This window comes from Oncorhynchus mykiss, chromosome 3, assembly GCF_013265735.2.
Source record: "Oncorhynchus mykiss isolate Arlee chromosome 3, USDA_OmykA_1.1, whole genome shotgun sequence".
Lineage (NCBI taxonomy): Eukaryota > Metazoa > Chordata > Actinopteri > Salmoniformes > Salmonidae > Oncorhynchus > Oncorhynchus mykiss.
In genome coordinates this window covers 42219861-42450532 of record NC_048567.1, presented here as the reverse complement: position 1 = coordinate 42450532, position 230672 = coordinate 42219861, and the positions used below count along the sequence as shown (strand labels likewise).

General features: G+C 42.3%; 5 protein-coding genes across 11 annotated transcripts; all 5 read left to right on the top strand.

Moving 5' to 3' along the window:
• The first annotated feature begins 86264 nt into the window (after window positions 1-86264).
• On the top strand, window positions 86265-110623 carry LOC110519982 (collagen alpha-3(VI) chain). The gene is made up of 8 exons (XM_021596918.2): window positions 86265-86508; window positions 97299-97412; window positions 100296-100892; window positions 104990-105583; window positions 105896-106531; window positions 106669-107259; window positions 107354-108013; window positions 110004-110623. Exons 2-8 carry the CDS (start codon window positions 97325-97327, stop codon window positions 110612-110614), a joined length of 3777 nt encoding a protein of 1258 aa, XP_021452593.2. The 5' UTR covers window positions 86265-86508; window positions 97299-97324; the 3' UTR covers window positions 110615-110623.
• Window positions 110624-110878: 255 nt separating this feature from the next.
• LOC118936375 (collagen alpha-3(VI) chain-like) lies at window positions 110879-115626 on the top strand. Of its 2 annotated transcripts, XM_036974111.1 has the most exons (5): window positions 110879-111426; window positions 111564-112166; window positions 112392-112976; window positions 114176-114787; window positions 114952-115626. In XM_036974111.1, the coding sequence occupies exons 1-5, from the start codon at window positions 110904-110906 to the stop codon at window positions 115551-115553; spliced, it is 2925 nt and encodes a 974-aa protein (XP_036830006.1). In that variant the 5' UTR covers window positions 110879-110903; the 3' UTR covers window positions 115554-115626. The 2 variants fall into 2 exon arrangements, with proteins under 2 accessions (XP_036830006.1, XP_036830007.1); XM_036974112.1 differs by lacking the exons at window positions 114176-114787; window positions 114952-115626 and having other exon boundaries at window positions 112392-113053.
• A 111-nt stretch (window positions 115627-115737) lies between these two features.
• LOC110519978 (collagen alpha-3(VI) chain) lies at window positions 115738-120894 on the top strand. Its single transcript, XM_036964861.1, has 8 exons — window positions 115738-116319; window positions 116582-117181; window positions 117318-117914; window positions 118024-118635; window positions 118898-119497; window positions 119634-120230; window positions 120340-120841; window positions 120873-120894. Exons 1-8 carry the CDS (start codon window positions 115851-115853, stop codon window positions 120892-120894), a joined length of 3999 nt encoding a protein of 1332 aa, XP_036820756.1. The 5' UTR covers window positions 115738-115850.
• An 11-nt stretch (window positions 120895-120905) lies between these two features.
• col6a3 (collagen, type VI, alpha 3) lies at window positions 120906-158805 on the top strand. 2 transcript variants are annotated; one of them, XM_036974104.1, is made up of 49 exons: window positions 120906-120951; window positions 121214-121813; window positions 121950-122546; window positions 122656-123267; window positions 123574-124173; window positions 124310-124906; window positions 125016-125627; window positions 125935-126534; window positions 126671-127267; window positions 127377-127988; window positions 128297-128896; window positions 129033-129629; window positions 129739-130350; window positions 130659-131258; window positions 131395-131991; window positions 132101-132712; window positions 133021-133620; window positions 133757-134353; window positions 134463-135074; window positions 135383-135982; window positions 136119-136715; window positions 136825-137436; window positions 137745-138344; window positions 138481-139077; window positions 139187-139798; window positions 140107-140706; window positions 140843-141439; window positions 141549-142160; window positions 142469-143068; window positions 143205-143801; window positions 143911-144522; window positions 144831-145430; window positions 145567-146163; window positions 146273-146884; window positions 147193-147792; window positions 147929-148525; window positions 148635-149246; window positions 149555-150154; window positions 150291-150887; window positions 150997-151608; window positions 151917-152516; window positions 152653-153249; window positions 153359-153970; window positions 154279-154878; window positions 155015-155611; window positions 155721-156332; window positions 156641-157240; window positions 157377-157973; window positions 158083-158805. In XM_036974104.1, exons 1-49 carry the CDS (start codon window positions 120921-120923, stop codon window positions 158772-158774), a joined length of 29055 nt encoding a protein of 9684 aa, XP_036829999.1. In that variant the 5' UTR covers window positions 120906-120920; the 3' UTR covers window positions 158775-158805. The 2 variants fall into 2 exon arrangements, with proteins under 2 accessions (XP_036829999.1, XP_036830000.1); XM_036974105.1 differs by lacking the exons at window positions 122656-123267; window positions 123574-124173; window positions 124310-124906; ... (1 more) ...; window positions 125935-126534; window positions 126671-127267.
• Window positions 158806-158927: 122 nt separating this feature from the next.
• On the top strand, window positions 158928-206957 carry LOC110519979 (collagen alpha-3(VI) chain). 5 transcript variants are annotated; one of them, XM_036974107.1, is made up of 52 exons: window positions 158928-159602; window positions 159739-160335; window positions 160445-161056; window positions 161364-161963; window positions 162100-162696; window positions 162806-163417; window positions 163726-164325; window positions 164462-165058; window positions 165168-165779; window positions 166088-166687; window positions 166824-167420; window positions 167530-168141; window positions 168449-169048; window positions 169185-169781; window positions 169891-170502; window positions 170811-171410; window positions 174141-174767; window positions 174979-175578; window positions 175772-176371; window positions 176596-176930; window positions 177111-177189; window positions 177301-177446; window positions 178447-178539; window positions 178716-178769; window positions 179163-179234; window positions 179362-179388; window positions 180318-180362; window positions 180661-180714; window positions 180842-180904; window positions 181171-181236; window positions 181468-181521; window positions 184401-184436; window positions 185087-185149; window positions 185400-185462; window positions 187786-187848; window positions 188251-188313; window positions 190494-190544; window positions 190816-190851; window positions 191206-191268; window positions 191523-191585; window positions 196204-196236; window positions 196359-196395; window positions 196619-197124; window positions 197408-197516; window positions 197848-198549; window positions 198801-198909; window positions 199045-199097; window positions 199279-199545; window positions 199967-200050; window positions 205265-205318; window positions 205746-205862; window positions 206165-206957. In XM_036974107.1, the coding sequence occupies exons 1-52, from the start codon at window positions 158954-158956 to the stop codon at window positions 206203-206205; spliced, it is 15222 nt and encodes a 5073-aa protein (XP_036830002.1). In that variant the 5' UTR covers window positions 158928-158953; the 3' UTR covers window positions 206206-206957. The 5 variants fall into 5 exon arrangements, with proteins under 5 accessions (XP_036830002.1, XP_036830001.1, XP_036830004.1 ...); XM_036974106.1 differs by having other exon boundaries at window positions 205262-205318; XM_036974109.1 differs by lacking the exon at window positions 205746-205862.
• Window positions 206958-230672: the final 23715 nt, after the last annotated feature.

Sequence of the window (230672 nt, the reverse complement as noted above, 5' to 3'; positions counted from 1 at the left end):
GTTCAGGGAACTCAGTGAGGAACGCTGTATGTGGTCCAGGAGGCCTGTAAACAGTAGCTATAAAAACTGATTGAGTAGGCTGCATAGATTTCATGACCAGAAGCTTAAAGATGAAAACGCAGTCTTTTTTTTTTGTAAATTGAAATTTGGTATTGTAAATGTTAGCAACACCTCTGCCTTTGCGGGATGCGCGGGGGAGGAGAGGTAACCAGGAGGAGAGGCCTCATTTAACACAGTAAATTCATCAGGCTTAAGCCATGTTTTAGTCAAGCCAATCACTTCAATATTATGATCAGTGATTAGTTCATTGATTATGACTGCCTTGGAAGTGAGGGATCTAACATTAAGTAGCCCTATTTTGAGATGAGAGATATCACAATCTCTTTCAATAATGACAGGAATGGAGCAGGTCTTAATTCCAGTGAGATTGCTAAAGCGAACTCCGCCATGTTGAGTTTTGCCCAACCTAGATCGAGGCACAGACACGATCTCAATGGGGATAGCTGAACTGACTACACTGACTGTGCCGACTCCACTAAGCTGGCAGGCTGGCTAACAGCCTGCTGCCTGGCCTGCACCCTGGCCTGCACCCTATCTCATTGTGGAGCTAGAGGAGTTAGAGCCCTGTCTATGTTCATAGATAAAATGAGAGCACCCCTCCAGCTAGGATGGAGTCCGTCACTCCTCAGCAGGCCAGGCTTGGTCCTGCTTGTGGGTGTCCCAGAAAGAGAGCCAATTATCTACAAATGTTATATTTTGGGAGGGGCAGAAAACAGTTATCAACCAGCGAATGAGTTGTGAGGCTCTGCTGTAGAGCTCATCACTCTGCCTAACTGGGAGGTGGCCAGAGACAATCACTCGATGCCGACACATCTTTCTAGCTGATTTACACGCTGAAGCTATGTTGCCCTTTGTGACCTCTGACTGTTTCATCCTAACAAGGTTGGGGCCAACGTGGATAACAATATCCCTATACTTGCTACACTCGCCATTTTTAGCCTTAGTCAGCACCATCTTCAGGTTGGCCTTAACGTCGGTAGCCCTGCCCCCTGGTAAACAGTGTATGATCACTGGATGATTATTTTTAAGTCTAATACTGTGGGTAATGGAGTCCTCAATGACTAGGGTTTTCAATTTGTCAGAGCTAATGGTGGGAGGGTTCGGCATCTCAGACCCCGTAACGGGTGGAGGAGAGACCAGAGAAGGCTCGGCCTCTGACTCCGACTCGTTGCTTAATGGGGAGAACTAGGTTGAAAGTTGCTGTTGGCTGAATGAGCTACACCGGTTGAGCATTCCAATGGCATTTCCTTCCAGAAGCCATGAGAAAATTGTCCGGCTGCGGGGACTGCGAGGGGATTTATACTACTATCTGTACTTATTGGTGACACCAACACTGTTTCATCCTTTCCTACACTTAAATTGCCCTTGCCTAACGATTGCGTCTGAAGCTGGGCTTGTAGCACGGCTATCCTCACTACAAGGCGATCGTTTTCTTGTATATTATTAGTACAGTGACTGCAATTAGAAGGCATAATGTTAATGTTACTACTTAGCTTCAGCTGGTGGAGGTCGTGTAGAACCATTTCCAGATAAAGCACTTAGGGTGAGTAAGTTTAATGAAAATAGTTGAGCGAGGGAAAAAATGTCAACATAAAACGGTAAAAAACGTCAACTTGGCAGGTAGCAAAGTAACATTAGCAAGAAACAGCTCAGCAGCATGTAAACAAGTCCACAAGTTGTGTCCGGAAATGACGTGGGGCAGAAAACAGTTATCAACCAGCGAATGAGTTGTGAGGCTCTGCTGTAGAGCTCATCACTCTGCCTAACTGGGAGGTGGCCAGAGACAATCACTGGCCTGATCAATCTGCTGATTGAACTCAGGTGCATCCTGTTTTCATTGATCATCCTTGAGATGTTTCTACAACATGATTGGAGTCCACCTGTGGTAAATTCAACGGGACATGTTTGGATAGGCACACACCTGTCTGTATAATGTCCTACAGTTGACAGTGCATGTCAGAGCAAAAACCAAACCATGAGGTCGAAGGAATTGTCCATTTAACATAGCCTGGTTCCTCTCTAGGTTTCTTCCTAGGTTTTGGCCTTTCTAGGGAGTTTTTCCTAGCCACCGTGCTTCTACACCTGCATTGCTTGCTGTTTGGGGTTTTAGGCTGGGTTTCTGTACAGCACTTTGAGATATCAGCTGATGTACGAAGGGCTATATAAATACATTTGATTGGATTTGATTGAGCTCCAAGAGGATTGTATTGAGGCACAGATCTGGGGAAGGCTACCAAAAAATGTCTATTGCATTGAAGGTCTCCAAGAACACAGTGGTCTCCATAATTCTTAAATGGAAGTAGTTTGGAACCACCAAGACTCTTCCTAGAGCCAAACTAAGTAATTGTGGAGAAGGGCCTTGGTCAGGGAGGAGACCACGAACCCAATGTTCACTCTGTCAGAGCTCCAGAGTTCCTGTGTGGTGATGGGAAAACCTTCCAGAAGGACAACCATCTCTGCAGCACTCCACCAATCAGGCCTTTATGGTAGAGTGGCGAGACGGAAGCCAGAAGCCACTCCTCAGTAAAAGGCACATGATAGCCCGCTTGGAGTTGCTAAAAGGCACCTAAAAGACTCTCAGACCATGAGAAACAAGATTCTCTGGTCTGATGAAACCAAGATTGAACTCTTTGGCCTGAATGCCAAGCGTCATGGCTGGAGGAGACCTGGCACCATCCATACAGTGAAGCATGGTGGTGGCAGCATCATGCTGTGGGAATGTTTTTCAATGGCAGGGACTGGGAGACTAGTCAGGATCGAGGGAAAGATGAACGGAGTGAAGAACAGAGAAAACCTTGATGAAAACCTATGCCCTCTGAACCTCAGACTGGGGTGAAGGTTCACATTCCAACAGGACAATGACCCTAAGTACACAGCCAAGACAATACAGGAGTGGCTTTGGGACAAGTCTCAATGTTCTTGATTGGCCCAGCCAGAGCCCGGACTTGAACCCAATCTAAATAAATGTAGGGCCTTCCTCTGACTTCGCCTGGTATAGAGGTCCTGGATGGCAGGAAGCTTGGCCCCAGTGATGTACTGGACCATACGCACTACCCTCTGTAGTGCCTTGCGGTCGGAGGCCGAGCAGTTGCCATACCAGGCAGTGATGCAACCCGTCAGGATGCTCTCGATGATGCAGCTGTAAAACCTTGTGAGGATCTGAGGACCCATGCCAAATATTTTCAGTGTCCTGACTTGGACCATGTTAGTTTGTTGGTGATGTTGATGCCAAGGAACCTGAAGCTCTCAACCTGCTCCACTACAGCCCCATGCTCAGTCCTCCTTTTCCTGTAGTCCACAATAATATCCTTCGTCTTGATCACGTTGAGGGAGAGGTAGTTGTCCTTGTACCCCAAGGTCAGGTCACTGACCTACTCCCTATAGGCTGTTTCATTGTTGTCAAACTTAATGATGGTGTTGGAGTAATGCCTGGCCATGCAGTCATGAGTGAACAGGGAGTACAGGAGGGGACTGAACACGCAACCTTGAGGGGCCCCCGTGTTGAGGATCAGCGTGGCGGATGTGTTTCTACCTACCCTTACCACGTCAGGAACTTCAGGAAGTCCAGGATCCAGTTGCAGAGGGAGGTGTTTAGTCCCAGGGTTCTTAGCTTCGTGATGAGCTTTGAGGGCACTATGGTGTTGAACACTGAGTCAATGAATAGCATTCTCACATAGGTGTTCCTTTTGTCCAGGTGGAAACGGCAGCATGGAGTGCAATAGAGATTGCATCATCTGTGGATCTGTTGGTGCAATATGCAAATTGGAGTGGGTCTAGGGTTTCTGGGATGATGGTGTTGATGATGTTGATGTGAGCCATGACCAACCTTTCAAAGCATTTCATGGCTACAGACGTGAGTGCTATGGGTCGGTAGTCATTTAGGCAGGTTACCTTAGTCCCTGTGTCCAAGAACACTATGGTGGTTTGCTTGAAACATGTTGGTATTACAGACTCAGATAGGGAGAGGTTGAAAATGTCAGTGAAGACACTTGCCAGTTGGTCAGTGCATGCTCGGGGTACACGTTCTGGTAATCCGTCTGACCCAGCGGCCTTGTGAATGTTATCCTGTTCAAAGGTCTTACTCACATCGGCTGTGGAGAGCATGATCACACAGTTGTCCAGAACAGCGGATTCTCTCATGCATGTTTCAGTGTTACTTGCATCGAAGCGAGCATAGAAGTTATTTAGCTCGTCTGGTAGGCTCGTGTCACTGGGCAGCTCTCGGCTGTGCCTCCCTTTGTAGTCTGTAATAGTTTGCAAGCCCTGCCCCATCTGACGAGATTAGGAGCCGATGTAGTACGATTTGATCTTAGTCCTGTATTGACGCTTTTCCTGTTTGATGGTTCGTCGGAGGGCATACTGGGATTTCGTATAAACTTCCGGGTTAGAGTCCCGCTGATTGAAACCTGCAGCTCTACCCTTTAGCTCAGTGCGAATGTTGCCTGTAATCCATGGCTTCTTGTTGGGGTATGTACGTAGTTATTGTGGGCACAATGTCCTCGATGCACTTATTGATAAAGCCAGTGACTGATGTGGTGTACTCCTCAATGCCATCGGAAGAATCCTGGAACATATTCCAGTCTGTGCTAGCAAAACAGTCCTGTTGTTTAGCATCTGCTTCACCTGACCACTTTTTTATAGACCGAGTCACTAGTACTTCCTGTTTAAATTGTTGCTTGTAAGCAGGAATCAGGAGGATAGAGTTATGGTCAGATTTGCCAAATGGAGGGCGAGGGAGAGCTTTGCATGTGTCTCTGTGTGTGGAGTAAAGGTGGTCTAGATCTTTTTTTCCCTCTGGTTGCACATTTAACATGCTGATAGAAAATGAGGTAAAACTGATTTAAGTTCCCTGCATTAAAGTCCCCGGCCACTAGATGTGCGTTTTCCTGTTTGCTTAGTGCGGAAAACAACTCATTAAGTGCGGTTTTAGTGCAGCCTTGGTCTGTAGTGGTATGTAGACAGCTACGAAACTCTCTAGGTAGATAGTGTGGTCTATAGCTTATCATGAGATAATCTACCTCAGGCGAGCAAAACCCTGAGACTTCCTTAGATATCGTGCACCAGCTATTGTTTACAAATATGCATAGGCCCCCGCCTCGCGTCTTACCAGAGGCTGCTGTTCAGTCCTGCCGATAGAGTGTATAACCTGCCAGCTGTATGTTCTTAATGTCGTTGTTCAGCCACGACTCGGTGAAACAAAATATATTACAGATTTGAATGTCCCTTTGGTAGGATATACGTGCTTTCAATTAGTCCCATTTATTTTCCTGAAAGTTAGCTAGCAGAACGGACGGCAAGGGCAGATTAGCCACTCATCTCCTGATCCTCACAGTGCATCCTGATCTCTTTCTGCGAAACCTACGTTTTCATTTGGGCCTGGTCAGGTGTCCGTAACATGTCCCTCACATCCGACTCATTGAAGAATAACTCCTCATCTAATGTGAGGTGAGTAATCCCAATTCTGATGTCCAGAAGCTCTTTTTTTCATGAGAGATGGTAGCAGCAACATTATGTACTAAAGTTACAAACAACGCAGAAAAACAAACAAAATAGCATGGTTGGCTAAGAGCCGATAAGATGGCAGCCCTAGCCTCCGGCGACATCTTCCACTTGATGACCGAAGCACGTTATGTAAATGTAATACAGTGGGGAGAACAAGTATTTAATACACTGACGATTTTGCGGGTTTTCCTACTTACAAAGCCTGTAGAGGTCTGTAATTTTTATCATAGGTACACTTCAACTGTGAGAGACGAAATCTAAAACAAAAATACAGAAAATCACATTGTATGATTTTTAAATAATTAATTTTCATTTTATTGCGTGACATAAGTATTTGATCACCTACCAACCAGTAAGAATTCCGGCTCTCACAGACCTGTTAGTTTTTCTGTAAGAAGCCCTCCTGTTCTCCACTCATTACCTGTATTAACTGCACCTGTTTGAACTCGTTACCTGGATAAAAGACACCTGTCCACACACTCAAACAGACTCCAACCTCTCCACAATGGCCAAGACCAGAGAGCTGTGTAAAGACATCAGGGATAAAATTGTAGACCTGCACAAGGCTGGGATGGGCTACAGGACAATAGGTAAGCAGCTCGGTGAGAAGGCAACAACTGTTGGCGCAATTATTTGAAAATGGAAGTAGTTCAAGATGACGGTCAATCACCCTCGGTCTGGGGCTCCATGCAAGATCTCACCTCGTGGGGCATCAATGATCATGAGGAAGGTGAGGGATCAGCCCAGAACTACACGGCAGGACCTGGTCAATTACCTGAAGAGAGCTGGGACCACGGTCTCAAAGAAAACCATTAGTAACACACTACGCCGCCATGGATTAAAATCCTGTAGCGCACGCAAGGTCCCCCTGCTCAAGCCAGCGCATGTCCAGGCCTGTCTGAAGTTTGCCAATGACCATCTGGACGATCCAGAGGAGGAATGGGAGAAGGTCACGTGGTCTGATTAGACAAAAAGAGCTTTTTGGTCTAAACTCCACTCGCCGTGTTTGGAGGAAGAAGAAGGATGAGTACAACCCCAAGAACACCATTCCAACCGTGAAGCATGGAGGTGGAAACATCATTCTTTGGGGATGCTTTTCTGCAAAGGGGATAGGACGACTGCACCATATTGAGGGGAGGATGGATGGGGCCATGTATCACGAGATCTTGGCCAACAACCTCCTTCCCTCAGTAAGAGCAATGAAGATGGGTCGTGGCTGGATCTTCCAGTGTGACAACGACCCGAAACACACAGCCAGGGCAACTAAGGAGTGGCTCCGTAAGAAGCATCTCAAGGTCCTGGAGTGGCCTAGCCAGTCTCCAGACCTGAACCCCAAATAAAATCTTTGGAGGGAGCTGCCCAGCGACAGCCCCGAAACCTGAAGGAACTGGAGAAGGTCTGTATGGAGGAGTGGGCCAAAATCCCTGCTGCAGTGTGTGCAAACCTGGTCAAGAACTACAGGAAACATATCTCTGTAATTGCAAACAAAGGTTCCTGTACCAAATATTAAGTTCTGCTTTTCTGATGTATCAAATACTTATGTCATGCAATAAAATGCTAATTACTTAAAATTCATACAATGTGATTTTCTGGATTTTTGTTTTAGATTCCGTCTCTCACAGTTGAAGTGTATCTATGATAAATTACAGACCTCTACATGCTTTGTAAGAAACACTGCCGATTTTGCAGGTTATCAAATACTTGTTCTGCCCACTGCATATCCATTTCTTATTTTTGAGAAGTTTTTGCTTTGTCATTATGGGGTATTGTGTGAAGATTGAGGGAAAAACAATTTAATACATTTTAGAATAAGGCTTTAAAGTCACAATGTGGAAAAAGTGAAGGGGTCTGAACACTTTCCGAATGCACTGTTTGTAGCAGTGTAAATATTTAAGTTTTTTATTTTAGAAATTTGCACAAAATTCTAAACCTGTTTTTGCTTTGTCATTATGGGATATTGTGTGCAGAGTGAGGGGGGAAACAATTTAATAGATTTTAGAATGAGGCTGTAACGTAACAAAATGTGGAAAAAGTGTAGGGGTCTGAACACTTTCCGAATGCACTGTAGCTGCATATTTTTTTACTGAAATGGAACACTAAAGATAATTGTGCCTTGAAAACGCATCAATCGTATCTTTGACCTTGACTGGCCGTGGACATACCTCGTAACCAGACTCTAAAACGTACCATCTGAAAAAGAAGGGTTATGGCATAAACCACAAAAAAGGCATATTTTGAGTATGATGCTGTTTAACTGCTAATGCCAAGTCAGACAGTGCTCAACCATAATAGTCAGGGAGAGGAACCAATATTAAAATAATATAGCCTCTGATGTTCAAAACAGAAATGCAATGACCAAGTTGAGCCAGACAAAAGTTTCCATTTGTTGACAATGCTAATATTTGATGGCGTCAGTATGAATTTGACTGAGCATACTTTAAGGATTAAAGACCCAGTGCAGTCAAAATGGAGTTTTCCCTGTATTTTATATCATTTTGTACAACAGCTGATGAAACTAACACTGAAAGTCTGAAAAGATTTGACCAGTGGAACGGAATTCCTCTTCAGAGGAGGAGTAGCAAGGAGCAGACCAATGTGCAGTGTGGTAAGTCCATAATGATATATTTAATAAATCAACAGAACACTGAACAAAATAACAAAAGTACAAACAAACCACCAAAACAGTCCCGTATGGTGAAAACACTAACACAGGATACAACCACCCACAAGACACAATAGAAAACAGGCTACCTAAATATGGCTCCCAATCAGTGACAACAACTGACACCTGCCTCTGAGAACCATACTTGGTCAAACACAGAAATATAACAGAACAAAACATAGAAAAACAACAGAATTCCCACCCCAACTCACGCCCTGACCAACTAAAATAAAGACAAAAAAGGAACTAAGGTCAGAACGTGACAACCAGTGTCATTTCCTAATAGTTGTTGGTTGAAAATACAATTTACACAGGACCGTTTTAATCAGCAAGTTGCATGGGCAGTACGTTCGGATTTCCATGGTTACATCACCATGCGGTAAATTGGTTAATAGACCAATAACAAAGAGAGTTCCAAACCTCTCTGCCAATAACAGCTAGTTTTCAGTTTTCACCTCCCCACTCAGACCACTCCCAACCAGACAGTCCTAGCAAAATTCTGGTATGAGAAATATTTTGTTTGCTAGAAAGTTATTTTCTCCCATTTTAATAGTAATCTATTACAGTTCCTAATTGTAACCCAGAAATGATTTGTTTATATAAAAATGGCTGCATTGGGCCTTTAAATAAAAAATTATGGCACTATCTGGATACATGAGTCAGATGTTCAACGGATACCAATTAGATACAGTGTCTCTCTGTACATTCAGAGCCAAGCCCATGGCAACGTCTTGAGGGAGCTGGGTGGGTCGTATTCGTTATGGCACATGAGCCTCTGTCAAATGAAATGCATGTGTGTTAGAAATGTATACAATGACACAAACAATGTCACTGCCTGTGTGTGAGTGTCAGTGTTTATGTACTGTATGTACTATACACATGAGTGTGTGTACTGATTATGTGTCTATGTGTATGTGTGGGTTAGAGTGTGAATCTGTCTCTTTCGAACGGTACTCTACAGCCATAGCAGACATTGACAGATGTACTTGAATCCAAGGAAAGTGCGTGTGTGCGTGCATGTGTGTGCGTGCAAAGAGAGCCTGTTCATCATTATGTTTTACTAGCATCAGTCTATATTCTATGATGTTAGAAGTGCATTCCCTCCCACACGGTCCCACCACTTTGTATCAACTCCATCTTTTCCAATGTTTGTGCTTTTATTTGTTCTCCTGTCTTCTCAAGACACTCAAGCAGTATTTCCTCCCAGGATCGTTCCAAGTTTCCAGCTGAGGGCTGCATCTTATTTCTTGCTGATTGAAAACATGGGATTTCTATTGAAAGAAAGATATGGGATTTTAATATAGAATATGGGATTTAGTTGACAGAGAACAAGCTTCTGAAGCGCCAAAGAGACTGCTGGGTTGTGTTCATTAGGGCACGCAATGTCAAATGTAAAAACTATAATTTTGCAATGGAAAATGAAAATGAGCATTTCTTATTGGAAAACTCCAGGTAGTACCTCCTTGTTTCACTCCGTTTCTTCCATTTGGTGCCTAATGAGCATGGCCCTGGTCTTCATTGTTTTTAAGCACTTGAGATAGAAACTATTTGAAGCCAGGGGCCATTTCTAGGTGAAACCTGATTTCATTGAGGCTGGAAAGGTACACATATTAATGACAATCTAAATGTGTTTTGTGAAATATTAGTTTTTACACACCACTAAAATGATCCTTGTCAGCAATAGCATTGAGACACAAAGTTATTTTCCCTATATTTTTATATTACGAGTATGATTACATTTTGTTCCTCTCCATTACAGACTGGCTCGAGGTGATGTTTGCCGTTAAGGATCTAAGATTCTTATCAGATCCGTCTTACCCCGCAATAACCGACAAACTGCATAGAAAATTATTGTTTTTGTTTCGGCAATGTTGGGGGGAGTAACTGTGTTGGAGCTGTTCTTGTTCTTGTTCAACCAGAACAAGAGTTTTCAGCTGTGCTAACATAATTGCAAAAGGGTTTTCTAATGATCAATTAGTCTTTTAAAATGATAAACTTGGATTAGCTCACGCAACGTGCCACTGGAACACAGGAGTGATGGTTGTTGATAATGGGCCTCTATATGACTATGTAGATATTCCATAAAAAATCTGCCGTATCCAGCTACAATAGTCATTTACAACATTAACAATGTCTACACTGTATTTCTGATCAATTTTATGTTATTTTAATGGACCAAAAATGTTGACCCTAAACCTTTGAACGGTAGTGTGTGTGTGCGCGCCTTTCTTGTTTCTCCTTTCCTATTGACGAAGCTTTTGTCCGGTTGAAATATTATTGATTATATATGACAAAAACATCCAGAGGATTGATTATAAACATCGTTTGGCATGTTTCTACTAACTTTTATTGTACTTTCTTTTGACTCTTCTTCTGGAATTAGTGTATGCGCCTTTTATTACTGGACAAAACTCACAAACAAAAAGGAGGTATTTGGTCATAGAGAGGCACATTATTGAACAAAACAAACATTTAATGTCTAACATGGAGACCTGGGAGTGCCACCAGATGAAGATCATCAAAGGAAAGTGATTAATTTTAATGCTATTTCTGACTTTTGTGAAACTCTCCTTGGCTAGAAAATGGCTGTATGGGTTTCTGTGGCTAGGTGCAGACCTAACATAATCGCAAAGTGTGCTTTCGCCGTAAAGCGTTTTTGAAATTTGACACAGCGGTTGCATTAAGGAGAAGTTTATGTATATTTCCATGAATAACACTTGTATCGTTTATCAATGTTTATGATGAGTATTTCTGTAATTTGATGTGGCTGTCTGCACTTTCACGGGATGTTTATTTGAGACCATGCATTTCTGACCATAACGCGCCAATGTAAACTGAGATTTTTGGATATAAATATGAACTTTATCGAACAAAACATACATGTATTGTGTAACATGAAGTCCTGTGAGTGCCATCTGATGAAGATCATCAAAGGTTAGTGATTCATTTTATCTCTATTTCTGCTTTTTGTGACTCCTCTCTTTGGCTGGAAAAATGACTGTATGGTTTTCTGTGACTATGTGCTGACATAACATAATCGCATGGTACGCTTTCGCAGTAAAGCCTTTTTGAAATCGGACACTGTGGTTGGATTTACAAACAAGAAGTTTATCTTTAAAATGGTGGATAATACTTGTATGTTTGAGGAATTTTAATTATGGGATTTCTGTTGTTTTGAATTTGGCACCCTGCAATTTCACTGGCTGTTGTCGAGGTGGGACGCTACCGCCCCACTGGTACCAGAGAGTTAAGAGCAAATCAAATGGTACTTCTGTCTGCCAGCATGAAAGTAGGGGGTAAAGTGTGAGCACATAATGTGTTTTTCAGTCTCTTTTTCTGAGTGTGTTTATGAGTGAGCTGCTTTGCTCAGTAACATTTTTTTCTACCGGTAGCTGTGCAGAGAAAGAGAGAGGGACAGACAGACAGACTGATGGACGCACATGCTCAGTGGCTGAAGCAGCTGGGCCCAAGCCCTGTCATGCCAAAGTGTGCACTTGCCAAAATATGTCCACCCCTGCTTCACAATCAGATTTGATTAGCTGTTAGTGTCTGTTGCTATATTAACAGTGTGATGAGCTAACGCTTAGAATTTTGGAGATCATTACAGCCAAAATAATGTTAATTTCATCCCGCTATGTAAACAAAGCTGATTTCAGTGACAATTTCGCTGGTAAAAAAAATAGTTATGTTTAGCTAATAAGATGAATGCATTACTTCAATCTACTTTTGATGACCTTGTTAACATTTCAACAGCAAAAAAAGAGACAAGACTAATAAGGGAAATACACAAACTAATAGTACAGGTAGATAGCAATAAAAACAGTTCTACAGAGATACAAAGTGAGTTAGAGGAATAACAAGAATAACTGGAGGAACTTATTCAATGTATTCTATTACAAAAACAAAGCAAACTGGATGGAATATGGAGAAAAATGCACCAAGTCCTTTCTGATTATCCAACACAGGAACGCTACTAAAAAGAATGTGCAGAAACTTGTCACTAAAGACAGAGTCATCTATGATTCTCAGAATCATATTTTTTTAAAGAAGCAAAACATTTTAAGCAGATGTTTTCTTTTCAGTCTCATCCTCGCCCTCTGAATGACGATTACTGTAAGGAATTATTCCCCCCACCCCCCAAATTTGTTTTGAAAATTAACAAATGCACAAAAAGATCAGTGCGAAGTCCGAATTGCAGAGGAATGCATTTTTGAGGCTATTAAATATTTTCAGTCTGGAAAAACCCCAGGGCTTGATGGCATACTGGTAGAGGTATATCAAACCTTTTTTTCATATACTCAAAGCTCCATTATTAGCATGTTTTAACTACTCCTATAGAAATGAGTGTTTGTCATGTACTCAGCAGGAAGGTCTGAGTTTGCTATTATTAATAGCGATAAAGATAAAGACAATAACGATTCTCCGTCTTACATTTGATCGTTTATTTATGTATTAGGGTACCTGAGGTTTGATTATAAACGTTGTTTGACTTGTTTGGAGAAGTTTATTGGTAACGTTTGGGATTAATTTTGTATGCATTTTGATGGAGGGAAACCGGTGGATTATTGACTGAGGCGCGCCAGCTAAACTGAGTTTTTGGGGATATAAAGAAGGACATTATCGAACAAAATGACCATTTGTGATGTACCTTTTGGAGTGCCAATAGAAGATCATCAAAGGTAAGGCATTTATTATATCGCTATTTCTGACTTTCGTGGCGCACCTGCCTGGTTGAAATATGTTTTTCATGCTTTTGTATGCGGGCGCTGTCCTCAGGTAATCGCATGGTGCGCTTTAGCCGTAAAGCCTTTTTGAAATCCGACACAGCGGCTGGATTAACAAGAAGTTAAGCTTTATTTTGATGTATAACACTTGTATTTTCACGAATGTAAAATATTTATATTTCTGTAATTCGCGTTCTGCAATTTCACTAGGATGTTATAGAGGTGTACCGCTAGCGGGACACCTGGCCATAACAGGTTTAACACTTTTTGTGGTTACTACATGATTCTATGTGTTATTTTATAGTTTTGATGTCGTCACTATAGGTAGAATTTCATCCATCTCAAGGCATCGGCGGGAAACGTTGAACTTTAACAGTTTTGTGATGAGAATCTCATGGTTAACAGTATCAAAAGCTTTCCTTAGGTCTAGAAATACACCCCCAACAACGCCCCCTTTGTCCATCTTGAAGAAAGAAGAAAGCAGTTGGCCGTTTCTGTGGAGTGTTTTGCTCTGAAGCCAAACCGCATGGAGTGTAATGTGAAGGGGCAGTTGTTGAGGTGGGCAATCAGTTGCTCTGCTACACAGTTTTCAGCAACCCTCGTCACCACAGGTAGTAAGTATACTAATGGGCCTGTAGTTACCCACGTCAGCAGGGCCACCTGATTTAAATATGGGCGTTATTATGGATTATAGATGTGTTGGTAACCTTAGTAATGGGGCCAATGAGTGACTCTTTGTAGTTTTTAAGAAAGGTAGAGTCCAGCCCAAACACATCTTTGGTTTTAGAGTTCTTTAGTGAGCTAATCACCTTATTCACCTCTGACTCAACCTTGTGACGAAGACAGGTTGAGTTTCATTCACTCAACCTAATTTTTAGAAGTGTAGTACTGTAGCTCTGCTGGTGTTGCAATTCTGTCTGTTGAGGGTATGGGCTCAGGAAAGGAGTAGAGTGGAGGGGTCAGAGAATTACATAAATCAACAGAGTGACGATGAAGAGGTAGAGAGCAGGGTGCGATATTCAGATTAAGAGCCAAAGGTCTGAGGTGACAGAGACGACCGGCAAATGACTGGCCAGGCCACCGCACACGCACCTACAGTACAGTCCTCTCCCCGCCCCCCTTCTCCTTTCTGACATGTACTCAGTCACAAACGTAACATTTAGGGAAGATCTAAGTGTCTCAGAGTAGGATTGCTGATCTAGGATTACTGATCAGGTCCCCTTTGTGCATGTAATTAGCAGATACAGCTTCTATTTCAGTACTGAGGAGGTTCCCATTATAGGAAAAGGCCCATTTCTTTATGGTTACATTGCAGTTTGCCCAATCACCGACTAGCGATAAAATCCTTGCATCCTCCATTACTCTCCTCTCTTTAACCGTTGAGTCAATAATCTATTTATCTGTTTTTTTGTATGGGCTGGTTCTCAATCCACCACATCCGACAATGGCCACAACTACGGGGGAAGGTGGCTGAGCTACAGTGGTGCTTGTCAGACCATGAGACATTCCGACAATCAGTCTTCTCATGAAAACGTATGTAGCATCCAAAAGGTTTGACCGACAAACTAATATGACCACTCTATGGAATGATGAGGCTCACAAACACGTACATGTTGTTTTGCTCTAGCACTCTCACTCACTCACTCACTCACTCACGCACAGTCTAAAAGTTTCACTAGCTGTCGAATCCTTGCTTCCTCTGTCCTTATTTCCTTCATGCCTGACCTTGTTCTCAAAGCACATTTTGGGAGAGGATTGAAGGTTCCTCCCCTCTAGCCTGCTCCTACGATGTGCTTTGAAAGAAAGGCAAGGAATGGAGGAAACAAGGACTAAGAATGCAATGATTTGACGGCTAGTGAGTGGGTGGGTAAAATGCAATATAACCATAAAGAAAGCATAGTGATACAAAAATCTGACTGCCTCTCTTTTAAATGCTCTGTGTGTGCCACTCCTATTTATCATCTGTCATTTCAAAGCACTAAATACCAACAGGGTTCAAATAGACCCTAAATAGAATTGCTGCTCCTTACTGCCATCAAGTGATATTTAAGAGGCTACTCTATGCATACAACTGAACTTAATTAAATAAGCTTTTTTCTGAAATGTTGATAAGAACCCCCAAAATCATTGTTTATAACCAAGAAAGCACATACTGTATCTGATTATCAATACTGAAGCGTTTTAGGTCTGCATAGGTGAGGGCATTATAATATTTTGTTCACTGTGGCACAAAAAAACAGGTCTCAGTCTGAATCAGGATAACAGGGTCTTTGTCCCTTGCTAGGATAGAGGGGAGAGACCTGTGCACTTGTCTCATGAAAAGATGCTGGTTGCACATCTTGTACAACATGATATACAGTCTACGTTCCATGATATTCCCTATAATAAAATGTAATACATGGACACAACAATTCAATATAAAGAGAAATAATCTCCAAAATAATGTATAATTTTTTCTTTCCTATAATGATTACTCAATCAGGGGAGCACTCCTCAGTGCTGAACACTGCTGAAATAGCAGTTGCATCTGCTGATTACATTGTCAAGTGGGACCTGATCAGTAATCCTTGATCAGCAATGCTACTCTGAGACACTGTAAATACAGACCTAAATCTTCCTTAAATCTTAGGTGTTTGAGTAAGTATGTGGCAGGCAGGGGAAAGGGGGCAGGTGAGAAGTGTATTGCAGGTGAGTGTGTGGTGGTTCAGCCTGTTATAAATTGGTAGTTCTTCATGTAGGTGTGCTGAGGGTGCCACAGCACCCCCTGACAAATCACAATGAAAAATAATTCATATAAAGAATAATAAAAACATTTTTTCCACCAAATTTGTGCACTAGGCCTTTATTACTTCTGTATGAGCAGAGAAAAATACTTGTCAGCAGAGCAGGGAGAAAAAAAAACACTCACCACAAGCTTCAGTTCCTACGAGCTTAGACAACATAACCACATGGGCAGGAAGCCGCAGTCCAGTGAAATTCGCAAATTGACCAATGATCTATACAGTGGTTATGACCCATTGAGAACAGTTTCTAGTTTTGCCAATGTCAGGGTCTGGCCATTTGTGATTAACCTATAAGCTACATCAATAATAAGGTATGATATAAAAACTTAGCTCTGTCCACAGACAGCATATGACACGCCCTTTGAAACTCTCCGATGCGCAACCGTGCATAAAGATCATGGCACGGTTTCCCAAAATCAGGGGTCCTATGGTTCTAACGATGGCCCTGGGCCTCGTTTCCCAGAGCCTTCGTAGCTTTAAGATCATCATTAGAACCCCCTTACGATGTACCTTCGTTCGTAAAGTGGCTCCTAATAACCTTTGCACATCTACAAGTGATCCAGACCACTCGTAGAGCAGCCAAAGGGCATCGTTAGGCTTATTTTCTGCCTTACCTCACAGTATGTCATTCTAAAACAATGTATAATTGTTTTGTGTGAATGGGCATGATCGTACAATGATAAATGTTTAATTTGTGTAATAATGTATAGGATCTAATGTAATATTTGAAATAAAATATGTATTTGTAACATTTTGTCAAGCTTAGTTTTATCCCAAGCTGAATCTTATCCGCCACAAATTGGAAAAACCCGGAATACTATTGATGTTGGTGTCAAATGCCCATATTCACAACAACCTGAGCCCGTTGCAGACAATGATGGGGCTGTCCTTCAGAAATACAGGGTCCCACGAGAGGAGATACTCAGACTGCTCGACCTTCAAACTCATAAAAAACACACCCTCCTCCACTTACCCTCTTCTTAAGCCCTTGGGGGAATCCCCGAGGCCATCTTGGCCGGTCCAAACAATTAGCCAAGCAAACGGAGTTGGCAACCTAAGCCCCTCAGCCCTCGTTTTTGATTGAGTTTGCGAGTGTACAATTATGTTCACTCCGGGCATGAAACGCCCCAGAATTCAATTAGTGATGAAGGTATATCCGCTAAGAAAAGTTCGGCAAAACTTAAAACCTCAACGTCAATATGGAGAAGTCAACATACAAGTGTAAGTAAAAACAAATGGAAAAAAGTTAGAAATTGTGCTACTAATACACATGACAGCACAAACAACACAAACAACTTTACGCACGTGCAGCTTCTAACAGCCTTGCGCTTTTCGTTTCCTCCAGGTCCTTGGGGATGGACACATCCTTTTTTTAAATAAAAAACCTAAATGTGTGCAGTAGAGGGTTAGTTACAGTATATATTTGTGGGCTAAAAGGAATCTGAGGCCAATAAAACATTTTTTTTATGTTTACAATGTACAATGCACAACAAAAACATAAGCTAAGTCGAAGAGCACTAAGAAAACATGTCACACCAGATTATGCTGACCCTAAGACATAAATACATACAGTAGGTGAACATCAAGACATGGAAACATTATACACAAAACATTAAAAACAAATACATCATACAGTAATAATAAAATTTCCTCAGGTTTCGATTTCCCCAAAAGCATCTCAAGGCTAAATTCATCTCTAGAAACTGTGTAGGTTCTCCAAGCCGTTTCCTAAAACCATCTTTATTAACTTTGCACTTGAAAATGCTCGTAACCTAAAGCCTGCCTCAGACCACTTGTAGAACAGCTAAGTGTGTCGTTAGATGCTTTTTCCCCTCCCATGTCACTTTATACACAGAATATCTCAGGGAAACATAGTTTATCCGTTTTTCCGTGATCACCGATAACATCAGAACAATGTTGACTACAAATACAAAATTGCCAATGTATTTGCAATTGATACAAACAAGAAATGTATAAAAAGATGCTTTAAATGAAAACTGAGATGGCTGCATTAAAATATAAAACAGTAGGCTATGCATGCCTATTTCAATCACATTGAAATACATTTCATGTTCAATCAAATGGAGTTCTACACACCGAACAAAAATATAAACCCAACATGCAACAATTTCTACAATTTTACTGAGTTAAAGTTCATATAAGGAAATAAGTTAGTTTAAATAAATGCATTAGGCCCTAATCTAGGAATTTCACATGACTGGCAATACAGAATACGCATCTGCTGGTCACAGAAACCAACAACAAAAAAGTTGGGGCGTGGATCAGAAAAATAGTCAGTATCTGGTGTGACCACCATTTGCCTCATTCAGTGCGACACATCTCCTTCGCATAGAGTTGATCAGGCTGTTGATTGTGGCCTGGGGAAGGTTGTCCCACTCCTCTTCAATGGTTGTGCGAAGTTGCTGGATACTGGCAGGAACACGCTGTTGAACACATCAATCCAGAGCATCCCAGACAGGATTCATGAGTGACATATTTTGTGAGTATGCATGCTATGAAAAAAATCGGGAAATTTTCACCTTCCAGGAATTGTATACAGGGCCTTAGGATCTCGTCACGGTATCTCTGTGCATTCAAATTGCCATAGATTAAATGCAACTGTGTTCGTAGTTTATGCCTGCCCATGCCATAAGTATGCTCTTCATCTTTGAATAGCATACTTCATTTAAAAAAACAACAACATTTTACTCATTCAGCAGACACTCTCATTCAGACCGACTTACAGTGTGAGTGTATATTTTCATATTTGTTAGTACTGATCCTCCATGGGAATCAAACCCACAACCCTGGCATTGCAAGTGCCATGCTCTACCAACTAAGCCACACTAGAACAAAGTATGCCAGTCGCCATTCTCCAGCGTGACTGTGGCCATCGAAGGTGAGCATTTGCCCAGTGAAGTCGTTTACCATGCTGAACGGCAGTCAGGTCAAGAACCTGGTGAGGATGACGAGCACGCAGATGAGTTTCCCTGAGACGTTTCTGACAGTTTGTGCAGAAATGTTTCATTTGTGCAACACCACAGTTGCATCAGTTCTCCGGGTGGCTGGTCTCAGACAATCCTGCAGGTGAAGAAGCTGGATGTGGAGGTCCTGAGCTGGCATGGTTACACATGGTCTGCGGTTGTCAGGCTGGTTGAACGTACTGCCAAATTCTCTAAATGACATTGGAGGCGGCTTATGGTAGAGAAATGTACATTAAATTATCTGGCAACAGCTCTGGTGGACATTCCTACAGTCAGCATGCCAATTGGACGCTCCCTCAAAACTTGAGACATCTGTGGCATTGAGTGGCCTTTTATTGTTCCCAGCACAAGGTGAGCCTGTGTAATGATCGTGCTGTTTATCAGCTTCTTGATATGCCATACCTTTTAGGTGGATGGAATATCTTGGCAAAGGAGAAATGCTCACTAACAGTGATGTAAACAAATTTGAGAGAAATAAGCTTTTTGTGCATCTGGAATATTTGTGGGATCTTTAATTTCAGCTCATGAAACATGGGACCAAAATCCAGAATTTTACATGTTGCATTTATATTTTTGTTCAGTATGTTCTTCTACTTGTAGGCTACTGTCTGTAATCTGCCTCAGTGCATTTCATGATGTGTAGCCTAACATGTGCGCAATGATGTGTCAAATCGGTGATTTTGCGTTCCCTCTGACAGTCAAACAAATGGGTGAGATTTTTTTATTAAAAAAAATGAAAGTAATGCAAAGTAATATAACGCGTTACTTTACAATATTACTTTGTGTGGAAAGTAACCTATTACTTTTGTTAAATGTAATTAATCCCAACACCGCAAATAGACACATCAATAGATACTGTACATACAGGTAACTGCCAAAATAAAGGAAACACTTGGGTAAATAAGAGACACAAAGTATATTGAAAGCAGGTGCTCTCCACAGGTGTGGTTCCTGAGTTAATTAAGCAATTAACATCCCATCGTACTTAGGGTCATGTATAAAAATTCCCAGTTGCCCATTATTTTGGCTACCATGGATAGAAGAGATCTCAGTGACTTTGAAAGAGGGATCTCAAAAGAGCATAGGTGGTTTAAGGGGTGAGTTTTTGTCTGTCTGTCTGTCTGTCTGTCTGTCTGTCTGTCACCAGATCTTAACCCAATTGAACACTTATGGGAGATTCTGGAGCATTTTCCACCAGCATCAACAAAACACCAAATTATGGAATTTCTCGTGGAAGAATGGCGTCGCATCCCTCCAATAGAGTTCCAGACACTTGTAGAATCTATGCCAAGGCTCATTGAAGCTGTTCTGGTGGGTTGTGGTGGCCTAATGCTCTATTAAGACGCTTTATGTTAGTGTTTCCTTTATTTTGCCAGTTACCTGTAGATACTGTAAAGTACAGTAGCCTACCATGGTTTAAATCTGAAGAATCTGGCTTTGTGCAGAGTAAAAATCAATATTTCAGTGCTTGGATCATGATTACACACAATATTATATGTGGAGTTTGTGAAATGCATCTGGCAAAGTATGTGGGAGATTTATCAGAGGGGTGGATGAAAGGGACTATCTACTTGCCTTCATACCTCAAGTAGGAATTAGGAGTAGAACTTGTACATTGGCAAGATGTAAGATATGCGTTGCATTCCCCATGCAGCAGGGGTCGCACACCTAGCAGAGCTCCTTCTTGTTATAGCAGCTTTAGGCCTTACAGGCGCACAGCTGGCATTCCAGACACTGGCGCTTGTTGTTCACTAGGAATTTAATGGGCTGCAGGCAGCAGATGCAGTGGAACTCTGTCAGGCTGGTCCCAGTGCCCAGCTGCACTCTCTTGGTGTCTTTCTTCCCTGGCTGAGTCTTTATTTCCCTGCAAAAGGATGGATTGATACATTGATTGACAGAGAAACAAACAGAAGCTGATGCATAGCTTGGCAGATTGTAGGGCAGCACGATTACTTTCATTGACACTCCATTAATACAACAAAAACTAGACTATGGTACCTCCTTCAATGAGATGCGCTAGACTCTCTGTTAATCACTCTCTACATGCAAAGAGGATGCTGACCAATCACAAGCGGGCTCTCACTCTCTGTATGACATGCACATGCTGGCCAATCACCACCGTCCCCGCTTAGAGCGAGCATTTAGACCTTAGTGAGAAGGACAGAAAGAGCTTCACGGTGTCGGAAACATGAGTGCTGCTAGTACTAACAAGAACATTGTTTTGGTGCCAATCCCACACTACAACAAACCTTTGGTCTAATAGAACTGAGCCCCTTAGTTTGAAAGTAAACCTTATGGATGATGAGTTTCAACTGAAAGGTCGGTGCTTACAGACATCATAGGCTACATCCCTGGAGATCACATGGGAGAAAACATTGCTCTGTGCTTGAGAGAAGCTTTAGCCATCTGGGGCCTGTGAGGTGCAGCAAGTGTGCATAACGATAACGCCAGAAACGTGGGAGTGGCCATCACGTTCAATGACTGGACCAGACTGTTTTGGACACACGCTGCACCTTGCAAACAGTAGGCTAAGATATTACATGTTTAAGGCACTTTGACTTAATTTCAATTACAACAATGGTAAAATAGGAAATAGGAGCTGAATGTTATTAATGAATTAGTGCTGCGTTTGTTAGTTAATATGTAGGTGTAATAATCTGATCTATTATCATATGTAGCCTATAACAATGTTGGAAGAGATTTGGTTTTGATGTGGCAGGGTAGCCTAGTGGTTAGAGCATTGGGCTAGTAATCAGAAGGTTGCAAGTTCAAATCCCCAAGCTGACAAGTTACAAATCTGTGGTTCTGCCCCTGACCAGGCTGTTCCTAGGCCGTCATTGAAAATAAGAATTGGTTCTTAACTAACTTGCCTAGTTAAATAAAATAAAAATCAGTTAGCACAGTATGTATGATCTCATTTTAGATTTTATGTTCTATACCCTGACACCTGTTAAACATGTTTGATGGAATTACCAAGTTTTCACCCAAGTCTTAAAAAAAAGCAATTTATAATTGCAATATTAGGAAGAAAAAAAAAATCACAATTAGATGTTTTGTCTAAATCGTGCAGCCCTAGCAGATAGGCTGTAGTGGATGGATGGATGGACGGACGGACATCAAGACAGAAGAATGGACATAGGAACGAACAAATGGAGGGACAAACTGATTCATGAAAGGACAGAGAGTGAATAGATAATAATTCTATACTAGTAACGGGAGTTGAAGATTATGGCCCAATTGGTATGGTAAGCCTGCAATCAGTCCCTTTCCTATCCCCTAATCTGTTCAGTGATGGATTAAGGCATGTGTATCCTTTGGCTATCCAAAGTAATGAAGGTGTGCTGGTATCTATAAAGGCTTTATATGAAGCCTGAGGGGCAGGGCGCAGAAACAAACAAAAGAATAACAAAAGCTCTCTTTCCCTGCCATTGGCTGTTTTGCTCTCACATCTGTGGTTATATGTGGTTACCCATCTTTAACATAAGCTGCAAACCTGGCCCCGGGAAACAAATGTCAATGATTTACTGTCTCCTTCTTCTAGTGTGAGCCATCTCATAGAGGAACATGACTAGCCTAAAGGCTAAAATGATATCACTTTGCAGATGAATACCGAAGCAGTATTGCTTCCTTTAATAAGGAAGACCATATGTTAGAAAAATTACCCAAACATCAAAGCCATGCCGTCTTGTAACAATAAAAGACAAACAGAAGATATTCCCCATCCATTGTATGTAATGGGAAATTACATTATGGGCTCTATTTTAAAGAGCGACTGTCCCTAAAAACCACCTAATCGATTTGAAAACGGCCTAGGTGCGACTGATATGAGTCAGGAACATTTATTCTAGTGTCAAATTGACAGCAAAAGGTAAATATGATAGTTTTGGTCATAAAGTCAGTCTTGTCTAAAACAGAGTTTGGAACCTGTGTTCATCACAACAAGTAAATTAAGGTTTGGTTTGGATGACAATTATGTCAACAATTCATGCCCCCTTTTGCCAAGCTCCACTTGTAAATCTCACTTCCCTTTATTGAGGATTACAGCCATTTGAGACTGAAAAGCCCTATATGAATTGACCATCTTCCGAGTCGACAATGTATGCTTCCAGCAGGATGCACAACCAACTAAGAGTCAGTGTTGCCGACTTAGCGACTTTGTCGCTATATTTAGCGAATATTCAGACCCTTCTAGCGACAAATGTTCAATAAAGCGACTAGCAACTTTTTCTGGTGTTATTGGAGACTTTTGGAGACTCTGACATGAAAGCACGTATCGTTCTTACTCTTCACAACGAGCAGCGGGTGCTGATGTGGGCCCCACCCCAGGCCCAAAGCACTCACAGGCGGCCCAAAGCACTCACAGGCGGCCCAGTCCTCGCACTGCAGTCAGAGCAGGAGATGTTCACCCCTCCGCATCCAAATTGCAAATGAATCGCGCATGTGGGAAGCCGCCGCTGGCTGATCCCGCCCTGGCTTAAATAAAAATATAAATAAATTAACCTGAATTAGGGCCAGACTAGTCACCAAAATGTTCTTACATTGCCATTAACAGTTTTTTCTATTAAGAAAAATAAAATAAAATAAATTTAAAAAACGAAGTAACTCTGTGTGTTTGGGTCTATTTTGGGTCACTTTTGCCAGTCCCAAGCCTGAATAAAGGAGGGTTGGAAATGTGAAATTAAAAAAACAATAATCGTCAGAAGAAAGTACATTTGTAGTTCTAAACATATTTAGGGTGTTTTTTACTAACTTTTTCTCTCTCCCACGACGTTATTCCGCTTTCCTACATCGTCCATCACAATTACATTCACATGGGCAATTATGCAAATTAGGTGCTGACGTCATTTAGTGACTTTTAGGACAGCCAATAGCTACTTTCCTTACTGAGGAGTTGGCAACACTGCTAAGAGTTTGCATACCCTACCAAAGGACCCCTAGTACCCTACCATGCGGAATAGGTGGTTGGCGTTTGTTGATCCCCAATGGTGGTAAGTGTACTAGTAACTAGACCATAGACAGCTGGTTATTTATATTTTGATAATCATTATCGTCGTTAGCTACCTAACTAGCTGGCTAATGTTAGTCTATCTTAGTATAACTCGATAACATTTCAAAATAAAGGAAATAATTCGTTGGAAAACCTTTGTCATTATTGTAATGTTGAGGGGTCCACTGTATTTTAGCTAGATAACATTAGTATTGCTACTTATTTAAAAAAAACTTTGCTAGTAAAAGTAATGGCAATGTATTGGAATAATGTATCTGCACTTTATGTTTGTTAGCTAGCCAAACAGTTTTGGAGTAATGATTCTGTAACTTTTCTAAATGAACCGCTAATACACCAACATTCCATTAAAACAATGCAGTCAACCCACAGCCATACAGTGGGTGAAATCAATTGATTATAGGATTTAGACATATTGTAAATGCAACAAGTACAGAATGCAACATGTACTGATATTGTATCATATAATAGCACTCACGGGTTTCCAATAATATATTTTAGAGGCTATTTATACAGAACATAAAATGTATTTTAGGTTGACAATAATTATATTACTGATATATCACATGCCTTACTTGTATTTTCCTGCATAAGTAAAATCAGGATTATGCCTCTAATGCCATTCATTCCAATTGGACTGGTTTGATTTCTCCCTGACCAATATGGCTGCCGTTTTCAACCCATTCTGGACCTTTGAGGGTTAATGACATAACCCCCTCTAGTAATTTCTCTAAGGTCCTAACAAGCAGCATCAAACCCAAACCAACCAAGGGCCATAGAAAAACATGTCACAGTTGGTTAAATAGTGTAATGGCGTCACCGGTCTGAATCTAATACAATCTGGAGCCAGTCAGTCTACACCTGTAAAGCATAGAATTCGCTTTCAAACAAGATTGTTATTTCTCTAGCTATTTTTATAATTTAGGGACAATGACAATCATTGACCCTGTTTTTCTGTTAGACAAAGTGCACAGTTGGGTGCCAGACTGATCTCCTGGTCATGAACTGATGCTAGGACCTACCAGAAGGAGCAAAGGTGGGTATAACATTTCATTGCATTCATTTCATGCATATCCCGTGCATATGACTAATAAAACTTTAAACTAAAGAGAAAGGGGGAATGTCCACTCACCGTTATAATGCTTGCAAATACAATGTTTATTCAACACCGTGTAAGCATCTTACAGATCCAATTTGCACTACCCACGAAATTGCATTGCATTCGAGCCATGTACATTCTCACCATAAACCGGTGAATCTTTCAAATTTCAAATTTTCCTACAATGGTTTTTAATCTAATTAAACAAAAATCAATCAATCTGTTTTAAACACTGCATGAAAAGGCACATTTACGGGTCAAACACTCCAGTGCACAGGTCCTAAAATGTACAGTTTCGGTACATAGAAATGCCCCAAAACATAGAAAAACAAACAGACTGCCCACCCAACTCACGCCCTGACCATACTAAATAAATACAAAACAACGGAAATAGAGGTCAGAACGTGACAACATGCACCTTTGATATCCCTCTCACTAATATCCTTGTTTCCATGAATAAACAGAATATTCCTAATTTAAATGAATATGCATTAAATGGAATAGTAACTGAAATCTGGACACTGACTGTAGGCCTATAACCTCTCACATGTAGAGTAATATAATATCAACCCCTGTAGAATTATGCATTTCTTGCAGTAAAATGATACAACAAATGTTAATTTTCACAGGAACAGGCGTGAAGAAATATGATTTATTTCTTTCCGCATCTCTTGAGAAAATGTGAATGTGCGTGAGTGTAACTTGTCTTTGACACTTATGTAAGCATACATTATTTCAACCACATAAATATGCACCCAAGAAGAACTGACGTGTTATCAGAAGCATATCACAGTTCTGAGCTTTTCATTTCCTTATAACCGATTAAACTGATGACATTTTCAAGGGAAGCTGAATGTAGTTGACAAACAAGTTGCCTACCGTATATTAAAAATTATAAGTAGAAATGTAACTAAATTAGGGGTGAAAATAACCTAAGCCAGTGGGCTATGTGGTCCAGTACGGAGTATCAGCGAAAATAACTTATTATGATGGATCGAACTGCACGGGTAGCCTACTTGAAGTGATTTGTTTGACAATCAGATGAAACCAACATCACAACACCCATGATATGTCTAACCCTGCACAGACCGTGAAAAACAGTAAACGGGATAAGACGTTTACATGCCACAGTAAACATTCTAAGATTGATTGATTTTTTTTTATTTCACCTTTATTTAACCAGGTAGGCTAGTTGAGAACAAGTTCTCATTTACAACTGCAACCTGGCCAAGATAAAGCAAAGCAGTGTGACACAGACAACAACACATGGAGTAAACAATAAACAAGCCAATGACACAGTAGGAAAAAAAGAAAGTCTATATACAGTGTGTGCAAAATGCATGAGGAGGTAGGCAATAAATAGGCCATAGGAACGAAGAATTATAATTTAGCAGATTAACATTGGAGTGATAAATGAGCAGATGATGATGTGCAAGTAGAGATACTGGTGTGCAAAAGAGCAGAAAAGTAAATAAAATAAAAACAGTATGGGGATGAGGTAGGTAATTGGGTGGGCTATTTACAGATGGACTATGTACAGCTGCAGCGATCGGTTAGCTGCACAGATAGCTGATGTTTAAAGTTGGTGGGGGAAATAAAAGTCTCCAACTTCAGCGATTTCTGCAATTCGTTCCAGTCACAGGCAGCAGAGAACTGGGAACTAAGATCAGCATATCCCAGGCATCTTATCCAGGTTTCTCAAAACTGATACATACAAGCTTTTTCGATGTATTGTAAAGGGGATATGAAGTTTTTTGCATCAACTCAAAAACAGAATACATTAGTATCCTAAATAATAATGGGATATTGGTGGGCATGTTAACATTGTCAGTGTCAGTAAATGACCATGCACTTGCTCAAGGTTGCACATGCTTATTTGCCCAACTGAATGCTAATGCTAGTCATTGCTAGGTTTCCTTAGTGGCTGTGACTGGTATATTAAAAACACAATTCATTATTAAATGAATGAATAAATTACTTTAAATTATTTGTATTAATATTCCAAATCAGCTTTCCTGCACAACTATAAGGTTTTTCGAGCACCTCACAACATCACAATACTAAAACATATCTTAGTTCCTTGAATAAAACACACAAATTAATTTTAGTAGAGCAGGAGAAAGTGGGTAAAGTATCTGAATTTAGACTAAGCAGGGCCTGAAACTGAAGAAAACCCCAATGGAAGCTAGCCCTGGGCTAAGCTGGGATGACTTCTGCCAGTACTCTTCTTTTGAAAACACCTACTGACATGGGTTAAAGGGGGGTGGGGGTATCCATCAGATGGAAGAATATGAACAAACCTATTAAAAATTAAAAGATCAACTAAAGTGAAAGAATACCATGCTATTGTTTGAGGAGAGTGCGCAATTATGAACTTGAAAATTAGATTTGGGTATGTCATTTTAGGCGAAAATTGAAAAAAGTGTTGGATCCTTAAGTTAAGACAGTTTATACAATTTAAAAAATATTACAATATGTTCACAGATTTCACAACATACTGTGTGCCCTCATGCCCCTACTCCACCACTACCACATATCTACAGTAATTGAATTTCGTTGCAATTAGCATGCGACCGTTAGATACATATTTGATAAAAAGTGAACTTCTAAAATACATATCATTGGTGTGGTTCATATGTACACATGTAAATACACTTCATGAGGCATTTGTAAAAAATAATGTTTTTAAATTGACACATTTACTGTAATTAAGAGCCAAAACCTTTATAAATAAAACATGATCTGAGATGCCTTCTTGTTCTCATTAACTTACATACAAAGTTAGCAAGCAGAGCTTGGCTACACTCATAAATGGGAAAATCAAAATTTTCACTCTGTAAAAACACTTAAATTATACATCAGAATGATCAGAAAACCTAAAAACAGGATATATAAGGTGACACAGAGAGTTGGCTTCTTATCACAGGGCTTCTCTTTCAACACATGAAGAAGTAGAGAGGCCTGCAGCTGTAATGTGCACAGTCCGGATATTTCCACAAAGTTGTTAATAGTCTATCACGTTTCAGGTAAAACCCAGATGCAGACAACGTCAAATTAACAACAGTTTAATAATCCAACAGGGGCAGGCTAAAGACAGGTCAGTAATCCAGATAGTTGGGGCAACGGTACAGGACAGCAGGAAAGGTAGGCAGAGGTCAGTAATCCAGATAGGTGGGGCAAAGGTACAGGACGGCAGGCAGAAAAGGTCAAAACCTGGAAAACTAGAAAACAGGAACAGAGGAAAAAATGCTTGTAGGCTTGACGAAACAAAACGAACTGGCCACAGAGAACACAGGTATAAATACACAGGGGATCATTGGGAAGTTGGGTGACACCTGGAGGGGGTGGAGACAATCACAAAGACAGGTGAAACAAATCAGGGTGTGACATAGTCAGGAATTTACTATCCCATAAATCCCTTTATCACAAGTTTTCGGGATGTGTGGGAGTGTGCAGGAATCCACTCACTCCCATGGGAAAATCCCACTAAATTTTCAAGGGAATATAGTAAATCTGATGCACTCAGAAACATTATTTCAAAATAGGATCAGGTCAGAAGCATGACATCATAAATCGCTTCTCTCGTAGCATGGCACAGTGTGCACAGGTAGGCCTAAATTGTCTTTGCGAATAGCATTTGCAAATGCAGATATGTGAATTGTAAATAATGAAAAAGAATGAGGGCAAAAACCTCAAGTATTTCGAAGCAGTCTGTAGACCATTTAAAACTTTTGGCTAATGGCCAGGATAAAAAGATGCACCTATACAATGCTGCTAAACCAGCCTTGATTAAGGGGAGGGTAGTCTACAAAGTGGAGGGAACCCAATCATTTCTTTATGTTTGTAAATATGAGATTCACAGGCACAAAAGGCACACCTCTCCTTCCATGGGCACTGTGCACCATGGCTGCACCTCAGCTCTGAAAATGTATGCCAAACCTGCCGTTAGGGCTGGAAAAGGCCAGTGTGCCAGTTTTTACACGTAAGTTTGACACTTGTGCCTCCTTAGTGCCAGCCAAAAATGGAGCCCAATGTGAAAACGAACATTTAGCTTTTATTTGTAAGCTAAATGTCAGTCTGCATTAAGGCAAATCATTCACAACTGGCTTCATGTGAGTTCTAGGTTTTGATGGAAGCATAGGTGGTTTTGTGGGTTTTCCAACCTGGGGAACGTCTGAATCCATGCCATAACTAAACCCCTACATATCAAATGTCAACCACTAACCACATATAACCATATGAGCCAGCAGGTAAGAAGAGAGAACTAGGAATACTGTATGCTGCAACAGAGGTAGACAAGGATAATGTAACAGCTTTCTTCTGTCGAAGGAGAGGAGGACCAAAATGCAGCGTAGTTCGTGTTCAACATGTTTAATAAAAGAACAATAACACTAACAAATACAAAATAACAAACGTGGCAAAACCGAAACAGTCCTATCTGGTGCAGAGAACACAAAGACAGGAAACAAACCCCAACACAAAACAAGCTACCTAAATATGGTTCCCAATCAGAGACAACACCTGCCTCTGATTGAGAAACATATCAGGCCATACATAGAAACGGACAAACTAGACACACAACATAAAATGCCCACCCAGCTCACATCCTGACCAACACTAAAACAAGGAAAACACAAAAGACCTATGGTCAGAACGTGACAGAGAAGGTTAAAAATTATATTTTGTTGTTATTTTGGAGGGCTGAATTAGAGTCATTTGAAATATGAGCCAGTTGAAACTGGTTCCCTTGTCTTTGACAGAATTATAGTGGATTGCAGAAAGTATTTACAAAAATTGCGCCCATTTTAGCTATACATGGATCTCAGGACATGAAGTGTCCTAATCCAATGGCATTTGTCAGTAATTAGGCAGAGCATGCTTATTGATACAGTACCTTACCTGAACTTGACTTTGAGTTAGTAGAGTCTGACACAACTGTGTTATGCATTATGGCATGTACTGAATTCTAACATGGGACCTGTAAGAAACTCACATTTTCCTTAATCTCAAGGACCTAATAATACACCCAGCTAGAAACCTTGCTCTTACAAGGTAATTAACCTCCACCATTATAAAACAGAGAGGCAGATCTGCTGGATCAGCTTTAATACTGCAGATTGTTGGTTCTATCAATTACATTTTGTTCAGAATTTCTAATCCTCTTATTTTTTATTTATTTTCTATCTGTATATTTCCTCCTACCCTACCATCCCTACCCTAATTGGAGTAAACTAATGGACAACAATACTTATATTGCTACTTACATCTGTAGTTAATTATTAATAATTTCCTTTCTTCATTAGCTGGATTTTCACCCAGACAATCCAACATTCATTCTGATCTTAACTCCAACCCTGCAATGTCTACAGATTAACTCATCTTTACATTTTAGTTATCTAGCAGACGTTCTTCTCCAGAGCGACATACAGGAGCAATTAGGGCACATCGACAGATTCTTCACCAAGTTGGGTCGGAGATTCAATCCAGCGACCTTTCGGTAACTGGTCCACCGCACTTAACCGCTAGGTTACCTGCCGCCCTTTCCCAGTATAATGCCATTTTGCTATGATGTTTTACGAGAGTCCTGGGCTTCTCTATTTGTTAACTGTCTACTGATATTGCCCTAAAAATAAATACTTTAAACAAAAGTACAATGATATTTCCCATTGACTGATAGTGTTTTTTCAGATCCCCTAAACAATACAGTTCGCAAGTCCATCTGAACCCTGATATTATAACATAAAAACCATTCCTGGATCTGACTCCTAGAGGCAGACTTATAACACCCCCTACCGACAACATTGGTTGACTATTGGTCTGTCATGATATTTGTCATTGACACAACTACCAATTTGTTGCACCCCCTCCACCCCTCAGAAAAAGGGTAGAAAATATAATAGAGACAGTTTTGGGCCTAGTTATAATCAAGATATAAACTAGAGACAGATGTGATGTGGTTCAACAGTGCTTAGACCCTATATTTAAATTGTAATTTAAGACAAAGATTATATCAATTATTATAAACCGGGTGGTTCGAGCCCTGAATGCTGATTGGCAGTCAGCCATGAAATATCAGACCATATACCACGGGTATGACAAAACAATTATTTTTACTGCTCTAATTACGTTGGTAACCAGTTTACAATAGCAATAAGGCACGTCAGGGGTTTGTGGTATATGCCCAATATACCACGGCTAAGGGCTGTATCCAGGCACGCCGCTTTGCATCGTACATAAGAACAGCCCAGTCCTTAGCCGTGGTACTGTATATTGGCCATATACCACACCCCCTCAGGCCTTATTGCTTAAATATACCACTCAACTTAACCATTTCAGTGAGTTATTACTTGATAAATATAAAGCTTAACAAATGCTTATTAAGGCACAAGGCGAGACCCAGATGCAGACACAGGAGGCAGATGGTTGGAGTCTTACAATGTTTAATAATCCAAAGGGGTAGGCAAGAGAATGGTCGTGGACAGGCAAAAGGTCAAAACCAGAGCAGAGTCCAGGAGATACAGAGTGGCAGACAGGCTCGTGGTCAAGGCAGGCAGAATGGTCAGGCAGTCCAGAAACAGGCAAGGATCAAAACTGGGAGGACTAGAAAAAGTAGAATGCAAAAAGCAGGAGAACGGGAAAACGCTGGTTGTCTTGGAAACACACAAGATGAACTGGCACAGAGAGACAGGAAACACAGGGATAAATACACTGGGGAAAATCAGCGACACCAAGAGGGGGTGGAGACAATCACAAGGACAGGTGAAAAAGTAACAAATAATTAAAGAGCAGCAGTAAAATAACAATAGCGAGGCTATATACAGAGGGTACCGGTACAGAGTCAATGTGCGGGGACACTGGTAATTTATGTAATATGTACATGTAGATAGTCACTTTAATAACTCTATGCATAGATAATAAACAGAGTAGCTGCAGCATAAAAGAGTGGGTCAATGCAAATAGTCTGGGTAGCCGTTTGATTAGCTTTTCAGGACTCTTATGGTTTGGGGGTAGAAGCTGATTAGAAGCCTCTTGGACCTAGTCTTGGTCCTCCGGTACCGATTGCCATGCGGTAGCAGAGAGAAGAGTCTATGACTAGGGTGGCTGGAGTCTTTCATCATTTTTAGGGCCTTCCTCTGACACCGCCTGGTATAGACATCATAGATGGCACAAAGCTTGGCCCCAGTGATGTACTGGGCCGTAAGCACTACCCTCTGTAGTGCCATGTGGTCGGAGTCCGAGCAGTTGCCATTCTAGGCAGTGATGCAACCAGTCAGGATGCTCTCGATGGTGCAGCTGTAAAACATTTTGAGGATCTGAGGACCCATGCCAAATCTTTTTAGTTTCCTGATGGGGAATAGGTTTTGTCGTGCCCTCTTCACGACTGTCTTGATGTGCTTGGACCATGTTAGTTTGTTGGTGATGTGGACACCAAGGAACTTGAATCTCTCAACCCCTCCACTTCAGCCTCGTCAATGAGAATGGGGGCATGCTCGGTCCTCCATTTCCTGTAGTCCACAATAATCTCCTTTGTCTTGATCACTTTGAGGGAGATGTTGTCCTGGCACCACACGGCCAGGTCTCTGACCTCCTCCCTATAGGCTGTCTCGCCGTTGTCGGTGATCAGGCCTACCACTGTTGTGTCATCGGCAAACCTAATGATGGTGTTGGAGTCGTGCCTGACCATGCAGTCATGTAGTCAATGAATAGCATTCTCACATAGTGTTCCTTTTGTCCAGGCTTGAAAGGGCAGTGTGGAGTGCAATAGAGATTGCATCATCTGTGGATCTGTCGGCAAATTGGAGTGGGTCTAGGGTTTCTGGGATAATGGTGTTGATGTGAGCCATGACCAGCCTTTCAAAGCACTTCATGGCTACAGACAAGAGTGTTATGGGTCAGTAGTCATTTAGGCAGGTTTCCTTAGTGTTCTTGGGCACAGGAACTATGTTGGTATTACAGACTCAAACAGGGAGAGGCTGAACATGTCAGTGAAGACACTTGCCAGTTGGTCAGAGCATGCTCGAAGTACACGTCCTGGTAATCCGTCTGGCCCTGCGGCCTTGTGAATGTTGACCTGTTTACAGAGAGTGTGATCACACAGTCGTCCGGCTGATGCGCTCATTCATGTTTCAGGTTACTTGCCTCGAAGCTGCCACATCTGATGAGCCGGTGAGGTACGACTCGATCTTTGTCCTGTATTGACGCTTTGCCTGTTTGATGGTTCATTGGAGGGAATAGCGGGTTTTCTTATAAGCTTGTGGGTTAGAGTCCCGCTCGTTGAAAGTGGCAGCTCTACCCTTTAGCTCAGTGTGGATATTGCCTGTAATCCATAACTTCTGGTTGGGGTATGTACAGTAGTTTAAATGTATTCCATTTTGAGTTTGCATCCCAATATTACACTTTATATACATCAGAGAAGACTGAAATATAACAAAACCTCTTGACATAGAAATGCAAATTTTCATTAAGGTTTTTTAAATAATGTTTTTAATTATGAAATGATAAAAAATACTAATAACATTCTGCCCATGAGGCCACTAGGTCATATGACTGCAGGATAGCGCAACCAATCTTGAGCAGATGGACAGGATATGGATTAAATCTGATTAGCTGCTACTTGGGCTGTCAACGGTCAAACCTGAGACTGATGTGTTGTTGATAAGTCGATACATTTGGTTTATAGCTAGCTAGGTACGTTTGCTAGCTATAGTAGCTACATGTCATTAGTTGATAGGCTATGCCACTGTGATCTTGTGCTGTAACTAGCTCAATACGGCAGTGGTTAGAGCGTTGGGTCAGTAAGCGAAAGGTTGCTAGCTCGAATCCCCGAGCTAGCAAAGTACAAATCTGTCGTTCTGCCCCTGAACAAGGCATTTAACCAACTGTTCCTAGGCTGTCATTGTAAATAATAATTTACAATGACTTGCCTAGTTAATTAAGTAAAGGTGAAATGAAAAAATACATAGCTTCTCCCTAATGTGTAATGTGAGAGGAAGATTTGCATAGCTAACATTGCACCTGAAGACAGGTTTTTATCCCTGCTAGCTGACGTTAGCTCATAATCAAGCAAACCTGAAAACATGTTTGGTGCATGTTGCCAGCATTCTTTCAATAATGTTTAATCTCAAACTGTCTAGCTATTGTTCTTGTTTGCCTTCTGTCATGGCCGCTAGCATTTCTTAATGAGAATTGATGAAAAACGAGGCCAAATCAGCGATAGACAGGATGAGAAATATGTGTGTTGTACAAAAGTTGGAGAAAACAAAAAGGCTAGGCAGCCATCTTTAATTCAGTGTCACCCCCCTATCCAGCCACGAACTCAGTCAAATCCAATTAAAACAGACTTGCGCTACACAGGAGAGCACACACGGTTCAAAACCCCAAACTCTCTAATACAGAATGACAGCAAGGTCCTTGGCAACTAAAATTGCAAATTTCAAACACAATAATGTCTTCTTAATAATTTCCTCCCTACTCCAGTTAGCACTAGAAAATGAGACGCAAACTGATATTGGTCTTTGCTGCAAATGTATTGAACAAAGATATAAACGAAACATGTGAAGGTCTGGTCCCATGTTTCATGAGCTGAAATAAATGATGCCCTTTCAGGTTCACCCATGGCTGTGCCCCTGCCCAGTCATGTGAAATCCATATACACTGCTCAAAAAAATAAATGGAACACTTAAACAACACAATGTAACTCCAAGTCAATCACACTTCTGTGAAATAAAACTGTCCACTTAGGAAGCAACACTGATTGACAATACATTTCACATGCTGTTGTGCAAATGGAAAAGACAACAGGTGGAAATTATAGGCATTTAACAAGACACCCCCAATAAAGGAGTGGTTCTGCAGGTGGGACCACAGACCACTTCTCAGTTCCTATGCTTCCTGGCTGATGTTTTCATCACTTTTGAATGCTGGCGGTGCTTTCACTCTAGTGGTAGCATGAGACGGAGTCTACAACCCACACAACTGGCTCAGGTAGTGGAGCTCATCCAGGATGGCACATCAATGCGAGATGTGGCAAGAAGGTTTGCTGTGTCTGTCAGTGTAGTGTCCAGAGTATGGAGGCGCTACCAGGAGACAGACCAGTACATCAGGAGATGTGGAGGAGGCCGTAGGAGGGCAACAACCCAGCAGCAGGACCGCTACCTCCGCCTTTGTGCAAGGAGGAGCAGGAGGAGCACTGCCAGAGCCCTGCAAAATGACCTCCAGCAGGCCACAAATGTGCATGTGTCTGCTCAAACGGTCAGAAACAGACTCCATGAGGGTGGTATGAGGGCCCGACATCCACAGGTGGGGGTTGTGCTTACAGCCCAACACCGTGCAGGACGTTTGGCATTTGCCAGAGAACACCAAGATTGGCAAATTCGCCACTGGCGCCATGTGCTCTTCACAGATGAAAGCAGGTTCACACTGAGCACGTGACACACGTGACAGAGTCTTTAGACGCCGTGGAGAACATTCTGCTGCCTGCAACATCCTCCAGCATGACCGGTTTGGCGGTGGGTCAGTCATGCTGTGGGGTGGCATTTCTTTGGGGAGCCACACAGCCCTCCATGTGCTCGCCAGAGGTAGCCTGACTGCCATTAGGTACCGAGATGAGATCCTCAGACCTCTTGTGAGACCATATGCTGGTGCGGTTGGCCCTGGGTTCCTCCTAATGCAAGACAATGCTAGACCTCATGTGGCTGGAGTGTGTCAGCAGTTCCTGCAAGAGGAATACATTGATGCTATGGACTGGCCCGCCCGTTCCCCAGACCTGAATCCAATTGAGCACATCTGGGACATCATGTCTCGCTCCATCCACCAACGCCACGTTGCACCACAGACTGTCCAGGAGTTGGCGGATGCTTTAGTCCAGTTCTGGGAGGAGATCCCTCAGGAGACCATCCGCCACCTCATCAGGAGCATGCCCAGGCGTTGTAGGGAGGTCACACAGGCACGTGGAGGCCACACACACTTACTGAGCTTGTTTTTTTTTACTTGTTTTAAGGACATTACATCAAAGTTGGATCAGCCTGTAGTGTGGTTTTCCACTTTCATTTTGAGTGTGACTCCAAATCCAGATTCCATGGGTTGATAAATTTGATTTCCATTGATAATTTTTGTGTGATTTTGTTGTCAGCACATTCAACTATGTAAAGAAAAAAGTATTTAATAAGAATATTTCATTCATTCAGATCTAGGATGTGTTATTTTAGTGTTCCCTTTATTTTTTTGAGCAGTGTATTAGGGCCGAATGCATTTATTTCAATTGACTGATTTCCTTATATGAACTGTAACGCAATAAAAACCTTTGATATTGTTGCATGTTGCATTTATATATTTATTCAGTGTATAACGGTGCTTATATTTGCAGAGGAAAAGTCATTGCATAGGAAAATTTCGACATCTGAGCAGATAAAGGTTGCGTACCAGACCGACTACATTGTAGACGTTATTCAATGGTTAGGTGCCACATCATGTTACGACTGTGCAGTCAGGCATCATATTGCTACAGTATTTCATAGTTGATGTCTTAAACACCTATCCAGGCATTGTGAGATCTGGCATGCATCTCTGTTGTCATCAGCCTGGAACGGGGCCAACAAGTCCAACGTGGGACATTGACATTGGACAGGGTTTGGCAAGGCCCATCTGGGGTCTATTCAGAAAGGTGCAACATTACAACAAAACTTTCAGATAGAAATACATTTTGTGGAACAGAAATTATCTTCTGTCTTCAAGAATTGGGCATCACACCAGCTGTATTCATCACATTTCTATCTGCAAGGTTCTGAATGTTTCACCTCACTGAATACACCCCGGTTAACTGACTTATCCCCTGACATGGTGTTATGCTTATCTGACTGCACTGTTCTCAGGCGTAAGGATAGGAAGGCTACTGCTTAGTAGTTATGCCCGGTCAGCAAGATTGTCCCTCAGATATACAGCCGTACAGCTGTGAGGCATTAGCGATGGGATATAAAAGTAATATCTAATAATTCTGTCCTCCTCTGAAAGCCCAAATCCCAGGGAATTGGTATATATCCTGTGCATGCCTGATTTGAATAGCAAGGATATCTGCGCCTTGGGCAAAGTCCTAGCTAGCTGCATGGTGGCGCTGGGAGCCTTGTCTCTAAAGGTTCCTTCCAAGACCTTATATAATAATATATGCCATTTAGAAGATGGCTTTATCCAAAGTGACACAGTCATACATTATACAAAAGGATGGTCCTGGGAGTCGAACCCGCAAGCCCGGAGTTGCACGCACCATGCGCTACCAACTTAGCTACAGAGGACCCTCAATGACATGCCTGGTGAGTAGTCTGCTGTTCAGTCTCTTTGAGAGGTTTCATAAAATACACTGGATTAGCCTAGGATTATATAAAACATATAGTATTCTTAAATTGATTGAAACTTCTTCAGGATTGAGCGGGACAGTTGAGCTAATGTAGGCTAATGCGATTAGCACGAGGTTGTGAGTAACAAGACAATTTCCCAGGACATAGACATATCTGATGTTGGCAGAAAGTTTAAATTCTTGTTAAGGGCTTAAACCAGAGAGTTATATGTGTAGCTGGCACTCCTTAGGAATCCTGGTACGAGAGCCAGACACCCACTTGAGCCCAGAAAGCGAGGAAGATCCAATTTAGCAGACTGTTACCATACAAGGATATCTCCTTGATTCCCATCAACACCCCTCTCTCCCCCTCCTTCCATTCCTCTTTACAGTTGATTCAAATTAATATTTGACCACTTGCCACATCCTCAATAGCCCACATAAAGTGAGAGAGAGAGAGAGAGAATAAATGGTTTCCAGAGACTGAACAGCAGACTACTAAGCATGAAAATACATTTTCATTTTCAAAAACCTCATGATTAGATACATATTTGACCAAACAGTTCTGCTAAATGGACCGTTTTCTACATTACAGTTACATAATGCAGGCCTAGCAATGTGAATGCATGTAGGAGTGTTTACCGTAAGAGCAGGGCTGTTAACATAAGTGTCCTGGTTAAATTCCTAATAGCCCCATTTCCATCATGGCCATCTAATCACCCCCCTCATTCGTAACTATCACTATCACTCCTCACCTCTCCTTTATATACATGCAATCAATTATTATTAATTTAATTTAAGGATGGGATTTGAAAAACAACTAAATGGCCGCTCGCCACTTGTTTTGGTATACAGCTGAGAGATGAGTGTAAGGGATGTCATCCTCCTCTTCTGAGGAGGAGTAGCGAGAAGGATCGGAGGACCAATGCGCAGCGTGGTAAGTGTCCATAATGTTTATTTAAATACATACACTGAACACTATGAAATACAAAAACAATAAACGTGAAATGACCGAAACCGAAACAGTACCAAACACTCACACGGAAACAAACCCCCTCCAAACCAAAAGTGAAACCCAGGCTACCTAAGTATGATTCTCAATCAGGGACAACAATTGACAGCTGCCTCTGATTGAGAACCATACTAGGCTGGAACTCAAAAACAAACATAGAAAAACAAACAGACTGCCCACCCCAACTCACGCCCTGACCATACTAAAACAAAGACAAAAACAAAGGAACTAAGGTCAGAACATGACAATGGGCCTAAGAAAATGTAACCCCTCTGAAATGCGTACATTTTGAACCTCTTTAATAGCTGTCAACATATGTTTATTGAATCTGCAAGATATTGTCTAACCCATATGCTTTGCTATGAAATTATAAAAAGTGCAAGTGACAATGGTAAACAAGCTCTATTATTAATAGTTAAACATGATATGTGGTTATTACTTACACATTAATCTTGGTTAAAGTCTAAAGTTGTGCGTAATTGGTCAGATGCTTGATTAAGTTCTGGGTCCATACGTGTTAAGAGAAGAGATGGAACGAGGATTGGAACCGGAACTAAGCGCTCCACAATTTCTCTTTGCAAGTTACGGGCAAGTCTGTGTGCCAAATGTCCCCTCCCCTTCTGAAATTCTAAAGATGCTAACACTTGCGAAATCGTAATTTGTTCAATGCACCAGAACTAATGCTGCTCGTTAACTCAAGCATCCCATTGTATCATGACAGGTCTACGGTACCATTAATGTTTACGTATTCTGTCCACGAGAGATTACTTGCACATGATGAAATTGTTGGAGGTACAATATAAAACAATGTTACAATAACTGGGCATATGGCTTGAGTTTTAATTTGAATAACCTTTTACAGTGTTCCCATCAAATATGATGTCCTAAAAAAATGTGACTGTAGCCTATCAATCATTTTGATGGCTATACTGACATAAAAACTGATTGAAACGCTATTTAGCGTGCACCACCGCTAACTAAGCTAGCCGTTTCACATCCGTTACATAAGGTTATTATAGGTCTACTCCATTTGGAATGTGTCACGCCCTGACCTTAGAGAGCCTTTTTATGTCTCTATTTGGTTTGGTCAGGGTGTGATTGGGGTTGGGGATTCTATGTTTTTGTTTTCTATGATTTTGTATTTCTATGTTTTGGCTGGGTATGGTTCTCAATCAGGGACAGCTGTCTATCATTGTCTCTGATTGGGAACCATACTTAGGTAGCCCTTTTCCCTCCTTTCAGTGTGGGAAGGTGACTTTGTTTGTGGCACATAGCCTTAAGCGGCACGGTTGGTTTTGTATTGTTTATTGGTTTGATTGCGTCATCCTAATAAAAGGAATATGTACGCTCACCATGCTGCGCTTTTGTAGCACGCTTCTGTCTATAACATGACCTGGTCAGTATGTGTAGGTAATCCTTTCTATCGTAGCTCCTGTGAAAGATATCACATTATAGAACTGCAAAGAAATTGCTCTCCACTTTCTGGAGGACTGAGTTTTGAAATCAGTGGAATGCCAGGTGGAATTAGAGAATGATAGCAAAGGAGATTGAGAAAATGCTGGCATTTTGATTGCAAATATGCAGAGGGAGTCAAAAAGAGCACAAAAAGAGTGTTGTATGAAACACCTGTCTCTGGATTACATCTTTAATAAACTAAGGGAATCCGTGACAGAGGGAGAAGTGTCCATCCGTGTTTATGGGTAAGGTAGTCTTGCTAGCTACATTTTCAGATATTACACATTTCATATTTAGTCAAAGTCGTTTTCATTTCAAGTTAAAGCACAGTTAGTCACTAACGCTCTGGATAACATAAAAACAGCCTAACCAGATCTGCTATGGCGAGTAAAATGGTCAGTGAGCTGTATCTCATTTGTGTCTTGAAGAAGCTAACAAGTTAGCCAATTTTAGCCAGTTAGCTTGGGAGCTTGACTTCTGTTGTGAGGTCATAACGCTTCGGATCAACCCTACTCCTTGGGCAGAGCATCCAGTGTGCACTTTGAATGTTCCGAGAGCGAAATGCTCTGAATGTATGGACTGACAATGCTCAGAGTTAATGAACTCCCAGAGCACACTCTGGCACTCCAGATTGAATTCACAAACACACCTGTAGCATAAACCAGACATTAGCCTTAATCTTTGGTTGTTTAGTACATGGCCTCACATGTGAATCCTTAAAGAGATGGGTGGGGTTATGTATTTTAAGATTTTAAGGTGTGAATGATGATGAATGGGTGTAGACGAGGTCTCCAGTAGGTTTACCAAAACATTCAAGAACCAATTTCTCAAAAGTGAGGAAACAAATGTAAACTTTCAAAGCAGAATTACTTCAAATCAAATTTTATTTGTCAAATTCACATGGTTAGCAGATGTTAATGCGAATGTAGCGGAATGCTTGTGCTTCTAGGTCCGACAATGCAGTAATAACCAACGAGTAATCTAACCTAACAATTCCACAACTACTACCTTATACACACAAGTGTAAAGGGATAAAGAATATGTACATAAAGGTATATGAATGAGTGATGGTACAGAACGGCATAGGCAAGATGCAGTAGATGGTATAGAGTACAGTATATACATATGAGATGAGTAATGTAAGGTATATAAACATAAAGTGGCATAGTTTAAAGTGGCTAGTGATACATGTATTACATAAAGATGGCAAGATGCAGTAGATGATATAGAGTACAGTATATACATACACATATGAGATGAGTAATGTAGGGTATGTAAACATATTAAGTGGCATTGTTTAAAGTGGCTAGTGATACATTTTTTACATCAATTTCCATCAATTTCCATTATTAAAGTGGCTGGAGTTGAGTCAGTATGTTGGCAGCAGCCACTCAATGTTAGTGGTTAACAGTCTGATGGCCTTGAGATAGAAGCTGTTTTTCAGTCTCTCGGTCCCTGCTTTGATGCACCTGCTTTGATGCACCCACACAGTCGTGGGTGAGAGGGCTCTGAGTACAGGAGAGGGCTCAGAACGCACCCTTGTGGGGCCCCAGTGTTGAGGATCAGCGGGGTGGAGATGTTGTTACCTACCCTCACCACCTGGGGGGCGACTCGTCAGGAAGTCCAGTACCCAGTTGCACAGGGCGGGGTCGAGACCCAGGGTCTCGAGCTTGATGACGAGTTTGGAGGGTATGGTGTTGAATGCTGAGCTGTAGTCGATGAACAGCATTCTCACATAGGTATTCCTCTTGTCCAGATGGGTTAGGGCATTGTGCAGTGTGGTTGTGATTGCGTCATCTGTGGACCTATTGGGGCGGGAAGCAAATTGGAGTGGGTCTAGGGTGTCAGGTAGGGTGGAGGTGATATGGCCCTTGACTAGTCTCTCAAAGCACGTCATGATGACGGAAGTGAGTGCTACGGTCCTTTAGCTCAGTTACCTTCGCTTTCTTGGGAACAGGAACGATGGTGGCCCTCTTGAAGCATGTGGGAACAGCAGACTGGGATAAGGATTGATTGAATATGTCCGTAAACACACCAGCCAGCTGGTCTGCGCATGCTCTGATGACGCGGCTGGGGATGCTTTTCTTTCATAATTATGTCAGATATACTTGGATGTGTAATGTGAGCGTTTGTTGCTGCCATGTCATGCTAAGTTTGCTAATCTTGCCAATGAAAAAATCATTAAAGTAGTTGGCAATATCAGTGGGTTTTGTGATGAACGAACCAATCGATTCAATGAGTTATGGAGCTGAATTAACCTTTTTTTCCCAAAATGTAATTTAAGGTGCTCCAAAGCATTCTTTGTCATTTATCTTTATTTCGTTGTGTAGTTTCTTTTTCTTTCAGTTTAGTCACATGATTTCTCAATTTGCAGTACGTTTGCCAATCAGTTGTGCAGCCACACTTATTTTCCATTTATTTTGCCTCATCCCTCTCAACCATACAATTGTTAAATTCTTCATCAATCCAGCGAGCTGTAACAGTTTTTACAGTAATTTTCTTAATGGGTGTATGCTTATTACTAATCGGGATAAGCAATTCCATAAATGAGGCAAGTGCAGCGTCTGATTGCTCCTCATTACACACCACAGACCAACACATATTCTTTACATCAACGACATAGGAATCACACCGAAACATATTGAATTACATCTTAGACACTATTAGGCCCAGCCTTTGATACTTTGGTTTTCCTAGATAGTGCTACTATATTGTGATCACTACAGCCGATGGATTTCGATACTGCTTTAACCTTTTCACGTGTGAGTTCCAAATATCTCTACGGTCGCGCTAGCGTGAGTTATTTTATGCACGTGATATCAGAATGCACTCACTATTACACAATGTTATTGTTATAAGCAACAAGACAGTTAACACTCATTGCCTGCTAATTATCTATAGCAGTGGTTCCCAAACTTTTTACAGTCCCGTACCCCTTCCAACATTCAATCTCCAGCTGCGTACCCCTCTAGCACCAGGGACAACCCACTCTCAAATGTTGTTTTTTTGCCATCATTGTATGCCTGCCTGCCACACACACACACACACACACACACACACACACACACACACACACACACACACACTATACAATACATTCATTAAACATACGAATGTGTGTCAAAGAGCTGTTATTGGACCAGGGCACAAATAATAATAATACATTATTTTGCTCTTTATTTAGCCATCTTACGTATAAAATGTTATTTGTTCATTGAAAAAAAAGTTTGCCGAACCGTTCAATGCCACAATTTAGGGAGGGCAGAGGGCCAGAGGTTATGAGGCATTTGTTGGCGTCAAATAGTGACCCAATCAGTTCTTTTAAATCCATCTTCAGTTCTTCTGAGCTGTCCTTCATAAGTTCATTGAATCCCACATGAACACTGCCAGACTCAGTTTCCTGATGCTGGTTTAAAATCTGCAATCTGCTCCAAACCTTTCACAATCACTCCTGTCCACTTAGCAGCATGCCGCTGCCTTCGGTTTACACGACTTGTGACATGGGACCATGGAACACCATTTTTTTCTCCCCAATTATGTCATATCCAATTACAATCCTGTCTTATCGCTTATTGAACCCAACGGGTTCGGGAGAGGCGAAAGGTCGAGTCAAGCGTCCACCGAAACATGACCCACCAAACCACGCTCCTTAACACCTGCCCGCTTAACCTTGGAAGCCAGCCACACCAATGTGTCAGAGGAAACACCGTTCAGCTGACGACCGAAGTCAGCCTGCAGGTGCCCGGCCCGCCACAAGGAGTTGCTAGAGCCTGATGAGCCAAGTAAAGCCCCGCCGGCCAAACCCTCCACTAACCCGGACGACGCTGGGCCAATTGTGCACCGCCCTATGAGACTCCCAGTCACGGCTGGTTGTGACACAGCCTGGGATCGAACCAGGATCTGTAGTGACGCCTCAAGGACTGCAATGCAGTGCTGCGCCTCTCGGGAGGCCCCGGAACATTCTTCTTGTTGTTCTCCATCTACTATTACTGTGCAGCCGTATTCATTGATCTGGCCAGGTCTTTTGACTATGTCAATCACCACATCCTCATCGGCAGACTCGACAGCCTTGGTTTCTCAGATGATTGCCTCGCCTGGTTCACCAACTACTTCTCTGATAGAGTTCAGTGTGTCAAATCGGAGGGTCTGCTGTGCGGACCTCTGGCAGTCTCTATGGGGGTGCCACAGGGTTCAATTCTTGGACCGACTCTCTTCTCTGTATACATCAATGATGTCGCTCTTGCTGCTGGTGAGTCTCTGATCCACCTCTACGCAGACGACACCATTCTGTATACTTCTGGCCCTTCTTTGGACACTGTGTTAACAACCCTCCAGGCAAGCTTCAATGCCATACAACTCTCCTTCCGTGGCCTCCAATTGCTCTTAAATACAAGTAAAACTAAATGCATGCTCTTCAACCGATCGCTGCCTGCACCTGCCCGCACCTGCCCGCCTGTCCAACATCACTACTCTGGACAGCTCTGACTTAGAATGCGTGGACAACTACAAATACCTAGGTGTCTGGTTAGACTGTAAACTCTCCTTCCAGACCCACATCAAACATCTCCAATCCAAAGTTAAATCTAGAATTGGCTTCCTATTTCGCAACAAAGCATCCTTCACTCATGCTGCCAAACATACCCTTGTAAAGCTGACCATCCTACCAATCCTCGACTTCGGCGATGTCATTTACAAAGTGGCCTCCAATACCCTACTCAGCAAATTGGGGACAATCCGTTTTGTCAACAAAGCCCCATATACTACCCACCATTGCGACCTGTACGCTCTCGTTGGCTGGCCCTCGCTTCATACTCGTCGCCAAACCCACTGTCTCCATGTCATCTACAAGACCTTGCTAGGTAAAGTCCCCCCTTATCTCAGCACGCTGGTCACCATAGCGTCACCCACCTGTAGCACGCACCTCCAGCAGGTATATCTCTCTGGTCACCCCCAAAACCAATTCTTTCTTTGGCCGACTCTCCTTCCAGTTCTCTGCTGCCAATGACTGGAACAAACTACAAAAATCTCTGAAACTGGAAACACTTATCTCCCTCACTAGCTTTAAGCACCAACTCTCAGAGCAGCTAACAGATTACTGCACCTGTACATAGCCCACCTATAATTTAGCTCAAACAACTACCTCTTTCCCTACTGTATTTTATTTATTTATTTATTTTGCTCCTTTGCACCCCATTATTTTTATTTCTACTTTGCACATTCTTCCACTGCAAATCTACCATTCCAGTGTTTTACTTGCTATATTGTATTTACTTTGCCACCATGGCCTTTTTTGCCTTTACACTCCTTATCTCACCTCATTTGCTCACATCGTATATAGACTTGTTTATGCTGTATTATTGACTGTATGTTTGTTTTACTCCATGTGTAACTCTGTGTTGTTGTATGTGTCGAACTGCTTTGCTTTATCTTGGCCAGGTCGCAATTGTAAATGAGAACTTGTTCTCAACTTGCCTACCTGGTTTAAATAAAGGTGAAATAAAAAAAATATTAAAAAAACTCCACTACAAGATGGAGGAGGAGAAGCAGATGGAGACTACTTCCTCAACAGGCAAGTTCCAGGTAGCACAGGCAATTCGGATAGGGACAGATGACAAGGTGGGGATGCAACCATCAGGCCCGAGCTGCGTCCAGCCACAGGAATTGAGAACAAAAACGTTCAAATTTGAGTTTTCCCCATAAGTTCGCGCAGAATTCAGATTTGCTTGCTAAGGAGAGCCACCTGATTTCTGTAATCCTCAGCAAGCAAACAATTGCCATATTGAAGGATTAGAGCGTAACAAACACAGCTTCTACAGCGCTGGAAAAGTCGATTAGCTATTCCAGGTGAATCGGCCTCCATTGCAACCTAGTTAGGTATCCGAGTTCTTGAGTTACGGAGTTTTCGGCATCAAGTTGGTGTCCCCCGACAGCAGCTGGCGTGGAAACACAAGAAGCACAATGAGGGGTTATACTGATCACAATTTGTAAACTCACGTACACTCACTCACACACTGGAAATAAGCACTTTCCTTTAGGTATTGTGAGCATTGTACGTTGTACTAGTTCCCTTTAGTAGTCTGGCTCGCTGTGTTTGGGGGCAGAGTTCTATGTCATGTTATCGGCAGAGAGGTTCAACAAGAAAGAGTTTTAGTCTATTGACTAGGTAGGCCAAAACTCCACCACAGCATGATGGAATTTCAGCTGGTCTTTTCAAACAGCTCTTACACTAAAATGTTCACAATTTCACTGTTTTATTCCAAACTGACAGTGTGGAAATATATATAAAACACATGAAATCACGTTTTTGACTGCACTGGGCCTTTAAGGATTCCAGCTTTAAGGACAGGAAGCAGTGGTGAATGTGCTCTATTGTTATAAGCTCCATTGTTAATAGTGAAACATTTCACATAAAGAGCATTATATCAAATCTCTCAAAAACATGTATTTCTCAGTGCTAAGAGAATAGGCCTAAAGCTGATTCAAAACCACATGAATAGATTCCAGCAGTTACTGCACTTAATCAACAACAAACATCATGACAAAAACAGCTCTCACGTTGGCAGTGAACACAAGAGAACACAGAGAAACAAATAACTGGATCAAGATGTTTGAAAAGGACTACATTTGGCTTAATGTGAAAAGCAAGAAGAGACCATGTGTTTGTGTTTCGGGAAAGAGACAGACCAGGAGACAGAGTGAAGGAGAGTGGGGAGAGATAGTATCTAATTTTTCATTCAAAGATTGTAATAGTCTGGCTAAAATTGTCCTTGACTGTGACATGGCCATTTCCTCTTTAGAAAGGGACACTTTCTTCCCCCCCCCATGTACGTTCCAGAGTCCTAAAGACACATGAGATGGAGAGCATAGACCCTCAGCAACTGTAACCAAGTATGCGTAGGCTTACTGTATAGCTGTGACTGTAGATAAAGCTTTCTAAACACACCAAACAACCACACTGAATATGTATACATGCAGATGGTCCATTGGGAGTTTTATCTGGACACAGAATGGACCGTTAGTCTTGTTTTATTGCTACTGTACATCTGTGTATTTTTATATTTCAGCCCGGATAAGCAGTTACTTTTCCCAACAAAAGACCCACTGCTTGTGTTGTGAGACAAAAAAATATTGTTTGAATGAAAACATGGGTTTTTGGTACAGCCATAGCCACTGTCCTTACAAAAAAAGATTGCAGTCAGAGTGCAGTTTGCAGCAAATACTGCATCCAAAATGACACGTTTTTTACATGTCCCCCCCACATTCTGAAATTGCATTTTTATCCTCCCCAGTTGTATGTGATACAAAACGTAGGCAACGGTGTGCTTTAGGACCATCATACATGGCTGGGCATATGAAGAGTTTATTTCCAAAATGCTATAACCATACATTTTTGTTTTTTCATCAGAAATTATTGTAAAATATTACTGTTCTCAGATTTTTTATTCAAAGATTTTAGATGTGTATGAAAGTGTGTTTTTTTTGCAAGACACTATATGTGTTTAATTTCAGGAAACTAGGCGTATGTTGCACGTCACTACTTCACAGGAGCGGTATTTGAACGTAAGCAGAAAATACCTTCTGGAACATATTAACTTTCATGAGACATAATAACAAACTTGTATTCCATCCATAAATACAAATACAATAGCTAATTTACGAGCCTAGTTGGTTTAGCCATGGAAAAAGACAGGAACCATCCATGATTGGCTGAGATAATGTATGGACTGGACATGCCAGAAGATGAGTTTGGATTGGTCTGCCATGTAGCATGCTTCTGTCTATAACATGAGCTGGTCAGTATGTGTTGAAAATCCTTTTTAAAGATATAACATTAGCCATCGAGAACTACATAAGTTTTGCTACTTTCTCAACAACATTGATGCCCTGAATTTAGCAGGTGCTATTGACAAATCAGTTGGAAAAAGTCACAGACTACTTTCTGCACACGCCACGGTCAGTGTGAACCTGATTGACATGACACAACGCTGACCAAAGAAGATGTAGCTGAAGATCTGACAATCTCTCTAGAGCTCCAAAATACATGCATATACAGTGCCTTGCGAAAGTATTCGGCCCCCTTGAACTTTGCGACCTTTTGCCACATTTCAGGCATCAAACATAAAGATATAAAACTGTATTTTTTTGTGAAGAATCAACAACAAGTGGGACACAATCATGAAGTGGAACGACATTTATTGGATATTTCAAACTTTTTAAAAAAATCAAAAACTGAAAAATTGGGCGTGCAAAATTATTCAGCCCCCTTAAGTTAATACTTTGTAGCGCCACCTTTTGCTGCGATTACAGCTGTAAGTCGCTTGGGGTATGTCTCTATCAGTTTTGCACATCGAGAGACTGACATTTTTTCCCATTCCTCCTTGCAAAACAGCTCAGTGAGGTTGGATGGAGAGCATTTGTGAACAGCAGTTTTCAGTTCTTTCCACAGATTCTCGATTGGATTCAGGTCTGGACTTTGACTTGGCCATTCTAACACCTGGATATGTTTATTTTTGAACCATTCCATTGTAGATTTTGCTTTATGTTTTGGATCATTGTCTTGTTGGAAGACAAATCTCCGTCCCAGTCTCAGGTCTTTTGCAGACTCCATCAGGTTTTCTTCCAGAATGGTCCTGTATTTGGCTCCATCCATCTTCCCATCAATTTTAACCATCTTCCCTGTCCCTGCTGAAGAAAAGCAGGCCCAAACCATGATGCTGCCACCACCATGTTTGACAGTGGGGATGGTGTGTTCAGGGTGATGAGCTGTGTTGCTTTTACGCCAAACATAACGTTTTGCATTGTTGCCAAAAAGGTTGGTTTCATCTGACCAGAGCACCTTCTTCCACATGTTTGGTGTGTCTCCCAGGTGGCTTGTGGCAAACTTTAAACAACACTTTTTATGGATATCTTTAAGAAATGGCTTTCTTCTTGCCACTCTTCCATAAAGGCCAGATTTGTGCAATATACGACTGATTGTTGTCCTATGGACAGAGTCTCCCACCTCAGCTGTAGATCTCTACAGTTCATCCAGAGTGATCATGGGCCTCTTGGCTGCATCTCTGATCAGTCTTCTCCTTGTATGAGCTGAAAGTTTAGAGGGACGGCCAGGTCTTGGTAGATTTGCAGTGGTCTGATACTCCTTCCATTTCAATATTATCGCTTGCACAGTGCTCCTTGGGATGTTTAAAGCTTGGGAAATCTTTTTGTATCCAAATCCGGCTTTAAACTTCTTCACAACAGTATCTCGGACCTGCCTGGTGTGTTCCTTGTTCTTCATGATTCTCTCTGCGCTTTTAACGGACCTCTGAGACTATCACAGTGCAGGTGCATTTATACGGAGACTTGATTACACATAGGTGGATTGTATTTATCATCATTAGTCATTTAGGTCAACATTGGATCATTCAGAGATCCTCACTGAACTTCTGGAGAGAGTTTGCTGCAATGAAAGTAAAGGGGCTGAATAATTTTGCACGCCCAATTTTTCAGTTTTTGATTTGTTAAAAAAGTTTGAAATATCCAATAAATATCGTTCCACTTCATGATTGTGTTCCACTTGTTGTTGATTCTTCACAAAAAAATACAGTTTTATATCTTTATGTTTGAAGCCTGAAATGTGGCAAAAGGTCGCAAAGTTCAAGGGGGCCGAATACTTTCGCAAGGCACTGTTCCACTTTCAGAGGTACATATTTTACAGTTAGGTGAAATGTCTGTTTTCATTCTATGGAGTCTCATTGGAGTGTAATAACATTTGTAATTAGATTCTTTCATTTTTACATTAGTAGAGGAGCAGTATCCCCTGTCGTGAACATCCGCCCATAACTCATCACTGATAGTCAGATCAAGGTCCTTTTCCCAGATTATTTTCAAAAGAGTAAAGGAGGAGCCTCCTTTCTCTGAAAGGAGTATATAGATATAGGAGATTTTGCCTTTAATGGATTGTGCTGTGACGAAGGGTTTCAACTTCATTCAGCTGAGCTCTAAACCTCATCTTGGTAGTAAATGAGGAAATTACATGTCTAATTTGAAGATATATAAAAAAATATATTAAAAAAAGTGATCTTGGCACATTGAAATCACTGCAGAGCTCTTGAAAGAATTTCAGTGTAGTGGTTTTCTGATGAAATAGGTCTGAAAAGGTCCTGATTCCTAGAGTATGCCAAAGATTAAAGTTGCCATCACTCAGGGCTTTGGCAAGTCTGGGTTGCATACTATAGGCGAGTGAGACCATATTTGGGAGGAAATGCCCAGGTATTTCTTACAGTCCCTCCACGCTAGTAGGGTGCTGTAAATCAAAGGTTTTGGCTATGTTGCCCATTTCACTAAAGTTATTAATGAATATAATTGAGCTTAGGGGCAATGAACCACAGGATTGGGCTTCTATCTGAATACACGTTGACTCTTGTCTGTTTGTGATCCACCCTGGTTAGAGCATTGGACTAGTAACGGTAAAGGTTGCAAGTTCAAACCCCCGAGCTGACAACGTACAAATCTGTCGTTCTGCCTCTGAACAGGCAATTAACCCACTGTTCCTAGGCCGTCATTGAAAATAAGAATTTGTTCTTAACTGACTTGCCTGGTTAAATAAAGGTAAAAAAAATAAAATAAATGTTAGCATGTTGTGGCTTTGGGCAGACCTGTAGTACAATTTAAGGGGGGGAGGGAAAGACCACCCTTAGATTCAGGTTTTGATAGAGTGGAGAACTTGATCCTATGTTTTTTATTGCCCCACATAAATTTGGTGATGCTTTGGTTAGTTGTTTTGAAAAAGGAAACTGGGAGATAGCATGGGAGCATCTGAAATAAATAGTTCAGTCTAGGGAGGATGTTCATACAGATTACATTCATTCTTCCTACTAAGCTAATTGGGAGGGAGAACCAAGTTTGGAGATCTTTCTTCAGTTGACCCAGGAGTGGCTATTCAGGCTATTCAGATCTGGTGTTATGAAGATCCCAAGGTATTGAAACCCCTGTGTCTTCCATTAGAATGGACATAGTGTCTTCATAGAGCTGGTGAGTGTAAGATTGAGAGGGCAGACAGTGGATTTGTTAAAATTCCTCTTATATCCTGAAAACTTGCCATACTGAGCAATTGTGTCTAAAATGGGAGGGATTTGTCAGGGTTGGATATGTAGAGCAAGACATCATCCGTGTAAAGCAAAATCTTGTTCTGCAGGCTGCCTGCAGAAACACCCATAATACTTGGATTGCTCCTTATCAACTCTGCCAGCGGCTCCGCCCCCAACAAGTAGAGCAGGGGGAACAGCGAGCACCCTTGTCTTGTGCCCCGTCCCAAAGGGAGTCTGTCAGAGTTCAGTCCGTTAGTAGTCACCATGGCATTTGAATGAGAGTATAGGGACTTAATCCATTTAATCTGGGTGGAGATCTTTGTGGGCTATACTCGGCCTTGTCTCAGAATGGTAAGATGGTGGTTGAAGTTCTCCCTCTAGTGGTGTGGGGTCTGTGCTTTGGCAAAGTGGGTGGGATTATGTCCTTCCTATTTGGCCCTGTCCGGGGGTGTCATCGGATGGGGCCACAGTGTCTCCTGACCCCTCCTGTCTCAGCCTCCAGTATTTATGCTGCAGTAGTTTATGTGTCGGGGGGCTAAGGTCAGTTTGTTATATCTGGAGTACTTCTCCTGTCCTATCCGGTGTCCTGTGTGAATTTAAGTATGCTCTCTCTTTCTCTCTTTCTTTCTCTCTCTCGGAGGACCTGAGCCCTAGGACCATGCCTCAGGACTACCTGACATGATGACTCCTTGCTGTCCCCAGTCCACCTGGCCGTGCTGCTGCTCCAGTTTCAACTGTTCTGCTTGTGATTATTATTATTTGACCATGCTGGTCATTTATGAACATTTGAACATCTTGGCCATGTTCTGTTATAATCTCCACCCGGCACAGCCAGAAGAGGACTGGCCACCCCACATAGCCTGGTTCCTCTCTAGGTTTCTTCCTAGGTTTTGGCCTTTCTAGGGAGTTTTTCCTAGCCACCGTGCTTCTACACCTGCATTGCTTGCTGTTTGGGGTTTTAGGCTGGGTTTCTGTACAGCACTTTGAGATATCAGCTGATGTACGAAGGGCTATATAAATAAATTTGATTTGATAAAGTTTGGGCCCATATGGAACTTTTCTAAGACTGAGAACAGAAAGCTCCACTCCATCCGGTCGAACGCCTTCTCAGCATCCAGTGAAGCCAGCAGGACAAGGGTCTTATGTGCGTTTACTTGATCAATCATATCAAAAAGACGTCAAATGTCATCAGAAGAGTATCTGTCTCTAATAAATCCAGTTTGGTCCCCTTTTATTATTTTGGGAAGAAGAGTGTTTAGTCTTTTGGCGAGCAATTTGATAATTATTTTGTAGTCTAAATCCAACAAGCTTATGGGCCGGAAGTACGAGCAGGATAGAGGGTCCTTGTCTTTTTTGAGCAACACTGTAATGCGAGCTGTGTGCATTGAGTCTGGGAGATCTCCGTTTTTACAGAAATCATCCAGCATTGGCATGGAAAATAGGGCTAAGCTAGGGCCAAAAAGCTTTGTAGAACTCTCTGGGGAATCCATCTGGGCCTGGGGACTTATTAGGTGGCATGGAAGTAATTGCCTCCAGGACCTCCTCAGGAGTGAAGGGGGAGTTGAGATATTCTTGGTCGGTCTCTGATAGCTTCGGTAGCGAGAATCCCTCTAGGGAGTTCTGCCTCTGTATGTTTTCTCTCAGAGGTATATAGTATGCAGTAAAAATCATGAAAAGTTATCTTTTTTTGGGTCATATATGACCTCGTCCTCTGCTGTTCGGATAGCCATGATTGTAAGCTCTGACTGCTCTTTTTTTAACTGGTAAGCAAGCAATCTGCTCGGCCTATTCCTATACTCATGCTATTTCTGTTTAGTAAATAACTTTTTTTTTTATCTCCCGAGTATAGTCCAAATTCAGTTTGGCTTTGGCTGCTTTAAGTTGACTCCAGGAGGTGCTGTCTGGGGATTGTTTATGTACTTTTTCACAGCGTTCCAGCTCCCTCTCAAGATCTAGCCTGTGTGCTTCCATTGCTTTTTTCTTAGAGGAAGCATATGCAATTAGATGACCTCTTCGTGTGGCTTTGGCAGCGTCCCACGTGGCTGGAGAAACAGGAGAATCTTTGTTGTCTTGTGTGTAGTTGTCTATCTATGTAGTTACCAATGTAAGGAACGCTTCGTTTGATAACATGGAGGCGTTGAATTTCCAGCACTTTGACCTCGGAATGTTTTTGCAGAGGTCAAAGCGGAGGTGGACAAAGACGTGATCTGAAAGCGATATAACTCTTTGGGATAAAAATGTAATCTATACGTGACATTAGAGTAGTATGTACAGTATAGTCCATAGATGAGCTATTAGTCTCTCTCTCTCTCTCTCTCTCTCTCGCTCTCTCGATATATATCAGCCCCATCTCTTTAGTAAGAGAGTTCAACATCTTTGCAGATCTAGGATTTGTGGTAGGGACTTGAGATGATTTGTCTAGGGTTGGGTTGAGGGTACAATTAAAATCTCCGGCTACCACTCCAAAGGAAACACAATGCTCATTGAACAGGGTTATCATTTTTGACAGGAAATCAGGAGTATCTGTGTTAGGGGCGTATGTGTTTAAGACAGTAATTGGTTGCCGATACAGTGACCCAGTTATCAAAATAAATCTCCCCTCCGGATCATATATATTTTTTGTCAATTATGAGTGGAACATTCTTATGGATAAGTATGGCTGTACCTCCTACTGTTTAATTTGAAAGATGAGAAATACACCTGCAAGCTCTGCGGAGTTTGGGATGTTCGGCATCACAGAGGTGTGTCTCTTGTAATAGCGCGATGTCTGCTTTTTCCTTTTTTAGAGCACATAGTATCTTTTTCCGTTTTATTGCATGACCTAGACCATGGCAGTTCCATGTCAATAGATTTAAAGTACTAGTCATCGTCATTGAACAGTAATCAAACTTTAGTGCAAGTCGTCTCTAGGTAAAGGTGGATAATAGTTATAGCTGAGTTCACATAAAAGGAAAATAAATGGTGTACATAAAATAACAATCTCTGAACACCCCAGCCGAGTTCCCAAACAACTCGACATATCCCGTTGGGTCTATTACCCCCCCCCCCCTCGCTAAGTCTCAATTCTGCGTCCCGATAAAAAACAAAAAACAGGAACAGTTAGCAACGCACAACGCACCAAAGAAATGCCTCATTCTATTCTCTCCACCCTGCATTGAGTAAATGACAAAGTAGCCCCCGTCCAGACCACATTAAAATAGGGAGAAAATAAAATCAATAGCCCAGTCTTGATACAACATTTTGAGCAGAAATGCAATGGTTCATTGGATCAGCCTACAACTTTGCACATACACTGATGCCATCTAGTGGCCAAAATCTAAATTGCACCTGGGCTGGGATAATACCTTATTGCATTTCAAAGATGATGGAACAAAAAAATACAAAAGAATAGTTTTTTCTTTGTATTATCTTTTACCAGATCTATTGTGTTATATTCTACTACATTCCTTACAAATGTCCATAAACGTCAAAGTTTTTCCTTTCAAATGGTACCAAGAATATACATATCCTTGCTTCAGGGCCTGAGCTACAGTCACTTAGATTTGGGTATGTCATTTTACGCGAATATTGAAAAAAAGGGGTAATCCTAGTAATGATGGACTGTCGTTGCTCTTTGCTTATTTGAGCTGTTCTTGCCATAATATGGACTTGGTATTTTACCAAATAGGGCTATCTTCTCTATACCACCCCTACCTTGTCACAAAGCAACTGATTGGCTCAAATGCATTAAGAAGTTATCAAATTCCACAAATGAACTTTTAAGAAGGCACACCTGTTAATTGAAATGCATTCCAGGAGACGACCTCGTGAAGCTGGTTAAGAGAATGCCAAGAGTGTGCAAAGCTGTCAAAGGCAAAGGGTGGCTATTTGAAGAATTTCAAATATAAAATATATTTTGATAGATAAATATATTTGTTTAACACTTTTTGGGTTACTACATGATTCCATAAGTGTTATTTCATAGTTTTGATGTCTTCACTAATATTCTACAATGTAGAAAATAGTAAAAATAAAGAAAAACACTTGAATGAGTAGGTGTTCTACAAGTTTTGACCTGTAGTGTACTTCCATTAGTTTTTTCAACTGGACTTTCAGACGAGTCTTGTGAGGCCTTTGGGCATCCTGGAGCAAAACACCTGACATGTTCATGAGTCTCACCTTTCCACAGAGAGGTCATATTAGTGTATAGCCCAAACTGTTCGGAAGTTACAGACAGAAGTTGGCAGATTGTCTGTACTGACTTCAGACAAGTCGCAAGACGCTTGTGGGGGTCATACATCAAAACGGAGAACACCACCATTCGGATGTGAAGAGGGTTATGTTATGATAAACTGTAAGGTCTCCTCTTCGGGAGACCTCTGTGTGTGTGTTAACACCTGTTTTGAGTGTTGTGGCCTTCAGACACTATCAGAAGATGGAAACCGTCTACAGTACGTTCATACTCCTCCTGTCTGGGCCCCAACTAGCTATCTGAGGTTCTGAGAAATACGACTGGTTTCCTGAGAACACAAGGCTACCACAGGCCTGATGAAAACAGCCACCTGTCAGAAGATGCTTGGACTTGTTCACCTTGTTATGACTATACTTGTGCTGAAAGGTCAAATTTCAGTCTAACCCACTTCTGAGCTTTTAATTGCTGAAAAGATGGTTGATGCTGTCAGGGGGAGGTTAGATTTATTAAAATGTTGTTGCCAGGGAAACTCACGCTTGGAGGACTGGGAGAGGCTATATGAGTTACAGGATGTCCTAGACATTTTGCAGAACCTGGGGAGAGCTACTATGTACTGTAATCTGTTCCAACTTCTGCCTACAATTGTATTACTAAAGGAGTATTTGGATACTTAAACAAAGAGTCTGTGTTTCCTTTCCATTGCTAATGTATGTTTGATAATTATACTGTATAGACCTGATCATTTGTTGAAGAAATGGACCAACAGATGCTACAGACGATTTTATGAAAATACCAATTTTCGGGATGTCTCAAGGTCTGACTGACAAACACCGCTTGAGCTCTGTCACCTTTCACCGCACATGCTTGTGGTAAGGACAATAAAAGGCCATTCTAAAATGTGCAGTTTTGTCACACACCATAATGCCGCAGATGTCTCAAGTTTTGAGGGAGCGTGCAATTGAAATGCAGACTGCAGGAATGTCATCCAGAGCTGATGCCAGAGTTTACCTTTTTACCTGATAATGCACAGCATCATGTCAATTCCTGGAAGCTGAAAATGTCCCAGAGTTTCCATGGCCTGCATACTCACCAGATATGTCACCCATTGACCATGTTTGGGATGCTTTGGGTCGACTTGTATGACAGCGTGTTCCAGTTCCTGCCAATATCCAGCAACTTTGCACAGCCATTGAAGAGGAGTGCGACAACATTCCACAGGCCACAATCAACAGCCTGATCAACTCCATGCGATGGAGATGTGTCACACTGCATGAGGCAAATGGTGGTCATACCAGATACTGATTGGTTTTCTGATCACTGCCCCTACCTTTTTCTAAAGGTATTTGTGACCAACAGATGCATATCTGTATTCCCATTCATGTGAAATCCATAGATTAGGGCTTAATGAATTCATTTCAATTGACTAATTTCGTTATATGAACTGTAACAAAGTAAAATATTTGAAATTGTTGCATGTTGTAGATAGCCCACCCCCACTTTATTTGTGAACTGTTTGCTAAAGCGCATGTGAGAAGACCAGAGTGGGCATATTTGCTATATAACGCAACAGTTTGTGACAAAACCACCATTATAGTTGAACATGCAATGGAAACCCATTAAATGTTTCTTTTTTTTTATTCGGTACATGGGAATGGAATGGCAAAAGTGTTTTATGTGCACTATGTCATCACACAGCCTTTTAAGTCTTGGAGTGTGAAGTTATGCGTAACAGATTTTGGAATGATGTTCCTTTCATTCAAGGTTTAGAAATGCTATCATCTAATTTTCCTATGCTTATTCAACATTGAAACTTATAGGCTGGAAGTCAATGAAGGAGTTTCTGGTCCAATTGAAGTTTAGTGTCGATTGTCTTCCTGCCTACACTACATGACCAAAAGTATGTGGACACCTGCTTGTCAAAACATCTTATTCCAAAATCACTGGCAATAATATGGAATAGGTCCCCCCTTTGCTGCTTTAACAGCCTCCACTTTTCTGGGAAGGATTTCCACTAGATGTTGGAATATTGCTGCGTGAGTTTGTTTCCATTCACCCAGAAGAGTATAAGTGAGGCTGGACACTGATGTTGGGCGATTAGGCCTGGCTCGCAATCGCTGTTCCAATTCATCCCAAATGTGTTTGATGGGGTTGAAGTCAGGGCTATGTGCAGGCCAATCAAGTTCTTCCACACTGATCGACAAACCATTTCTGTATGGACCTTGCTTTGTGCATGGGGGCATTGTCATGCTGAAACAGGAAAAGGCCTCCTTCAAACTGTTGCCACAAAGTCGATACGCTATCCCATGTTTTTCAACAGGACAATGACCCAAAACCACACTTACACACCTCCAGGCTGTGTAAGGGCTATTCGACCAAGAAGGAGAGCGATGGAGTGCTGCATTAGATGACCTGGCCTCCACAATCACCCAGACCTCAACCCAATTGAGATGGTTAGGTATGAGTTAGACCGCAGAGTGAAGGAAAAGCAGCCAACAAGTGCTCAGCATATGTGGGATCTCCTTCAAGAAAAGCATTCCAGGTGAAGCTGGTTGAGAAAATGCCAAGTGTGTGCAAAGCTGTTATCAAGGCAACGGGTGGCTATTTTGAAGAATCTCAATAATAACATATATGTTGATTTGTTTAACACTTTTTAGGTTACTACGTGATTCCATATGTGTTATTTCATAGTTTTGATGTCTTCACTATTATTCTACAGTGTAGAAAATAGTCAAATTAAAGAAAAACCTATTGTGGGGTATGCATGGGGGTCCGAGCTGTGAGCCAGTAGTTTAGATAGATAGCTCTGTGCATTCATGTCAATACCTCTCATAAATAAAAGTAGTGATGAAGTCAATCTCTCCTCTACTTTCAGCCAGGAGAGATTGACATGCATATTAGTAATATTAGCTCTCTGTGTACATCCAAGGGCCAGCCGTGCTGCCCTGTTCTGAGCCAATTGCAATTTTCCTAAATCCTTTTTTGTGGCAGCTGACCACCACACGATTATATTTGAGAGGCTTCCATTAAAGAACACCCTGTGTGTTCTGTTAGACAAGTAAATCTTTATCCACATTATAGCAGGGGGTGTAAAGCCACATACGTTTTTCCAGCAGCAGACTATGATCGATAATGTCAAAAGCTGCACTGAAGTCTAACCAGACAGCCCCCACAATCATTTTATCATCAATTTCTCTCAGCCAATTCTCAGTCATTTGTGTAAGTGCTGTGCTTTTTAAGTGTCCTTCTCTATAAGCATGCTGAAATTCTGTGTTCAATTTGTTTACTGTGAAATAGCATTGTGTCTGGTCAAACACCATTTTTTCCAGAAGTTTACTAAGGGTTGGTAACAGGCTGATTGGTCGTCTATTTGAGCCAGTAAAGGGGGCTTTACTATTCTTGGGTAGCAGAATGACTTTAACTTCCCTCCAGGCCTGAGGGCACATGCTCTCTAGTAGGCTTAAACTGAAGATGTGGCAAATAGGAGTTTCAATATCGTCTGCTATTATCCTTAGTAATTTTCCATCCAGATTGTCAGACCCAGGTGGCTTGTTATTGTTGATAGACAACAATAATTTTTTTCACCACCTCCACACTGACTTTACGGAATTCAAAAGTACAATTCTTGTCTTTCATAAATTGATCCGATATTCTTGGAAGTGTAGTGTCATCGTTTGTTGCTGGCATGACATCCCTAAGTTTGCTTATTTTGCCAATGAAAAAGTCATTGAAGTAGTTTGCAATATCAGTGGGCTTTGTGATGAATGAGCCATCTGATTCAATGAATGAAGGAACTGAGTTGGCTTTTCCCCCCCAAAATGTCATTTAAGGTGCCCCAAAGCTTTTTACCATCATTCTTTTATATAATTTATATTTTTTTCATAGTGTAGTTTTTTCAAATTTAGTTTAGTCACATGATTTCTTAATTTGCAGCATGTTTGCCAATCAGTTGGGCTGCCAGACTTAATTGCCATACCTTTTGCTTCATCCCTCTCAACCATACAATTGTTCAATTCCTCATCAATCCAAGGGGATTTAACCGTTTTTACAGTCATTTTCTTAATGGGTGCGTGCTTATAAGTAACTGGAATAAGTAGTTTCAGCGTCTGGTCAGCGTCTGGTTGCTCTTCATTACACACCACAGACCAGCAACTATTCTTTACATCATCAACATATGAATCACTACAAAACATATTGTATGACCTCTTATACATTATATTAGGCCCAGCCTTTGGAACTTTGGTTTTCCTAGATATGGCTATTACATTGTGATCAGTACATCCTTGTTTTGTTTTGAGAACGAACAAAAGATATCTCAGCTTCAAGGTCTCAGCTTAGAGACAAAGAAGCCTCATGAGGTATTGGTCTGTCACATGTTATGATCCAGTATTGGTCTGTCACATGGATGAAACAAAACGGTAATGATGAATTGATTATGCTAATTCATGCAAATATAACTTATCTGTGTATAGCCGTATATAAGACAACTGCTGGGTCTGCCCAGGCAGAGCTCCTGATTGACATGTGTACTATGGTGCATTGAGTTGGTTGGAACCTCTCCAGCACGCTGAATAAAAATGATTCATTTAAGATTGACTTGGAGTGTCCCTGTGTAAGAATTTCCACGGCAGTAAGATCTACTGTAGTGTTTTTGCTGACTGTACTATACTGTACTATTTAATGTCATGTTTTTGTTGGCATTACTGTAGTATTTAAAGATGGCGCCGAAGAACATTTTACATTCTCCCAACCAATTGTGCAATTATTATTATTTTTTGGCGCTTTGTGTAACTTATTTTTTTAACTTATTGTATACATAATGTTGCTGCTACCGTCTCTTATGACCGAAAGAACTTCTGGATATCAGAAAACGAATTACTCACCGCGGACTGGAAGAAACGTTTTCCTTTAACGAGTCTGACAAGAAGGATATCCTGCTTTCACTGGAACAGGCCCAGATTCACACCTTTTGCATGAAGAAAAGATGCCGGAAAAGGGGACGCAGATCAGGGATCCTTCTGAGAAGCCAGAGGCGAGCGAGTAAACTGTACTTTCCATTCTCCTTGCTAACGTGCAATCATTAGAAAATAAAATTGATGACCTACTATTAAGATTATCCTACCAACGTGACATTAAAAACTGTAACATTTTATGTTCACCGAGACGTGGCTGAACGAAGAAACTGACAATACAGAGATGCTTCCTCTGGTAAGACGAGGGGTGGGTGTCTTTTTGTCAATAACAGCTGGTGCGCGAAATCTAATACTAAAGAAGTCTCGAGGTATTGCTCGCACGAGGTAGAGTACATTATGATAAGCTGTCGACCACACTATCTACCAAGAGAGTTCTCATCTGTATTATCCATAGCCGTCTATTTACCACCACAAATCGAAGCTTGCAATAAGACCGCTCTCAACCGACTCTATAAGGCCATAAGCAAAGAAGAACACGCTCACCCAGAAGCAGTGCTCCTAGTGACCGGGGACTTTAATGCAGGCAAACTTTAAATCAGTTTTTCCAAATTTTTACTAGACCACCTTTACTCCACACACAGAGATGCATTCAAAGCTCTCCCCCGCCTCCATTTGGCAAATCTGACCACAATTCTATCCTCCTGATTCCTGCTTACAAGCAAAAACGAAAGCAGGAAGAACCAGTGACTCGCTCAATACGGAAGTAGTCAGACGACGCAGATGCTACACTACAGGACTGTTTTGCTAGCACAGACTGGAATATGTTCCGGATTCATCCAATGGCATTGAGGAATACACCACCTCAGTCATCGGCTTCATCAATAAGTGCATCTATGACGTCATCCCCACAGTGACTGTACGTACATATCCCAACTAGAATCCATGATGTGAGCTATAGACCCACTCCATACCGTCCCAACAAATCCACAGATGATGCAATATCAATCCCACTCCACACTGCCCTTTCTCACCTAGACAAAAGGAACACCTATGTGAGAAAGCTGTTCATCGACTACAGCCCAGCGTTCAACACCATAGTGCCCATGAAGCTCATCACTAAATACCTCCCTCTGCAACTAGATCCTGGACTAACTGACGGGCTGCCCCCAGGTCGTTCGAGTAGGCAACCACACGCTGACACGCTGATCCTTAACACTGGGGCGTTTACTTAGTCCCCTCCTGTATTCCCTGTTGACCCACGACTACGTGGCCAAACATGACTCCAACACCATCATTAAGTTTGCTGACGACACAACAGTGTAGGCCTGATCACCGACAATTATGAGATGACCTAAAGGGAGGAGGTCCGAGAACTGGCAGTGTGGTGCCAGGACAACAACCTCTCCCTCAATGTGAGCAAGACAAAGGATCTGATCGTGAACTACAGGAAAAAGCGAGCCGAACAGGCCCCCATTAACATCGACGGGGCTGTAGTGGAGCGGGACGAGAGTTTTAAGTTCCTTGATGTCCACATCACCAACAAACTATCATGGTCCAAACACACCAAGAGAGTCATGAAGCGGGCATGACAAAACCTTTTTCCCCTTCAGGAGACTGAAAAGATTTGACATGGGCCCTAAGATCCTCACCATCGAGAGCATCCTGACTGGTTGCATCACCACCTGGTATGGCAACTGCTCAGCATCTGACTGTAAGGTGCTACAGAGGGTAGTGCGAACGGCCCAGTACATCACTGGGGACAAGCTTCCTGCCATCTATGACCTATATAATAGGCGGAGTCAGGGGAAAGCCCATAAAATTGTCAGAGACTCCAGTCACCCAAGTTATAGACTGTTTCTCTGCTACCCCACGGCAAGCGGTACCGGAGTGCCAAGTCCAGGACCAAAAGGCTTCTCAACAGCTTCTAACCCCAAGCAATTAGACTGCTGAACAATTAATAAATATCAGCACTGGACAATTTATAGTGACAAATAACGTTTGATTTGATTTCCTATAGTGTTTTTATTTTATTATCTTTGACATCTTTCTCCTTCAGGAAACCTACTAGAGAAATACTAAAATATCAAATTTTCCATAACCTGTAGGTACAATTGAAGTCGGACGTTTACATACACTTAGGTTGGAGTCATTAAAACTCGATTTTCAACCACTCCACAAATTTCTTGTTAACAAACTATAGTTTTGCCAAGTCGGTTAGGACATCTACTTTGTGCATGACACAAGTAATTTTTCCAACAATTATTTACAGACAGATCATTTAACTTATAATTCACTGTATCACAATTCCAGTGGGTCAGAGGTTTACATACACTATGTTGACTGTGTTGACTGGAAAATTCCAGAAAATTATGTCATGGCTTTATAAGCTTCTGATAGGCTAATTGACATCATTTGAGTCAATTGGAGGTGTACATGTGGATGTATTTCAAGGCTTACCTTCAAACTCAGCGCCTCTTTGCTTGACATCATGGGAAAATCAAATCAAAAGAAATCAACCAAGACCTCAGAAAAACAATTGTAGACCTCCACAAGTCTGGTTCATCATTGGGAGCAATTTCCAAACGCCTGAAGGTACCACGTTCATCTGTACAAACAATAGTACGCAAGTATAAACACCATGGAACCACGCAGCCATCATATCGCTCAGGAAGGAGACGCGTTCTGTCTCCTAGAGATGAACGTACTTTGGTGCGAAAAGTGCAAATCAATCCCAGAACAACTGCAAAGGACCGTGTGAAGATGCTGGAGGAAACAGCTACAAAAGTATCTATATAAACAGTAAAACGAGTCCTATATCGACATGACCTGAAAGGCCGCTCAGCAAGGAAGAAGCCACTGCTCCAAAACCGCCATAAAAAAGCCAGATACGCTTTGCAACTGCACATGAGGACAAACATATTATTTGGAGAAATGTCCTCTGGTCTTTTGAAACAAAAATATAACTGTTTGGCCATAATGACCATCGTTATGTTCTGAGGAAAAGGGGGAAGCTTGCAAGCCGAAGAACACCATCCCAACCGTGAAGCACGGGGGTGGCAGCATCATGTTGTGGGGGTGCTTTGCTGGAGGAGGGACTGGTGCACTTCACAAAATAGATGGCGTCATGAGGAACAAAATTTATGTGGATATATCGAAGCGACATCTCAAGACATCAATCTGGAAGTTAAACCTTGGTGGCAAATGGGTCTTCCAAATGGACAATGACCCCAAGCAGACTTCCAAAGTTGTGGCAAAATGGCTTAAGATGCACCCATCCCGTCAGCGGGATAATTTTTTTTCATTGCAGCGTGCCAAATTCAAATTAAATTACTAAACATATTTAATTTTCATGAAATCACAAGTGCAATATAGCAAAACACAGCATAGCTTGTTGTTAATTAACCTCTTGGATCTACCCATCCCATCCGAGAGAATTGTCATCAACTGACACTAATTAGCATAACGCAACGGACATAAATATTCCTAGAAAATATTCATATTCATGAAATCACAAGTGAAATATATTGAAACATAGCTTAGCCTTTTGTTAATCACCCTGCCATCTCAGATTTTGAAATTATGCTTTACAGCCAAAGCAAGACAAGCATTTGTGTAAGTTTATCGATAGCCTAGCATAGCATTATGCCTAGCTAGCAGCAGGCAACCTGGTCACGAAAATCAGAAAAGCAATCAAATTAAATAGTTTACCTTTGATGAGCTTCTGATGTTTTCACTCACGAGACTCCCAGTTAGATAGCAAATGTTCCTTTTTTCAAAAAATATTATTTTTGTAGCCGAACTAACTCCGTTACTTCTTCACGTTTGGCTGAGTATTCGACCGGAAATTGCGGTCACGACAACGCCAAAAAAATCCAAATTAGCTCCATAATATCGACAGAAACATGGCAATCGTTGTTTATAATCAATCCTCAAGGTGTCAATAATATATCAACCGGCACAGGTGGCTTCTTAGTAGGAAAGAGAGAAACAATGGCCGCATTTGTCTTTTACGCACAAAACACTCTGAGAGCCTCCAGCTGACCACTGACTAAATGTTGACGTTCAGGCTCATTTTTCAAAATAAAAGCATGATAATCTCTATTGTAACACTATACACATTAGGGAAGCCATAGAAAAGGAATCTGGTTGATATCTCATTCACTGCTCAATAGGGACGCATAGGAACGCAGAGCTTTCTAAATAAGAGTCCCTTCCTGATTGGATATTTCTCAGGCTTTCACCTGCAATATCAGTTCTGTTATACTCACAGACAATATTTTGACAGTTTTGGAAACTTTAGAGTGTTTTCTATCCTAATCTGCCAATTATCTGCATATTCTAGATTCTGGTCCTGAGAAATAGGCAGTACGTGGGTACGTTTTTCATCCAAACATCCAAATACTGCCCCCTACACTCAAGAGGTTTTAAGGACAACAAAGTCAAGGTATTGGAGGGGCCATCACAAAGCACTGACCTCAAATCTACAGAAAATCTGTGGTATAACTGAAAAAGTGTATGCGAGCAAGGAGGCCTACAAACCGGACTCTGTTACACCAGCTCTGTCAGGTGGAATGGGCCAAAATTCACCCAACGTATTGTGGGAAGCTTGTGGAAGGCTACCAAAAATGTTTGACCAAAATTAAACAATTTAAAGGCAATGCAACCAAATACTAATGGAGTGTATGTAAACTTCTGACCCACTGGGAATGTGATGAAAAGAAATACAAGCTGAAAAAATCCTTCTCTCTACTATTATTCTGACATTTCACATTCTTAATGAAGTGGTGATCCTAACTGACCTAAGACAGGGAATTGTGAAAAACTGAGTTTGAATGTATTTGGCTAAGGTGTATGTAAACTTCTGACTTCAACTGTAGGTAGGACTAGGGTCTGAACGTCTAGCTCAGAGCGTCTGCTCTTTTCTATAACCTGTAGGGGACACAATATAGTTAATACTTGGTTTGTATGTTTCTCACTTATGGGTGGAACAAATTACAATTTGGGGAGTGGAATGGGCAGGGTATATGTCAATTTAATACTGTAGTTTTTACTATAGTTAAAAAAAGTGTACTTTTTTAGTTGGCATTACAGTAATATTTACTAGTGTTTTTTTCTGGATAATACTATTGCATTTACTATAGTATTCTACAGTATACCACAACATTCTATAGTAGGTACTAGAATTGATCGAGTGATACCACAGTGTGTAGTATAGTATTCTAGAGTATACTACAGTATTCTATATTGAGTACTGTAGTATTCTATAGTAACCTGTAGTATCTTTTCATGTGGGTCTGTTTGCTGTATTGCTTCATGTCCTGTTACAAAAGGAATAAGTTACTAGCAACCATTGTGACAACCAACCCCATAAGGTGTGACATCCAAATTTGCAATGGGGCTGATTGTCACAAGCGCAAGAGTGTATTTGATGGCTAATAACTACATTTTTGAATACGATATGAGGATTAAAAGGGTCCCCATTTTAAACACAGACCTTGGTATTTTTCCTAATAGTCTTGTAAGAAATACACACGAGAGTAAAAAGTGTGACAACCAACCCCGGTCTCCCTTACAGTACCCTAACATGACATAGAGAAGTACAGAGTAGAACTATAAGTCTGATTTTCAAAATGGTTCCCAGATGTACTGCAGCTGCCCCATTTAGCCAAATCATGGAAATTATAACTCCTAAAGGTAAATAGCACTCAGGAACTAGGGGTGGAAAAGACCACAGTGACTCAGCTCCAAAACATGCTGCAACACTGAAGGGTCTTTTCAAGACTACTAACACTGTTCAGTCACTGTGCGCGGGCTGCGCCAAACAAAGTCTGATGTTTCCATCTTAGTTTCATTGTGCCAGGCTTAAAATATATTTTCTGTCATGAATATGGATGACAAAGTTATTGTAGAGTCTCTATGGCTACCGGGCATGGCATTAATGATTTCCAGCTGTCAATTAAAGACAACCATTGCGATTTCAATGGCTGGCATTGTTCAGTCCGATTGGTGAGTCAGTGAAGGCTGTGCGGCTACAATTGGCAACGAGAGAGGGAGATGTGATACACCAGAAGCTAGTTACAGTACAGCAGTAACTGTTGGAAAAACTGTTGGTCCCAGGCTCTTTTTGTGCAAGAACACTAAAAGTTACTTGGACGATGGTCCTACAAAATGTAAGAAAGGTTCATGCAAATCTACAAAAAAAGGGTATTGCAAACAGGTATTCCGTAAATGGTAGGCCTACCAGGGGGTAAATGAATCAGGATAAATGAGTAAGCGAGCTAATATGATGTAAACAATCGAAAACAATGTTTTTAATGTTTCACAATACCTCCATACAACTAAGTTAGCTATTTAATACACTACAGTACTAATTTATTAAGACAGTTCACCAAACTGTTGAACATGCTTTTTGAAATACCTGGGTCATGTTCATTAGGGCATACAACATTAGATAGCCCCTCCCTGTTTCTTCCATTTGATGCCTAGTGAGGTTTAGAGTTTGCCTCCTCATCATGCAGGGGTTGTGTGTGGGGGAGGTGCGGTCATGCTCCCCATTGATGTCACACAGGAAGAGGTGTAATAGAGCCTGAGATTGGTCACGCATGGGAAAACTCAGAGGAATATTCCAGAAACTGCCTTCATACCGTAAGGATATGAAAATGTGTCGATCACATGTTTGGCTGTGTTAGTAAGCTTTTTCGTTGAAGTGGGTTTTCACCAAAGAAGCACTAAATCCAACTGAATTAATTTCAAAGAGAAATAATTGAATAATGATTCTTGGACTAAACTGGCATGTTCCCTGACATTTGTCTGTTTGTGTTTTCTAACGCATAAGTAATACTTGCATTCATATATAAAGTACATCAAAATAAACAACATCAGTTTAGACTGATTTTATATTACCCTATCCTATTTAAAGTACAATATGTGTTGTATCATTCTACTTAAAGGTTATTATGATGGTTATCACTCATGTAGATCATGCAATTATCGTATATCACGTCCATAATTCTTGATAAAGATGAGCAGAAAAGACTGTGTAAATAAATAATACTAATGCTGAGCTATATTGTAAGCTCAAATACAATCGCTCATAGAAAGATATTTCGTTTTAATAAGTAATACAACAAATCTAAAAAAGATAGGGGTCAAAACTATTGGCAGTGAGATGAACATTGCAAAATCTGGATTTTGTGGTGAATGAACCATTTCTTTATGGAGTTTGGTGTGTGCTTGGTCTTACTGTCTTGCTGGAAGATTCACTTGCGGCCAAGTGTCAGCCTCCTGGCAAAGTCAACCAGATTGAGCTCTCAAGGTAAGAATATCACTGTACTGTTTTACACCTGTTGTATCCTGTGCACATGGCTAACAACCTGTCTAAAATATCCTGGTACTTGGTAGAGTTCATGATGTCGTTGACCTTAACAAGAGCACCAGGACCAGTGGAAGCAAAACAAACCCATATGGTAAGGTCAACGGCATCATGAACTTTACCCAGTACCAGGACATGAAATGAATGTAAAATATAAATAAACATTTTTTTCTGATGTTTCTTATACACGTATAAGCAGTGAAATAAATCCATATAATATAGCTAAGTTCATATACATACAATACAAGTTAAAAGTTTGGACACAACTACTCATTCAAGGATTGTTCTTAATTTTACTATTTTCTACATTGTAGAATAATATTGAAGACATCAAAACTATGAAATAACACATGGAATCATGTAGTAACCAAAAAAGTGTTTTAAAAAATCTAAATATATTTTATATTTGAGATTCTTCAAAGTAACCACCCTTTGCCTTGATGACAACTTTGCACACTCTTAGCATTCTCTTAACCAACTTCATGAGGTACTCACCTGGAATGCATTTCAATTAACAGGTGTGCCTTGTTAAAAGTACATTTGTGGAATTTCTTTCCTTCTTAATGTGTTTGAGCCAATCAGTTGTGTTGTGACAAGGTAGTGTTGGTATACAGAAGATAGACTTATTTGGTAAAAGACGAAGTCCATATTATGGCAAGAACAGCTCAAATAAACAAAGAGAAATGACAGTCCATCATTACTTGAATTAAGACATGAAGGACAGCCAATCCGGAAAATGTCAAAAACGTTGAAAGTTTCTTCAATTGCAGTTGCAAAAACCATTAAAAATGTGATTCCATGTGTGTTATTTCATAGTTTTGAAATCTTCATTATTATTCTACAATGTAGAAAATTTTTTAAATAAAGAAGAACCCTTGTATGAGTAGGTGTACAAACTTTTGATTGGTACTGTACATACCGTAGAATTACATTGTCAGATGTTTATTTATAGGCATTTGGTACAGAGTATAATGTATGATTTGACCAAGTGACAACCTTATTCTATCCGGCTCATCAAAACAATGTGCAAGAAGTTGGGCTATTGTATTAGTAGCTAGCAAGTGTGCATCACTGATACAGGGAATAGTTGCTTTCCTTGGCTCCCTACAGAAAGCTTTAGGGCCAACTGTTATGTTGGTTGTCTATTAGCCAGCTAGTGGAGATACTTGTAATCATTACAGCTAGGTTGGTCCAGCTACTTTTTGGTGTGTTTACAATTCGCAGAGTGTGGGCTGTGCCAGAGACCGTATGGGCCGTGCACATGGAGGAAGGTGGAGATGTGAATATGTCGGTATTCTAAGGGTGTAACTGAACTAGCATTTCTGCACTAGGACAGGAATTAAGTCAAAATAGTGACAGCAACTTCCTCTGGGGTGGCCCTTTAAAGTGATTTCCAATCTTCTTAATTAATGGTTCAGCTAAGAGATTTTTGTGCTTATTCAACATTTGGAACCATGCGGGCAGCATGTTGTTGAAATGTGTATGCAAAAATGAGTGGGTGTGTCAGTTCCAGAACATACAGTAGCTAGCTACATTAGTGAATAATGGGGAAACACTAGCTAGCTTTACCACCCTGTGTTAGTATGTTTTACTAACTAAAAGCGTGACTGCTTTGAGTCTGAAATTGGGAATTGAATTTGAATGGTTTGAATATGATTCTTTGTCAAATCCATTAAAGAAAAGCCAAACAGAAAAATATTCCTCTGTCTCCTTATTTCTCCTGGTTTGCCTATTATCTGCAAAGGTTGTTACATTGTAATCACGAAATAATTAAAAAAATGTCACTTTTAAAGGTAAATAGCATTGCCACGAGTAGCACCACATATATTGAGATGAGTGAGATGCAAGACTTCGCTCTCACACAGTCACACACAGTATCTGTGCTGTTGCACCAAAACAGCGGAGAGGTTTAGCCTCACTTTTCAACGCCCTTAATCCAGATGAAAGCTATGGTCCCTTATTCATGTCATCTGTTAAGTGGTGGAAAAAGTATTCAGTTGTCATACTTGAGTAAAAGTAAAGATACCTTAACAGAAAATGACACAAGTCAAAGTGAGTGACCCAGTAAAATTCTGCTTGAGTAAAAGTCTAAAAGTATCTGATTTTAAATGTACTTAAGTACAGTGGTAGAAAAACTATTTAATTGTCATAATTGAGTAAAAGTTTGAAGTGAAAGTAAATGCTATATATCAAATTCCTTATGTTAAGCAAACCAGACGTCACGATTTTCATATTATTTTTAATTATGGACAGACGGGCACACTCCAACACTCAGACATTACCAAACACAATATTTGTGTTTCGTGAGTCCTCCAGATCAGAGGCAGTAGGGTTGACAAAGAGTTATATTCATAGGTGCCATAATTCTGTCCTGCTTGAGCATTCTAAATGTAATGAGTGCTTTTAGGTGTCAGGGAAAATGTTTGGAGTAAAAATAACATTATTTTCTTCAGGAATGTAGTGGAGTAAAAGTAAAAGTTGTAAAAAATATAAATAGTAAAGTAAAGTACAGATACCCCAAAAAACTACTTAAGTAGTACTTAAAAGTATTTCAGTAATTTACATCGTTTTCATGCTCATTAAACCATTCAGTAACTCTTCGTGCATTGTCATCTTATGGGGGCAAAGCCAAAGTAGCTAAAAAAATGGTTAAAATAGCCTGTCCAGCATTTTTATATGACCCTAAGCATGATGGGATGTAACTCAGGAACCACACCTCTGTTTAAGCACCTGCTTTCAATATACTTTGTATCCCTCATTTACTCAAGTGTTAAAAATTACATACCCAAATCTTGTATCTCAGGACCTGAAGCAAAGCATTTTCTTGATACCATTTGAATGGAAACACTTTGATGTTTGTGGAAATGTGAAAGTAATGTAGGAGAGATTATAACACATTAGATCTGGTAAAAGATAATACAAACAAAAAAATATGCATTTTGTATTATTTTTTTTTGAAATGCAAGACAAAGGCCATACTTTCAGATTGAAGTCTAGGTGTAATTTAGATTTCGGCCACCAGATGGCAGCAGTTTGTGTTCAACGTTTCAGACTGATCCAGTGAAGAATTAAATTACTGCACAATGTTTGTATCAAGTCTGCCAGGAGTTTGCCCAAATGTGCTGAATTGGTCAATTGATACATTTTCCAGTATATAACTATATAAAACATACAAAAATGCTATGGTAATAAAATATTCAAGTTTACACACTCAAAGGAATGTCATACATGATGGACCATTAACTTATACACTAACTTTCACACATCTAGATGGCTGGGCGGAGTGGGTGTGGAGCCAGAGACAGCAGTGGGGTCAAACTGTAGATCCCAGTTCCTGCATTTGAACATAAAAATTGATTTTATCCAACAAAACTATGCTACATTTTATCTCTGGGACCTTCAGGATGACAAATCAGAGCAAGATTACTGAATGTACACTACCGTTCAAAAGTTTAGGATCACTTAGAAATGTCCTTGTTTTTGAAAGAAAAGCAACTTTTTTTGTGCATTAAAATAGCATCAAATTGATCAGAAATATAGTGTAGACATTGTTAATGTTGTAAATGACTATTGTGGCTGGAAACTGCAGATTTTTTAATGGAATATCTACATAGGCGCACAGAGGCCAATTATCAGCAACCATCACTCCTGTGTTCAAATGGCACGTTTTGTTAGCCTTTTAAAATGATAAACTTGGATTAGCTAACTGATCATTAGAAAACCTTTTTGCAATTGTTAGCACAGCTGAAAAATGTTGTTTTGATTAAAAAAGCAATACAACTGGCCTTCTTTAGTCTAGTTGAGTTTCAGTAACATCAGCATTTGTGGGTTCGATTACAGGCTCAAAAACAGAGAACTTTCTTCTGAAACTCATCAGTCTATTCTTGTTTTGAGAAATGAAGGCTATTCCATGTGGGAAATTGCTAAGAAACGGAAGATCTCGGTCAACACTGTGTACTACTCCCTTCACAGAACAGTGCAAACTGGCCCTAACCAGAATAGAAAGAGGATTGGGAGGTCCCGGTGCACAACTAAGCAAGAGGACAAGTACATTAGAGTGTCTAGCTTGAGAAACAGATGCCTCACAAGTCCTCAACTGGCAGCTTCATTAAATTGTTCCCGAAAAACCCCAGTCTCAATGTCAACAGTGAAAAGGCGACTCCGGGATGCTGGCCTTCCAGGCAGAGTTTCTCTGTCCAGTGTCTGTGTTATTTTCCCCATCTTAATCTTTTCTTTTTATTGGCCAGTCTGAGATATGGATTTTCTTTGCAACTCTGCCTCGTTTCTAAGTGACCCCAAACGTTTGAACGGTAGTGTAAGTACATTCAATCCACAATGTAACTAAAATGGTTATACCTAATGTTCTCCTGTCTCCTAATTTCTACTGCTTAGCCCGTTGTCTGAAAAGGTTTTACATTGTAACAACATAGTAATTGTAAAGCTTATACCCTACTGGGTTTCACTTGACATTAAGTTGCTTGCTCCTGGGTAGGCACGTGATAATTACAAATATATCCTATGTAAATACATTGTTGTTATATTACACTTGATTCGGTATAGCCTTTGAGGTCATAACAGTAATAAACTAATTAAAAATGACCGGTAGTTTGGGCCTCCTGAGTGTCACAGCGGTCTAAGACACTGCAGTGCTTGAGGCGTCACTACAGATCCGGGTTTGATCCCGGACTGTGTCACAGCCGGCTGTGACTGGGAGACTCATGAGGCGACGCACAATTGGCCCAGCGTAGTCCGGGTTAGGGGAGGGTTTGGGCGTCCTTATCCCATCATGCTCTAGCGACTCCTGTGGCGGCCCAGGTGCATGCACGCTGACATGGTCGCCAGTTGTACAGTGTTTCCTCCGACACATGGCTTCCGGGTGTGTGTCAAGAAGCAGTGCGGCTTGGCAGGGTCTTGTTTCGGAGGACGCATGGCTCTCGACCTTCGCCTCTCCTGAGTCCATACAGGAGTTGCAGCAATGGGACAAGACTATAACTACCAATTGGACATCACGAAATTGTGGAGAAAAAATAAAAATGACTGAAGTTAATGACAGGGGGTGCCTTGTTACAATTGTTGTTACCAGGTCCTAGACTATTTATCAACCCTGGTATTACATGAGGATTTGATGGTAGATGCACCTTTTACTTTACATGCAATAAGGTCACGTTTTGGTTAGAGTTCTTTACATGGTAATTCACAGGTGACTTTCAAACATGTAACTACAAAACATTAGATACATAGTGGAACAAGAAAGTGTAATAACATTAGTAATTACACGTAGAATAACCTTCATCTAGTGGATGTGTAATTACACATTCCTTGTTCTAATTGTGTAATAACTTAAAGTGCTGCAAATGTATTACTTTGTAGTTACATAATAACTGCTGTTGTTACTACAGTTATTACTTTGTAGTTACATAGTAATAGGGGGAACTTAATGTAAAGTGTTATCCTTTGAAGGATTTGGCATTATGACCTTAAAGGGTAGTATATCTCAACATACACCAGGAGGGTTTTAATGTTCAAAATCTGAAAACATACCTGGATCATGAGTATGAAGCATGTTTTCAATTCCTGCTCTTCATATATAAAATCGGATGTCTGTAATTGGGACCAGATTGCACCCATCTGTTGTGTGCGTGCATGTGTGTGTGTGTGTGTGCATGCATATGTGTGTACGCATGTTTGTGGATGTGGGTGTGTTAGTGCGTACATGCATACAAGCTTGCACATTTGTGAGTTTATCAAAACACATTGTGATCCCCTTTGCTGGGATGATTAAATGGTGTAACTTTCAATAAAAACACATGATGATGCTTCAGGTTCATATGGCCACTAGTGACGTAACACTGTTCGAGTTGGCTCTCGGCAACTATGACTAAAGAGAGGATTTATTTTAGAAAAAGGCCTTGGATGTTTTTATTTGTGGGCCATGTAAGGTGAGGGCTGGATCTTGATTATTTTGTCTGCCACTATTGCTCCCGACTTGTACTGTTTAACCATCACAACTAAACTGAAAGTTCAATTTTGAACGGATGCCAACTGCCGGCTGGATGCAAGGCATTGCTACGAACATCTGTTATCAGTGGACCATTGGATACAGACCATGGGTGAAAGTAAGGCAGTAGGATCTGGTATGGCATCCTGGCAAAGTAAATAGTGGGGTTACACTGGTAAAACATGAACCTATCTCAATAATCAAAACAAACTGTAGGCTATTACACCATTATTTGTCATTACTGCTTGTCGGAGGCATGGACATTGAGCGAACGGACTTGAAAATGGGTGGTATAGTCTACGCTCCAACATACGCTGTGGTTCGATGAGAACACTGACATTTTGCCAAGGGAGAGATGAGTAGCCGACACCAAGACCCGCTTGGGCAAGTGAACACATACATTCTGATCAATTAACAACCGCCCAATGTCATTACGCGTACCGGGAAGAAATCTACTTTCACCCCTAATACAGAATGTAACCTAGCAGATGGTGGAAGGTATTCTTTGGACTTCTGCAGCTAAATTGCTCATGCAAACCCTTGAACTATACAGCAAAACTCTTGAAACAATACAGGTGTTACTGACAGTCGTCCAGAATCAAGCATTAGTGACATTAGTAGGGAAAAATATTGAGCCACAGTGAAATACAGTACATTCCGGTTGAGATCAACAGGTTTCACTCTTCTTTCGATGAACCCCCATAAACTGGTGATTTTCACTTGGTACTCCAGTATTGGAGAGTGTCCTGGATTCAGTTAACTTCTTAGGGCTGCAATTCCGTTAACGGGATCGACATGACAACAGCCAGTGAAAGTGCAGGGCGCCAAATTCAAAACAGAAATCTCATAATTAAAATTCCTCAAACATACATGTATCTTATACCGTTTTAAAGGTAATCTTGTTGTTAATCCCACCACAGTGTCCAATTTCAAATAGGCTTTACAGCGAAAGCACCCCAAACAATTATGTTAGGTCACCACCAAGCCAAAGAAAAACTCACTTTTCCAGCCAGAGAGGAGTCACAAAAAGCACAAATTGAGATAAAATGAAGCACTAACCTTTGATAATCTTCATCAGATGACACTCATAGGACTTCATGTTACACAATACATGTATGTTTTGTTTGATAAAGTTCATATTTATATAACAAAATCTGAGTTTACATTGGCGCGTTACGTTTACTAGTTCCAAAAACATCTGGTGATATTGCAGAGAGCCACATCATTTTACAGAAATACTCATTATAAATGTCGATGAAACTTCAAGTGTTAGACATGGAAATATAGATATACCTCTCCTTAATGCAACTGCTGTGTCAGATTTCAAAAAAACTTTACGGAAAAAGCAAACCATGCAATAATCCGAGACAGCACTCAGAAAACAAATAACATTTTCCGCCATGTTGGAGTCAACAGAAATCAGAAATTACATTATAAATATTCCCTTACCTTTGATGATCTTCAGAATGCACTCCCAGGAATCGCAGTTCCACAATAAATACTTGATTTGTTCGATAATGTCCATTATTTATGTCCAAGTTGCTACTTTTGTTAGGGCGTTAGTACACATATCCAAACGCTCGTGCAGGTCAGGCATAACTTCGGACAAAAACTGCTAAAAGTTGTATTACAGGTCTTAGAAACATTTCAAACTAAGTATAGAATCAGCCTTTAGGATGTTTTTATCATAAATCTTCAATAAAGTTCCAACCGGAGAATTCCTTTGTGTGTAGAGGAGCCATGGAACGCAGGTCGATATCATATGAAATGTGCAAGACCAGGAAATGGCCCTCTGCCAGTAACCTGACTCATTCCCCTCTCATTCAGCCCCACAACACAGTAGAAGCCTCATTCAAGTTTCTAAAGACGGTTGACATCTAGTGGAAGCCCTAGGAAGTGCAACTTCATCCATATCCCATATCCCTGGGTTGAAAATCGACCAACCTCAGATTTCTCACTTCCTGTTTGGATTTCTTCTCAGGTTTTTGCCTGCCATATGAGCTCTGTTATACTCACAGACATCATTCAAACAGTTTTAGAAACGTCAGAGTGTTTTCTATCCAATACTAATAATAATATGCATATATTAGCAACTGGGAATGAGGAGCAGGCCATTTACTCTGGGCACTTCTGGGCACCTTTCATTCAAGCTACTCAATACTGCCCCTGCAGCCATAAGACATTTTCACAAGAAATTTGTGGTGTGGTTTAAAAACGAGTTTTAATGACTCCAACCTAAGTGTATGTAAACTTCCGACTTCAACTGTACATTTCAAAACATTAACATGTGGTGTTTAGGTGTGTATCTATCAGTTACACATACATGTCAGTACATACACATAACAAGTAGATCACATGGGGGAGAGGCATTGTGCTATGAGGTGTTGCTATATATTTTTTTTGATACCAGTTTTGCTGTTCCCTTGCGCTAAATAAGATGGGAGTTCCATTCACTCATGGCTCTGTATAATACTGTACGTTTCCTTGAATTTGTTCTGGATCTGGAGACTGTGAAATTACCTCTGGTGGCATGTCTGGTGGGGTAAGTGTGTTTGTCAGTAATATGGGTAAAGTATCTTAGTGGTGCAGCGGTCTAAGGCACTGCATCACAGTGTTGCAGCGTCACTACAGCCTGGGGTTCGATCCCAGAACCTGTCACAACTGGCCGTGACTGGGAGTCCCATAGGGTGGCGCACAATTGGCCCAGCGTCGTCAGGGGTAGTTGAGGGTTTGACTGGGGGGGGGCGCTCTTTTTGGCTCATCACGCTCTAGCGACTCCTTGTGGCAGGCCGGGCGTCTGCAGGCTGAATATAGACGTTAGTTGAATGGTGTTTCCTCCGACACAATGGTGCAGCTGGCTTCCGGGTTAAGCGAACGGGTGTTAAAAAGCGTGGTTTGACGGGTTATGTTATGAAGGACGCATGACTCGACCTTCCCCTCTCCCAAGCCCTTTGGGGAGTTGCAGTGATGAGACAAGATTGTAATTGGATCTAAATAGGGAAGAAAACAGGGGTAAAATAACAATGAATACATAAATGACGCAGTCAATCTTTCACCAAATCTTAGCCAAGAGAGACTGGCATGCATAGGATTCAAATTAGTCCTATGATTACAATGAAGAGTAGGACATGCCACTCTTTTCTGGGCCAGCTGCAGCCTAACTAGGTATTTCATTGCAGCACTTGACCATGTGATTGTAAAATAATCACAATAAAATAAAACTAGAACCTGCAGGACTTGCTTTGTGGAGTGTGGTGTGATAAAAGCAGAACATCTCTTTATTATAATGTATTATTATTATTTATTAAGTGCCAACCTTATCTCAGCTTGCTGGTCACCATAGCAGCACCCACCCCAACATAGCAGCACCCACCCCCCCTGGTCACCCCCAAAACCAATTATTCCTTTGGCCTCCTCTGCTTCCAGTTCTCTGCTGCCAATGACTGGAACAAACTACAAAAATCTCTGAAACTGGAAACACTGATCTCCCTCACTAGCTTTAAGCACCAGCTGTCAGAGCAGCTCACAGATTACTGCACCTGTACATAACCCATCTATAATTTATCCCAAACAACTACCTCTCCCCTTACTGTATTTATTTATTTTACTCCTTTGCTCCCCATTATTTCTATCTCTACTTTGCACTTTCTTCCACTGCAAATCTACCATTCCAGTGTTTCACTTGCTATATTGTATTTACTTCGCCACCATGGCCTTTTTTTGCCTTTACCTCCCTTATCTCACCTCATTTGCTCACATTGTATATAGACTTATTTTTCGACTGTATGTTTGTTTTACTCCATGTGTAACTCTGTGTTGTTGTATGTGTCGAACTGCTTTGCTTTTAATCTTGGCCAGGTCGCAATTGTAAATGAGAACTTGTTCTCAACTTGCCTACCTGTTTAAATAAAGGTGAAATAAATAAAATAAAATAATGGACAGATCTCTCCCCTTCTTTACAAACATTGAATCTATATGTTTTGACCATGACGGTTTACAATCTAAGGTAACAATAAGCCATTTCGTCTCCACAACTTGTTAAACAGCCACACCATTCATTACCATATTCAGGTCTAGAATTTAGGGAATATTTTTTTTCCCAAATACAATGCTCTTAGTTTTAGACATGTTCAGGACCAGTTTATTACTAGCCACCCATTCCAAAACAGACTGCAACTCTTTGTTAAGGGTTTCAGTGACTTCATTAGCTGTGGTCAGATGATGCATGTATGGTTGAATCATCAGCATACATACTTTGTTTAAGGACAGTGGCAGGTCAATTTCATAAAAATGTCCCCCCAAAAATGTTGCTTTGTCATTATAGGGTATTGTGTGTAGATTGATGAGGAATTAAAACATTTAATCAATTTTAAGGCTGTAATGTAACAACATTTGGAAAAAGGGAAGTCACCTGGATACTTTCAATGCACTGTATGGTTGAATAATCAGTATACATGGACAAACATGTTTTGTTTAAAGGCAGTGGCAAGTCATTGGACAATTTTTTAAAGAAGGCCTAGAAAGCTGCCCTGCAGAATACCACACTACATGTTTGACATTAGAGAAGCTTCCATTTAATAAATCCTTCTATTAGATATATAGCTCTGAATCCACAATATGACAGAGGATAAAAAGCCATAACACATATGTTCTCAACAACAGGTTATGGTCAATAATATCAAAGGCTGCACTGAAATCTAACAGTACAGCTCCCACAATCTTCTTCTTCTTAATTTATTTCAACCAATCATCAGTCATTTGTGTCAGTGCAGTTCATGTAGAGTGCCCTTCTCTATAAGCATGCTGGATGTCTATTGTTAACTTGTTTATAGCTGGATGTCTATTGTTAACGTGTTATTTCATAGTTTTGATGTCTTCACTGCTATTCTACAATGTAGAACATAGTACAAATAAAGAAAAACCCTTGAATGAGTAGGTGTGTCCAAACTTTTGCCTTGTACTGTATATAATGTATATTATGTACACTACCATTCAAAAGTTTGGGGTCACTTAGAAATGTCCTTGTTTTTGAAAGAAAAGCACATTTGTCGATTAAAATAACATGAAATTAATCAGAAATACAGTGTAAACATTGTTAATGTTGTAAGTGACTTATAGCTGGAAACTGCAGATTTTTTTAATGGAATATCTACATAGGCCCATTATCAGCAACCATCACTCCTGTGTTCAGATGGGCGGGGTGGAAATATTTGAGTTGTCTCCTTAATTAAAATTAACAACATGGTCCAAAGTGCTAATTTCAGGCACCGCTGATGGGGATATATATATAAAGATATATTTAAGACCAACCAAAAGTTTAAACGAGAGATAATGAAATGAGAGATGAGTACCTCGGGGGAATACTGGTAAACCTTCTATTTAGAAGTTATCTGTAACCCAAGCCCTCCCTTAGGCGTACTATAACGAAGGCTGGTTCAACAGCAATGCATGTCTTTTTATCCTGCCGATTTTACGATATCATTACATTTTACATTCATTTTTTTGTTGTTTAAAAAAAAAAAGCAGACTGATTGTAATAAAATCAAAACAAGAAATCGTATTAGAATGATTCGTCTTCCTGGTTTTATGGTTACAATGTCCGTGGCGCGCCTGCAATGCAACTTCTGGAGATGTGTGAACGCGATCTCATCTGTAAGATGGTTCCGATTATGTTCATAAAACATAGGCCTATTTGGGAGCAGTATAACGGTGAGTGGACATTCTCCCTTTCTCTTTATATTGGATCTTTGTCCAGCTACTGTGAAAAGTTTGGATGTGCGTAAAACCCTCCATAGTCTGTGTTGTTTTAATATTATATGCCCAAGGGCAGAAATGATGGTGCCTGTAAGTGTGACAAGCCTATTTAAAACAAGTTGTTGTTTCGTTTTGTTTAGAATTTGATTATAATTATTTGTTCTCTTTTTAGGCCTCATCAATAATGAATTTAATATTGCTTATCGACAATGTTTGGCTTGTCCATGCTTGTCCCCTATATCAGTGTGAATGTTATTTTGTTTCTGTAAGCCATTTACCAAACTAAAATGGACTAACATTGGAATTGGAGCAATACATATAAAAAAGTAAATACCAAACTTGAAACAACCACATAGTTCGCCATGGAACACATTCTGATTGGCCAGTGAGGGGCCAAGCCTCGACACACCCACAACTTGTTTATACATCAAAACCCGGCCCTTTCGTGCCAACGCCAGCAAGTGCGCCTATAATTGAAATAGTGAAAATATCTCAAATATTTCTGACACACCCCTGAACCTATAACGCTGCCTCCTGCTCTTAGATTTACAGTTGCGTTAGGTATATTAAAATAGAGCCCATAGTGTAATTTGGACTTGCCCTCATTGCAACCCCTCTAAACGCATGGCATTTACCGTAAGTGCTCTTGTGTTGGGTCTGGGTGTGAGATCCATTAGCCACGTCACTCGTCTGTCCAATGCCACGGATCATCTGGAGGGCCTGGTGGTGTCTTTCCAGAATGTCAATGTTTAATCGCTTTAAAAATGAGGGGAATCAAAGGAAATGGTTCACTAAGAGATGGATTGCAGCTGTGCCTGTGCTCCCCATGTGTACAGCACATTTCAAGCTTATTCGTCCTCTTGGGCCCGAGCAGCATTTTTTCCCAGCCTTCTATTTTTTTACTTGGATGTCTGCTTCCCATTTAACCATTGTCTTTTAAACATTCCTTTATTTTGGGGGGGATCATAGAGATGAGAGGATGCCATCAAAAAGAGCGAACCAGTCAGTTTCACCGACACTAAGCTCTGTAGCATTTACTCCCCCAATCTAAGATACATTTTGGAGATTAAGAGCTCTTACTGACATCATTTTTATTTGCTTAGAGACGTCTCACGCATATGATGGACTAGCTTTGGTTTTCCTTCAGTCCAATTTACAACCGTTGGATATCTGAAGGGCTTTGAACTAAATAAGAGAGGATAAAGTGGACGGCACACGTCAAACGTTTGATTTATGACCCTATGTCTGGATGACGTGTGCATGCCCATATTTGGGCATCCTGTCAGGACATCTTAGCGGGAACTTATCACGTGCTTATGGCCATACAGTGGGGCAAAAAAGTATTTAGTCAGCCACCAATTGTGCAAGTTCTCCCACTTAAAAAGATGAGAGAGGCCTGTAATTTTCATCATAGGTACACTTCAACTATGACAGACAAAATGAGAAAAAAAATTCCAGAAAATCACATTGTAGGATTTTTTATGAATTTATTTGCAAATTATGGAGGAAAATAAGTATTTGGTCACCTACAAACAAGCAAGATTTCTGGCTCTCACAGACCTGTAACTTCTTATTTAAGAGTCTCCTCTGTCCTCCACTCCTTACCTGTATTAATGGCACCTGTTTGAACTTGTCATCAGTATAAAAGACACCTGTCCACAACCTCAAACAGTCACACTCCAAACTCCACTATGGCCAAGACCAAAGAGCTGTCAAAGGACACCAGAAACAAAATTGTAGACCTGCACCAGGCTGGGAAGACTGAATCTGCAATAGGTAAGCAGCGTGGTTTGAAGAAATCAACTGTGGGAGCAATTATTAGGAAATGGAAGACATACAAGACCACTGATAATCTCCCTCGATCTGGGGCACCATGCAAGAGCTCACCCCGTGGGGTCAAAATGATCACAAGAACAGTGAGCAAAAATCCCAGAACCACACGGGGGGACCTAGTGAATGACCTGCAGAGAGCTGGGACCAAAGTAACAAAGCCTACCATCAGTAAAACACTACGCTGCCAGGGACTCAAATCCTGCAGTGCCAGACGTGTCCCCCTGCTTAAGCCAGTACATGTCCAGGCTTGTCTGAAGTTTGCTTGAGAGCATTTGGATGATCCAGAAGAAGATTGGGAGAAAGTCATATGGTCAGATGAAACCAGAATATAACTTTTTGGTAAAAACTCAACTCGTCGTGTTTGGAGGACAAAGAATGCTGAGTTGCATCCAAAGAACACCATACCTACTGTGAAGCATGGGGGTGGAAACATCATGCTTTGGGGCTGTTTTTCTGCAAAGGGACCAGGACGACTGATCCGTGTAAAGGAAAGAATGAATGGGGCCATGTATCGTGAGATTTTGAGTGAAAACCTCCTTCCATCAGCAAGGGCATTGAAGATCAAACGTGGCTGGGTCTTTCAGCATGACAATGATCACAAACACACCGCACGGGCAACGAAGGAGTGGCTTCGTAAGAGGCATTTCAAGGTCCTGGAGTGGCCTAGCCAGTCTCCAGATCTCAACCTCATAAAAAATCTTTGGAGGGAGTTGAAAGTCCGTGTTGCCCAGCAACAGCCCCAAAACATCACTGCTCTAGAGGAGATCTGCATGTAGGAATGGGCCAAAATACCAGCAACAGTGTGTGAAAACCTTGTGAAGACTTATAGAAAACGTTTGACCTCTGTCATCGCCAACAAAGGTTATAAAAGAAAGTATTGAGATAAACTTTTGTTATTGACCAAATACTTATTTTCCACCATCATTTGCAAATAAATTCATTAAAAATCCTACAATGTGATTTTCTGGATTTTTTTCCCTCATTTTGTCTAATTGATCATTTTGCAATTATGTTAGCACAGCTGAAAACTGTTGTCCTGATTAAATAAGCAATACAACTGGCCTTCTTTAGACTAGTTGAGTGTCTGGAGCATCACCATTTATGGGTTCGATTACAGGCTCAAAATTGCCAGAAACAAAGCCCTTTCTTCTGAAACTCGTCAGTCTATTCTTGATCTGAGGAATGATGGCTATTCCATTCGAAAAATTGCCAAGAAACAAAAGATCTCGTACAACTCTGTGTACTACTCCTTTCACAGAACAGCACAAACTGGTTTTAACCAGAATAGAAAGAGGAGTGGGAGGCCTCGGTGCTCAAATGAGCAAGAGGACAACGGCTGAATGGCCCCTTTGGTTCTCTAGAACAATTCCCATTCCAGCTCACACCACCCTCATCCAGCCATCAAGATGAGAAGTGAGCTTCTTAAGCACTTTTTGGCACACTCCTAGTCCCAATAAATGACAAGATGAGAAGTGAGCTTCTTAAGCACTTTTTGGCACACCCCTAGTCCCAATAAATGACAAGATGAGAAGTGAGCTTCTTAAGCACTTTTTGGCACACTCCAATTCCCTATAAATGAAACTCCTAATCTACTGGTTTATAGAGGCAAAGGTACAAATGGAACTGAATCCTACCGCAGTGAACAATATTCATGTGGAAGCACAGCTGTCCAGATATCACAAGCCTGTCCAGATGCATTTTTGCCATTTAGTTATGAGATTTGGTGGATTTCAGAAAATGAACAGTAGCAAGGGAGGGTTTGTGATATTCCCACCTGGGCTTCAAAATAGTGTCCAAAGAATTGGGTGACATAACGTGCTGCCCCTCCTTATGTTACACATTAGAGCTGTCTATCATGTTATATTCTCTTATATGATGCAAACACATTAGTGGGATTTTCCAGCTCAATGCCGTCTTCGGTCAGTTGACTAGTGGGTTTTATGTGGACTGATATGTTTGTCTTTGGCTATACAATTACAGTGTACATTAACTATTCAGTATCTGTGATTTGTGTTCATTCAATAACTATTTTTTGTTCAATAAACATACAAATTCTAATTTGATATTGGAGTGGCATATTTTCCAGGCTGTATCACAACGTACTCCTATTGGGAGTCCCATAGGGTGGCGCACAATTGGCCCAGCGTCGTCCGGGTTTGGCCAGGGTACGCCGTAATTGTATATATGAATTTGTTCTTAACTGACTTGCCTAGTTAAATAAAGGTTAAATACATTTTTTTTTAACAATACATTCGATTAAACTTGGGTTGGTCCCCCCAAGGCTTCTCTGACTCATGGGCATTTTATCAGTTAGTGATTATGGAAACAACGAGACATGTCTTTCTAAAGTATAGAAACTGACAAGGAACAAACCACAATCCACAGAAATTAATTGATGATCATTTTACTGCTGTGCATGGGAGCGCTTAAAATTCACATTGGTGGTCTCTCCACAGCAAGGAAAACTGTGCTAATGAACACATTAGAGTTTTACCACCATAAACAACTCATCATTTGACCGGAGCGAGTCTATCACTTTTTCTTACAAAATGTTCTCTCTCTATTTGTTTCTCTCACAATCCGTGTCTCTGCATTTCTCTCTATCTCACTCCATGAATCCAAAACAAAATGTCTTTCTGCTTATCTTTCTTTCTCCTGAGAGCTTATCCTTCTCTCCTCCGAACTGCTCTGGAGAGGTTGAGGGAGGAATATATCAAATTATTTCTGAGTTCATCTGTTTTTGTTTTTAAGAGGGAGATGGGGGAAGCCAGGTTTTCAGAATGTGGCATTGAACTTGGTTTTTGAGCAGAGAGTTGAGAGCTGTTTATGTATCCCGGGAGAATCCATCTGTAGAGGCCATACTGAGCCTCGTCCCTCTGCTCCAGTTGGGGCCTCAAGGCTCAGAAGAGCCCTAAAAGCAGGGTGTGAATTATGGAGGAGCCAAGGGGCTCAGCTCCCCTCAATGAGACATTAGCTCCCCTACATGGGGGGGGTGGTCTCTGAATAATACTAATTTAACCAATCTCATTGTTTAAAATGCAGTGGTAAATGGTTTTACAGGGGTACATTTTAAAATAAAAGCTTCCAAATGAAACAAACACCCTCACCTCTCTGTCATTGTTTAAACCATTTCTTTCTATGTGGCTGCTCAAACTGTCTCCCTGTTCACTCAGTAGTGCTTCATTTTGGCCTCAGCTGAGCTCCTTTTAAATGCATATATTTTCCTTTATACTTCCATTTTTTTTGCCATGAATTCTTGATCAAAAATAGCCTTTATTCCAATGCGTTATAGATTTATCAGTTGATTTACCATTGTTTGCTTTTGTCAGTCAGCTGTTTCGAGCGCTATTTGTCTTGTTTTTCAGGTGCGTGCGGATATTGGTGTTCTCCGTGCCTTCCGTGGCCAGAAGAAGTAGACCATGTGTGTTAGGGAGACCATCCCATTTTTCCAGGAATGTGTTCAGCCCCATTTCAGGTGTCCTGACTTATCAGGCTACAAAAAATGTTTGTCAGCAAGGCGCATTGATGTCATAAATGTCATAAAGCACCGTGTTTGGTGTTTTGTAAACAGAACAGGCTATTTTCATTCATCAAATGGTCCGTGTGTATATGTACATCCAAGTATTTGGGAGTGGACGAACATACAGAGGTAGCCTACTTTTTGAAGTGATTTGTTTGACAAATGTGTTCATGCCACATTAAAATGTTGTAATGGGTCTATGTCTTTGAACTACAGCACGAACACAAGGTCTCAGGTAAGGCCAAACTTGAGGAAGATCATGGGACAGTTGTACATTTCCCTCTGAGATCAACAGCAGAGTTAAAAAACAGTCCAAGCTTTTAAGGGTCATTTTTGTTGATTCATGAGAGACTGCAGCTTGGCTCAGCAGACTGTGAAAAAACAGCAATGTCTCAATTCGACACAGCATGAAGGCACAAAGTCAACACACATCAATTAAAAGGCCATAATTACCCTTAACGTTGACATTGCATACATTGTTTTGATGTGGTGCCAGAACGACCCATAATGTACAAGCCCAGTCATATTTTGAAGGCCTTTTCTGAGTATGGCAATGTTGCTCTTTGTGGAGGAACTGTGGTTTTTAGAGGGACCACAATGCGAGAGGATGCATGTTTATTAACTACAACTATTAAATCTGAAGTGAAAAGCTTGCACAACTGCTGAGTGAAAACGTAGTTAGCCTACAGCTGTTTGAAATGTAGGGCCACTGTATCTACACAGATCAAAAATATAAACCCAACATGTAAAGTTGAGCCCCATGTCGCAAGGATTTGTACACAATTCCTGGAAGCTGAAAATGTCCCAGTTCTTCCATGGCCTGCCACTCACAAGACATGTCATCCATTGAGTATGTCTGGGATGCTCTATATCGACCTGTATGGCAGCGTTTTCTTGATTCCGCCAATATCGAACAATATTGCACAGCCATTGATTGAGGTGTGGGAAACCATTACGCAGGCCACAATCAACAGCCTGATTGTAATGAGTGCGCTGAGAGTCTGGAAGCAAGTTCAGGGACTGAGTGTTTTAATAAAAAAATGTAACATTATACAAAATAAGAAAACATGCAGAAAACTGAAGAGCTCTCCAGTAGGTGTACCAAAAGATTCAAGGGCTATTTTCTCAAAAGTGGCGTTACAATTTTGTCAACCTTCAATGATAATTACTTTCCCATTGTTCCTCAACTGTAGGTTGGTATACCATTTTCTATCTCTGGGTCTCTACTTTTATGCATTGTAAAAAAAACACTACGAGACCGAATCAAGCCGGTCGACCACATTTTCGAAAACTTTTACTTCACTACATTCCTAAAGAAAATAACGTACTTTTTACTCCATACATTTTGAATGCTTAGCAGGACAGGAAATTGGTCCAATTCACGCACTTAAGAGAACATCCCTGGTCATCCCTACTGCCTCTGATCTGATCTGGCAGACTCACTAAACAACAAATGCTTTGTTTGCAAATCATGTCTGATTGTTGGAGTGTACCCCTGGCTATCACAAACAAATAAAAACCTAGAAAATTGTTCCATCTTGTTTGCTTAATATAAGGAATTTTAAATGATTTATTATTTTTTTCTACCACTGACCACCACATGCCAGTTACTTATCTGAAACTGCTTGCAGACTTTACTCAACTGTGACATCGCGAACAAAAACAGAGTAAAGAGTGATAACTCTCACTCTGTTTATGTGTTGTTGTTTTTACCTTTTGAAACAAATATCCAGATCTCTGTTTAGCCAGATTATTCAATAAGGGTCCTTTAGAGACGGATGAAGAAGCGGAAGGAGGGAGGTGAGAAGAGAATCTCACTCCAGGTTTGTGACATCATATTCCCCACTGCTTCCATCCAGACCAAACAGGGCTGTGCATCTGGTTTTTATTTAAGACCCCCCCCCCCCCCCAATATTTCCCTTTTTCCCCTCTTTGGAGAACGTGGGAGGAGGAAAAGAGGAGTGGCAGTGCTCCAGAAGCTTGGGAGTTTGTCCCGTCTCAGCCTTAGTCAGAGCCACAGATCCTCTGCAGAGCGATCGAGAGTGTGGCAGTCTGTCTCTGAGTGCTTTGTTTCATTGTGTGCCATTGTTCCCAATAACAGATTATCCTCCCCATCTCCACCTCGCTCATCTGCCTTCCTTCGGGAGGAGCTGGAGAAGCCAGCTGCACAGAGGGGAAATACCTGCAGGATAATGACCTAAAGGCCTTTGTCATTTTGCAGAATTTGTTTTACCAAAGACTGTGGAATAAAGATAGTTCAGCTCAGGGTAAGTGTTAAACTCTCTCGGACTGTTTTAAAAGTTACTTTTCGAAAGTAGTGAAAGTTGGGAGTTGTTGTTTACTGGTGAGAGCATGTTTTTGCTAGTTTTTGCACAATGGATCAAGAACACTTGATATGTTATTTTTGTTCTCATTTCTTTGCATATTTTCAAGCATTACATTTGACTTGTGTGTGTCTGAAACTGGCCATGGTATGGCATCTCATAAATGTGAGCATGCAAGCCCATAATCATAGTTTTCTCCTGACATGTTACCTTTAAGCTCATAAATATCAGACACCAAGTATTTGAAGGCAGAGTGATACCTATACTTAGAGGGCGAGAGGAGTGGAAGAGTTAGAGGTGAGACATAGTTACAGTGGGGGGGAAGTAGGAGTGCTTTAGCGATGCAATGCCACAGGACATGTGGAGAGCAGTACAAAGAGATGACAAGGCGTGTGTCTGCTCTCTATCTTTACTGGATCAGAAAAAGCTGCACTTCTGCATCTAAAATACATGAGTGCTTGTTTTAAATGAGTTGGGGTGTGAGGGTAGTTTGCTCACTGTGGAAACTCTGCCAGCATCAAAGTGAGTTCCAAGTGGAGATAATTTATCTGACCAGAGTTGTGAACATATAAGGTACTGCATTCCACAAAGTGGTGCAGTCGCGCTCTCCTCCACAGACATGTGGTGCACAGGTTTTTATATTAATTCTGATGTAGCATTAATTTAAGGCAGGGGGGTCAAACTCATTCTATGGAGGCCCTAGTGTCTGCAGGTTTTTCTTTTCAATTAGACAAACAGGTATGGGGAGTTCCTTACTAATTAGTGACCTTAAGTAATAAATCAAGTTCAAGGGCGAAGCAAAAACCTGCAGCCGCTCGGCCCGCCGAGGAATGCGTTTGACACCTGTGATTTCATTTAAGGCTTAACCTTTTCTACAGGCACATCAAAACAGCAGCATGGACTGAAATGTGTGTTCTTCAAGAAGCTCATGTCAATGTGTCCCAGAGTCACTTGTTCCTTAATTGTTGATGTTAAAGCGCATGTTGTCTTTTTAGCATTTGGGCTTTTAGCATAACATAAGTGGCCCCCAATAGCTGTTTGTTGAAATAAATATGTTCCTGAGTGATAGAAATGGCTCGACATAGACTTATGATTCCAGCGTACTAAGTGTGTCCCTACATTGGCGTTTGAGCACCACCAATCGGTGGTGGTTGAGTGTAGCGATGTTTTCAGCTCGGTCTCAGCTATAAACCACACCCTCTGGAGCGAATGGGAGAGTGGAAAGTGTGACGAGAGAACGTTTTCCACACCCCCGGCCAGATGGACTGTGGGAGTTTGGTCCTTCAATATGAAATCCAGAGTCAGGGAAAACCGGGTGTGCATCATTAACCTTTACTCTCACCCTCAAGAGTGAAATTATACATGAGTATTTTTGTGTGTGCTCAATCTTTCCCATTTCACTCCAGAAAATGTACTCCCATCACAGTTGTACTCCCACAGCCAGGCCTTTTGGGAAGCTCTTATCATAAGACACCAGCAGAGCAGCATTAGGAAAATTCGCAGTGAAGGAGTTGTTTTGTGAATCAGCCTAGCTAAGCTTTATTGCTCTATGCTCTCCAGCAAAGTCTCTGTTTTTTAGACACTGCAGCACATAGACCTTTGGGGGGTTTTGCGGTCATTTTATAAGGCCCACCAGAAAGAGTTGTCCCCAAGGTAATTTATTTCAGAATGAACATTTGCGCCAAGTTTCACGACTTCATGATTCACCTCAACTGATGCCATTACTCTTTTGAATGATGAATGTCTAGATGAACTATATATTGTTGTGCCATTTTAAAATTGATGCAGTTCTGTACTTGAGCTGTTCTTGTCTAATTTATTTTAGATGTAACCTTTATTTATCTAGGCAAGTTAGTTAATAACAGATTCTTATTTACAGTGAAGGCCTACACCAGCCAAACCCGGACGACGCTGGGCCAATTGTGCGATGCCCTATGGACTCCCAATCACGGCCGGTTGTGATACAGCCTAGAATCGAACCAGGGTGTCTGTAGTGGCGCCTCAAGCTCTGAGATGCAGTGCCTTAGACCGCTGCACCACTGACGAGTAAAAAAAAATGAATATTATGTTCTGAATTGTGTCATGTTTTGTGTAGATCCCAGGAAAAGTAGTTGCTGCTTTTGCAACAGCTAATGGGGATCCTAATAAAATACCAATTAGATGATAACATGTATTCCAATGAAAAAATAAGTAATGTGCTGTAGAAAGGAGTTACATTGTAACATTTAATTCATAAAGCCTTGCAGTCATCACAAAATCTTGAGAGGCCATATGACAGGCCTCGTATTCACAAAAAACCTCAGAGTAAAAGTGTTGATCTAGGATGCTCTCTAAAAGGCATGACTGGTTCTAGATCAGCTCTCCTACTCTGAGACGTTTTGTGAATAAGGGCCCAGATTTTGACAATGTGCGAAGAACATCAACCTTTTTGGTGATTATCACCTACTTACAATGCAGCCAGCCTGAAGCATTAGGACTGTTCGCCTGTCTGCCTGTCCGCCTGTCCTCTTTAACCTTTATCATTGATCCTATCATATTCTTCCAGGCGGTGGGAGGGGCGTTTTGGCCAGTGTGGCCCAATATGGCCCTAAGATTGGTTAATTAAGAGGACAGACATCAGGGCTGCGTTCAGTACGTTTTTATGTTCTGGAACGTTCAATTGAATGGTAACGGTGTTCTACTGAATGACCAGTTGAAAAAACGGGGAGGGGACGGGATGAGTTATGGGTTGGGGAATGCTGTCAGCAAGGCCACTGTCCTTTAAATATGTCACTCATTGCAACAAACTACACCTTGCCATACCCACCAAACAGGTGCAAACACACCTCAGAATGTTTAAGAACATACAAGAACTTATTGGGAAAATGTGTTGTTCAGTACAAACCGTTCTGCAACGTAAAAAATGTTCAAGCCAAACTGAGCGCACCTCAAATGTTCTTAGTTGGCACAGTTGAGGGTAACGTTGAGAAATGGATACACAAGAAGACATTTCATAGGGGAAATAGCAATATCAATTCTAGACCTTCAATTTCTATCTGAAACTTTTCATCTCTTAGTTTTCTGTTGTGCAAGCAGAGTACACCTCGTGACTCATTGTAGCAGAGAGGATTGATGAAAGACAGGGCTCCCTCTTAGAGTTGTAGGTTCTATACAGTAAGATAATGTTTGGGGAGCTGCTGGTGTAGTGCTAATGTGTGAACCCTACGTTACAGCATAATTTGTGGGTATGCTATGCACACAATTGTTTGCACACTAGAAGAGAGCATGGGGTTTGTGTGTTTAATGTCTTTGTTTATTGGATCTGTTTAGTGTCGGCCAACATGATATCATTGAAAAGCGTCAATCTGATATGTTTGCAAAAATATATTATTCAAGAAATATGAAGTTCATGTGAATACATTGCATTTAATGGGGAAGATCAGTGTCACAATCTTGAAACCTACAGATAGGCATCACAGACATGATACTTAAGTTAATACATTGTATTCAAATGGGTGTCATGTTCTGACCTTTATTTCCGTTGTCTTGTCATTATTTAGTATGGTCAGGGCGTGAGTTGGGGTGGGCAGTCTATGTTTGTTTTTCTATGATTTTGGGATTTGTATGTTTCGGCCTAGTATGGTTCTCAATCAGAGGCAGGTGTCATTAGTTGTCTCTGATTGAGAATCATACTTAGGTAGCCTGGGTTTCACTGTTTGTTTGTGGGTGATTGTCTATGTTGATTGCTTGTGTCAGCACAGTTCTCATTAGCTTCACGGTTGTTATTTTGTTTATTGTTTTTTGTATAGTGTGTTTCAGTGTTCAGTGTTTCTTTATTAAATATCAAGATGAACACAAACCACGCCGCATTTTGGTCCTCCGATCCTTCTCGCCTCTCATCTTCAGTGAAGAGGAGGAAGACCGTGACAATGGGGGGGAAGATATGTGTCACAATATAAACGCCTAGAGATGACCGTCAGAGACATGATGCCTAAGTGATAACATCGCATTCAATGAGATTTAATGCATTATTTGAATATATATGGGTCAAGTAGTTCAGCTCCAGAGTTCCTCTGTGGAGATGGGAGAACCTTCCAGAAGGACAACCATCTATGCAGCACTCCACCAATCAGGCCTAATGATAAAGTGGTCAGACGGAAGTCACTCCTCAGTAAAAGGCACATGACAGTTTGACAAAAGTAACCTGAAGTACTCTCAGACTATGAGAAACAATATTCTCTGGTCTGATGAAAGATTTAACTCTTTGGCCTGAATGCCAAGCACCACATCTGGAGAAAACCTGGCACCTTCCCTATGGTGAAGCAACGTGGTGGCTGCATCATGCTTGTGGGGACTGGGAGACTAGTCAGGATCAAGGAAAGATGAACGTAGCAAAGTACAGGAAGATCCTTGATGAAAACCTGCTCCAAAGCACTCAGGACCTCAGACTGGGGTGAAGATTCACCTTCCAATAGGACAATGACCCTAAGCATACATCGAAGACCATGCAGAAGTCTCTGAATGTCCACGAGTGGCCCAGCCAGAGCCCGGACTTGAACCCAATCGGACATCTATGGAGAGACCTGAAAATAGCTGTGCAGTGACGCTTCCTATCCAACCTGAGAGAGCTTGAAAGGATCTGCAGAGAAGAATGGTGTGCCAAGACTCAAGGCTAATATCGCTGCCAAAGGTGCTTCAACAAAGTACTGAATAAAGGGTCTGAATACTTATGTAAATGTGATATTTCAGTCAAAAAAAATATCTACATTTGCAAAAAAAATCTAAAATCCTGTTTTTGCTTTGTCATTTTGGGGTATTGTGTGTAGATTGATGAGATTTAAAAAATCTGTTTTAGAATAAGGCTGTAACATAACAAAATGTGGAAAAAGTCAAGGGGTCTGAATACTGAATACGAATACGAATGCACTGTCAATCACCAATACATTTCTTTGTGGTCCAATACATTTCTTTGTGGTTCTTTGCTTCTTACAGCCATTTGGGATGCAGTGTTTCAGTTTCAATTACGCAATATTTTGGACAAAACTGGATGAATGTAACCAAGACTGGGAATGTCAAAACAATCAAACTAGCAATGGCAATTATCACAAGTCAGTCATAACGTCGCTAAGTAATAGGCTGGCTTATCTAGACGTGTAGCCACTTATTTAGCAAGCTAAAAACACAGAGGCTAATGTTAGCTAGCTAGCTTCTGGGAGGATCTTTAGCTTTTTAGCTTCTGGCTGACTTTTTCCCCCCATATTGTTTTTCTGTGGCTACAGCTAGAGATGCAGGTGTCATTTGGTTAGCTAGCAAGAAACGTGAGTCACTTCGCTTACAAGTTTTGCTGGACTAGAATGACTGTTATAGTTAGCATATCTCTTAGTTGTACAGTAAATCAAATGTACTTGGCATCGATCAAATGGGCGTGCAGGCAGGCAAGTTCCCATTCAGTTGTCAAAACGTGGGGAGGGACAAGTATTCCTTGAAAATAAAAAATAAGCTAACACGTTTGGTGTTTGCCAAAAGGCATGTGGGAGACTCCCCACACATATGGAAGAAGGTACTTTGGTCAGATGAGACTAAAATTGAGCTTTTTGGACATCAAGGAAAATGCTAGGTCTGGCTCAAACCCACCTTAACTCACCCCGAGAATACCATCCCCACATTGAAGCATGGTGGTGGCAGAATCATGCTGTGGGGATGTTTTTCATCAGCAGGGACTGGGAAACTGGTCAGAATTGAAGGAATGATGGATGGCGATAAATACAGGGAAATTCTTGAGGGAAACTTGTTTCAGTCTTCCAGAGATTTGAGACTGGGACGAAGGTTCACCTTCCAGCAGGACAATGACCCTAAGCATACTGCTAAAGCAACAATCAAGTGGTTTAAATGTCTTGGAATGGCCCAGTCAAAGCCCAGACCTCAATCCAATGAAGAATCTGTGGTATGACTTAAAGTTTGTTGTACACCAGCAGAATCCATCTAACTTGAATGAGCTGGAGCAGTTTTGCTTTGAAGAAATGGCAAAAATTCCAGCGGCTAGATGTGCCAAACTTATAGAGACATATCCCAAGAGACTTGCAGCTGTAAATGCTGCAAAAGGTGGCTCTACAAAGTGGGGGTATGCACACTCAAGTTTGCAGTTGTTTTGTCTTATGTCTTGTTTGTTTCACAATAAAAAATATTTTGCATCTCAAAATGGTAGGTATTTTATGTAAATCGAATGATACTACCCCCCCAAAATACATTTTAAGGCAACAAAATAAGAAAAATGGGGGTGAATAGTTTCGCAGTCCACTGTATATAAAGTATATGTCAAATGTTTGGACACACCTACTCATTCCAGGGTTTTTCTTTATTTTTACCATTTTCTACATTGTATAATAATAGTGAAGACATAAACACTATGAAATAATACATATGGAATCATGCAGTAACCAAAAAAGTGCTAAACAAATCAAAATGTATTTTAGATTTGAGATCCTTCAAAGTAGCCACCCTTTGCCTGGAAGACAGCTTTGCACACTCCTAGCATTCTCTCATCGAGGTTCACAAGGAATGCTTTTCCAACAGTCTTGAAGGAGTTCCCACATATGCTGAGCACTTGTTGGCTGCTTTTCCTTCACTCTGTGGTCCAACTCATCCCAAACCATCTCAATTAGTGATTGTGATTGTGGAGGCCAGCTCATCTGATGCAGCACTCCATCACTCTCCTTCTTGGTCAAATAGCCCTTACACAGCCTGGAGGTTTGTTGGGTCATTGTCCTGTTAAAAAACAAATGATAGTCCCAATGAGTGCAACCAGATTGAATGTCGCAATCGCTGCATAATGCTGTGGTAGCCATTCTGGTTAAGTGTGCCTTGAATAAAATTTAAAAAATAGGGCTCGCTGTCAACTGCTTTATAGTAAGCCTTGAGATGGTACCATCCAGGACATCTAGAAGGGAGTGTATTTTATACCGAACCCCTCCCTTGAGATGTCGTAGAGGCTTCTCAGGGTGCCTCTACATCACAATTTCAATTGGTAGAGTTTAAACGCTCAGGGCAAAAAGAGTTAGATTTACTATACCGAACAAAAATATAATTGCAACATACAACAATTTCAACAATTTTACTGAGTTATAGTTCATATAAGGAAATCAGTCAATTGAATCAGTCAATCAGGCCCAGACAATTTTTTCCCCACAAAAGGCGTTCGTTACAGACAGAAATACTCCTGAGGTTCATCATCTTTCCAGGTGGCTGGGCTGGTGTTGTTCACACGTGGTATGCAGTTGTGAGGCCGGTTTGACGTACTATCATTTTCTAAAATGACATTGGAGGCAGCTTATGGTAGAGAAATAAATATTCAATTCTCTGCCAACAATTCTGGTGGATATTACTGCAGTCAGCATGCCAATTGCACGCTCCCTTAAAACTTGAGACATCTGTGGCATTGTGTTGTTTGACAAAGCTGTACATTTTAGAATGGCCTTTTATTGCCCCCAGCACAAGGTGCACCTGTGTAATGACCATGCTGTTTAATTGGCTTCTTGATATGTCACACCTGTCAGGTGTATTATGTATGTATTATTATTAAGGAAAAAGGCTCATTAACAGGGACGTAAACAAATTTGTGCAGCACATTTTTTGGAAATAAGCTTTTTGTTCGAATGGAAAAATTCTGGGATCTTTTATTTCAGTTCATGAAACATGAGACCAACACTTTACATATTGCATTCATATTTTTGTTCAGTATATATACACTGAGACCAATAAATTAATAACATTCTCTCTTATGTAACCATACCAAACGGAACATGTCATGCAAATGTGAGTATCCCAGATTTACATTGCTGAGTTAAATAAAGGTTTAAAGAAATAATAATAATAAAAAACATTTACTATATTACATATATTCTATAAGACCAGGCTGTTGCAATGAACTGGCAAAATAAAGACCAGAATTGACGTGAAAATGAAAGTTACTCTTTAAATTACTTATCTATGTGAATAGATCTGAGGGTGAGGAAAACATGTCACATTTGAGCCCATGATACTGTACCTGAATTTTACCCATTAGTGTGTAACTTCCCAATTTTTCGTTCTTCTCCATTAACTTTCAATAGTTCTTTATATCATCACACACACTTTCCTCACCATAATCTGTGCGTCATTGAGCTGCCCTCCGCTGTGATTTGGCTGGAGTAGCTGCCAGAGCACTGTGTGAGTGCACTTAGATCGTAAAATGAACTCCCCTGGGGCTCAACTATGGGCATATGACTGTGCTCACCTTCATCATTATGTTAATAGTGGATACCTTCCCAGTCATGGGCCATGTATGCCTGCCAAAGATATTACATTTTTTTGTCCCCTTTCCTTTGGTGACAGTGTTTATTTGTCTATGCAAGAAAATTCCTCATTGCCGAACAGCTCAGTTGCCAGTTGGAATTGTAAATATGGGTTTACGGTGGGATTTTAAAGTGAAAGAGAGCTGAGGTTGGGCATTGTGTCACGCAGAAAACAGCAAAGTCAGCACATGGTGCCGTATTTAGCTATTTCTGCACAGAAATGTCCGCAGCATGACATTATCAACAGAAATTCCATAGTTTAGAATACCTATTGGGTGTGCTAAGGTTTCCACCATACAGTATCTATGCAGGCTTACTATTACATTTGAACTCTGTGTACATTAATGGGTCTACAACAGCAGCTCTGTGTAAATGGTGCTAATATGGGACCCTAACGGGGAAGTGCTCCGGCAAGTTACCCACTACTTTATGGGGATCTAGTGATGCTGCACTGGTGTGTGTGTGTGTATGTGTGTGTGTGTGTGTGTGTGTGTGTGTGTGTGTGTGTGTGTGTGTGTGTGTGTGTGTGTGTGTGTGTGTGTGTGTGTGTGTGTGTGTGTGTGTGTGTGCGTGCGCGTGCGACTTGTTTGAGACTGTGAATCTCAGCTTGGTCAGCAGCGTACAAGGCATTTGATTACTGTTTTTGTAAACATTTTCAGAGATCCAATAAATTCCTGAGCTCAGCCAATTTGGCGTATGTCCTTCAGTCATGGCATACTATATCTGTTTTCGGGGCTCTAAATTAAACATTTAATTGGTAGCACTGGTGCACCTAACTTAGAAAAGTTAGGAGCACACATAAAACGTGTATATATGTTTTTTTTATGTATAGCCTACATTTGGCCTATATGAATCATACTTATTCTCCAGAAGAAGATACCACTTTTCCTTTATTTCTGTGCCACCAAATGTTTGCATATACTGGTAAAGTTATTAGGTTGTTAGTCGGGCTGCATGATATGGACAACAAATCGTATTGTGATTTGATTTGCGATATAGGAATCATAGTATAGAATGATTATTCAAATTCTATGGTTGGCGTTGTTTGGCATGACAACAGATGAAAAAGCCAGGTAGGAGTTATGACAGGGTAGGAACCAATGTTCATGTTTTGAATTGTGGCTTGGAATATCCGATTCCATATGCTTTATGGCTGTTCAGACTGCAGGAAAAATAAGAAATTCTATTTGAGTTTGCAAAAAAATGGGATGAGTCACTTCAAACTGCCAATGTGAACAATGCTTTATTGTGTAGTCTATTTGAAACTCTCTCTGGGTTTGGCCTTAATCTTACTTTGGCAAAACAATCCACGACTGTTGCACACACTCTTTCCTATGAACATTTGATTGGAACAAAGTTTGTCTGCTTGATCTTTCTCTGGACTTTTTCATTTCCCTCGACGACACTTAACATCACAATAAGGGGAAGCTGGACTAAATATAGAACACACAAACCTCACCGTGAAACTGGACTCTCCAGTCCAACAACCTTCCTAAGAACACAACTTTTATAAGATGGAAAATATGCTCCTCGCCAACAGTAGATAATTAGCAATGTAGACTGGCTGTTTGAATAGGTGGTTTTGATCATGCCATTAGGCTCTACAAGTCCAAGTTCTAGCTCCAGTTCGAGCTCAATATCACCTACGCTGCTACTTATTTGGACAGACAGAAATGAGCCACCAATGATAGCACTCTAAGAGAGACATAAACTAACCGGAGTGTGGCTGTTGTTTTGAACCCATAACTGGAGGTGTTTGCTGGCAAGTGCCTGTTGTTGATGTGGATAAGGGAGAAATGCATTGAAAACCCCTTTCTTAGACAGCTTTGCAGGATTGGCTAGTCCAAGCTGACGTTGTGGTAGCAGTGGATCCCATATTTCTACATATAGTTCCATGTGATGGTAGTATGAGGTATTTTTTTCTCCAATGGTGTGTTGAAGAGTAAAACATAACTGTAAATATGTTGTTGACATTAGGTATTTGCTTTCACCGTGTGATGACCGTGGAACAGGGAGGCAACCAAAATCAACAACTTAATGTAGGGTTTCGCTAGGTATTCACAGAGCTTCATAATGTCCCTGTCAGAATGACGAAAACTCAGTCTTGTAAGTTTTTCTATTGTGAAATATTTGCTCATTTTACGATGTTGATGGATTATTATGTTGTATTGTACTTAAATAATTAATACTCGGATTATAAAGCATTGATGATGGTAATGTTAAAGGGAAACTGACACACTTAGGACTACTTCACAAAAATGCAACATTCAAGTCTTCTATTACTTTACCTACTATTTACCTACTATTTACCTTTACTACCTACTTTTTTTTTTCAATTATACCTGCCATAGAGACTGTTACCTGCTTTGATGCTGAAAAGAACACCAACCTTCCATGACACTTCCTGTTCTATTTCATTTGCAGGTGTTACTTTTGGTGTTGGGAAGAAGATGAGGAAACACCGGATGTTAGCGCTGTGCGCTCTTCTGGGCGTACTTTTTGCAGGACTGCTGCCCAAACTTGACGCTCAAGAGGAAGGTAAGCTTGGCTAGGTTTCTATTCTCCGTGTTGCCCTGTCTTAGGCCCCTATCACTTCACATACCCATTGATCTTAGTAGCACCTGGAAGTCTCATTTGTAACTGTGACTATTCAGGTTATGGATAAATCGGTGGATCTGTGCAAGTGCTGTTGAGGATGGTTCTTGTTATTTTCAGCACAAATTAGTCAATTGGCCAAAATGTTAGACATTTAAGAAAAAATGAGGAATGACGATGATATTTCTGAGCACTGCTTTTAAACTGGAGTTGGATTGATATGTATGGGTTGAGGTTCCCCCTTTCTTGAAACAAGAAACGTTTGGGTACAAAGTCAAAGCTTCCCTGCAGGAGGTCAAAGGTAGAGTGATTCCTGAGTAGACCTCATGTTGAGCTTTTCTCATGGTGTGAATGAGAAAAGCTCAACATGAGGTCTACTCAGGAGTCACTGCAGCCTTAGAGTCCTGTGTCATGTTTTGGATCCCTGGCCTCGCAGTTCCGTCTCATTTATGATAGCCTTCTGGTAGGTGAGGTGAGCTAAGGTGTACTGCCTTAATATTTTAGCACCAGTTCATAGCCTATTTTACATGGTACATTAACAGGGTCGTGATTGCAGTCATACCACTGGACTTGGCCTCTTTCACAGCTCGTTGAGAGTCCTCAAAACCGGGTTTCTTCTTTTGAAGATTGCGCACAAGGGCTGGCCGCCGATATCTACTTTCTAGTGGATTCGTCCTGGATCATGGGACAAGAGAACTTTCAGTACGTCCGACAGTTTCTGTAAAGTGTTGTTAAAGCTCTGCATGAGGGTGGCGGTTTGCCCTCGTCCAGTACAGTGGTTCGCCGCAAAACCGAGTTCCAGCCGATCATGTACCCATCTCCACTGGGGGCCTTGGCCCACATCCAGGCCATAGCCTACTGGGGAGGCGACACCTGCACGGGCCCGCACGGACAGACGGTCGCTCCCAAGATGCAGGTACTGTGGCTGGCCCGTGTGAAGGTGTTTGCGGTGGGGGTGCAGGACACGGTGGACTGGGAACTCAGGGAGATGGCTAGTGCACTGCAGGACACACACGTGTTCAGCGTAGACTCTTTCCTGGCCCTGCGGGGGGTAATCCAAGAGTTAGTGGTGGTGTGCTTGTGCGGCGCAGTGACCCAGGCCGGGGATGCCCCTGTGGTTGTCGAAGCCAAAGGAGTGCCTCGAGATGTGACATGTACCAACAAGTGGCTTGTGTCACTACCATACTAATGCCTACATTATCATTAAAAAAGAAAGCAGCTGCGAATGTTTGGCCATATCTGGATGGAGTCCTTTATTAACAGGATTAAGGGGTATTTAACACGATAACCCTCATTCCACCGTCCGGCACCCATTAACATCACTGTTTCTCATCACGTTTAATTTGCCGGTAATACTTTAAGATCACCACCCAGGTTTGCATGTGATTGACACTGCTAATACTTTTCAGAAGAGGGCTTTTGATGGCACTGGTGGCTGCTATACCTCTTACAAGCCAGATCAACCAATTTATAAAGCTTGTGCATGAACTGAGAACAGGCCATCTCAGTCATTTGGAATACCCAGTGCCTTTTTTATATGGTAAAGACAAATTACTGTTAGTTTGACATTTTAGTTCGCTACAACAGCATTGACTATGTAAAAGTTACAAGTAGGATCTTCAAACAATTCAACATTCGTGGTAGACTGTTACAGGCGGACAATAATCTATTCACATTATACAGTAACAGGGTATTAACTTCAATAATCTCTTTCTTTGTCGCTCTCTCTCTCTTTTTCTCTCTATCATCTAACACACATAGACATTTAGAACACCTTCAGTCCACGATCTTTTCTCTACAGAAATCACATAGCTGCTTTTGCCTCATTGAGAACAAATCTCCATATATTATGCCCTAATGGCGTATACCTTTGAAAAGGTCAAGTGAATGAAGAGCAGTGACAAATGGCCTCCCAAATCACGGAGAGCAGCTTTTAACAATGGCTGACCATCCACCCACTGCTTGTGTGTCTTGTTTTTTGTTGTTGTTGTGTGTGTTTAGGCTATGTTTTATCAGTTACTGTCTTCATAACTGTGTAAAATATGTGCATAATATTCTACACTTGGAACAGTAATGAACCTGTCCTGGACTCATCCTTGACTTGCAGCAGAGCCTAGTTTTAATCCAGTATAATATTGACAGGGCAAATTTAGTGTGATATCAACTGAGCAAGTAACATGTAACAGCTTGGCACAATGCACAATCAAATGTTATAGAATAGTTATTTATTCTCTTGATTAACGGTAGAGGCTCTTAAACATCGAGGATGGGCCACAGGGTCATGACTGGTACCCAGTATATCTGAGGTCTGTAACATGAGTCTGCATGGGGTAGCTGAACTCAATGGAGTTGAAGGAGGTCATTTTTGGTGCATTATCACAGAACCCAAGCTGATATAAGACAGATAAAAAGGAGAAACGGACCCCTTTGACAGTATTATGAAATTATGAGTATTATGAGTGTATAATGAGTACAGTGCTTCAAAGCTATTTTGTAATGTTCTGTTGATGTCGCACTGCCCTAAACATTTTGGGAAATGATCATAAACAATGTATTTTGCAAAAAAATACATTAATGGGGTATTATATAGCAAGCTAGGGGGGTCATCCTCAGACTAATTTGCAACCATTATCACTTAAGGTCAACAACTCCTTGGTTCAGCCTACATGCAGTATAAGGTGCTTTTGTGATGTTTTTTAATGATTGATTGTGTTCACCATGAATGTTACATTCAATGATGTACCAGCACATTATCCTTCTCCCTCTTTCTCTGTTTTAATGCTTTCACGTTGCATTTTTTTCCCTGTTTTATCTCTCCCTTTTAAGCACAAGAGTCAGCTGACCTTGTACTCTTAATTGACGGATCTGAGAATGTTGGAGCGGCCAACTTCCCCCGTGTGCGCGATTTGGCCATGAAAGTCATTGAGGGCCTTGATGTGGGCAGGGACACAATTCGGGTGGCCGTGGCTCTGTACAGCGCGGACCCCGAGGTTCAGTTCTTTCTAAATACCTATGAGAACAAAGCCGATGTCCTGGATGCAGTGAAGGCCATTCAGTTCACAGGCAACAATGAGGCTAACCTTGGAGCCGCCTTGGAGAAAGTCGCTGAGAGCCTGTTGAGTCCGGCATCAGGGGGCAGGGCAGAGGAGGGGGTGCCCCAAGCTCTGGTGGTTATCAGTGCTGGACCGTCCAATGACGATTTCAGTGCGGGTGACCGGGCTCTTAAGGCAGCAAGTGTTATCACGTTTGGCGTAGTGGTCGGCGGCACGGCCACCGCCGAGCTGGAGACTATCGCCACAGACAAGAGCTTTGTTCTGTCGGCCCCCGATTTCAGGGCAGTGGCAAGCATGGGTGACCAGCTGCTACCATACGTTAACGGGGTGGCCCAGGGTACCATTGTCGTTCTGAATGAATTCACAGAAGGTAGGTAACTTCCATGCAAGGTGGGAGTGGGTTGAGGGTTCATGGAACATTTTTATTTTGTGTGTGTTGTAGCTGATTGCATACTTTAGGTACTTTAAGAATAATAAATTGCTAACACTTTACATGAAATCAAATCAAAGTGCATTGGTTGCATCCTCAGCTAGTGACAGTGTCTACGGTTCAGGGCAGGGTACTGGGTGGAGGCAAGCTAGTGATGACTGTTTATCAGACGCTCGGGCCCAGCTGTGATGCATATGTACAATCTCCGCCTTCTAGATGGTAGCAGGGTGAACAGACCGTGGCTCGGGTGGCTGAGGTCCTTAATGATTATCTTGGCCTTGATATTCTTGAAGGGGGTATACGTAATGCTGTCATGACACCTTACCTGTATAAGCATTGCAATAACACTTTATTCAACATTATTCAAGAAAAATTCCCTTAGAATAGCTTTTAAGTTTGTTAATTCGTAAAATGGAAACGTGTATACGCAGTACCCAACCCCCTGACACACCACAGGGTTAGCCTTAGAGCATTAGCTACCCGTTGCTTATGCTTTGCTCAAGGCCACAAATGGCAACACAACAAATAGTAATTTAAAGACCCAATATGTAGACATTATTATAAATGCCTCACATATGAATCGTAATAAGACTATGCAATTAACCAATTAAATTAATTATCCAACTCCATAAGATAAATAGCAATTTGCAAGAACACCATAGTTAAGTTACAGTAATAGGCAATAAAGAAATGTCTGAGAGTGGAATTCTAAGTCCAAATGTATTTAATTACTTTGCAAAATGAGTGGATTCACATACGGAAGAATGTACTCTGGTCAGATGAGACCTAAATGTAGCTGTTTGGCCATCAAGGAAAATGCTATGTCTGGTGCAAACCCAACACCTCTCATCACCCCGAGAAAACCATCTCCACAGTGAAGGATGTTGGTGGCAGCATCATGCTGTGTGGATGTTTTTCATCGGCAGGGACTGGGAAACTAGTCAGAATTGAAGGAATGATGGATGGTGCTAAATACAGGGAATTTCGTGAGGGAAACCTGTTTCAGTCTTCCAGAGATTTGAGACTGGGAAGGAGGTTCACCTTCCAGCAGGACAATGACCCTAAGCATACTGCTAAAGCAACACTCGAGTGGTTTAAGGGGAAACATTTAAATGTCTTGGAATGGCCTAGTCAAAGCCCAGACCTCAATCCAATTGAGAATGTGTGGTATGATTTAAAGATCGCTGTACACCAGCGGAACCCATCCAACTTGAAGGAGCTGGAGCAGCTTTGCCTTGAAAAATGTGCATAAACCCCAGTGGCTAGATGTGCCAAGCCTATAGAGACATACCCCGAGAGACTTGTACCTGTACTTGCTGCAAAATGTGGCTCTACAAAGTATTTACTTTTTTGGGGGGGGGTGAATAGTTATGCACACTCAAGTTTTGATACAACCCCCCCTAAAATATATTTTAATTCCAGGTTGTAAGGCAACAAAATAGGAAAATTCCAAGGGTGCTGAATACTTTTGCAAGGCTCTGCACAAGGCATTATTCCAAGCATTATCAGAGAAAGAGACAAAGAGAGACAAAGAAACCATGTCTTGTGCCATGGCCAATAGTTCATTGGAGGAAAGAAAGAAAAACAAAAAGAATCGTAATTAATTTAAGAGCCTTTTACAATCATCTGAGTTGTTTGGATTCAAAATCTGAGTTGTTGACCAATAGCATTACTGTAAAGTTAATCTCCAATCAGATATCAAACCTACAGAATGTAGCTTCTCAGAGGTGAGAAAAAGGGGGTTGGTAAGATCAACACAGAGAAGGCTGAATTCCTGAGAAGACAATCAAACTTTTTGCATAGACTGTTGATAGATAAGAAGAGTAATTTTGGGGGCTGCCCTATATATGTAACTGTGAGACAGCAGGTGCTTGAAATGTGGGGTTTGAGGGTACACTCCTTATTTATCTCAATTGAATATATTAATCACATTTTTATATTGAAATAGTGGTAGATAACATTTCACAAATAGGACAATGCATTGTAATGAAATGTATGACAAAAAACAGATAGGTTAGCATCCTGATTTATTTTCTAACTTAAGCCAGATTGATAATAAAAAACAAACCTAACAAGTGCACAAGCATTACAAAACGTAGTTTTAACTGAATACTGAAATACCGCAGTTTAGCCAATTTGGCTATTTAGATCATGTGTAATCAAACTAGCTGACCTACAAAAGAGCAACATGATAACGTAGGTTTGGTATAGTTTAGTTACTGTAGCTGGTTAGATAAGCTTGCTGTCCCACTTGGATATACAGTAGATGTCCGCGTATACGGTTAACTAGATCTTTACTTTACTGACTTTATTGTCCTCATGGGGAAATGTTGTTGCAGTATCATGTACATGTTAAACGTGGTGTTAACATACTGTAGAGAACAAATTGGCAATACAAAATTCATAACAGTTACATACAGTATATTGTATACCAATGAAAGAGACTTCCCTGATGGCCTTACTGGGTGGATAGGAACATTAGCCCGAGCTCTTTAGGAGAGATATGACACCTGACAAAAATTATTGTGTAATTCTGTTTTTCCTGCTGGGGGGGGGGGGGGGGGGGCCCTATACCTACACCCAGAATGGAGTAGTTCAGTCCAGGTACAGGGGAGTTGGGTCTAAAATTATTTTGTGAGCCTTGATGGGGAGCCTGACCTCATCCAAGCCTGTCTGTTTGAATCTCAGCATATTTTTCTGTCTGACGGTGGCATTGCCAAACCAACAAACATTACAAAAAAATGGTAAATGCTCTCAATGAAGATTTGGTAAACAGAGTCATTGTAGTACAGTCAATATTAAAAAACTTTTGCGAAAGTACAGATCTACTGCAAATATTTTCACCTCTTCCTGTGAAGAAATACAATTTTATTAGTATTACACAATTACACTCTTCTCCTAAACTAGTTTCATACACTGGTGGAAAAAGTACCCAATTGTCATACTTTAGTAAAAGTTAAGATACCTTAATAGAAAATGACTCAAGTAAAAGTGAACGTCACCCAGTAAAATACTACTTGACTAAAAGTCTAAAAATATTTGGTTTTAAATATACTTAAGTTTTAAAAGTAAATGTAATTGCTAAAATGTCCTTAAGTTTCAAAAGTAAAAGTATAAATAATTTCTAATATTTTTTTATTATTGTTTTTTTATTTTTTATTATTATTATTATTATTATTATTATTATTATTATTATTATTATTATTATTATTATTTTATTTTTTACATTTACGGATAGCCAGGAGCACACTCCAACAGGGTAGCCTAGTGGTTAGAGTGTTGGACTAGTAACCGGAAGGTTGCAAGTTCAAACCCCCGAGCTGACAAGGTACAAATCTGTCATTCTGCCCCTGAACAGGCAGTTAACCACTGTTCCTAGGCCATCATTGAAAATAAGAATTTTTTCTTAACTTGCCTAGTTAAATAAAGGTAAATAAAATAAAAAACACTCAGATTTAATTTACAAACAAGCATTTTTGTTTAGTGAGTCCACCAGATCAGAGGCAGTAGGGATGACCAGGGATTTTATTTTGGTAAGTGAGGGAATTGGACAATTTTCCTGTCGTACTAACCATTTGATATTTAACGAGTACTTTTGGGTGTCAAGGAAAATGTTATTGCATAAAAAGTACATTATTTTCTTTAGGACTGTATTGAAATTAAATTTGCCAAAAATATGAATAGTAAAGTACAGATATCTCAAAAAAACGACTTCAAATAAGTTTTACTTAAGTACTTTACACCACTGGTAGCACACCATAAAATTAATCTAGAACACCTCCAAAATGGTACCATTCTGTAATTCCCAGAATGCTGTGCAGCTATGTTTACACAGATGTTTATTAATACAGTATGAATTCTACAATCCATTTTTGTGTGCCATTCATGTTAACTATGGCATTAATTAATTAATCACATCTGTACTTCGGCTACCATTATTAAGGGAGTATCATAGCTGTATTAGCTTTATTTAGCTAATAATAGTTAGCTTTTATCAGGGCTTTCTCTAACATGTGTAATTTTATTTTCTCTTTTAGCCTTGGAAGTGGGAAAAAGGGACATCATTTTTCTCATTGACAGCACTATGGGTGCCACAACCATCAACTCTCTTCGTGAGTTTATCAAAAGGTTTGTTGACACCATGCCAATCGGACCGGACCAAGTGCAAGTAGGTGTGGCCCAGTTCAGCAACGCTGCCAGACTTGAGATAGACCTGAACTCATATGGATCCAAGGAGGACCTGAATGCGGCACTGGGAAGACTCAAGCCAAGACCGGGACAAGTGGTGAACATCGGGGTGGCCCTGGACTTTGTGAGGACCAACATGCTGAGGGGTGAAAAGGGGAGTCGTATTCAGCAGGGTGTGCCCCAGCTGGTGCTGTTGATGACCAGTAAACAGTCCAGTGACAGTGTGGGGCAGGCTGCTGAGGCTCTGCAGCGCATGGGGGTTCTGACCCTGGCCGCTGGCTCTAAGACTGCCAATGAGCAGGAGCTGAAGCAGATTGCCATTGATGAGAGTTTGGTGTTCATGCTGAAGGACTTCCGCATATTGCTTCGCAACCCAAGGATGATTGTCTCTCTCCTCTCCACTCTATCTGGGGTTGTGGTGACTGAGGAACCCACAGAGCCAGGTAATGCTCCTCTCCTATTGTTACTAGGATTCATACTAGCTACTTACATAAAATGTATACCTCACATGTCCGGTGGCATTTTCTTACCCCAAGACTCCAAAAGGCACAGGTGTTAAACTCATTCCATGGAGGGCCGAGATTCTGCAGTTTTTCACTCCTCCATTGTATTTGATTGATCAATTAAGGTCACTGATTAGTTAGGAACTCCCCTCACCTAGGGCTTTATTCAAAATCATTGACATCTAATAGTTGTAACTTGAATATTAGAATAGATGTAATCATAGTTTTTTCCTCCCCTGTTTTTTTCCCCAGTGGTTGAAATTACAACAGTGCAGACCCAGCGAGTAGTCAGAGACATCGTCTTTATGGTGGATGGCTCTAGCTACATTGGGGGTGCCAATCTTCCATATGTGCGGGATTTCATTGTCGGCGTGGTAAACCTGCTGGACGTGCGGCCCGACAGGGTGCGCATTGGGCTTATGCAGTTTGCAGAGAACCCAAAGATCGAATTCTACCTGAACACACACAAAACAAAGCAAGATGTGCTGGCTAGAGTTGATCAGCTCAGGCTAATGGGAGGATCTGCTTTGAACACTGGAGCGGCTATGGATTATGCCCTTACCAACATGTTCCAGGCCTCGACTGGGTCACGTAAGAGGCAGGGTGTCCAACAGGTTCTTCTCCTGATCACTGGAGGCCCATCCCAGGATGAGGTTAAAAAGATTGCAGACAAAGTGGCTGTGGCGGGTGTACTGACCTTCACAGTCAGTGCCGGCCAGGCAGATGAGGCCTACTTGAAGACGGTCGCTTTCGTCCCAAACTTGGCTTACCATGAAAGCAGATTTTCTAGCCTACCAAGTGTTGTTGAACAGATCATGACTCCTTTGATTGCTGTGGTCGGTGACACCGACATCTCAGTAACAGACATCGAAATAACCAAGGAACCTGGTAAGCTTTATGTTGTATTTGAGCTTTTATCAGTACATTTTGGATTTAACAGTTGATATTAAATATTTAAACATTTAAAATTGTATTAAAGACATAGAACAAACTGAAAAGTAATGCCATTGACTCTTTTCTTACAGCAGTTGCTGGAGGCGAGAGGGATGTTGCATTCCTGATTGACGGCTCGGATAATGTCCGAGCAGATTTCCCCTACATCCGGGACTTTATCATCAAAGTCATTGAGCCTCTTGATATTGGACAAGATAGAGTACGGATTTCAGTTGTCCAACATAGTGAGAGGCCAGCTCCCAACTTCTACCTGAATACATATAAGGATAAGGCTGAAGTGTTAAGGGCTGTTAATGATCTAAGACTGGCCGGTGGAAGGAGTCTAAACACCGGAATGGCCTTGAAATTCATGAAGGACACTATCCTGTCTCCGGTTCATGGTAGCCGTGCGGCCCAAAATGTCCCCCAGTTTTTGATCGTTTTGACCGGAGGCAAGTCAAATGATAGTGTGAAGGAATCTGCTAGCGCTTTAAAGACCGATGGAGTGGTACCGTTTGGCGTTGGTGTCAAGGATGCAGACCCTAAGCAAATCGAGGCCATTTCTCACAACCCATCCTTTGCTTTCAATGTGAAGGAATTCAGCCAGCTCAATATGGTACAACAAAGGCTCAATAGCTATGTGAGCCTTCCCAAGGAAGAGCTGAAGGTCATTCTGGACCAAGGTAAGCAAAAGTTTTTGTCATGTTCTGTGTTGATGATGCTCTTTGTGCTGTGATGTATTTTTCTTCTAAACATGCCTTGTTTGTTGTGTCTTAGCCTCGGTTCATGCTTATGCTATCTCAGTTCATACTGATGCTGTGAAAAGAGATATTGTATTCCTGCTGGATGGTTCTGATGGCACAAGGAGTGGATTCCCAGCAGTGCGAGATTTTATTCAAAGTATAGTGGGTAAACTATCTGTGGAGGAGAACAGAGACAGAGTTTCAGTGGTTCAGTACGCTGACAAACCAGAGGCCCATTTCTATCTAAACTCTCACAAAACAAAGGATGCCATTATTAATGCCATAAGTAAAATGAGGCACAAGGGTGGAAGGAGCCTAAACACTGGGGCAGCTCTCCAGTTTGTAAGACACCGTGTCTTTACAGCCTCCTCTGGCAGTAGACGACTGGAAGGTGTGCCCCAGATTCTGATCCTTTTGACTAGCAAGAAATCCAGAGATGATGTTAAGGGTCCTGCTGTAGCTCTTAAAGATCTGGAAATTGTGTCATTGGGGGTCGGAGTTGGGGACGCCAATGTCCGTGAATTGGAAATGATTTCCTTCCAACCTGGTTTCACATACCAGGTCACCGAGTTCTCTGAGCTGCCCACAATCCAGCCACAGCTTGTTGCTGCGCTTAAAAGCCTGTCGAAAGACACCGAAGAATCAGTAGCTCCTGGGATTCCTGATGTGACACCTGGGATTCCTGATTTAGTAGGTAAGAACTTCAGCTTGGATCTGAGTATGCTAAATACAATATATATACCATATTCTTTATCTTTGGAACAATGCTGAAGTTGAAGCATTGTAAATACATAGATACCTAAGCATTTGGTAAACATAGTCTCAGTAGAGTATTTCCTGCTATGTCGATACATGTTATGCATTTTGGTGAAAGATGCTAGTATTTGGTTGCATGATTGAAAAAATAGAATTTTAAAATGTCTTCATTCAGAGTATTTTTTGGCTTTTTATTCTATTAAACCAAAACAATTTCCCCCCATTTCACTCTGTTCTCTCTCTTTATCTCTTACCTCAACCATGTATGGAGAAACTATCCCAACTTCTTTTGAAAAGATTATTCCTTGTTGTTCTGCTTGTAATGATGCCTTTCAGAACAGTGGTTTAGTGCTCCCAAAACCTGCATACACTACTCCAGATTATCATACACCCTTGCAAATATGCATGTGAATGTGTATTGAGACAGACAACCAACCACAACTGTAATTTTGCAGTAATTTCTTCTGTCAGTGATATTTTTCCACTGATATGCCTGGTGTTCAAATTCAGCTTCAAACATTCCTAACAATATTTAATTTTTTTAAACATTTACATGCCTTTTAATTTTTTTAAAACCTTTATTTAACTAGAGAAGTCCGTTAAGAACAAAATTTTACTTACAATGACGGCCTACAGGCCTTTTCTATAATATATTTCTTAGTCAATGTATTCCATTTTTATCTATCTTCACTACCTACTTGATACAGAGAACATCAAAAGGGATATAGTGTTTCTCCTTGACAGTTCAGATGACTCCAGAAATGGATTGCCTGCCATTAGAGAGTTTATACGAAGAATGGCCAATGAACTTGACATTGATGGGGACAATGTTTGAGTTCCTGTTGTGCAATACAGTGACGATGCTCTGGAATACTTCCGCCTTAAAGCTCACAAAACCAAAAGGGCTGTCATCTGTGCTGTTAGAAGCCTAAGGCATAAAGGAGGAAGACCCCGCAACACTGGAGCAGCTCTTCAGTTTGTTAAGGACAGTGTTTTCACTGCCTCGTCCGGGAGTCAGCATCTGGAAGAGGTTCCCCAGATTTTGTTTTAGTTAACTGTTGGAGAGTCTAATGATGACTTCACAGCTGCTGCATCTGATCTGAAACATCTTGGGGTTCTTTCTTTTGCCATTGGGATGAAACATGTAAGGCAAGAGGAGCTTCGATGCATTGCCTACTCTTCCAGATTTATTTTCAACCTACCCGTCTTTGGTGAACTTTTGTCCATAAAGCCGGAGATCCTTGCCTTTGTCCAATTTGTCCAATATACACCTACTCATAATTATGCAAACACAACATCAGAGATGGTGCTGGGAGGGTTTCTGTTTTGCAAAGACATTTCTATTGGCATACAAATTCCAAATCTCTGCTTTCTTGTTCCACATTCCAGAAACATCATGCTTTTCTTGATTGTTTAAAATCAGGAAACTGTGCTTTTCTGGTCCTTTCTGTTTAAGCTCTCTCTTGAACCAATTATACAGTATATCATTGTCTAGTTGATTTACACTAGTTTAGATTCTCCGCTGTCTTAAGCATACAATCTTCGTCTTCCTTCATGGAAGGAGTGTTTGATTTCACATCTTGACATATTTTTCCTAAAACTGAAAATCTCGCTCTACAAACTTTCTTAAATATTTTGTCATTTGAGACCTTTTTAAATCCCTTTAATTTCACATCCTATTTCTTTGTATTGTTGCATTGATGAACATGGTTATAAGGCTTGGCAATATTTATAGAGCTTATGTAATGACCTGAAAGTCATCGTAGTTCAAATATATATAATGGATAATATTTCTGACAATGTGTTTACTACATTCTATTGATATGCCGTCCTTGTGCATGTATATCTGCCTGGCCTGGTATCTGTCATGGTTTTATTATTAAATTATTATTAAATAGGTCATTCAATGTTCTCTTTTGTTGAATTAGATGCTGCACAGAGAGACATAGTGTTCCTTTTGGATGGATCTGATGATACTAGGAGTGGATTTCCAGCCATGCTTGGCTTTGTTCAAAGAGTAGTGGAAAACGTCAATGTTGGAGAGAACAAAGATCGAGTTTCTGTGGTCCAGTACAGCCGAAATCCAGAGGCCCATTTCTTACTGAACACACATCCAGAAAAACAAAGTGTTCTACGTTCTATTCGAAGCCTGAAGCACAAAGGGGGTAGACCACTCAACACTGGGGCAGCCCTCCAATATGTAAAGGACAACGTCTTTACTTCCTCCTCTGGAAGCAGAGGCCAAGAAGGCATCCCTCAGATACTGATACTGCTGAGTGGTGGCAGATCTCAAGATGATGTTGGAGGTGCTGCTGTTGCTTTGAAACAGAACAGAATTGTACCATTCTGTATTGGTACAAGGAATGCAGACATATTAGAGCTCCAAATAATAGCTCGTTTCCCCTCCTATGCTCTTTCTGTCCCTTGGTTCGATGACCTTGAAAGTATTGAACAGCAGCTTTTGTCACTTGTAAAAAGGGTCCCTCGTCAGCCAAAAGTTTATCAACGAACTGTAGTAGGTAAGGAGTTATTTCTCTAACTCGCTTCATTAGCCATTTAATCTGTCACATTTCAGGTTGATACCTTCTTGCTGAAAATAGCTGGATGTCTTACCCAGTACATTCATGATACTATTTTAAGCATGCCTGAATGAAAAATGTAGCTATCACTTTCTAGTCACAAATATACATTTCCATTATCTTTCTTCATCATTTTACCTGCAAATTACATTTTATTCATATGAATCTCTAGATAAAACTGAATCCAAACAACGGGATGTTGTTTTTTTACTGGATGGCTCTGATGAAACTCTAAATGGATTTGAGGCTATGCGTGACTTTGTGCAAAGACTAGTGGAGAAACTCACTGTGGAGGAGAACAAAGATCGAGTCTCTGTTGTCCAGTACAGCAGAGAACCAGAGGCCCAATTCTATCTGAATACTTACACAACAAAGGAAGATGTTGTTGACACTGTAAGAGGCCTGAGGCACAAAGGAGGGAGACCCCTCAACACTGGGGCAGCTCTCCAGTATGTCAGGGACAATGTCTTTATTGCCTCCTCCGGAAGCAGACGCCAAGAGGGCATCCCTCAAATTCTGGTTCTATTGAGTGGGGGAAGGTCCAATGATGATGTTAGAAATGCAGTTACAAACTTGAAAGAAATTGGTGTCATGGCAATAGTGGTTGGAATGAGGAATGCCGATATACTTGAGCTTCAAACTATTTCATATGAACCTAGCTATGCTTTCTCTGCTACACATTACAACGATCTCCCAAACATTCAACAGCAAGTAGTATCTGCTGTTGAGAGAGTTGAAATGACCGCTACTAACTTGCCAACAACATTAATAGGTAAGACTGCAATCATCAGTTATGCTGTAGTTGGTCAATTCAGTTAGTATAATATTGATGTATTTAATTTAAAAGTTTATTGAATTCCCTAAATGTATATGCAAAATGTTATTAACCAATTTTGTAAATGCTTATAGATGCATCAAATGATACCAGGAGGGACATTGTATTTTTACTTGATGGTTCTGATGATTCCCGAAGAAGATTTACAGATATTCAAGACTTTATTCAGAGAGTTGTGGAAAAACTCAATGTAGATGGGAACAAAGATCATGTGTCTGTGGTTCAATACAGTGACACAGCAGAGGTCAATTTCAAGTTGGGTATGCATTCAAAAAAAGATTCTGTTCTTGATGCCGTAAGAGGTCTGAGGCACAAAGGAGGAAGTCCTCTAAATACTGGAACAGCTCTCCAGTACGTGAGGGGCAATGTTTTTACTGCCTCCAATGGAAGTAGAAGCCTGCAAGGTGTTCCACAGATACTGATACTGCTGAGTGGTGGAAGATCGAGAGATGATATCAGAACCCCTGTCACAAAGCTCAAAGAAATGGGAGTAATTTCAATTTGTATTGGCACAGGAGATGCCGACACCCTTGAACTACAAACGATATCTCATGAACCTAATTACGCCCTTTCTATTACTGATTTCGAAGACCTTCCCACAATTCAGGGAGAATTGTTGTCATTGTTAACAGAAGCATCCCATCAACTAGTGCCAACTGTCCCTACCATGCATTTTGGTAAGCTGTATCCATTTCTATTTTTCTGTAGTGGCATGTGTTCTCTGTGTTCTGGTAAAGGATCTTATCTATGTTATTACATGTCCTTTGAGGAAAATATAGATGTGTGTCTAAGGTGTTTCTCCTTAAAAGAATAAGGTTATGCTAGCAATGACCTTGCTTCTGTGCCCTCTCAGAAAAGTGGATTTCCTTTCTCTCTGCAACCATTCTTTATCTTCATTTCAGAATCTGACAAAAAGGATGTTGTATTTCTCATTGACGGATCTGACGACTCTAGAACTGGCTTTGCTGGGATTCGCCGCTTTGCAGAGAAAGTAGTGGAGAGTCTTAATGTGGAGGAAAATGGCGACCGGGTGGCCCTTGTTCAGTACAGTCGGGATGCCACACCCAATTTCTATCTGAATTCATACTCTTCTAAAAATGATGTGCTTAATTCAATAAGATCCATGAGGCACAAAGTTGGAAGACTCCTCAACACTGGCACAGCACTGCAGTTTGTGAGAGACACTGTCTTTACTGCTTCAGCTGGAGGCAGACGTGCAGAGGGTGTGCCTCAATATCTATTTGTTTTCAGTGGTGGGAGATCTAGTAATGACTTAAGGGGACCTGCGCAGTCATTGAGAGGGGATGGAGTAAGAACATTTAGCTTCGGAACAAGGAATGCTGATACATTGGAGTTACAAAGCATATCTTTTACACCAGCACACTCTTTTTCTGTTGCCAATTTTAACAAGCTTGACGGGATACACTCTTCTGTGGCTGCTGTAATGAGTGGTGTTAAGGAAACACCTGATATTTCAACTGTCATTGGTAAGATTATTAAGATACTCTACCGTTCAAGTTTGGGGTAAGTTAGAAATGTCCTTGTTTTTGAAAGAAAATACAATTTTTTTCCCCATTAAAATAACATATAATTGATCAGAAATACAGTGTAGACATTGTAAAGCCCATTATAAGCAACCATCACTCCTGCACATTGTGTTAGCTAATCCAAGTGCAAACTGGCTCTATCCAGAAGAGAAAGAGGAGTGGGAGGCCCTGGGGCACAACTGAGCAAGAGGACAATTAGAGTGTCTAGTTTGAGAAGCAGATGCCTCACAAGTCCTCAACTGGCAGCTTCATTTAATAGTACCCGTAAAACACCAGTCTCAAAGTCAACAGTGACGAGGCGACCCCGGGATGCTGGCCTTCTAGACACTCTAATGTACTTGTCCTCTTGCTCAGTTGTGCCCCAGGGCCTCCCACTCCTCTTTCTATTCTGGTTATAGCCAGTTTGTGCTGTTCTGTGAAGGGAGTAGTACACAGCATTGTACCAATTGGCAATTTCTCGCATGGAATAGCCTTCATTTCTCAGAACAAGAATAGACTGATGAGTATCAGAAGAAAGGTCTTTGTTTCTAGCCATTTTGAGCCTGTACTCAAACCCACAAATGCTGATGCTCCAGATACTCAACTAGTCTAAGGAAGGCCAGTTGTATTGCTTCTTTAATCAGCAGACCAATATTCAGCTGTGCTAACATAATTGCAAAATGGTTTACTAATGATCAATTAGCCTTGTTAATATGATCAACTTGGATTAGCTATCACAATGTGCCATTGGAACACAGGAGTAAAGGTTGCTGATAATGGGCCGCTGTACGCCTATGTAGATATTCCATTTAAAAAAATCTGCCGTTTCCTGCTACAATTGTCATTTAAAACATTAACAAAGTCTACACTGTATTTCTGATCAATTTGATGTTATTTTAATGGACAAAAATTGTGCTTTTCTTTCAAAAACAAGGATATTTATAATTGACCACAAACTTTTGAACAGTAGTGTATATTTCACTGTCACTTAAGGTTTTTTAAATCAAAGATTGTAATACATTTACAGTAGTTTACTGAGAATGTATTCTAAATCACAGTATTAGAGAGCAGCATTGACATACTATTGAATACAAAACTATTTGATTTCAGAACAGATGTGCAGTTTATGTGGACCTAATTATTATTTTTGCTCATTTTAGACAATTCAACTTTGTTGACATCAGATATCCAGTTGGTGGATGGGGTTGATGTTGTATTTTTACTTGATGGATCTGATAAGATGCGAGAAAGTGTCCAATCAATACGTGATTTTCTTGGACAATTTGTTGAACATCTCGAAATTGGGCCTGACAAAACACATGTTGCTGTGATCCAGTACAGTGACAAACCCACCACTAATTTCCTATTGAACACATACTCATCTAAGAGTGATATCATGGCAAAAGTACGCAATATCAATATTGAAGGAGGAAGGTCCCTCAACACTGGGAAAGCTCTTGATTTTGTTAAAAACAATATATTTACTGCCTCCTCTGGAAGCAGACTCCAAGAGGGCATTCCTCAGATCCTGATACTGCTAAGTGGGGAGAAATCTCAGGATGATGTTCTGGTTCCATCTGAGAGTCTGAAGGCAGATGGGATTGTGCTTTTGACTGTTGGGGTCAAAGACGCAGATGGAGCGGAGATGCAGAGCATTGCGTACAGTCCTAATCAGGCATATCTTCTCAGAGAGTTTTCTGACCTCTCTCTTGTTAGACAACAGTTACTCTCAGCAATTGTCTCTCACAAAGATGCAGCAAGACCAGGCTTAGGTAAGTGAAACAGAGTACAATATCAAGCAATTTCTTTGAAAACATTTATAAAATAAGTTGTTTTTCAATCATTTTCAAAATATAGTATGTAGCTTATACTGTAGCATGAAATGTATCTTATGTACTGTGCACAATTTGCTGATTTAGGTTAATTTTCATTCTAGTTCAAGGCACCAGTGTGAAAAGAGACATTGTTTTCCTCCTTGATGGATCTGATGATGTTAGGAGCAGATTCACAGAAATACGAGAGTTTGTTGCGAAAGTGGTGGAAAAGTTTGATGTGGACCAAGGAAAAGATCAAGTTGCTGTTGTGCAGTACAGCAACAGTGCAGCAGTGAACTTTAACCTGAATGCTTACAAGACAAGAGATGATGTGCTTACAGCAGTCAGAAATCTAAGACCAAAAGGCGGGAGGCCTCAATATACTGGCACAGCCCTCCAGTTTGTGAAGGACAATGTCTTTACTAATAATGCTGGAAGTAGACGTCACGAGGGTGCTCAACAGATCCTAGTGCTACTGACTGGTGGCAGATCTAGAGATTCTCCTCGAGGTCCTTCCAGGGCACTCAAGACTTTGGGGGTTGTAACATTTGCCATTGGATCAAGGATGACTGATTTGGTTGAAATGCAATCAATATCATCTCTTCCAAATTATTCTTATTCAGTCCCTGATTTTGCAAACCTTCAAAACATCCAGAAAAATTTGGAGACACATCTTGCTCAAGTGAGACCACAAGAGGAAACTAGAGTTGGTAAGAAATATTAAACTGTACTGGTGACTTACTGTAAATGTTGAATATCTTTATTTGATTTTTGAAAAGAACAACATCAATTATTTAAATTTGAAACAGTTCATATGTTTTTTATTGAATTGTTTTGTGTATTGCATTAATTTATGGTTTATTGTACAGTGGAAACAGTGGGAAATGACGGAAATAGGAGAGATATTGTGTTTCTTCTGGATGGATCAGATAACACCAGAAAAGAATTCCCAGCAATTCGTGATTTCCTCCACAAAATCATTGATAATCTCAACGTGGAAGAAAACAATGACAGAGTGGCTATGGTACAATTTAGTAACTTGGCAGTGGCACATTTTTATTTGAATTCATTTCTGAGAAAGGATGATATGTTGAAATCTGTGCGGGGGCTCTCACATAAAGGAGGAAGACCCCTTAATACTGGAGCAGCTCTGAAGTTTGTGAAAGAAAATGTCTTTACAAGCTCCTCTGGGAGTAGATACTTGGAGGGGGTGAAACAAATACTCATTCTGATAAGTAGTGGACGGTCAAGAGACAATGTGGAGGCACCAGCCTCTGCTCTCAAGGAACATGGGGTCTTAGTGTTTGGAATTGGAACAAGGAGCTCTGATAGCAGAGAATTACAGAATATTTCCTATGACCCCAGTTATGCTCTTTCCGTGTCTGAATTTACTGACCTCCCCAACGTCCAGCAGCAGCTTCTTTCTGCTATGAGCACTGTCATTGTACAGGTCACAACCATGACACCAACAGTAAAACCAACAATTCTAGGTAAGATAAATATGGTTTTGATCAGTTCCATTTTCACTCTTACATCAGGATTTGAGTATTTGATAGCTTTGACATTTTAGGTAGATGCCTCCCGAGGCCTTTCATGTTGGATTTATTTCGTACCTCTGTAGGAATGTTCTCTACGATAGCACTCAGTCCAATGCACACATTGACACATTCTTTGAATGGTTGTTTGAGATTAGGGAAAGGGATGACTGGCATTAATAAAACTCTTTTTTTTCTGAACATTCACATTCTCTAGTTGAGAGTCAGGCTCCCAAGAGGGATGTCGTGTTCTTGCTGGATGGATCTGATGGCACTAGGAGTGGATTCCCAGCAATGCGGGACTTTGTTCAAAGAGTAGTGGAGACACTCGGTGTGGATGAGAACAAAGATCGCGTGGCTGTGGTCCAGTACAGTAGAGATCCAGCCGCCCAATTCTATCTGAACACATACACAACAAAAGGAGAGATTCTCAACACTGTAAGAGGTCTGAGACACAAAGGTGGGAGACCTCTCAACACTGGAGCAGCTCTCCAGTATGTGAGAGACAATGTCTTGACTGCCTCCTCCGGAAGTCGACGCACTGAAGGTGTTCCACAGTTACTGATTCTGCTGAGTGGTGGAAGGTCCTTTGACAATGTTGACACTCCAGCTTCTGCTCTGAAGGAGCTTGGGGTCTTGATCTTTGGAATTGGAACAAGGAGCTCTGATAGCAGAGAATTGCAGAGGATATCACATGATCCCAGTTACGCTCTGTCTGTCTCTGACTTCACTGACCTTCCAAACATCCAGCAGCAACTTCTGTCCTCGGTGGAGTCAGTTGTTATTGACGTTACGCCAGAATCGACAACAGATTTAGGTATGTGTCATCACTGTTAATTGAGAGTCAGGAAGTGTGAGTAAAATGTCAGCTGAGTCTTAGAAACAACGGTATAATTTGACCACAAGCCCCACATTTCAACTGTCTGATTGACATAATCTATTTATTTTCTCAGTTCCTCATGACACCTCCAGAAAGGATGTGGTATTCCTTGTGGATGGTTCTGATGGCACAAGGAATGGATTCCCAGCAATGCGTGATTTTGTTCAGAGAGTAGTGGGGAAACTCAATGTGGGAGGAGACAAAGACCGCGTTTCTGTTGTCCAGTACGGTAGAGATCAAGAAGTTCATTTCTATCTGAACACATACACCACAAAGGAGGACATTCTTAACACTGTGAGAAGTCTGAGGCACAGAGGAGGTAGACCCCTTAACACTGGGGCAGCCCTCCAATACGTAAGGGACAACGTCCTTACTGCCTCCTCTGGAAGCAGAAGCCAAGAGGGCGTCCCTCAGATGCTGATACTGCTGAGTGGGGGAAGGTCCAGTGATAATGTTGACATACCAGCTTCTGCCCTGAAAGACAGTGGGGTCTTGATCTTTGGCATTGGAACCAGAAATTCCAGCAGAGAGGTTCAAGGGATTGCCACTGATCCTAGTTTTTCCCAGTCTGTTTCTGAATTCACTGACCTCCCCAGCGTCCAGGAGCAGTTTTTCTCCACACTCATAACTGTACAAGTTGAGGCCACACCCAAAACCCCAACAGTCACAGGTAAGAACGGATGCGTTATCTAGGACAACTAAAACAACACACATATTTCAGTCTCAGGTTCATGGAAGCAATGTTAACATAGTTTCTGTTTTGTTTCTGAAACTCTTAGTGGACCAAAGCATTGCCAGAAAGGATGTAGTGTTCCTGCTGGATGGTTCCGATGGCACTAGGAATGGCTTTCCAGCAATGCGTGACTTTGTTCAAAGAGTGGTAGAGAAACTCACTGTGGAGGAGAACAGAGATCGAGTCTCTGTGGTCCAGTATAGCAGAGAATCAGAGGCCCACTTCTATCTGAACACTTACACATCAAAGGAAGACGTTGTGAACACCGTAAGAGGCCTGAAGCACAAAGGAGGGAGACCCCTCAACACTGGGGCAGCTCTCCAGTATGTCAGGGACAATGTCTTTATTGCCTCCTCTGGAAGTAGGCGACTTGAAGGTGTTCCACAGATTCTGATACTGCTGAATGGTGGAAGGTCCTTTGACAATGTAGATACACCAGCGACTGATCTCAAGGAGCTTGGTGTCTTGGTGTTTGGAATTGGAACAAGGAGCTCTGATAGCAGAGAATTACAGAAAATATCCTACGACCCCAGTTATGCTCTTTCCGTGTCTGAATTTACTGACCTCCCCAACGTCCAGCAGCAGCTTCTTTCTGCTATGAGCACTGTCATTGTACAGGTCACAACCATGACACCAACAGTAAAACCAACAATTCTAGGTAAGATAAATATGGTTTTGATCAGTTCCATTTTCACTCTTACATCAGGATTTGAGTATTTGATAGCTTTGACATTTTAGGTAGATGCCTCCCGAGGCCTTTCATGTTGGATTTATTTCGTACCTCTGTAGGAATGTTCTCTACGATAGCACTCAGTCCAATGCACACATTGACACATTCTTTGAATGGTTGTTTGAGATTAGGGAAAGGGATGACTGGCATTAATAAAACTCTTTTTTTTCTGAACATTCACATTCTCTAGTTGAGAGTCAGGCTCCCAAGAGGGATGTCGTGTTCTTGCTGGATGGATCTGATGGCACTAGGAGTGGATTCCCAGCAATGCGGGACTTTGTTCAAAGAGTAGTGGAGACACTCGGTGTGGATGAGAACAAAGATCGCGTGGCTGTGGTCCAGTACAGTAGAGATCCAGCCGCCCAATTCTATCTGAACACATACACAACAAAAGGAGAGATTCTCAACACTGTAAGAGGTCTGAGACACAAAGGTGGGAGACCTCTCAACACTGGAGCAGCTCTCCAGTATGTGAGAGACAATGTCTTGACTGCCTCCTCCGGAAGTCGACGCACTGAAGGTGTTCCACAGTTACTGATTCTGCTGAGTGGTGGAAGGTCCTTTGACAATGTTGACACTCCAGCTTCTGCTCTGAAGGAGCTTGGGGTCTTGATCTTTGGAATTGGAACAAGGAGCTCTGATAGCAGAGAATTGCAGAGGATATCACATGATCCCAGTTACGCTCTGTCTGTCTCTGACTTCACTGACCTTCCAAACATCCAGCAGCAACTTCTGTCCTCGGTGGAGTCAGTTGTTATTGACGTTACGCCAGAATCGACAACAGATTTAGGTATGTGTCATCACTGTTAATTGAGAGTCAGGAAGTGTGAGTAAAATGTCAGCTGAGTCTTAGAAACAACGGTATAATTTGACCACAAGCCCCACATTTCAACTGTCTGATTGACATAATCTATTTATTTTCTCAGTTCCTCATGACACCTCCAGAAAGGATGTGGTATTCCTTGTGGATGGTTCTGATGGCACAAGGAATGGATTCCCAGCAATGCGTGATTTTGTTCAGAGAGTAGTGGGGAAACTCAATGTGGGAGGAGACAAAGACCGCGTTTCTGTTGTCCAGTACGGTAGAGATCAAGAAGTTCATTTCTATCTGAACACATACACCACAAAGGAGGACATTCTTAACACTGTGAGAAGTCTGAGGCACAGAGGAGGTAGACCCCTTAACACTGGGGCAGCCCTCCAATACGTAAGGGACAACGTCCTTACTGCCTCCTCTGGAAGCAGAAGCCAAGAGGGCGTCCCTCAGATGCTGATACTGCTGAGTGGGGGAAGGTCCAGTGATAATGTTGACATACCAGCTTCTGCCCTGAAAGACAGTGGGGTCTTGATCTTTGGCATTGGAACCAGAAATTCCAGCAGAGAGGTTCAAGGGATTGCCACTGATCCTAGTTTTTCCCAGTCTGTTTCTGAATTCACTGACCTCCCCAGCGTCCAGGAGCAGTTTTTCTCCACACTCATAACTGTACAAGTTGAGGCCACACCCAAAACCCCAACAGTCACAGGTAAGAACGGATGCGTTATCTAGGACAACTAAAACAACACACATATTTCAGTCTCAGGTTCATGGAAGCAATGTTAACATAGTTTCTGTTTTGTTTCTGAAACTCTTAGTGGACCAAAGCATTGCCAGAAAGGATGTAGTGTTCCTGCTGGATGGTTCCGATGGCACTAGGAATGGCTTTCCAGCAATGCGTGACTTTGTTCAAAGAGTGGTAGAGAAACTCACTGTGGAGGAGAACAGAGATCGAGTCTCTGTGGTCCAGTATAGCAGAGAATCAGAGGCCCACTTCTATCTGAACACTTACACATCAAAGGAAGACGTTGTGAACACCGTAAGAGGCCTGAAGCACAAAGGAGGGAGACCCCTCAACACTGGGGCAGCTCTCCAGTATGTCAGGGACAATGTCTTTATTGCCTCCTCTGGAAGTAGGCGACTTGAAGGTGTTCCACAGATTCTGATACTGCTGAATGGTGGAAGGTCCTTTGACAATGTAGATACACCAGCGACTGATCTCAAGGAGCTTGGTGTCTTGGTGTTTGGAATTGGAACAAGGAACTCTGATAGCAGAGAATTACAGAAAATATCCTACGACCCCAGTTATGCTCTTTCCGTGTCTGAATTTACTGACCTCCCCAACGTCCAGCAGCAGCTTCTTTCTGCTATGAGCACTGTCATTGTACAGGTCACAACCATGACACCAACAGTAAAACCAACAATTCTAGGTAAGATAAATATGGTTTTGATCAGTTCCATTTTCACTCTTACATCAGGATTTGAGTATTTGATAGCTTTGACATTTTAGGTAGATGCCTCCCGAGGCCTTTCATGTTGGATTTATTTCGTACCTCTGTAGGAATGTTCTCTACGATAGCACTCAGTCCAATGCACACATTGACACATTCTTTGAATGGTTGTTTGAGATTAGGGAAAGGGATGACTGGCATTAATAAAACTCTTTTTTTTCTGAACATTCACATTCTCTAGTTGAGAGTCAGGCTCCCAAGAGGGATGTCGTGTTCTTGCTGGATGGATCTGATGGCACTAGGAGTGGATTCCCAGCAATGCGGGACTTTGTTCAAAGAGTAGTGGAGACACTCGGTGTGGATGAGAACAAAGATCGCGTGGCTGTGGTCCAGTACAGTAGAGATCCAGCCGCCCAATTCTATCTGAACACATACACAACAAAAGGAGAGATTCTCAACACTGTAAGAGGTCTGAGACACAAAGGTGGGAGACCTCTCAACACTGGAGCAGCTCTCCAGTATGTGAGAGACAATGTCTTGACTGCCTCCTCCGGAAGTCGACGCACTGAAGGTGTTCCACAGTTACTGATTCTGCTGAGTGGTGGAAGGTCCTTTGACAATGTTGACACTCCAGCTTCTGCTCTGAAGGAGCTTGGGGTCTTGATCTTTGGAATTGGAACAAGGAGCTCTGATAGCAGAGAATTGCAGAGGATATCACATGATCCCAGTTACGCTCTGTCTGTCTCTGACTTCACTGACCTTCCAAACATCCAGCAGCAACTTCTGTCCTCGGTGGAGTCAGTTGTTATTGACGTTACGCCAGAATCGACAACAGATTTAGGTATGTGTCATCACTGTTAATTGAGAGTCAGGAAGTGTGAGTAAAATGTCAGCTGAGTCTTAGAAACAACGGTATAATTTGACCACAAGCCCCACATTTCAACTGTCTGATTGACATAATCTATTTATTTTCTCAGTTCCTCATGACACCTCCAGAAAGGATGTGGTATTCCTTGTGGATGGTTCTGATGGCACAAGGAATGGATTCCCAGCAATGCGTGATTTTGTTCAGAGAGTAGTGGGGAAACTCAATGTGGGAGGAGACAAAGACCGCGTTTCTGTTGTCCAGTACGGTAGAGATCAAGAAGTTCATTTCTATCTGAACACATACACCACAAAGGAGGACATTCTTAACACTGTGAGAAGTCTGAGGCACAGAGGAGGTAGACCCCTTAACACTGGGGCAGCCCTCCAATACGTAAGGGACAACGTCCTTACTGCCTCCTCTGGAAGCAGAAGCCAAGAGGGCGTCCCTCAGATGCTGATACTGCTGAGTGGGGGAAGGTCCAGTGATAATGTTGACATACCAGCTTCTGCCCTGAAAGACAGTGGGGTCTTGATCTTTGGCATTGGAACCAGAAATTCCAGCAGAGAGGTTCAAGGGATTGCCACTGATCCTAGTTTTTCCCAGTCTGTTTCTGAATTCACTGACCTCCCCAGCGTCCAGGAGCAGTTTTTCTCCACACTCATAACTGTACAAGTTGAGGCCACACCCAAAACCCCAACAGTCACAGGTAAGAACGGATGCGTTATCTAGGACAACTAAAACAACACACATATTTCAGTCTCAGGTTCATGGAAGCAATGTTAACATAGTTTCTGTTTTGTTTCTGAAACTCTTAGTGGACCAAAGCATTGCCAGAAAGGATGTAGTGTTCCTGCTGGATGGTTCCGATGGCACTAGGAATGGCTTTCCAGCAATGCGTGACTTTGTTCAAAGAGTGGTAGAGAAACTCACTGTGGAGGAGAACAGAGATCGAGTCTCTGTGGTCCAGTATAGCAGAGAATCAGAGGCCCACTTCTATCTGAACACTTACACATCAAAGGAAGACGTTGTGAACACCGTAAGAGGCCTGAAGCACAAAGGAGGGAGACCCCTCAACACTGGGGCAGCTCTCCAGTATGTCAGGGACAATGTCTTTATTGCCTCCTCTGGAAGTAGGCGACTTGAAGGTGTTCCACAGATTCTGATACTGCTGAATGGTGGAAGGTCCTTTGACAATGTAGATACACCAGCGACTGATCTCAAGGAGCTTGGTGTCTTGGTGTTTGGAATTGGAACAAGGAGCTCTGATAGCAGAGAATTACAGAAAATATCCTACGACCCCAGTTATGCTCTTTCCGTGTCTGAATTTACTGACCTCCCCAACGTCCAACAGCAGCTTCTTTCTGCTATGAGCACTGTCATTGTACAGGTCACAACCATGACACCAACAGTAAAACCAACAATTCTAGGTAAGATAAATATGGTTTTGATCAGTTCCATTTTCACTCTTACATCAGGATTTGAGTATTTGATAGCTTTGACATTTTAGGTAGATGCCTCCCGAGGCCTTTCATGTTGGATTTATTTCGTACCTCTGTAGGAATGTTCTCTATGATAGCACTCAGTCCAATGCACACATTGACACTTTCTTTGAATGGTTGTTTGAGATTAGGGAAAGGGATGACTGTCATGTGAAGGAAGCAGCTTTGTCCTGTTTTTCCCTTACCTATGCATAATTTAATAAAACTCTTTTTGTGAACATTCACATTCTCTAGTTGAGAGTCAGGCTCCCAAGAGGGATGTCGTGTTCTTGCTGGATGGATCTGATGGCACTAGGAGTGGATTCCCAGCAATGCGGGACTTTGTTCAAAGAGTAGTGGAGACACTCGGTGTGGATGAGAACAAAGATCGCGTGGCTGTGGTCCAGTACAGTAGAGATCCAGCCGCCCAATTCTATCTGAACACATACACAACAAAAGGAGAGATTCTCAACACTGTAAGAGGTCTGAGACACAAAGGTGGGAGACCTCTCAACACTGGAGCAGCTCTCCAGTATGTGAGAGACAATGTCTTGACTGCCTCCTCCGGAAGTCGACGCACTGAAGGTGTTCCACAGTTACTGATTCTGCTGAGTGGTGGAAGGTCCTTTGACAATGTTGACACTCCAGCTTCTGCTCTGAAGGAGCTTGGGGTCTTGATCTTTGGAATTGGAACAAGGAGCTCTGATAGCAGAGAATTGCAGAGGATATCACATGATCCCAGTTACGCTCTGTCTGTCTCTGACTTCACTGACCTTCCAAACATCCAGCAGCAACTTCTGTCCTCGGTGGATTCAGTTGTTATTGACGTTACGCCAGAATCGACAACAGATTTAGGTATGTGTCATCACTGTTAATTGAGTGTCAGGAAGTGTTAGTAAAATGTCAGCTGAGTCTTAGAAACAACGGTATAATTTGACCACAAGCCCCACATTTCAACTGTCTGATTGACATAATCTATTTATTTTCTCAGTTCCTCATGACACCTCCAGAAAGGATGTGGTATTCCTTGTGGATGGTTCTGATGGCACAAGGAATGGATTCCCAGCAATGCGTGATTTTGTTCAGAGAGTAGTGGGGAAACTCAATGTGGGAGGAGACAAAGACCGCGTTTCTGTTGTCCAGTATGGTAGAGATCAAGAAGTTCATTTCTATCTGAACACATACACCACAAAGGAGGACATTCTTAACACTGTGAGAAGTCTGAGGCACAGAGGAGGTAGACCCCTTAACACTGGGGCAGCCCTCCAATACGTAAGGGACAACGTCCTTACTGCCTCCTCTGGAAGCAGAAGCCAAGAGGGCGTCCCTCAGATGCTGATACTGCTGAGTGGGGGAAGGTCCAGTGATAATGTTGACATACCAGCTTCTGCCCTGAAAGACAGTGGGGTCTTGATCTTTGGCATTGGAACCAGAAATTCCAGCAGAGAGGTTCAAGGGATTGCCACTGATCCTAGTTTTTCCCAGTCTGTTTCTGAATTCACTGACCTCCCCAGCGTCCAGGAGCAGTTTTTCTCCACACTCATAACTGTACAAGTTGAGGCCACACCCAAAACCCCAACAGTCATAGGTAAGAACGGATGCGTTATCTAGGACAACTAAAACAACACACATATTTCAGTCTCAGGTTCATTGAAGCAATGTTAACATATTTTCTGTTTTGTTTCTGAAACTCTTAGTGGACCAAAGCATTGCCAGAAAGGATGTAGTGTTCCTGCTGGATGGTTCCGATGGCACTAGGAATGGCTTTCCAGCAATGCGTGACTTTGTTCAAAGAGTGGTAGAGAAACTCACTGTGGAGGAGAACAGAGATCGAGTCTCTGTGGTCCAGTATAGCAGAGAATCAGAGGCCCACTTCTATCTGAACACTTACACAACAAAGGAAGATGTTGTGAACACCGTAAGAGGCCTGAAGCACAAAGGAGGGAGACCCCTCAACACTGGGGCAGCTCTCCAGTATGTCAGGGACAATGTCTTTATTGCCTCCTCTGGAAGTAGGCGACTTGAAGGTGTTCCACAGATTCTGATACTGCTGAATGGTGGAAGGTCCTTTGACAATGTAGATACACCAGCGACTGATCTCAAGGAGCTTGGTGTCTTGGTGTTTGGAATTGGAACAAGGAGCTCTGATAGCAGAGAATTACAGAAAATATCCTACGACCCCAGTTATGCTCTTTCCGTGTCTGAATTTACTGACCTCCCCAACGTCCAACAGCAGCTTCTTTCTGCTATGAGCACTGTCATTGTACAGGTCACAACCATGACACCAACAGTAAAACCAACAATTCTAGGTAAGATAAATATGGTTTTGATCAGTTCCATTTTCACTCTTACATCAGGATTTGAGTATTTGATAGCTTTGACATTTTAGGTAGATGCCTCCCGAGGCCTTTCATGTTGGATTTATTTCGTACCTCTGTAGGAATGTTCTCTATGATAGCACTCAGTCCAATGCACACATTGAAACTTTCTTTGAATGGTTGTTTGAGATTAGGGAAAGGGATGACTGTCATGTGAAGGAAGCAGCTTTGTCCTGTTTTTCCCTTACCTATGCATCATTTAATAGAACTATTTTTTCTGAACATTCACATTCTCTAGTTGAGAGTCAGGCTCCCAGGAGGGATGTCGTGTTCTTGCTGGATGGATCTGATGGCACTAGGAGTGGATTCCCAGCAATGCGGGACTTTGTTCAAAGAGTAGTGGAGACACTCGGTGTGGATGAGAACAAAGATCGCGTGGCTGTGGTCCAGTACAGTAGAGATCCAGCCGCCCAATTCTATCTGAACACATACACAACAAAAGGAGAGATTCTCAACACTGTACGAGGTCTGAGACACAAAGGTGGGAGACCTCTCAACACTGGAGCAGCTCTCCAGTACGTGAGAGACAAGGTCTTGACTGCCTCCTCCGGAAGTCGACGCACTGAAGGTGTTCCACAGTTACTGATTCTGCTGAGTGGTGGAAGGTCCTTTGACAATGTTGACACTCCAGCTTCTGCTCTGAAGGAGCTTGGGGTCTTGATCTTTGGAATTGGAACAAGGAGCTCTGATAGCAGAGAATTGCAGAGGATATCACATGATCCCAGTTACGCTCTGTCTGTCTCTGACTTCACTGACCTTCCAAACATCCAGCAGCAACTTCTGTCCTCGGTGGAGTCAGTTGTTATTGACGTTACGCCAGAATCGACAACAGATTTAGGTATGTGTCATCACTGTTAATTGAGAGTCAGGAAGTGTTAGTAAAATGTCAGCTGAGTCTTAGAAACAACGGTATAATTTGACCACAAGCCCCACATTTCAACTGTCTGATTGACATAATCTATTTATTTTCTCAGTTCCTCATGACACCTCCAGAAAGGATGTGGTATTCCTTGTGGATGGTTCTGATGGCACAAGGAATGGATTCCCAGCAATGCGTGATTTTGTTCAGAGAGTAGTGGGGAAACTCAATGTGGGAGGAGACAAAGACCGTGTTTCTGTTGTCCAGTACGGTAGAGATCAAGAAGTTCATTTCTATCTGAACACATACACTACAAAGGAGGACATTCTTAACACTGTGAGAAGTCTGAGGCACAGAGGAGGTAGACCCCTTAACACTGGGGCAGCCCTCCAATACGTAAGGGACAACGTCCTTACTGCCTCCTCTGGAAGCAGAAGCCAAGAGGGCGTCCCTCAGATGCTGATACTGCTGAGTGGGGGAAGGTCCAGTGATAATGTTGACATACCAGCTTCTGCCCTGAAAGACAGTGGGGTCTTGATCTTTGGCATTGGAACCAGAAATTCCAGCAGAGAGGTTCAAGGGATTGCCACTGATCCTAGTTTTTCCCAGTCTGTTTCTGAATTCACTGACCTCCCCAGCGTCCAGGAGAAGTTTTTCTCCACACTCATAACTGTACAAGTTGAGGCCACACCCAAAACCCCAACAGTCATAGGTAAGAACGGATGCGTTATCTAGGACAACTAAAACAACACACATATTTCAGTCTCAGGTTCATGGAAGCAATGTTAACATAGTTTCTGTTTTGTTTCTGAAACTCTTAGTGGACCAAAGCATTGCCAGAAAGGATGTAGTATTCCTGCTGGATGGTTCTGATGGTACTAGGAATGGCTTTCCAGCAATGCGTGACTTTGTTCAAAGAGTGGTAGAGAAACTCACTGTGGAGGAGAACAGAGATCGAGTCTCTGTGGTCCAGTATAGCATAGAATCAGAGGCCCACTTCTATCTGAACACTTACACAACAAAGGAAGACGTTGTGAACACCGTAAGAGGCCTGAGGCACAAAGGAGGGAGACCCCTCAACACTGGGGCTGCTCTCCAGTATGTCAGGGACAATGTCTTTACTGCCTCCTCCGGAAGTAGGCGCCTTGAAGGTGTTCCACAGATTCTGATACTGCTGAATGGTGGAAGGTCCTTTGACAATGTAGATACACCAGCGTCTGATCTCAAGGAGCTTGGTGTCTTGGTGTTTGGAATTGGAACAAGGAGCTCTGATAGCAGAGAATTACAGAAAATATCCTATGACCCCAGTTATGCTCTTTCCGTGTCTGAATTTACTGACCTCCCCAACGTCCAACAGCAGCTTCTTTCTGCTATGAGCACTGTCATTGTACAGGTCACAACCATGACACCAACAGTAAAACCAACAATTCTAGGTAAGATACATATGGTTTTGATCAGTTCCATTTTCACTCTTACATCAGGATTTGAGTATTTGATAGCTTTGACATTTTAGGTAGATGCCTCCCGAGGCCTTTCATGTTGGATTTATTTCGTACCTCTGTAGGAATGTTCTCTATGATAGCACTCAGTCCAATGCACACATTGAAACTTTCTTTGAATGGTTGTTTGAGATTAGGGAAAGGGATGACTGTCATGTGAAGGAAGCAACTTTGTTCTGTTTTTCCCTTACCTATGCATCATTTAATAAAACCATTTTTTTCTGAACATTCACATTCTCTAGTTGAGAGTCAGGCTCCCAGGAGGGATGTCGTGTTCTTGCTGGATGGATCTGATGGCACTAGGAGTGGATTCCCAGCAATGCGGGACTTTGTTCAAAGAGTAGTGGAGACACTCGGTGTGGATGAGAACAAAGATCGCGTGGCTGTGGTCCAGTACAGTAGAGATCCAGCCGCCCAATTCTATCTGAACACATACACAACAAAAGGAGAGATTCTCAACACTGTAAGAGGTCTGAGACACAAAGGTGGGAGACCTCTCAACACTGGAGCAGCTCTCCAGTACGTGAGAGACAATGTCTTGACTGCCTCCTCCGGAAGTCGACGCACTGAAGGTGTTCCACAGTTACTGATTCTGCTGAGTGGTGGAAGGTCCTTTGACAATGTTGACACTCCAGCTTCTGCTCTGAAGGAGCTTGGGGTCTTGATCTTTGGAATTGGAACAAGGAGCTCTGATAGCAGAGAATTGCAGAGGATATCACATGATCCCAGTTACGCTCTGTCTGTCTCTGACTTCACTGACCTTCCAAACATCCAGCAGCAACTTCTGTCCTCGGTGGAGTCAGTTGTTATTGACGTTACGCCAGAATCGACAACAGATTTAGGTATGTGTCATCACTGTTAATTGAGAGTCAGGAAGTGTGAGTAAAATGTCAGCTGAGTCTTAGAAACAACGGTATAATTTGACCACAAGCCCCACATTTCAACTGTCTGATTGACATAATCTATTTATTTTCTCAGTTCCTCATGACACCTCCAGAAAGGATGTGGTATTCCTTGTGGATGGTTCTGATGGCACAAGGAATGGATTCCCAGCAATGCGTGATTTTGTTCAGAGAGTAGTGGGGAAACTCAATGTGGGAGGAGACAAAGACCGCGTTTCTGTTGTCCAGTACGGTAGAGATCAAGAAGTTCATTTCTATCTGAACACATACACCACAAAGGAGGACATTCTTAACACTGTGAGAAGTCTGAGGCACAGAGGAGGTAGACCCCTTAACACTGGGGCAGCCCTCCAATACGTAAGGGACAACGTCCTTACTGCCTCCTCTGGAAGCAGAAGCCAAGAGGGCGTCCCTCAGATGCTGATACTGCTGAGTGGGGGAAGGTCCAGTGATAATGTTGACATACCAGCTTCTGCCCTGAAAGACAGTGGGGTCTTGATCTTTGGCATTGGAACCAGAAATTCCAGCAGAGAGGTTCAAGGGATTGCCACTGATCCTAGTTTTTCCCAGTCTGTTTCTGAATTCACTGACCTCCCCAGCGTCCAGGAGCAGTTTTTCTCCACACTCATAACTGTACAAGTTGAGGCCACACCCAAAACCCCAACAGTCACAGGTAAGAACGGATGCGTTATCTAGGACAACTAAAACAACACACATATTTCAGTCTCAGGTTCATGGAAGCAATGTTAACATAGTTTCTGTTTTGTTTCTGAAACTCTTAGTGGACCAAAGCATTGCCAGAAAGGATGTAGTATTCCTGCTGGATGGTTCTGATGGCACTAGGAATGGCTTTCCAGCAATGCGTGACTTTGTTCAAAGAGTGGTAGAGAAACTCACTGTGGAGGAGAACAGAGATCGAGTCTCTGTGGTCCAGTATAGCAGAGAATCAGAGGCCCACTTCTATCTGAACACTTACACAACAAAGGAAGACGTTGTGAACACCGTAAGAGGCCTGAGGCACAAAGGAGGGAGACCCCTCAACACTGGGGCAGCTCTCCAGTATGTCAGGGACAATGTCTTTACTGCCTCCTCCGGAAGTAGGCGCCTTGAAGGTGTTCCACAGATTCTGATACTGCTGAATGGTGGAAGGTCCTTTGACAATGTAGATACACCAGCGTCTGATCTCAAGGAGCTTGGTGTCTTGGTGTTTGGAATTGGAACAAGGAGCTCTGATAGCAGAGAATTACAGAAAATATCCTATGACCCCAGTTATGCTCTTTCCGTGTCTGAATTTACTGACCTCCCCAACGTCCAACAGCAGCTTCTTTCTGCTATGAGCACTGTCATTGTACAGGTCACAACCATGACACCAACAGTAAAACCAACAATTCTAGGTAAGATAAATATGGTTTTGATCAGTTCCATTTTCACTCTTACATCAGGATTTGAGTATTTGATAGCTTTGACATTTTAGGTAGATGCCTCCCGAGGCCTTTCATGTTGGATTTATTTCGTACCTCTGTAGGAATGTTCTCTATGATAGCACTCAGTCCAATGCACACATTGACACTTTCTTTGAATGGTTGTTTGAGATTAGGGAAAGGGATGACTGTCATGTGAAGGAAGCAACTTTGTTCTGTTTTTCCCTTACCTATGCATCATTTAATAAAACATTTTTTTTCTGAACATTCACATTCTCTAGTTGAGAGTCAGGCTCCCAGGAGGGATGTTGTGTTCTTGCTGGATGGATCTGATGGCACTAGGAGTGGATTCCCAGCAATGCGGGACTTTGTTCAAAGAGTAGTGGAGACACTCGGTGTGGATGAGAACAAAGATCGCGTGGCTGTGGTCCAGTACAGTGGAGATCCAGTCGCCCAATTCTATCTGAACACATACACAACAAAAGGAGAGATTCTCAACACTGTACAAGGTCTGAGACACAAAGGTGGGAGACCTCTCAACACTGGAGCAGCTCTCCAGTACGTGAGAGACAATGTCTTGACTGCCTCCTCCGGAAGTCGACGCACTGAAGGTGTTCCACAGTTACTGATTCTGCTGAGTGGTGGAAGGTCCTTTGACAATGTTGACACTCCAGCTTCTGCTCTGAAGGAGCTTGGGGTCTTGATCTTTGGAATTGGAACAAGGAGCTCTGATAGCAGAGAATTGCAGAGGATATCACATGATCCCAGTTACGCTCTGTCTGTCTCTGACTTCACTGACCTTCCAAACATCCAGCAGCAACTTCTGTCCTCGGTGGAGTCAGTTGTTATTGACGTTACGCCAGAATCGACAACAGATTTAGGTATGTGTCATCACTGTTAATTGAGAGTCAGGAAGTGTGAGTAAAATGTCAGCTGAGTCTTAGAAACAACGGTATAATTTGACCACAAGCCCCACATTTCAACTGTCTGATTGACATAATCTATTTATTTTCCCAGTTCCTCATGACACCTCCAGAAAGGATGTGGTATTCCTTGTGGATGGTTCTGATGGCACAAGGAATGGATTCCCAGCAATGCGTGATTTTGTTCAGAGAGTAGTGGGGAAACTCAATGTGGGAGGAGACAAAGACCGCGTTTCTGTTGTCCAGTACGGTAGAGATCAAGAAGTTCATTTCTATCTGAACACATACACCACAAAGGAGGACATTCTTAACACTGTGAGAAGTCTGAGGCACAGAGGAGGTAGACCCCTTAACACTGGGGCAGCCCTCCAATACGTAAGGGACAACGTCCTTACTGCCTCCTCTGGAAGCAGAAGCCAAGAGGGCGTCCCTCAGATGCTGATACTGCTGAGTGGGGGAAGGTCCAGTGATAATGTTGACATACCAGCTTCTGCCCTGAAAGACAGTGGGGTCTTGATCTTTGGCATTGGAACCAGAAATTCCAGCAGAGAGGTTCAAGGGATTGCCACTGATCCTAGTTTTTCCCAGTCTGTTTCTGAATTCACTGACCTCCCCAGCGTCCAGGAGCAGTTTTTCTCCACACTCATAACTGTACAAGTTGAGGCCACACCCAAAACCCCAACAGTCACAGGTAAGAACGGATGCGTTATCTAGGACAACTAAAACAACACACATATTTCAGTCTCAGGTTCATGGAAGCAATGTTAACATAGTTTCTGTTTTGTTTCTGAAACTCTTAGTGGACCAAAGCATTGCCAGAAAGGATGTAGTATTCCTGCTGGATGGTTCTGATGGCACTAGGAATGGCTTTCCAGCAATGCGTGACTTTGTTCAAAGAGTGGTAGAGAAACTCACTGTGGAGGAGAACAGAGATCGAGTCTCTGTGGTCCAGTATAGCAGAGAATCAGAGGCCCACTTCTATCTGAACACTTACACAACAAAGGAAGACGTTGTGAACACCGTAAGAGGCCTGAGGCACAAAGGAGGGAGACCCCTCAACACTGGGGCAGCTCTCCAGTATGTCAGGGACAATGTCTTTACTGCCTCCTCCGGAAGTAGGCGCCTTGAAGGTGTTCCACAGATTCTGATACTGCTGAATGGTGGAAGGTCCTTTGACAATGTAGATACACCAGCGTCTGATCTCAAGGAGCTTGGTGTCTTGGTGTTTGGAATTGGAACAAGGAGCTCTGATAGCAGAGAATTACAGAAAATATCCTATGACCCCAGTTATGCTCTTTCCGTGTCTGAATTTACTGACCTCCCCAACGTCCAACAGCAGCTTCTTTCTGCTATGAGCACTGTCATTGTACAGGTCACAACCATGACACCAACAGTAAAACCAACAATTCTAGGTAAGATAAATATGGTTTTGATCAGTTCCATTTTCACTCTTACATCAGGATTTGAGTATTTGATAGCTTTGACATTTTAGGTAGATGCCTCCCGAGGCCTTTCATGTTGGATTTATTTCGTACCTCTGTAGGAATGTTCTCTATGATAGCACTCAGTCCAATGCACACATTGACACTTTCTTTGAATGGTTGTTTGAGATTAGGGAAAGGGATGACTGTCATGTGAAGGAAGCAACTTTGTTCTGTTTTTCCCTTACCTATGCATCATTTAATAAAACTTTTTTTTTCTGAACATTCACATTCTCTAGTTGAGAGTCAGGCTCCCAGGAGGGATGTTGTGTTCTTGCTGGATGGATCTGATGGCACTAGGAGTGGATTCCCAGCAATGCGGGACTTTGTTCAAAGAGTAGTGGAGACACTCGGTGTGGATGAGAACAAAGATCGCGTGGCTGTGGTCCAGTACAGTAGAGATCCAGCCGCCCAATTCTATCTGAACACATACACAACAAAAGGAGAGATTCTCAACACTGTACGAGGTCTGAGACACAAAGGTGGGAGACCTCTCAACACTGGAGCAGCTCTCCAGTACGTGAGAGACAATGTCTTGACTGCCTCCTCCGGAAGTCGACGCACTGAAGGTGTTCCACAGTTACTGATTCTGCTGAGTGGTGGAAGGTCCTTTGACAATGTTGACACTCCAGCTTCTGCTCTGAAGGAGCTTGGGGTCTTGATCTTTGGAATTGGAACAAGGAGCTCTGATAGCAGAGAATTGCAGAGGATATCACATGATCCCAGTTACGCTCTGTCTGTCTCTGACTTCACTGACCTTCCAAACATCCAGCAGCAACTTCTGTCCTCGGTGGAGTCAGTTGTTATTGACGTTACGCCAGAATCGACAACAGATTTAGGTATGTGTCATCACTGTTAATTGAGAGTCAGGAAGTGTTAGTAAAATGTCAGCTGAGTCTTAGAAACAACGGTATAATTTGACCACAAGCCCCACATTTCAACTGTCTGATTGACATAATCTATTTATTTTCTCAGTTCCTCATGACACCTCCAGAAAGGATGTGGTATTCCTTGTGGATGGTTCTGATGGCACAAGGAATGGATTCCCAGCAATGCGTGATTTTGTTCAGAGAGTAGTGGGGAAACTCAATGTGGGAGGAGACAAAGACCGCGTTTCTGTTGTCCAGTACGGTAGAGATCAAGAAGTTCATTTCTATCTGAACACATACACCACAAAGGAGGACATTCTTAACACTGTGAGAAGTCTGAGGCACAGAGGAGGTAGACCCCTTAACACTGGGGCAGCCCTCCAATACGTAAGGGACAACGTCCTTACTGCCTCCTCTGGAAGCAGAAGCCAAGAGGGCGTCCCTCAGATGCTGATACTGCTGAGTGGGGGAAGGTCCAGTGATAATGTTGACATACCAGCTTCTGCCCTGAAAGACAGTGGGGTCTTGATCTTTGGCATTGGAACCAGAAATTCCAGCAGAGAGGTTCAAGGGATTGCCACTGATCCTAGTTTTTCCCAGTCTGTTTCTGAATTCACTGACCTCCCCAGCGTCCAGGAGCAGTTTTTCTCCACACTCATAACTGTACAAGTTGAGGCCACACCCAAAACCCCAACAGTCACAGGTAAGAACGGATGCGTTATCTAGGACAACTAAAACAACACACATATTTCAGTCTCAGGTTCATGGAAGCAATGTTAACATAGTTTCTGTTTTGTTTCTGAAACTCTTAGTGGACCAAAGCATTGCCAGAAAGGATGTAGTATTCCTGCTGGATGGTTCTGATGGCACTAGGAATGGCTTTCCAGCAATGCGTGACTTTGTTCAAAGAGTGGTAGAGAAACTCACTGTGGAGGAGAACAGAGATCGAGTCTCTGTGGTCCAGTATAGCAGAGAATCAGAGGCCCACTTCTATCTGAACACTTACACAACAAAGGAAGACGTTGTGAACACCGTAAGAGGCCTGAGGCACAAAGGAGGGAGACCCCTCAACACTGGGGCAGCTCTCCAGTATGTCAGGGACAATGTCTTTACTGCCTCCTCCGGAAGTAGGCGCCTTGAAGGTGTTCCACAGATTCTGATACTGCTGAATGGTGGAAGGTCCTTTGACAATGTAGATACACCAGCGTCTGATCTCAAGGAGCTTGGTGTCTTGGTGTTTGGAATTGGAACAAGGAGCTCTGATAGCAGAGAATTACAGAAAATATCCTATGACCCCAGTTATGCTCTTTCCGTGTCTGAATTTACTGACCTCCCCAACGTCCAACAGCAGCTTCTTTCTGCTATGAGCACTGTCATTGTACAGGTCACAACCATGACACCAACAGTAAAACCAACAATTCTAGGTAAGATAAATATGGTTTTGATCAGTTCCATTTTCACTCTTACATCAGGATTTGAGTATTTGATAGCTTTGACATTTTAGGTAGATGCCTCCCGAGGCCTTTCATGTTGGATTTATTTCGTACCTCTGTAGGAATGTTCTCTATGATAGCACTCAGTCCAATGCACACATTGACACTTTCTTTGAATGGTTGTTTGAGATTAGGGAAAGGGATGACTGTCATGTGAAGGAAGCAACTTTGTTCTGTTTTTCCCTTACCTATGCATCATTTAATAAAAAAAATTTTTTCTGAACATTCACATTCTCTAGTTGAGAGTCAGGCTCCCAGGAGGGATGTTGTGTTCTTGCTGGATGGATCTGATGGCACTAGGAGTGGATTCCCAGCAATGCGGGACTTTGTTCAAAGAGTAGTGGAGACACTCGGTGTGGATGAGAACAAAGATCGCGTGGCTGTGGTCCAGTACAGTAGAGATCCAGCCGCCCAATTCTATCTGAACACATACACAACAAAAGGAGAGATTCTCAACACTGTACGAGGTCTGAGACACAAAGGTGGGAGACCTCTCAACACTGGAGCAGCTCTCCAGTACGTGAGAGACAATGTCTTGACTGCCTCCTCCGGAAGTCGACGCACTGAAGGTGTTCCACAGTTACTGATTCTGCTGAGTGGTGGAAGGTCCTTTGACAATGTTGACACTCCAGCTTCTGCTCTGAAGGAGCTTGGGGTCTTGATCTTTGGAATTGGAACAAGGAGCTCTGATAGCAGAGAATTGCAGAGGATATCACATGATCCCAGTTACGCTCTGTCTGTCTCTGACTTCACTGACCTTCCAAACATCCAGCAGCAACTTCTGTCCTCGGTGGAGTCAGTTGTTATTGACGTTACGCCAGAATCGACAACAGATTTAGGTATGTGTCATCGCTGTTAATTGAGAGTCAGGAAGTGTGAGTAAAATGTCAGCTGAGTCTTAGAAACAACGGTATAATTTGACCACAAGCCCCACATTTCAACTGTCTGATTGACATAATCTATTTATTTTCTCAGTTCCTCATGACACCTCCAGAAAGGATGTGGTATTCCTTGTGGATGGTTCTGATGGCACAAGGAATGGATTCCCAGCAATGCGTGATTTTGTTCAGAGAGTAGTGGGGAAACTCAATGTGGGAGGAGACAAAGACCGCGTTTCTGTTGTCCAGTACGGTAGAGATCAAGAAGTTCATTTCTATCTGAACACATACACCACAAAGGAGGACATTCTTAACACTGTGAGAAGTCTGAGGCACAGAGGAGGTAGACCCCTTAACACTGGGGCAGCCCTCCAATACGTAAGGGACAACGTCCTTACTGCCTCCTCTGGAAGCAGAAGCCAAGAGGGCGTCCCTCAGATGCTGATACTGCTGAGTGGGGGAAGGTCCAGTGATAATGTTGACATACCAGCTTCTGCCCTGAAAGACAGTGGGGTCTTGATCTTTGGCATTGGAACCAGAAATTCCAGCAGAGAGGTTCAAGGGATTGCCACTGATCCTAGTTTTTCCCAGTCTGTTTCTGAATTCACTGACCTCCCCAGCGTCCAGGAGCAGTTTTTCTCCACACTCATAACTGTACAAGTTGAGGCCACACCCAAAACCCCAACAGTCACAGGTAAGAACGGATGCGTTATCTAGGACAACTAAAACAACACACATATTTCAGTCTCAGGTTCATGGAAGCAATGTTAACATAGTTTCTGTTTTGTTTCTGAAACTCTTAGTGGACCAAAGCATTGCCAGAAAGGATGTAGTATTCCTGCTGGATGGTTCTGATGGCACTAGGAATGGCTTTCCAGCAATGCGTGACTTTGTTCAAAGAGTGGTAGAGAAACTCACTGTGGAGGAGAACAGAGATCGAGTCTCTGTGGTCCAGTATAGCAGAGAATCAGAGGCCCACTTCTATCTGAACACTTACACAACAAAGGAAGACGTTGTGAACACCGTAAGAGGCCTGAGGCACAAAGGAGGGAGACCCCTCAACACTGGGGCAGCTCTCCAGGATGTCAGGGACAATGTCTTTACTGCCTCCTCCGGAAGTAGGCGCCTTGAAGGTGTTCCACAGATTCTGATACTGCTGAATGGTGGAAGGTCCTTTGACAATGTAGATACACCAGCGTCTGATCTCAAGGAGCTTGGTGTCTTGGTGTTTGGAATTGGAACAAGGAGCTCTGATAGCAGAGAATTACAGAAAATATCCTATGACCCCAGTTATGCTCTTTCCGTGTCTGAATTTACTGACCTCCCCAACGTCCAACAGCAGCTTCTTTCTGCTATGAGCACTGTCATTGTACAGGTCACAACCATGACACCAACAGTAAAACCAACAATTCTAGGTAAGATAAATATGGTTTTGATCAGTTCCATTTTCACTCTTACATCAGGATTTGAGTATTTGATAGCTTTGACATTTTAGGTAGATGCCTCCCGAGGCCTTTCATGTTGGATTTATTTCGTACCTCTGTAGGAATGTTCTCTATGATAGCACTCAGTCCAATGCACACATTGACACTTTCTTTGAATGGTTGTTTGAGATTAGGGAAAGGGATGACTGTCATGTGAAGGAAGCAACTTTGTTCTGTTTTTCCCTTACCTATGCATCATTTAATAAAACATTTTTTTTCTGAACATTCACATTCTCTAGTTGAGAGTCAGGCTCCCAGGAGGGATGTTGTGTTCTTGCTGGATGGATCTGATGGCACTAGGAGTGGATTCCCAGCAATGCGGGACTTTGTTCAAAGAGTAGTGGAGACACTCGGTGTGGATGAGAACAAAGATCGCGTGGCTGTGGTCCAGTACAGTAGAGATCCAGCCGCCCAATTCTATCTGAACACATACACAACAAAAGGAGAGATTCTCAACACTGTACGAGGTCTGAGACACAAAGGTGGGAGACCTCTCAACACTGGAGCAGCTCTCCAGTACGTGAGAGACAATGTCTTGACTGCCTCCTCCGGAAGTCGACGCACTGAAGGTGTTCCACAGTTACTGATTCTGCTGAGTGGTGGAAGGTCCTTTGACAATGTTGACACTCCAGCTTCTGCTCTGAAGGAGCTTGGGGTCTTGATCTTTGGAATTGGAACAAGGAGCTCTGATAGCAGAGAATTGCAGAGGATATCACATGATCCCAGTTACGCTCTGTCTGTCTCTGACTTCACTGACCTTCCAAACATCCAGCAGCAACTTCTGTCCTCGGTGGAGTCAGTTGTTATTGACGTTACGCCAGAATCGACAACAGATTTAGGTATGTGTCATCACTGTTAATTGAGAGTCAGGAAGTGTTAGTAAAATGTCAGCTGAGTCTTAGAAACAACGGTATAATTTGACCACAAGCCCCACATTTCAACTGTCTGATTGACATAATCTATTTATTTTCTCAGTTCCTCATGACACCTCCAGAAAGGATGTGGTATTCCTTGTGGATGGTTCTGATGGCACAAGGAATGGATTCCCAGCAATGCGTGATTTTGTTCAGAGAGTAGTGGGGAAACTCAATGTGGGAGGAGACAAAGACCGCGTTTCTGTTGTCCAGTACGGTAGAGATCAAGAAGTTCATTTCTATCTGAACACATACACCACAAAGGAGGACATTCTTAACACTGTGAGAAGTCTGAGGCACAGAGGAGGTAGACCCCTTAACACTGGGGCAGCCCTCCAATACGTAAGGGACAACGTCCTTACTGCCTCCTCTGGAAGCAGAAGCCAAGAGGGCGTCCCTCAGATGCTGATACTGCTGAGTGGGGGAAGGTCCAGTGATAATGTTGACATACCAGCTTCTGCCCTGAAAGACAGTGGGGTCTTGATCTTTGGCATTGGAACCAGAAATTCCAGCAGAGAGGTTCAAGGGATTGCCACTGATCCTAGTTTTTCCCAGTCTGTTTCTGAATTCACTGACCTCCCCAGCGTCCAGGAGCAGTTTTTCTCCACACTCATAACTGTACAAGTTGAGGCCACACCCAAAACCCCAACAGTCACAGGTAAGAACGGATGCGTTATCTAGGACAACTAAAACAACACACATATTTCAGTCTCAGGTTCATGGAAGCAATGTTAACATAGTTTCTGTTTTGTTTCTGAAACTCTTAGTGGACCAAAGCATTGCCAGAAAGGATGTAGTATTCCTGCTGGATGGTTCTGATGGCACTAGGAATGGCTTTCCAGCAATGCGTGACTTTGTTCAAAGAGTGGTAGAGAAACTCACTGTGGAGGAGAACAGAGATCGAGTCTCTGTGGTCCAGTATAGCAGAGAATCAGAGGCCCACTTCTATCTGAACACTTACACAACAAAGGAAGACGTTGTGAACACCGTAAGAGGCCTGAGGCACAAAGGAGGGAGACCCCTCAACACTGGGGCAGCTCTCCAGTATGTCAGGGACAATGTCTTTACTGCCTCCTCCGGAAGTAGGCGCCTTGAAGGTGTTCCACAGATTCTGATACTGCTGAATGGTGGAAGGTCCTTTGACAATGTAGATACACCAGCGTCTGATCTCAAGGAGCTTGGTGTCTTGGTGTTTGGAATTGGAACAAGGAGCTCTGATAGCAGAGAATTACAGAAAATATCCTATGACCCCAGTTATGCTCTTTCCGTGTCTGAATTTACTGACCTCCCCAACGTCCAACAGCAGCTTCTTTCTGCTATGAGCACTGTCATTGTACAGGTCACAACCATGACACCAACAGTAAAACCAACAATTCTAGGTAAGATAAATATGGTTTTGATCAGTTCCATTTTCACTCTTACATCAGGATTTGAGTATTTGATAGCTTTGACATTTTAGGTAGATGCCTCCCGAGGCCTTTCATGTTGGATTTATTTCGTACCTCTGTAGGAATGTTCTCTATGATAGCACTCAGTCCAATGCACACATTGACACTTTCTTTGAATGGTTGTTTGAGATTAGGGAAAGGGATGACTGTCATGTGAAGGAAGCAACTTTGTTCTGTTTTGCCCTTACCTATGCATCATTTAATAAAACATTTTTTTTCTGAACATTCACATTCTCTAGTTGAGAGTCAGGCTCCCAGGAGGGATGTTGTGTTCTTGCTGGATGGATCTGATGGCACTAGGAGTGGATTCCCAGCAATGCGGGACTTTGTTCAAAGAGTAGTGGAGACACTCGGTGTGGATGAGAACAAAGATCGCGTGGCTGTGGTCCAGTACAGTAGAGATCCAGCCGCCCAATTCTATCTGAACACATACACAACAAAAGGAGAGATTCTCAACACTGTACGAGGTCTGAGACACAAAGGTGGGAGACCTCTCAACACTGGAGCAGCTCTCCAGTACGTGAGAGACAATGTCTTGACTGCCTCCTCCGGAAGTCGACGCACTGAAGGTGTTCCACAGTTACTGATTCTGCTGAGTGGTGGAAGGTCCTTTGACAATGTTGACACTCCAGCTTCTGCTCTGAAGGAGCTTGGGGTCTTGATCTTTGGAATTGGAACAAGGAGCTCTGATAGCAGAGAATTGCAGAGGATATCACATGATCCCAGTTACGCTCTGTCTGTCTCTGACTTCACTGACCTTCCAAACATCCAGCAGCAACTTCTGTCCTCGGTGGAGTCAGTTGTTATTGACGTTACGCCAGAATCGACAACAGATTTAGGTATGTGTCATCACTGTTAATTGAGAGTCAGGAAGTGTTAGTAAAATGTCAGCTGAGTCTTAGAAACAACGGTATAATTTGACCACAAGCCCCACATTTCAACTGTCTGATTGACATAATCTATTTATTTTCTCAGTTCCTCATGACACCTCCAGAAAGGATGTGGTATTCCTTGTGGATGGTTCTGATGGCACAAGGAATGGATTCCCAGCAATGCGTGATTTTGTTCAGAGAGTAGTGGGGAAACTCAATGTGGGAGGAGACAAAGACCGCGTTTCTGTTGTCCAGTACGGTAGAGATCAAGAAGTTCATTTCTATCTGAACACATACACCACAAAGGAGGACATTCTTAACACTGTGAGAAGTCTGAGGCACAGAGGTGGTAGACCCCTTAACACTGGGGCAGCCCTCCAATACGTAAGGGACAACGTCCTTACTGCCTCCTCTGGAAGCAGAAGCCAAGAGGGCGTCCCTCAGATGCTGATACTGCTGAGTGGGGGAAGGTCCAGTGATAATGTTGACATACCAGCTTCTGCCCTGAAAGACAGTGGGGTCTTGATCTTTGGCATTGGAACCAGAAATTCCAGCAGAGAGGTTCAAGGGATTGCCACTGATCCTAGTTTTTCCCAGTCTGTTTCTGAATTCACTGACCTCCCCAGCGTCCAGGAGCAGTTTTTCTCCACACTCATAACTGTACAAGTTGAGGCCACACCCAAAACCCCAACAGTCACAGGTAAGAACGGATGCGTTATCTAGGACAACTAAAACAACACACATATTTCAGTCTCAGGTTCATGGAAGCAATGTTAACATAGTTTCTGTTTTGTTTCTGAAACTCTTAGTGGACCAAAGCATTGCCAGAAAGGATGTAGTATTCCTGCTGGATGGTTCTGATGGCACTAGGAATGGCTTTCCAGCAATGCGTGACTTTGTTCAAAGAGTGGTAGAGAAACTCACTGTGGAGGAGAACAGAGATCGAGTCTCTGTGGTCCAGTATAGCAGAGAATCAGAGGCCCACTTCTATCTGAACACTTACACAACAAAGGAAGACGTTGTGAACACCGTAAGAGGCCTGAGGCACAAAGGAGGGAGACCCCTCAACACTGGGGCAGCTCTCCAGTATGTCAGGGACAATGTCTTTACTGCCTCCTCCGGAAGTAGGCGCCTTGAAGGTGTTCCACAGATTCTGATACTGCTGAATGGTGGAAGGTCCTTTGACAATGTAGATACACCAGCGTCTGATCTCAAGGAGCTTGGTGTCTTGGTGTTTGGAATTGGAACAAGGAGCTCTGATAGCAGAGAATTACAGAAAATATCCTATGACCCCAGTTATGCTCTTTCCGTGTCTGAATTTACTGACCTCCCCAACGTCCAACAGCAGCTTCTTTCTGCTATGAGCACTGTCATTGTACAGGTCACAACCATGACACCAACAGTAAAACCAACAATTCTAGGTAAGATAAATATGGTTTTGATCAGTTCCATTTTCACTCTTACATCAGGATTTGAGTATTTGATAGCTTTGACATTTTAGGTAGATGCCTCCCGAGGCCTTTCATGTTGGATTTATTTCGTACCTCTGTAGGAATGTTCTCTATGATAGCACTCAGTCCAATGCACACATTGACACTTTCTTTGAATGGTTGTTTGAGATTAGGGAAAGGGATGACTGTCATGTGAAGGAAGCAACTTTGTTCTGTTTTTCCCTTACCTATGCATCATTTAATAAAACATTTTTTTTCTGAACATTCACATTCTCTAGTTGAGAGTCAGGCTCCCAGGAGGGATGTTGTGTTCTTGCTGGATGGATCTGATGGCACTAGGAGTGGATTCCCAGCAATGCGGGACTTTGTTCAAAGAGTAGTGGAGACACTCGGTGTGGATGAGAACAAAGATCGCGTGGCTGTGGTCCAGTACAGTAGAGATCCAGCCGCCCAATTCTATCTGAACACATACACAACAAAAGGAGAGATTCTCAACACTGTACGAGGTCTGAGACACAAAGGTGGGAGACCTCTCAACACTGGAGCAGCTCTCCAGTACGTGAGAGACAATGTCTTGACTGCCTCCTCCGGAAGTCGACGCACTGAAGGTGTTCCACAGTTACTGATTCTGCTGAGTGGTGGAAGGTCCTTTGACAATGTTGACACTCCAGCTTCTGCTCTGAAGGAGCTTGGGGTCTTGATCTTTGGAATTGGAACAAGGAGCTCTGATAGCAGAGAATTGCAGAGGATATCACATGATCCCAGTTACGCTCTGTCTGTCTCTGACTTCACTGACCTTCCAAACATCCAGCAGCAACTTCTGTCCTCGGTGGAGTCAGTTGTTATTGACGTTACGCCAGAATCGACAACAGATTTAGGTATGTGTCATCACTGTTAATTGAGAGTCAGGAAGTGTTAGTAAAATGTCAGCTGAGTCTTAGAAACAACGGTATAATTTGACCACAAGCCCCACATTTCAACTGTCTGATTGACATAATCTATTTATTTTCTCAGTTCCTCATGACACCTCCAGAAAGGATGTGGTATTCCTTGTGGATGGTTCTGATGGCACAAGGAATGGATTCCCAGCAATGCGTGATTTTGTTCAGAGAGTAGTGGGGAAACTCAATGTGGGAGGAGACAAAGACCGCGTTTCTGTTGTCCAGTACGGTAGAGATCAAGAAGTTCATTTCTATCTGAACACATACACCACAAAGGAGGACATTCTTAACACTGTGAGAAGTCTGAGGCACAGAGGTGGTAGACCCCTTAACACTGGGGCAGCCCTCCAATACGTAAGGGACAACGTCCTTACTGCCTCCTCTGGAAGCAGAAGCCAAGAGGGCGTCCCTCAGATGCTGATACTGCTGAGTGGGGGAAGGTCCAGTGATAATGTTGACATACCAGCTTCTGCCCTGAAAGACAGTGGGGTCTTGATCTTTGGCATTGGAACCAGAAATTCCAGCAGAGAGGTTCAAGGGATTGCCACTGATCCTAGTTTTTCCCAGTCTGTTTCTGAATTCACTGACCTCCCCAGCGTCCAGGAGCAGTTTTTCTCCACACTCATAACTGTACAAGTTGAGGCCACACCCAAAACCCCAACAGTCACAGGTAAGAACGGATGCGTTATCTAGGACAACTAAAACAACACACATATTTCAGTCTCAGGTTCATGGAAGCAATGTTAACATAGTTTCTGTTTTGTTTCTGAAACTCTTAGTGGACCAAAGCATTGCCAGAAAGGATGTAGTATTCCTGCTGGATGGTTCTGATGGCACTAGGAATGGCTTTCCAGCAATGCGTGACTTTGTTCAAAGAGTGGTAGAGAAACTCACTGTGGAGGAGAACAGAGATCGAGTCTCTGTGGTCCAGTATAGCAGAGAATCAGAGGCCCACTTCTATCTGAACACTTACACAACAAATGAAGACGTTGTGAACACCGTAAGAGGCCTGAGGCACAAAGGAGGGAGACCCCTCAACACTGGGGCAGCTCTCCAGTATGTCAGGGACAATGTCTTTACTGCCTCCTCCGGAAGTAGGCGCCTTGAAGGTGTTCCACAGATTCTGATACTGCTGAATGGTGGAAGGTCCTTTGACAATGTAGATACACCAGCGTCTGATCTCAAGGAGCTTGGTGTCTTGGTGTTTGGAATTGGAACAAGGAGCTCTGATAGCAGAGAATTACAGAAAATATCCTATGACCCCAGTTATGCTCTTTCCGTGTCTGAATTTACTGACCTCCCCAACGTCCAACAGCAGCTTCTTTCTGCTATGAGCACTGTCATTGTACAGGTCACAACCATGACACCAACAGTAAAACCAACAATTCTAGGTAAGATAAATATGGTTTTGATCAGTTCCATTTTCACTCTTACATCAGGATTTGAGTATTTGATAGCTTTGACATTTTAGGTAGATGCCTCCCGAGGCCTTTCATGTTGGATTTATTTCGTACCTCTGTAGGAATGTTCTCTATGATAGCACACAGTCCAATGCACACATTGACACTTTCTTTGAATGGTTGTTTGAGATTAGGGAAAGGGATGACTGTCATGTGAAGGAAGCAACTTTGTCCTGTTTTTCCCTTACCTATGCATCATTTAATAAAACATTTTTTTTCTGAACATTCACATTCTCTAGTTGAGAGTCAGGCTCCCAGGAGGGATGTTGTGTTCTTGCTGGATGGATCTGATGGCACTAGGAGTGGATTCCCAGCAATGCGGGACTTTGTTCAAAGAGTAGTGGAGACACTCGGTGTGGATGAGAACAAAGATCGCGTGGCTGTGGTCCAGTACAGTAGAGATCCAGCCGCCCAATTCTATCTGAACACATACACAACAAAAGGAGAGATTCTCAACACTGTACAAGGTCTGAGACACAAAGGTGGGAGACCTCTCAACACTGGAGCAGCTCTCCAGTACGTGAGAGACAATGTCTTGACTGCCTCCTCCGGAAGTCGACGCACTGAAGGTGTTCCACAGTTACTGATTCTGCTGAGTGGTGGAAGGTCCTTTGACAATGTTGACACTCCAGCTTCTGCTCTGAAGGAGCTTGGGGTCTTGATCTTTGGAATTGGAACAAGGAGCTCTGATAGCAGAGAATTGCAGAGGATATCACATGATCCCAGTTACGCTCTGTCTGTCTCTGACTTCACTGACCTTCCAAACATCCAGCAGCAACTTCTGTCCTCGGTGGAGTCAGTTGTTATTGACGTTACGCCAGAATCGACAACAGATTTAGGTATGTGTCATCACTGTTAATTGGGAGTCAGGAAGTGTTAGTAAAATGTCAGCTGAGTCTTAGAAACAACGGTATAATTTGACCACAAGCCCCACATTTCAACTGTCTGATTGACATAATCTATTTATTTTCTCAGTTCCTCATGACACCTCCAGAAAGGATGTGGTATTCCTTGTGGATGGTTCTGATGGCACAAGGAATGGATTCCCAGCAATGCGTGATTTTGTTCAGAGAGTAGTGGGGAAACTCAATGTGGGACGAGACAAAGACCGCGTTTCTGTTGTCCAGTACGGTAGAGATCAAGAAGTTCATTTCTATCTGAACACATACACCACAAAGGAGGACATTCTTAACACTGTGAGAAGTCTGAGGCACAGAGGTGGTAGACCCCTTAACACTGGGGCAGCCCTCCAATACGTAAGGGACAACGTCCTTACTGCCTCCTCTGGAAGCAGAAGCCAAGAGGGCGTCCCTCAGATGCTGATACTGCTGAGTGGGGGAAGGTCCAGTGATAATGTTGACATACCAGCTTCTGCCCTGAAAGACAGTGGGGTCTTGATCTTTGGCATTGGAACCAGAAATTCCAGCAGAGAGGTTCAAGGGATTGCCACTGATCCTAGTTTTTCCCAGTCTGTTTCTGAATTCACTGACCTCCCCAGCGTCCAGGAGCAGTTTTTCTCCACACTCATAACTGTACAAGTTGAGGCCACACCCAAAACCCCAACAGTCACAGGTAAGAACGGATGCGTTATCTAGGACAACTAAAACAACACACATATTTCAGTCTCAGGTTCATGGAAGCAATGTTAACATAGTTTCTGTTTTGTTTCTGAAACTCTTAGTGGACCAAAGCATTGCCAGAAAGGATGTAGTATTCCTGCTGGATGGTTCTGATGGCACTAGGAATGGCTTTCCAGCAATGCGTGACTTTGTTCAAAGAGTGGTAGAGAAACTCACTGTGGAGGAGAACAGAGATCGAGTCTCTGTGGTCCAGTATAGCAGAGAATCAGAGGCCCACTTCTATCTGAACACTTACACAACAAATGAAGACGTTGTGAACACCGTAAGAGGCCTGAGGCACAAAGGAGGGAGACCCCTCAACACTGGGGCAGCTCTCCAGTATGTCAGGGACAATGTCTTTACTGCCTCCTCCGGAAGTAGGCGCCTTGAAGGTGTTCCACAGATTCTGATACTGCTGAATGGTGGAAGGTCCTTTGACAATGTAGATACACCAGCGTCTGATCTCAAGGAGCTTGGTGTCTTGGTGTTTGGAATTGGAACAAGGAGCTCTGATAGCAGAGAATTACAGAAAATATCCTATGACCCCAGTTATGCTCTTTCCGTGTCTGAATTTACTGACCTCCCCAACGTCCAACAGCAGCTTCTTTCTGCTATGAGCACTGTCATTGTACAGGTCACAACCATGACACCAACAGTAAAACCAACAATTCTAGGTAAGATAAATATGGTTTTGATCAGTTCCATTTTCACTCTTACATCAGGATTTGAGTATTTGATAGCTTTGACATTTTAGGTAGATGCCTCCCGAGGCCTTTCATGTTGGATTTATTTCGTACCTCTGTAGGAATGTTCTCTATGATAGCACACAGTCCAATGCACACATTGACACTTTCTTTGAATGGTTGTTTGAGATTAGGGAAAGGGATGACTGTCATGTGAAGGAAGCAACTTTGTCCTGTTTTTCCCTTACCTATGCATCATTTAATAAAACATTTTTTTTCTGAACATTCACATTCTCTAGTTGAGAGTCAGGCTCCCAGGAGGGATGTTGTGTTCTTGCTGGATGGATCTGATGGCACTAGGAGTGGATTCCCAGCAATGCGGGACTTTGTTCAAAGAGTAGTGGAGACACTCGGTGTGGATGAGAACAAAGATCGCGTGGCTGTGGTCCAGTACAGTAGAGATCCAGCCGCCCAATTCTATCTGAACACATACACAACAAAAGGAGAGATTCTCAACACTGTACGAGGTCTGAGACACAAAGGTGGGAGACCTCTCAACACTGGAGCAGCTCTCCAGTACGTGAGAGACAATGTCTTGACTGCCTCCTCCGGAAGTCGACGCACTGAAGGTGTTCCACAGTTACTGATTCTGCTGAGTGGTGGAAGGTCCTTTGACAATGTTGACACTCCAGCTTCTGCTCTGAAGGAGCTTGGGGTCTTGATCTTTGGAATTGGAACAAGGAGCTCTGATAGCAGAGAATTGCAGAGGATATCACATGATCCCAGTTACGCTCTGTCTGTCTCTGACTTCACTGACCTTCCAAACATCCAGCAGCAACTTCTGTCCTCGGTGGAGTCAGTTGTTATTGACGTTACGCCAGAATCGACAACAGATTTAGGTATGTGTCATCACTGTTAATTGAGAGTCAGGAAGTGTTAGTAAAATGTCAGCTGAGTCTTAGAAACAACGGTATAATTTGACCACAAGCCCCACATTTCAACTGTCTGATTGACATAATCTATTTATTTTCTCAGTTCCTCATGACACCTCCAGAAAGGATGTGGTATTCCTTGTGGATGGTTCTGATGGCACAAGGAATGGATTCCCAGCAATGCGTGATTTTGTTCAGAGAGTAGTGGGGAAACTCAATGTGGGAGGAGACAAAGACCGCGTTTCTGTTGTCCAGTACGGTAGAGATCAAGAAGTTCATTTCTATCTGAACACATACACCACAAAGGAGGACATTCTTAACACTGTGAGAAGTCTGAGGCACAGAGGTGGTAGACCCCTTAACACTGGGGCAGCCCTCCAATACGTAAGGGACAACGTCCTTACTGCCTCCTCTGGAAGCAGAAGCCAAGAGGGCGTCCCTCAGATGCTGATACTGCTGAGTGGGGGAAGGTCCAGTGATAATGTTGACATACCAGCTTCTGCCCTGAAAGACAGTGGGGTCTTGATCTTTGGCATTGGAACCAGAAATTCCAGCAGAGAGGTTCAAGGGATTGCCACTGATCCTAGTTTTTCCCAGTCTGTTTCTGAATTCACTGACCTCCCCAGCGTCCAGGAGCAGTTTTTCTCCACACTCATAACTGTACAAGTTGAGGCCACACCCAAAACCCCAACAGTCACAGGTAAGAACGGATGCGTTATCTAGGACAACTAAAACAACACACATATTTCAGTCTCAGGTTCATGGAAGCAATGTTAACATAGTTTCTGTTTTGTTTCTGAAACTCTTAGTGGACCAAAGCATTGCCAGAAAGGATGTAGTATTCCTGCTGGATGGTTCTGATGGCACTAGGAATGGCTTTCCAGCAATGCGTGACTTTGTTCAAAGAGTGGTAGAGAAACTCACTGTGGAGGAGAACAGAGATCGAGTCTCTGTGGTCCAGTATAGCAGAGAATCAGAGGCCCACTTCTATCTGAACACTTACACAACAAAGGAAGACGTTGTGAACACCGTAAGAGGCCTGAGGCACAAAGGAGGGAGACCCCTCAACACTGGGGCAGCTCTCCAGTATGTCAGGGACAATGTCTTTACTGCCTCCTCCGGAAGTAGGCGCCTTGAAGGTGTTCCACAGATTCTGATACTGCTGAATGGTGGAAGGTCCTTTGACAATGTAGATACACCAGCGTCTGATCTCAAGGAGCTTGGTGTCTTGGTGTTTGGAATTGGAACAAGGAGCTCTGATAGCAGAGAATTACAGAAAATATCCTATGACCCCAGTTATGCTCTTTCCGTGTCTGAATTTACTGACCTCCCCAACGTCCAACAGCAGCTTCTTTCTGCTATGAGCACTGTCATTGTACAGGTCACAACCATGACACCAACAGTAAAACCAACAATTCTAGGTAAGATAAATATGGTTTTGATCAGTTCCATTTTCACTCTTACATCAGGATTTGAGTATTTGATAGCTTTGACATTTTAGGTAGATGCCTCCCGAGGCCTTTCATGTTGGATTTATTTCGTACCTCTGTAGGAATGTTCTCTATGATAGCACTCAGTCCAATGCACACATTGACACTTTCTTTGAATGGTTGTTTGAGATTAGGGAAAGGGATGACTGTCATGTGAAGGAAGCAACTTTGTTCTGTTTTTCCCTTACCTATGCATCATTTAATAAAACATTTTTTTTCTGAACATTCACATTCTCTAGTTGAGAGTCAGGCTCCCAGGAGGGATGTTGTGTTCTTGCTGGATGGATCTGATGGCACTAGGAGTGGATTCCCAGCAATGCGGGACTTTGTTCAAAGAGTAGTGGAGACACTCGGTGTGGATGAGAACAAAGATCGCGTGGCTGTGGTCCAGTACAGTAGAGATCCAGCCGCCCAATTCTATCTGAACACATACACAACAAAAGGAGAGATTCTCAACACTGTACGAGGTCTGAGACACAAAGGTGGGAGACCTCTCAACACTGGAGCAGCTCTCCAGTACGTGAGAGACAATGTCTTGACTGCCTCCTCCGGAAGTCGACGCACTGAAGGTGTTCCACAGTTACTGATTCTGCTGAGTGGTGGAAGGTCCTTTGACAATGTTGACACTCCAGCTTCTGCTCTGAAGGAGCTTGGGGTCTTGATCTTTGGAATTGGAACAAGGAGCTCTGATAGCAGAGAATTGCAGAGGATATCACATGATCCCAGTTACGCTCTGTCTGTCTCTGACTTCACTGACCTTCCAAACATCCAGCAGCAACTTCTGTCCTCGGTGGAGTCAGTTGTTATTGACGTTACGCCAGAATCGACAACAGATTTAGGTATGTGTCATCACTGTTAATTGAGAGTCAGGAAGTGTTAGTAAAATGTCAGCTGAGTCTTAGAAACAACGGTATAATTTGACCACAAGCCCCACATTTCAACTGTCTGATTGACATAATCTATTTATTTTCTCAGTTCCTCATGACACCTCCAGAAAGGATGTGGTATTCCTTGTGGATGGTTCTGATGGCACAAGGAATGGATTCCCAGCAATGCGTGATTTTGTTCAGAGAGTAGTGGGGAAACTCAATGTGGGAGGAGACAAAGACCGCGTTTCTGTTGTCCAGTACGGTAGAGATCAAGAAGTTCATTTCTATCTGAACACATACACCACAAAGGAGGACATTCTTAACACTGTGAGAAGTCTGAGGCACAGAGGTGGTAGACCCCTTAACACTGGGGCAGCCCTCCAATACGTAAGGGACAACGTCCTTACTGCCTCCTCTGGAAGCAGAAGCCAAGAGGGCGTCCCTCAGATGCTGATACTGCTGAGTGGGGGAAGGTCCAGTGATAATGTTGACATACCAGCTTCTGCCCTGAAAGACAGTGGGGTCTTGATCTTTGGCATTGGAACCAGAAATTCCAGCAGAGAGGTTCAAGGGATTGCCACTGATCCTAGTTTTTCCCAGTCTGTTTCTGAATTCACTGACCTCCCCAGCGTCCAGGAGCAGTTTTTCTCCACACTCATAACTGTACAAGTTGAGGCCACACCCAAAACCCCAACAGTCACAGGTAAGAACGGATGCGTTATCTAGGACAACTAAAACAACACACATATTTCAGTCTCAGGTTCATGGAAGCAATGTTAACATAGTTTCTGTTTTGTTTCTGAAACTCTTAGTGGACCAAAGCATTGCCAGAAAGGATGTAGTATTCCTGCTGGATGGTTCTGATGGCACTAGGAATGGCTTTCCAGCAATGCGTGACTTTGTTCAAAGAGTGGTAGAGAAACTCACTGTGGAGGAGAACAGAGATCGAGTCTCTGTGGTCCAGTATAGCAGAGAATCAGAGGCCCACTTCTATCTGAACACTTACACAACAAATGAAGACGTTGTGAACACCGTAAGAGGCCTGAGGCACAAAGGAGGGAGACCCCTCAACACTGGGGCAGCTCTCCAGTATGTCAGGGACAATGTCTTTACTGCCTCCTCCGGAAGTAGGCGCCTTGAAGGTGTTCCACAGATTCTGATACTGCTGAATGGTGGAAGGTCCTTTGACAATGTAGATACACCAGCGTCTGATCTCAAGGAGCTTGGTGTCTTGGTGTTTGGAATTGGAACAAGGAGCTCTGATAGCAGAGAATTACAGAAAATATCCTATGACCCCAGTTATGCTCTTTCCGTGTCTGAATTTACTGACCTCCCCAACGTCCAACAGCAGCTTCTTTCTGCTATGAGCACTGTCATTGTACAGGTCACAACCATGACACCAACAGTAAAACCAACAATTCTAGGTAAGATAAATATGGTTTTGATCAGTTCCATTTTCACTCTTACATCAGGATTTGAGTATTTGATAGCTTTGACATTTTAGGTAGATGCCTCCCGAGGCCTTTCATGTTGGATTTATTTCGTACCTCTGTAGGAATGTTCTCTATGATAGCACACAGTCCAATGCACACATTGACACTTTCTTTGAATGGTTGTTTGAGATTAGGGAAAGGGATGACTGTCATGTGAAGGAAGCAACTTTGTCCTGTTTTTCCCTTACCTATGCATCATTTAATAAAACATTTTTTTTCTGAACATTCACATTCTCTAGTTGAGAGTCAGGCTCCCAGGAGGGATGTTGTGTTCTTGCTGGATGGATCTGATGGCACTAGGAGTGGATTCCCAGCAATGCGGGACTTTGTTCAAAGAGTAGTGGAGACACTCGGTGTGGATGAGAACAAAGATCGCGTGGCTGTGGTCCAGTACAGTAGAGATCCAGCCGCCCAATTCTATCTGAACACATACACAACAAAAGGAGAGATTCTCAACACTGTACAAGGTCTGAGACACAAAGGTGGGAGACCTCTCAACACTGGAGCAGCTCTCCAGTACGTGAGAGACAATGTCTTGACTGCCTCCTCCGGAAGTCGACGCACTGAAGGTGTTCCACAGTTACTGATTCTGCTGAGTGGTGGAAGGTCCTTTGACAATGTTGACACTCCAGCTTCTGCTCTGAAGGAGCTTGGGGTCTTGATCTTTGGAATTGGAACAAGGAGCTCTGATAGCAGAGAATTGCAGAGGATATCACATGATCCCAGTTACGCTCTGTCTGTCTCTGACTTCACTGACCTTCCAAACATCCAGCAGCAACTTCTGTCCTCGGTGGAGTCAGTTGTTATTGACGTTACGCCAGAATCGACAACAGATTTAGGTATGTGTCATCACTGTTAATTGGGAGTCAGGAAGTGTTAGTAAAATGTCAGCTGAGTCTTAGAAACAACGGTATAATTTGACCACAAGCCCCACATTTCAACTGTCTGATTGACATAATCTATTTATTTTCTCAGTTCCTCATGACACCTCCAGAAAGGATGTGGTATTCCTTGTGGATGGTTCTGATGGCACAAGGAATGGATTCCCAGCAATGCGTGATTTTGTTCAGAGAGTAGTGGGGAAACTCAATGTGGGAGGAGACAAAGACCGCGTTTCTGTTGTCCAGTACGGTAGAGATCAAGAAGTTCATTTCTATCTGAACACATACACCACAAAGGAGGACATTCTTAACACTGTGAGAAGTCTGAGGCACAGAGGTGGTAGACCCCTTAACACTGGGGCAGCCCTCCAATACGTAAGGGACAACGTCCTTACTGCCTCCTCTGGAAGCAGAAGCCAAGAGGGCGTCCCTCAGATGCTGATACTGCTGAGTGGGGGAAGGTCCAGTGATAATGTTGACATACCAGCTTCTGCCCTGAAAGACAGTGGGGTCTTGATCTTTGGCATTGGAACCAGAAATTCCAGCAGAGAGGTTCAAGGGATTGCCACTGATCCTAGTTTTTCCCAGTCTGTTTCTGAATTCACTGACCTCCCCAGCGTCCAGGAGCAGTTTTTCTCCACACTCATAACTGTACAAGTTGAGGCCACACCCAAAACCCCAACAGTCACAGGTAAGAACGGATGCGTTATCTAGGACAACTAAAACAACACACATATTTCAGTCTCAGGTTCATGGAAGCAATGTTAACATAGTTTCTGTTTTGTTTCTGAAACTCTTAGTGGACCAAAGCATTGCCAGAAAGGATGTAGTATTCCTGCTGGATGGTTCTGATGGCACTAGGAATGGCTTTCCAGCAATGCGTGACTTTGTTCAAAGAGTGGTAGAGAAACTCACTGTGGAGGAGAACAGAGATCGAGTCTCTGTGGTCCAGTATAGCAGAGAATCAGAGGCCCACTTCTATCTGAACACTTACACAACAAATGAAGACGTTGTGAACACCGTAAGAGGCCTGAGGCACAAAGGAGGGAGACCCCTCAACACTGGGGCAGCTCTCCAGTATGTCAGGGACAATGTCTTTACTGCCTCCTCCGGAAGTAGGCGCCTTGAAGGTGTTCCACAGATTCTGATACTGCTGAATGGTGGAAGGTCCTTTGACAATGTAGATACACCAGCGTCTGATCTCAAGGAGCTTGGTGTCTTGGTGTTTGGAATTGGAACAAGGAGCTCTGATAGCAGAGAATTACAGAAAATATCCTATGACCCCAGTTATGCTCTTTCCGTGTCTGAATTTACTGACCTCCCCAACGTCCAACAGCAGCTTCTTTCTGCTATGAGCACTGTCATTGTACAGGTCACAACCATGACACCAACAGTAAAACCAACAATTCTAGGTAAGATAAATATGGTTTTGATCAGTTCCATTTTCACTCTTACATCAGGATTTGAGTATTTGATAGCTTTGACATTTTAGGTAGATGCCTCCCGAGGCCTTTCATGTTGGATTTATTTCGTACCTCTGTAGGAATGTTCTCTATGATAGCACACAGTCCAATGCACACATTGACACTTTCTTTGAATGGTTGTTTGAGATTAGGGAAAGGGATGACTGTCATGTGAAGGAAGCAACTTTGTCCTGTTTTTCCCTTACCTATGCATCATTTAATAAAACATTTTTTTTCTGAACATTCACATTCTCTAGTTGAGAGTCAGGCTCCCAGGAGGGATGTTGTGTTCTTGCTGGATGGATCTGATGGCACTAGGAGTGGATTCCCAGCAATGCGGGACTTTGTTCAAAGAGTAGTGGAGACACTCGGTGTGGATGAGAACAAAGATCGCGTGGCTGTGGTCCAGTACAGTAGAGATCCAGCCGCCCAATTCTATCTGAACACATACACAACAAAAGGAGAGATTCTCAACACTGTACAAGGTCTGAGACACAAAGGTGGGAGACCTCTCAACACTGGAGCAGCTCTCCAGTACGTGAGAGACAATGTCTTGACTGCCTCCTCCGGAAGTCGACGCACTGAAGGTGTTCCACAGTTACTGATTCTGCTGAGTGGTGGAAGGTCCTTTGACAATGTTGACACTCCAGCTTCTGCTCTGAAGGAGCTTGGGGTCTTGATCTTTGGAATTGGAACAAGGAGCTCTGATAGCAGAGAATTGCAGAGGATATCACATGATCCCAGTTACGCTCTGTCTGTCTCTGACTTCACTGACCTTCCAAACATCCAGCAGCAACTTCTGTCCTCGGTGGAGTCAGTTGTTATTGACGTTACGCCAGAATCGACAACAGATTTAGGTATGTGTCATCACTGTTAATTGGGAGTCAGGAAGTGTTAGTAAAATGTCAGCTGAGTCTTAGAAACAACGGTATAATTTGACCACAAGCCCCACATTTCAACTGTCTGATTGACATAATCTATTTATTTTCTCAGTTCCTCATGACACCTCCAGAAAGGATGTGGTATTCCTTGTGGATGGTTCTGATGGCACAAGGAATGGATTCCCAGCAATGCGTGATTTTGTTCAGAGAGTAGTGGGGAAACTCAATGTGGGAGGAGACAAAGACCGCGTTTCTGTTGTCCAGTACGGTAGAGATCAAGAAGTTCATTTCTATCTGAACACATACACCACAAAGGAGGACATTCTTAACACTGTGAGAAGTCTGAGGCACAGAGGAGGTAGACCCCTTAACACTGGGGCAGCCCTCCAATACGTAAGGGACAATGTCCTTACTGCCTCCTCTGGAAGCAGAAGCCAAGAGGGCGTCCCTCAGATGCTGATACTGCTGAGTGGGGGAAGGTCCAGTGATAATGTTGACATACCAGCTTCTGCCCTGAAAGACAGTGGGGTCTTGATCTTTGGCATTGGAACCAGAAATTCCAGCAGAGAGGTTCAAGGGATTGCCACTGATCCTAGTTTTTCCCAGTCTGTTTCTGAATTCACTGACCTCCCCAGCGTCCAGGGGCAGTTTTTCTCCACACTCATAACTGTACAAGTTGAGGCCACACCCAAAACCCCAACAGTCACAGGTAAGAACGGATGCGTTATCTAGGACAACTAAAACAACACACATATTTCAGTCTCAGGTTCATGGAAGCAATGTTAACATAGTTTCTGTTTTGTTTCTGAAACTCTTAGTGGACCAAAGCATTGCCAGAAAGGATGTAGTATTCCTGCTGGATGGTTCTGATGGCACTAGGAATGGCTTTCCAGCAATGCGTGACTTTGTTCAAAGAGTGGTAGAGAAACTCACTGTGGAGGAGAACAGAGATCGAGTCTCTGTGGTCCAGTATAGCAGAGAATCAGAGGCCCACTTCTATCTGAACACTTACACAACAAAGGAAGACGTTGTGAACACCGTAAGAGGCCTGAGGCACAAAGGAGGGAGACCCCTCAACACTGGGGCAGCTCTCCAGTATGTCAGGGACAATGTCTTTACTGCCTCCTCCGGAAGTAGGCGCCTTGAAGGTGTTCCACAGATTCTGATACTGCTGAATGGTGGAAGGTCCTTTGACAATGTAGATACACCAGCGTCTGATCTCAAGGAGCTTGGTGTCTTGGTGTTTGGAATTGGAACAAGGAGCTCTGATAGCAGAGAATTACAGAAAATATCCTATGACCCCAGTTATGCTCTTTCCGTGTCTGAATTTACTGACCTCCCCAACGTCCAACAGCAGCTTCTTTCTGCTATGAGCACTGTCATTGTACAGGTCACAACCATGACACCAACAGTAAAACCAACAATTCTAGGTAAGATAAATATGGTTTTGATCAGTTCCATTTTCACTCTTACATCAGGATTTGAGTATTTGATAGCTTTGACATTTTAGGTAGATGCCTCCCGAGGCCTTTCATGTTGGATTTATTTCGTACCTCTGTAGGAATGTTCTCTATGATAGCACTCAGTCCAATGCACACATTGACACTTTCTTTGAATGGTTGTTTGAGATTAGGGAAAGGGATGACTGTCATGTGAAGGAAGCAACTTTGTTCTGTTTTTCCCTTACCTATGCATCATTTAATAAAACATTTTTTTTCTGAACATTCACATTCTCTAGTTGAGAGTCAGGCTCCCAGGAGGGATGTTGTGTTCTTGCTGGATGGATCTGATGGCACTAGGAGTGGATTCCCAGCAATGCGGGACTTTGTTCAAAGAGTAGTGGAGACACTCGGTGTGGATGAGAACAAAGATCGCGTGGCTGTGGTCCAGTACAGTAGAGATCCAGCCGCCCAATTCTATCTGAACACATACACAACAAAAGGAGAGATTCTCAACACTGTACGAGGTCTGAGACACAAAGGTGGGAGACCTCTCAACACTGGAGCAGCTCTCCAGTACGTGAGAGACAATGTCTTGACTGCCTCCTCCGGAAGTCGACGCACTGAAGGTGTTCCACAGTTACTGATTCTGCTGAGTGGTGGAAGGTCCTTTGACAATGTTGACACTCCAGCTTCTGCTCTGAAGGAGCTTGGGGTCTTGATCTTTGGAATTGGAACAAGGAGCTCTGATAGCAGAGAATTGCAGAGGATATCACATGATCCCAGTTACGCTCTGTCTGTCTCTGACTTCACTGACCTTCCAAACATCCAGCAGCAACTTCTGTCCTCGGTGGAGTCAGTTGTTATTGACGTTACGCCAGAATCGACAACAGATTTAGGTATGTGTCATCACTGTTAATTGAGAGTCAGGAAGTGTTAGTAAAATGTCAGCTGAGTCTTAGAAACAACGGTATAATTTGACCACAAGCCCCACATTTCAACTGTCTGATTGACATAATCTATTTATTTTCTCAGTTCCTCATGACACCTCCAGAAAGGATGTGGTATTCCTTGTGGATGGTTCTGATGGCACAAGGAATGGATTCCCAGCAATGCGTGATTTTGTTCAGAGAGTAGTGGGGAAACTCAATGTGGGAGGAGACAAAGACCGCGTTTCTGTTGTCCAGTACGGTAGAGATCAAGAAGTTCATTTCTATCTGAACACATACACCACAAAGGAGGACATTCTTAACACTGTGAGAAGTCTGAGGCACAGAGGAGGTAGACCCCTTAACACTGGGGCAGCCCTCCAATACGTAAGGGACAACGTCCTTACTGCCTCCTCTGGAAGCAGAAGCCAAGAGGGCGTCCCTCAGATGCTGATACTGCTGAGTGGGGGAAGGTCCAGTGATAATGTTGACATACCAGCTTCTGCCCTGAAAGACAGTGGGGTCTTGATCTTTGGCATTGGAACCAGAAATTCCAGCAGAGAGGTTCAAGGGATTGCCACTGATCCTAGTTTTTCCCAGTCTGTTTCTGAATTCACTGACCTCCCCAGCGTCCAGGAGCAGTTTTTCTCCACACTCATAACTGTACAAGTTGAGGCCACACCCAAAACCCCAACAGTCACAGGTAAGAACGGATGCGTTATCTAGGACAACTAAAACAACACACATATTTCAGTCTCAGGTTCATGGAAGCAATGTTAACATAGTTTCTGTTTTGTTTCTGAAACTCTTAGTGGACCAAAGCATTGCCAGAAAGGATGTAGTATTCCTGCTGGATGGTTCTGATGGCACTAGGAATGGCTTTCCAACAATGCGTGACTTTGTTCAAAGAGTGGTAGAGAAACTCACTGTGGAGGAGAACAGAGATCGAGTCTCTGTGGTCCAGTATAGCAGAGAATCAGAGGCCCACTTCTATCTGAACACTTACACAACAAAGGAAGACGTTGTGAACACCGTAAGAGGCCTGAGGCACAAAGGAGGGAGACCCCTCAACACTGGGGCAGCTCTCCAGTATGTCAGGGACAATGTCTTTACTGCCTCCTCCGGAAGTAGGCGCCTTGAAGGTGTTCCACAGATTCTGATACTGCTGAATGGTGGAAGGTCCTTTGACAATGTAGATACACCAGCGTCTGATCTCAAGGAGCTTGGTGTCTTGGTGTTTGGAATTGGAACAAGGAGCTCTGATAGCAGAGAATTACAGAAAATATCCTATGACCCCAGTTATGCTCTTTCAGTGTCTGAATTTACTGACCTCCCCAACGTCCAACAGCAGCTTCTTTCTGCTATTAGCACTGTCATTGTACAGGTCACAACCATGACACCAACAGTAAAACCAACAATTCTAGGTAAGATAAATATGGTTTTGATCAGTTCCATTTTCACTCTTACATCAGGATTTGAGTATTTGATAGCTTTGACATTTTAGGTAGATGCCTCCCGAGGCCTTTCATGTTGGATTTATTTCGTACCTCTGTAGGAATGTTCTCTATGATAGCACTCAGTCCAATGCACACATTGACACTTTCTTTGAATGGTTGTTTGAGATTAGGGAAAGGGATGACTGTCATGTGAAGGAAGCAACTTTGTTCTGTTTTTCCCTTACCTATGCATCATTTAATAAAACATTTTTTTTCTGAACATTCACATTCTCTAGTTGAGAGTCAGGCTCCCAAGAGGGATGTTGTGTTCTTGCTGGATGGATCTGATGGCACTAGGAGTGGATTCCCAGCAATGCGGGACTTTGTTCAAAGAGTAGTGGAGACACTCGGTGTGGATGAGAACAAAGATCGCGTGGCTGTGGTCCAGTACAGTAGAGATCCAGCCGCCCAATTCTATCTGAACACATACACAACAAAAGGAGAGATTCTCAACACTGTACGAGGTCTGAGACACAAAGGTGGGAGACCTCTCAACACTGGAGCAGCTCTCCAGTACGTGAGAGACAATGTCTTGACTGCCTCCTCCGGAAGTCGACGCACTGAAGGTGTTCCACAGTTACTGATTCTGCTGAGTGGTGGAAGGTCCTTTGACAATGTTGACACTCCAGCTTCTGCTCTGAAGGAGCTTGGGGTCTTGATCTTTGGAATTGGAACAAGGAGCTCTGATAGCAGAGAATTGCAGAGGATATCACATGATCCCAGTTACGCTCTGTCTGTCTCTGACTTCACTGACCTTCCAAACATCCAGCAGCAACTTCTGTCCTCGGTGGAGTCAGTTGTTATTGACGTTACGCCAGAATCGACAACAGATTTAGGTATGTGTCATCACTGTTAATTGAGAGTCAGGAAGTGTTAGTAAAATGTCAGCTGAGTCTTAGAAACAACGGTATAATTTGACCACAAGCCCCACATTTCAACTGTCTGATTGACATAATCTATTTATTTTCTCAGTTCCTCATGACACCTCCAGAAAGGATGTGGTATTCCTTGTGGATGGTTCTGATGGCACAAGGAATGGATTCCCAGCAATGCGTGATTTTGTTCAGAGAGTAGTGGGGAAACTCAATGTGGGAGGAGACAAAGACCGTGTTTCTGTTGTCCAGTACGGTAGAGATCAAGAAGTTCATTTCTATCTGAACACATACACCACAAAGGAGGACATTCTTAACACTGTGAGAAGTCTGAGGCACAGAGGAGGTAGACCCCTTAACACTGGGGCAGCCCTCCAATACGTAAGGGACAACGTCCTTACTGCCTCCTCTGGAAGCAGAAGCCAAGAGGGCGTCCCTCAGATGCTGATACTGCTGAGTGGGGGAAGGTCCAGTGATAATGTTGACGTACCAGCTTCTGCCCTGAAAGACAGTGGGGTCTTGATCTTTGGCATTGGAACCAGAAATTCCAGCAGAGAGGTTCAAGGGATTGCCACTGATCCTAGTTTTTCCCAGTCTGTTTCTGAATTCACTGACCTCCCCAGCGTCCAGGAGCAGTTTTTCTCCACACTCATAACTGTACAAGTTGAGGCCACACCCAAAACCCCAACAGTCACAGGTAAGAACGGATGCGTTATCTAGGACAACTAAAACAACACACATATTTCAGTCTCAGGTTCATGGAAGCAATGTTAACATAGTTTCTGTTTTGTTTCTGAAACTCTTAGTGGACCAAAGCATTGCCAGAAAGGATGTAGTATTCCTGCTGGATGGTTCTGATGGCACTAGGAATGGCTTTCCAGCAATGCGTGACTTTGTTCAAAGAGTGGTAGAGAAACTCACTGTGGAGGAGAACAGAGATCGAGTCTCTGTGGTCCAGTATAGCAGAGAATCAGAGGCCCACTTCTATCTGAACACTTACACAACAATGGAAGACGTTGTGAACACCGTAAGAGGCCTGAGGCACAAAGGAGGGAGACCCCTCAACACTGGGGCAGCTCTCCAGTATGTCAGGGACAATGTCTTTACTGCCTCCTCCGGAAGTAGGCGCCTTGAAGGTGTTCCACAGATTCTGATACTGCTGAATGGTGGAAGGTCCTTTGACAATGTAGATACACCAGCGTCTGATCTCAAGGAGCTTGGTGTCTTGGTGTTTGGAATTGGAACAAGGAGCTCTGATAGCAGAGAATTACAGAAAATATCCTATGACCCCAGTTATGCTCTTTCTGTGTCTGAATTTACTGACCTCCCCAACGTCCAACAGCAGCTTCTTTCTGCTATGAGCACTGTCATTGTACAGGTCACAACCATGACACCAACAGTAAAACCAACAATTCTAGGTAAGATAAATATGGTTTTGATCAGTTCCATTTTCACTCTTACATCAGGATTTGAGTATTTGATAGCTTTGACATTTTAGGTAGATGCCTCCCGAGGCCTTTCATGTTGGATTTATTTCGTACCTCTGTAGGAATGTTCTCTATGATAGCACTCAGTCCAATGCACACATTGACACTTTCTTTGAATGGTTGTTTGAGATTAGGGAAAGGGATGACTGTCATGTGAAGGAAGCAACTTTGTTCTGTTTTTCCCTTACCTATGCATCATTTAATAAAACTATTTTTTCTGAACATTCACATTCTCTAGTTGAGAGTCAGGCTCCCAGGAGGGATGTCGTGTTCTTGCTGGATGGATCTGATGGCACTAGGAGTGGATTCCCAGCAATGCGGGACTTTGTTCAAAGAGTAGTGGAGACACTCGGTGTGGATGAGAACAAAGATCGCGTGGCTGTGGTCCAGTACAGTAGAGATCCAGCCGCCCAATTCTATCTGAACACATACACAACAAAAGGAGAGATTCTCAACACTGTACGAGGTCTGAGACACAAAGGTGGGAGACCTCTCAACACTGGAGCAGCTCTCCAGTACGTGAGAGACAATGTCTTGACTGCCTCCTCCGGAAGTCGACGCACTGAAGGTGTTCCACAGTTACTGATTCTGCTGAGTGGTGGAAGGTCCTTTGACAATGTTGACACTCCAGCTTCTGCTCTGAAGGAGCTTGGGGTCTTGATCTTTGGAATTGGAACAAGGAGCTCTGATAGCAGAGAATTGCAGAGGATATCACATGATCCCAGTTACGCTCTGTCTGTCTCTGACTTCACTGACCTTCCAAACATCCAGCAGCAACTTCTGTCCTCGGTGGAGTCAGTTGTTATTGACGTTACGCCAGAATCGACAACAGATTTAGGTATGTGTCATCACTGTTAATTGAGAGTCAGGAAGTGTTAGTAAAATGTCAGCTGAGTCTTAGAAACAACGGTATAATTTGACCACAAGCCCCACATTTCAACTGTCTGATTGACATAATCTATTTATTTTCTCAGTTCCTCATGACACCTCCAGAAAGGATGTGGTATTCCTTGTGGATGGTTCTGATGGCACAAGGAATGGATTCCCAGCAATGCGTGATTTTGTTCAGAGAGTAGTGGGGAAACTCAATGTGGGAGGAGACAAAGACCGTGTTTCTGTTGTCCAGTACGGTAGAGATCAAGAAGTTCATTTCTATCTGAACACATACACCACAAAGGAGGACATTCTTAACACTGTGAGAAGTCTGAGGCACAGAGGAGGTAGACCCCTTAACACTGGGGCAGCCCTCCAATACGTAAGGGACAACGTCCTTACTGCCTCCTCTGGAAGCAGAAGCCAAGAGGGCGTCCCTCAGATGCTGATACTGCTGAGTGGGGGAAGGTCCAGTGATAATGTTGACATACCAGCTTCTGCCCTGAAAGACAGTGGGGTCTTGATCTTTGGCATTGGAACCAGAAATTCCAGCAGAGAGGTTCAAGGGATTGCCACTGATCCTAGTTTTTCCCAGTCTGTTTCTGAATTCACTGACCTCCCCAGCGTCCAGGAGCAGTTTTTCTCCACACTCATAACTGTACAAGTTGAGGCCACACCCAAAACCCCAACAGTCACAGGTAAGAACGGATGCGTTATCTAGGACAACTAAAACAACACACATATTTCAGTCTCAGGTTCATGGAAGCAATGTTAACATAGTTTCTGTTTTGTTTCTGAAACTCTTAGTGGACCAAAGCATTGCCAGAAAGGATGTAGTATTCCTGCTGGATGGTTCTGATGGCACTAGGAATGGCTTTCCAGCAATGCGTGACTTTGTTCAAAGAGTGGTAGAGAAACTCACTGTGGAGGAGAACAGAGATCGAGTCTCTGTGGTCCAGTATAGCAGAGAATCAGAGGCCCACTTCTATCTGAACACTTACACAACAAAGGAAGACGTTGTGAACACCGTAAGAGGCCTGAGGCACAAAGGAGGGAGACCCCTCAACACTGGGGCAGCTCTCCAGTATGTCAGGGACAATGTCTTTACTGCCTCCTCCGGAAGTAGGCGCCTTGAAGGTGTTCCACAGATTCTGATACTGCTGAATGGTGGAAGGTCCTTTGACAATGTAGATACACCAGCGTCTGATCTCAAGGAGCTTGGTGTCTTGGTGTTTGGAATTGGAACAAGGAGCTCTGATAGCAGAGAATTACAGAAAATATCCTATGACCCCAGTTATGCTCTTTCCGTGTCTGAATTTACTGACCTCCCCAACGTCCAACAGCAGCTTCTTTCTGCTATGAGCACTGTCATTGTACAGGTCACAACCATGACACCAACAGTAAAACCAACAATTCTAGGTAAGATAAATATGGTTTTGATCAGTTCCATTTTCACTCTTACATCAGGATTTGAGTATTTGATAGCTTTGACATTTTAGGTAGATGCCTCCCGAGGCCTTTCATGTTGGATTTATTTCGTACCTCTGTAGGAATGTTCTCTATGATAGCACTCAGTCCAATGCACACATTGACACTTTCTTTGAATGGTTGTTTGAGATTAGGGAAAGGGATGACTGTCATGTGAAGGAAGCAACTTTGTTCTGTTCTTCCCTTACCTATGCATCATTTAATAAAACATTTTTTTTCTGAACATTCACATTCTCTAGTTGAGAGTCAGGCTCCCAGGAGGGATGTTGTGTTCTTGCTGGATGGATCTGATGGCACTAGGAGTGGATTCCCAGCAATGCGGGACTTTGTTCAAAGAGTAGTGGAGACACTCGGTGTGGATGAGAACAAAGATCGCGTGGCTGTGGTCCAGTACAGTAGAGATCCAGCCGCCCAATTCTATCTGAACACATACACAACAAAAGGAGAGATTCTCAACACTGTACGAGGTCTGAGACACAAAGGTGGGAGACCTCTCAACACTGGAGCAGCTCTCCAGTACGTGAGAGACAATGTCTTGACTGCCTCCTCCGGAAGTCGACGCACTGAAGGTGTTCCACAGTTACTGATTCTGCTGAGTGGTGGAAGGTCCTTTGACAATGTTGACACTCCAGCTTCTGCTCTGAAGGAGCTTGGGGTCTTGATCTTTGGAATTGGAACAAGGAGCTCTGATAGCAGAGAATTGCAGAGGATATCACATGATCCCAGTTACGCTCTGTCTGTCTCTGACTTCACTGACCTTCCAAACATCCAGCAGCAACTTCTGTCCTCGGTGGAGTCAGTTGTTATTGACGTTACGCCAGAATCGACAACAGATTTAGGTATGTGTCATCACTGTTAATTGAGAGTCAGGAAGTGTTAGTAAAATGTCAGCTGAGTCTTAGAAACAACGGTATAATTTGACCACAAGCCCCACATTTCAACTGTCTGATTGACATAATCTATTTATTTTCTCAGTTCCTCATGACACCTCCAGAAAGGATGTGGTATTCCTTGTGGATGGTTCTGATGGTACAAGGAATGGATTCCCAGCAATGCGTGATTTTGTTCAGAGAGTAGTGGGGAAACTCAATGTGGGAGGAGACAAAGACCGTGTTTCTGTTGTCCAGTACGGTAGAGATCAAGAAGTTAATTTCTATCTGAACACATACACCACAAAGGAGGACATTCTTAACACTGTGAGAAGTCTGAGGCACAGAGGAGGTAGACCCCTTAACACTGGGGCAGCCCTCCAATACGTAAGGGACAACGTCCTTACTGCCTCCTCTGGAAGCAGAAGCCAAGAGGGCGTCCCTCAGATGCTGATACTGCTGAGTGGGGGAAGGTCCAGTGATAATGTTGACATACCAGCTTCTGCCCTGAAAGACAGTGGGGTCTTGATCTTTGGCATTGGAACCAGAAATTCCAGCAGAGAGGTTCAAGGGATTGCCACTGATCCTAGTTTTTCCCAGTCTGTTTCTGAATTCACTGACCTCCCCAGCGTCCAGGAGCAGTTTTTCTCCACACTCATAACTGTACAAGTTGAGGCCACACCCAAAACCCCAACAGTCACAGGTAAGAACGGATGCGTTATCTAGGACAACTAAAACAACACACATATTTCAGTCTCAGGTTCATGGAAGCAATGTTAACATAGTTTCTGTTTTGTTTCTGAAACTCTTAGTGGACCAAAGCATTGCCAGAAAGGATGTAGTATTCCTGCTGGATGGTTCTGATGGCACTAGGAATGGCTTTCCAGCAATGCGTGACTTTGTTCAAAGAGTGGTAGAGAAACTCACTGTGGAGGAGAACAGAGATCGAGTCTCTGTGGTCCAGTATAGCAGAGAATCAGAGGCCCACTTCTATCTGAACACTTACACAACAAAGGAAGACGTTGTGAACACCGTAAGAGGCCTGAGGCACAAAGGAGGGAGACCCCTCAACACTGGGGCAGCTCTCCAGTATGTCAGGGACAATGTCTTTACTGCCTCCTCCGGAAGTAGGCGCCTTGAAGGTGTTCCACAGATTCTGATACTGCTGAATGGTGGAAGGTCCTTTGACAATGTAGATACACCAGCGTCTGATCTCAAGGAGCTTGGTGTCTTGGTGTTTGGAATTGGAACAAGGAGCTCTGATAGCAGAGAATTACAGAAAATATCCTATGACCCCAGTTATGCTCTTTCCGTGTCTGAATTTACTGACCTCCCCAACGTCCAACAGCAGCTTCTTTCTGCTATGAGCACTGTCATTGTACAGGTCACAACCATGACACCAACAGTAAAACCAACAATTCTAGGTAAGATAAATATGGTTTTGATCAGTTCCATTTTCACTCTTACATCAGGATTTGAGTATTTGATAGCTTTGACATTTTAGGTAGATGCCTCCCGAGGCCTTTCATGTTGGATTTATTTCGTACCTCTGTAGGAATGTTCTCTATGATAGCACTCAGTCCAATGCACACATTGACACTTTCTTTGAATGGTTGTTTGAGATTAGGGAAAGGGATGACTGTCATGTGAAGGAAGCAACTTTGTTCTGTTTTGCCCTTACCTATGCATCATTTAATAAAACATTTTTTTTCTGAACATTCACATTCTCTAGTTGAGAGTCAGGCTCCCAGGAGGGATGTTGTGTTCTTGCTGGATGGATCTGATGGCACTAGGAGTGGATTCCCAGCAATGCGGGACTTTGTTCAAAGAGTAGTGGAGACACTCGGTGTGGATGAGAACAAAGATCGCGTGGCTGTGGTCCAGTACAGTAGAGATCCAGCCGCCCAATTCTATCTGAACACATACACAACAAAAGGAGAGATTCTCAACACTGTACGAGGTCTGAGACACAAAGGTGGGAGACCTCTCAACACTGGAGCAGCTCTCCAGTACGTGAGAGACAATGTCTTGACTGCCTCCTCCGGAAGTCGACGCACTGAAGGTGTTCCACAGTTACTGATTCTGCTGAGTGGTGGAAGGTCCTTTGACAATGTTGACACTCCAGCTTCTGCTCTGAAGGAGCTTGGGGTCTTGATCTTTGGAATTGGAACAAGGAGCTCTGATAGCAGAGAATTGCAGAGGATATCACATGATCCCAGTTACGCTCTGTCTGTCTCTGACTTCACTGACCTTCCAAACATCCAGCAGCAACTTCTGTCCTCGGTGGAGTCAGTTGTTATTGACGTTACGCCAGAATCGACAACAGATTTAGGTATGTGTCATCACTGTTAATTGAGAGTCAGGAAGTGTTAGTAAAATGTCAGCTGAGTCTTAGAAACAACGGTATAATTTGACCACAAGCCCCACATTTCAACTGTCTGATTGACATAATCTATTTATTTTCTCAGTTCCTCATGACACCTCCAGAAAGGATGTGGTATTCCTTGTGGATGGTTCTGATGGCACAAGGAATGGATTCCCAGCAATGCGTGATTTTGTTCAGAGAGTAGTGGGGAAACTCAATGTGGGAGGAGACAAAGACCGTGTTTCTGTTGTCCAGTACGGTAGAGATCAAGAAGTTCATTTCTATCTGAACACATACACCACAAAGGAGGACATTCTTAACACTGTGAGAAGTCTGAGGCACAGAGGAGGTAGACCCCTTAACACTGGGGCAGCCCTCCAATACGTAAGGGACAACGTCCTTACTGCCTCCTCTGGAAGCAGAAGCCAAGAGGGCGTCCCTCAGATGCTGATACTGCTGAGTGGGGGAAGGTCCAGTGATAATGTTGACATACCAGCTTCTGCCCTGAAAGACAGTGGGGTCTTGATCTTTGGCATTGGAACCAGAAATTCCAGCAGAGAGGTTCAAGGGATTGCCACTGATCCTAGTTTTTCCCAGTCTGTTTCTGAATTCACTGACCTCCCCAGCGTCCAGGAGCAGTTTTTCTCCACACTCATAACTGTACAAGTTGAGGCCACACCCAAAACCCCAACAGTCACAGGTAAGAACGGATGCGTTATCTAGGACAACTAAAACAACACACATATTTCAGTCTCAGGTTCATGGAAGCAATGTTAACATAGTTTCTGTTTTGTTTCTGAAACTCTTAGTGGACCAAAGCATTGCCAGAAAGGATGTAGTATTCCTGCTGGATGGTTCTGATGGCACTAGGAATGGCTTTCCAGCAATGCGTGACTTTGTTCAAAGAGTGGTAGAGAAACTCACTGTGGAGGAGAACAGAGATCGAGTCTCTGTGGTCCAGTATAGCAGAGAATCAGAGGCCCACTTCTATCTGAACACTTACACAACAAAGGAAGACGTTGTGAACACCGTAAGAGGCCTGAGGCACAAAGGAGGGAGACCCCTCAACACTGGGGCAGCTCTCCAGTATGTCAGGGACAATGTCTTTACTGCCTCCTCCGGAAGTAGGCGCCTTGAAGGTGTTCCACAGATTCTGATACTGCTGAATGGTGGAAGGTCCTTTGACAATGTAGATACACCAGCGTCTGATCTCAAGGAGCTTGGTGTCTTGGTGTTTGGAATTGGAACAAGGAGCTCTGATAGCAGAGAATTACAGAAAATATCCTATGACCCCAGTTATGCTCTTTCCGTGTCTGAATTTACTGACCTCCCCAACGTCCAACAGCAGCTTCTTTCTGCTATGAGCACTGTCATTGTACAGGTCACAACCATGACACCAACAGTAAAACCAACAATTCTAGGTAAGATAAATATGGTTTGATCAGTTCCATTTTCACTCTTACATCAGGATTTGAGTATTTGATAGCTTTGACATTTTAGGTAGATGCCTCCCGAGGCCTTTCATGTTGGATTTATTTCGTACCTCTGTAGGAATGTTCGCTATGATAGCACTCAGTCCAATGCACACATTGACACTTTCTTTGAATGGTTGTTTGAGATTAGGGAAAGGGATGACTGTCATGTGAAGGAAGCAACTTTGTTCTGTTTTTCCCTTACCTATGCATCATTTAATAAAACATTTTTTTTCTGAACATTCACATTCTCTAGTTGAGAGTCAGGCTCCCAGGAGGGATGTTGTGTTCTTGCTGGATGGATCTGATGGCACTAGGAGTGGATTCCCAGCAATGCGGGACTTTGTTCAAAGAGTAGTGGAGACACTCGGTGTGGATGAGAACAAAGATCGCGTGGCTGTGGTCCAGTACAGTAGAGATCCAGCCGCCCAATTCTATCTGAACACATACACAACAAAAGGAGAGATTCTCAACACTGTACGAGGTCTGAGACACAAAGGTGGGAGACCTCTCAACACTGGAGCAGCTCTCCAGTACGTGAGAGACAATGTCTTGACTGCCTCCTCCGGAAGTCGACGCACTGAAGGTGTTCCACAGTTACTGATTCTGCTGAGTGGTGGAAGGTCCTTTGACAATGTTGACACTCCAGCTTCTGCTCTGAAGGAGCTTGGGGTCTTGATCTTTGGAATTGGAACAAGGAGCTCTGATAGCAGAGAATTGCAGAGGATATCACATGATCCCAGTTACGCTCTGTCTGTCTCTGACTTCACTGACCTTCCAAACATCCAGCAGCAACTTCTGTCCTCGGTGGAGTCAGTTGTTATTGACGTTACGCCAGAATCGACAACAGATTTAGGTATGTGTCATCACTGTTAATTGAGAGTCAGGAAGTGTTAGTAAAATGTCAGCTGAGTCTTAGAAACAACGGTATAATTTGACCACAAGCCCCACATTTCAACTGTCTGATTGACATAATCTATTTATTTTCTCAGTTCCTCATGACACCTCCAGAAAGGATGTGGTATTCCTTGTGGATGGTTCTGATGGCACAAGGAATGGATTCCCAGCAATGCGTGATTTTGTTCAGAGAGTAGTGGGGAAACTCAATGTGGGAGGAGACAAAGACCGTGTTTCTGTTGTCCAGTACGGTAGAGATCAAGAAGTTCATTTCTATCTGAACACATACACCACAAAGGAGGACATTCTTAACACTGTGAGAAGTCTGAGGCACAGAGGAGGTAGACCCCTTAACACTGGGGCAGCCCTCCAATACGTAAGGGACAACGTCCTTACTGCCTCCTCTGGAAGCAGAAGCCAAGAGGGCGTCCCTCAGATGCTGATACTGCTGAGTGGGGGAAGGTCCAGTGATAATGTTGACATACCAGCTTCTGCCCTGAAAGACAGTGGGGTCTTGATCTTTGGCATTGGAACCAGAAATTCCAGCAGAGAGGTTCAAGGGATTGCCACTGATCCTAGTTTTTCCCAGTCTGTTTCTGAATTCACTGACCTCCCCAGCGTCCAGGAGCAGTTTTTCTCCACACTCATAACTGTACAAGTTGAGGCCACACCCAAAACCCCAACAGTCACAGGTAAGAACGGATGTGTTATCTAGGACAACTAAAACAACACACATATTTCAGTCTCAGGTTCATGGAAGCAATGTTAACATAGTTTCTGTTTTGTTTCTGAAACTCTTAGTGGACCAAAGCATTGCCAGAAAGGATGTAGTATTCCTGCTGGATGGTTCTGATGGCACTAGGAATGGCTTTCCAGCAATGCGTGACTTTGTTCAAAGAGTGGTAGAGAAACTCACTGTGGAGGAGAACAGAGATCGAGTCTCTGTGGTCCAGTATAGCAGAGAATCAGAGGCCCACTTCTATCTGAACACTTACACAACAAAGGAAGACGTTGTGAACACCGTAAGAGGCCTGAGGCACAAAGGAGGGAGACCCCTCAACACTGGGGCAGCTCTCCAGTATGTCAGGGACAATGTCTTTACTGCCTCCTCCGGAAGTAGGCGCCTTGAAGGTGTTCCACAGATTCTGATACTGCTGAATGGTGGAAGGTCCTTTGACAATGTAGATACACCAGCGTCTGATCTCAAGGAGCTTGGTGTCTTGGTGTTTGGAATTGGAACAAGGAGCTCTGATAGCAGAGAATTACAGAAAATATCCTATGACCCCAGTTATGCTCTTTCCGTGTCTGAATTTACTGACCTCCCCAACGTCCAACAGCAGCTTCTTTCTGCTATGAGCACTGTCATTGTACAGGTCACAACCATGACACCAACAGTAAAACCAACAATTCTAGGTAAGATAAATATGGTTTTGATCAGTTCCATTTTCACTCTTACATCAGGATTTGAGTATTTGATAGCTTTGACATTTTAGGTAGATGCCTCCCGAGGCCTTTCATGTTGGATTTATTTCGTACCTCTGTAGGAATGTTCTCTATGATAGCACTCAGTCCAATGCACACATTGAAACTTTCTTTGAATGGTTGTTTGAGATTAGGGAAAGGGATGACTGTCATGTGAAGGAAGCAGCTTTGTCCTGTTTTTCCCTTACCTATGCATCATTTAATAAAACATTTTTTTTCTGAACATTCACATTCTCTAGTTGAGAGTCAGGCTCCCAGGAGGGATGTCGTGTTCTTGCTGGATGGATCTGATGGCACTAGGAGTGGATTCCCAGCAATGCGGGACTTTGTTCAAAGAGTAGTGGAGACACTCGGTGTGGATGAGAACAAAGATCGCGTGGCTGTGGTCCAGTACAGTAGAGATCCAGCCGCCCAATTCTATCTGAACACATACACAACAAAAGGAGAGATTCTCAACACTGTACGAGGTCTGAGACACAAAGGTGGGAGACCTCTCAACACTGGAGCAGCTCTCCAGTACGTGAGAGACAATGTCTTGACTGCCTCCTCCGGAAGTCGACGCACTGAAGGTGTTCCACAGTTACTGATTCTGCTGAGTGGTGGAAGGTCCTTTGACAATGTTGACACTCCAGCTTCTGCTCTGAAGGAGCTTGGGGTCTTGATCTTTGGAATTGGAACAAGGAGCTCTGATAGCAGAGAATTGCAGAGGATATCACATGATCCCAGTTACGCTCTGTCTGTCTCTGACTTCACTGACCTTCCAAACATCCAGCAGCAACTTCTGTCCTCGGTGGAGTCAGTTGTTATTGACGTTACGCCAGAATCGACAACAGATTTAGGTATGTGTCATCACTGTTAATTAACTGAGGACAACGCCCCGCATACAAAAGCATGAAAAACATATTTCAACCAGGCAGGTGCGCCTATTTCAGAAATAGCGATATAATTAATGCCTTACCTTTGATGATCTTCTTTTGTTGGAACTCCAAAAGATCCCAGATACATCACAAATGTTCCTTTTGTTTGATAATGTCCTTCTTTTTATCCATAAAAACTCAGTTTAGCTGGCTCTCTTCAGTCAATAATCCACCCAGTTCTCCATAAAAATGCATACAAAATTAATCCCAAACGTTAGTAAAAAACTTTTCCAAACAAGTCAAACAATGTTTATAATCAAAACTTAGATACCCTAATATGTAAATAAATCATAAAATTTAAGACGGAGAATCGTTATTGTCTTTACCGGGGATAAATACAAAAGAACGTTCTCTCTTCCACTCGCTTGGAAACACTTCAGCCAAAATTGGAGCCATTGCACTGAGAAAATACTTAAGGCTGATCCGGGAGTACCATGTAGAAGGGGCACAAGTAGAGAGCTAAAGGTGCCAGTGTCCGGCAAGAATGTGTTCAGATCAGGTTTATTGTAGATAATGATTCACCACACCACACCCCTCTGTATTGACAGTACTCACACTGAGGCTACACAAACATTGGAAATGTCCATAAACATAACGATATGCATACACAGAAAATAAGAATAGAAGAATCATATCCGAGGTATGTGGTACATCGCATAAATGAGCTAGCATGACTGGCTTGCACCTAGGCTAGCTTGCTAGAAGTAGCATGATGAAAATGGTAAAGGAATAATGAACCTTATAAACCTAGTAAATGACTCAACTACCTTAGCAACACCCAACGAAGCAATGATCTAAAGAAGCAATGACATGTGCAGAACTTACACTTAGATGCACGCACTAAACACAGGTCAAATACAATACAGATGAACAGTCCAGCGAGTCCATTCACTTCTGACCATGATCTCACTCTGACGGCAGGAGCAGAGTTCATTGAGGTGTATGGAGAATGCCGTTCCACAGGGATGCTGGCCCATGTTGACTCCAATGCTTCCCACAGTTGTGTCATGTTGGCTGGATGTTCTTTGGGTGTAGGACCATTCTTGATACACAAAGGAAACTGTTGAGTGTAACCGAGTTGCAGTTCTTTACACAAACTGGTGCACCTGGCACCTACTACCATACCTTGTTCAAAGGTACTTAAATATTTTGTGTTGTCCATTCACCCTCTGGGTCCTGTGCTTTGAATTAGTGCAACTTTTCTCCAATGATTAGTAGCGGTACTACACCCCAAAATGATGTCATCGTCAATGTTATATTTTCATTGGCTCGTGAGATTTAAACGGTCCTACACGGACTTCCACATTACTTACCCCAGTATATTTGGTACCAATGTTTTCGTCTTAAGCAGCGGATAACAAATAACACATTTTCTAAATATGTATGTGATTGTCTAGTTTGGATAGAGCATATACCAAACGAACGGGCTGCTCACTACGCGTTGTTTGGTGTGGTGTAGTTCGTCTGTGTTTGACAGAGGGGGCCAACTCCACAGTGAAATTCATGTATGGAGTTGTATAGAAATTGTGCAATTTGGTGATTTTCCTCCTGTTACTTATAACGTCATAATACAGTTGAACAGCATAAGACAAGCAATCCTTCAGAAACTGTCATGCCCCCTCAATTTGAAACAATATTTGAAACTGATTCAGAAGGTGAAAAGGTCAGTTCATTCACGTTTAAAAATATTAATACATTTTTTATTTGATACTCGAACGTTTTGTACAAATAATCTTTTTTTTTTAATGCATTTGAGCATGTGCTCTGCTAATTGACTACGTCTTACACAAATACTTTATATACCGGTCCAATATATTCTACAGTGTTGCAGTTGTCTGTGGAATAAGTGTTTACTACTCTATCCTTCATGGCCCTCTCCATATTGACTTTTAAACGGGCATAGCAAATATAGCCGAATAATCGCTCCAAGGTGGTCAGCTGAAGATGTTTTAAATTTTTGCATGGGACAATATGAAATCACCAATTACTGCACGTAGTGCCACTTTGTATTGAACAGGATAAGCATCAGTTGAGAAAGGCCACCCGGCTCATGGGTGCACCTTTGAGGTATTGGTAGGGGCACAAAAATAATGCTTTAATAGCTAACACACAAGCTCAACCAAACGAAGTGCTGGTACAATACCATTTCTATTTCTTCAAATCCAGTGACACAAGAGACTAAAAACAAAGATTATGTGTGTTTACAGTTTTGATTGATTGATTAGCTAGCTGTGGGTTAAGCAGGAAAACTACAAGTTCTCTTACATGGGAGTTTGTCAAAGTAGCACTACAGACAGAGCACAATCGCTACCACCTGACACATGCACCCAACCACCCAACAACGTCTATTAGAAACAGTCTTTTGCACTTTCGAGAGTGACCGCTGGGGTGTTGTTCTTACGGTTGAACTTGTAACTGGGTTTCAGTAGTTTGCATCACCACCTGTGATTGTGCAATGCTGTAGTCTAGTTCAATATTTTTTTTTATTTTTTATATTCTGCTCAAAGGTTCATTACAAAAAATGTATTCTCAATAATAATGATATATTATATTTAGTGTCCTCTATTTCCCTAATGGGTGGGCCACCATTGACATTGCAGCTCAACTTGTGTTGTCAACAAACACATTTGATGTGCCTGTCTTCTCTCACAGTCACCACAACCGTAGTATTCACTGGCGGAGAAAAGAGGGACGTGGTTTTCCTCATTGACGGCACAACAGCGGTGCGCAGCGAGTTCCCCGCCATCCGTGACATGATTGGGAGGGTCGTGGAAAAGCTGGACGTGGGTCTGGATCGGGTGAGGGTGTCAGTGGTGCAGTACAGCGACGGTGCCACGGTGGAGTTCCTCTTGAACGAGCACTCCACCAAAGACGAGGTCCGCCAGGCCACGAGGAAGCTTCAGAGCAGCGGTGGGAACCGTCGGAACACTGGTCGTGCCCTTGAATGGATCTCCAAGAACATCTACCAGAAATCAGCAGGTAGCCGCATTGAGGAGGGAGTTCCTCAGTTCCTGATTCTAGTCACAGGGGGAAAGTCCAACGATGACGTCTCTGGACCGGTTAATCAGCTGAAGACCAACCTGGTTGCCCCTTTAGCCATCGGCACAAAGAATGCCGACCCCAATGAACTGAGGCAGATCGCCCTAAAGCCAGAACTTGCCTACTCCATTAACAACTTCGGGCAGCTTCCAACAGTGGAGCAGCAGCTTATTGCTTCAGTCAACACCATGACCACCACTGACATCTCCGGCAGTTTTGTTCCCTCAGTTTTGGATATTGGTAAGACATACTAGATTATTTAACCCAACGTAATTCTAAATAGTGCTTACCAATCAAAAATGTTTTTGAATATGATGGAAATTTATGTTATGTTTTGTATGATTTTGGCTCAACTGTTATGATCCCCTTGTTGACTTTTTTTAAAGATATTTTGCCAACAAGAAAAGTGAAACACCACCTGCTTTACTTTTTCTTGTGTCTTACTTCTCAGCTAACCTCAACATGGGGCGGAAAGATATCATCTTTCTCATCGATGGCTCGGACTCCACAGGCTCCAATGGCATTGCCCACATCCGTGACTTCATCCTCAACATCGTTCAGCAACTAGATGTGCAACTTGACCAGGTACGGGTCGCTGTCGTCCAATATTCCGACAAGGTCAAGACCGAGTTCTCTCTCAACTCCCACAACAAAAAAACAGCTGTGCTCTCAGCCATCAAAAGACTACGCCAGCAGGGTGGAAGATCATCCGATCTTGCCAACGCCATCGAGTATGTGACCAGGAATGAGCTGAAAGCCTCGGCGGGTGTCCGGCTTGCGCAGGCCTCCCAGCATCTAGTGGTCCTTACCGGCGGAAGGTCCCCCACTGACGTGTCCGTGTACGGCCCTCTGCTTAAAGGCTCCCGGGTTAACTGCATCGGCATCGGGGCTGGTGGAGCAGACTCCAGGCAGCTCAACCAGATTGCCACCAGCTCTGCAGATGTTCTCCAGGTACCCGCTTTCCCCGGCTTGCCTGTCATTAAGGAGAGGTTTATTGCCAGGCTGAACGGAACAATGCCTGTTGAGGCACCACCAGATTTTGTCGTCCCAAGTAAGTGAAACCACGCAGAAATGCATTCTCACCTTATTCTGTATAAGAAATGTATTGATAAATACAAAATAAAATGGAAATAAATACTGTAGATATGATTCAACATGGCACCTCTCTCTTTCCCTCTATCCCTCTCTCTCGCTCTCTCACTCACTCTCTCTGTTCTCTCTCTCTGCATCGGTCCTCCCTAAAGCCAAGGTTGCTGATATTGTATTCTTGGTGGACGGCTCCATCAACCTGGGCAAGGACAACTTCAAGGAGGTGATGGGGTTCATCCAGAACCTCATCGACCTCTTCTTTACTGAGCGTGACAACCTGCAGATTGGTCTGGCGAGCTACACCACCGACGTCACCGACGTGTTCTACCTCAACACCTACAAGAACAAGGACGACATAATCGATGCCATCAGCCGCACCGAGTACAAGGGAGGCCGCAGGATCAATACAGGCACCGCCATCCACCACGTACAGGAGAACCACTTCATCAAAGATAAAGGCAGCAGGAAGGATGAGGGAATCGCCCAGATCCTGATGATCATCACCGGCGGAAGGTCGGCCGACGACAGTAAGACCTCAGCTCTGGCGTTAAAGGCCACCGGCGTGCGCATCTACGCTGTCGGCGTGGGTGACATTGAGGATGAGTTGAACAACCTGGCGAGTGAGGCCTCCACAGTGGCCAGGGCAAGCACGTTTGTGGAGCTCTCTGAGCTCAACGAGCAAATCCTTGAGACATTGGATGATGAGGTGAAGGGAATCAAGCTCTGCACTGGCGTGAGCCAGGAGCCCTCAAAAAGTGAGAACCATTTTAATTTTTATTCCTTAGTGTTGGTATCAGGGGGACATAACATGGCATGTCTATTTCACTTCCTGATGATTGTTTTACTTACATTCACTTTCATATAGAACATTGATAAAAGAAATGACAAAAAAACATCTATATTAAAAGTTGTGGTACAGAGAAGCTCCAAACACCAACAACAAGCCAACCTCACCGTATATCCTCTCTCTCTCTTTCAGCCTGCAGTCTGGAGGTGTTGGTAGGCTTTGATGTGTCCTCACCAAACATCTTCCAGGCCCAGAGGATCCTGGAGTCCAAGATGGGTGCCATCCTCCAAAGGATCACCAAGATGACGGGCATCAGTTGCTCGTCGGGCCAGATCCCATTGATCCAGGTGGGCATCCTGGCCATGGATGCCGCCTCAGAACCCGTCCACCTGGAGTTCACGGACAACGCCGACATGCTGTTCGAGGCATTCCGAGCACTGCGCGCCCGCGGACCCTACTTTCTCAACGCCAAGACCATTGCCGCATATGGGTCCAGGTTCAAAAGCCGAGCAGCAGATGCGGTCAAGGTGTGTCTGTTTGTCTCTTTTTATTTTTTACTTAATGTAATTATCTTCATAAACATGTAACTGTGTGAGAGCAGATTTGAAGTCTGCCATTTTAAGTTTGACTTGAGAGTAAAGCAAACAAATTTAAACAAATGCCATTCACGATTAATGAAATTAAATGATTGTCCACCCCCCGCACAGGTTGTGATCCATCTGACTGATGGTCTGGATGGCCAGTATAATGAAATGAAGAGACAGGTTGAAGAACTTAAGATTTCAGGTGAGGAGAATTATTATGTCTGGAAAATAAACGGTTGAAACTGCATTAACTGAGAAACATCCTGGACAAAGGGAATAGAATCTGAGTCTTGTGTGTGTTGTGCCATGCTAGGTGTGAACAGCTTTATCCTGGTGGGTCTGGAGCGGGTACCCAGGTTTGAGGAGGCCGTGCTCCTGGAGTTTGGCCGCGGTTTCAGGTACACCAGACCCCTCAGAGTTAATGTCATGGACTTGGACTACGAGCTTCTGGAGGAACTGGTGAGTGGTGTCTAGGGTTGCAAAGCTACATGTAATTTATTAAAGTTACCAGAATCTTCTGTAATTAACAGGTAATCTATGGCAATCTATGATACATTTTGTAATTTATACTTGAATAACTTTTAAAAATGTATTCATATATAATATTACCTGTTTTACATCTGTGTCCAAATAATACATTTGTTTCTGGTGGATAGACCATATGGTTCCAGAGAAAATAGCCTTATTAATTAAAAAAGCATCTAATCCCAAATCGAATGAAAAACTCTTCCAACTATTGTCTTTTTCACAACTGCCATCAGTTTTGCCCCAACAAAGACCTATTGACATGGTATTATAAATGATAAGTGATTAAAGAAAAATATAAAGGATATTTCATACTGATTCCCTCATATTAAACACCATTGGTATTCATTAAGTTGATGGTTTATATTTAGGATAATGTTTTACAGCGTTGTCATTCTCTTCTTATTTTAAAATAATGGTAATCATTTTTTAGTTGATTTTTAAAATATATTTTACATGTGATAAGGCCACACTGAGGGCCAGAGATAATGACAGACACTTGTGATAAAATGAAGTAACCAAAAATGCCACTAGATGTATTTGACAAAATTCTATATCCTTGAAAGTGACCAAAAATCTGGTAGTTTACTGGTAAAATTTCAACCCTAGTGATTGCAACCCTAGTGGTGTTACAGTCACTCACTACTGAAATGTTACCTGTTTTTGTACTTGTACCTATACTGTACCATACAGCCCAACTGCCATGTAACCCAATTTTGCCCCACAAACGCTTTGAGGAAAGAACCTGGAGAAAGACTAAGGACAAGCTACAGTATGACCACATTGAACATCTTAAAGGAAGATAATTTAAGTCCCAGTCAAGTCACAGAGATGCACATTTTGATTGAGTGGATAATCAACCAATTATCTTGGCTGTACACAATTGTTTTTGTTCCGTCTTCTATTCCAACTTTGTAAACTTTGCAATTTACAGGACAACATTGCTGAGAGGGAGTGTTGCGCGGTGCCATGCAAATGCACCGGCAGAAGGGGAGACAGAGGAGCAGTCGGACTTGGAGGACTGAAGGTTACTAATGTTCTTTATTATTATTACTTGAACTTAAGTATGCTAATATTAAGTGTATAAATGAAAAAATGGCTAGGAAAATGTTTCTGTAGACGATGAAAGGCCTTGTGCTTTACTATTGTGATGAGTTAGTTATACTGTGTAGATTTATGCATAATATACTTCTTATCTTGCAGGGTGGTCCAGGCGGAGCAGGTGGAGCAGGACATCCCGGAGATGAGGGTGGATCCGTAAGTCAGATTTATGTTTATACTTTATCTGAAACCTTATTAATAACCGCACAAATACATGTTCAGCTTTCTTTCTGTCTTCTTTAGTAAGACTGTGCCCTCAGTCCACACTATACACCTGCTCTGAAGTTTAATAGTAATAATTCCAGATGCTCAAAGTGCAATCAAATAAAATTTTATTTGTTGCGTGCACAGGATACAGCAGGCGTAAAACAGTACAGTGAAATGCTTCCTTACAAGCTCTTCCGCAACGATGCAGAGAATACTAGGTCACAAATGTGTAGGACCCTAGGGTGATGCACGGCAACCATCGTCAATCTCAATGTTATTCGATACAGTGTACGTACACTATGTTTTGTTACATGAAATCTCTTACTTCTCGTCCTGTGACAGGGAGACAGAGGTCCTCCTGGTGTCAACGGAACTCAAGGTTTCCAGGGATGTCCTGGACAGAGGGGCATCAAGGTAAGTACCCACTTAGCACCACTGTATCAATCATCAGGTTAATTGATGTGAAATCATAATGGTATGTAGTACTTTTTTTGCATAAAATATTTAACAATAGATATCTCTTTTTCTCTCTCTTGATCAGGGTGGTCGTGGGTACTCTGGAGAAAAGGTGAGTTTTTGAAATTGAGAAATTGCCTTCAGGAAGTATTCACACCCCTTGACTTAAAAATAAATATAACAAATAAAACACTAATATATATTGATTAAATAAGTATTCAATTACATGTTAGAATAATTTTTGGCAGTGATTACAGTTGTGAGTTTTTCTGGGTAAGTCTCTAAGAGTTTTGTCACCTGGATTGTATAATATTTGCACATTATTATTATTTTTTTTATTCTTCAAGCTCTGTCAAGTTGGTTGTTGATCGATGCTATACAGACATTTCATGTCTTGCCATAGATTTGCAAGCCGATTTAAGTCAAAATTGTAACTAGGCCACTCAGGAACATTCAATGTCATATTGGTAAGCAACTCCAGTGTATATTTGACCTTGTGTGTTTGGTCATTATCCTGCTGAAAGGTGAATTTGTCTCCCAGTGCCTGTTGGAAAGCAGACTGAACCAGGTTTTCTTCTACTGAGAGACCTTGCAGATAATTGTATATGTTGGGTACAGAGATGAGGTAGTCAGTTATTGCACACAGAGTTAGTACATGTAACTAATTATGTGACTTGTTAAGCACATTTTTACTCCTGAACGTATTTAGGCTTGCAATAACACATGGGTTGAAAACTTATTGACTCAAGACATTTCAACTTTTTATTTTTTATAAATGTTTTAAAATGTCTGGGAACATAATTCCACTTTGACATCATGGGGTATTGTGTGTAGTAGGCCAGTGACATAAAATGTTAATGTAATCTATTTTAAATTCAGCCTGTAAAACAACAAAATGTTGAAGTCAAGGCATGTGAATACTTTCTGAAGGCACTGTATATTCAAATGATAATCGATACAGTATATTGATCACATAATACTGATCATTGTTTGAATGTTAATGATGAGTATCAACCCCCAACAACCCTTGTCTTCTATCAGGGTGAATTTGGAGAGATTGGCCTGGATGGCATCAATGGAGAAGAGGTAAGAAAAACATAACTTTAAGATATTTTAAACTATGGCATGGACTGTCATACCGAACTTCAAGGGAACAGTTACAGTTTTTAAAATCTTGGTCCCATGCCAGAAGGGCTTTTGAAATCCACTCTATAATCCACCATCTTACATAGCAAAATGTACCGTAAATCCAACTTTGAGTGCTTTTGCTTGAAGTTGTTCCCACAAATCAGACCCACAGTAGTAGAGACTAATATGATGACTTATGATTCACGTTTAGACCACACTGTAATGTGTGGCTGACTGATTTATTGCCTTCCACTAGGGCAAGAGTGGAGTCGCTGGACCCCCAGGAGACAGAGGAAACCCTGGGAGAAGGGTGAGTCCTCGTATGGTCATTGCAACCTCACAAATATAATGTTTTGATACTTTTCCATGCATTCATTAATTTTCATGATTCTGATATGGTTATCACTCACAGATACTTCTGTGTTCTTTGTGTTCAGGGACCCAAAGGAACTAAAGGACATGAAGGAGACATCGGGGATACCGGAATCCGAGGAGATCCTGTGAGTATCCTCTGACCACTTTATTCCAGATCAGAGCTTGTTTTCTTTACATAATGATTTTATTCAGGGCCAGGAATGGGTAAATTGATCCTGGTTCGATCATCATTTGGTATTACCTTATAATGATATCATGACAAGTAATGATTGGGATTCTTATGGTAAATATAACAGAGAAACAAACCAAACTAGTCAACCAATTATTTCTACCACATCATTAAGAGCCAAACTGATTCTGTATCTGATTCCATTTGATTTATGTTTCCCAGGGAACCACAGGGCGAGATAACAACGTGGCTGGACCTAAAGGAGACCCAGGCGATGTCGGCCCAGTGGTAATGTCTTCCTGACTCTCTTCCGCTCGCCAAGCTATAATGTGAACTGCTTTGGAGATTACAGTGTTTTGTATAGGAAATTAACTATCCAGTATCCAGGTATTCTTGATATTTTGAGTGCTTTTTTGCCATTGCACAGTGAGTACGAGTGAGCATGTTCATCACTCATTTCCAGTTTAAATAGTAACTTAAATAGTTTCTCTCACTGATGGACTTTGTCTTGAATCGTAGGGAGAGCCAGGGGACGATGGTAAGATGGGAGGCCCCGGTGAACCAGGCAGGACGGTAGGACCACTCTCTCTCTTCTTCTCTATTACTAAAAGCTCTTGTCTGATATTTGGCTTAATGTTTCATTAAACACAATAGTTGGGTCGTTCCACCAATTTGGTGCCTTTTGAGTGTAACTTAGTAAAAAAACAACATTTGATTTCACCTCATTTTAATATTTTGTCATAAAGAATACATTTTAATCAAATTGAAGTTTTCCCATCTCAAGAGGTTAAATAAATAAATGGCTATAGTAAGTGCCTGTTAAGTGACAAATAAAGTAACAGGGTTGACTGTAACAGGGTTAACCGTAACAGGTTTGACAATTCTTTAATTTTAAAATTTTGTCATAAAGAACACATTTTAATAAAATTGAAGTTTTCCCATCTCAAGAGGTAAAATAAATAAATGGCTATGGTAAGTGCCTATTAAGTGACAAATAAAGTAACAGGGTTGACTGTAACAGGGTTAACCGTAACAGGGTTGACAATTTATTCTTAAATCAGCCATGAATCCCCTTGTGACATTGGGAATGGATGCTTGTTGTGTGCAACAGGGAGTGGCAATCGCAAGCTTCACAAAATAATAACATTATTCAAATATTTCTAGCCCGTCAATATATGTGACCGGCCAGCTCGATTCAGTCTTCTGTAACAGAATTTTTTTACATTTTTTTTTTTTTACGTTGGATAAAAGTAGAGGCGCAGAGCCCTTGAATATTTTGGTATGCCTACTGGAGAGCTTTTCTTTGTCTACACCCATTCAGCATCATTCAGACCCTCTTAAGCCTTAGCCTCACCCATCTCTTTAAGGATTCCCATGTGAGGCCATGTGCTAAAAATAATGAATACGGTAGTGTACTAAACATCCTCAAGATTTTAAGACTAAAAGTTGGTTTATACTACGTCTATTAACATGTTTGTTGACATTTGTCACAGGGACATCCAACATCAAACAAGTATAAACAAAAGTATAAACACAAAAACTACAGGCTGCATGACATCAGCAGCCTGGTAGTCCAAAATGACATAACTTGTGTATTTTAAAACCAATAAACCCATTTGTTTAAAAATGTATTTAGTATAGGTCAATCTAGCAAACCAGGCAACTAAAACAAACTTTCTGAACAATGTTTTGGTTAGTTTCTAGCTTGTTAGCTAGCTAGCTAATGTGAAGTTAGCTGGCTAGCCAGTTCAAATAATGTCCATATCATATAGCTGACAACGTCTTAACTTCATCTAATTTGTATGAATTATTACAGGAAAATAAACTCACAACAAGATCATTGTTTACAAGTTAATGGCGAGCCAATTACAGAAAATAGCTTACGGTTGTGAGTGTGATGAAATAAAAGCTGAGCATTCTACCAGAGAATGTTTGAACTTGGACACTGTCTCGTTGGCCTAACGTTATATCTTAATTTGACTTTGGAGCAGGTCATATTGTTCTTCACATTACCGTCTCTGGTAAACACACACTATATAAAATAAAATCAAAGTGTATTTGTCACATGCACAGGATACAGAATGTGTAAATGGTATAGTGAAATGGTTATAGTGGAGTCTTTTGTTTAGACATGTAACTAACATGTAGCTAGCTAAACAATGAACCATAATCCCAACTACTAACATTACTACACTGCAAAAATCTGCAGGTAGCTAAACAAACTAGGTTCAATGTTAGCTAGCTAACTAACATTAGGCTATAACTAGCAATGCAAATGGCTCTGCGATATGAATAATATTACTACACAATCATACACGTAACATTAGCTAGCAAGCCAGTCAGATAACATTCACTAACATTAAGCTTTAACTTGCAATAAAAATGACTTTCTGACAAAATTAGAAACGTATCATATCTGAAAATGTAGCTAGCTAGACTCTGTTACCTGTATACATGGATGAACACTTCTCCCTCTCTGTCATGGATGCCATGGTTGCCCTTACTTTAAAGCTGTAATTCGGAGACAGGTGTTTTATACAACAGCCTTCTACGTGTTCTGTTTTTGACTCACTCCGCATATTTTCAATCAAACGCCTGAATTTTCTCCATCTCCTTAGCTTCCACCTGGCATTCCACTGATTTCAAAACTCAGTTATCCAGAAAGTGGAGAGCCTTAGCAAAATTTGTGCAGTTCTTTGTGATATCTTTCAAAAAAGCTGCTATAAAAATGATTACCTACACATACTAAGCAGCTCATATTACAGACAAAAGCGTGCTACATGGCAGACCAATCCGAACTCATCTCTTGGCATATCCAGCCCAGCCATAGCCAAAAATAATAAAACCGGCTCACTTCACCTGCTGTACTGTATGATTTGATGTTCGGTGTTTCTTTCAAATAATTTAAAAAAAGAAACAGTTTCACCATATTAAAACTAGAGTTCAGTTCACATAACAGGGTTGGCCTTAAAACGAGTTACAGAATGAATCACTAATCACATTAAATAAATAATAATCTTCGAAATGACTTTGTCAAAGCAACAAAATAACTAAGGCTTTACAGTGATGGTGAAACTGGAGAGATTTTGTGATTAAATGGGTTAAAATCTTCCTAGAAGTTACACAGGGTTGACGGAGGGAAATGTCAAAATGCTGAATTTGGCACTTTAGCAAGTCTTTATCAAAAATGTGATATATTGAATAATAAATTGGATATATAAATTGGACATATTTTATAATAAATTGGATATATTGAATAATCCATGAGATCTAAATGAAAGGGCACTTCATTTAATATAACAGGCTTTTAAAATTAAAATGTTCTACTTAAAATGTCAAAATGCACTCATTTTGTGGAACTACCCAGTTTACTTACCTCCACCACATTATGAGGTAACTCAGTAATAACAGTGGCTGTTTAATTTGTTTCTTTCCTGTTTGGATTATACTAGGGTTCTGATGGTAGAAGAGGCCCACCCGGACAAACTGTAAGTGAACCCTGAACCTGACCACTTGATGCATTGCTTAAGAAAGCCTAATGTTTCTTAACCAAGCTACATTACTGTATCTGCAATCAGGCAAACCAGCACCCTCAATCCCCATTACCCGTTGCTATCTGCATATCTACGACACTTCACATGCACTCGTCAGACTTATGACCACACTACATACACCCACACTGTATACGTACTGTACATACTAGCACGTGTGTAGCATTTGCAGTAGCATATATGTAGCATATAGCATAATAACATTACCCACACTTAGCACACTTAACATTGACAAACATCAATTTATTTTGATGATCAAACTTAGCATATCTAGCTAGCAGCTGTCCTTACTTACATTGGGCTGACTTTCCTTAGTGCTAGCTACTCAATTATCTACAATAAACCCACTTCATCTAATTTCAACAAACTGATCATGTTTACTGAGGTCCACTCTCCGTGGGGTCATAGGAAAGCTAATGTTTCTGGTTTTCAGGGATACAGTATTTTCAACGGAATTTCCGTTTCCCCTAAAAAACGGAAGTGAGGACCCCGCTTTTTAGGCTTTTTATGCCTGCTAAAAAGATGGTTACCTGAGGTCTAATCATACACTGAACTTAATTGAGACATGCGTTTCTCTGATGTTATAGGGAGACCCTGGCAAACCCGGAGGTAACGGTGTGCAGGGAGAGCCAGGTATCGGAGGATCCGGGGTAAGTGCGTCCGTCCCCTCTGTGTGTTTTTTGTTGTTGATAGAACATTGTGTAGCTTAAGCTGTGCATGTATATCCTCCCATGCTAGATTTGATCAATTACTTTCATCACACTTTTATTGGTATCAGTCATTATGTGGGCTTTCATAGTAGCCATGTCTATACTGGAGCTAGGTGGCTGAACTAAGTCCAACAGGCAATTGTCCTTCAGATTCAAATCACACTTTTTTGTAATGCTTTGTCCTATTTAGGGCCAAGCTGGACCAATTGGTGCACCTGGTACCAGAGGTGAGGACGGGAACCCTGGACCAAGGGTAAGGAAACTACCAGAGCCATTTTGAATATGACACACCTCTGATATTGGCATGTCAGGTTCTGCAGTATGTTAAGACCTTAGTCTCTACTGTGTATCAAGACATAACGCTTCTAAAAGGAATGGTGCCGAAAACGTTGGTTCTAGTTAATGTAGATTTTATATCTATCTACCCATTCATCTTTGACCTAATTGTTTCAAACCGTCCTCCCAAGTGGAGCAGCAGTCTAAGGCACTGCATCGCAGTACTTGAGGCGTCACTACAGACCCAGGTTCGATCCCGGGCTGTGTCGCAGCCGGCAGCGACCGGGAGACCCATGATGCGGCACACAATTGGACCAGCGGCGTCCGGGTTAGGGGAGGGTTTAGCCGGCTGGGATGTCCTTGTTCCATCGTGCTCAGTGACTCATGTGTGTACAGTGTTTCCTATGACACATCGGTGCGGGTTAAGCGAGCAGTGTGTCAAGAAGCAGTGCGGCTTGGCAAGGTCGTGTTTTGGAGAACACATGGCTCTCGACCTTCGCCTCTCCCGAGTCCGTACGGGAGTTGCAGCGATGGAACAAGACTGAAACTACCAATTGGATACAACGAAATTGGGGAGAAAAAAGGAGTCATATATATATGTTTCAATGAGTGATGAATTACCATAGGGTTTTAGTCCTCTTTGATATAAGAAGTTTGTATGTTGACACATTTTAAGTTTGGACTTTGAGCTGTACTGCACATCACCATATGACTTGATGAAAAGGCATCTAATTGTGTATAATAGTAAACACGAACAACTTGTGGTCGGAAATGTGCAGTGCATTTGGAAAGTATGCAGACCCCTTGATTTTTTTCACATTTTGTTACGTTACAGCCTTGATCTAAAAATGATTGAAACATTCTTTCCCTCATAAATCTACACACAATGCCCCGTAATGACAAAGCAAAAACAGGCTGTTATAAATGTTTGCGCATGTATAAAAAAATGTATTCAGATCCTTTACTCAGTACTTTGTTGAAGCACCTTTGGCAGCGATTACAGCCTCAAGTCTTCTTGGGTATGACGCTACAAGCTTGGCACACCTGTATTTGTCGAGTTTCTCTCATTCTTCTCTGCAGATCCTCTCAAGCTCTGTCAGCTATTTTCAGGTCTCTCCAGAGATGTTAGATCGGGTTCAAATCCAGGCTTTGGCTGGGCCACTAAAGGACATTGAGACTTTTCCTGAAGCCGCTCCTGCATTGTCTTGGCTGTGTGTTTAGGGTCATTGTCCTGTTGACAACCTTCGTCCAAGTCTGAGCAGGTTTTCATCAAGGATCTTTCTATACTTTGCTCCGTTTATCTTTGCCTCAATCCTAACTAGTCTCCCAGTTCATGCCACTAAAAATCATCCCCACAGCAGGATGCTGCCACCACCATGCTTCACTGTAGGGATGGTGCCAGGTTTCCTCCAGACGTGACACTAGGCATTCAGGCCAAAGAGTTCAATATTTGTTTAATCAGAACAGAGAATCTTGTTCCTCATGGTCTGAGAGTCTTTAGGTGCATTTTGGCACTCCAAGCGGTATGTCATGTGCCTTTTACTAAGGAGTGGCTTACGTCTGGCCACTCTACCATGAAGGCCTGATTGGTGGAGTTCTGCTGAGATGGTTGTCCTTCTGGAAGTTTCTCCCATCTCCACAAATGAACTCTAGAGCTCTGTCAGTGACCATCAGGTTCTTGGTGGTTTCAAACTTCTTCCATTTAAGAATGATGGAAGGCCACTGTGTTCTTGGAGACCTTCAATGCTGCATACATGTTTTGGTTCCCTTACCCAGATATGTGCCTCAACACAATCTTGTCTTTGAGCTATATGGACAATTCCTTCAACCTCATAGCTTGGCATTTGCTCTGGCATGCACTGTCAACTGTGAGACCTTATATAGACTTTCCAAATCATGTCTATTCAATTGAATTTACCACAGGTGGACTCCAATCAAGTTGTATAAACATCTCAAGGATGGTCAATGGAAACAGGATGCACCTGAGCTCAATTTCGAGTCTCATAGTGAAGGGTCTGAATGTGTGATATTTCATTTTTTAATTTTATTTAATACATTTGCTAAAATGTCTTTGTCATTATGGGGTTTTGTGTGTAGATAGATGATACGTTTTTTCCAATCAACTTTAGAATAACGCTGTAACATAACAAATTGTGGAAAAAGTCAAAGGGCTTGAATACTTTTTGAGGGCACTGTACGACAACAGGCATTGTTTCAGCATCGATGTAACTTCTTAGATGACTGTGTCATGGGTGTCAATGGTGATAAGATTTCTCTTATTTTTAAATGTTTTATTCCAGGGCCCAGGAGGAGCCCAGGGACCCCCCGGAAACAATGGCAGGAGAGGACCTCTTGGTCGCAAGGTACTGAACTTAACTGATCATCATTGGCATCTCTCTAGTCTAGCTAATGCTTCAGTCATCCCAGGCCTTGTTTAGGTTACAGTATAATCACATTGGCCTAAGCCTCCCACTCTCCTGTTACTGGACACACATACACAGCCTATTAGAGTCAACATAGAATTCTCCCTAACAAAATATCCAGGCCCGTGTGTCACATCTATTTCAAATAAAAGGGGTAAATGCATATAAATCTAGATGAAATCTCTGCACAACTCAGAAGGAATGTGCTTTCTCTCTTTCTCTCTCTTGCTCTGCCTCTCTCTTCCCTCTCTCCTCTCTCTTTATTTTTATATCTCTCCCTGTGTACCATCTTCACTATCTCTCTCTCTCTCTCTGGCTGTATCTCTGTATCTTTCATTATAGGGTGAGCCAGGAGAGCCCGGACCCAAAGGCATCGTGGGACCTCTGGGACCTCGTGGTGAACCTGTAAGTCAATACATCACATCCTGTCAGCTCAACACAACTGGAACCTAGGGAAGGTTAACCAACTGACTATTAATCAGATTGTAGATTACATGAGATCAACATACATTGAGATGGATACAATAAAAATACACAAGTGTAATAAATCATATTGATGTTATTGCAGTTGGAATTATCTTCTTACACTTCTTATCCTATGAAATTGATACATTTATGAGATTAATTGTTTCATTTGTAGCCCTATGGAATGGTGTTCATATGAATTTAGGCTTAGAGCAGTGTGACACTTTGATTTCCTCCAAATTCTCTACCTTTCTCCTGAAGTGTGCACTTGCACTCTCCCAACCATAGATTTAAGCATTGGATTGGCGTAAGCAATAAGCATTGGCAGGAGGGAGTTTCCACCAATGGCAAAGGGATCGTTCCCCCAAATTCCAAATGTACAGTACATTCGGAAAGTACTCAGACCCTTTGACTTTTCCCAAATTTTGTTACGATACAGCCTTATTCTGAAATGGATTACATTCGATTTTTTCCTCTTCAATCTACACACAATACCCCATAATGGCAAAGCAAAAACAGGTCTTTAGACATTTTTGCCAATGTAATAAAAATAAAAACTGAAATATTACATTTACATAAGTATTCAGACACTTTACTCAGTACTTTGTTGAAGCAACTTTGGCAGCGGTTACAGCGTCGAGTCTTGGGTATGATGCTACAAGGTTGGCACACCTGTATTTGGCGACTTTCATTCTTCTCTGCAGATCCTCTCAAGCTCTGTCAGGTTGGATGCGGAAAACCACTGCACAGCTATTTTCAGGTCTCTCCAGAGATGTTAGATTGGGTTGAAGTCTGGGCTCTGGCTGGGCCACTAAAGGACATTCAGAGACTGGTGCCGAAGCCACCTCATGGCTGGGTTTTTGCTCTGACATGCACTGTCAACTGTGGGACCGTATATAGACAGGTGTATGGCCTTCCAAATCATGTCCAATCAATTGAATTTACCACAGGTGGACTCCAATCAAGTTGTAGAAACATCTCAAGGATGATCAATGGAAACAGGATGCACCTAAGCTAAATTTCGAGTCTCATAGCAAAGGGTCTGAATACTTATGTAAAAAAGGCATTTCTGTTTTTTAGAAATTTGCTTAAAATCTTTTTTCGCTTTGTCATTATGGTGTATTGTGTGTAGATTGATGAGGAAATATTTGTATTTAAACCATTTTAGAATAAGGCTGTGATGTAACAAAATGTGGAAAAAGTCAAGGGGTCTAAATGCTTTCTGAATGCACTGTATATAACGGTTTTCTTACCCTATAAGCAGGTAAGACAGAAATCCATACTTTGGTTTCTTTTACCAGGCCAGATCAATGTTAAATCCATATGAGGATGTGTGTAAGTACACACTGCAGGAGACGGGTAGAGAATCTGGACTCAACCTTAGATGTGCTCCAGGCTCCTAGGCCTCCTGATGGTAATCTGGATTTCACAGTCATGGCCAGTTCATGGAGCAGCAGGATTTATGTCTCTGAGCTCCTCTCACTCCTCAGAACCTAATACCAAACATTCTATCTCGCTTCATTGGCTTCTTACATGATCTGTCCCTATTCTGTGAGTTAGTCCCTGGTACAAGTACAGGGCTCTCCAACCCTGTTCCTGGAGCGTTACCCTCCTGTAGGTTTTCTATCCAACCCTAGTTGTAACTAACCTGATTCAGCTTATCAACCAGCTAATTATTAGAATCAGGTACGGAAGACTAGGGTTGGAGAGCCCTGTATTTGTACGTACTATCCTTGTACTCTAATGATCAGTTTAGATAAGTGCATACAGTTTTCTCCTCAACCATTACCTCAGGCTGTATATTAGACCTGGGTTTAAAAAGTATTTGAAACTTGCAAATACTTTGAGTGTTTTCTTGTGCCTGCCTGGAGTGCCATATGGGCAGGGTAGGCACTTTTGGGACCATTTCATTACTTATGTTGCCCCAGGCAGGCTCAATCAAGCACAGTGAAAGTATTTGATGATTTTGAATACTATTTGAACCCAGGTCAGCGGCACTTACAGCGACATTGTTCGGTGTTAGTTTAACGCACATGGTACTTTTAACTATAAGATTGGGTCAGTAGACAATACTGTGCCATCTGTCAAATTGCAGTAAGCACAGTATCCTCTTCTTACAGGGCGAAGATGGTCGAGATGGATTTGGAATCGCAGGGCCCAAAGGAAGAAAGGTAAATAATCAAACCTTTGACAAAATACAATTTGCAACTGTTTGAACTGTACGCACAATATATTAATCTGTTCAGTCCAAGCTGTCCAATCTGCACCGAAATAATTCATGTAATCATGTTGTATGTAGTGTTGTCTGGAGCAGCCTACTACTTTTAAATATCCAACAAAATCAATCAGTCAATCAATCAATGTTCTATGTTATAATGAGCTTGCATGATATCTGAAATTGCCTTGTATGCTCAAATGAACAGACAAGTGTCTTCCTTACAGGGTGATGAGGGCTTCCCAGGATTCCCAGGACCAAAGGTAATGTCAAGGACATAATCACTGTCACATTTCATTCAGTTAAACTCAAGAATTGTTCAAATTAAGAATAGAGCTCATTTTCACTCAAATAATCTCAGGTTGTAATATGACCTGTAATATGGGCTCTCTTGAATTAGTCACTTTTGACACAAGGGTTGTGTTCACTAGGGCACACCGTAGCAAAATGTTTTGCACTGGAAAATGATAACGATCATTTCTTATTAGACAGGTTCACATGGTACCTTCCCGTTTCGAGCCATTTACTTCAGTTTTTTGCCAAATTAACATGACCAAGGTTTCTGTCTTATTGTTCCCTGTGACGGTTCCCACACTGATGTTTCTGTCACCATACAGGGAGCGGCAGGTGATGGCGGAACCAATGGCGGACCAGGACCCATAGGAAACCGTGGCCAGAGGGTGAATGTTTTAGCTGGGGTGGGAGACTGGGATAAGGAGTGCTGTGTGCTCTGGGAGTTTCTTAACTGCCATTATAACTAAAACAACCACTGATATGTGTTTGTTTTACCTACCTTAGTTGACTGCACAGACTGTAAGCTGCTCTGGATATAAGGGTAGAGTGTACAGTATGGATAAATGATGTGTATGTTTGGAATGTCATCATACACAATGTTTTAAATCTAACTTTTTATGCTGTTGTATTGCTCTTCTAGGGTGTTTCAGGAGAAATTGGTACTCCAGGACAGAAGGGGGAGGTTGGATACCCGGGACCTTATGTAAGCACTGACTTAACTGTACATCATGGATCCCTTTCCCGTACCCAGATTAATCCTGGTCCTGGACTGAAAAGCACGTTCAATCGACATTCTTCATTTAGAATGATTTTTAGTCCAATACTAGGCTTAATCTGGGTCCAGGAAACCAGCCCCATGTGTTTACAACCCGGAGAGACCCTTTATAAACGTATTCTCTCCTTTGCTCTGTACAATAGTCCATAACTGCATAAAGATTCATTCATAGTAATGACTAATAGTCTAAGAGTAGTTAGTGGTAAAAAAAAAAACATAAAACATTTACATAAGTATTACGACCCTTTACTCAGTACTTTGTTGAATCCCCTTTGGCAGTGATTACAGCCTTGAGTCTTCTTTGGGTATGTTGCTACAAGCTTGGCAAACCTGTATTTGGGGAGTTTCTCCCATTCTTCTCTGCAGATCCTTTCAAGCTCTGTCAGGTTGGATGGGGAGTATCGCTGCACAGCTATTGTCAGGTCTCTCCAGAGATGTTCGATTGTGTTCAAGTCTGGGCTCTGGCTGGGCCACTCAAGGACATTCAGAGACTTGTCAAAATCTAATCAAATCAAATTGAATTTGTCACATGCGCCGAATACAACAGATGTAGACTTTAAAGTGAAATGCTTACTTACAAGCCCTTAACCAACAATGCAGTTTTAAGAAAAGTGTTAAGAAAGTATTTACTAAAATAAACTGAAGCAATGTGCGATGACACAGATTAGTCGAGCTAATTGAGGTAATATGTACATGTAGGTAGAGGTAAAGTGACTATGCATATATAATAAACAGAGAGTAGCAACAGCGTAAAAATGGAGTCATTGCAAATAGTCTGGGTAGCCATTTGGTTAGCTGTTCAGGAGTCTTATTGCTTGGGGGTAGAAGCTGTTAAGAAGCCCTTTGGACCTAGACTTGGGGCTCCGGTAACGCTTGCCATGCGGTAGCAGAGAGAACAGTCTATGACTAGGGTGGCTGGAGTATTTGGCATTTTTATGGCCTTCCTCTGACACCGCCTGGTATAGAGGTCCTGTATGGCAGGAAGCTTGGCCCCAGTTGCCATACCAGGCGGGGATGCAACCAGTCAGGATGCTCTTGATTGTGCAGCTGTAGAACTTTTTGAGGATATAGGGACCCATTCCAAATCTTTTCAGTCTCCTGAGGAGAAATAGGCATTGTCGTGCCCTCTTTGCGACTGTCTTGGTGTGTTTGAACCATGACAGTTTGTTGGTGATGTGGACACCAAAGAACTTGAAGCTCTCAACCTGTTCCACTGCAGCCCTGTCGATGAGAATGGGGGGCATGCTCGGCCCACCTTTTCTTGTAGTCCACGATCATCTCCTTTGTCTTGATCACATTGAGGGAGAGGTTGCCCCTATAGCCTGTCTTATCGTTGTCGGTGATCAAGCCAACCACTGTTGTGTCATCGGCAAACTTGATGATGGTGTTGAAGTCGTGCTTGGCCATGCAGTCATGGGTGAACAGGAAGTACAGGAGGGGACTGAGCACGCACCCCTGGGGGGCTCCCGTGTTGAGGATCAGAGTGAGATGTGTTGTTATCTACCCTTACCACCTAGGGGCAGCCCATCAGGAAGCTCAGGACTCATTTGCAGAGGGAGGTGTTTAGTCCCAAGGTCCTTAGTTTAGTGATGAGCTTTGAGGGCACTATGGTGTTGAAAGCTGAGCTGTAGTCAACGAATAGCATTCTCACGTAGGTGTTCTTATTATTCAGGAAGGAAAGGGTAGTGTTGAGTGCAATATAAAATGCGTTATCTATGGATCTGTTGGGTCGGTATGCAAATTGGAGTGGGTCTATGGTTTCGGCGATAATGGCGTTGATGTGAGCCATGACCAGCCATTCAAAGCATTTCATGACTACAGATGTGAGTGATACCGGTCGGTAGGCATTTAGGCAGGTTACCTTGGTGTTCTTGGGCACAGGGACTATGGTGGTCTGCTTGAAAACATGTTGGTATTACAGACTCAGGAACAGGTTAAAAATATCAGTGAAGACACTTTCCAGTTGGTCAGCGCATGCTCGGAGTACACGTCCTGGTAATCAGTCTGGCCCTCCGGGCTTGTGAATGTTGACCTGTTTAAAGGTCTTACTCACATCAGCTACGGAGGGTGTGATCACACAGTCGTCTGAAACACCTGGTGCTTTCATTTATGCTTCAGTGTTGCTTGCCTTGAAGCGCGCACAGAAGTCATTTATCTCGTCTGGTAGGCTCGTGTCACTGGGCAGCACATGGCTGTGCTTCCCTTTGTAGTCAGCAATAATACCTATCCCTGCCACCTCTGACGAGTATCGGAGCGGGTGCAGTAGGATTCAATCTTAGTCCTGTATTGACACTTTGCTTGTTTGATGGTTCGTCGGAGAGCAAAGCGGAATTTCTCATAAGCATCCGGGTTAGAATCCCGCTCCTTGAAAGCTGCAGCTCTACCCTTTAGCTCAGTGCGGATGTTGACTCTAATAATGGTTTCTGGTTGGGGTATTTACGTACAGTCACTGTGGGGACGACGTCATCGATGCACTTATTGATGAAGCCAGTGACTGATGTGGTGTACTCCTTAATGCCATCTGAAGAGTCCTGGAACATATTTCAGTCTGTGCTAGCAAAACAGTAGCTTAGCATCTGCATCATCTTACCTCTTCCATATTGACGAGTCACTGGTACTTCCTGCTTTAGTTTTTGCTTCTAAGCAGGAATCAGGAGTTGCGGTCAGATTTGCCAAATGGAGGGCGAAGGAGAGCTTTGTATGCATCTCTGTGTGTGGAGTAAAGGTGCTCTAGAGTTTTTTTCCCTCTGGTTGCACATTTAAAATGCTGGTAGAAATGAGGAAAAATGGATTTAAGTTTCCCTGCAATAAAGTCCCTGGCCACCAGGAGCGCCGCCTCTGGATGAGCATTTTCTTGTTTGCTTATGGCCTTATACAGCTTGTTGAGTACGGTCTTAATGCCAGCATTAAGTGGTAAATAGAAAGCTACGAAAAATATAGATGAAACTCTCTTGGTAAATAGTGTGGTCTTCAACTTATCATGAGATACTCACGCAAAACCTCAAGACTCCACTTTCATAGATTTCGTGCACGAGCTGTTATTGACAAATAGACACAGACCGCCACCCCTTACCGGAGGCAGCTCTTCCATATTGCAGATCCACGGACAATCCAGCCATCTTTATGCTGTCTATGTTGTTGTTCAGCCACGACTCGGTGAAACATAAGATATTACAGTTTTTAATTTCCCGTTGGTTGGATAGTCTTGATCGGAGCTCATATAGTTTATTATCCAATGATTGCACATTGGCTAATAGGACTGATGGTAGAGGCGGGTTACCCAAAGCCACTCCTGTGTTGGGTGCTCTTGGCTGTGCGCTTAGGGTTGTTGTCCTGTTGGAAGGTGAACCTTCACCACAGTTTGAGGTCCTGAGTGCTCTGGAGCAGGTTTTCATCAAGGATCTCTCTGTACTTTGCTCCATTCATCTTTCCCTCGATCCTGACTAGTCTCCCAGTCCCTGCCTCTGAAAAACATCCCCACAGCATGATTCATCATAGGGATGGTGCCAGGTTTCCTCCAGACGTGACGCTTGGCATTCAGGCCAAAGTGTTCAATCTTGGTTTCATCAGAACGGAGAATCTTGTTTTTCATGTACTGAGAATCCTTTAGGTGTCAAGCGGGCTGTCATGTGCCTTTTTACTGAGGAGTGGCTTCCGTCTGGCCACTCTACCATAAAGTTATGATTGGTGGAGAGCTGCAGAGATTGTTGTCCTTCTGGAAGGTTCTCCCATCTCCACAGAGGAACTCTGGAGCTCTGTCAGAGAGACCATCGGGTTCTTAGTCACCTCTCTGACCAAAACCCTTCTCCCTCGATTGCTCAATTTGGCCGGGAGGCCAGCTCTAGGAAGAGTCTTGGTGGTTATAAACTTCTTCCATTTAAGAATGATGGAGGCCACTGTGTTCTTGGGGGCCTTCATTGCTGTAGAAAAGTTTTGTTACCCTTCTCCAGATCTGTGCCTCATACACAGTCCTGTCTCGGAGGTGTGGGACCTTATATGGACAGGTGTGTGCATTTCCAAATCATGTCCAATCAATTTAATTTACCACAGGTGGACTCCAATCAAGTTGTAGAAATATCTCAAGGATGATCAATGGAAACAGGATGACACCTGAGCTCATAGCATAGTCTCATAGCATAGGGTCTGAATACTTATGTAAATAAAGTATTTCTGTTTTTAATACATTTGCAAGAATTTCTGAAAACCTGTTTTTGCTTTGTCATGATGGGGTATTTTGTTTAGATTGATGAGGATTTTTTTTTTCTTCATTTAATCCATTTTAGAATAAGGCTGTAATGTAACAAATGTGGAAAAGGGGAAGCAGTCGGAATACTTTCTGAATGCACTGTACAGCTTGTCACATTGTCAAATTATAGAATATGTATTGTTTATAACGTCAACACAATCCGTTCATTGTTTATGTAATTGACACAAATAATGGTGTTGTTATCTAGTGTGGTGTCAGTCCTGAGAGTGTGTCCTGTTGCTTTGTTTCCTTCCAGCTGTGTCCGTCTGTTGTTCAACTCTGCTGTTTGTCTTCCCACAGGGCCAGAAAGGACCGAGAGGACCTGGCGTTGTGGTGGGAGTCCATTTATCAGACAGAAAATATTTTGTATAGGAAATTTGACCAAAAGAAGTTTACATGTGTGGAATATGTATAATGTCTTAACATCAGTTTTAAATGGTTCCTTTTCTCTTCAGCAATGTGACTTGGTGAAGAAAATCAGAGACAACTGTCGTAAGTAAAAAACTGCTGACACTGATTAGTATGTAATATACCTTATTTAACTGATTCATTGGTGCCGAAAAGGGATGCCAGGACCCCCCATCCTTAATGTTGTGTAAACCCACCTTAGATGCACACTGCATAACCGACCTCCCTCTCCTGCTCTGGCACTCATATACTTGACATAGGAGTATTAATGCCCCAAAACCTGTTTTCTTTTTCATTTTATTCTTAGCTTGCTGCTATGGTCAGCAGGAGTGCCCACTCTACCCTACCGAGCTGGCCTTCGCACTGGACACCTCCGAAAGCGTGGGTAGGCCTGCCTTCAACAACATGCGTGACACCGTGCTCCGCCTGGTTGGCAACATCACCATTGCCGAGAGCAACTGCCCCCGCGGTGCCCGAGTGGCCCTCACCCTCTACAACAATGAAGTGACCACCGAAATCCGCTTTGCAGACGGGCTGAAGCGGCGTGCACTGGTGCAGCGTGTGGAGGGCCTCCAGGCATTACAGACGCGCAAACAGCGTAGCCTGGAGACGGCCATGAACTTCCTGGCGCAGAACACCTTCAAGAGGGTGCGCAGCGGCTTCCTCATGAGGAAGGTGGCCATCTTCTTTGTTAATGGGCCAGTGAAGGATCAGCGGGCGGTAAGCGCAGCCGCCCTACGCCTCTATGACTCCGGCATCGCCTCAGTGTTCCTGACCAATAAAGAGGATGGCCAGCTCACCAGAGCTCTGAAGGTAACGTAAAGCGGGTTTAAGGAGCAGACAAGAGGCAGAAAAATAGGCTCTGTCACCAAAACACAGAGCATGTTTATAATTGTGGCTCTAATGTCTGCACCAGCATACTGTAGAATGAGGCAATGTATTCTGCATGCAATGTGGTAGTATAGATATTGAAATGTAGTTATTGTTCTGGTACCTGAAAGTAGTATACAACACTTAAAAATGAATTTACAGAGATGTCTTGTCAGCTGACCTGAACATGTTTTTGACATGTTGTTACCTCCTCTCTTTGTGTCAGATGAACAGCACTGGGTCAGCACTGGGTCAGGTGATTGTGCTGCCCAATCCCGGAAGTGCACAGTACATCTCAGCTATCCAAAAGGTCATGAGCTGCCACATCTGCCTGGGTAAGAGCTTTTCTCATATCCTTAGAGACTAACTTCACACAAATTCTGCAATGAACTTTTATTTGAATTTCTATGCAACAACCAATAAGTACATTGTGCATTCTTGTGTTCTACATTTTTTTATGGAACACTATTTATTTTTAATGGTGTTACGGATTTTCCCACACTTTCCTTCTGATCATAGTAGTTCTATTGTAAGCTAATTGGATGCACATTGCCTGCCATTGACAGTTGAAGAAAAATTGCTTTCTAAACAAATCCAGTGGGACATAATGAAAACCATAACAAGCCAAAATGCCTGAGCCCATTTATGTGTTCCTTTGTTCTCCAGACTCCTGCGCCCCGGACCAAATGTGTGACTATGCCCCCCCTCAGCAGTCAAGAGACAGGAGGGCCTCCACCACCGATGTGGACATTGACATGGCCTTTGTCATGGATAGCTCCGAGACCACCTACCCCACCGTCTTCACTGAGATGAAACGCTACGTTGCACACATCGTAGAGCAGCTGGAAGTCTCGTCGGACCCCGTGGCATCCATCCACCACGCCCGCGTGGCCGTAATCCAGCATGCTCCCTACGAGTTCCTGCGCAACAGCAGCGGCTCACCCATCCTTGTGGATGTGGGCCTGACTGACCACCGCTCGGCCCAGGACATCCGCAACTTCCTACTTGAGAAGACGCCCCAACTGGCTGGTGGGCGGGCGCTGGCAGTGGCCATCGAGCACACGGTGGAGCAGGTGTTTGAGAAAGCACCCCACCAGCGAGACCTCAAGGTTCTGATGTTGTTTGTGACAGGCCCTGTGGAGCAGGATGAGGAGCGGCTGGTTGCTGTGGCCACAGAGGCCAAGTGTAAGGGCTATTTCTTGGTCATCCTGGGTGTGGGCGAGAAGCTGGGTGCTGGGGACACCCGCGTGCTGACGCGCATGGCCAGCGAGCCATCCGACGTCTTCTTCAAGAGGCTGACCAGCACCACGCACTTCTACGACATGCACATTCAGAACTTCGGCCGACTGCTGCCCAAGTATCTCAGCAGTGAGTGCATTATTTTACACTGTTGCTGTCTATTGAGTATCTGTTTGATTTATGTTAATCTTGTATTCACTGAAAACAGGTTTTTCATAGACAAAGCAAATTCAATAATAAGATTGAAATCACATTTCTTGTGGACACATTGATTGTCGTTCTGGTTTTAATTGTGGAAACCACTTAGAAACACCTTTAATGGCCTTTTTGTCAGTTTGATACTGTATGTGAATATTGTCCTTTTCCTCCTGTGTCTGCAGTTGAGAACGTTTTCTACATGTCCCCTGAAGTCTCCAAAAACTGTCACTGGTACCAGAGTGACCAGCCATTCCCCAAGTTCCCCTTCCCCAAGTCACACCACAGCCAAGAGTGAGTATTCAGATCATGTTTATCACGTGTATAGTTACTAAATTGTTTGTCATGTTTGTCATGTAAATCGCTTTATAGATATCTTTATGTATTGGTAGAATCCTATATAACGTGTCAACAATCCACTCTGCGTAGGAAACATCAAAAACACGAAAACCACCAGGCAGTCCATCCAAGAAAGCACAACGGTACATTCAATAAAAATGAAATAGCAGGGTTTACCACCAGTTCAATAAATCAACACCAGTCATGTTTTGTCTCCCGTGGTGGTTCAAAGACTGATCATTTGTGAACGTGTATGTTTTTATCTGTGTATGTTATGTGTGTGTGTGTTCTATGTCTGCGTGTGTCAATACGTTTTATCCCTAGACCAAGACTCAGACGAGTTGCACGTAGCCAACGTCACTTCCAGCAGCCTGACCCTGCGCTGGGCCAGCCCGGACCCCAAGTACATGGCCTACTTTAAGGTGGTGGTGACGCGCCTGCGTGACAACACACTGGTGTTGAGGAGAAATGTGACGGGCACGGAGCTCACTGTTGGCGGCCTGGAGAGCGCCCAGACCTACCACGCCGTGGTGACCATGGACACCGCCCAGGGCCACGTTGCGGCCACCCACAAAGGCATTATTACCACCAGTAAGTCCATGATACACACCACAGCGATTGTCTGGTCTGCTTAGGTTTTCCCCGTTTTTCCCCTGCAATGGTAATGTCAACCTGAAAATCATTGTCAATGACAGTTTTGCCTGAGCAATTGATAGAAATGTGTATACTGTACAGTAGGCCTATTTCGGCATAATAAAATATCTAAAGTATTGTTATTGTGATAATTAAATTGGTATTGTGTTTCATGTTGTGGAACATCCAAGCAATGATAAAGGTGGTTTTCCTGTTTCGGAAAAACATCTTTCTTTCTTTCATATATTTTACTGGTATGTTTTTTTTGTGCAAGGCAAAACAAAACATGCCACCTGGTGGCAGACTAGCCACACAACATCCATAAATATCTGTATAACTGAATCCACTGACCATTATTATGTAATATCTGATTGGACAGAAGCAGCAGCAGAGCATAAGGTCACTGCCCCCATGGAGGTGACAGGTATCATGGCCACTACACCACTGGACAAACCAGAGATTGGTGAGTGATACCTGTCTCTCTCTCTCTGTGTGTGTGTGTGTGTGTGTGTGTGTGTGTGTGTGTGTGTGTGTGTGTGTGTGTGTGTGTGTGTGTGTGTGTGTGTGTGTGTGTGTGTGTGTGTGTGTGTGTGTGTGTGTGTGTGTTTTTGTGGTTTTACTATCCTTGTAGGGACCGAAGTCCTCACAAGGATAGTAAAACATGGAAAATTCAGACAAGTGGGGACATTTCGCTGGTAACCAAAAAGAAAAAAGGCTATTTTAGGCTTAAGGGTTAGGTTTAGGGTTAGAATTAGGGTTAGGGTTTAGGGATTAGGTTTAGGATTAGGGGTTTGGAGCTAGGGTTTAGGGAAAATCAATTGTTTTGTCCCCAAAATGACAGTAGAACAAACGTGTGTGTATATGTGCGTGTGTGTGCGTGTGTGTGTGCAAGGGGTGGCGAGGGTTGGCATGTGTGAGCGAGGGTTGGCATGATTCAAACCATGTTTTCTTCAAACAATTAGCAGATTTATTAGGCATTGAGGCTAATTTGAATTGGCCCATTAGGAACTTTCCATTTGAACTCAAAAAGAGCCAGCTTTTACTTTTGAGAAGCCGCCCCTTGGCTTGCCTGGTTCAGAGATTGCCTTTCATTCTAGCTAATGGTCTCTAATGGGATTCATTGTGTTTGCGTTTGCATTGGCAGCATTGTTGTTACTCCAATAAATTCAACAGTATGGTTCAGAATCACTCTTCAACACACAAAAGCTTTTCACACATAATGCACAATGATTTTCAAGTTAAAAGCCCACTCGTAAATAATTTATTCAAATAAAAAAAACATGGGTGTAAATATCACAGAGTGGTCCTTTAATTAAAAAATGTGCCTTTTTAATCTATATTCAGAAGGGGCCGACTGGCAATCATGCTAAATGGGCTGGTCAGTTTTTTTGCCCAGTTGGCCCATCTAACTTTTTAACACAAAATGCTCCTCATCTGGTTAATAATGGGGGCCTCAAGGAAAAATAAATCTGATCACAGTCCGCCCTTGCTAGAAGAAACCAACCCTACCATCACACTTGTTTACACTGAGTTGCACTGGGATCGGAACGCAATCATGGTTACACTGTGTAGTCATGATCGCTAGTAATAGCCACAGCAGACATTTTGGAATGGCACGTCGCGTTGAACAAGAAAGGAGCTGATTGGCTGACACTGCCATTCCAAAATGGCTGCCGTGGCTACTGCTAGACAGCATGAGGACGAAAAGGGCAGTTTTCTGTAAAAAAATAAATAAACGAGCAGTATTTCCCAAAAATATTGGGCATGGAGGAAATTATTACTTAATAAACAACTGAAATGTTCACTGAAATACAATCTCTTAACTATTATTATAGCTCCTGTAGCTTTTACAGTGAGAGAGAGAAAAAGTCTGTGGAAAATAACTCCATTGATGGAGATTTATTGTTCACATGTTGAGCCTTGGAGTGAGGCCACTGCACGCTCTCCCTTATGGTAGAGAGCGTACGGTGGGAATAGCTAAGGGAATAGCTAAGAGATTAGTTAATCTCCTGAACCAGCGAATCAGGGAGTTTTTGAGGGGGGCTGCCTCTGATATTCGGATAACTCTGATAACTCACAAACACAACTGCTATAGTTGTCATAGTGACTAATGATTTTTTTTAAATCATATACAGTTGAGGTCAGAAGTTTACATACGCCTAAGCCAAATACATTTAAACTCAGTTTTTCACAATTCCTGCATTTTATCAGAGTAAAAAATCCCTTTTACGTCAGTTCGGATCACTACTTTATTTTATAATAGTAGGGAATGATTTATTTCAGCTTTTATATATTTCATCACATTCCCAGTGGGTCAGAAGTTTACATACACTCAATTAGTATTTGGTAGCGTTTCCTTTAAATGGTTTAACTTGGTCAAACGTTTCAGGTAGCCTTCCACAAGCTTTCCACAAAAACGTGGGTGAATATTGGCCCATTCCTCCTGACAGAGTTGGTGTAACAGTCAGGTTTGTAGGCCTCCTTGCTCGCACACATTGTTTTTCAGTTCTGCCCACAAATGTTCTATAGGATTGAGGTCAGGCCATTGTGTTGGCCACTACAATACCTTGACTTTGTTGTCCTTAAGCCATTTTGCCACAACTTTGGAAGTATGCTTGGGGTCATTGTCCATTTGGAAGACCCATTTGCGACCAAGCTTTAACTTCCTGACTGATGTCTTGAGATATTGCTTCAAGATATCCACATAATTTTCCTACCTCATGATGCCATCTATTTTGTGAAGTGCACCAGTTCCTCCTGCAGCAAAGCACCCCCACAACATGATGCTGCCACCCCTGTGCTTCACGGTTGGGATGGTGTTCTTTGGCTTGCAAGCCTACCCCTTTTTCCTCCAAACATAACGATGGTCATTATGGCAAAACAGTTAAATTTTTGTTTCATCAAACCAGAGAACATTTCTCCAAAAAGTACGATCTTTGTCCCCATGTGCAGTTGAAAACCGTAGTCTGGCTTTTTTATGGCGGTTTTGGAGCAGTGGCTTCTTCCTTGCTGAGCGGCGTTTCAGGTTATGTCGATATAGGACTCGTTTTGCTGTGGATATAGGAACTTTTGTACCTGTTTCCTCCAGCAGCTTCATAAGGTCCTTTGCTATTGTTCTGGGATTGATTTGCACTTTTCGCACCAAAGTACGTTCATCTCTAGGAGACAGAACACGTCGCCTTCCTGAGCGGTATGACGGCTGCTTGGTCCCATGGTGTTTATACTTGCGTACTATTGTTTGTACAGATGAACGTGATATCTTCAGGCATTTGGAAATTGCTCCCAAGGATGAACCAGACATGTGGAGGTCTACAATGTTTTTCTAAGGTCTTGGCTGATTTCTTTTGATTTTCCCATGATGTCAAGCAAAGAGGCACTGAGTTTAGGCCTTGAAATACATCCAAAGGTACACCTCCAATTGACTCAAATTATGTCAATTAGCCTATCAGAAGCTTCTAAAGCCATGACATCATTTTCTGGAATTTTCCAAGCTGTTTAAAGGCACAGTCAACTTAGTATATTCAACTTCTGAACCACTGGAATTGTGATACAGTGGATTATAAGTGAAATAATCTGTCTGTAAACAATTGTTGTAAAAATTACTTGTGTAATGCACAAAGTAGATGTCCCAAATGACTTGCAAAAACTATAGTTTGTTAACAAGGAATTTGTGGAGTGGTTGAAAAACAAGTTTCAATGACTCCAACCTAAGTGTATGTAAACTTCCGACTTCAACTGTATATTTTCATGATATACTTACATTATACTTACAGTATATGTACATATTATATTTACAGTATATATGATATACATACAGGTAACTGCCAAAATAAAGGAAACACTTGAGTAAATGAGGGTTCTGGTGGCTGTTATAGTGTCGGGGGCATATTCCGGGCATAGTTTAGATCCACTCAACCCCTTAGAGGGCAAGGTAAATGCCAATAAATACACAACCATTCTGAGTAATCAACTTCAACCTATGGTGAATCATTTCTATTCTGATGGGAGTGGTCTCTTCCAGGATGCCAATGCCCCATTCACAGGGCACGAGTGGTCACTGAATGGTTTGATGAGCATAAAAATGATGTAAACCATATGCCATGGCCGTCTCAGTCACCAGATCAACCCAATTGAACACTTAGGCCTATGGGAGATTCTGGAGCGGCGCCTAAAACAGCGTTTTCCACCACACATCAACCAAATTATTGCATTTCTTGTTGAAGAATGGTGTCGCATCCGTCCAATAGAGTTTCAGAATTTATGCCAAGGCGCATAGAAGCTGTTCTGGCAGCTCGTGGTGGCCCAATGCCTATTAAGAGACTTTATGTTGGTGTTTCCTTTATTTCGACAGTTACCTGTATATACACAATTGGTCTTGATTGAAGCCAGTCATATTATTGCAATACTATGCAATGATAATGCTATTTTAATAAGATATACTATTACTGTGTAACGTGCAAAGCAGGAAGGACTTTGCAGTAGGGTGGCTTTGACAGGTGCGCTTGCGTCCAAGACTGTGGTTGAATTCATGTACTTTCTCAGCATTACCGAGAGGTACTTGTGGAGTTGGCCCACCGGGATTATGTACAGATGGTGGTTTCGCTGCAGAACATGGGGACCACACATCCACTGACCTACTCAATTACTAAAATGTACTAACATTAACATGTATTAACTCTGATAGCAACATGGTTTAGGGAGAAGCAGCTGATTTCATATCAACAATTCACCAATACAAACCTATGCTACTTTACAGTCTATGCCTGTTCTACACTCCTTGTTCAAAACGACTCACATTGATAGATGTACAGCTACTGTAATATGTAATAGTCCTACTAATAGATTTTTGCTCTGAGTTTTCACGAGTTTAATTTATTCGGCAATGAGGTACATTTGGTAACCTTATCAAATGTTCTGTTTTCACATTTCACTTCCAAGCCAGTGACAATACCATTACATATTCATTAAATACTGTTTAGTCATGGCAGACAACAAGCTGACACTATCTCAAATATGCTTTCAGGTGGGTGTTGTTCATCTTAAGCATACTTATACAGCTCTCCTCTCTCTCAACCCTCTCGTGACTGGTCTTGTTTTGCATGCTCTAGCTAACGAGCTCGCAGAGCCATGCTCTCTTAACTATAACCTTGGAATGGCGTGCAAAGACTTTCAGGCTAAGTGCTTCTTTGACAGAATGAACGGCATCTGGTATGGTGGTTGTGGTATGGTGGTTGTGAAGGCATTGTCAATAGGTTCGAGACTGAGGCCCAGTGCTTAAAACGCTACTTGAGGTCAGGGGAGTGGTCCTTGTTGCCATGTTTTCTTAAAGCTTGCCGAGGATGTTTGCACCTGTCTGGTCTTATTTGACTAACTAACTAAATAGCCAATCATAGACCGTCATTCGCTTGATAACAGTTGTCGTAAGAAGCCCTGCTAGCTAATGTCATGATACAGGATGCAATTTAGGTTACCTGGTTAGCTAGCTGATAAGCTAACCATGTTAAGCGTACATATTGTTACCTATCATGACTGTATATGGCATCTATTACATCACAGTATAAAAACAGCTCTATGACGGCGCATACAATTAAAGTGTTAAGGATGTTGTAGATCCGTTTGTTAAAGGTCGTTGCTTGAGTTTAGAAACTCTTTTTTTTTCTCCCCTGTTTGACAGCAGAGCCTCAGCAACAAGTGGAGCAGCAGCCCGAGACGGAGATCCTTCCAGCTATTGGTAAATTCCCCTATTGGTAACACATTCTATGAAGTGCAGTATACAGCATTATACAGGGCAGTGCACAGACCTTTTGGGGGGCATGTGCTCAAACCAAAAAAAAGGACCCCCCACACACACAAAAAAAGGTATTTATATAGCAATATAGCTGTTTCTTGTTACCCATCTGCTTTTAGTCCGATACGTTTATTAGGACTTAACTAAGCATGGCAGGTTGCCAACAGTGGAACATAAATGGTTTTGCTTCCATATGGGTGGGTAAACAGAGGATAATATACAGTAGTATACACCTTATCAGAGGTGGATGTTCCATCTGTCAATCCATCGTCTAAAATACAATTTCTCAGGGACAGACAATATTGCAAATATTCTGTATGTGTAAATAAATGCTCATTGGAGTTTTCCTTCAATCTTGTCCTGAGGGCAGCTCCGCCTCGAGGGCAGAAGGCATGGGATTGGTTGGATGAAAGCCGTGCAAACAGCGGGCGGCGCTCACAGCGACGAGTGAGAATAAAAGGAAAGAGAAGAAAAGGCTCCCTAGGTGGTAGGTTGGTGGTATAAAGGGGACGTAACAAAGTTACTTTGTATATGATTTGCCATATACAAAGTTGCTCTTTGGAATCTTACCATAACCCCTAACCTTCACCAATAACATGTATTTTCGAAACATAACCCAACCCCTAACCCTAGCCAATTGGGATTACTTGTCACATTTCACGCCTAACCTTAACCAAACACATGTTTTTCTGCCGTTGAGGCAGACCTGCCCTCAGAAAAAGATAAATTAAATGTTATTGTTTTTGTTTAAAAATCATGTCTGTCTTCTTTCCTTCTTTTCACTGACAGCACCTGTCAACCAAGGAGTCATTGCCGCAATAAAAACGTAGGAGGACATTGATTCATTGTCAACATATACCTCTACTGAGGAGATTCTGAGGAAAATCAACAAAAAACACCAAAGAGAAGCTATACCAAAGGAGAGGTGGCTGCACTGGATTCCACAAACAGGATTTGATCAAAATGAGTATTGAAGTAGTCTATATTACAAAAAGAAAGAAAGCAAATCAATTTGCTGCATGATTTTTCCTACTGGTGCTACACAGTGTTTTTTGTGTGTTTTTTTTCTCTGGTTGAGTTGCGGAGAACATCCAGTGTTTGTAATGTAACATTTCTGGAACAGTTACAGAATATGTTTTTCATTAAAAAGTTAAACTCGTCATTTTATTAAGTAATGTGTATGAATATCTTGGGACACAGATTTATCAATAAATCCTTATTTACATATGCACATGCACTCACAAGTCCACAGTGACTTTGAAAGAGTCATCATACGTTTGTATTATTTCACTATATCCCCCAATACAGACATTCACTCACCATGCTGATGTTTACACAAGTCCAAGCTGGCAGTGTGTATATAATGACAGTTAAACCAATTTCTCAGCAAGGAAAGGAATTCATCATGTAATGTAAATTCACTTCTAGAACCAGTGCCTCAAACACACATGTTCCAGTTTTTGAATATGGAATGTACTTATCAAGCTGTTAGTGTTTTTTTTTTGTCTTGTTTTACTTAACTTTGTGTTTCATCTGGGAACGGGGCAGGGGGGAATAAACATTTATTAGACTTTCTAATAAACTTGAGCAGTGGATTTCTTCTTTTTGGTACATGACTCAGTTTGAGAGCAAAGCTCTTTAACAGTACTGACAGGTCCCTGGAGACTGTGAAATGTTAGATTGACCAAAAAAGAGAGAGGCCAAAAGCACAAAAAACAAAGACCGAACAGAGTGAAAGATCCTGTGTGTGCGTTCGTGTGAGTGTGTACGCCTGCGTGCGTGCGTGCAATACTGACGCAACATAGGATCGTTTTTTTTAGATAACTCATGAGAGGAGTGGGAAAAGGCCAAACAAAGCACTTACCGTCAAACAGAAGTCATTTGAGGCAAGGGATTGATTACCTAAACACCATAGAAATCCAGATGATATACTCTAGGTGAAATAGACCTAGTAGGCACCATTTAAGTATAATGTTCCACTGTTGAAGATATAATTGCCATGGTATGATTGGCTTAACATTGTGCTCATTAAGTTGCTGCACTCATCTAAGTTGACAGGTTAATTGTGACAAGTGAAAGTATTTCTCTGTGGTCTATCATTAATTTTTATCACAACATCAACCTGTCTATTTAAGGCTGGTACAGTAGACCATACTTTATACTTCTGAGGCTTAAATGGATGAGAGACACTGAGCCTTGCCTGTCACAGGCAGAGATAACGCTGGCCAAATAGTTTACAGGTGAACCTCTGTAAATGAGAATGTGTTCTCAGTCAACTTACCTGGTAAAATAAGGGTTAAATAAAAATCTTTGTAACACTAAGACTGCACTTTCATGCTGGCTGCAATGAAATTCCAGCCCGTGTAGAAACGGGTCAAGTCCAAGGAGCTCAAAATGTTCTGGGGACTGTGAAGGAGGAAATGTGATTTATGAGTTTGGGCTTAGTAGTGTTAGAGAAGGGGTCCAGTGACCCCCCGAACTCAGCACAGTAACTTCAGATGCTCTACCTCTACAGTTGTTTTGATGACCAAGATAGGACTGTTCCCTTCACAAAAATGTTCCTTAAAAACGAAAAAAAAAATGAAGCCCTGTCACAAATGAGACATTTAGATCAGGGAATGAGGGGAAAGGCATTCAATTCCCTAACCTCTTTTTAATGTTGATCACTATGGTAACTCAACAAGCAACAGTGTCACAACATTTTGACTGAACTTTCCGTGAATCTCTTTAGAAGTATTTATCAAAAGATTATTGGAAAGGGGAAGTCATTTTTCTGATTGGACCTTTCAAGACTGCCCATGTTTTATATTTAAAAAATGTGTCTTTAGACTAAGTACGTTATCAAATAGTAGATTTATGGTACTGTAATTGTTATACTTATACATGTAATCTGGATAAGCTTATAAATATGTAATAGTGTACACTTTCTGAGTAAGCCCTGTTGGCCGTGTGGGACTATTGTACAGTACTTCAAGGAAAATTACCTCATGGCTGTGATCTATTTACTGATGAGGGAGTGTTGAGATATCCCATGCTAAGTGTTCAGAGGCTTACTTGCCACAGAGCACTTAATAAAATACGTGCTTGGTGACTTTATGTAACCATTCGCTTAGCATGCATTCACTAGTGAAAGGTCTCCACTCAAATTAGCTGTTGGCAATTAGAAGTGAGACATGGGGTGTACTCACTAGGGACCAAAAGGAATCAAATGGGCTGAAACCGGGAGAGACTAATGTGAATTTGTCTGTTTGCAAAACATTTTGCTATAGTGTGCACTAATGAATACACTCATGGCATTCCCACCAAGTCTCTTAGATTGCGCTGCTGGAGCTGTTTAAATGAGGAGTGTGGTGTACCATTATTTTATTCTTCAGAATGTTCAGGTTAGTTTTGTAAAACAAAACAAAAACTGTTAAACTGTTCTCAACAGCTGTGTGTTGCATGCGTAAGTCTAATGGAATGGAATCAAACACACACACACACAAACCATTATGCACTCTGGCACATACAGACATACTCGATACAAGCCTCATTCTGTTTTCGAGTTGGGTTTTGCTCACGCAAGCTTTTCGTGCTTGCTCTGCAATCTCTTTGTTTGTAAAAGCATCCCCATCCCGAATAACCCATTTAGTGTCCACTGTTTGCGTTGATCAATAGTTTAAGCTGTGATAAATAACCAACATGTGTTCCAAGTGTCGCCTCTTATCGCTCATCCAAGAGAAGCTAACACAGCTTGACAAACACATGCACAGTGCAGTTATGTGAACTTGATAAGCAGCGTGTGGATTTCACAGTGACAGATGCATTGTTTGTGTTGTTTTCCCCAACATATTTTCCTGTGCTGCCACAGCTGAGCCCAAGCTAGCTAGCTCTTCCATGGTTCTCCAAGAGGTGTGGTTTGTCCTGAGAGAGGAGAACTCTGGCAGTGCAAACTGCTAAGTTGTCAGCCGTCCATGTAGAACAGAAACGAGGGTCACGCCAGGCTGGCACCAACCGTGTCAGAGTTTCTGTGGGGCATGAGGAGTGACTAAGCGTTGTACTGCTGTGCATTCAGTGTGGGCCAAAGATTACTTCCCTCTCCTTGTCACTATGCCACCACTGTCTACCGAATTAACTCCCTTCACTAAAAACATCCACCCTCAGCGCTATTAACTTCACTTTATCATGGTCATGGTTTCCAGTTGACAATTGTTTATCATGGTCGTGATTTCCAGTTGACAGTTGTAAGTGACAGGGTTCACAGAGAACTGCGTTCAAAACCATAGAATTAGTCATTTTTTCTGTCCACAAACATGGTCGCCTACTAGTTCTTCTTATTTCGACAGGCAGGTGTGTGACTAACCTCAGTGTGGGGAGTTTGCATCATCATCCTGTCACAGAGTTCTGACAATTGGTCATTTCATTGCAATTCCAGCCATTATCAGTCATGGTAAATGCTGTGATGAATGTTCGTAGGGGACTAATGACACCAAGTAGGGTAACACTTTATTTGGATAGTCCATCTGTAGATTCGCTACAGCAGGGGTGTCAAAATCATTTCATGGAGGGCATGGTGTCTGCTGGTTTTTGTTTTTTCCTTTCAATTTAGACCTAGGCAACCAGGTGAGGGGAGTTCTCTACTAATCAGTGACCTTAATTCATCAGTCAAGTACAAGGGAGGAGCGAAAACCCGCAGACACTCGGCCCTACATGGAAAGAGTTTGACACATGCTCTACAGACAATCAGTAATAACATGTCAACAGCATGTCTTTAGCATTTCAGTGATATTTTAACAGTGTATCCCATCACTTGCACAAATGTCAAGCCCATTTATAGATGATCAACAAACAATCAGGAGACTATCAGCAGCATCTCAACTGAATATCAATTACAATTTAACAGCATATGTGTTGTCATTCTAGTAACTATCTGTCTACAGTATTGCTTTGGGACTATCCAAATAAAGTGAAAAACAAGTTTTCAGCTTAGTTGACAGTCTACATACTATCTAGTTCACATTCAAATATGTATCAACTGAAGAGCATGTTCAGTGCATTCACTAACACCCCAGTAACCCTCTATAGATATGCATTGGGACTATCTAAATAAAGTGAAAGTCTCTTTAATTAAGGTAATATGCTCAACACATGCAAACGTGCAACTGTTGTTGGGATGAATGAAATGACATTTTGACACTGGAGCACCTGGGGAAATAAATAAAGAGGGAAACCAACAATAACTATGCTTAAACTTGTCTTTCATGTTGTTGATGAAGAAATGCATCAGAGGCATTCAAATCAATCGTTTAATTAACAGAAATCAAAAGATTGTCTATCCACATTTTTGGACTAATGGCTACTGGCTGCCAGTGCAAGTCGCGCAGTTGCCCAGGGAGAGAGTGAGTGAGAGAGCAGCACCAAGGTAGTTAATTTCAACCAACACAAAGTTTTAGTATACTGTAAATGTGCCCCTGAAAATGTGTACACTTTTCAGGTGCATATGTACAGCAGTGTTGCATGGTCATTTCACTGCCTTTTCACAAGCTATGGAAGGGGGTGAGAACCACGAGCCTCCTAGGTTTTGTATTAAAGTCAATGTACCAGAGGAGGACGGAAACTAGCTATTCTCCGGCTACATAGTGCTACCCTACAGAGTGCTGTTGAGGCTACTGTAGACCTTCATTGCAAAACCGTGTGTTTAAATCAATTATTTGGAGGTGTGAATATATTTAGTGGGCTAACACATTCTTGTGACATGCAGGAGACCTGGTTCAAATCTGATTTGAACCTAGTCACAAGAGCAAGATTAAATAAGGAGTGGAAAGACTATCCTTAGGTCTATGACAGGGCTATTAAACTATATTCTTATAGGGGCCAAATTGTGGTTCCCTTTCAGTCTGTCACTTGGTATAACATACTATGGAGAGTCAACGACAAATCTTATTCACCTGAAGCAAAATGAAATCACGCCCAACGGGTCAATGGATGCCATAATAGCGCAACTTGCATACATTTCCTCAATTCTCAGCTCTTCAACTCGCCTGAAGGAAGAGCGTGTCATGCAACTTTTCAAGCACACGAAGGCTACGAGATTCGGCTCTGACTTAGGTGTCTGTCAGTGAGGAAAGAGTACTCATCCCCTTAGATGTTGCGAGTTTTGGATCTAACTACTTTCTGCTCTGCTTGTGTAGCTAATGCTTCCTTGCTTGGGAAGGATTTGTGTTTGCTTATGCTCCTGCTCTTTAAGCCAGTGCTGCCTTGCTTGAGGTTAACCAGCCGAGTTTGAGCCACCAACCGTGCCCTAGGGCATGTGTTTTCAGAATGAAAATTAAAGATGCTCACAAGTGCTGTCCTGTTTGCCTGCGGTGGGAACACGATCAGGAGGCCTTGGCTTGGAACAGTTTGTGTGACCATTGTCTCCGGCTGGGCTGACTTTGTGAGGAAGATTGAGGCGGCTGGCAAAGGGTCTTCTGGTGAGGCATCCTTGGGAATGGGGTTGTCTAAGGCCGGTGGAGAGCAGCAGCGGTGGTCGGAGTTGATAGGGGTGTAACGCCAGCCGAGTGAGTCTCATTCCGGTTTCTCTGCCAGTGTTCAGAGTCCAGATTCCAGGGATAATATACTATTGTAGTGGGGTAATAATGATCATATATGCATATTATACAGTATATACCTCATATGCGACTCATAATAAGACTAAGCAAATAATCAAATAAATGTTTTAATAGGCTAAGATCAAGGAGTCTTCACGAGGATTGAATATCAAAGTAAGTATTATTCAATAACTGCAAAATGAACGGATTCACATACAAGGCCTAAAGCATTATTCTAGGCATATACTGTAGATTTCTAAGGTTAACTTACAAGATAATGCATGAACAAAGATATGCCTACTAAGCCAGAGGCCTAGAAAATGAGAATCATACCTCCTTCCTCCAATGGACAGGATAAGAGAGAGAATAACAGACCTAAATTCCATTTATACCATCTGAAGGTGTAACCTTCTCAACCCAAAACCAACAACCATTGAACAATCAAATGATACCAAGTTCACAGAGTAACCTGACCACCAAGGCCCAATCTCCACAGAGTGTCACAGCATCTAAAGGCCTGTGTTGGGGATGAAACCAATGTAAACCCCTTTGCACAGAGTAATTTAGAGTTCAGCCTTTACAGATAAAAGTAACCACAGATATCATACATACATATAGATAGCTTCAGAGTCTTCTTCAGGGGACAACTTTCAGATAGATACTGAACATGGATATTATAGTATTATTCTATCACACATTCATTAGCCAGTCCTCTGGATACTGCAACAGAGAAATACATTTTGGCCCCTCAGGGGGAAGGGCTGATCAGTCCTTGGGAATTGTCCTTTGTGCTTTCTTTGTGTTGCTGGACCATTTGCCATTCAACTCCAGGTGACAGAGAGCACATAAATTAAAGCCAAGCCTACTCTATCCCTGGTTGGCTTTGGAGGGTTTACAGAGTGTGAATTAGGTGACATCAGTCCAGGACAGTCTGAAGCCCCAGCTTTGGATTCGGGGAGGGGGAGAGTGAACCATTGGTTGTTAATGTGCCTTTGTTGGAGCAATGTCGTAGGGTGGCAGATCACTTGGGTTGGATTGCAGATTTCGCAGATGAGCTAAAGGTGACCTGGGATTTAGGTTTCAAGTTTTAATATCACGTGCATAGTACAGTGAAATGCCCTTTTTGCAAGCTCCAACCCCAATAATGCAATCAATATCAATGTAGCTCCAAATATAACATATGCTAGTAAAAAAAGAAGAAGAACACGAGAAAGTAAGAAACTACAGTATATACAGGGTCAGTTCCAATACCATATTATAACGGATTTCCTCCTCTTCGTCTGAGGAGGAGTACGGATCGGACCAAAGCGCAGCGTGGTAAGTGTTTATGATGTAATCTCCAGTCAGCTTCTGGCCGACTGGCGGCTCTGGCGGCTCCTGGCAGACTGGTGGCTCTGGCGGCTCCTGGCAGACTGGCGGCTCCGGGACAGACTGGCGGCTCTGGCGGCTCGGGACAGACTGGCGGCTCTGGCGGCTCGGGACAGACGGGAGACTCTGGCGGCTCGGGACAGACGGGAGACTCTGGCGGCTCGGGACAGACGGGAGACTCTGGCGGCTCGGGACAGACGGGAGACTCTGGCGGCTCGGGACAGACGGGAGACTCTGGCGGCTCGGGACAGACGAGAGACTCCGACAGCGCTGGGCAGGCGGGAGCACCTGTAGGAGCTGGAATGTACCGCACCGGGCTATGCACATGCACCGGGGACATTGTGCGCTCCACCGTATAACACGATGCCTGCCCGGTCCCTCTCGCTCTCCGGTAAGCATGGGGAGTTGGCTCAGGTCTCCTACCTGACTTAGCCACACTCCCCGTGTGCCTCCACCCCAAGACATTTTTGGGGCTGCCTCTCGGGCTTCCAGGCGTGCTGCCTCCTCATACCGGCGCCTCTCTGCTTTCGCTGCCTCCAGCTCTGCTTTGGGGCGGCGATATTCCCCTGGCCCAGGGTCCTTTACCGTCCAGAATCTCCTCCCAAGTCCAGTTCTCCAAATATCGCTGCCTCTCCTGCTGCTGCCCGTTACCACGCTTCTTGGTCCTCTGGTGGTGGGTGTTTCTGTAATGGATTTCCTCCTCTTCGTCTGAGGAGGAGTAAGGATCGGACCAAAGCGCAGCGTGGTAAGTTTTCATGATGTAATCTTTAATGAAACGAACTGAACACTGAAATACAGAGGCAGGTGTCGTAAGTTGTCTCTCAATCAGAGAAAAACAAACATAGACTGCCCACCCCAACTCACGCCCTGACCATACTAAAACAAAGAATAGCATAACAGAACAATGGTCAGAACATGATACATATTCACAATGTCTATGGATACTGGTGTAATAGAGGTGGACATGTACTGTAACTACAGAGAACATACAAAAAAATGACATGGTAATACAACATTTTAGTTTACACACTCCCAGGAATGTCATACATGATGGATCAGTAGCTTATACACTAACTTTCACACTAGATAGCCGGGTGGGGTGGGTGTGGAGCTAGAGACAGCAGGGGTTCAAACTGTAGAACCCAGTTCCTACTTTTGAATATAAAAACTATGCTACATTTTATCTCTGGGACCCTCAGGATGACAAATCAGAGCAAGATTACTGAATGTAAGTACATGATTTACCTTCAGAGATGAATGTATCAAACCAGTTGCAGTGATAAAAGTGTTTTGTTGTTGTGCACTCTCCTCAAACCATAGCATGGTGTTTTGTACCTTTTATAGCTACTGTAAATTGGACATTGCAGATACATTAATAGGAATGAAAGTTTTCTCTCCATATAAAGACATGTCTATGTCCTGGAAAGTTTGTTGTTACTTACGACGTCATTCTAGTCACATTAGCGCACGTTAGCATCAACCGTCCTAGTATAGGGACAACGATCCCGTAGAGGTCAAAAATCTATTTTGGATTGACCGATGCAGATATTTTTTAAATACGTGTAACTTAAAAGTTTCGTATCATTAAATTTCAATTTTAAATCTTTCATACATCAGAGCAATCTTGAGGGAATCCTATTTGAGTCAGAAAAAGATATTCATATGATAAGTAAGCTACACAAAACCTTGCAGAGAGCCTATCCAACTGACATTCTCTTAGAAAAATGATTACTATTGGAACCAAGACTTAAAAATAACTGATATTGGCACAAGATGAAGGGAATGTTGGAACATAACTAATGAAATTACAGTTAATTAAAATGTATGCTTAATCCAGTATAAACGAATGTATAGAATATATTATACAAGAGACAAAATTCACAAATTCTACAGGACAACATAAGAGCCAGATCTTAAGTGTAAAACTAACAATGACTCAATAATCCATGCCTTCTGGGAATGTTATAAAGTTCAAAAGTTATGGGTGGAGTTAGAAAGTTGGCTGTAAGAACTATGACAATGTAAATGTGTTTTAATCCGTCTGTATATTTCAAGACATGGTTTATGAGGGTGCAGTGAGATACCCAATGGGTTGGATGATACTTTTCTCGTCAATCATCTTGAAGAAACGTATACTTAAAAACCTGAAATCAACCAATCCTCTATTGTTAACCCAATGGAAAGGTAAAAATGTTTACTATTTAAATGTTGAAAGTGCGTGGGGAACGGAGAGAAACAAAATGGTGCAGTTTGAGGCAATGTGGCAGAGAGTGATGCGGACGCTGGAGATGGGCATGTGAGCATATACAGTACCAGTCAAAAGTTTGGACACACCAACTCATTCAAGGGTTTTTCTTTATTTTTACTATTTTCTACATTGTAGAATAATAGTGAAGACATCAACACTATGAAATAGCACATATGTAGTAACCAAAAAAGTGTTAAACAAATCAAAATATATTTAATATTTAAGATTCTTCAAAGTAGCCATCTTTTGCCTTGATGAGAGCTTTGCACATTCTTGTTATTCTCTCAACCAGCTTCGCCTGGAATGCTTTCCCAACAGTCATGAAGGAGTTCCCACATATGCTGTGCACTTGTTGGCTGCTTTTCTTTCACTCTGCAGTCCAACTCATCCCAAACCATCTCAATTGGGTTGAGGTTGGGTGATTGTGGAGGCAAGGTCATCTGATGCAGCACTTCATCACTCTCCTTATTGATCAAATAGCCCTTACACAGCCTGGAGGTGTGTTGGGTCATTGTCCTGTTGAAAATTCTGCCCAGTCAACTTTTGGCGTTAGATTAATTCATCACTAGGTTTCTCATGAGTCTCAATCTGCTGGACACTTTGATGCTCAGTGATCAAGTTTCTTGTCTCCACATATCGACCTCCCTTTGTCTCCCATGACATATTCGTTTGATCTTAATTGAAACCATTCAGACAGAGTTTAGGGGAGATCTCGTTCAATCTACTTTACCAAACTTGGCTCTGCAGTACGCTGGCTATGCCAAAGCAGTGGTCTGTTCCCCTCTGCTCAGCCTGATGAGTCATAGAGGGTCATGAGACTGCCAATGTAGACATGGTTAGAGGGAGAGTCTATTATATTTCAGTTACAGGCCAAAAATGTGAAATGTTTGATTAAACATTGGTGTCTTTCCTTAACTTTTTTTTTAATGCTGGAGCATCCACATAACATAGTCCTCTAGAGCACAGAAGTGGAATGAAGTAATGGCTTTGCTCTGAAGTAACTTGCTTCAAAGGCCATTAAGCGATATTGTGCAGAATCAAGGTCAACATTCTTTTGTGAGTGTCAGCCCATGCTCCAGTTTATGAAGTGGTCAAGGTTATATTGAGAGTGTGGGAAGATATATTCTGCCCTTGGTAGTCCTGTCTGTGGTTGAGTGGGAAAGAGAGAAAGAAAGATAAAAAGAGAGGAGGAGCAAGCTCTCCACCACTGTTCTCAGCAGCACTGCACATGCTGAAGCTACAACGTTCGGTGGTGACTCATTCCACTGGCTCTCTGTCTTTTCACAGGAGCCATAAATGCCGGGACCCTTAATTGGTTTCACATTGAGGAGCCTCACTGTAAATACCCTTAATTTATCTGAGTCACAGTGGAAACTGTCTCTAGATTTCTCTGTTTTTCTCTCTCACCGATCCCCTTGGGGCCAGGCATTCTGTGGCACAACTGAACACTGTCAGTCAGTCGCCATTGTCCTCCTGGACCTCCCCAATGCTGAGCGTTCAAGTCGGCATATCTCTCAGGATTGGTTTCTACCAAGTAAAATAGTAAGATGTGGGGAAGTATTTGAGATCTGAGGCAAAAGATGTGGGCCACTGTACCGTAAATGATATCATTATCCCAAGATGGCATAGTAGTCAGACGTCCTTTGTCCTCGTCTTGTCGTGTCCCGCATATATATATATATTTACACCTTTCTTCGCATATCTTTTATATATTTTCTTTTCCAAAAACTCAACTTCAAAACACTCTCCTGCAACCTGCCTCACCAATTAAAAAAAAAAAACAGTATCATTTACCTCAAATCTGAAATCCACAATAGAAGCTAGCCAGAAGCTAACCAGAAGCTAGCCAGAAGCTAGCCAGAAGCTAGCCAGAAGCTAGCCAGTTTACTGGCTAACGTTAGTATTCAGCTAACCACGGTTTGTGGTCATCAGCTATCCTTTAGCTCGAAAATCTATCGCCATGTTTTGTACAACGCGACTCAAACCAGAACATACCGGACCTATATTTCTCTCCATATCCCCGGATTTCAACCGCAAGCTCTGGACATTTACACCTGGATCTCGCAGCTAGCTAGCTGCTATCCGTGTGACTATTGGCTTACGTCGATCCCGGAGCAAACATAAATTATTCCGGAACTAGCCAGCTGAAGAGTTCCATCAGCCACTCCTGGGCTACAATCAATCCGGACCCGTTTACTGCCAATGCGGAGCCCCACCGGGCCTTCACGACTGGATTACCGACATTATCTGCCCGAGGGAGTTATCCAACTGGTCCCTCGGTCGCGACGTTACCTGAACGCCCATCTGTGGCCCGTAATCATTAGCTGTCTTATCACTGTAGAGCCTCCATGTCCTGCTCACTATACCTTATCCAACCTTTCAGTTCCACCACCCACACATGCGATGACATCACCTGGTTTCAATTATGTTTCTAGAGACAATATCTCTCTCATCATCACTCAATACCTAGGTTACCTCCAATGTATTCACATCCTACTATACCTTTGTCTGTACATTATACCTTGAAGCTATTTTATCACCCCCAGAAACCTCCTTTTACTCTCTGTTCCAGACGTTCTAGACGACCAATTCTCATAGTTTTAGCCGTACCCTTATCCTATTCCTCCTCTGTTCATCTGGTGATGTAGAGGTGAATCCAGGCCCTGCAGTGCCTAGCTCCACTCCTATTCCCCAGGCGCTCTCTTTTGATGACTTCTGTAACCGTAATAGCCTTGGTTTCATGCATGTTAACATTAGAAGCCTCCTCCCTAAGTTTGATTTATTCACTGATTTAGCACACTCTGCCAACCCGGATGTTTTAGCCGTGTCTGAATCCTGGCTTAGGAAGACCACCAAAAATTCTGAAATGTTCATCCCTAACGACAACATTTTCAGACAAGATAGAACGGCCAAAGGGAGCTTTGTTGCAATCTACTGCAAAGACAACCTGCAGAGTTCTGTCCTACTATTCAGGTCTGTACCCAAACAATTTGAACTTCTACTTTTAAAAATACACCTCTCTAAAAACAAGTCTCTCACCGTTGCCGCCTGCTATAGACCACCCTCTGCCCCTAGCTGTGCTCTGGACACCATATGTGAACTGATTGACCCCTATCTGTCTTCAAAGCTCTTGCTGCTAGGCGACCTAAACTGGAACATGCTTAACACCCCAGCCATCCTACAATCTAAGCTTGATGCCCTCAATCTCACACAAATTATCAATTAACCTACCAGGTAACCCCAAAGCCGTAAACACGGGCACCCTCATAGATATCATCCTAACCAACTTGCCCTCTAAACACACCTCTGCTGTTTTCAACCAAGATCTCAGCGATCACTGCCTCATTGCCTGCATCCGTAATGGGTCAGCGGTCAAACGACCTCCACTCATCACTGTCAAACGCTCCCTGAAACACTTCAGCGAGCAGGCCTTTCTAATTGACCAGGCCGGGGTATCCTGGAAGGATATTGATCTCATCCCGTCAGTAGAGGATGCCTGTTTTGTTTTTTTAAATGCCTTCCTCACCATCTTAAATAAGCATGCCCCATTCAAGAAATTTAGAACCAGGAACAGATATAGCCCTTCTCTCCAGACCTGACTGCCCTTAACAAACACAAAAACTTCCTATGGCGTTCTGCATTAGCATCGAATAGCCCCCGTGATATGCAACTTTTCAGGGAAGCTAGAAACCAAAATACACAGGGCAGTTAGAAAAGCCAAGGCTAGCTTTTTCAAGCAGAAATTTGCTTCCTGCAACACAAACTCAAAAAAGTGTTGGGACAGTGTAAAGTCCATGGAGAGAATAAGAACACCTCCCCCAAGCTGCCCACTGCACTGAAGATAGGAAACACTGTCACCACCGATAAATCCACTATAATTGAGAATTTCAATAAGCATTTTTCTACGGCTGGTCATGCTTTCCACCTGGCTACCCCTACACCGGTCAACAGCTCTGCACCCCCCACAGCAACTCGCCCAAGCCTTCCTCATTTCTCCTTCTCCCAAATCCAGTCAGCTGATGTTCTGAAAGAGCTGCAAAATCTGGACCCCTACAAATCAGCCAGGCTAGACAATCTGGACCCTTTCTTTCTAAAATTATTTGCCGAAATTGTTGCCACCCCTATTACTAGCCTGTTCAACCTCTCTTTCGTGTCGTCTGAGATTCCCAAAGACTGGAAAGCAGCTGCGGCCTCTTCAAAGGGGGAGACACTCTTGACCCAAACTGCTACAGACCTATATCTATCCTACCCTGCCTTTCTAAGGTCTTCGAAAGCCAAGTCAACAAACAGATTACCGACCACTGTAATCTGAAGCATTTATTTGGGCTGCAATTTCTGAGGCTGGTAACTATAATGAACTTATCCTCTGCAGCAGAGGAAACTCTGGGTCTTCCTCTCCTGAGCCAGTTTCATCATAGCATTTGATGGTGTTTGTGACTGCACTTGAAGAAACTTTCAAAGTTCTTGAAATGTTACGGATTGACTGACCTTCATGTCTTAAAGTAACTATGGACTGTCGTTTCTCTTTGCTTATTTGAGCTGTTCTTTCCATTTTATGGACTTGGTCTTTTACCAAATAGGGTTATCTTCTGTACACCATCCCTACCTTGTCACAAAACAACTGATTGGCTCAAACGCATTAAGAAGGAAAGAAAGTCAACAAATTAACTTTTAACAAAGCACACCTGTTAATTGAAACGCATGAAGCTAGTTGAGAGAATGCCAAGAGTGTGCAAAGCTGTCATCAATCAATCAATCAATCAAATTTATTTTATATAGCCCTTCGTACATCAGCTGATATCTCAAAGTGCTGTACAGAAACCCAGCCTAAAACCCCAAACAGCAAGCAATGCAGGTGAAGAAGCACGGTGGCTAGGAAAAACTCCCTAGAAAGGCCAAAACCTAGGAAGAAACCTAGAGAGGAACCAGGCTATGTGGGGTGGCCAGTCCTCTTCTGGCTGTGCCGGGTGGAGATTATAACAAAACATGGTCAAGATGTTCAAATGTTCATAAATGACCAGCATGGTCGAATAACAATAAGGCAGAATAGTTGAAACTGGAGCAGCAGCACAGTCAGGTGGACTGGGGACAGCAAGGAGTCATCATGTCAGGTATTCCTGGGGCATGGTCCTAGGGCTCAGGTCCTCCGAGAGAGAGAAAGAAAGAGAGAATTAGAGAGAGCATATGTGGGATGGCCAGGGTGATCAAAGGATGCTACTTTGAAGAATCTCAAATATATTCAGATTTGTTTAATACTTTATTGGTTACTACATGATTCCACATGTGTTATTTCATAGTTTTGATGTCTTCACTATTATTCTACAATGTAGAAAAAGTGAAAATAAAGAAAAACCTTGGAATGAGTAGGTGTGTCCAAACTTTTGACTGGTACTGTATTTACTTATGGTCCTGATTAAGCCAAACGATTTGTCTTTTAAATTATCTGAGCAAAAAATATTTAACTTAATCAGTCATACAAAAGTTATACTTAAACCTGAACTGTTTCTTCAGTAGATTAGTAAGAATGGCTCACCCCTTGTTCAAAAATGTCATTTTTCCATATCCAGATTACAACCTCTCACTTCCAGTTAATTGAAAATGGAACCATGTTTAAAATATTTCTCTTTCTAAAACAAGTCATACAAACCTGGTTGCAATTCCAGTTTCATTCTCCAGAAAAGAAACAACATTTATTACAACAAATATTATAGTTAAATTCAGATAAAGTAATAGATTAAAAAAAAAACATTCTTTATGGATAAAAAAGGAATTACCTTTGTTAATGATATTATGAATAGGAAAGGTAGTTACTGTATCTAGCGATGTAGTTATCTAGCTAGCCAGGTAGCTAATAATTATATCTATGGGGATCATAGCAAGGGAGCTACAGTAACTAGTTAGTTACATTTTACTGGTGAAATAACAATCCTGCAACAACCCTCTCTGGCTGGCTAGCTATAGATTGAATCTCTAGCCAGTTCATTTTAGCTCTGAATAATGCCTAATGACAAATGCTCTTCAAATTGTCAATATGGGCATTTTATGTAGTATAGCTATCAAATAAAACATGAATATCATAAAGAGATCTTTTTATTTATTTAACTAGGAAAGCCAGTTAATTAAGAACAAGGAACTGCCTTGTTCAGGGGCAGAATGACAGATGTTTACCCTGTCAGCTCTGAGATTTATTTTGAATATTATTTTTTTTTTAAATAATAATAATAATAATATATATATATATATATATATATATATATATATTTCACCTTTATTTAACCAGGTAGGCTAGTTGAGAACAACTTCTCATTCACAACTGTGACCTGGCCAAGATAAAGCAAAGTAGTGCGACACAAACAGAAATGCATAATCATGCAAAGTTGCAAAGTTGGCACCCTACAATCAATTCGAAATGCATTACACCGAGATGTTACCAAATCTGAGGATGTTTTCCCAATCCACCTACAGAATCTTAATTTGATCACCCTGTAGCAGGATAACTTTCATGCAATGCAGGACATTTAAAACTTGAGGTATAGGTGATGTTTAGAAAGGATTTGGAAGTTTGTAATTTCCTCTTTTAAATTTCCGAATTGATTTTCTCTTATGAAAAAGGTATCAAACCATACAATGATTTATAATCCACATACAATTCACATTTCCTGTTGCTGGAGGATTTCATGCTGTAGCAAACTGACACAAATTAAGAACCTACATCAGTATTAGTATAAGAACATTTAAATTCACATTTGTCAGATTAGTATAGTGATATTTCAGTCTCAACAACAGTTACAACATTGGGTAAATTATTTCCAGATGTTTTTTGAATGAGACGAGAGAAGAGGACAGGAAAGGAATGAGACAGTGTCACAGCATACAGATCGATTAAAGTGTTTAAGAACCACCCACATTCTCAGACAATTACAGAGACAGGACAACATCAACTCGGTGTATCCAGGCAAACTGTCTGACCATGCAAACATAGAACTCAAATACTTCAAAGAGATGCCGGAAAAACTGGATTGGAAACATCTGAATGTTAGACGTAATTTCAAAATGTGTTGACCATTTGTGGCTAAGTGAAATAATTCTGTCTGAAAGAAAAACCTTTTGGAAGCGTTTGAGACTTGAGCATCTATTTAAAAGTGTTTTTGTTATTATGATCTAAATTAATCAATTAAGAGACATAATCCTGGTTGGTTTTATGGAGTGGGAAAATCACCTACACAGAAATTGGAATGAAATGAAACACTGCACTGTTAAAAGGCAAAAAAAACAGCACATTTGCTGAATTAAGGGTAAGGGATGACTCATTTCTAATAGGGATATCATGTTTATGTGAGTGCAGAATAACAGCCAAAGGACTATAAAACATTCTGGTCAGTGTCTCGGTCTACCCATCTCCTCAAAAGTCTATAGAATCTCATAATTGAAAAATTGCACACAGGGCAAAAACAGGAGTGGGGCCATGTCAGTCCTGGCTTGTTTCAAGCCACAAGGAACTGTTTTGATTAACCCGGCAAGAACAGAGCTAGAAGGCTAAATTCCCTGCGGAAAAAAAATGACTCCATTAACTGACTTCCAGGTCATGTGACAGCCTTCGCTACTACTTCACTTCTTGCGATCGGCCATATTTCTGCAGAGGTAATTGAAGAGGGTCAAGCAGAGGGTCTATAGTTTTTTACTTATTTTTTAGATGAAGCAGCCACCCTGAAGTGGACAACTGAATACCCCATAATTTATTTCACGGCTTCTCAAAGACAGTCTCATTATTTTGGTTACTATAACAACAACAAAAAGCAGTTTTGCTTAAAGGGGTAATCTGTGATTGTAACATACATTTCTTGGACTTTTAAATTAATGGTATTGTAGAGACCCTAATGAAAAACCTAGTGACCTTGTCAAGGGATTCAGACCTCTTGATGTAACGGTTAAGATGTTTGGTTGACAATCGCAGGACCTGGGTTCAAATCACAGTTGGGGCTACCCCCAAATTTGCTACATCTTTGTGGGATGGGATTTGGTACAGAGAAGCGTAGGGACGCAATCTCCCGAAGGAAGTAGGTAATATAGCGGCCGTAACACAACATCAAGTAATCTTGTCAAGAGTTTTGGACCTCTTGATGTAACAGTTAAGGTGTTGGCTTGACAGTCGCTGGCCCTGACATTACTCCACACACAAGTCAATCTGCCCATTACTCTATCCTCCTGATTCTTGCTTATAAGCAAAAACAAGAAGTACCAGTGACATGCTTAATACAAAGTGGTCCGATGAAGCGTATGCTAAGCTACAGGGCTGTTTCACTAGAACAGAATGGAATATGTTCCGGGACTCATCCGAGACCATTGATTGAGGCATAGCCGCAGGGAAGTAGGGGTGCTGAAAGTGTTGAGGCACCCCTTGATAAATCAAAATCAAAATCACAGAGCAAATACATGTTAGAATCACCTTCGGCAGCGATTACAGCTGTGAGTCGTTTTGGGTAAGTATCTAAGCGCTTTGCACATCTGAAGTGTACAATATTTGCACTTTATTCCTTTCAAAATTCTTAAAGCTCTGTTAAGTTGGTTGTTCATCATTGCTAGACAACCATTTTCAAGACCGATTTAAGTCAAAATTGTAACTAGGCCACTCAGGAAAATTCAACGCCATCATGGTTAGCATATTTGGCCTTGTGTTTTAGATTATTGTCCTGCTGAAAGGTGAATTTGTCTCCCAGTGTCTGTTGGAAAGCAGAAGGAACCAGGTTCCGCTAGAGGTTGACATGGAAGTGAAAATTAATTCCTGTCCCAATATGTCATGTCAATTTGATGCCAGGAGAACGCTACTTGCCCTATTGCATAGTGCTAATTGTAAAGTTTGGAGGAGGAGGAACATGGTCTGGGGCTGTTTTTCATGGTTCGGGCTAGGCCCTTTAGTTCCAGTGAAGGGAAATCTTAACGCTACAGCATACAATGACATTCTAGACTATTCTGTGCTTCCAACTTTGTGGAAACAGTTTGGGGAAGGCCCTTTCCTGTTTCAGCATGACAATGCCCCCGTGTGTACACAAAGCAAGGTCCATACAGAAATAGTTTGTCGATATCGGTATGGAAGAACTTGACTTGCCTGCATAGAGCCCTGACCACAACCCCAACGAACACCTTTGGGATGAATTGAAACGCAGACTGCGAGCCATGCCTAATCTCCCAATATCAGTGCCTGACCTCACTTATTCCCTTGCGACTGAATGGAAGCAAGTCCCCGCAGCAATGTTCAAACAAACATCTAGTGGAACGTTCACGAGCAGGTGTCCACATACTTCTGGTCATATATTGTACAGTATGTAGTACATTCACTTTTCCCAGATGAGACTTTGCCTATCTGTTCTTTTTTGCATCGTATTTTCTTAATTTCAATATATTGTGTCAAACAGGGTCAGGAGTAAGACATTTCAGTGCGCGAAGGTAATGCCATAGACATGCAGGTAAGAACATATCGACTTAAAAATGAACAATAACTTTGTCTTTCCTTTTAACACAAACAAATGACACCTCAACATTTTCACGTTACATCTGTCCCGTCTACCAATTGTCTAGACCAGTGAAAAACAAGGTAGAGGCATGAATTATCCCACAAAACAGTGACTTCCACATCAGGCAAGTTAATTACACTAACAGTTAAAATGGAGGGTATATCAGAGACATACATTTGGCCAAATTATCTGCTCTCTTCATGAACTTAAAACAACTTATTTCCCAGGTGTGGTCTGGTGGTGTACACGTGAGTGCTACATTGTTTTTGTTCTTTTTTCTGAGGCTGAGTGGTGGCTAATAACAGATGTCCTCTTTGATCCATACTTGTGGAACTACTGCATATGGCTCGTTCTTGTCATGCAGGAACTGAGCTACGGCTCATTCGGTAGAGCATGGCACTTGCAAAGCCATGCTCTACCGAAAATGTATGCACTTACTGTAAGTCGCTCTGGAGAAGGGTGTCTGCTAATTAACAAAAAATAAATACATCTAGAGGGAGAACTGAGCATAAAGACGACTTACAATTAAAAACGTACAATTTACACTACAATCACACAATACCCAGTGAAACCCTAAGATATTTACCTTGTGAGAGGTGAACAGAAAGAAACAGGGCTGTGCCACATCTACAAGTACAATTACAGAGAACAATCTAACGTAATTATTAATTATGTGCCATTCATAATGACATAGGCTAAAGACAACTAAGTTCAGACATTAATTTAATAACATCCTCTTGAATTCACCTGTATTTCACTAGCTAATGTTACAATAATGCTTATGCTAATAGTAGGCCTACTATTGAAACAAATAAACTGAGTCAGAAATTCACAGGCTTCAGAATTTCCCCCAATTACTTCAGGTTTTTGTTCTCATAGTCAAACTTTTTTTTTTTACAGAAAATTAACAAAATGGTATGTTCTAAGTCCATAACAGTGCTTAATCCACATCAGGGGACCACTTTCGAGGTTTAGATGTTAGGGTAGATACCCTTTAATTCAAGTGTGCAGGCACATAGCACTATTGTTTGATTAGGCGTTTCTGTACTACATGCGATTGAGTTTGCAAAATAAGTGGCCACTGGTTTGAGGCAAATAATCATGATATCATTCTGACAGGTAGGCTACTTTGTAGTGTGAGAGAAAAATGTTAGTTAAACCGCTTTACTGTTTGTATAATGAAAGATCCTTTAAGGATAAACTTCTTTAATGCTTGTGTAATGAAAGATCTTTTTAAGGCTGTATAGCTTCTTACGTTCCAAAAAGTTCATGCTTGTGTATGTGTGTGTGGGTGTGTAACCACACACCACCTGGGCAGACAGCAAAAGAAGCTTGCTCGACCCAAATTCATGGAACAGTTGATTTACTTCAGAGAAACGGCATCTAGGATAGTTCCTGTTGTTTAGCACCTCACCAGAGGACTAGAATAAGCAGTTGTTGCTACGTAACGAGACTACCAAATTCACAGTTATTCTGTACCTTTTACCCCAGTTTCGTCTGGTTCTCCACACACGTACACATGCCAAGATCATGTGTTTTGTATATGCTTGCATAAGATAGTTTGACTATAAAATGCTTTTGTACTCCTCGTGAAATCGAGCTCTCGACCTCCCACCTCAGTGTAGGGCCAACCAGATTCATTATTGTAATTCTTATTAATAAAGATTGATTGTTTCAAGAAATAACAAAGTCTCGCCTTATTGGTTAGAACAGAGAAGGTTTTTGGGAAAGTCAGAAGATGGTTAGGTCTATCATTAGCATCGCTATGTTTGTCCTGTTCCATAATTGTTTGAAGCCTGGATGTTTTACTTCATATTATGAGGCATGTCTTAACTTGCAACTGCAAAGTAGCCTATAGCCAAAATCCCACCATGTGGAGGCAATTATTTTTTATAAAGACTTACTCATATGCATTCTACTGTTCCATTGGTTTTCTTTCAACTTTATTTCATTGTCTTGCAGCCAAAGAAATGATGCTAATCATATTAGCAACCCATGATAGTTTTTGCATCTTTAAATCCCCCTTCTTTCTAACAGATATTTCCATCTCTGTCCATGAAACTGCTTGCATAAGCGGTGCACATTTTTATCATGGTGTTGTCCTGCAAATTGCATTTTGTAACATTCACGTGTAGGCCTACTGGAGGGTGTACATTGCTGCACCCAAAATGTGAAGAAATCATAGTTTATTAACATTTTAAGCGAAACATTCCGATCTGTTCCATCAGCCCTAATAATTGATATGGCGTATACCTCCACTACACTACTTTGATGCATATCAGTGAGGATTTAGAAGTCAGTATACGCAATGCCCACTGAAAAATAAGCGGGTATATAGCTTTACCTGCACATACCTTCCACTACACCACTGGTCATAATACCCATAAAATCTAGAGGTCAAACAAGGAAATGGTTCCAAAGGTTTTTTCCCCATTCATTTTTTCCATAGGGGATTTTAGATACATTTAAAATAAGGCTGTGTAGGGCTTCCCGAGTGGCTCAGTGGTCTGAGGGCTGTGCCACTAGAGATCCTGGTTTGAGTCCAGGCTTTGTAGCAGCCAGCCGCGACCGGGAGACCCATGGAGGCAGCGCACAATTGGCCCTACATCGTCCGGGTTAGAGGAGGGTTTGGCCGGCAGGGATGTTCTTGTCCCATCGCTGCAACTACCAATTGAATACCATGAAAAAGGGCAAGTTGTGCAAGTAAATTGACACAATACCTGTTTGCAAAGGTGTCAGCTAGAGATGATGTGCAGGAGCTTGCAGGGATTTGTAGACTTTCATGATGTCTCCTTTGAGGCTAATTAGCATTTTAATTTTCAATCTGAGAGTAGATAGAGACTAATATATTGATAAAAGTCACATTGTTCGAGAGAGAATTACATGCTAATCAAAACGTTGCGCCAGGGTAAGCCTACATGAAACACAGCCCTTATTTTAAGTGTTTCTAAAAATAAAAAAATGAATGATGGAAAAACAATTGGAGCCATTTCCCTATTTGACAGCTAGATTTTATGGGTATTATGACACCTCCAATGTGGGGCTCTATTCCTCTATTTACACAATTTAGCCTACTGACATACAGTAGGTTTGCATCAGAGGTAGCCTAGTGACCTGCTATAATTGGAGCGAGGCACGAGAGTGAGCCAACAGAAGGGGGAGGGGGAAATTACCTTTTTTTAAAGGTATTTATTATTTAAATTATATTAGGCCTAGCCAACACAGTTCTTGTTTTTTAAGAAATGCTCCACGAATGACATATTTCCACACAAAAAACTCAGTTTATAACTATTGCTGTACTGCCTGTTCCTGTGGACTGTTGATCCTGTCCCGTCCTGTCCCGAACATGACTCTCCATTCAGAGGTCTCATTCATTCACATAAAAGTAGTTATTTTTTACTTTTGCGGACCAATACATTTTTTTGACATTTCTGACCAGGACAAAATTCCCCAAGCACTTCCCAATTGTTTGTGTAGTTCAAATCTGCAGACATTTGCCCATCTCTCGTCCTGCACACACGTGTTTACATTTTCCGTCTGTTGCCTGCATCGCAGTCAGAGTCATTCAAAAATCATGTTAAACACTATTATTGCACACAGAGTGAGTCCATGCAACTTACTATGTGACTCGTTAAGCACATTTTTACTCCTGAACTTATTTAGTTACTTACTGACTTTATTGTCCCCATGAAATTCACAATACAACTTTCATAACAGTTACATAGCAATAAAAAAAATGTTTAAAAACTAGCCTGCTGGCCATACTGAGTCAATAGGAACATTAGCCCGAGCTATTTAGGAGGGATATCACACCTGGCACAAATTATTGTCTAGTTCTGTTTTTCCTGCTCAGGTGTGCCCTATACCTGCACACAGAGGGGAGTAGTTCAAAGTCCGAGTACAGGGGGTGGCTTGGGTCTAAAATTATTTTGTGAGCCTTGCCGAGGGCCCTGACCTTAAAGATCTCATCCAGGCCTTTCTGTTTGACTCCAAGTACCTTGCTTGCTGTGGTAATAATCCTTCTCAGCATATTTATCTGGCTGACAGTGGCATTGCCAAACCAACAAACAGTACAACAAGTGAAAATACTCTCAATTAAATATTTGTAAAACAGAGTCAGTATAGTACAGTCTATATTAAAAGAACCCAACTTTTTGAGAAAGTACAGTCTCTGTTGGCTCCTTTTGTAGATCAGGTCTGTACATTTACTTCACTGAAGCTTATTGTCCAAAAGGACACCCAGGTATTTCTATTCCTCTACAAACTCTATATTCTGACCTCTGATAGATGTTGCAGAGGTAGGTGTTGTACGCTTCCTGAAGTCTATGCACATCTCTTTGGTCTTGTTGGTATTGAGGACCAAGTGTGATTCCTCACACCACTCTACAGTCTATTAGTGTACAAGATGTACAGGAGTGGGGACGAAACACATCCTTGAGGAGAGCCTGTGTTGGTATTGTGTATGTCCGACACTCAGGAAGTCCAACAGCCACAAAACCAGCCCCCCATCTAAGGAGAAGTCCTGAATGAGTCTCTGTGCCAGAATGTAGGGCTGGATTGTGTTGAAGGCAGAAGAAAAATCAACAAACAGAACCCTAACATGGGATGTGGCACCCTCTAGATGTCTATAGACCATGTTAAGGAGGGTAAGAATGGCGTCATCAACTCCTCTGCTAGGCTGATAGGCAAACTGAAATGGGTCGAGAAGCTTCTGGGTGACGCTGAGAATATGACTTTTCACAAGTTCAGCACAGTGCTTTAACACATGTCCACGTATTTTGTCTGGGCCTGGGCTTTTGTATGTGTTACATCCCCTGAACAACTTCAGAACATCAGACTGTTGAACGACAACACTCTCAAACATTTGTAATGATGCTTCCATTTGTTTTACCTCCAACAGAAAGTTGTCTGATTCAAATCTTGAGAAAACATTCAGTTCATTAGCCATGTTCTGGCCCTCATATCTCCCAAGGTCAGCACTGGTTTTTCCCCTGCCTATGTGGGGGGTACTAGCCATGGATTTAGTCCCTTGCCAGGCCACCCTTGTGTTTCCTGAGGCGAGGGTCCACTCCACCCTTTGCTTGTATGCCTCCCTGTCCACTAGTATCTGTCTTTTGATCTAATGTTGTACATCTCTTAAAGCATGTCTATCACCCTCAGCATAAACTGCCTTTTTCCTATCAAGTAGTGATTTTAGATATTTTGATACCCAAGGCTTATTGTTAGGGAAGATTTTACAGGTTTTAGTAGGTACAACTGACTCAACACAGAAGTTTACATAGTCTGAAACAGCATCTGTGAGTTCATCAAGATCAGAGCTGCTGTCCTCAAATACCTCCCACATAGTACAGTCAAAACACCCCTCAATTGTCTCAAGTGATCCTGTTGTCATTCCAGATCTCGACAGTTTAACTGTGGGTTTCTCCCTCTCCAGGAGCCGACAGTAGGTTGGCATGAGGTAGACCACATTGTGGTCAGATGTCCCCAGGAGGGGTCTGGTGGTGGCAGAAAACGCATTTGGTATTAATATATATAAGTCAAGAGTCCTATTTTTCCTAGTGTGACATTTCACATAGTGGGGGTATGTGCGCAGGACTTTG

Excerpts from the sequence above, each read along its gene's own strand:
- LOC110519982 (XM_021596918.2), top strand. The coding sequence starts at position 97,325 with ATGAGGAAACACCGGATGTTAGCGCTGTGCGCTCTTCTGGGCGTACTT. Across the intron at positions 97,413-100,295 it reads ACTTGACGCTCAAGAGGAAG|CACAAGAGTCAGCTGACCTT; the intron begins GTAAGCTTGGCT and ends CTCCCTTTTAAG. Across the intron at positions 107,260-107,353 it reads GAAGGTCATTCTGGACCAAG|CCTCGGTTCATGCTTATGCT; the intron begins GTAAGCAAAAGT and ends GTTGTGTCTTAG.
- LOC118936375 (XM_036974111.1), top strand. The coding sequence starts at position 110,904 with ATGCGTGACTTTGTGCAAAGACTAGTGGAGAAACTCACTGTGGAGGAG. Across the intron at positions 112,167-112,391 it reads TGTCCCTACCATGCATTTTG|AATCTGACAAAAAGGATGTT; the intron begins GTAAGCTGTATC and ends TCTTCATTTCAG. Across the intron at positions 112,977-114,175 it reads TGATATTTCAACTGTCATTG|ACAATTCAACTTTGTTGACA; the intron begins GTAAGATTATTA and ends TGCTCATTTTAG.
- LOC110519978 (XM_036964861.1), top strand. The coding sequence starts at position 115,851 with ATGGTACAATTTAGTAACTTGGCAGTGGCACATTTTTATTTGAATTCA. Across the intron at positions 117,915-118,023 it reads CAAAACCCCAACAGTCACAG|TGGACCAAAGCATTGCCAGA; the intron begins GTAAGAACGGAT and ends TGAAACTCTTAG. Across the intron at positions 119,498-119,633 it reads AGAATCGACAACAGATTTAG|TTCCTCATGACACCTCCAGA; the intron begins GTATGTGTCATC and ends TTATTTTCTCAG.
- col6a3 (XM_036974104.1), top strand. The coding sequence starts at position 120,921 with ATGACACCAACAGTAAAACCAACAATTCTAG. Across the intron at positions 138,345-138,480 it reads AGAATCGACAACAGATTTAG|TTCCTCATGACACCTCCAGA; the intron begins GTATGTGTCATC and ends TTATTTTCTCAG. Across the intron at positions 143,069-143,204 it reads AGAATCGACAACAGATTTAG|TTCCTCATGACACCTCCAGA; the intron begins GTATGTGTCATC and ends TTATTTTCTCAG.
- LOC110519979 (XM_036974106.1), top strand. The coding sequence starts at position 158,954 with ATGCATCATTTAATAAAACATTTTTTTTCTGAACATTCACATTCTCTA. Across the intron at positions 177,447-178,446 it reads ACGAGCTTCTGGAGGAACTG|GACAACATTGCTGAGAGGGA; the intron begins GTGAGTGGTGTC and ends TGCAATTTACAG. Across the intron at positions 196,396-196,618 it reads GAAAATCAGAGACAACTGTC|CTTGCTGCTATGGTCAGCAG; the intron begins GTAAGTAAAAAA and ends TTTTATTCTTAG.